Raw genomic sequence first — 229,072 nt, 5'->3', positions numbered from 1 at the left:
GTTTGGGGAGCAGGAGTTCTCAGCTAACACCCCTTTCCTCTAGCATGTTATCTCCTTCCAAACTTCAGTGTCAGGGGAAATGTTCCTATTACTTTCTTCCCACCTTGAATTAAGCCAAGTGTCCATATGCAACCTTCACAGAGAAAAGGATCAAGATGGTACCATGCATCTTGCTTGGATCCGGATAAGATAAAAAAAAAAAGTAGAGATAGCTGAGGAAATATAGCCAAAGATAATAATATCTAACAGTAGGGGCAGCTAGGTAGCACAGTAGATATAGGCCTGGAGTCAGGAAGACTCACCTTCCAGAGTTCAAATCTGGCTTTAGACACTTATTAGCTGTATAACACTGTGCAAGTCACTTAACCCTGTTTGCCTAGTTTTCTCATCCATAAAATAAGTTTGAGAAGGAAATAGCAAACTACTTCAAAATCTTTGCCAAGAAAACCCCAAATGGGGTCACAAAGATTTGAACACGACTAAACTGACTGAACAACAAAAACATTTATATAGCACTTTAAGGTTTGCATATGTTTTACACATTATCTCCTTTGGTTTTCACAGCAACCCTGGGACCAGGTGCTATCATTATCTCTATTTTACTGATGAGTAAACTGAGGTATAGATGTTAAATGACTTACTCATGGTCATATAGCTAGTAAAGTATCTAAGGAAGAATTTCAACTCTGTTCTTCCTGACTGTAAGCCCTGTGCTCTAATCCACTTCTCCACAGAGCTACTCCTCAGACTGGCATGTAAGACCACAGTTAACTGTCTCTGACCTATATTTCTACTTTATTTTGCATTATTTGTGTTGACTCATCCTACATTCCAGTCAAACTAGACTACTGTTTCTGAAAGTGCATCTGCTACCTCCTCTCTATACATTCCAGGAGATCAGCCCCCATGGGTGAAATATACTCCCTCTTCATCTACATCTTTCAGAATTCATTCTTACTAAAACTCAGTTCAGAAGTTGCCGCCTCCATGAAGACTTCCCCAATTCCTGAAAGTGTTCTTCTTCTTCAAATATTCCTAGGAGACTTTGTGGAGATTCTTCCTTTACCCTCCCCACATACTACCTGAGATTGTATAACATGTCCCCGAAGTGAGTGCAAGAACTGTTAATAGTTCTTAATCATTTTATCTTCCAGTGTCGCACACGGTGCCATGCGCTGTTGTTTTAGTAGTTTTCAGTTGTGTCCAACTCTGTGACTCCCCTTTTTAGCGGGGGGGATTTCTTGGCAAAAGGGGCAACTAGAGGTCACAGTAGATAGAGCAGTTTGTCTCCCCACTCTCCTTCATCCCATATATTGAATCGGTTACTAAATCTTCTTGTTCCTTCTTAATCAAATCTGTTCTTTTTTCCTTACATGGTCACCACTCTAGTTCAGGCTGTCATCACCTTTTGCCTGGACTAATTTAAAAACAGATATTTATTTTTATATGCATTTATAATTTGTCCCTCCCATGACCACCACCAATGGAACAAAAAAGGCAAAAAAAAAAAAAAAGACTGTCATCATTAGCATGCATCACCTAACAAAACAAATACCCACATTGGCCACGTCCAAGAACATATGTATGGCTCTCTCTGCTTTTTAAGTCTATCATTTCTCTGGTAGGAGGTGAATGGTGTGTTTCATCTTCAGTCCTCTGGTTTCATGGTTTATCATCACACTGACCAGAATTTTCAAGTCTTTCAGAGCTGTTTTTCTCCATCACACTGTTATCACTGTATGAATGGTTCTACTCACTTTGATCTGCATCAGTTCAAAGAAATCTTCCCAATTCCCTTTGAAATTGCCTATTTTGGCATATCTTATGGCATTATAATATTCTATTACATTCCTATATCTATACCACAATTTAGCCATTTTCCAATCAAAGGACAGCCCCTTAGTTTCCAATTTTTGGCTACTTTGAAAAGAGCTTCATATAGATCCTTTTTCTCTTTCTTTGATCTCTTTGAGGCATAAGCCTAATAGTCATAAAAGGGATCAAAGGGTTTGCACTTTTTAGTAACTTCTGGGGCATAATTCCACATTGGCTTATACTATTTTGATAGTGTCCTATAACAAGACTCCCTGCCTCAAGTCTTTCCTCTCTCCAATCCATCTTCTATACAACCACCAGAGTGATTTCTCAATAAACTTCAGTGGCTCCCTATTATCTCTAGGATCAAATACTATCTTATCCTTATCTCATCCTTTTAAAATGTCTATTTCTGAATAAGTTTTATAACACAATTGTTAATGGTACCTGCATATAATTTATAAATAAGCAAATATATGCATATCAGAGGATGCTCAACATTTTTTTTTTTTACTGATAGGAGCATGATATAAAAAAATGTTGGTGAGCACTACTACAAGCAGCAACCACATGAACTAGATGCCAACATGGAAAGATAGAAACAATAATAGTTGACATTTATAAAGTGCTTACTATGTGCCAAGCACTGCCATTAAGTGCTTTATAATTATCTTATTTGATCCTCAAAAAAACTCTAGAGAGTAGGTGCTATTACTCCTATTTTATAGATGAGGAAACTGAGGCAGAGGTTAAGTAATTTGCCCAAGGTCACACAGCTAGTAAAGTGTCTGAGGTCGGATTTAAACTCAGGTCTTCCTGATGCTGGCCCTGGGGCTCTATGCAGTTTACCACCTAGCTGCCTCTAGAAATGGATATCCTAAAAGGGCAAAGGGGAAGTGGAAAGAGTATAATGATAGTAGAGGCAAAAATAAGAAAGAAAGGAGCAAAGGGAGGGAAAGTTCAATAACAAAATGCAGAAACCCATTAGAATTCATTCTTCACCTGCCTAAAAAACAAAGAAGCCCAAAGTGGACAAAGGTACAAAGTTAGCTATTTAAGGGTAAGGGAAACTGATCACTTCAAGAAATGGGGCCTTGGAGGTAGCCACTGAGTAACAATGGGCCCAGAAAGATTTGGGGATGGGAAGAGAAGGGGGAAATGGACAAAAGGATGGATATGAACAGGCATCACAAAAAGTGATGACATAAAAAAGAAATGGGCATCATAAAGGATTTAAACCACCCCCATCTGGCATGGTTAAAAACATACATAATTAAATGAAGAAACAGACTGCCAGGAAAAAGCACAGATACTCAGAGAAAATACACTGAGCCCAGAAAGAAGACAAGCTTTATTTATCTTTTAGAAATTAAATCCAAAGGAGCTAGAGAGTCTCCCCTAGATTTTGAGCACTAGGGGTGGCAGGTATTTGGGAGAAAGGTCAAGGAGATTCAGTTGGGTCCATAAGAGAAGTCCTATGGTGTGGGCTGTTGAGTGCCTGTCTTTCCCCTATTCAGTAAGCTCCAGTGGTTTCATATTTCCTCCAGGTTCAATTATTAACTCTTCATGTTTGATTTTTAAAGCCCACCACAACCTGGCTTTCTGCACTCCAGAGGCCAGCCAAACTAGCCTTTCTTTTCCTCATAAACAACACTCCATATGCCATCTCTGCAGTTTGGCACACACTCTGCCCCAGGTTGGTAGTGCACACCCTCCCCTCCCTTCTGCCTCTTAAGTCCCTAAAATCCTACTTAAGTGTCACCTTCTACACGAGGTCTTTCCTGATACTCCCAGCTGCTTGTGCCCTCTCATAAATTTATTTTCTATATACCGGGCAATTTCACTTTGATTCTTACAGCCTCAGTGCCTGAACACTTTAGGCACTTAACTGCCTACTTGATTGATATTAATCTGTCAGACCCAAACAGGAAATGCATATCCCCCTGTATGAGTCTAGATACTGTGTGCACGCACACGCATATGTGTGTGTGGATTTTTGGAGCAAGTGTGGTTGTAAAAGAGATGGGCAGGAGGAGGGAGTTAGGGAAAGACAGAAAGAAAAAAGGAGAGGTAGAGTTAATGAATGTCTATGCAGGCAGTGAAGGAATGTTCCTTTCTCCACTGAACCCAGAGTGGTGTCCAGAGGTGATGTTCAAGTTTCTCATACTAAAAAAAGTAGACAGAGCAGGGAGATACTTTAAAAAAGACGGTAAGATATATTTAAACTTTTAAAAAAGTATTATATGCTTCCCTTGGAACAGATATAAAATGCTAGAGGGAAGAGAGCAGACAAGTTGAATAATCGTATCTCAGTACAGGAGAATGTTCATCTTTCCGAGGAAAGTTATAGGTTATAGCACTGTCTGTGCTGCCCTGGGGGGGAATCTTTTCTGACTTGTAGAACTCTGATCCGATTTTAGACTATCACCACAGTTATTATTTTTCCTCCAACCTGGAAATCAAGAAAAAGAACTCCAGCAGCGTTTCCCAACACAAACTAAAGTGGGGTCTGGTAAAATCTTTAGCTTCTTTGTGGCAGGCAGCTTGCTTCAGCCTCAGCACTGCAGCTACAGCAGGAGTGAAGCCCTGGGAAAATGGAGGTGGGGACGAGTGGGTTGTTTTTGGCGGGGAAGTGTTATCCATTTTAAGAAGTAAGGCTCTTAAAAAATAATGGGTCTTACAGAATGGTAAAAATTTAGCGAAAGCTGATGATTAGGAAACACTGAACTAGAGATCCAGTCACAACCCATCTGACTGCCATTCAGAGGAAATGATAAACACATGGTATATTGCTGTATGAATTTATTACTATAAATATATAAACAAACAAAAAGCTAACCAATCAGACTACATCAAATAATAGCACGTTTCCAGATGAGCAAATCTGCGTTCCATCGTTTAAACAAAGTACTGGCACCAAAACTGAAGAGGAAAGGTCTGAAAGGGCTCGATGGGAAAAGAGGGAAGCAGCGTGCAGGAAAGAGAAAGCCAGACTGTCTATGAGCAGCCAGGACAGGAAAGACTGGGCTAGGGAAAACCCTGGGGTGCTGGGGGGAAAGCAATGTGCACAAAGTAGCCTGTCTCCAGAGGCAGGAAAGAGCCATGAGTAGAAGCCACATGACAAAATTCACAAGTGGCAATTACAGGAAAAAAAAAAGTTAGTATCTTCAGTACACAACTCTACTCCAGTTTGTCCCACTGTGCAAAAGCAAGGCACCCAATACAAGGTCTCTGGACAAAACTACACTCATCGATGAGAATAGAGAAAAAAAAATATTGCCTGTTCACTGACAACACATACACAAACAGGCTGTGAGAAGGCCACCTCCATGAGCCAGTTATTCTGGCTCTCCATCTGACTCTGATGAGCCTGTCTTCTCCGCTGGAAATCTGTACCTGCAATTTAATAACTCGTTTAAATGGAACATAACTGTGGTCTGTCTTAGCCCAGCAGCATTAACTATAGGGCAATTCCTTGGGTTTCCTGTGACTGCAGCTTAATAAGGAAGACTGGGCCTTTTCCCATCTCCTTGGGCCTCCTGCCTTAGATGGGCTTAGCTTGTGAGGAATGCCTGGGCGCCCCTGCTGAAGTGTCTTCACATTTCAGGCAGGGTCTTCGTGTCAGTTTCAGCATGAATATTTAATGAGCTTCTGAAAAAGCTTACTTGAGAAAACTGGCCTTGGAATGCGACTTCAACTTGTGGCTTATGGCTTGTGCCTCAGGTTCCCTATTAAGGTCCAAATGAACCCTCCAGAGAACCCGTCAGAGAGGGCCCCACTTCCAGCAAGAAATGCCAGAGATTCTGCGATGTAAAGTCAAAGACAGGGTCCCATTCATGCGGCTTGGTCTCTTCCCAAGCTGCCTCTGCTAAGTCCAATCTAGTTCTGAAAGCCATTCACCTAAAGACTCCAAATCCTGAGGGTCCAGGACAGGGCACTGGCGAGCAAAAACTATTGTATTATAGAACAGAATTTACCTGTTCCAAACCATTTAGGTTAAACTTAAACAGAATCAAATCTACCAGTGGGTAAGACTTCTACCTGCTGAGGCCACTGCTTTTGCTAGAGCATTCACTACATCCTTGTTTGGCTGCTGCCAAGCAATAAACTGAGAACTAAGAATGGAGATTACGGGGCCGTGTTAGCAGACAGACACTATGGCCAGACCCACCGAGGCAGATACAGCCAAGGCCCTACCACTCTTCTGCAGAAAGTAGTAGCTGGTGTATCAACTTCACAGTGAGTACCAGTGTTTGTAGAATTCTTCCTTTCTGCCAAGACATTTCCTTTTAAATCATAATGCAGAAAAAGTTATCCTGGAAGCAATGCACCTTGAATACCATCTGGAAGGGCCAGATCACGAGGATACTGAAATCCTAGGCAGACTGTGTTAACTATGGGGGAGGGAGAGTCTTCTGTCTCTCAGATCCCCCCAGTAAACACCTACAAACCAGGAGGGAAATATTAGACGATCAGGGCAGGAAGCATATCAGGTGTTCTCTCCATGGGAAAGACAGCCTGTTTCCGGACTGGCCATGCCAGTTTGGCAGCTGCTGATTTCAAAGGAGTTCCTAAATTCACTGTATGACTTAGACACTCTGGCAACTTCTGTGAAGCTCAGCACTCAGAGAAAGGCACCTAAACAGGAGAAGGTGCACATGGCAGGCAAAGTGCTGACTTTGTTTAAAACCAAAATCTTCCTTTTCTGTGTTTTTGAATCCTAACCAAAATCCCTTCTCAGACTGCAGATCCCTTGCCAGGGCACTTGCAAGGTAGGCCAAATCAAATGAAGGTACTATCTCCAGACCTTCCTGGTAGTTCTCAGCTCAGATTCATGAAGTCTGAACTACCTTCCCAGAGAAGAGGATGCTATTTTGACTCAGGCATCCCTTGGGGCTTGGAGGTCACTGAGTGGACCTGCCAGAGTCTGTTTTGCTTCTGGAAATCAGTGTCCTCCAATAAGATGAACTCTCACTCTGAAAAGTCTTGGTGAGGAAAAAAATGATCCCAGAGTCCTCTTGGAGAACAGGACCAATTGCCTTAAACCCAAATGGCCAACAGCTGAAATAAAAAGCAAAGAGAGCAGTCACATCATAAAGAGGCATGAACGAGAAGACACTACATGGACAGGTGCCGCTGCAGTAGGATCATGCTTGTGACAAACAAGCACGTTGACGATGCAAACACCGGCAACAGCAAAAGGCTCCTATCAGCCACTGTGTGTTACAAAATATACACTATATTTTCCTTCATAGACTTTGATTGGATTCCCCTCCTTCTTTTGGAAGGTTCCTCCCCCCCACAAAAGACAAAATCCCCCCTCAAAACCACCTTTGAGGAAAATGTCTCACCAATTCCTAAAATCTCTCCTGTGGACATAAATGCCACCGCCACCATAGGGAGCTTACCAGTCCCAAACCCCAAGTTTCAGAAATATGCCAGGCTTTAAAAATGCAAACAATGCCAACTCCAGGCTGGCCTTATAAGCAGTTACTTCTGCTCTCCGAGAAGGAACTACCTCCTGAGTCCTGCCTACCCCAACCAATGGGGTATTGCAGGGAAAAAAGCCCTCAATGGCTCCATGATAAAAGCTGCTGTCCTTCATCTTGTACCACTTACAAATAAATTTAACATACAAAAAGGGAAGTAATCAGAGTGTAAGGTTAGCTGTGCTCTTTTGGTCAAAGTCTGTGTGGCATTCCAGAGCCTAGTATTCCCACAGAGGATGGAGAGAGAGGAGAGTCTGTGCGTGTATTTTGGTGTCCAGATCGAAAGGCCCTTTCACAAAGGCCTAATGAGCTGAAGGCTCCAAACCACTCCCTGGCTGAGATCTTAGAGAGGAGTCAGTTCAGCCTCCCGATATTCAGGGCTGGGGTCACAGACTGGAGGCCGAGTAGAACCATTCACACTGTGGCTTTGGGGAGACTCCATTGAGGCTGAACTTCCTAAGAGAGGAAAAGAAAATGAGGTGGAAACTGTTAGCAAAGGAAAACACTAGTTACTACATTTTTATGGTCAGTATAAAATGTCTGTGACCAGGGGAAGACAGTAGACTTCTCAAATCTGTCCTTGTCAGAGGGAGAACATAAGTCCCCTGGGACTGACTCAATGTGTTCATTCTTTGGTTCTTACGTATGGGTCTCAGGCAAACAAACACTTTAGAATTCTGTATGTCTGCAAAGGGGTGAGATGAAATGTTGAGGGAGAAGCCAAAGCAGAATTTAATGATGGTGAGAAAGGTGTGTGGGGGGGTGCTGTGTGAGGCTCAATAAAACAACAGCAGCACTACTGGACCACTGGGACTCTGGCACAGGGAGAACATGTCAGTGTCATCTTGAGCATGAGAACAAGGCATAAATTTCCTTGCATTTGTTGATTCTGATTATAAAACTACATTATAAAACTACACAACCTCCAGATGTATTTGTACACTTTCTTAACGTGAATTAAAATGGCTTGCTTAGGGTCACAGAGCATCTGGGCTTTCCTCTGGTTTCAATTTTATTGACTATGAATCAGAAACTATTTTACGAGATAATTTGTAACCTGATTATAATTTAATTAATATAACATCCTAATGACAGAAAATTAGATGCAACATGGCATATGAGGGCTAGGGCTGCAGTCAAGAAGATTTGGGTTCAAGTTTGAAATATATTGGCCATGTGAACATGGCTGAGTGACAAACTCTGAGTGCCCTAGGCAACTCTCTAATGCTATAAACTACAAACAAGCTGCTGATCTGCATCAATGAAGGGAGTTTACGTACTGGGAGTTCTCCTATACTGATGAAACCACAGTTTCAGAGGGGCAAAGAACAGAAAAACCACAAAGCTAAACCGAAAACAAGTCAAAATCATCTCAGTCAAATAACGATCAAATAAGCATCTGATTAAAGAGTTCTGATGGAACAGAGAGAAGTTATGTTCCTAGTCATTAACAGCCAGTCATGGGGAACTGGTTTCAGTAAAAGGAGCCAAGTTATAAGAATTTACTAATTTATAATTATTAGAAAAATATTTATGATTTTTTTAAAAACGTAGTGCTTCAAGGAGTAAACATGAGGTAGTTGGAAAATTCACTTTGTAGAGCACCGACCCTGAAGTCAGGAGGACCTGAGTTCAAATCCAGCCTCAGACACTCGACATTTACTAGCTGTGTGACCCTGGGCAAGTCACTGAACCCCGACTGCCTCATTTAAAAAAAGGCCAAAAAAAGAAGAAAATTCACTTTGTTGCAGAACAACCAGATTCAAGTAGAAATAAATCAGGTTTGATTCTTTGCTTTACAGAAAGATACATGGTCCATAACCCAGGGGAGGCCAATTTAATTCCATTTTTAGAAGACCTACAGACACATCTAGGGCATGCTTCCTATCCCAAAGCAAAGTCTTATAATCAGCACCAACAACTACATGGAGGTAATAAGCATTTTTCTTGTGTTTAAACTGACACTTAAGAGTTATAAAAGAAAATACTTTCCTAAGTCACAGCAATGAGTTTGCCACCACTCCTCCATACCAAACAAGAGCTGAAAAAGTACTTGAGGTTAGTGTGAAAGTCCAGCAACTACTCACCCAGGGGCATTCACTTCTCACCCCTGCACTGGGGTTTCACAGATGAAAAGGGAAAAGGCCTCCCTTTTGCAGAGAGGCCTCAGGAGCAGCAGAGGAAGAGCCCCTACTACAGCCTGGGCTCCAGGCAGAAGAGATATTTTTGAGGGTACAGGGGAGGACAGTGATATATTGACAGTCTTCTTCAAGGCCTGCAACATGTTACAGGTTTTAGCCATAAATCAGATTTCTGCCTATTACACCACTACCTAAAAGAAAACACGACAAATCCCTGTGTAGAATAGAGGATCAACCCTAATTTATTTCTGTGTAAATCTGGATATTCCACAACAAATAACTCTTGAAACACTCCTTGAAACACCACTTAAAAAGGAAACTGTTTTAGTTAGAAATTCTTCCAAAATGCTTCATGTTCTTCCCTGCCTTCTTATACAACCCATGAAGAACACCACCTTTTTCCCAGGCCCGGGATCACTCACTGTGGCAGACAGACAAACTGCTGTACTGTGTGCGCTGACGTCCTAAGGATCCTGAACTATCTTCCCCAATTCGGGCTATATTTTCCTTCCTGAAATGTTTGAACCCTTGGGTCAGATTTGTACAGTCTCTTCTGTCTCTTTCTCTATTGTCAGATTGCCATCTGTCACCAATTCTGCTGCTTTCAGCCAGCCCAGACCCTCCCAATTTTAGCTTTGCTAATTCCCATCTTCTGTGGGCGGAGAGGTCATATAAGAAAGCTTGTTAGAACAATGTTGAAATAAGTGTAAAGAACCTCTGAGTGACGGTAACATCCTTGCTCCCTGGTACCTACTTTCTACAGGACTGAATTCAAACTGGAGTCATTCTGACTTGAAACATAAGCTGGTTCTCAACATAAGAGTCAAGTACATGGGCATCTGACCTGATACAGACTCCCTGTCACCTACTTTGACCATTCAGAGGCTTTGGGAGCTCACTTCCTGGTTCTGTTATGCACTAGGAAGAGCAAAATTCCTACAATTTAAGAGCCCTGAATTTAGATTCAGAAGATCTGAGTTCAAGTCTCAGTCCTGTTCCTTACTGTCTTGACTGGATATGGCCCCCTTATGCTAACTCTAGGTTCCACAGGTTGGGAACCACTGGACTGTGTGGTCTCCAAGGTCTCTTCCCAGCCTCATTCCCGTGACCCTAGACAGGCGATAAGAACACTACCTGCATCAGTCAGTTTTACTACCTCAGGATCATAAAAGCAGAGTGTACCTATATTAGAACAAAGTGCAGGGAGGAGAGAGAAAAAGGACCACTAAATGATCACACTCTTTAGCAGCCAGAAGAAACCTGGCAATTATACATTTTTAAGCCCTAAACTTTCTTGTTCTTGCCATCTTTTATGGGTGTTTTGAGGGGCATGGTAATCTGCAAAATGGGTTGGACTATTTTCTTCAAACCTCTATGCAGGTATAAATACCTATGTCTTGCTCCATTTCTTTGGAAGATGCCTTGACTTTCGAGTGGTTTGGTTTCCAGAAGAAAAATTGAAGGCTGTTACTTCTCATCTATCTAGTTAGGTCCAATATTGAGTGACTAGAGCTAAAGTAGCTAAGAGGAGGGAGTTTATTTGGTCATACAAATGCATAACTGCCTAAACCACTCATACTTCTCCCATCTCTAAGTTCTTAGCTTTATTATTATATCCCATTTATATAGTCCTTTAAGGTTTGCATAACATAACATCTGTAAAACTAGCAACATCTTTGTTTTCTTACACTCGTTTTATAATGGAGTTTTCTACTGTACTGAATTTCCAACTGGAGTCATTTTCATTTGAAACACAAGCTACTTCTCAATACAGCCTGGATAACTTGGCACCTGCCTCTCACTAGCCTTGGGAACTTAGGGAAAAGGAGACTCAATAAATCTCCTATTTGGCACAGCCTGTTTTAAGGCTGGTTCGGCTGTCTTAGCCTCTTTAAAACCACATTCTAATGAATATGTGAAAATCCTCAACTAAGTATTGGGCTGTGGGCAGATACCTAAGTACAGAAAAGTAAGTTGGGCCCAGAGAGGCATTTGTGGTCTCTAGTGAGGCAGCTGTGGTTTGGTGACTAGGATGCTAGACATAAGAGTCAGAGAACTTGGGTTTGAATCCTGGATCTACTACCTACTATCTATGTAATCTTAGGCAGGTCATCTTACCTCCTGGGGTCCCACTTTCATCAAATTTCAATAATGGGATTGGTACAAATTATTTCTAAGTTCTTTTCCAACTATAAATCCCAAGATCCTCAGCAGCAGAAGCTGGTGGGAGAACATCTCAGTTCAAACAAGGACATCAACATTAAGGGGACATATCATAAAGGATAACAAGGGTACGGGACTTGACAGTAAGACTTTCCCTGCTCTGAGAGAAAGAAAAAAGCTTGACAGATCTGCATGTCCATTTATATTGAGACTTAGTTCACTTAGATAACCCAGTCAATAATGCCCACACAAACACAAAAATTTATACAATAAGGTTGCTAGATTCAAAAATCTCCTTTTAATGGGCAACAATGATCTCTGTTAATTTTATTCCTTTCCTTTTCACTGCTCCAAGTCACTGTGGATAATTCTGTTCGTTAATAGTCACATGAAGTGACCACAGTCAACTGAGTCACTCTTTTTGGAGACCCAAAGTCCCCAAGTGGATCATCCTAGTTCCGATAGTGGGGGGAAAAGCTGGTTTTTGATTCTATCATATGACCCCATTTTCCTGCAAATTGTCACCACCTGGGTTCTCCCCAAATGGGGTACCCTTTAGAACAAGGACTCTTAATCTGGGACCCACAGATTAAAGGGAGACTATGAACTTGTATGGGAAAAAAAATTACATCTTTATGTCCATATAACTGATTTCCTCTGTAATTCCATGCATTTTATCTCTTATGCATTTAAAAAACATATTTTGAGAAGGGGTCCACAGGCTTGACCAGACTGCCAAAGTGGTCCAGGACATAATAAAGTTAAGAGCCTCTGTCTTAAACTAAAGACCAGACCTCAACTGCTTTATGAGATCTTTGGATTAAAGCTTACACACGGAGAAGGTCTGGAAAAGCTGTGAAATTAGGACTATATATAAGGTAAGGAGTGGAAGAAATGACTGAAACTCCCATCTAATGGATTAAACCATTAAGATCATCTTATATGCTTGGCAACTTATCTAAATTTTTTATCTCCCCAAATACTTAACACAAGTTTTTACATGGAGCAGGCACTTAATATTCAACTGGACTGAATTCATCAGACAAGACAAAACCCAATTAGGCATAAGAAAGGAGAAAACATACCATCTTATTCCTCTATACCAATAGAGCAGGAATCAGGACCCAGTGCTATCCAGATAGGAGGGTAGGAGAGACAGAAAATGAAGGAATTATTAGAAAAGATCTTAGAACAGACTTGTAAATTTTGTAGCAACTAGAATAAAGTTAGAGCGAAATGAAAGGGATGTGAGGTCTGGAAACAATATACTCAGCTTGAACATACTGGTTTGCAGAAGCAAAGAAGAAAAAACAAAATCATAACTACTCTTTCTTTAACTGCTAAAAAAAATCTAGATGCTGCAAGTCCCAAGAAACAGAGTTTATTATCACACTGTGAGCCATGGAAAAAGGAGGAAAATAGCTTTTGGAAACTCAAGATCAGGTTCCTATTGTTTTAAGTACCTCATTCTGAGAAATGCAAATCTCTTGCTCTTTATTAAATAATGAACTTTTGCTTTCTCTCATTACTGTTCATGTAAATGAGCCTCTCTGATGATTTTTATGGAACTGTCAGGTAAACTGAGCCTGTCAGATGATACTGTCTAATTAGACTGTTTAAAGCCAGAGACAGGAACAGAGAAATCAACAGAGAGAGGAGAAAATCCAGGGCCAGTGTTTCTAAGATTGCACCTCTGTCAGACATCACCAAAGCAACTTCTTGAATGTATCTGACCTTTGGCAGAAAGAGGCCTACTTTATAGATATGCTCAGGGAAAGGGGTGTGTAATTAGTGCCCACTCTCCTCACTGACTCTGCCATACAGTGACAATAGTCTCCTGGCTGTTCTTTGCCCAAGACAGTCCATATCTAGTGTGAGAGATGATCTCTCAGAAGTGAAGCCTCCTCAAAGGGTCATTAGTTCTTGTAAATGGTTCTGATATTGTTGCTTTTGAGTGGTACATGTGGACCAACACTAAGTGAAGACCCCTCAGAATACAAGACCCCCTCCCTGAGCCTTCTCCCTCCCCTACTCTTAGATAGTGTTAGCAGAGATTCCTGAGCCATAACAGCATCCTGTCTATCTCATCCTCTAGCTAGTTACATGACCTTGGGTAAAAGGCTGCTGAAACTGTGAGGCCCTGAAAACGGGAACATGCTAACATAATTTCTATACCTCTTTGTTCTCTCTGTTACTGGGGTAGTTTTTACAAGAATATATTGCACACCTGAGGCTCAGCCAGTGAGCCGACGGGAAGGGAGTTAGGATGGGCTGCTGCATTAGGGTCTATATAATCTTGCCTTAAACAAGGGCAGCTTAAGCAGCATTGGGATGCCCTTTCTCGAGAAAGTCAATAAAGAGATTTCTCCTTTTTGCAAACTTTTGTCAAGACTCTGGTTTTAATTTGGGTAGGTGGTCTCTGTCCCACACATCTAGCCTCCTGGCATTTTCTCTGGCTGTCCCTCAGGCCCGGAATGTTCTCCTTCCTCATCTCTGCTTCTTGGTTTCATTCAAGTCCCAGGGAAAACCCTACCTTCTACAGGAAGCTTTTCCCAATCCCTCATAATTCTAGTGTCTCCCCTCTGTTGATAATTTCCTTTTTATCCTTTATCCTATACATATAGCTTGTCTGTACGTAGTTAATTGCATGCTGCCTCCTCCATTAGATTGTGAACTCTTTAAGGGCAGGGGCATTTTACCTCTCTTTATATCTCAGTGCTTAGCATAGTGCCTAGCACATAATAAAATGTTTATTAATAAATAATAAATAATTAATAACTTTTTATTGACTGGCAAACTGACTGAGATATAAGACTCTACAATGGTGGAGCCTGAGGGTGGGGAGGACTGGGAGGAGCAAGCAACCTATGGTATGAACAACAGAAAGTGGCTGGCACTTGTTAATGGTACATAATCACTTCTCCATACGTACATCTTCTCTGTGCCTTCTTTCTCCTTCCCATTCTTTTTTTTTTTTCTGCTACCCTTTCCTCTTCTAAACTCTTAGGCTAACTCCTTTGGCATAGCTTAGTTTTTCCTAAGGCCCTTGGCTTAGACCATCAGCTCTAAGGAAAAAAGAAATTGCTACCCATTGAATGATATCTTGAAGAGAGTTGGACAGGAGTCCCTTCTAGGTCAATCATTTATTAAGTACCTACTATGTGCCAGGCACTGTGCTAAGCACAGGTCTAATAGTCTATGATCCCATAGAGCCTGATTACAACAGGCCCATAGCCTCCCTTTTCACCCCAGTCTGGTGTTGAATTGTCGCCATGTGAACAAGTCAAATATTTAATTGTTATAGAATCACTGGACCGCAGATTTAAATCTGAAAGGGACCTTTATTTAGTCCTACCCTCTCATTTTACAGTGAAGAAACTTAGTTTTAGATCCAGGATCTCAACATTCCTTTCTCTATAACATTCTTCCAAAGCCTAACAAGTCATAGCTATTGATGTGTTGCTCCCAAACCATATTTTTATGAAACTGTTCAGTGAAGCTCTCCCAGGAGCTGTGTGACCCTGAATTCCCTAATATATTTGAGTCAATGGATGGCCTTTACATCCACTATTTGTCTGTCCCTTAAAAGAGTGACCAAGCTAGAAAATCAGATTTGGAACGGAAAAACCTTAGAAATCTTGTTGTCCTCATTTTAAAGATAAGAAAAATAAAGCCAGGGGACATGAAGTGACTTACTTGCCCTGGGTCACACAGCTAGTAAATATATAGCAAAGCTGATAATGAGCAACCTTCTTTTGCAATATGTGACTACAAAGTATTCAGTGGCTGAAGACAGTTTCATAGTTGGCGTGCTCAGACCAATTCAGCTAGTTCTTTTAAGATGGTCTTACTCAGTCTAGAAGTCCCCTGAAAACAAGTAGGGGTACTGACTTCTATCAACTCCAACTTAGTAGAGCTCAGAATGGAGCTGGTGGTGTAGTAGACAGAGCCCTGAGCCTTGAGTCAGGAAGACTCAAGTTCAAATATAGCCTCAGACACTAGCTACGTGACCTTGGGCAAATCTCTGCCTGCCTCAATTTCCTTAACTGTAAAATGAAGATAATAATAGCACTTATTTCCCAGGGTTGTTCTTAGGATCAAATGAGATAATACCTATAAAGAACTTAGCACAGTGCAGAGCATATAGTGTAGGCTTAAATAAATGCTTGTTCCTTTCCCTTCCTTTAGAACTCCCAGAATAGCCATCAAATACACCATAAATCACAAAAGGGTTGTTTAGGGTTTTTTAAAAGCTATTTTCCTCATTAAAAACAACAATTGTTTTCAAAGCTACAATGAACTTAACCTGAATTGCCCCAGTTTATCCTGTTGTATGATTCAGCAACAGTGTATTCTTTCAACATAATACTTTTGCTCCGGAGGGTCAATTCTTTTTTCCCCCCTTTTTTCTTTTGTAACAGAAATTATTTTGTCTTTAGATACTAACATTAACTATTCTATTAATTAAGCCCTTTGTTGATCACCACTCTAACCAAGACAGTGGTAAAAGAAAGCAATTTTAAAATCCAGCCACTTAATTACCTCCAGATAATATATAAAAATAGCAGTTTTCCTAATTCTGAAAATGGAATCTAGAATTCTGCTTGAGGTTTTAGACACCAGGGTGAGAGATGCTCTCCATTCTTGGCAATGAAGTTTTTTAGCATTAGGAAAAAATGGGGAAGCTGGATGTTTTTATACTCAATTCTAAATTGTCTTCATTGTATGGTTTCATTATTTAAATTTCTAGAAATGTCAGACATAGCTATGTTCAATGGAGCACATAAAAAAATAGTGCCTTCCCTCTGAGATTATCTCCAAATTTATCTCCTCTACATTTTGTTCGCACATAGTTGTTTGCATACTGTCTCCCTGTATTTGATTTTGAGCTCATAGAAAGCAGGGACTGTTTCCCTTTTTTTGGTATCCCCAGGGCACAGCAAGGTGCCTGGTATACAGTAGGCATTTAATAAATGCTTGTTGACTTTACGTTATCTAGCATTTAGGATTATTCACACTACCCTCCTTCTGATTCACTGAGGCCAAAGACTGAGGGCAGAAGACAGCAAAGCACCTCAACAAATCAGGGAAGACAACAAAGAAGAGGAGGATCTCCTAGCCTGTGCTTTGGGGGAACAGAGAGCAATGAGAAAGAAGATATTTTCCTTTTAGTATCTAGATTGTTAGAGTTACCTAAAGGCACTTAGCATATTTACATTAAAGATTCGATGGCTTAGGGGCAGCTAGGTTTCACAGGGGATAGAGCACCTGCCCTGAAGTCAGGAGGATCTGAGTTCAAATCCAGCCTCAAATCAAACACTTGACACTTACTAGCTGTGTGACCCTGGGCAAGTCACTTAACCCCAACTGCCTAAACAAATAACTAACATTTTAAAAAAAGTTTCAATGGCTGATTTGGAAAAGTCAAGGAAGAACCACTATCCTTGGCTGTAGTTTTTGGTGGAGGGGTACTGTTTCTCCTGCTGTGGTCTCCAATTTGAAAATTAAGCTCTCAAATAAGGGCCATTAACCGAGGTCTGCCTGTATTGGAGGGCCCCCAACCAAAGTTTAATAGGAGAGGTTTCTAAAGCCTCATCCAGTATTTTCAGTGCTTCAAATGCTCCTGAACCACAGACAGAGTACTTTGGCTCCGCCCTACTCTTTGTTATATCACTAAGCCCTGTGCACCACTAACAAGGCTATCTCCCATTCCCCAGTCACGTGACAAAAGGGAAAGCTGGTTGACTGTCACCTGGTAGGTATATGTCAGCTGGAGGGTCAATCCCAGGTTGATTAAGGCTTCTGTGCTCAGTGCTGCTGTCCTGTAAGACGTCCTCTATGGATGGAGCCTGGCTCTCTAAATTAAAAGGAAAGGAATCAAATTAGGGACCAGTCTTTATGGAGCCCCATTTTAAATGGAAAAGATACTATTAGTAGTCCTAACAACTGAGGCTACCTGTCCCCTTAAAGGGACACATCTGAAATGGCAGAACACTGGAAAAAACACTTGAACTTCTATTAAGGTCAAACATGACTTAACATGGCCCCAGTAGCTTCACTTTTTGTATATTTCAAAAGTTTAAATTCTAAGAATTACCCCTTAAGCTTGAATGAAGGGCCGCATATGGAGTGAGAGCAAGGCAGAGAAAAGCTTAGCCATCCATCTATTAGGATCCCATCAAGCATTAAGCTTACAGGCAAACAGGCCCATTTAGTGGCAGAGTCAAGGTCAGAATGCAGCTCTCATAGCCAAACAAGAAAAATACATAATTTCCAAACCTAGATAAAAATGGAAAGAGAAATCTCAGAATAAAGGCATTAAAAGTGATATTTCCGTGTTTTGTTAAATATTTAATGTAACATCTCTCATTAGGGGATACAATGTTCATTTAAGTATCTCACTGGAAATTCCTTTGTAATCGGAGCCTTAAGTATGAGCCCACAAATAATGCTCCCTTACATCTTCACCCACTAACGTTAGGATTCCCACTGGCTTTCAAACTCTAGCAGATTTGCTTTTACTTATTTTTCAAAATAATGTCCACCATTAAGCATCTCTGAAAGACACTGGCTTTTGGCTGGCCTAATACTTAAAAAAAATTAAATGATCCAAATTGCTTCCTATGATTCTTATCTGCCTTGGAACTAGCCTCAGCACTCTCCTTAGCTGAAAAAGGCAAGGAGCCCAGAGTTTAAACTTTCTAGCCTTCTGGTGAACCTTGGGGAAGATCTTGGGGGTTCCCAAAGCCTAAGACTCAGCCTCAGCAGACTGTTGCCCAGCACTACCAGACTGAAGACTTTAGGGCAGCAGGGGACTCACTGATTCTACAAGCAGATGCTCTACTACTCCAGTCTGAACAGCATTCTGACTTCTGAACACAGGCCCTGGAATGACTGCCAACAGTTCCCCTGCTCATCTCTTCCCCTTTTCTCCCAACTGAGACAGGACAATTCTTTTTTGACTATTCTCATGGAAATAGCATGATTGACATCACGGGGAAAGGGAGTGTCCCATTCTCCATATTATTCTAACACAGACCTCTAAGACTGTTTGTGGAATAATGGTTAGAGTTCCAGACTGACCCCAGGATTAAAAATGGACTATGGTTTCTATACAAAAAGGAAAAAATCCATTTCCTCTCCAACCTTGTTTAGTAACCTAGTCTTGGTGTGGAGTGTTTGGGGGAAGAAATGTGGGTCATTAGGGTTACATTAGATGGATAGTGGCAGTGCTCCTAACAATTCTACCAGAAGCAAGTCATTACCAGGTATTTTAAGGTAGGAAGCCTGCTTATTTGGTTATCAGTAAAAAGGAGAGCTTATTCCTCATTCTCCTTTCCTTGCTTTGGATGTAAAAGAAGACACTTTACTATCAAATGTCAGGATGCCCCTACTATATCAAGGGAAGATTTGTAGAAATAGGGGTCTGGCTGCAGGCAAGGTAAGGCTGATATGCTGAAGATATACTGTAATAGGGGTAACAGATGAGAATGAAGAGTGGTTCAGTCATTTTTCAGTCATGTCTAATTCTTCATGACCTCTTTTGGGGTTTTCTTGGCAAAGATACTGCAGTAGTTTGCCATTTCCTTCTCCGGCTAATTTTACAGATGAGGAAACTAAGACAAACAACGTTAAGTGACTTGCTCAGGGTCACACAGCCAGTAAGTGTCTGAGGCCAGGTTTGAACTCAGGAAGATGAGTGTTCCTGACTCCAGGCCCAGCACTCTATCCACTGTCCCACCTAGCTGTCCCTGAGAAGGAAAAGAAAGAATATTAAAAGATAATGATCATTTATTAAACTCGTATTGTATACTAAACTTTGTAACTAAAGAAAAGGGCTTGGCACTTCCTTGTTCTTTCTGCTACAGACTACAAAATATGCTTTTGCACCTTGACAACAACTCCCAAATGTATTTTTATGCTTAAATGATGGCACTACTTTTGAACTAGTTTTGCTTTTTCCTTGGCTTTAGATTTATTGTATTTTCAACAGCGACTATCTCAAAAAATATTTTAGAACTGGATTTGAATTTAGCATGTACAAAGGCAGAGAACTATAGTGGGAAAACCCTAGATTTAAGAGTAAGAAGACCTGGGCTCAAGGCCCAGTCTTATTATTTACTAACCATAGGGCTTTGGACAAATCACTTTATTTCTCCAAACCTCAGTTTACTCATCTGTGAAATGAATATATTAAAACTAAATTTACCCTGCCTACCTTATGGGGTTGTCAAACTGAAATGGGACATAATGGATGTGGTAACAAATTGTATGATACAGCACAAATGTGAATTATTATTATCTTTCTAGAAAGGCCAGAAATTTAAATGGAAAATAATTTAATTGAACTACATTTGGTTTCTCTCTGGAACAGTACCAGTTTAGGGGTGGAGGAGGCTGCTAAGAAACAGGGAAGTGAGCCTGGACACTACTTCACACATAGCCAGAGGAAAGGAGGTCAATTCCTCCCTCAATAGATAGCAAACATCATGGTGGCAGGAGAATGGGAAACAGCTCTCATTCCTGCCTTCTGAGCACTGTGGGCCCCCGGACCTGTGGGTTACAGAGGAAAGGAAAATGCAGGGGCCCAGTTTATGTTGAGAAGGTAATAAGCTTCAGGAAAGAGGTCAAGATCATGAGCATCTGAAACATTTACTGGCTTAGCTCACTGGGGCAATGGTACAGTCTCTCCTGGCCCTCTGGTGGCCAGGAAAGATCAATGCACACTTTTATGCATAACCAGAGCAATGTAGGAAATGAAACTGAGCATCAGATATTTAGAACAGGATGTTAGGGCTTAAATTGATCTTGGGGATCATCTGGTACAATTCCTCCTCCATTATACAGCCCAGAGATATCTGCCCAAGGCAAACAGGCCCATTTAGTGGCAAAGTCAAGGTCAGAATGCAGCTCTCATAGCCAAACAAGAAAAATACATAATTTTCAAACCCAGATAAAAATGGAAAGAGAAATCTTAGAATAAAGGCATTAAAAGTGATATTTCTGTGTTTTATAAATATTTACTTTAACATCTCTCATTAGGGGATACAATGTTCACTTAAGTATCTCACTGGAAATTCTTTTGTAATCAGAGCCTTAAGGATGAGCCCACAAAGAATGCTCCCTTAGCTTTCAAACTCTAGCAGATTTGCTTTTATTTATTTTTCAAATTTTATTGATGCCTTTTGTTTTTACATCATAGTCACTCCCAAACATACTCTTTCCCCTCACTCCCTAGGGTGAACCTCCCCTCATAACAAAGAAGAAAAAAACCAGTTTAACAAAACCAAGCTACACATTAACCCTACTGACACCATATACAACAATCCACAACCATAGTTTGTGATAACAAGTAGAAGCTCCTTTCAGAATTGTCTTAAAGAACAAATTTATTCTTTAATGAACTATCATTAATCAACAAGCACTTATTAGGTACCTACTGTATCCAAGCTATTGGGCTAGGTCCTGGGGATCACAATATAAAAGTGAAACATTCCTTGCCCCCAAGAAGCTTACATTCTGCTAAGGAGGTGCATCATTTTCATATAAGTAAATCTGGGATATATACAAAAGAAATGCATAGTGATTTGGAGGGAACCCTAACAAAAGGGGGAACTAGAAGAGGGTTATTAAAAGACGTAGCATTTGAGCTGAGTTTTGTAAAGAGCTAGGGATTCCCAGACGAAGAAGTCAGTAGGGATAGCAGTCCAAGCAAGGCAGTAAAAGTAACAGATGTGGAAGATATAATATTTTGTATAGGAACAGCAAACAGGCCAGACTAGCCCTGGCTTGAGGGACCAATGTGCAAGAAGGGAAGAAATTCTGGAAATATAGGCTGGAGCCAGACTATGAAAGGGTTTAAATGCCAAACAGAGTAATCTGCATTTTATTCGAAAGGAAATGGGCAGGCACTGAAGGTTCCTGAGCAGAGGAGTGATATAGTCAGACCTATGCTCTAACAATATAAATTTGGTGGCTGAGTTAGTTAGTCAATAAACATTTGTTAATCAAGTGGAATGTGTGAACAATTAGGAGGCTATTTGCAGCAGTCCAAGTGAGAGGTGATACAGGCCTGGACTGGAGTGGTTGTGGTATGAGTACAGAGAGATAAGGATGAATATAAGAGATGCTGAGGAAGGAGGATCAATAAGACTCCCCAACTATCACAGCATTCTGGCTGAAAACCTGAGAAAACTGCCTGAATGCTCCCCAAAGGAGTATCAATTAGTATAAGCTAAGAGTGTGTTATTTCTACCAGGCCAAAGCTGACACGGACAATCAAGGGAGACAGTACCTTTTCTCTTGTGGTAAGGCAGAGAAAACCCTAGGGAATTCACTAGGATTGAGTTTGGTTTTAATAAATGATGTCTCAGATAACCCTGTCTGAAGACGTGTGATGTCACCAATGAGCACTGTAATAGGGTAAAATACAAAAGGTCTGCTTGGCCAGAGGTTTTTTCCAGCGTCACTGAGGGTATGGATGAGGATGATCAAAGTCCTAGAATAGGCTCACTGCCATCCTAAGACTACAAAGAGTCTTGTGTAGCGCTTGTTTAGAACCAGGGCATGATCCAAACACTATAATTCTGAAAGAAGAAGAAGATGCTTACCTTGCTTTAGAGATGGCACCTCTTCAATTTCCTCAGTTATGAAGCTCTTAAAAAAAGAGAGAGAGAAGAAAAAAAATCCACCTCATTTGGTTATGCACACAAGTTGTTTTCAATGGCCTAGAGCCTAGAACAGAATTTTACACCTTAGCCAAGTCTAAAAGAACAATGGAGACATAAAGTTAATAACTTTAGGACTTACGGTTATTGTCATCCACCTCTACTTTAAATAATGATTGACAAATAACAATTGCCTGCTTTTTTTCTAAGTAAATACCCCTTAGCCTACATGTCGGAGAAAATATTAAGGCAAGCTTCCCAGAACAAGGCTGACAGATTCATAGTGACTGACCTCTCTGGTCAGCTACAGGCTGGGAATTCGACATACCTCTGGTGAGCTGCTCTCCCGAAGGACTAGCTCAGCACCACTTAGTGGGGGAGGTGAGTCAGAATCTTCAGACAATTTCTCTTCATCTTCTTCACGGATAGGAGATGATGGGGAATGTAATGTGCTAGAATGATACAAGGATGACAAAAAAAATAGGCTCAGTTGCTTGGGCATCACAGGATTCATTTGTTTGGAGAGGAACACACATTATTCCATTTCCCACGGTCCTCACAGAGCAGAAGATCTTGGAAGCTGTAGCCCATTAAGCTATTGGGAACACTACCTACACACCCAATAATACTGACCTGTCTGGAGACTTGTTTGGCTTGCTCTTCTGAAGGCTGCTCTCCAAGGCCCTATCAAGCCCAGCAAGAGGACAACCTGCCTGAGAGAGCCCATCAGAAACCCCTGAATAAGTGATTTCTTCATAAAGAGGGGCTGAAGGAATAGCTGGAGAGATGGAGCGAAGGCCGTTCAAAGCTTCCAGCAGGGAGATGGGTTCATATCCAGGTGGGATGTTGTCAGAGTTCTGTGAATTATAGGGAGAGTTCAGGATAAGGCTGGCCTTCCTTTAGAATACTATGCAGCCTTTAAGACATGGGGCCCAAAATGAGATTCCTGCCTTAAGATAGCCCTGTACCCCCGATGACATCATACGTCTAAGAATGTAAGTTTTCTAAGGAACTATTTATCCAATTGTAGCTAGAAATTACTCCTTATTGGGGCCTCAGAAAGTACTTTCTTATTTATGACATCACCCGTGAACTATATTCACTAATATGGAAACCACCCTTCTTGCACGTCCTTTTGAATGAGGCTGAAAAGCAGGTCCTTTAGTTGCTAAGGGAAAAAAAGGTGAGTGCTTATAAAAGGGACAACAAATATAGGACTAAGGTGAGGCAGGAAGCCAATACCCCCTCCACCTGAAGAATGAGAATGTGGGTTCTAGAAAGGGAAAAGGACTTTCCCCTTACTTTCTGCTGCTCTCTGAGAAGATCACTGTATTACTAAACCTAACTTTAGCCCTCCCTGAGGCTACCTGCAACTAAGCAGAAGTGGAGGCCATGCTAAATGGCATCAAGCCAGATAGGAAAAAGGTGAGATTTACGTAAGAATATATGAAAATTCACCCTCAGGCTAGGGCTAAGAGCTCCTTCCTGGCTTTATGTATCTATAATCAGAGAAAGAATGGACAGCTAGTGAGAGTTAGTAGAAGAATGGAGAACACAGGAAAGCTGGGAGGGCAAAGCAGGAGATTCTAAGTACATATCAAATGAGCCTGAAATACAGCTGAAACTCTTGTGTTTCAGACAAATGCTTGAGATCAGAGCACTCCACCTATCCCAAACCTTTCCAAAGTGAGGGTAAAGAGCTCACGTGTTGGGCTGAAAAGGCTGATGTGACTGATGATGCTATAGGGTGGGGATATGGAGCAGGATACAACACTCCTTCTGCTTTTCTGGGTTTGCCCAGTAGTCTCACTTGGAAACAAGGTAGGTCTTTCAAGGAGATGGAAAGAGGGAAATAAGAGGGGACATGGCATGGAAAATGGAAATAAAATAGGGAGACAGGCAGTGGGGAGTCCAGGGCACACTCCCTTCCTGCTGAGGTAACATTCCTATTAATCTGTTAGGTCACTTTAGCATTTGGTGAGCCAGATAAATTCTTTTGTATTTTTTCCTTTTAATATGCCTTGCTTTGTGAATCCTCTTTTTCATATATGATTTAATCTTTAAAGTTAGATACCTATTCTCCTAATAATTCCTACAGGTATATTTCTAATTAACAGTTACAACTTTTGAAGTTAGATTTTTTCCGGAAGTTATCCTCCTATCTAATCAATAATCACTAGGATACACAGCAATTCAGGTGACATTTCAATGAAGTTTATCTCTAACTGCCATTAATATATCTGGGCTGCCCTATCCTGTTTTCCAAGTTGCAAAGAACATCTGGGAAAAGTCACGTCCTTAGACTAAACAGACAAAAACCAGTAAATCCAAATACCAAGTGCAGAAAGCAGGGCGATGAGAAACAAACACTTATAAGAAATGCCATTTGCAATAAAAAAGCAACAATATTAATTCCACCTTCAACATTAGTTCCATTTGCCAGCAGGAAAAAAAAAAGGCGAACAAGAGCATTTAAAAGAAACAAAAGAAGCTTAGCAAAGCTGGCAAGAGAACTTGTAGCTCATGGCTTGGCAAACTGGCCCCTAGCAGGAAGGAGCCCCTGTGCCTACAGGCCTTCGGTCTCATCTTTTGAAGGAGCAGCTTGGTTCAGAAAGCTCTCTTCCTGTGCATGCACAGAATGACTACAGGGAACTGATCCTGCTTTAGTGGGTTAAGTAAATTAAAACACTACACAAGTAAATCCCAATGTTTGGGGAAGAGAATGGTTTTGCATACGAGTCTGTTTTCTGGTTGGGGGATGGGGCAATAACGTAGCCATATAGACCAAATACACTTACTGTTTCCCTTTTAGGTTTCTTGCTGGCCAATGAGACAGGGTTCGACTTTGATTTTTTAAAGGGACACTGTCAAGATAAAAATCATATATTTTACAATAACTAACATCCCTCAAACAATGCTAGAGTTTTCTGAAAGGGAATTTCCCAATTTTCTGATGACTATTTATGTGATGGACGCCTTACCCACCCCCACACATCCCCCACCCACTTTCTAGGTATCCTTGGAGCACTGAATGACAACACATGCTGGTCAGTTTCACTCTAGAACTACTCAGTTCCTCTAGCCAGGGAGTTTATGACATAAGACTAATTATTAAAAACAAAAACAATCCTAAACACAATCCCCACCATCCTACATTCTCATTACTGACCCACTTGAGAAATTTAATCATTTCTGCTCATATTGTGTTATCTGAGAGCAGCCTTATAAATACCTATTTGCCCAAAGTAACAAATAATTTATGCCAGGTGAATGGCAAAGAATATGGATTTTATTTATTAAACTATCTGAACCTCTTTAGGGGAAGGTAGGCGGAAGTGAAGCTTTGGACACTAACCTGAAAGGTGCAGAGACTTTTTTTATATTTGCAATCTAAATTGAGGCCTGCATTGCTTGACAGTGTCCCTTTAATTTATCACCTTTATGGGAAGGTGCCCATCCCTGTACTCAAGTAGCAGGACATCAAGCCATGGAACAAACATTCTAACATTCAACTACATGCAGCAGAAACACTGGGTTGTTGTAAAAGACAATTTGGTCACCAAGTCCTTCAGTTAAATGTTAAAGATCTTTTTAAAAAAATGGGTTAATCAAACAAATGTACTTCATTTTATGCTAACATACGTTTCTGGAGAGTTGCATATAATCTGAGTCTTTGAAAATCAAACCCTATTTACTGTACCAGAATGCCTTGCTATGTGACACTGGTATGCTTTGTAAAGCAAAGAACACTTTGGTAAAGCAATTATCAGCCTCCCTAATTCAAAACGCCTCTGAGATATTACCTATTTCAAATCCTTCATTTTATAGAGGAAGAAACTGAGGCCCAGAGAAAGTCAAGTGACTTGCCCACAGTCACACAGATGGTTGGTGCAGAACTGGGGCTAGATCTCAGGTCTCGTGAGATTCCTTAATTTTCACACTTTGCTCTGCTCTTTCCTGATACTTCCATTTTCAGAGTTTGATTTAAGGGAGGGACACCTGCATTAGCGATATTAACAGCATCTGGATTGTCAGCAGCAACTGTTTCAGTAGAGGCACTCAGGGGTAGGGAGAGGAGAGAATCACAGAGAATCACTGCTGTCTTTCATAGGGAAGAAATGAGACATCTTATTACAAGACTTAGAGGGAGCCACTTAGCTTGTTTGAGGACAGGAAGGAGAGTTCTGTCAGGAGGCCCAGCCCCCCAAACTGTGTCACTAAAGCTATATGCTACAGCAGGTGTTCACTATTTGCCAGATACAATGGAAAGGAAGGCTTCTTCCAAGCACAGTTATTTATCATTTCATCCCAGCTGAGACTTAGAGACCAGTCCTAACAAAGAAGCTGAGGCCCCATACAACTCAGAGGCTCTGCTTACCCTGTACCTGTTACTTAGGAACATTTGGATGACAACCTGGATGTTTTGGCCTGACATATGTAGACAGTCCTAGGCTTCTGTGTGGTGAGCCAGTCTCTTAACTGTAGGCCTTGCTCCTCTCTCAAAGCCCTAAAGCTACAAGCCATTCTAAGAGTCCCCTCTTTCTAATGGTTCAGGCAAATATGACTCACTTACAGAGTGTTCATCGTGGTCCATGCTCTGTGCTAAAACAGGACTGAATGAGACAGGGGACAGCGCTCCTGGCTTCTTCCTCACTGCCCGGATCTGTAGGAGGGCCCGGAAAGCTAAGGAAGAAGAGTTAAAACGTATCAGTCATGGTAACAGCTGCTCCTGCTACTATTTAGAATGTGCACCACACTGTGTGGCACCAAATACCCAACGAGCCACCAACATGACTCCCACCAGTGCAGGAATAAGAATTACCAGTATTTTAGAATCAGAAGCTGAGTAGGCCTATTAGCTGATCTTTATCTTGTTCTGAAAAAAAACTGGTATATAAATGCATCGGTCAAATTTCTTCAGCTTACTGGAATGCACCTAAATATAGGATGAGATGCCTAATAGTTACTTGCATCTACAGGTGACCAGACCTAAATATCTGGAGTGTCCAGGAACACAAGCAGCATGATGAAGGGCCCCCAGTTCATGCCATATAAAGTCCAGCTGAAATAATGGAGGATGTTTAGCCTAGAGAAGAGAGTACTTGGGAGGAGTACAGGTGGGGAACATGATAGCAGTTTTCTAGCATTTGAAGGGTTTATTGGGTGGCAGGGGGATTAGACTTGTTCTATTTGGTCCTTCAGGCCAGAACTATGAGCAATGGGTGAAAGCTGCAAAAAGAAAGTCTTGGTGCAAGAAAAAACCACCTAAATAAAGCTAATTAAAAATGGACTGTCTCAGGAGGTGACAGGTTCCACCTCACTGGCTGTCTTCAAAGGCTGGATGACAACTTGCTAGGTCTACTGTAGAGGAATTCCTGCTCAGGACGGGCTGGAGTGGATGTCCCTGAGGTCCCCAGGCCTTGCCAGTCGTCTTGACACTGGACGTCGATGGCTCTGGAGGAGAGTGAGGCTGATGACTTTGTGCAGTTCTGCCTCATTTAAATCCAATTCATGTGCAAGTCAAGACATCATCTCGTAAGGTCATCGGTCTTCTTCAAGAGCAAAAGACAAGCAACAGCAATAACAATGCTGAGATTCTGTGGAGGTTTGGAGGGCTCTCAGACGGGGAATCAGAAGACCTAGACTCTGTTTCTGGCTTTGCCAATGACCTCCTTTGTTACTACAGTTAAATTAACCTCTCTGTGACCTCAGTTCTCCAGTCTGTAAATGGAAAATATTATCTATCCAACAATTCACCCTACAGAGTTATGGATGTTGTAAAATTATTAATCTATATTAGATATATGGTATATCATAGGGTATATACACACACATATATATATATGAGAAAGAAAAAGAGAGAATGAACACAGATGTATTCTGATTCTATCTGGCTAAGGATCAAAAGTAAATTATGGAAGTTACATGTTAAGGTCATAAAAAGTCAGGGAAGATCATTACAATGACTTGAAGTTAGTTGAATCTTCTGGGTATCGTATTATTTATCACCCTGCTTACTCACATAACTATAAAGGCAAATAATTCAATGAACTGTATTTCAAACTGCCTCCATGTGCCACAGAACCCACTCCCAGGACTAGAGGGTTGAGATACTGGGTTCGTGGGCATCTGGCTCATAAAAAGGTAGGCTTGGGAACCTTGTGGTCTTGCCTCAGTGATCTAGTGGATTTCTAGCACTGCGGATCAGATTTGCAATTTTCAAGTTGTACTGGGCTACCCAGAAGACAGTTCTCCTGGAAAAGAAGTTCAGTTCTCCTGGAGTGGCAAATTTTTGGAAAGAATATTTGTGGTATCTCCCAGTGCTGGAGAAAAAGCACAGACAGTTCTCCCTTTACAAAAATTCACATTATGTAAATTTGGCTTTATGTAAAGAATTCTGAAACAAACAAACAAACAAAAAACTGCATTCCAACCCCAGTTCAGTCAGTACACTACAACCCAGGGCCCTCTCCCACACTTGGCCCTTTGTCCCTTCTCCCTTCTTTCGTCCCTGCCCTCTACTTTCCCCCCTAGGCTTTCTATCAGCCCCAACTCCATTATGGAAGTCAGAAGGTTAAAGGAAGTATAGCTCCATAATGGGAAGCTCACCTTGTTTGGGGGTGGGGGAAATGGGGAAGGAAAGGGAAGATGATGACCCAGGTGAAGTGGGCTGCTTTGCTTCCTTCCCAAACCCAGGATAAGGTACTGGAGCCCAACCCTGATGCAGCAAGCCAAGGGGACAACTCCCTGTCACCCCAAGTACTCTGGGTTTTTTTCCTTCCCCCACTGATGTGAGTCAAAATACTGGCCATGTTTAGTAGTAATAAATTGGGCATAAGCGCAAACACACTAGTTCCTTGATGGCTATTTCAGCTGCCACAGGGCCTGGCTGGTTAGACGAAGTCTTTGTTTGCTTTTCTCCCTGCCTCCTCCACAGTTCATGGAAATAAAAAGACACACACTCTTGGTCCCTACCACTTATTCAAGGCCCAAGGATCGGTAGATCCTGAGCTGTTTCCCAGCAGTGCCCTTCTCTCTTCTCCAGTTCCCAATGACTTGAGTAAAGGTATTATTTTGTGTATGCCTTTATTATAAAGACTAAGTGAAGTGGGTACGTAGGGGCAAATTTGTGTTACCTAACTTTTAGGTAGTCACTTTACATACGGGTCTGTTGTACGACTCAACATAAAGTGAGTCAAGTCTGTATTCCAACTGAGACACGAAGACTACTTGAAAGACTTTTCAGTGACTGATGAATTACACTTGATTTTGGCAGGATCTAAGACTGCAGCTGGCAGCTCATTTCCCCACAAGCTAAAATCAAAGCTACCAGTTATTCTGAGTCATTAACATCCAACTACATATGGACTGATGTTTGAGTGACATCCAGCAAGTTGTGATCCACTGGACTGAATGATCCACTGACCTCTCTCTACTATTCTGGACTCTCTCAGCCAAACAATCCTTTGACTAGAAAAAACCTACTTTGCCAATTCCTTACATTACAGCTCCCATCTAACCTGCTTCCTGTTTCTGCATTATGTTGCAAAAAAGCTCAGTTAGAGTCCTAGATTTTAAGAATTGATTCACTGTAGATTCATGTTTTTGGAATGTATAATGCAGTCAGGCCTTGGCAAGAATTTTTCTGCTCATCCACCATGGCTCTTTGATCAAAGCCTTATTCCAAACACTTTCCTTTCTTCTGTTCTTTTCTGCCTACCCTCACCTACACATGTCTGTTATACTTCCCTGGTAAGGAAATAACCATTTCCTCATGAGCTCTCTCATTCTCCACTTCAACATATCCCTATTTTTGTATCTATGCTCCTGACCTTGCCCTGAAATCTCAGAAGAACTGTCCCCTCTGAGAAGCTAACACATTTTCCTATACTTTAAATCCTAACATACCTCCTGCTAATTTATTGAACATAATATAATTGTTGTTGTTCAGTTGTTTTAGTTGTGTCTGACTCTTCGTGACCCCATTTGGGATTTTCTTGGCAAAGATCCTACAGTGGTTTTCCATTTCCTTCTCCGGCTCATTTTACAGATGAGGAAACTGAGGGAAACAGAGTTATGTGACTTGCCCAGGGTCACACAGCTACTAAGTGTCTGATGTCATATCTGAACTCAGAAAGACGAGTTTTCCTGACTACAGGCCCAACATTCTATCCACTGTGCCACCTAACTGCTCAATAAAATATTTGATGATTCTGAGGCACCTTTTTTATATATTCATATATATATATACTTTTAAAAACTATCATGCGCGTACTTATTAATTGCACCTATCAACACAACACATGAAAACAAAATTGCAGATTTAGGTTCTTCATCAAGTTCTGCATCTTAACAAACAGCTTCTGAAACAGGAAGACAGTAGCTTGGTGAGGTATCTAGATCCAATATGGCATAAATATGCATGTCATCTAATGGATGGTTTTTAATAAGTTCAGCTTGGCCTGCTTTCTCTTTGAGATGCACTTAATCTTACTGTCAATGAGGAAGGACAGGGAAGTTCACTTTCCCACCTTGTTCTCTCTTTATACTACATAGTACAAAATCATATCAGGATAGTACTTTAGTCTGAAGCCCCATTGGAATAGAAAACCTTGTCAGTATTTAATCTGTATCCTAGTCTGAAATCCTGAAAACATTTTTTCAAAGCCTTACCTTTTTCTAGAACTAAGTCCAAATTCAGAGTAATACCGACATTTTGTGTAACTGTCTAAATCACATTTCTTTATCTCTAAGTTAAGTCCAGCAGTTTATGGGTTTAGAACTTTAGGCTCCCTCTCTGAGTTAAGTTTCAAAGTTCAGTTTCCCTAGAAATCACTTTAATTAAAATAAATCCATTACCTCTCTACCTAGCTATTCTTGACCAATTAAAGGAAATCTGTTATATACATATCATTAATTATTCTTGCAGGTGGACCAAATCAATCAGAATTGCCTAACGACAAAACGGAAAGAGGGGCTGCTAGCCCCAAATTCCCAGTTTCCATCCAATCATGCTGTACCCCACGCCTATGAGGTTCCAGGTTTTGTAACCAATTATATTGTTTTCCCCAACTATGATACAGCCTTCTGTTGTTGTTGTTGTTTTTGCTGCTCCTCCTTTGGACTGTCAAAATGACCAGTCCACCTTCATTCAGGGTCTTTTGGCTTGCTGAGGAGTTAAAGCCTCCTTTTATTGGTAACTGCTAGCCTTACCAATAAACTGAACGAGCTCAGAATTTCAATTGCAACAGTTGGCAAGACAGCCAAGAGGCCAAAGAAGGGACTCCAATTTCCTGGGCAGTCTCTGGGGGATTCCCTAGAATGCTCTAATGGAGTCTATACTGAGGGACTTCTCTGTCCTGGAGGTCAGATGTCCCCCTCGGTCACAACTCTTCTGAGCCAATGCAAAAGCCCCCCACTCAAGTGGGGAAATTGCAACTTTGCTTGTTTGTCTTGGTGTGCTGTTTGGGTTTAGTGTGAGTATTTGGCAAGAATCAGCAAAATAAAAACCTAGGAAACTCCCCAAATGGACAAGCCCCTAAGAGAAATTTTTTTCTCTAAGGGAGACTTCCAGCTCAGGTTGAGGAATGATCAAAATATGCCCACCAGTAGCACCCCACTAGTGAAGTCAAAAAGTAAGTCCCAGGCCACTCACTACCACTGGCAGAAGGGAAAGTTAAGTCCTGGGCCTCTTGATACAGTTGGTGAAAAGAAAGAGATGCTTCCCATTCAAAAAGAGGTTGGGGAATAACTTAAGTCTGGAAACAGAAATGCTTCCCAGACAGAAGGGGATAACAAAAAACACAGCTAGAAAAGATTAAGTGGAACGATAAGGGAAGTCTCTCTAGCCATCACCCAAGGATACCCTTACCTAAATTGGCCCAAGATACATAAGAAAAGCCCCAAATCTGGCCTGAAAAGGGACTTCTGTCTGTACACACTGATTTTTAAGTGTTTTTCTGTCTTGTCATATTATCTATTTTATAAATCAAACTAATTTTTTCCCCTGGGGGGTAAAACTTTTCTGAGAAATTTTCTAAGTCTTCAGAAAGACAATCTTTTCTCTCTACAGGTCAGGTTAAAGAGTATAAAGATAAAGACAGAGAAAAGGAATGGGAATCTTTGTTCCCTAGTCTATAGAGATTTGTGGCATTTTAAGACTAAATTTGTAACTGAAATGTAATTTCTCCGATGTGAATTTCCAAAATGTGGTTGAATGTTTTCATAAATGCTGAAATAGTTTAGTGAGTTTTAGATTAACACTCTGTTGGATTTGTTTTAAGGAAAAATAAGATTAAAAGTTTGTGAAAGTTACATGAAAACTTAGAACTTCATCACACTCCCTGGAGAGTAGCAGATTTATTATTGTAGTGCTAGTGGGGGAAGGTGAATTTACTGATGAGAGAAAGAAAAAATGTGTTGCAGTTTGCAGTTTAAATTTATCTGGTACTTCAGAACTGCCTGTTATTAATTCTTTCCCTGACTACAAAAAGAAAAGAGCTTCTTTAAATCAGGGAGCTACTTAAAAGTAAATAAAATCTAATTTGGAAGGGTGTTTTGGTGTTATCACTGCATTTTATTCTGTGAATGATAGAACAGAACTAATTGTTCAGGTAAACTAGAAGCAAGGTCATCAAAAGAAATTGGATAAGACCATGCATTTGTAAGCCCTTACGAACCCCAAAGGCAAAAGTATTACAATTAATGAGGGTTGTATAAGAAAAAATTTTTGTGCCAAATTACAAAGGTGAAATATAGTGAAGTGAAGATGGGTTCTATAGATAGCCCATCTAGCCTATGACTGGGAAATGAACAATGGAGGAATTGAGAAAGTGGGAGAGGTGTCAGATAAGTATATGAAAGGAGAACAAGAAAGGTCCAGTTTTGCAGGGCTTTAATCAAAGTCCAATGGAAGGTTATCTAAAGAAAGGAAGAGAGGAAGTTTAGATGAGTAGGGTTTGAAAGTAGGTTTTGGAGATTTGCAAAGAGACGTTTAAGAAAGGTTTTTGATCTCTTAAGATAAGAAGGATGTGAGAAATCATATGTGGTTATTCTTTATGATAGGGAGACTATAATAATATATTTGCAACATGGAATTATTTGAAGATAGTATACTAAAATTCTGTCCTTGAAGGGCCTTTAGAAGAGCATATTTTATTTGTTATGTGAGGAATATAAAAACCTCATGGACCCTAAAAGCTAGGAGATGGGAATGTGAGGCTGCCATGTAAAGTCCTTCCAGTTTAAAAAAAAAACATAACAAAACTACAGAGAATAGTAGATGCCTCTGGGAAAGATGAAGCCACCCTTTTTAAGTATTTGAGTATGTTTAGGTTGAAAAAACAGGAATAATTGATTTCGCTCTTTAGGTGACTTAAAAGGAAATAAAGAGAAAGTTATGGGGAATTAGGAACGTAACCATAAATCTTTCAAATTGAGCTAACTGAAAATGACAGACTCTAAATTTTGAAGTACTGCCAACTAATGGCCTTTGGGGGAAAAATATTTATTGTTGTTGAAGTTCAAATTGTTACCATTATTGATTACAAATCCAGATTTGATTTGGATGAAATTTTGTTCTGAAACTAAATAGAATAATTGTGGTAAATCAGAACCTAATACAAACTACATTTACTATTTGGCATTAAGATGACCATGGATCAGAAAAATCCTGAGTCAAAATCCAGTTTACATGGTGACCTTAAGCAAGTTATCTTACCTTTGCTTATTTCAGTTCCCTGAATTAGAAGGTGAATGATTCACCTCTTGGAACTGTTGTAAGGATCAACATGATATAATAATTATGAAATGCTTAACAATGCCTGGCATATGGTAAGCACTACATAAATGTTAACTACTGTTATTATTATTTCTTTAATTGAATAATTACTCCATTCTGGGCAACTCTATATTGGGTTTTAAATGTGATTAGAATAAAATGCTAAAGATGATAAAAATGAATAATTTTCTATGTAATATAACTTGGAAATACATTTAACTGAAATGATGTCATTTAATTGGTAATAAGCTTTGTTTCATATTTTAAATACATAATGGTATGTATGTTATTATTATGTTTCTAAGTTTTCTTGTATTGTGATTTTTGGTAATCCATTGTATAAGATATACTATTAGATAATACAATTGTATCATAAGAAAATTTAATTCACAATATGGAAATTATTAAGTTATAAGATGCTATTATGATGTTAAAACCTATGAAGCATATATATAAATACACACACACACACACACACACACACACACACACACACACACATATATATTTTGGTGAGGCAATCAGGGTTAAGTGACTTGCCTAAGGTCACACAGCTAGTTGTGTCTGAAGCTGGATTTGAACTCAGGTCCTCCTGACTCCAGGGCCAGTGCTCTATCTACTGTGCCACCTAGCTGCCCCTAATTGGGTATATTTTAAAAGGGAAGAATAGTAATTACTTACTTTGTAGCAAAAGGAAAAAAAAGCTGATCTTGTAAAATCTCCTTATTTATAAACTTGCCAGATTCTTTGGAACCATCTGCTTGGGCAAAGTGATAAACTCTTATTGGCCTTGTGAAAGAACTTGCTAAATGTTGTGAAATTCCAAAATAATAAATTGGTTAAAGAGAAAAAGGGATCCCTTCTTCCTTTATAAACACCACTTGCCAAAGGAAGAAGGAGAGCTCATAAGTTTGTCTATAGTATAGAAGTGATTTGATGATTTGTGATTATGAAAATTATGACATTATAGCCAGAATAGTATATAATGAAGTTACATCTTGGGCCAATTTAGTCTCAAAAGACTCCAGTCTTAAAGTGTTATTTTTTTGCCTTAAGGGGTTAATGTACAACGCCTTTAGAAATGGATATCTGGGGGCAGCTAGGTGGCGCAGGAAAATGGGCCCTTATTGCCTTCTGTCTTATTATTCTCTTCAGACTCTGCCTTAGTTGTTAAAGCCACTCTAAACTTGCACCAGAAAAGCTTATGTTAGTGCATACTATTAATAATAACCATGTTAAAACTCTCATAGAACTAGCTTCTAGATATGTAGACCATGAAAGACAAGTCTCCCATTGATCAAAGGAGGGAATGGAAAAAATCAAATTGAGATGGGAAAACATGTATGAGGAACAGCAAAGGCCAGGTGAGATTGAAACACAGATTCTTTGAGGGACAGCATTTTGCAACAAATCTAGAAATCTATGCTAGAGTTAGATTGTGACTCAGATTTTAGATCAGAGGCAAAAGGAAGCCACAGCAGCTTCATGAGCAGGACTTGGTGCTTTAGAAATACCAATTAGTAGCTATATGAAGAATTCATTAGTGACGAAAGAGACAAAAGTCTGAAAGACCAATTATAAGACTATTGCAATAGATCTGTTTAGAGATGATTAGGGCCTACTCTAGGATAATACTTATTTAAGTAGAGGATGTGAGAGGTCTTGTGGTAAAATCAATAAGATTAGGCAATTAATTGGATAGAAAGAGTGAGTAAAAGTGGACAATCAAGGAAGACTTTGAGATTTTGAACCTGGGTGATTTGAAGAATGGTGGTATCCTCAACAGAAATGAGTTTTTCCTCATTGCTTCCAAGCAACTTCCACCTCTGGTTCCTATTTCTGAACCCTGGCCAAGCATAACAAGTATGATACTTCTTCCATGAGACAACCTTCAAATATTTCAAAACTCAGTCAATAAACATTTATTAAGCGCCTACTATGTACCAGGCACTGTGCTAAATGTTTGGGATACAAAGAAAGGCAAAAGACAGTCCCACTCTCAAAGGAGCTCACAAATTAATGGGAAGACAAAAAATGCAAACAACTATATACAAACAAGCTAAACACTGGCTAACTTTTAAATAGTCACCAGAGGGAAGGCACTAGAATAAAAGGGAATTGGGAAAAGCTTCCTGTAGAAGGTGAGGTTTTAGCTGGGACCTGAAGAAAGCCAGGGAAGCCAGGAAGTGGAGATGAGGAAAGAAAAGTCCATGCATGGAAGAAACCTAATGAATATGCACCGCGTCAGGAGATTTGGAGTCTTATTCCAGGAACAATAAGGAAGCCAGCCTCACTGGATTAAACTGAGTGAGGAAATATAAAACTGGAAAGGAAAGGAAAGGACTTTGAATGCCAAACAAAGGATTTTGTATTTGATCTTGGAGGCAACAGGGAGCCACTGGAATTTCTTGAGTGGAGATGGGGGGCGGGGAAGATGATACGATCAGCCTTGTGCTTTAATAAGATCACTTTGACAGCTGATGGATAGAATGTAGTGAGGAGAGACTTGTAACAGGTAGATCAATGGGCTACTATGAGAGTCCAGGTGTGAGGTGATGAGGGCCTGCACCAGGGTGTAGCAGTGTCAGAGGAGAGGAAACAGAAGTGAGAGATGTTACGAAGGTAAAACTGACAGGGCTTGGCAACAAAATGGATGTGAGGGGTGAGAGTGAGGTGTCAAGAGATGACACCTAGGTTGTGAGCCTAGCTGATGGGGAGAAGAGCAACATCCTCAAAAGTAATAATGAAGTTCAGAAAAGGAGAAGTACTGGGGGGAAAGAGAATGAATTCGGTTTTGGACATGCTGAGTTTAAGATGTCCAATAGGTAGCTGGAGATGCAAGACTGAAAATCAGCAGAGAGACCAGGGCTGGATAAGTAGATTTGAGAATCATCAGCACAGAAATGATAATTGAATACATGGGAACCGATGAATTCACCAAACAAAATAACACAGAAAGAGAAGAGAAGAGAAGAGGACCCAGAACAGATCCCTGGGGGATCTCTTAGCAGGAATGATCTAGATGAATATACAGCAAAGGAGACTGAGGAATAGGCAGATAAGTCAGAAGAAAACCATGAGAAACTAGTGTCACAAAACCTGGAAAAAAGAAAGTATCAAGAAGGTGATAATATCAAAGGTCGAGAAGGATGAAGATTGAGAAAAAGACATTAGATTTGAGATCGTGTCCACCCTAATTCATAAGATTATAGATTTAGAACTAGAAAGGACTTCAGAGGTCACCCCAGTGCCTTCATTTTACAGGCAATAAGACTGAGATGCAGAAGGATTAAGTGACTTCCTTAATATCATACAGGCAATAAATAAAACAGTCATCACTCAAACCCAAGGCCTCTGATTCTAGATTCAGTATTTTTTTCCCCATAGCATAACCTCCCTATTCCAGTTTTTTCTTCTGTTTTCCAGGGTAGGCACTCACAGTTACTTCAACCTAATGTCATAAAGCATTAAGTTGAGGCTTTTCCCCATCCTTGTGTTCTTCTCAAGACAATCCCCAGATCAACCATGTCCTTCCTCAAATGTGGTACCCAGAACTGGATATATTACTTTAAGCAGGGTTTGACCAGGGTAAAGTACTGAGAGACTATCATCTCCCTAGTCCTGTATACTTGGCCCTTCATGTAGCCTAACACTGCATTTGCTTTCTTGGCTGCCATATATCACTGCTAATGCCTCCTAACCACACAGTTCATTAAAACCCTTAGATCTTTTAACAACAAACTGCAGTCCTATCTGTGAATCACTTTTCAATCAATCAAGAAACATTTATTAAAAACCTACTATAGGCCAGATACCATGCTAAGGACTGACAATACAGTCTAATAGAGGAAACAACATATATGTATTTAGGCATATATGAGACATACACATAAAATACAAGGTAATCTTGGTATAAAAGGCGCTAGTAACTAGGGGTATCACCTGCTACAGGTGGTGTTTGAGCTGACTCTTGAAAGAAACCCAGGATTCCAGGAAGCAGGGGTTTGGATGGAGATCATTTCAGGCATGAGAGATAGCCAGTGCAACAGCATAGAGATGGGAGGTGGAACATAGTGAAGGGGGGTATGTAAATTGTCAAGTTTCTTTTTTTTAACCCATATGTAAACTTTTATATTTGTTCCCACTACATGGCATCTTATTAGATTTGGCCCAGTCTTCTAGCCTCTCAAAAATTGTTTTGAAATGGGATTGTTATCTAGCACATTACAGATCCCTAAAAGCTTTGTGTCATCTGCAAATTTGATAAGCAGGCCATCTAACTTTTTATCCAAGTAATGATAAAAAAGTTCAACAGCAGAAGGCCATGTGCACAGATCCCTGGAACAATTCACTGGAGACCACCTGCTAAGTTGACATAGAATGATTAATGGCTCCTCATTGGGTCAACCTGTGCTGAATCTACCTAATTTTACTGTTATCTATCCCATATCTCTATTGTCCTCAAGAATACCATTACAGAATTTATCAAAAGATTTGCTAAAAATCCTGGTACATCACTCCTGGGTATATTTCCCAAATAAGTTAATGACAGTGGGAAAGGTCCTCCATACCAAAATATTCAAAGCAGCATTTTTTAGGGTAGCAAAAAAAAAACAAAACTTAAAACAAAGTGGATGTCCATCATTAAGGAACAGCAGAACAAACTTAATGGAAAATGAGTGAGTTCTAAGAAATGATGAATATGAGGATATCAGAGAAACTTGATAAACTTGTAAACTGATGCAGAGTGAAGAAGAGAACAGAACTAAGAGAACAATATAAACAATGACAACAATAATGTAAAAGAAAACACCACTAAAAGACAACAGAATTCATATTAATATGATGGGGATATAATCTCGATGCTAGAGGACTGATAATGAACTTACTTTGCTGTTCTTGACAGACAGGACGACATATATACTAGCAGCATACACTGCCAGACATTGTTTATGTGTTGCTTTATTTTCTTTAACGGTTCTTTTTGGTACAAGGACAAATTCTATTGAAGGAGTATTGTTGGAAAGCAATAGTGATGTGAAAAACCACCACTATGACTTTTCCCCAAAAAAACTTTTTAAAAAAAAATCAATTCTATGTAAACTTTGCTATAGAATTCTCCTAACCTAACAGGATGTGGTAATCCTGTTAAAAAAAAAAAGTAAAATTTACCTGTTCTTGATGAAGTCATGAATATATTTATTATCACCACTTACTTTTCTAGATGTTTACTAATTATGCTTTTAATAAATGTTGTAGAATTCTGCCAGGCATTAAAATTTACTGAACCATAGTTTCCAGACTCCATTTTCTTTTTCTTCTTTTTGAAAATTTAGATTTTCTCAAGTCCTTCTCCAATCCAGCAACAACTTTCCAGTTCTCTATGATCTACACTCTTTCTATGCTCACTGATGATGGAGTGGCTCAACAATCACACTGACCAATTCTTCTGTTCCCTAGGGTACAGTTCTAACTTGAATTCATCAAGAGCAGCTCAGGGTTCTCTTACTATTGCTTAATTACCTCAGGCATCACCTCCCTACGAGCTTTATTTCTCCTGTCCATTCCACTCCAGAGATCATACTTCTCAGCAGAGAAAAGAAAAGCAAAAGAAGAGTTGAGCATTCCTTCCTTGATCCTCCTTTCTCCTAATCAATTCCAGTTTAGATGATCAAGATCCTTGGTTGTTCCATCCACCTTCTGAAGCACAAAATTATCATTAAGTCAAATTAGGAAATTATTAGTTACTCTGCTTGTGGCAGAAAAAGCACTCAAGCAGATGTCCAATAACTGAATTTTCCCCATCCAAGTAGTCTGTAGTATATGCCAATTAAAGTATTGCTTCTCTCTCTGCCTCCACTGACCTCCATCCACATGTGTTAGACCATACTTCCCCTATCGGATTTCTAGGTTTCCTCATATAAGTATATCTTTTTTAAAAGTGTTTTACTGATGTGCTCTTCTTTTTGTGAATATCACTATCACTTCCCAATGACTCCTCTGCTCAACAAAACTCTCCCTCGTGACAAAGAAGAACACTGAAGAGGACAATCAACACCTTGGCCATATCTGAAAACATATGCCTCATTCTGGACCAAAAGTCTGCTACTTTTCTTCAGAGAGAGAGGGGCATGTTTCCCCATCAGTCCTCTGAAATCATGATTGGTAGTATATTTTCTTCATAAACAATTCTACTCTATTCTTCCCTTCTCCCCTTTACTGACCCTGTTTCTTTTTAATAAGATATAACCTTCTAGAGATACATCTCAGTCAAGGGTCTTACCCGACTAAGTTTCAATGTTTAATTTGCCTCTTATTTAAGTGATAAGATCTCTAGTTCATTACCAGTTACCTTAAAACAGTTTTTTAAGCTTGATAAGTAAGGTTAAGGAGGGAATGTGGTTTAAAAAAAAAGAGGCAAGGGGCAGCTAGGTGGCACAGTGAATAGAGCACCGGCCCTGGATTCAGGAGGACCTGAGTTCAAATCCAGCCTCAGACACATAACACTTACTAGCTATGACCCTGGACAAGTCATTTAACCCCACTGCCTAGCCAAACAAACAAACAAAACAAGGCAAGTGATCTGAATATGTCCATGAAGAAAAGACAAACATATGAGTAAACTAGAACTGAGAAAGAAGTGAAGTAGACGTTTTCTTGCGAATATTCAAATGCCAAAGGGAAGTAACAAGTAAATGGGGAGATGTGAAGAACAAGAACGGATTGCTATGGCAGCCAAGTCCTTCCTGAGGCAAGGAAGGATATAAGCTGTACCAGAGCAGTACTTTTTAAACTGTGGGTGTCGACCTCATATGGGGTCACAAAAATTTGGCAACAGTAAAAGTTTTCTGACCATACAATGATCAAAAATCGATTAAAAATAAAAAATCAAACATGTAATGAATCCAGGTGTTTCTGGCAGCACTTGCTCATGCTGCATTCGCAACTTTACAGCAGCCTTGGTTCTGAACACACAGCCTGTGCACTTTGTACTATGCATGCCCTCAGGCCACACAATGCCAAGGAACGCCGCCAAAAGGTGAAAAGGGGTCAAAAATGGAAAAAGTTTAAGAAGCTCTGATCTAGAGGAGCTAGTTTTGAAGACAAGGAATATCTTGAGCCATGTGGAGAAAACTGGAGGGACATGTCAAAGTGGACACTTAGGGGGACTCATGCTTGATGGTCTTGATGCATAATGTAAGATTTGAGGATATGACATATATATGATATGACAGAAAGTAAGATATAATGTTTTCAACTACAGGTGAGAGATACAAAGAGCCAACAGAACCTTAATGAGAAATACAGAGATTCCAAACTGCTGGAGTCAATTGTGAACCAAGAAGGAAAGAGAAAGGAGAAAAGCAGTAAACTGCCTTATTATAGCTAGGACGGGGTTATGACCAGGTACTCTGGATCTCCTGAGGTGAGACCAAACCAGCTCAGTTTCAGTTCCATATCCGCTGGGCAGAGAAGAAGCTACAGGCTATATTCATCCTTCTGGGTAAGCCTCTTCTGGGACAGTCTCAACATAGCTTATGTCAAACTTGTGCCTCCGGTTCTCATCTCAATCTTCTGCCTCTACTTTTCCTTGAATCGTGATTTGTGTTCGTACACATAGTCTGGTGACTCAGCCTTTATCCCAGATTGTCTGCTTTGCCTGGAGGCTTCACATCCACAGTTGTGCCCTCCGAATAAGCTCTGAGCCTGATAAACTCATTTATAGCTTTTCATAAGGAAGAATCTGAGTCCCTTATCACTGGCAGAGAGCTAAAGCAGAAAAGGAAGGTAGGGGTTTCCTAGAATCATGGTGAACCAGGATGAGAATTTCAGAAAAATAACAGAGTGGAAGGTTATTTAGGACAATGGAAGGGCAGGGTTATGGCAAGCTGAGAAGCAGTGGGTCTCAAAGAAGTTCTATCTTCCTTATCCCACTGGCTTACTCCCTTATTTTCATGTGTTTACAGGTTAGAGTGGGGCAATTTTTTTTGCAAAGTTTTACAAGGCAAGTCATTCCTACATTGACCTTCCTGTTTGTTGTCAGAGGAAACCAGGAAGGGCTGCCCAAGATATAGGATATATCCCATAAGGCTGAGGAAAGCATTTACAAATGAGACAATTTGTTCAAATTCACAGAGCGTGGCAATGGTGGTATCAGGACTAATATTTAAGTATGCAATGTTCAAGACTGGAACATTTCATTCTTAGTGGCAAACGTAAGAGAAATAAACTTTAGGTAGAAACCTATCCTTCTCCCTTGCAGTTATTCCTCATATTAGAAAACTGTTTCATCATTACCCTAAAGGCACAGTGATCTTGTCCCATGCTATCCCTGAAACACCCAGGAACTACAGCAAAATAAAAATGCAAAGATAGGTAAAAACTGAAAACAAAAAGAAAAACAAAACCACAGATACAGATCAAGCACAGGGCAACCTTGCCTGTGTACAACGGCAGAACTAGTTATTCTTATTGCTTTGAGAATTAGTGTTTGGGTCCCAGTAGGAAATGGAAATCACATTTTCCCAGAATACTCACGTAGCCGGCAGATGGGGCAGTTATTTGCCTGATAGCGAAGGGTATCAGCACATGAGTTACAAAGGCAAAGGTGTCGGCAGGGAAGGATCAGAGTGTCTCGCAGATCAGATAGGCACACAACACATTCATTGCTGTTGTCGCTGTTCTCATCATCAGAGGGCTGTAATAACAAATAATTTCCAAGTTAGCTTCTTACAAGATTCCATGCATAAATAGGAAGCAGCAGATGAATATATCGCAAGGAGAAAAGAACCATAGAGAAGGCAGGTCCTTCCCAATCACTGCAAGCTCTTCCTATTTGCAGTTCTTGTGCTACCCATCAAATCAAGCTGGCAGTCTTACTTTGTGCAAGACAAATTTTGAACAATTTAAGCCTGACCAAAAGGCTGAAGCTGGGTATTTAAAATGTGAAATATGATTTACCTGTCAACTCTCCTAGCTGAGACCTGTTATAGTCCATTAAAACTCTGAGATTTAAATATTTGCTGAAATGGCAAAACCAAGCCACCATATTAATGACAAATGAGTCAATCATTAACCCAGAACAAGGCAGACTCTCAGCTCTGGACACCAACATGAAAGCCCTGCTCTTGCCATTCCATCAAGTGTTCTTCACTGATGCATGTGGGAACACACAGCCCAGCCTGTGACAAGACCTCTGCATGAGAACTGCTGAACCCTGGCCAGGAGGAGACAGTCAGGTGGTGACTTCCTGACCAGGTTCATTCAGGAGTATGAAAAACTTCCACCATCCTGACACTTTCTATCTCCCTGAGAAGAGGGGAAAGTAAGGTTTATGGGAGGAAAGAGACAAAGCAATCCTTGTACAATGCATAACAGCGACCTTCATGGTGCTTCTAGACACTGATAACTCACTGTAATGCCATACTTAATGTCATGACAGGCTGCAGGACCACTTTGTGGGTTATAGTACCTTACAATGAAATCTTCTTGGCATTTCATTACTTAACCGCCATGGATGGGTGCAAATACAGATCTGTTCTGTAGTGAATTTTGTTTTGTGGAGAGATAGGTTATTGCAAGGTTCCCACTTACTAAAACACCTTAGAGGAGCTCAAAGTCTTTTACAGACATTATCTCACCCCAAGCATATTCCTGATTGGTAGAGACACAGCATAAAACTTTCTCATATGATGGGGAAACCTCATTAGGCAGAGGAGAGAAGTGATTTGCTCAAGACTACTCAGTTGGATGACAGGAAAAAATTTCAGAAACCTTTATTGCTGTATTTCCTATTTATATCTCAGTTGGGATAGAAAATAAAAAGGCCTAGGATATTCAGTAGGCACTCAGTCCATACAGAAAGAAATGTCTGCTTTCCTTGAAAGGCTAAGATAACGCTAGAAAAGTGAGTTAACCTTGGAGTAACTGTGTTATACAGACACAGGGGTGACCTGAATCTCTATGTAAAAGCAGAAGGACAAGATCCTGTTATTAATTACAATCCCCTCTTCCTCAAATAAATCTCATCACTCAAAACCTAGTTACAAATAGTGCTCAATAAATAGTTGTGAACTCATGAACCTACCTTGGTTTCCTGGTTGTTTTTGTTTTCAATACCATAGATTTCCTGGAGGAGGTAGCTGACTCGATCCACCTAGAAAACAAAAAATAAAATAATTTGTTTCTATACCACTTTGCCTTATTACTGAATTGTTTTTATAGAGGAAAGGGGTATTGTAAAGAGCTTCCCAATGCATCAACTCAAATTTGGTGTTGGTCCTAAACCTACCTACCTCTAGATAAATGAGATACTGAAAAATCTAGGAATGAGCAGCAGCAGAAAGGAAAGATAATAAGCTTCAGCCTTAGCCACTATGGTGCTGTAAAGGTCACATCAGGAAATTGTGATTAGCTAGCTCAACATGCATATACATACGGGTGTGGGGCCTCTTAACCTTTTTTGTGTTATGGAGCCATGACAGTCTAATAAAGCTTAAGAACCCTTTTTCAAAATAATGCTTTTAAAAGAATAAAATAAAACACAAAGGATTATAAAGGAAATCAACTATATTGAATTAGTTATCTATGTACCTATCCATCTATTTAAAAAAAACAACAACAAAAAAACAAAGTAATGGGCTCTAAGAACCTTTACCTTAGACTTAGGAAATGGGTTCAGCTAAGGCCAGAAGATACCACATTGAAAAAAAATCTCCAGCTCTGACTTTTTAGTACTACATAATCGTGGTATCAAGCTCAAATAGAGAAAGATCCTTGTGGGCTGCATACTGACTCAGAAGACAACAAATTAACATTCTCTATGTTTTACTGTATTTTTATTTATTTTGTTAAACATTTCCCAATTACATTTTCATCTTGTTTGGGCTACGCTCAAGAGATTTCAAGCTTTGAGTTTGACTTTTCCACTACATAGTATCTGTGGCCAGGTTGGTTGGCTTAGTTATTTAGAAAATAGTACTAATGAAATCAAGGTCTGGGGTTTAAACCACTATATGATCCATTTAGTTTCACTCTATTCCCCAGCCACAGAGCATACCATAAACTAAACTAGTCATCTCAGGAATAAATAATTTTGGTCATAAGAGGAAGCAAGTGTGGCAGTACAAATGCAAATTCGTGTCCATTTCTATAAAGAACCCAAAGTTTTTTTGCATGGGCAGTAAGCCCACTGTGGAGTCATCTCTGTATAACAATGATAGTCTGTAAAATTCACAAATACTGCCTTAAGACAAACATTTCTGAGGATTAAGCATCAGAATATTTTCCTATTGGTGGATATGATATCTAGTTGGGGTTTTTCTACTCTTGGCTTGAGCTTTTCAGGAGATACAGATGAGATCCTAAACTGTTACTTTTTTATCATCTCTTTCTTATATAATATATGATATCTTATTATCTGTTTTGAAACAATTTCCAGTTTAAAGACCACTAAGTTAAATACCATATATATAAAAAGTCATTCTCCAAAAGATAAAAGGTCAAAGAATTTGAACAAACAGTTCTCAAAAGAATTAAAAACTATTAAACCATTAAAAACTAAACGACTAATAGTAAGAGAAATGCAAACCAGAACAACTGAGGTTTTGCCTTATATCCAGTAAATTGGCAAATGTGACAAGAAATGGGAATAGTTAATGTCAGCAGAGCTGTGGAAAGACAGGCACACCAACATACTTGATGGACTTGTAAAATGTATCAGCCATTCCAGAAAGCAATTTGAATTATGTTAAGCAACAAAAATGTCCTTAGCTTTTGATCTAGAGATCTCACTGTTAAGTATATAGAAGGAGGTCAAAGATAGAGAGAAAGGTCCAATATAAACCAAAATATTTATAGCACTTTCTGTAGAAATTAGAAACAGAGCACATGCTCATTGACTGGAATGTCTAAACAAATTGTGCTACAGAAATGTAAAAGAATAAAGAATATAAGGAGGTATGGGAAATTTGACTTATATGAACTGATGCAAAATGAAATAAGCAGAACTAGAAAAAGAAAATACAGCACAATTACAACAATGGAAATGGAAATAACAAAAAAAAATCTAAGAATCCTGTATAATTATAATGACCATGCTTAGCACCAAAGAAGAGATATAAAAATGCATTCCCCTACATGTCTTAAGAGATGGAGTACTTACAGATGTGGAACACAGCTTGAGATTCCATCTAACTGTTCACATTGGCCATTTTCTCATAGACAATTCCTTACAGTTGTCCGACAGACAACTCGACCTAACAACTGACTCCCCTCTATAAGCTCCTCTCACTCTCTTTGTAACTCCACAAAGTAAAATATTCTTCCCTGGACACCACTCATTTCCTTGTATGTTTTGTCTTCCTCTCATAAAATATTAAATTCTTTAAGAGTAGAGACTGTTTTGTTTTAGTATTTGTATCTCCACGATTAGTAAACACTGATTGCCACGTAACAAGCATTTACATGATATTTTTCATTCACTCATACATTACTGGACTTGGCTGATGTGTTAGTTTTGATGAACTGCTCCCCCCCCTTTTTTTCTTTTTTCTTTATTGTAGAGAATAACTCTCTGGATAGGGAAGAGGAGAGGGAAATATTGGGAAATCAAGTGATGTAATAAAACAAAAGATATCCATAAAATTTTTAAAAGAATAGAAAGCCCATTCTAAATATATACCAATCATCTTTGATTTATACTTTTCACAATGACCACTTTTAAAAATTATTTCTGAAATCTGAGACTGTTTCTGTAGTTCTATGCTCCCCCAGACCTTTCTGATTTCTCCTTGCATCTTTGCTGAGCCTTACTGCCAAACTCCAATTTAAAATATAAAAGCTCCTTTGGTACAACTCCAGTTTTTGCTTTTCTTTTCCTTTCTCTGCCTTCCAGAATTTCTGGAATCCTCTACCTCAGCACCTCTGACAAAGCCTTCATTTCCTAGGCATTGTGGGTATGTGTCTTCTATACCTACCCCGACCTTGTTTTTTTCCAAAAGAATACTTTTCCATTACTATTCTGGAGCTGAAGTGATAGTGGGAAACTGGGCTCCTACAAATAACCAGTTGCCAAATGCAATAAAGTCAGTCATTAAGTGTCTTTTAATAATGGAAGTACTGGAAGCATACTTTTTATAATCTGCTTTAAAAAAGAAATAAAAGTGTATTGAGAAGCAGAGTGGCATAGATAGAGAGCTGGCCCTAAGAGGAAGTCCTGGGTTTGAGTCCTATCTCTGATTCTAGCTATGATTCATCCCAGGCAACTCTCTGAGATTAGAATTTATAGAGCGTCTGACATATATTAATAGAGGCAGTTTCCTCATTAGAAGTTGCCTCTAGCAGTGAAATCACAGATCCTGCTCCTTTCCACAAATAATTTTTAAAAAATACATTTTATAGATATATTTGTTTTTATATCACAATTGCTTCTGGAAATACTTTCTCCTCACTTTTCCTCCCCACTTATACTGAATTCTGCTTACAGCAAAGAAAAAGAGTTAAGCAAAAACATTTTACACAGTGACTGCATCTGACAATAACACTCTGCCCTAGGAGTTCCCCACCTCTCTGCAAAGAAGAAACAGGTTAGTTTCATTAAATTCAGACTTGGGCTTATTTTTAGTAATCTTTTCATTTATATTGCTACAGTCACAGTTGTTCTGGTTCTGCTTACTTTATTAAGAGCTCCAATTTTGTTAAAATCACTTTTCAATGGCATCTGAATTTGTAAAAATTGAAATATGTGAATCAAAGGGGGCTTAACTTAAATGAACTCTTTCCTAGACCCTTAAAGCTGGCCATCACCAGAAAAAGCTTGCTTTATGACAGTCCTCCTGGCCTAAGAGCCTCCTGAGACAAGGTAGGGGAACCTGCCAGAGGATAGAAAACACAGCTTCAGGCTTCAAAGATCAGAGCCAGTTCCACAGGAACTGTTGACTTTAGTAAAGATGACTGTCCAGTTTCCTCTGGAAAATGCTGGGTTTGGTCCATTTGGCTAGGATTATGAAACCCACTTCTTCCACATGGTTTCATCTTTTCTACTCTCAATTGCAACATGTCTGTGGGTAAGCAACACCACGATATCTGCGATTCGTAGTTTCAGTATCTGTGAACCTCTATAATAGGAACAGTAACAGAAGAGGAACTTGTGCCCTCCATCTCCTTTTATGGACATTTAACTCACTATAGAAATTTAGGCAAAAAAAGATACTATGGCTCAAGAACATTAGTAAATATGGATTATTTTTTTTTAGTCAAATACATTTACAATATTAAAAAATTTTTAAATTAAAAAAAAAGATAACACTTACAATCTGCTTCTGTTTTAAAGGTTTCACAGAGAAGCTGCCGTCAACATGCTGTAGGGGAGAAAAGATCTGTAAATGGATAAGCTAATATATTTCAGGTCAACTATAGTCATTTTTTTTGGTGATGTTTTTCTGGGGGAACTTTCAGAAAAGGGACCAAATATTTTTCTTTTTTCCCCAACGTGACTGAGAACATTTCTTGGCCTTTTCTCTAATTCACCAAGAATGGTCACTGAGTCAGTAACATTGAGTGACTGCTGTGTAAAAGGGCACTGTGCTAAGCTCTGTGGAAGACAAAATGTGAAGGCTTAGTTGCTACTCTTAAGGAACTTACAATCTAGCTGTGGACACAAATGAAATACACTTAAAAACACAAGGAGATTTCTGAGTGAAGATGAATAGAGATTAGGCTGTGTTTGGAAGTACTGGAAAAACAGAGGTTTTATTTGGGTTAAGGACAAAGCAAGGTACTAACTTTGTGAAATCTCCAATTAATTCTTCAGTTAATTTAAACCATGCACTTAAGAGTTTAGTAAAGGCTACTGGATTCTAGATACCTGACTCTGAAATTAAAGTAATGTCACAATGTGTTTTAAAACAATGCAGAAATCTTGAGAAGGTCAGAAGTATTTCATCTACTGTGATAAGTGAATATGGAAGTGTAAATATTTATCATTTGCTCCTCCAACTCTGCTGATGAGATCAGTCAATAATTATCATATATAGGGGGCTGAGGTTCTATCCCTACATTAGCGATTTGCTTTACCCAAAGACTAAACCTCTTGAGGTAGCTAGGTGGCTCAGTGAACAGGATGCTAGGCCTGAAGTCAGAAGACCCGAGTTAAACTCCAGCCTCAGACACTTACTAGCTGTGTGACCTTGGGCAAGTCACTTTATCTCTGATTGCTTTAATCCACTGGAGAAGGAAATGGTAAGGAAATGGCTCCAGTATCTTAGCCAAGAAAACTCCAGAGATAGTATGGTCCATGACAAAGAGTCGGACACTAATGAACAACAACAAAAACCTCTTGACCCCAGCCACATGTCTTGTAAAGCCTTCATCCTCCTTTCATGGGGAGAAAAGGTGACAATGCATAACACAAAAACAAATCTATCCCCACCATAGTACTGAAAAACAAAACAAAACAAAAAAAACGCAATTTGCTACAATGGAAAACACATTGGCCTAGGTTCAGAAGGCCTGGGTTCTAGTGATAGTTCTGTCCAAGTTGTGACCATGGGCAAAAACACTCAATATCTTTAATTCTCTGTTTCTTCATCTATAAAATGGAAATAATAATATCTTTCTTGCTTTCCACATAAGGCAGTTACAAAGATCAACATGAGACAGTGTATGTGAAAGTACAAAACAAGTATAAGGTCTTAGTACTATGTAATACTGAAAGTGATTTAGAGGCCCATTTTCAAACACACAGGGAGTCCATCATAGAGGTCCTAGAAGGGTCACTGTAAAGAGAGGTACCTATCCAGGTTCTGTGTTTGCTTAATAAATGGATGGGAAATAATGGATAGAAAATGACCTACCATGCCTGGCAATTCAATCTCTGTTGCTAAGCAACTACAACTTTCTCAAAAGCACCTGGCTTGGATAATGGGGGCATTTGCCATTAGCAAAGCCAAACTATAAAAGGATTCCTAGTGATATAGCAAACACAATTCAGAAAGGGATTGATAGTGTAGGAACATGATGTTTTCCAAGTTAAGGTAGAAAAAATTTGTCATTGCAAATACTTATGTATACATAGTACTTGCAAATAACAAAACTACATTCCTTTAAAAATATATTCTGTAAACACCATTCTTGCCATTCAGACTGGCTTATTGTCTCTGCAACAAGAATAATGCCTCTGAGCCTTCGCCAAAGCAGGACCACACGTCATTCCGATTTGAAATGTACTAAGCAGTATCTTTTTCTAATCATTCAAACAGCTTCTGAAAATCTACTTCTTCTGCAAAGCCTTTTTAGATGGACGACGTAAAAGCCATGCTCAATTCAGAGGATGGCTTTCCATGAATTTCTCTTCTAATTATGTATGTACTTACCTGAACTTTCTCCCTTTCTCTGGCTTCCCACATCTAAAATACACAAAACACAAATACTTCCTGGCCTGCTGTTATGTTTTCATTCAGCTCTGTGATCCCATACATATGCCCTTAAATTTTAAATTCCTACAGGGGTAGTCTACATATGTAGACTACATATCTACAATGGAACTTGGTATATTTTTGCCCAAAGACAGCCCTTTGCTGAATTCCTCTATATCTATTTAAGGCACCCCTATCGTTCACAACCTGGAACTTATCCTTGACTTCCTGTTCTCCTTTACCACATGCATCCAATCAGCTGCCAGGTCCTGATAATTCTATCTCTGAAATGTCTCTTACATCCATCCCCTTCTATCTACTTCATGGCTAGTGCTCTAGTTTAGGCCCTCATCATCTCCTGCTTTGACCACCATATTATCCACCAAACTGGTCTCCATGCCTCAGGTCTCTCCCCATCTCCAATCCACCCTCCATAGAGCTGCCAAAGTTATTTTTCTTATTTCCACATCAGTCTCCTACTCAATGAACTCCAGTGGCTCCCTACTGCCTTTAAGATCAAACTCTTTTATTTAGTTTTTAAAGCCCTTTACAACCAGGCCCCAACCTACTCTTCCAGCTTTATTATATATCACTACCCTTCGCACACTATTTGGGCCAGTCAAACGACTTTCTTACTGTCCTTCATATGTCTTTTCCATCACACCTGGAATGTAGCCTCTCCTCACCTCCCCCTTTTTAGAATTTGTAGTTTCCTGCAAAGCTTAGCTCAAATATCCCCTCCTACCTATGAAGCCTTTCCCAATATCATCAGCTCCTAGTGCCTCCTCTTCCTCTCCCAAAATTACCTGTGTACATGTTGTCTTCCCCTACATAAGCTCCTTGAAAGCAAAGAGACTGTATCACTTTTGTCTTTGTTTCCCCAGTATCTAGCTCAGTACCTTGCCCATGATAGGAGCTTAATAAATGCTTATTGATGGATAGCTGCCTATCCTCTCGCCCCAGGCCCATCTACTCCAGACCTTTCTCTAAATTTAACCAAAGGTCACTCCTTGAATTCAACAAATATTTTTTTTTCAACAAACATTTATTAAATGCCTACTATATACTAACAGCCCCCGGGCAATGGAAATATAAGGTTAGTAGGACAACACTTACCTTCTCAAAAGCAGCTAATAGCACATGGGCATGACCAGTCACTTCCACAACTACCAAGAGGAAAAAGAGAGAAGTCATAGTTGGCATCAGTCCAATTCTATCCAGGAATATGATAAGCACCAGATTAGTTTCCCATTGCATAAAAGGCTGTTCTTCATCTTTCCCACTCTCCACACCCTCATCTTTTAAGGTTTGTCACTTTCTAAGTTCTCAGACCAGGAGCTGAGTCTATTGTGGGTCTGGCATGGTTCGGGACCCCTTCCCCCACAGTGTTCTACTAGTCCCTCTCCAATGATCAAACCTCACCTGTCCTCCAAGGCTGCTTACACATAACTGCCCGTGGCTGACACTACATCTGTTACCTCACTCTGCTCATGAAGGGAAATTTTTGGCAGGTCCTGCTGATACAAATACATGACTGTTACTCTGGGAGTCAGGGAATATGGGATCCTGCGATTCAGCCCAGAGGTAGTTTACCAAATATCACGGACAAGAACTGACAACAGTACTACCTTGGGCTGTTAAGCTGGGTTCAAGATTCTTACCCTAAGGTTTGGGGGAACTGCTGCCTCCACTTAAGATTTACACCCACAAGGCAGAAATATCCTCAAAAATATTGGTCAGAAGAAAAAAAAATCTGATATGTACCAATTTCCAAAGGGAATAATATTGTATGAGATTTTTTTTTGGGGGGGTCTAAATATGTGATTTCATCAGCACAAGAAACTTTCTGTAAAGAAACTCCTTCTACTAATGCAGATCAGCACCAGCTCTGTATCTCACAGACTTAGAGAATTACCTAGGACACTGGGAGATTAAGTGACTTGCCTACAATCACAGGGCATCAGACTCAGGACTTAAACTCAGGTCTTCCATATGTTATTTACCCTGGACAAGTTTCTTGGCCACGTTGCCTCTTCTTTCTCTCTGATTGCCTGGTTAATGTAATTCAAAACTTCAAAATGCAAATCTATTCATCTTAACTAGTTTCCTATATAAATTAAGCTGTCCATGAAAAAGAAAAATATACAACTCTAATGCAAAAAATAGCAAAAAGAGGCTTATAAAACTCACTTTGCTTCCTTTGGGGATAAAAAGTATCATTGTTTTGGGGAAACCTGAAGCAGTAAATTCTTTCCTGAGGAGACTGCACTTAGAAAGTGACTTACTTAAAAGAGGAGTGAATTTTTAAAAATATTTCTTACCATCTCCTTCATCTACAACAGCCTGGATCACTACTGGGAATATACCCCGGTCCAGATCAAAGTTCAACTACAGGTGGAAAGAAAGAGAAACATGTCAAGATTCATTCCTTTCAGTGGGAAGATTAGACAAATTAAATGAAAGGTTGACATTATTTTAAAAGGAGAAAGCAAAACAAGAAGGGAAATGTAGCATGACTGCCTAAGAGGGAAGTGAGTAAAAGAAATGGGTTAATTGAGCTACTTTGATTCTTACAATGAAAGCTCAGGAATGCAATAGGACTGTTTAACATACATAAGATTTCCATTTTATTTCTAATCATAACCTCTGAAACACAAACTAAATAAGGAATCTGATCTCCATTAATAGCAATAACACAAACCCCCAGATGACACCCTAAGTTATCATCATGATAAATGACCATTTTATTAGATTCTTACAATAGATATCGTGGACTGGATACGGAGAACATTGCCTCTATCCTAGAGAGATTACCGTATCTAAGAAAAGTAACTATGGCAGCTAGGTGGCACAGTGGATAGAGCACTGGCCCTGGATTCAGGAGGACCTGAGTTCAAATCCGACCTCAGACACATAACACTAGCTGTGTGACCCTGGGCAAGTCACTTAACCCCACTGCCTAGCCAAAAAAAAAAAGTAACTAAGTTTAAAACAAAGTCATTAGTGGGCATAATATACAAAAGCACACGCTAAGGAAGTAGTATGTTAGGTTCTAGTTAGACCTTCAATTGGTATATCAGTCAATCAACAAACTTTTATTAAGCATGTACTATGTACCACGCATTGTGCTAAGTGCTAGGAACACAAAGACAGAAATGAAATGGACTTCCTCTAGTTTGTCTTTTATCAGGGCATCTCTTGTAAAGACACAGAGATGGGAAATGGAGTGTTGTGTTGGAGGGACATCGAAAAGGTCAGTTTCATTTGAATATAGTGAATGTGAAGAGAAATAATGTGTAATAATGCTGGAAAAGTAGGTTGGGGATGGGCTGTGAAGAGCTTTAAATGCCTAACAAGAGTTTATATTTGATCTTAGAGATAACAGGGAGCCACTAATGCTTCTGAGGAGAATGACATAGTCAAACTCTGTGCCTTGGGAAAATCACCATGGCAGCTGTGTGAAGGATGGATTAAAGTAACAAGAAACTTGAGGCCGGGATATTGATAAAGAGAGTATTTCAAGTCCAGGCAAAAGGTTAGGAAGGTGGCCTGAACCGGAGAAGGGGGTGGATGCAAGAGTAATTGTGCAACTGACTTGATATGTGCGGTGAGTTGAGGAGGACACCAAGGCTGATGAACCTGGGGGTATCCATGACAGAAATAGGGAAGTTTGGAAAAAGGGGTAAGTTTTAAGGGAAAGACAATGAATTTTTTTGGGACATGCTGAGTTTAAGGTGCCTATGGAACATCCAATCTGAAATGTCTAATAAGTAGGTGGTAATACTGGACTGAAGCTCAGGAGAGAGATGGGAGTTGAATATACAGATCTGGGAGCCTTCTGTTTAGAGATGATAATTAAGTTTACCAGAGCTTGCCTCTTGTCCCTGTTACTCTTTGACAATTCTAGAAATGCTAGCTATAACAATAATATGACAAAATTAAAGATATAAACAATGGAAAAGAAAGAACAAAATCAGCCCTCTCTGCAGACGACTCCAAGGAATCAACAAAGAAACTAAATAAGGTGATTAATACCACTAATAAAATGAAGGATACAAAATAACTTCACAGCATTTCTATGCTATATTAACAAAAATAAGTATGACTTATAGTATGAGAAATTCCATTCAAAATAAATACAAAATTCATTAAATACCTGGGAATTAGCTTACCAAATTATACTTAGGACTTACAGAAATACAAGAAAACTTGAACAAATTCTAACAAATCTGAGAATATCAAGACTTAGTTGTGTTCTTCTTGCAAGGTGGAAAGTCATTTTAGGGCTACTAAAAGTAAATACCTCTTTAAATAGCAGGCAGTCAACAGATGGAATACAGTACCCCCAAATATCATGCAAATGAAAAACCTAAACAAGAACACAGAGCAAACAAAGAAGCCAGGAAAAAAGCAATCTAAGGTAGGAGTGAAATCATGAAAAATATGCCTATATAAATTAAAATACATAGCAAAAAACATACAGTGTTTCTGAGATTTTGTGTACACAAATACGTAGACAAAGAAAAACATACAGGTAAAGCCATACCCTGCAAACTGGTTCTGCAAAAACCAGAAGTCAGGCACTATGGAAACAAGCTACATTAGGAGATCTCACTCCAACACTCAAACTACCAGTAACTGGAAATTTAGGCAGTGTAGGCGAGTTCACTAGTTGAACCTTCACTTTCACTTGTCCTGACTCTGGCATTTAAATGAGCAATCTAACATCACATTAACTTCAGCTTCCTGTACTTAATCACATAGCATTTAAAGGGCACATATCTGAGCAATTAACACACTGCATCAAGTCTTTAGAAGAGCAGTAACTTTAGGAAGGTAATTAGTAAGATCAATCAACATTCATACACTTGAGGGGGAGGGAGGGAAGAGAATAGTGAGAACAAAAAAGTCTCTTATCCTGGTAGCTTTGGATAAAATATAAAGAGTAGAAAAACTCAGTTCAAAGCTTTTGTTAGTTTGGCACAGACATACACTACTCAAATCTAAGGCAATTCAGTACACAATAAAGAGCCAAGAAAGTAGACACCCATTGTGGCTCCCCTCCCCCAATCTGTGTTTCTAAAATGAATACCAGATTTGGAGTTAGAAAACCTGGGTTCAATTCTTAGGGCAAGCCAATCTTTTGGGCAACTTAACCACATTTTGGGCCTTGATTTCCTCATCCGTCTAATGAGGGAGTTAGGCTAGATAATCTCTAAGGTTTCTTCCAGCTCTAAATCCCATAATGCTATGCTTCTGTCCACTAAAGTCATCCACTCATGACATAGTCAAGAGACTAGGTTCTGGCTCCACCATCAATCTGTTTATGCTCTTACAATAATCACTCAGTTTCCTGACCTCTAAAATGGTGCCAATAATCCCTGCCCTGCTTATATCACAAAGCTATTGTGAGCATCAAATTATATGCTGGCTGGAAAAGTCTTTGGAAAACATCAAGTGCTGCACAAATGCAATGTATTACTCTGATCATCCCTGGAACTCTTCCATCTGAAACTACCTTTTCTGTAGTCTGCCTCTCCCTAACTCCCACCTTCCCTTAAAAAAAAAAAAAGCCCATAGTCTTCTTTCTCCTGGAACAGACTCTCTTTCAATGAATCACTTTTCAGATTCCCTGTTTATGTGCCGCCCTCTTGAGATTTGGAAGACAGGAAATATGAGAAAGCCAGAAGAGATCATGAAAATTAAGGAAACTCTGAGACCGTTCCAAACCAAAAACTTTACCCCATCTCGAACTTACATGGAGCTAGGCTTCTCAGTACTCTTGGGAAGAAACCAAATGGAGTGAACCAAAGATAGAGTTTCATTTACCACAAGAAATAGCTGATTTCCAGAGCTTCCAGTATAATACATCAAGTCATTCTACATCAATAATGTGCAGATTTTGCCATAGGGCTGGCTTCAACCTTGTAACTTTTTAATAGGAGCTACTGAAAAGCCTAGAGATAAGAAGGAAGGAGGTGAAGACAATTTCAAATTAAAGTCCAACATCTCATCATGAAATGCAAGTGACCCTGGGTTCTGAAAGGCTATGCCAACAGATCACAAGCTCTTGCAGGTTCTACCATACAGGCAAAATTTTGAATATGGTTCTGGTAACAAATTGACCATAAGGGGATGAATTATTTGGCCAAGGAAACCCAAAGAACAAAGAAAAATACCATAAAATCCCATCAATATTATGTAGACAGACCCCTTCTTCTGGAGCAACACTGTCAGAGTGGCAGAAAATGAGGCAAGGGTATAAAACAGCACTGTTTTTAGAGCATCTGTAAAATTAACTTAACTACTGGTGGCCTAATTGTGAGATTCTTGTCCAACAATCAGTGAGTCAATATATAACTAGAGACACTGACTTATATAAACATAGTCATTCTCGTTATAAATAAAACAAGATGTAAGAAAGGTACCGGAAGGAAGACTTACAGGTTCTTCTTCAAGAAGAGGGAACTTGGTTTTATTATGTACAGAAAGGTAATAAGAAACATCATTTCACAGGACACTTAGTCATCTTGTATTGCAGTTCTCATAATAAGCATATGCAAGAAGACTAACTTGAAAATAATTGCAATTTATGCTTTAGCATCTGTTGTACAGGATGGCAGAAGATGAGCATGAGGAGAAATCCTATGAAAAAACATGGTAAGAGTCTCCAAACCAAATCAACACATGCCTCGATACTTGATGACTTCAATGTAAATGTGGTCACTGGAGAAAACAGCAAAAAAAAAAGTCAGAAAATATGATTGCAGGCTAAGAAATTAAAGAAGCCGAAGGCTTATAGCCCATTTAGAAGCCTCTCACCCATACACCAACAGCATTATATAATGGACAGAATCTTAGACTAAGAATTAGTCTAATAGTTATATGGCTATGGGTAAATTACTTAAATTCTGAGTCTTTTTCTTACTCTATAAAGCAGGGATAATAACACCTGAAATACTTTACCTCAAAGGCTTGTTTTAAGGCTCACATTCAAAAATGTATGTAAAGTACTTTACAAACTTTATAGCACTATATAAATGTCATTTGTTATTGTTATTATTGTTGTTGTTGTTGTTATCCAGAAGAGAATCAAAAAATATTGGATAAGACAAGCACCAAACATCACAAAAAGTGAAACGAACTACCTTGACAAGCAGGAAATAACTAATGTGGGAGTCACTTCTGAATCAGCTGCCCATGTGTAGTCATACCACCAACTCGCTAGAGCAAAGGTCAAAAATCAATAACACAGGAAAAGAAAGGATAAACATACAAAGAAGACACTGTGAGCAACTAAAAGACCTATACCCTGGTATATTCAAACAAGTTACTGATGCCACTAAACTGAATTGGGAAAGAGAAGGATATGGATTATCGTTTCCCATGGAAGTTTAATTAATATACAGCAATCACCACATAAATAAGGTTAAAAACAAAAAGTCCAGAAACCAGCTCAGATAGCGAACATCTAATCTACTTGCCAAATGGAAAGACATAGCAGTCAAAGGTAGCGATACCAATCTGGAATACAAACACTAATGAAGAGGATGGCAAAAAATTAAGAAGAGCATTGCCTCATAAATAGGAGTGTAGAGGAAGGGAAAACAATTGAGCAGAAAGCTTGGTCTGAGATCTGACCAGATTACCTAAGGATCATTATAGATGAACCTAAGAGAACAAATCTGAAAATGCTACCAATTACCAGCATTTCTACAACAACTTATTTGCATCACAAATGACAGTGAACTATCGCATTTGGACTTTAGCACCTCATTCCCCAACGTATTGTATGAGGAGACAGAAATGGCATCTAAGAAAATGAAACTAACCCTCTGACCCAGAGACTACCATATTAGGAATATGCTCCAAGGAAGTCAGAGCAGAAACACAGGTCTAATAATATATGCCAAGTTATTCATAGCATCTCTCTTTGTGGTAGCAAAGAACTGGAAACAAGGTGAGTACTCATCAATTAGGGAACGGCTGAAAAAAACTGGGGTGTATATATATGTGTGTGTGTATATATATATGTGTGTGTGTACATATATACATGTATAAAATGGAATGTTATCATGCAGTAAGCCACGACAAATATGTGGAACTCAGAGAAATAAGGAAGAATTTACATAAACTGATGCACAATGAATTAAACAGGCTACAACCAGCCTTTCAATTAACCAGGCTCACAACATAGGTGGCATTCTCAACTCCTCACTCTTACTCTCCACACCCAACCTGTTGCCAAGTCCTGTATATTTTACCTCTGTAACATCTCTGGCTGCCACCTTCTCTCCTCTGACACTGCCACCATGCTGGTATCCTGGTACAGGCCCTCATCACCTCACACCTAGACTACCACAATAGCCTACTGGTTGGTCTATCTGCCACAAGTCTCCCTCTACTACAGTCCCTTCTCCATCTGTCAAACATCTTCCTAAAGTGACTGCTGTCATGCCCCCCAGTCAGTCTGCTCCCATGGTTCCCCTAACATCCACAGGATCAAATACAAAATCCTGTTTGGCATTCAAAGTTCTTCATAACATGGCCCTCTCCTACCTTTCCAGTTTTCTTACACCTTATTCACCCATGCGTATTGTGTAATCCAATGATACCTCGAACAAAGATACACAATATCCTGACTGTACTTTTATTGGCTGTTCCCCATGCCTAGAATTCTCTCCCTTTTCATCTCTGTCTCGTGGCTTCCTTAAAGTCCAAATTAAATCCCATTTTTTGTAAGAAGCCTTTCCTTATCCCCCTTAATGCTAGTGTCTTCCAATTTATCCTGTTTATATCTTGTTTGTACACAGCTGTTTCCAGGTTGTCTCCCTCATAAGCTTTTTGAGAGCAAAGACTGTCTTTTGCCTCTTTTGGTGTCACTGAAAATGCAGAAAGTGCAGTGCCTGGCACACAGTAAGCATTTAATAAATGTGCATTGACTACCTGACTGTACTTATTTGTTAACAAGCAGAGCTTTTATTTGTGGAGTGGGGAAGCAGGGGTGGAGGATGTGGCAGGGTGCAGGAGACCTGTGCAAAGGGATAGGGTAAGGACAGTGATCCAAAAAATAAGAAAGAAAAAAGCATCAATGAGACATGTAAAGATACATGGGAATGAGAAGAAAAAAGTTCAGAAGGGGCCAGACAACTAGAGCAGTGTTAGTACCACTATGTGAAATTTAACATACTTAAAAAACAAGCTGTACATTACAGAAATGTACACTTTCTTACACAATCTTTCTTTTCTGTTCTTTGTATATGGAAATGTATACATTTGTTGATGACTGTTAAGGTCATAATAAAAAAAATTTTTTTAAAGGATAATAATTTGATTGAACATGTCTAACTTACAACAAACTGCTTACCATTTCAGGGATGGGGGAGGTGAGAGACTGAGAGAAAAAAATCTAGAACTCAAAATTTTTTTAAAAAATGAATGCTAAAAATTGTCTTTACATGTAACTGGGGAAACTGAAATATTATTTTTTAAAAAGATAATGATTGTCTTAGAGATTAGATTATGAAAATTACCGCCCTCCTTCTGGGAGGGAGATAGAAGACTACCAGGACAGAGTATTGTATGCATTGCCAGATGCCATCACTGTGCTTAATTGTTTTTGTTATAAGATACCATTCAAGAGGAGGGGATGGCTTCTACCCCAGAAATTGTTGTGATATCATGACAAAATGCACCAATACAGCATATTAAAAGAAAATGAAGCTAGGCAAAACAGGTTGAGTAGACCAATTCTACATTTTAAAAAAAAATCTGTGCTGGATGTGACACAATTTTGAAAGTACTGGGAAACTGATTTTCAAAATATCTGGAAGAATGATATTTATTAGTCCCCAAAATATGGCCAAGAAGGGATCACTAACTACTAACCACATGCTTCTTCAACATATAATTGATAGAAAGGTGTACATTCATCCTACTGCTTTTGTCTGTTGATCATAAAAAAAGCATCATCTTCTGTTGAGCAGAATGCCATATACGTGGCTTTCCTCCAGTGAAATTTCTATCACATGAATGTTAAAATCATAAAAGATCCTTGGATAAATGTAACCACTATCTTCTGACAATATCAAGTGAACCATAAAGCAGCGTCTTCTCAAAAGCAAGGCAGCAAAAAGGGCACATTTGGGTTTTAAACCCAGCTCTACCTCTGTGACTTTGTGTGAATCCTTTCCAGTCTCTTTGCCTGCTTTCTTATCTGCAAAATGGGTATGATCACAACTCTGTTAATAATCTCACAGGATTACATTAGAATCAAATGAGATAACATATGCAAAACAATCTAGAACCATAAAGTACTATATAAATGTCTCCCAAATGCCTCTAGGATAAAATACAAGCTTCTGTTTGACTTAAAGCCCTTCAAAAAACCCAACTTTAATCTAGTATTTCCAGCCTGAGAAAACATAGTCCCCTTCATGTATTCTATATTCCAGCCATACCAGCCTACCAGCTACCCTCTGCACACAATATCTCATCTCTTGTCTTCACGCTGTCTTCCACAACTATACTACTCTCCCTTTTCACCTCCATCTCTCAGAATCCTTGGCTTCTTTCTTTCTTTCTTAATTTTAACTTTTTAAATTTTTTTTTTGGCTTATTTCAAGATTCACCTCAAGTATCACCTGTTACTGATAGGCCTTATGACCTACTTGATTTCTTCAGTTACTATTGTTCCCCCATCTGCTTTATATTTATATTTGTTATATATAATATATTTATATAAGTTTTATATTTATATTTACTCTGTATTTTATTTTTATTTATGTACATGTTGATTCCCAGTAGAATGTAAGCTTCTTGAGACTTTTGACTCTTGCCTCTGCATGTCGAGAGCCTAGCACAGTGACTGGAATATAATAAGTGTTTAATAAGTTCTTGTGGAATAAATTAAATGAATACCATAGAGTTTATCCTTTTTTATCTTATAAAAAAATGGGAAGCCAATCTTTATTTTAAAGATTTTGAACAAGAAAATGACATGATAAAAAGGCCATTTTAATTTAAGAAGACTGTTCTGGCAGTATAGTACAAAATGGATTGGAGGAGGTGGGGCCATGATGGCAGAACAACAGGGAAAATATAGCCAAGCTCCCTGCCTCTCCTCCCAACTCCTCCACAAAGATCTAGAAAAGGTACTCGATTTAGTCCGGACTGTGACAGCCACGAAGAAATTCACAGTGAGTCATTTCTCCAGCCCAAGTTGACACAGAGCAGGCAAAGATGCCTGTGGTCACCAGGAATGGAGACTAGTTAGCAACAGCCCCACAGAGTATTCCTGCACAGGCACTGAATGACATTCAAGTCAAAGCTGTAGACAAGGCAAGAGCGAGTAGACCCACATGAAGGTGCCCACCCTTACACAGGGTAAAGGAATAGGTGCCACTAGCAGCTCTGCTGCTTGCTACCCAGCTCTAGGGCACATATGCAGGACAGACTAAGGAGAAGACAGCTGCCAAGGGGTGGTGTTCCATGGTGAGGAGCTGTCAAAGGTCCCTGCCTAAGTACTAAGCAAGAAACGGGTTCAGAAGCAAATATCAGCTGTGTGCTCTGACACCAGGAACACAGCAGGGTGTGAGTTCCAATTCTCAGCCTACTTTGAAACCTTCAAGAGAATAACCAATGCAGTAATCCCAGAATAAAGGGGAGTCTGTAGTTTTGTTACTCTGAATTAGCAAAACTTTGCAGATGGATGATATTGGCGAAGTTGGGGGGAGAGGAGGTCCCACTGGTACTCTAACCAGGAACAAGACTATAGATGTGCTGGTCAGACCTAAACCAAGGTCAGGAACTTGCAAAGTGCTCAGACTAGAAGGAGAGTGACCAAACTCTACCCTGGATCAGACCACTTTGAAAGCACTGAAAGACTGAAGATCCCCAGTCTGGGCTGTTCCTGAAATTCTGAAATAATACAAAACTTAATACCCCAAGAAAGCAGCAGAAGGACCCAAGAACAGAAACATTCCTTCCAGAACTGCACAGAGCCTGGTCCCAATACAAAGACTGAAATCAAGAAGCAGGCTGGAGGAATGAGCAAACAAACAAAAATCCCACCATAAAAATGCTATTAGGGTCACAAGGATATTTATGACATAATTCCAAAAGAATGGAATGACTCCAAAATATCTATAAGCAAAGCTCCAAAGTAAAACAAAGCTTGGGCAGAAGTTCAACTAGAACTCCTAGAAGAGATGAAGAAAGATTTTTTTAAATTACTTTAAAAAATCAAATAAAAGCACCAGAGGAAAAAACAGGAAAAGAAATGAGAACTATGGAAGAACTGGAAAGGGAATTAACAGCTTGGCAGAAGAAAAAACAACACCAACAGCTAACATTTATATGGTGCCTACTATGTGTCTGACATTGTACTATGCACTTCACAAATATCTCATTTGAGCCTTACAACAATCCTGGGGGGTAGATGCTATTGTTACCCTATTTTACAGATGAGGAAACTGAGGCAAACAGAGGTTAAGTGACTTGCCCAGGGTCATACAGCTTGTAAGTGTCTAAGGCAGGATTTGAATTCAAGTCTTCCTGACTCCAAGTCAAGCGATCCTTAGCTGTGTCACTGTGCTCCTTAGCTGCCTAGAAGCAGCTATAAGTTATATTTAATATATAATTTTATATAGTAAAACTACAATAGTGGGTATTAATTAATCCCCTTAATACAGAAGGACCTGAATAGAATTTTAGAAAAGTTAGATATAAAGACCTCTGGAGATAACTGAACGGGAACAGAAAAGAGTATACAAATTTTTCAGCTGTGCATGGCAACTTTACAAAAACTGACCGTATATGAGGGCATAAAAACTTCACAAATGTAGAAAAGCAGAAATACTAAACACATTTTTTACATATCACAATGTAACAAAAACTACATTGAATAAAAATCCATTGAAAAATTAATTGGGGACTAATAACTTAATCCTAAAGAATGGATGGCTCAAAGAACAAATTACAGGAAAGGTTATTTTGTCAATCAGCAAAAAGGATAGTTATGTTATTAAAACACTCTCTCTTGAAAGATGTGCTTCTCTAGTCCCAAAATACATATTTTGAAGTCAATATGTTTATACTTCTCTCCACCCCCTTAGATTAAAATATACTTTGGGATAGAGAACCATATATGTAATACATGTTATAAAAGCCCACAGCTTAATTAAGTGGACATTGGCCCTATACAACCTAAAGTAAGGTGGCTATCTGGAACTAGGTAAACTCCTTTGCATAGTGCAAAGATTTCAAGGATTTAGAGCTCAAGGGAACCTTATCGAACATCTAATCCAATGCACCCTCATTGTAAAGATGAGGAAAATGAGATCCTAAGAGGTTGTTCTTGGTGCTTTTTCATGGTTCACAGATCGTAAGTAAGTAATGATCATGGATTTGAACCCAGACCGTTTGACTCAGAATTCAATGTTTTTTCTATTTCTCCTCATTCGCCTCTCCAGCAACTGAATATAAACTCATATGTCAGAATGGCACTGAAAATTACTATAAGTGATTTGCTCAGCACGCAATTTTTTTTAAAAAAGAGAGAACTGAAAGTGAAAAGAATTTTTCAGTGTGCACCTAGTGCCATACCAAGATGAGAAGCATCCAGTTTGGAAATGTACAAGTATAGAGTATCAGGAAGAGGAACCTTGGGGGAAGGGAAGGATGAATCAATAGTAACCATGGGCTGGACAAACATCCATTAAAAACCAGTCATTATCCTTTTCTCTGACTCCACGCTCACCAAGCAACTTTCTGTTAAGTCATTTAATTTCTAAATACACTGATGCCAGAAATGGAGTGTCCTACATAACCAAATATGAGTATTGTGACTTATTCATCAGGTACGTGAAAAACAATAACAAACTGGTTTCCTAATATACAAATCAACCCAATGGATGTTTCACTGGCATGAGTTAGTACATTATTCTTAGAAGAACTAAAAATAATTTTTACATCTGGAAGACTGAATGACCTGACCTGAGCAGAGGTAACCACAGTGAGGTTCAATCTCAACCTCAACCCACAACAAATCTTTGTGCCACAAGGGAACTCACCAGAAACAGAGGTTATTGCTTCATTCTTTCATGGTTCTAGACAGTCCTAAAAACTAGCACCTCTCTACCTCCTAAAACATACTTCATTTCTTCCATTCTCACTTAATTAACCCACTCTAAAACCCAACCAACCACTTTCCACAACCCTTCAGTCATCTTCTGTGAATAAAACATATTTAGTTGTCCTAAACAACTTTTTCCAACAGCAGTTATTAAGATGCAGATTAAATAACCCTAGTATCTTATGAACAGAAGGGTATTCAAGCAATGTTGTTGGGGAAGAGTAGAAAAGTAGACAAAAGAATTACCTCATCATCTTTCCATTCTGAGAAATCAATCTTGAAGGAAGGAAGGGAGAATTGCTGGCTCACCCCTCTCTTATAATGGACTGTCTCGGATTGCAAAGAAGGATTCTTTGTGCTATATCTGAAAGGGAAGTGGGGACATAGGAGAGAAAGGAGAAAAAGGTGAAATTTTCAGTAACAAAGGCCTTCTGTATATCCAATTCACAGTGTATTATTGATGCTTGTCTGCCTTCCAGGAATCACAAATGGTAGCTCTGAAAGCCTGGCCTGAAGCCATTTTCCTCCAGACACAAAATCATAATATATCATTTCAAAATTCTATTAAGGCAGTGGTTTTTAACTTCCTTCTACTGGACTGATATAAGGGAATACTTGTAGCACCATTTCAAAAGGCTTTTCCCAAATTTTTAAGATTTATTTTGTATTATCATTCACATAGATCTGCATATGAGTTTATGCTCTTCTTGAACATTCAAACATCAAATTACTATGCTGTTATTTCTTTATTCAGGCTCTCCATCTCTTGCCACTAACAAAAAAAAAAACCTTCTTCCTTCATATGTCCCTTTTTGGTGCTCAGTGTTCCTAAGGAATGGGCTGGTAATTTTTGGATTAAAGAAATCAACTCCTTCTTGTGTAAGCTGGTTTCCTTTGGCATTAATGGCCTATTTGAATGGCCTGAACTAAGTGGGGTCACCAAGAAGAATACAAAAAACAAGGTGATGCTTGCCATTGATTCAAGGGCAGAATTCACCAATTTTGAAATCTGAAATGTTCCCTCTTCTAACCTTTCCCTTCCTGAATATCGCTAACTGTTACAGTAGAATCCAGGTTTCAAGGTCTGGACACAGGGAGTGTGAAAGATATATCATGAGGGACAGGCATTCGACTTCCCTGTAGCTCAACAAGAAACAGTGTCAGGGCCTGTGCAAAAATAGGGAGGAGGGCTATCATCTTAAACGCTATTTTTGTCTTTTACTGTTCTGTTCTCTTTAATTCAATTTACTAAATATTCATTAAGCAACTTATTCACAGGGCTCTGTGCTAAATGTTTAATACTTATCATTGAAACCAATTTAGGGGGACCTAGGAAGACATTCACATAAGGCAGCATTCATCTTCCACACCATATATTGTGGACGCTGGAATGATTCCTCCAACTACATTTCCCAGTGTGCCTCTATTCAAATACTGGGATATCTTTATGAATTTTAGGAGATAATACTGGTAAGGGATCATATTAAACTTTGTTGACACATACTTTAGGTAAAGGTTAGTAGTCCCATGAGTGTCTGTGTGAGCCATAGCACAAAGGCAAGGCTGGTGGCAGGAGTCATTTCTGAACCTATGGTACTGATTAAAAATCCACCAGCTGGTTACACCTGGGCTTATGGGAAGCACTGTATAAATGTTAGTTATTATTATTCTGAGGTTCTGATAAGATGCACATGGCTAATGTTATATGTGACAGGCCAGTGGAAATGAGCACAGATTTAGGAAAATTAAGAGCTACCTAGTGGGTCACTGTGTTGATATTTTGCTAACTCTATTCTCTTATGTCTACATAACTTCCAGTAACATTCCACTCCAATGCCTCAGTGTGGTGCAAAGAATGCCCTGAGTATCTGAAGGCCATGCCAGTGGGACACAAGCTCTTGCCAAGCTGGAAAAGTTTCAAGCACAAGCCTGATGATAGTCTGTGTGTGCTGTCTGAGAATCAGCTAAGCTAAATTCAGAGAGGCCCACAAGACTGGAAGTAAGGTGAAGAATTTTTCAGCTACATCAACTTCCAAATAACCACTTTAACAACTTCTTAATCACAGAGGGGTTATGATCTAGATAGGTGGAGAAAGTACCCGCATCAAATAAATCACAGATCTTTGAATTATGGAAGTGAGTCTGTATACATTCTGAATATGTTCTCCCCCTATAGACAAATAGTCTTGCTTAAACCTCTAGTTAATTCACATATGAAACTGGAGAAAGAGAAAAGGTCTAACACGGGTAGAGACCCCGTGGCCTCAAGGCCACATGTGGCCCTCTAGGTCCTCAAGTGTGGCCCTCTGACTGTATTCCAAACTTCACAGAATCCTGATTTGTTCTGTGAAGTTTGGATTCAGTCAAAGGGCCGCATCTGAGGACTTAGAGGGCCACATGTGGCCTCGAGGCTGCAGTTTCCCCACTCCTGGGCCTCTAGGAACTTGGGTGATCTGGTAGCAGTGGAGACTTGGGAGTTTACGAAGGGATTAGGGATCATGATTAGTAGCCTCTGTTGAAGATCTGTGAGACCTTGACTTGCCACTCTGCCAAAAGCGGCAGCAGGATTCATGGCCAGGGCTATGTTGTTATGTATCTACTGTTGTTTCCCAGGACCTTAATGCAAAATCTTTTTCAAGGTAGAAAAGCAGATGTTCATAGGTAGAGAGGGGAGATTCAAGAGACAAGGCAAAGCAAGGAAAAGTGGGCCAGTGTGAGAAGTGAAGTGGGCAATAGCACCTTAGACTTCCATGAACACTTCCACGAGAACAGGCTTTACTACACTCCAATCTCTTCCACTAGAACAGGGATTCTTAACATGGGGTCCATAGACACCCAAAAGTCTGTGGACAGGTTTTTTGGAGGTGTCCATAAACTTGAATGGGAAAAAAATTATACCTATATTTTTTAATATAATCAGTTTCCTATGCACAATAAAACTTTCTCAGAGCAGATAATACTAATGCAGCAGGCCACAGACTCATGCCCTTGCCACATGGCCATTTAGTCTCTACTTAAAGGCCTACAGAGATGGGCCACTCACAATCTGTGACTACGTGAATTCCCAAGGCAGTTCTTTTCATTTCTGCACAGATCAGATTATCGAAGGTAACACCTGTCTCCCTAAAACTTCCACCCCTAAATTTTAGTTCTGCTTTGTGATACAAAGCAGAAAAAGTATAATTCTTCTTCCACATGACAGCCTTTCAAATAGCTGAAGATAGCTATTACACTCTACTCCCTAAGTGTTCTCTTGTCTCCTTCCCTAGGCCTAAATATACCCAACCTCTTAACAAACCCTCATACAGAATGGTTCGGGGTCTCCTTACTACCCTGGCTTCTCAGTTTTAACTTCTAAGGTTTTCATTTCTAAACCAATTATTCTTTGGTATATCATAAACATTCAATAAATGGATCAGCTTGTTCCAGAGCTGCTCTTTACATCTCTTGCTCATATCAGGTTTTCTACAGCTTATCCTAACTTGAGGAAAAAACATAAGATATAAACTAAATGCAAGGATTTCCAAAAGCAGCAGCCCATTGAGGCAACTTCAGTTGTTTTATAATAGTTAATAATAACATCTGACTTTATGTAGTGCTAACTATATGCCAGGCACTGTATTAAGGACTTTATAATGATAATCTCACTTGATCCTCACAATAACCCTAGGAGCTAAGTGTAATTAACATCCCCATTTTACAGATGAGGAAATTGAAGCAAACAAAGGTTAGGTGACTTGCCCAGGGTCACATAGCTACATTTCAACTCAGGTTTCTTTAACTCCAGGCCTGGTACTTTATCCACTGCACCACCTAGCTGCCCCATTTTTTAAAGTCTAAGTGATCCTTGCAGCATTAACTATATAGTTCTGTGGAGAGCTGGACTGATATACCAGCACCTGCCACAGAAGTCAGGTTAGGGGTGGGAAGTGAGGAGAAGGAAGATGACAGGGTGATGTTCGTTTGTTAGGTCAGATTGGTGGCCGTAGGGGGTGGGGGGAGAGTGTTACTTTACCAGGTATACAGATTTTAGTAGCTCTTGTTTTTAAAGCCAACCAACTGAAAAGAAAACAAGGGTTAGCTCATATGTAGACTCATAAAGATACAGATAGGCAGAACAATCCTCATAAGATGAAATATAATAGTGATGAGTATAACATAATAGGGATAAATATAAAGTCCTTTATTTGGTTCAAGAATTAATATAAGATAGGAGAAGTATGGCTAGATATCAGATAATCTGAAAAAGAACTGGAGTTTCAGTGGACTACAAGCTTAATATGATTAGGCATGGTGATATGGAAGCCAAAAAAGGCATAGAAGCATGACATTCAAAACAAGGGAGGGATAGCTCCACTGTACTCTGCCCCAGTTCAGGACCACATCTAGTATATTATATTTGGCACCGTATTCTGTGTGCCAAACTTTAGGAAGAGAATATCAAGTGGTAGACAATCAGGATGATGAAGGGTCTCGAGATCATACTCAAGATCAAGATGCATTGAAGGAACCAAGTATATGTAGTCTAGTGAAAAAAAAATTTAGGGAGTACGTGATAGCTATTTTCAAGTATCTGAGGGGCTGTGATGTAGAAAAGTAATTAGATTTGTTCTGTGTGACTCCAGAAGACAAAACTAGGAACAACAGATAGAAAGACAGGAAAGGCAATGCCTGGTTTGGACAGCAGGTATCTCCACAAGTGTTGGAAGTGAGCAAGCAAGGTGATGAGAGCCTGGGGGTCAAACCTGATATTGAAACAAAGAATAAAAAGAGGATCTAAAACAGAATGAAAGTACTCAAAGAATAACTACAGTCTTCATCCATTGCCTTTATATTGCGAAGTAGCTAATATTTCTCCCCAATGAACTACAAAAGAATGTATCCCAATTCCAGGAGATGTTGTAGCAGATAAGACAGTAGCCAAAGTAAAGTGGACTCAAGATCGATGTTAAAAATAGAGAAAGGCCAATTTGACAAAGGTCAAATTTTCAAGAACTATTTCACAATGGACAGAACACAAACTCAAAGCCAGCCAAAGTGTACAGGAGAATTAGCAAAGTCAGGGCAAGATGGACAAGGATGGATTTTCACTCTCTCAAATGAAGACCTCATCTCATATTTCACCCCACAAAATGAAACCATTTACCGAGGGCCCCCATCTCATCCCCTCCTCTTCATCCCATATCACCCAGATGCCTTCTCCCAGTCTCCTCCTTGATCCCTATTTCCAAGAAGATAATTTACATTAAAAATAGCATTAGTGATTCCATTTTGCCCTATCCACCATTTTGTGAAGCTAAGTTTTAGAGCTTCTTCAAAGTCACCTCATATTGGAGAAGTCACAAAAGTATTCCCCCTGCCAAGTGTCACTTGACTTAAAGAATGTCACAAAACTACTCTTCTCTTTCAACCCAGTGTTTCCTAATCCCATCCATCAATCACAAAACTATCCCTCTCCCTCTCAGATCCCCTCCACCAATAACAGGTGTCTGGATCCCTATAATCCTGTTTTTTCCACTTCTTCCAAATTATATATTAACTGTGTGGAAACCAATGGCCAATGTCCTTGGCTACTTAGAGCCTTGGAGGTTTGTTTTTGTAATCACATGCATTGCTAAATAAATTGCTGTCTGAATGTAACTTACTCACCTTCCTCATTCCACTATAACAGAAGTGGCCCTTGTCCTTGCCAAGACAAACCCCTCTTTCATCCTACCTTTCCTGATGTCTTCTAACAACTCTGCCTTTTCTCTTATCTTCAATCTCTCCCCATCTACTATTTCCTTCCCTGATGCCTACAAACGTGCCCTTATCTTCTCCAGCCTTAGAAAACCTTCACTAGATCTAACCATCTATGTTAGCTGTAATCCTCTCTATATCTCTTCATAGATAAACTTCTTGAGAAAGCCATTTTTCCTCTTACTCTTCTAAACCTTCTGCAATCTAGCTTCTGACCTCATCATTCAACTGAAACTATCTCAACTGTTAAATCTAACACTCTTTTCTCAATATTGATTCCCCCATGACTTCTCAGAAGCATTTAACACCTTCCCCTGGATACTCTGCTCTCTCTAGGTTTACACGACACTATTCTCTACTGGTTCTCCTCCTATCTGTCCAACCACTCCTCAGTTTCCATTGTTGGTCCTTTATTCATGTCATACCCACTAAACATGGGTGTGTCCCCAAAGCTCTGTCCTTGGAATAGGGACTGGGAAAAATTATTATACTATTTTATTAACAATCAATTATTAATTTGTGATCCATCCTTTTTCCTCCTATTTTTGTTAAATCCCCACTCTTGAAAAGGCTAGTCAGTCTCTGAAGGGCCTGACCACAAATGTGATCACTCCTAGCCCCCAAGGTACCTGCTCTTTAGCTAGTTTGGGCAAGGCCCCATGCAAATGGGACTCTGACTTTTGTTTATTCTGTAAGCAGAGGCCAAACTGAGCTGCTACCCAGAGAAATTTGAGTGTCCTTGGTCCCTTCATTAGAGTTTGGGGAACCTTGGCTTGTGAAAGAGAAATAAAACCAGAGAGAACCTGATCAGAGTGCCTAAATTGCTAGAGGGGACTCAAAATTCATGTCCTGGCCACATTCTCAGCTGACCTTCCTTCCTCAACAATGTGGTCATTGGAGGGGCTGAGAGCTCTTAGCCCACCTCCTCATTAAGTGTCCACTAATTAGGGTTGCCACTCACTTGTCAAGAGAGGGCCCAATAATGTGCTATTAGGAAGACAGCAGGGGTATTTAAAATGATCCAAGGTCTTTGTCTTTGGTTACCAAGAGAAACCACTGACCAACAATCTACTGATTATTGACTAACCTCATTAATAAATTGATTATTAAAACCTAGAAACTTTGTCTCTCAGAATTTTATTTGTGACAGGACCCTATATTACCTTACCTCGTAATCTATCAGCTTCCATGGGTTCAATTATCATCTCTATGCAGATGATTCTCAGATCTATATATCCAGCCCTACTCTCTCTCCGTTCCTGCATTACCAGTTGCCCCTTGGATATCTCCAACCATATGTCCTGTAGAAACTTCAAACTCAATACAGGTAAAACACAGCTCATTATCTTCCCCCAACCCACACCCTCCCCTCTTCCACATTACCTTCAAGTTCAAAACCTCAGTATCTTCTCTGACTCCTCACTTATACTTATCCCACATATCCATTCAGTTGCCAAATCTTGTTTCTGCATTTACAACATCTCCCAAATAGGTCTCTTCCCTACTCACACAGCTACCACTCTAGTTCAGGCCCTCATTACCTCACACCTGGACTACTGCAATACTTCGGGTTGACCTCTCTGCCACAAATCTCTTCCCCGACTCCAATCCAGACTCCATTAAGCTGCCAAAGTGATTTTTTTTCTAGAATACAGGTCTAAGAAAGACCAGCAAAGATGGCAGAGTAGGAAGAAATAACTACTCTAATAAAAGCCTAGAAAGAGCACTAGTATGAGCTGTGATCAGGATACCTATTTATTGCCTTGGTTTTTTTTTTGGTGAGGCAATCGGGGTTAAGTGACTTGCCCAGGGTCACACAGCTAGTCAGTGTCAAGTGTCTGAGGTCACATTTGAATTCAGGTCTTCCTGACTCTAAGGCAAGAGCTGTGCCACCTAGCTGCTCCTAATTTTTTTGTGTGTGTGTGTGATGCGATTGGGGTTAAGTGACTTGCTCAAAGTCACACAGCTAGTCAATGTTATGTGTCTGAGACCAGATTGTGATCAGGATATCCAAGGAAAAATCACAATGAGCCATTTTTCCAAGTCATGTCAGCAAGCATAGGAAGAAAGACAGAAGCTTGAGGACACCAGGGACAGAGTATAGTCAGAAGGATACCAAGTGAAGTCTTCCAGCAAGAGGAATAAACTGACGTCTAATGGCTGTGTTTTATGGCACGAGGCAGTCCAAGATTCAGTAGGGATGGGCCTGACGCCGTGCAGCACAAGAACAGGAGCCAAATGGCAACAATGCAGAGGAAAGCTGAGTTGCAGATCCAATATGGACTGAAGAAGGGATCTGCACTCAGGGCAAGAAGTGGTTATGAGATTGAGACTGTGTACTGGGCAAGGAACAAGAAGAGAAACATGCAGTAGCTGTGTGCCTCTGACCTAAGGGTGGGATTACAAGAGGTAGGGGTCCTTAGTAGTTAGTCTGAGGTCTATACCTGAATAATCAGGGCAAGAATCTCTGACCAAGGTGAATTCACTCTGAACCTTCAGAGCCTTCCAGCTAGCTAACAGAGAGGTGGGGCCTTCAGCAGTCTACTGGAATTCCAAGCAGGGGCAAGCTTACAGTGTACTGCCCAGACTCAACGCAGGGTCAAGAGCTTGAAAAATTCAGATCAAACAGGCAGCAGTGAAACTTCACTTTACACCAGACTCTGTCAGGTCAAATAATCTCTCTAGAAGCATGCAGAACAGAACCTGCCCCTAACATAAAGCCCCAATTAGAAGTAAGAATGGAAAAATAAGTAAACAATAAAAGATTCCTATTATAAAGAGCTACTATGGTAACAGGGACACCCAAGACACAAAGCCAAAAGAAAAAAAAGACAACAAAGCTCTTAAAAGCAAAGCCTCAAAGAAAAACAGAATGGACACAAGATTCAACCAGAATTCCTGGAAGAAAGAAATTAAGAATTAAACATTAATTTATAAAGAAAAGGAAAGAAATAGAAAAGAAATGAGCACCTTAGAGGAAAGACTTGGAAGGAGAATTAATAGTTTAGTACAAAAGGTTGAAGTTCAGATCCAACCATGGTAACACCCCTGCTCAATGAGATTCAATGGCTCCTCATTACCACCAAGATCAAATATAAACTCCTCTGTTTGGCATTTAAAATTCTTCATAACCTGGCCTCTCCTACCTTTCCATCCTTCTCCCACCTTAAACCCTCCACGACCTAGCTATACTAAACAGCTTATAGCTTCCATCACTACTTGATCTCCCATCTCTGTACTTTCACACTAGGAGTCCCATGTCTGTAATGCTCTGTCCCTTCACCTCTGTCTTTTAGTTTCCCTGGCTTCCTTAAAAACTCAACTCAAAGGGCAGCTAGGTGGCACAGTGGATAGAGCACCGGCCCTGAAATAGGAGGACCTGAGTTAAAATGCGGCCTCAGACCAAACACTTGACATTTACTAGCTGTGTGACCCTGGGCAAGTCACTTAGCCTCAACTGCCTAAAAAACAAAAACAAAAACAAAAATTCAACTCAAATCCTATCTGCTGCTGGAGATCTTTCCCACACCCCTCAGCTACTAATGCCTTCCCCTTTCAGATTACCTTCAGCTACTCTGAAGGTATGTATCTAGTCTGTATGTACCTAGTCATATGCATGTTGTATACCCATTAAAATGTGTGTTTCTGTAGCAGCTAGGCGGTGCAGTGGATAGAGCTCTGGCCTTGAAGTCAGGAGGGCATAGGTTCAAATCTGGCCTCAGACACTTGACACTTACTAGCTGTGTGACCCTGGGCAAGTCACTTAACCTTGACTGGCTCACCAATAAAAAAAAAAAAAAGAAAAAGAAAAAAAGAACGTGTGCTCCTTGAAGGCCTGGGGCTATTTTTGTGTCTCTTTGTAGCCTTAGTGCTTATGTGCCTTGCACAAAACAAGCACTGTTGATTGGCTAGATTTAAATTAGAATTTTAATTAATTAGAAATTTAAATTAGAAATATCTAAATCAGTCACAGGAAATCTTAAGAAAGGACTAGAAAATATGAATTTGTTCATGTTTTCCCTACAATTCAAGAGAAAGAATTCTACAATTAGTTGCAGTTCTGGCTTTATAAGACAATGACAAAAATTCTGATCTAATGTGGCAGGCAAAGAAGAGTGACTAATCAAACTATCAGATGGCCTGACAAAGCTAATCTAAGAAATCATAACTTCCTTTGCCTTGATTCTATATTTATCAAATAATCTTCTGATTTTAATATCATTTCCCAAGTTGGTTATCCTAATGGGAAAGGAATGTATCTTTGACCATGTCTCTTGTAAGTGTGTCTAGCCTTGAAATTTGGCAGCCATCATGAGACATCACCCCAGTCTTGTATTCTTGTATTCAGGCCTAGGAGGACTAGCAGAACAATGGGGTCAAGAGAGCTTTCAGTCCTTGAACACACATACAATTCCAGCAGAGACTCACACTGCCATTCCATTCATGAACTCCTCCATTGCTTGGCAGTATATTGTGATAGCCACTCGAGCATCAGCATCAAAAGTGAACTCCAGGCTATACATGACTCTTGGCTTCTCATTCTCTTCTGTTGGGCTGTCAGCATCATCTTTGTACCTAGCCACACAAAAGGAAAAAGAAATAGCAAAGTCAAATCATTCAACAATCAGATCCTATCCCTCACAAGAAAACTTGCCAAATTTAGAGCCAACAGATTATCAGGGTGCCAGGAAAGAGAAAGTAAACCAAAACTTCATCCTGCAGTCACCATCCTGCTTCAAAGTCAAACTGCTTATTTCCTCCAAATAGAACTGCAGTCCTATATGGTTGTTATCATTGATAAACTTAAGGAAACGTCCACTTTCCGTTCACTTACTTCCATTCCCCCAATTCCTGAAACACACTCATATGAAAATGAAACACGTCATCTGGGATGACATCTCAGCCAGTTTGTTTCTAAACAGATCTTTTCTCAAAGGCACGGCCTAAATGTAAGCTTTGTGTGTCATTCTTGAAATAACATTTCCTCTTGATAGACATCTGTGCCTAAATTAGTGATACAATGGAGCTAGTTTATTGTCATCTGCTTAAAGAAAACATCCTACACCTAGGAAATCTCAAGTCTGGCACTCTAATCACCCATTAGACCGTGAATTCCTTAAGGGCAAGGATTATCTTTTGCTTTTATTTGCGTCCCCAGAGTTTAGCACAACCTTAGCACTTGGTGGAAAAAAGGATCACTAGTCTAAACAATGATAGCAGGTCAGTCTGCTTACCGACTGACCTACTCATTACTATGGCAGTCAAGGGCCAGCTCTATTTTGTGCCCATAAAACCTGAGATGGCTATGTCTTTGTGAAGACTATTCTGAGAGTGTAAATTTAGATGAGATCTAAACTAGGGAGAACCTGTACATGTCCAGAGCTGTCAAAGAAATTCTACTCCAGGCATGGACAGGTAACAGGAGGTTCAGATAACCCTTAGGCAAGTAGATCCTAGGGCTTCCTCAGTGGATTCCAATTTAGGCTATGAACTGTCACATCTGACATCTCAGGTAGATAAAGGATTCTTGTGATTATCTTGGTTCAACCATATATTGCTCCAAAAATATCCTGAAATGATATTTTTGGAAGGAATATTATGGGATGACCTCACAGCCCAAAAGTGCTATTATTTACCCCAGAATGCAAGGAAGTATCTTTTTTCCTCTTCAAAAAACAACCAGATCTTTGAGCTCTGACTGTGTTTGCCACTTTGATGCACCACTCTCTTTTCAATGGACTCTTAGTCCCTTTTTTCCTACTAAATCAAGGCCCTCCCTTCCCACCTTCCTTTCTCCCAGGAGATAAAAGTGGGTCCTTCTCAGCATAGAGAAGCCTCTAAATACCACAAGTCTTTAAAACAGCCAGTTTCAGAGTTTAACATTCATGAATAAAACACTGCTCCCTCAAACAATCGGAAACAATGATAATTGAATCTAGTTCAAAGCCTTCTGTTCAGCTTATGTGAAAGACAAAAAAAAAAAAAGAATCATAATGGAATCATCAAAGAAATTGTTTATAGTCCCTCCAGACTCTCAGACTCTCTTTTCTTCAGTACCATTTAGAATAATGAGCCACTTTCCATTCAGTAGAGAATCTGACCATCCATTCACATAGACCACACTCTTTGTACCCTTTGACTGCATGAGCACTAGATCCAACTTTCTCACCACTGTCTTATATTTCAGGGAAGGAATGTTCAAAAAAATTACCTCACAAGTCGTAAAGAGTCTTTTCGAATATTCACCAAGCTTCTTAGGGTCTTCACAGGTTCATGAGGAGCAGGAGTGACATAGGGAAACTAGAAGACAAAAATCAAAACCAATCTGAAGTCAGTATCTAAGGATAGTGGGTAAATGCTATGCCAGATTATCCTCAAATTCAAGTGCACAGGTTGCACTAAACCTAACCAGGGTCACACCTAATCAGCTGAACCATAGGGTTCCTGGGAAGAAACTTCAGTGTGTAACACATAACACAACCATTTAGTATTTTGTGCTTTCCATTTGGCCATCGATATCAAATTCTGCCAAAGGTCCAGAGGGTAAAGGAATTACCTATTTTACAGATGAAAAAAATGGAAGAAGAAAGACAAAGTAGTTAAGTAAGGCTTAGACTTTAAAGATTATCAAATCCCATTCCCATACTCAATCCTTAAAGATGGATTCTCTTGGCACCTTAATATTATTTAAAATTACACAGTTCCTAAAGCCCTGGAAGGATGTGAGCTTTTGTTTTCATTATTTAGCTCCTCATTTTCAAAAAGCTATCTTCACCTTTCTGAAGAAATAGTGGACCTCCCTTCTCAAATGTTCAAACACCATCAAGTTTACAGAATAACTTAGGCCAAGAATTATAGCAACATTCTAAATTTCAAAGAAATTTAGAAAACAGGCAAAAGTTATCTGTTCAACAAGTTTGGCCATGTAAGGTAGAAGACAGATGCAGCAACAGTTAATAACGTGTCCCAGGTACCAAGTCAAATGTTAGTGATCAGTGGGAAAGAATCAAGAGAAATTTTCCAGCAGAATAAAGTAAGTTACTGTTAAAGAGACTTGGAGAGAGAAAAGGAAGCTGTGAAAATGGGAGTGGTCCCAGTGAAAGCTCTCTCCTATACTCAAATTCTCTTTCAATTACAGATAAAGATTAGTCAATCAGTTAACTAGCATTTATTAAGTACCTACTATGTGCTAAGTATTGGGTATATAAAAAAAGGCAAAAAACAGTCCTTGATCTCAAGGAGTTCACATTTCAACGGGGGAGACAACATACAAATACCTATGTACAAACAAGGTATGTATATAAGATAAATTGGAGGTATTCTCAGAGGAAGGGCCCTAAGATTCAGTAGGACTTGATTCTTGCAGGTAGTGAGACTTTAGCTGAGATTTGAATGAAGCTAGAGTAATTAAGAGGTAGAAATGAAGAGAGAGAGTGGTACAGATAGTAGTGACAATGCCTAGAGTCACAGAATGAAAGTGCTGTGTTCTAAGAATAGAAAGGAGGCCAATGTCACTGCACTGCCGAACATGAGGAGGAGAACAAGGTATAAGACTGGAAAGGCAGGAGGAAGCCAGACTATTAAGGGCTTTAAAAGCCAAAAACAGGATTTTATATTTGATCCTGGAGGTAAGAGGGATCCACTGGAGTTTACTGAATTGGGGGGAAGGGAGTGTTGGGGGGGATGGAGGGAGGGGAAGAAAGAGAATACCGTCAGACTTGTATTTCAGGAAAATCAGTTTGACAGCTGAGAGGACGACCCGACTGAAGTAGAGAACTTTAGGAAGGGAGGCTATTGCAATGGTGCAGGCAAAGGATGATAAGACAAGGGTCTACACCAGGGTGGTTGCAGTGTCAGAGGAGAGAAGGAGATGTAAAGGAGAGATGTTACAAAGGCATAAATGACTAGACTTGAAAGCTGACTGGATACGGGGTAGAGAGGGTAAGAATAAAGAATTGAAAATGCCACCTAGGTTGTGAGCCTGGGTGACCAGAAGAAGGGTAGTACCCTTGACAGTAACAGGGAACTTAGTAAGAGAGCAGGGTTGGGGAGAAAGATTCAGTTTTGGATCTGATGAGTTTAAGAGGTCTATGGGACATCCAGTTTGAGATGTCTAATACGCAGCTGGAAATGTGAGACTGGAAATCAGGAGAGAAATAAATCTTCTGGAGAAGTAAATCTGAGAGCATTCAGCATAGAAATGATAATTGAATATATGGGATCTGATGAGATCACCAACAGAAGTGGGCTCAGGAAGAGCCTTGGGAGATCTCTATGGTTCATCAGGAACGACCTACAAAAGAGACAGAAGAGGAGCAATCATAGAGGTAGGAGAACCAGGAAAGAAGAATGTCACAAACACCTAGAAAAAAAGAGTACCAAGGAGCAGATGGTGATCAACAGTGTTAAAGGCTACACAGAGGTCAAGAAGGATGAGGACTGAGAAAAGGCCATTAGATTTGGCAATTAAGAAACCATTAATAACTGAGGAGAGAGCAGCCTTGTTAGTTAGATTAGACCAAGGCTTCTAAAACTTTTTCCACTCGACACCCCTTTTCAAGTTTCGGCAGCGTTCACTGGCACTACATGACGAGATGGTATACGTGTTGTAAAACGTGCGTGATTTTGTTCTGAACTAAGGCTGCAGTGAAGTTGGGAGATGCAATATGGGCAAGGACTGCCAGAAACACCTCAAATTCATTACACATTTGATTTTTAATTAATTTTTGGTCATTGCACATTCAGAAACTTTTGCTGTTGCCAAATTGCCCGTATGGGCTTGTAACCCACAGTTTAAGAAGCACTACATTAGACCAAGAGCCCCATAGTTTCAAAGGACCCAAAGTCAACCTAGAGACAACTAAAGAAAAATCCAAATCAAGGAAAAGAAGTTTTGAAGTTGCTAACAAAATACTCCACCAAGACCAAAGGAAGTATCTGATGCTATGACAATTCAAAAGCACCAATAAAAGCTTGTCCACAAACTCAGCCCTGCATTTGGTTTACAGCCAACCTGTATTTCTACCTCACCCTAGCTGGAATGTCTTCCCTTCCTGCCCCCTTCACCAGTCCAAACACTATCCACTCTTCAAAGTCCTCTCTGAAGTTCACAGCCTCTACTGAGCCTTCCCCAAACCCAAGATTCAGTAATCACTGATCCCACAGTACTCCTATACAGTCTATACCACAACTATCTCATGTCTGTTTATATTCACAGGGACTGGGAAATAAGATATAAGGTATAGAAATCTATCCTGCCCTACAGGAAAATAGAAGGGGAAGGGGATAAGGGTGGGGGGTTGATAGAAGGGAGGGCAGATTAGGGGAAGAGGTATTCAGAATGTACGCCATCTTGGGATGGGGGGAGGGGTGAGATGGGGAGAAAATTTGGAACTCAAAATATTGTGGAAATGAAATGTAGAAAACTAAAAATAAATAAACAAACAAACAAAAAAGAGATGGGCCTTTATGGTAGTGAGATTATATATGTTGAAAGCTTTGAAATTTCTCAAATATGATCATCCAAAATTTCCTTAAAGCTTTTTTCTGAATTGTAGAATAGTGTGTTGTTCATCTGTAGTACCTGTCCAAAATACACATACTGAGAGAGCAATCTAACGGTCCTCTGACCCAGTTGCATACCACAGCCTTGTTACTATGTTTTTCATTTACTTTGACTTTCTTTGTAGATGATCAGACAAATTTCATATTGTTGTAGACCCCATCAGGAGACTCATTAGTGTTTGGAGCTGCATACAACATGTTTTGTGAATATAAGTTTTGGGGAACCTATCACCAGTAAATGTTTTTGTTATTGTATGTACTTTACCTAGACAATTGCCATGATACTAATAAACATTGTAAATTAATATACAAGGTATTCCAAAAACTCTAACAGCTTAAAACTGACCTAAGACTCATGGAACACCTTGGATAGCTCCCTGTTTAACTTTTTACTATGTAGCAATATTTAGCGTTTCCAAGTTCACAGCATTTCATACACGCTATGTTCTTTCCTGATCCTTCAAGTTCCTACTGCTCTTGTCTCTCTCAAATTATTCTCTATTCTATTTTTTGAATTTACTTAAATGTGTGCCCATTTCTTCCCAACAGTGTGCAAGCTTCTTGAAGCAGAGACTGCTTTATTTTTATCTCCAGAATCTACCATATTTCCTGACATTCAATAAATGCAGAATGAACACATGAAAAAAATAAATAAATAAAATAATTTGTTTTTTCAACAAACAAAAATCCATTTTCTCTTTCCTACTCCCTTGGAGGAATAAGAAAAAGAAAACCCTTGTAACAAATATGCAAAGGCAAGAAAAACTAATTTACAAGTTGGCCATGTCCAAAAAATAAGTCTCATTCTGCACTCTGAGTTCACTACCTCTTTGTCATGAATCACTGGATTACCCAACAGCTATGAATACCTATATATGTGCATGTTGTTTCCCTCATTAGAATGTAACTCCTTGAGGGGAAGAACTGTTTCACTTTTTGTCTTGGTATTCCCAGCACCTGGCAAAGTACTTGACACACAGTAGGCACTTCATAAAGCTGTTGATTAACAGAAAAAGTAGAGAAATGGAAAACAAAGACTCATTAGAGATTATTTCTTGTAAAAATCACTTAATCTTGGAGCTTACATGTCATTTCAATTGAACTGAATAAACATTTATTACGTACCTAGTGTGTAAAGTACACTGTTCTAGGTGCTGAGGGTCCTACAATGCCCCTATCAAGTGGTCATCCAGCTTTGGCTCTGCAGAAGAGTGTATAGACAGTTCTCACATTATATAAGTGGAATGTTCCACTGACCTCTACATAAAGAGATTTTTACATAATGCAAATTTGCCCATGGACATGGGGAAGGGAGGGAGAGAGGGGGCCGCACACCTGTGAAGGGAATAGGCCTGCACAAGGTGCAAGGACACATGGGGGCTAGAGACAGAGAAGCAAAAGCAGGAGGAGGAACATATGGGGACTGGGACCAGTCACACTGAGGCCTGGCTGGAACTGAGGGAAGAAAAACATGGTGGGGTAGATATGTGGGGGGCCAGACACAAACACATATTACCTGAGTGTTGATGGACAGAAGACAGACATGGGTGGGACAGACACACTGGTGGGTGGGCAGAGAGGAACAAAGGTTTCCTATCTCAGTGCCAGAGGTCCCAAGCCAAGTCCCTGATACAGTGCCAGGGTGAGCGGAGGTCTCTTCATGTATCTGTTCTTCTGCTTTCACTTGGAGGGTTTTTTTTAAGGGTTTAGGTTTTTTTTGTTTGTTTTGTTTTGGTTTGTTTGTTTTTTGCTAGAGGGGTGGCAGGCTGTGGAGCACCAGCTGAGGGGTTAGAGCAAAGAGACAGAGCACAGCCCTGTAAAGTTAACATAGGTGGTTTTTGATATGGGGATTTCTTTCAGAATTTTTTACATAAAATTGAATTTGCATAAGATGAATTTATATAAAGCAAGAACTATCAGTAGAGGAAAAATCCCTGGATTTGAATTTCATTAGATCCAATTTCAGTTCTTAATTACTTCATTACCTTTCCTGGGTCATAATTTCCTCATCTATATAGTGAGGACATTGGCCTGGATGACATCAAAGGTCCCTTTTAGCTCTAAGTCTATATTCCTATGATATGAAAAATGAAGGGGTGAGAGTAGATGAATTCTAAGGTTCCTTTTACCTCTATGTCTTTTGACAGTCCTATGACTTCCAACGATAGAGAACTCACTGTAATCAAGACTTCCAAACCTCCAAAGTGTTGGATTTTATAAAGCACCCTGAACTGAACCTAGCACCTTCTTAGGTACTTGACCATCTTTTTACTGACAAAAGTGAGCGATTCCTTCAAACTCGACTGGAAGCAGAAGGGGTGAGTTAATTCATGAATGACAGAGAAGGGGAAAACGAAGCCCAAGTGTATGAAAGTGAATCCTATCACAAAGATTCGATAGTAGTGGGTACAGTCTGTAATGGAGCTGGCATGGGATCCAAGAGGCCTGACTTAAACCCACATCTTCAGGGACTGCTCAACTTGTCTCTCACAAACAAAAACATCAAACAGAAACAAAGAAGCCACCCCAGGTCGTGAGTTCAAACACTAGCTGGAGCTAGAGGGGAGAATGTATTTTTACTGCTGACCCTTCAGCTCTTCACCCTCATCCCATTCTTTCTGACATAGTACTTCATGAAGCACCCAGCAGGGGATACAAAGAAAGGCAAAAGACAGCCCCTTCCCTTGAAGAACTCACAATCCAAAGGAGGACACAACAAGCAAACAACTATGTACAAGCAAGTCACACACAGAATAAATAGGAAGCAAGGCACTAGAACTGAAAGGGATGGGAAAAGGCTTCCTGCAGATGGCAGAATCTTATCTGTGACTTAAAGGGAGCCAGGAGTTAGAGTGAGGAAGGAGAGAGACAGAGGAAATGCACAGAGCTGAGAGATAAAGTGTCTAGTTTGAGGAACTGCCAGGAAACTGGCCTCACTGGATCAAAGAGGGTGCAAAGTGTAAGAAGCCTGGGAAGGTGAGGAGAAGATAGGTTACGAAGGGTTTTAGATGCCAGAGGATTTCACATTTTATCCTAGAGTGACAGGGAGTTACTGGAGTTTATTAAATGGGGGGATGCCATGGCTGGACCCATGCAGGAAGGAGGCAGATTTACCTCAATTTCATTGGTTAATTATGAGATTTGGATCCGGAAACTCGGGGAACTTAATACGCCATAGCAAAAGAGAGTCCTAACAACCTACTATCATGCCACAAAGCCAAGCCTCATCTCTAACAATTCTTATTGCAGTAGCATTCCATGCGCACGAATATACGAAAACTTGAAAGACAAAGCAGCCCTCTGGATTCTGTAATGTGGTCCCAAGATCAAGGACTTGCCTGCACTGGTCTGTTGCCCAGGAAGTTCAGATCCATGTTCTCTCCAAAGAGGTAACCCTCAGGGTGAGGGGTGTCGAATTTCTCACCTCCCATGAAAAAGTGTGTGGCAAAGTAGTTTCCTAAAAAGACAAAAACACAGCTTCAGATAATGCAGGTTATCAGAGTATGATGGGAGTGTGTCGGGGATAAAATGAGCCCAACCCCAGAGGAGGCTATTCTGTAAGCAGGAGCTGGTTTCCTTCACCGTCTTACTTTGGGAGAACATAGAGGACGGACAACTTCTTCAGATCTGTACTATCTTTAGTTTCGTCATTTCACCCCTCTGACAACCTCCCACTTTTTATCTTTCTCTCATGATTAGGAAAGAAGGAATTGAGTAAAATAGCTCAACCTAGGGATCTATATTAACCACTTTTTTCTTCATTTTTATTTATTTTCTTTTTTTAAAAAAAATATTGCCTTTTTAATTTATGGAATAAAACAAGCTTTTCCATAACATAGTATAATAAAAAAAAAGATGATTGCACATAAAACTGAAAATCTACTACGTATAACTTGTTATTCCTTTTAAATATACAACAAAATTATCATGTAAGTTTCTTTATTCCTAAACTATCAATCATGCTTCTGAGCCAACCTCTGGAAAGACATATAAGCTAGCACGGCCAAATTCTGATATTATTTTGCTGGAAGATAACAGCTTTGCTCATCACTGTCTCACCTCTACCCTCTTGACTTTGTGGATACACACAAGCCAATGTGGGTGTACCTGGAAATGAAAGATAATTCAAAGATCCAAGGGATCCCTTGGGCCAGATTTTCAAAGTTAATATGATTTACTGCTTAGTTCCAAGAGATAAGCCTTCTCCTTTCCAAAGCCCAATCCCTCTACGTGTTCCCTTGATCCCATCTCTTCCCATCTTCTCCTTCAGATTGCTCTTTCCATCATTCTTCCCCTCTCTCTAATCTACAACTTCTCCTTATCTACTAAGTATTCTTACTTCTTGCCTTCAAGCATTCCCGAGTCTCCCCCATCCTTAAAAACTTTCATCATACACCACCATCCCTGGTAACTATGTTGTCCTATACTTCTCTTCTTTGTCATTAAAAATGTTTCCTATACTTGGTACCTCCTCTTTCTCTCCCTTCACTCTTCTCTAAAGCCTCTGTAATCTGGCTCCAAACTGAACTCCACTGCACTGCTCTCTCCAAAGTTAGCGATGCTTTTAACTGCCCTGTCTAAGAGTCTCTTTTCAATCCTGATCCTTCTGTACTTCGAGGCCACACATCTAACATTGTTGACTACATTCTCATTCTCAGGTTTTAATGACATGCTCTTCTGGTTCTCCTGTTAGACCACTCATTCTTTTTTTTTTTTTGTGAGGCGATTGGGGTTAAGTGACTTGCCCAGAGTCACACAGTTAATAAGTGTTATGTGCCTGAGGGTGGATTTGAACTCAGGTCCTCCTGACTCAAGGGTCCTGTGCTCTATCCACTGTGAACCTAGCTGCCCCTAGACCACTCATTCTTAGTCTCTTTTACTGGAGCATCTTCACATCATACCTATTAACTAAGAGCGTAATCTAAAGTTCTTCCCTGGGCCCTCTTCTCTTTCCTCTCTATACTCTCTCCCAAAAACCTCATCAGCACTCATGGGTTCAATTATCATCTTTATACAGATAACTTCTAGATCTACATATCTAACCTTAGGCTTGCCTCCTGAGTTTTCAGTCTCCTATCACCAACTGCCTATTGGCCTTCCCTTAATAACACCATCCATCATTCATTCATTCATTCATTTAGAAAGTCTTGGGGCAGCTAGGTGGCGCAGTGGATAGAGCACTGGCCCTGGAGTCAGGAGGACCTGAATTCAAATCCGGCCTCAGACACATAACACTCACTAGCTGTGTGACTCTAGGCAAGTCACTTAACCCCAATTGCCTCACCGAAAAAAAAAAAGTAACTCAGTTCCAAGCAATACTACAAAAAGAAAAAAAGGAATTAAAAAAAAGTATTTACTAAACACCTATTACATGTATAGGACCTATGCTAAATAGGCTCAATCTAATTAAGGAAACAAGATATACAGTAATTTACACAAAGTTGGTTCTCAATACTTGCTAAAAGAATGAAATGCTGAAACAATTAAGTAGCTAAGTTGAAAAACAAAATTTTTTAAGCATGATCTTATGTCCACGAATGACACTGTGTCTGGCCTGTAATTACAGCAATATAATACAATATAAGATTTAACAAAACAAATGATAGAGACAATGCACTGAAATTCAGAGAAAGGTCTGTCACCCTGGGCAAAAGTGGAATGCAAAATGCCAGACCTTGCTCCATTTCTCTCTGTCCCCTCAGTAGTACGTACAGAGTTTGTTCTACTAATTTATACTAACTTAAGGGTTTCTTTGGAAATATTCTTATGTCTTTTCCAATTGTGTTCACTTTATTCACAATTAAGACTACAAGTTCTTCAAGAAAAGGAATTGTGTCTTCTTTTATATCTCCCCAAGGTTGAATAAACACAATCCAACCCTGTGAATCACTGCAGAGGCATTCATTCAGCCATGGATGCTGGCTGTCAGGCCTCAGTACACCTCCTGAGGGCTCCTTCTATCCCTTGTATATTCTCCACAGTGTCTAAGCACAGAGCTGGGTCCCCAGTAAAGATCTTTGAAGGAACAGGGGAAGAAATACAGGAGAATACCCTGCCTTAAGGAACTTACAGCCTAATGAAGGATAATGAATGAAGTGCCTGCATTTTTTTAATCTTACCTGATTCCATCTTTACCAATAGAGAAATGTCAGCTATTACAAGGCAACAGTGGCATAATGGAAAGAAGTAATGCAGAAGAAAGAGTTCGTGAGAGTCACAGGCCTGAACAGATGCCCAAACTCTGATGCTTCCCAGCTGAGTGACCATGAATAAGTTATTTAGCCCCCAGTACATTAGCATCCACCTCACAGCAATGCTATGAGAAAGGTGCAGTGTAAATCTTAAAGTCCAATGTAAAAGTGAGCTGTTATTATTAACATGGAAAACTGAGAACTGATTGTAGTTAGAAAGGCTTTTGGATCAGGAAAGCAGTTTAAAAATAAAACCCAGAGAAGATGGTGGAGAAATGGCAAGGGACTTGTCTTAGCTCTCCTCCAAACTCCTCCAAACAACTTTAAATAATGGCTAAAACAAATTCTGAAGCAGCAGAACCCACAAAAGCACAGGGTGAAATAATTTTCCAGCCCAAGACAACTGAGAAGGTTGGCAGGAAAGATCTGTTGCACAGGGGTGAGAGCAGAGCTCAGTGCGGCACAGCCCATGCCCCAGGCAAACCAGTAGCAGGTTTTGGAGGTGACTGAATCAGTGGTAACAGTGGGGGTTTCTGGACTTCTCAGCCCACAGACAGTAAGGGGGCCAGACAACTGGTCAGAAGGAGATGACAGGAGTCCCTGTGCTGGCACTAGGGGCAGGCCTCTGCTGCTTTGCCCATTCTTGGACCTAGGTCACAGTCTTGGGTCTCAGTCCCAGAGCAAGGAGAAGCACTAGCACACCACAGCTTGTGGCCACAGGGGAGACAGGACCCTGGTCACAGTTCTAGGGTGGAAAAGAGTGCTTGTGGCTGCTCACAGAGCAGGAGAATAGTAAACACACCTCTCCTTAGGTCATACCATCTTGGAAGAACCAAAAACTTACAGGTTCTCAGAATTATCTCTGAAAATAGTTGCATAAAAAATCTGAAGCTTGGGACAGTGCCCCCTCCATTCTGGAAGCAGAGCCCCACTTTAGCACAAAGTTAAAAGGCAAAAGGAAAAAAAAGGCTGGATAAATGAACAGACTGTATATTGACTACAGAAAGTTATTTTGGTGACAGAAAAGATCAAAACACAAACTCAGAAGACAACAAAGTTAAAACTGTTATATCCAAAGCCTCAAAGAAAAATATGAATTGGTCTCAGGCCACAGAAGAGCTCAAAAAGGCTTTTAAAAATCAAGTAAGAAAGGTAGAGGAAAAATTGGGAAGAGAAATGAGAGTGATGCAAGAAAATCATGAAAAAAGAGGCAACAGTTTGGTAAAGAAGGCACAAAAAATAAATAAATAACATTTTAAAAAACAGAACTGGCCAAGTAGTAAAAGAGGCACAGGTATCCAATGAAGAGAAGAATGCCTTGAAAAGCAGAACTGGCCAAATAGAAAAACAGCTACAAAAATTCACTGAAGAAAAGAACTCCTCAAAAAAGTAGAACTGGCCAAATGGAAAACGAGGTACAAAAGCTCACTGAAGAAAATAATGCCTTAAAAATTAGAATTAGGGGCAGCTAGGTGGTGTAGTGGATAGAGCACCAGCCCTGAAGTCATGAGGTTCTGAGTTCAAATCTGACCTCAGACCAAACACTTGACACTTACCAGCTGTATGATTCTGGGCAAGTCACTTAACCCTAACTGCCTAAAAAAACCAAAACAAAACAAAACAAAAATTAGAATTAGTCAAGTGGAAGCTAACAAATCTGTAAGATATCAAGAAACAATAAAACAAAATCAAAAGACTAAAACAAAAAGTAGAAAAAATGTGAATTATCTCATTGGAAAAACAACTAACCTGGAAAATTGATCCAGGAGAGATCATTTAGGATTCTTGGACTACCTGAAAGTCATGATGAAAAAAAGGGCCTAGACATCATTTTTCAAGAAATTATCAAGGAAAACTGCCCTGATATTTTAGAACCAGAGAATAACATAAAACTTAAAAAGAATCCAACGATCACCTCCTAAAAGAGACTCCAAAATGAAAACTCACAGGAATACCATAGCCAAATTCAAGAGCTTGTAGGTCAAGAAAAAAATACTGCAAGCAGCTAACAACAACAACAAAAAAACCAATTCAAATATCATGGAGCCATAGTCAGGACAATACAAGATTTAGCAGTTTCTACATTAAAAAACTGGAGGGCTTGGATTATGATATTCCAGAAGGCAACAGAGCTAAGATTACAATCAAAAATCACTTATCCAGCAAAACAGTATAATCCGTCAGTGGAAAAAAATGGATATTCAATGAAATAGAGGACTTTCAACTATTCCTGATGAAAAACCAAAGCTGAATAAAAAAATCTGACTTTCAAATAAAAGATTCATGACAAGCATAAAAAAGTAAACAAGAAAGATAAATCATGAGGGATTCAATAAAGTTAAAGTGTTTACATTTCTACATGAGAAAATGATACTCATAACTCCTAAAAACTTTCTTATTATTAGAGCAGTTAGGAGTCTACATAGACAGAGGGCACGGGTCTGAGATGAATATGATAGGATAATTATCTAAAAAAATAAAATTAAGGGGTAAGAAAGAGGAATACACTGGGTGAAACAGCAAGGGAGAAGTAGAATGGGGTAAATTATCTGACACAAAAGAGGTGAGGAAGAGCTCTTACCATGGAAAATGGGGGGGGGGGAGAAGCATGTAAACCTTACTCTTATCAGAATTGGCTCAAAAAGGGAGTAACATACATACTCAGTTGGGTATAGAAATCGATCTTACTATACAAGAAAGTAGGAAGGGAAGGGGATAAGAAATGGGGAAGGAAGGTAACAGATGGGAAGGTAGATTAGGGGAGATAAAAGTCAGAAGCAAAACACTTTTGAGAATGGACAGGGTGAACGGAGAGAGAATAGTATAAACAGAGGGAAAATAGGATGGAGGGAAATATATAGCAATCATAACTGAAAAAAAATTTACAGCAAGTTTTTCTGATAAAGACCTCATTTCTCAAATATACAGAGAACTGAGTCAAATTTATAAAAATAAGAGCTATTCCTCAACTGAAAAACTCTTAATTGATAAACTCTCTATAGTTAGATGAAAAAATGCTATAAATCACTATTGATTAAAGTAATAAAAATTAAATACTCTGAGATACCACCCCACACCTATCAGATTGGCTAATATGACAGAAAAGGAAATTGACAGATATTGGAGGGGATGTGGGAAAACTGAGACACTAATGTACTGTTGGTGAAGTGGCATACTGATTCAACAATTCTGTAGAGCAATTTGGAACTATGCCCAAAGGGCTATAAAACCATGCATTACCCTTTGACCCAGCAACACCATTATAAGGTTTGTATACCGGGAGAGATAAGAAACACAAAAATATATATAGCAGCTATTTTAGTAGTGGCAAAGAACTGGAAATCGAGATGTTCATCAAATGAAAAACAGCTGAACAAACTGTTGTATATGATTGTGATGTAGTACTTTTGTACTATAAGAAATGATGAGCAGAATGCTCTCAGAAAAACCTGGAAAAGACTTACATGAACTGATGCAAAGTGAAATGAGCAGAACCAAGAGAGTATTGTATATAATAATACCAACACTGTACGATGATGAATTGTAAAAGACTTAGATATTCTCAGCTACACAATGATGTAAGACAATTCTGAAGGATTTATGATGAAAAATGCTATCCATCTCCAAAGAAAGAACTGATGGAGTCTGAATGCAGATCAAAGCATACTTTTTCTTGACTTTATTTTTCTTGGGGGTTTTTGGTCTGCTTTCTTTCACAATATGACTAACATGGACATATGTTTTGCATAATTGCACATGTACAACCTATATCAAATTGCCTGCCTTCTCATGCGGGGCAGGGAAGAAGGGAATTTGGAAATCAAAAATGTTTAAAAACAAATATTTAAAATTATTTTTACATGTAATTGAAGGAAAAAAACAAAGAAAAATGCCAGTTATACAATTGGGGAAATTAAGTTACCTAAGAGGAATTACAATGAAAATATGAATATTCAATTTTAGTCTTCTTTCACCAAGCCAGGAAAATTCCGATCAAACAAAGTCACTAATTACCCACATACGGAGAAGGTAGAGATGATTCTTGGTTCCCGCCTTCAAAGCATCATCAACCCTGACTGACTCAACCATTTCCTGATATTCTGAGAAGCTGATTTATTTTACAAAGTTTTTCCTTCAAAGATGTCCATTCAGTACTTTTTAAATATACTTAGTATTAGCACATTTAGCATGGCTGCTTAAGTACACAGTCTGCCTGACTTACAATTCTACAAGTCACAACAAAATCACAAGCAAGGCTTGGAACCAAAGTACTATTTAAGCTGGCTAAAGATCAGACTGTCTATAGACTGCTGCTATCGCCTTCTGCTGGCTCTCTGCCTCTGCTGATTCAGACCTTGAGGTCTGACTTAGGCCAAGAAAAATGTCCAAGCAACCCTTTTATGGAGGGAGGGGATGGGCAGCACCTGGAAGTCAGACATCCTCAATAATAATAACTTACATTTATACAGCATTGTAAGGTTTGCAAAGCACTTTCATCCTCACAATCAACCTCATGAGATAGATGCTCTTATCCTCTAAATTATTTCCCTGGGATGCAAGCCAGATTTGCAGCCCTGAGTGTCCAGGAGTTCATGATAGCGGGGGCAACCCCGTGCAGGAAAAAATATAGGACTACTGCTTCAAGAATCACCAAGTTCATCTTCTCTCTAGGGCACTACATTCTTTTCACACTATCAATGTCTACTCTCAATTCTTTTGCCCTCTTGTCTTATTACTGTCCTATCAAGCCTTGCCAAACTCCAACCCTGGATTACTCTAATCATCTGCCTCCTCTGAAACTACTGATTAGGGCCACTAAAAACCTACGTTTTGATTTCTAGCTTCAACTTGCCCTCCCTACAAGACAATATTTTTACTCCTCCTTAATTCTCTTTTTTCTCCCCACAGAGACTATTCCTAAACTTTTCTTCTCTCTTCACACAGCCCTCCCTCCCCACCCTCTCAGATGATAACTTCAACTTGCCTGTGCTCCCTCTTCTCATCTCTTTATCTCAAAATCCCTTAGCAACTTGACTTCGTTACTTCTTTTACTCCATTCTCTAATAATGTAGCCTTACCTTGTCCTCTCCAAGGCCAATCCCTCTAAATGTACATTTGCTCCCATCTTCTCCTGTCTTCTCCAGCAGACTGTCCCCTCAACCGTCTCTCTCTAACCTTCAGTCTTTCCCTATCTACCGGTTCTTTCCTTCCCTGCTGCCTACAAGCATTTCCAAGTCTTCCCCATCTTTAAAAAACCTTCATTAGACCTTACCATCCCCTCAAACTATCACCTAGTCTTTCTCCTCACTTTATCAGACAAACTCTCAAAAAAAGCTATCTATGCTTGATGCCCCCACTTCCTTTTCTCTCATTCACTATTCAAGCTTCTGACTTCATCACTCAACTGAAATTGCTCTCTCCAAAGGTACCAAATGATCTCTTAATTGCCAATTCTGATAGTTTTTCTCAGTCCTCATATTTCTTAACTTCTCTTTAGCAGTTAGTACTGTTGACCACTCTTTTCCTATACAATCTCTCTTCTCCGCTGGTTCTCCTGCTACCTGTCTCACCAGTCATTCTCAGTATCCACTGCCAACTATCCATCATATTATGTCCCCTAAATGTGTGTGTACTCCAAAGTTCTGTACTGGATCCTCTTCTCTTCTTTCTCTATACTCTCTCATTTGTTGATCTCAGCTCCTTTGAGTTTAATGATCAACTCTATGCAAATGACTCTCACCTTTATATTCAGACTCAGTCTCTCTTCTTAACTCTCGTTCTCCCATCACTAAATGCATATATAACATTTCAAATTGGATGTTTCATAAGTATCTCAAACTCATGTCCAAAACAATTCATTATCTTCCCCCTAAAACCCACCTCTCTTCCAAACTTTGCTATTTCTGTCCAGGTCACCATCATTCTTCCAGGTTCACAACCTCAGAATTGTCCCTAACTCTTCACTCTCCCTCAACCACACATACTGAAGCAGTTGTCACATCTTCTTGATTCTATTCCCACAACATCTTCTGCATCCTTCCTGTTGTCATAATTCACACAGCCAGAGGTATAGTGGAGCAAGTTCAAATTGGAATTGCTAAATTTTTGGTGTGAGCATTTACACCTGAGAAATCTGCAAACACTACAAATCAGGGCTTGATTTATTGTTTTGTTCATTGTCTAGATGTAAGAAAGTAATGGAGAAAACATTAATGCTGCTAAAACTTACACTTTTTTTTTTAAAGAAAGCAGCTCTTAAATATTTACTAATACAGCCCTGGTTCAAGCCCTCCTCATCTCCTGCCTGGACTACTGTAATGGCCTCCTAATTGATCTCCTTGGCTAGACTCTCTCCCCATTCCATTTATCCTCCATATAGCTAGCTGCCAGATCTTTCTTAAGTGAAATTTGGACTACTTAACTTACCTAACACAATAAATTCCAGTGATCTCCTACTAGGTCTTAGATAAAATACAAACTTGTTTGGCTTTTAAAGCCTTTTCACAATCTGCCCAACTGACCTTTTCAGCCTCGTCATACATTACTTCACTTCCTACACTCAACAGTCTATCCAAAAGGATCTTTTTTCTGTTTATTACATATAGCATTGCATCTTCCATCTCTTGTGGTCATCCCCCATGCCTGGAATGTACTCCCTTTTTATTTCTAGTTCACAGAAATCTTTACTTCAAAACTCCACTCAAACACTACATTCTATATGAAGCCCACCCTGACCACCCCCATCCTGAAACGGCTAATGTTCTCTTCCCTATAACTATCTTGTATTTATTTTGTAATTAAAAAATCTTAATTCTGTATAGGCTTATATATGTACCTACTGTCTCCTGTCAGGGAATTCTCTCCACCAAAAGGAATGGGGTCTCTTGGAAGAGGTGTACTATGGGGGTAGGGGATGGGAAGGAGAGTATCCACTGATTATGGATGGAAGACAAGAGGCCAAACTGAAAGCAATGTATTAGCATCCTAAGGAATAAACTCTCTCTGAATAGTAGCTTCAATGTCCCAGGGCATAGATTTAGTTTTTATACCTTTCAGGTCCATTAAGAGTACCTAGTTAATCAGTAGCATTCTTCAGCAACTTAGGATAGATAAGTAAAACATTTTGCAGGAGAGGGAGGGGTAGAGAAAGAGGGAGATAGCTAAGGGAAAAAGATGAGTATTTAGAAAACAACCTGTGAGATTTGTTGTAAGAAAACATTCACCATTCAAGGATGGGAGACAAGGGGAAATGATCAACTACTTTTACAACTGTGGAAAACTGAGACAAAACATCAGGGTGTCTTATCCAAGGCCAAGAAGTAGCTGTTACAATAGTGGATGACACCATTGGCTTCACCATGCCCTTGAATAATTTATTATTTTATTTCTCCTTCAGTAGTGGTTGGGACTTTCTGCTATTCAACCACCCAGTGATTGCAGGTTTGTCCATCAAAACACTGTAAAATCGTTGTATTTCCTATTTTTCTCCCACACTCCCTGGCCAAAATGAAAGCTCCCTGTTAGAAGACTATTTTGATTTGTTTCAGTATCAAGCACAGTCCTAGCACTCAATAGATATTAAGTTAATGCTTGCTGACTAATTAATTGACACAAAGTAGAAATGGCCATTAAACATCTTTTAATTTTGGGAATAAAGTAAAATCCTAAAATTTTAGTCCAGTTGTGGTACGCAAATCTTCCTCCTCCCAAGTCTCCTTATTCCTAAAAGCTGATAACTAGACCCAGGAAATTTGGAGACAGCAGTTTTAAGTGATAAATAGAATCAGAAAATTTGTATCAATAATTTTGAAAACTAGCTTTCATAACTATAGTAACACCTTACCTATCTAGAGTGAAACTACCCTGAAATTCCTCCTGTTTAAAATGGTCAAAATTCTAAAATGTGTGTTTAAAGCAAAAAAAAAAAAAGTGGATATCCGGAACTCCTAGTCCCCAAGGGTTCCAGGTAGCCATGGCTGTTAACTATATTTGAAAAAAACATAATCTCAAACAAATAAAATATCATTCCTCCCTGATATCTCGCCTTGATCCATTTCTCCCACACATAGCATGGTTAAGGGGAGCAAAAAAGAATCTCAGCTGCTCATGAAAGCACTTTATAAACTGCTAGTCCCTCTCTAAGTGTGAGTCATTATTATTAATAGGGCTGGTTTGAGTGGCAGACAAGCCAGCTGCCGTCCTAGGCTCTCCTAGAACATCCTCTCTTGTCCAACTGACATTCTAGGCGTTATTTCAGTCAAGACCCTGCCATTTAGTTCACTCTCCCCAGGGAGCTGCTATTAACCATTTCTCTGACTCGTTGTTTGCCTGGCCTCTTACTCCTCACCTCCAGGATGTTCCCAAGTCTTCCTGTGAGTACTGGAAGCTTGAGAGCAGCCAATAACAAGGAAGCAGAGGACCTAAAAAATCCAACAAGTCATTTTCGCCATCCTGTATTCCGGTTTTATTGATTGGTCCCTCATATACACTTTCTAAGTTCTGGTAAATGATTTATTCATTCATTCATCTATTCAATAAATACTTATTAAAAGCCTACTCTATGTAAGGCAATTGTGCTATTGGGGAATTCACAAAGATAAATAAGATACAAATTCTGCCCTCAAGAAATTGATGATCTCTTAGGGGAATTCAATCTCAACCCACTGATTCCATGCCCTAGCCATACCACATACTGGTATTAAATTCCTATTTTGTCCTAAAATCTATTGTCCTCTGAAAAAGTTTATATATATATATATATATATATATATTCAGAAGAACATAACAGCATCTCATAACCTAAGAAGCCAGTCTTTGGGGCATATCGCTTACACTATTCCTGAAGCACAGCTGCCAGATGCCCACAGGGCTGATCTTCTACTTCCTCCTCCCTAGCTAAATCCCAACTCAGGGTGTGAACCTGGAGAAACAGAGGTCATAGACCCGGTTGGGGAACTTTCAGCCTCAAGGCCACAGGTAGTTCTCTAGGTCCTCAAATGCAGCCCTTTGACTGAATCCAAACTTTCGAAGAATGTGACTTTGAGACCTGAGACACAGGTTCCCCACCCCTGTAGAGACTATTACAGAGTAACAGTGAGCCCGACCTCTTACAGAACACAGCCTCCACCCTCTCCCTCCAGCATTTCTAACAGTGGTGCAAGTGACTAAAGGGCGAGCCTACACCTCTACTAAAGAACAAAGACTCTTAAGTAGCATGTGCTTGGGCACGTGTGAGTGCCTAATAAATGCTTTTTGACTGACAGGTGTAATCAGGGCAGTAGGTATGTGATGGGGAAGAGTGGAGATAAGAGGGGAAGAACACTCCTCCCACCCCCAGCCCAACCATCCAGCTGGATATCTCTTTCCCAGTGCATTTCCCCAGCCATTATACTAAGGAGTACTGCCTGTCTGAGCACTGAAAACTATCACAGCCTCCTTGAAGAAAAAAAAATAAGGCTGGTACTAGAGCCTGTATTTACTGGATGTATACAGGTTGGTCCCCAACTCAACCTAGAGTGTGTGTAAATTAATTTTGTAAATTTAAACCTATTTGAATCACATTAAGTTGAGTTGTTAAAGATATCTTATGGGGGAATCCTTTTAGAAGGCCAAGAACCAACCTCTAACTGATCAGTTTGTATAAATCTAAATTCTAATAACATCATTTTGGTTTAAGTAGATTACACCTGTAACTTCCCTATTGCAAATAAAAACCTGATTTTGCTCACCTACCCATGTCTATGTTTAATAAAGAAGAGAAGAAGAAGAGCTTAGATGAGAAAGATCATAGGATAAGGGTGCCACAAACTCGGGGTTCCTACTTGGACTCCTTGAGGGTGCCAAGCTGTAGTAAATGCAGATACTTCATTTCCCTAGGATCTTGGTCTTTAATTTGTATCCCTGTAACATGAGAGGCAGCATGGGGAGCATGTTGGGTAGGGGTCCAGCTCCTGATATACCTGCAGTGTGACCTTGGGCAAGCCACTTATCATCTCAATGCCCTCAGGTACCCAAGACTACCAAATACAGGGCAGATGCTAACCTGCTCAGTTAAGAGTTCCTCACCTGCTAATGCTCCCTATACTAATGAAATCCCAGGTTGGGCCCCAAAATTAAAATCCCTCTTACAAGCTAACAATGGAGCCCAAGTTTATTAATCTCAATCTTCAAAATGAAAGTGTTGAGTCAATAGCTGTTCTAAGAGGCAGCATCATAAACTGTGCCAGGCTCTGTAAACAAAGACCCAGCCACAAATCACAAAACAATCTTGTTGGGAAGGGGGAGGAATAGCACAGAAAAGAATGCTCCTCTGACACTGGTCTTTGTGGTCACAAATGGAAATGAGCCAGTACTGTCCTCTCATAAGAACAAAGGACACAAGTTTATGCACATTAGACGGTACAAAAAAGACATTTCTGACCAAACAGTTGATGAGATACTTAGAAATGGCTCTGTAGATAAATCAGTTTGTGATTTGATCCAATAGGACATAGAATTTGTCTTAGAAATCACAGCCAAACAATAGAGATAGTTCCAATGCTAGTAGAAAATCATGCTAGCTGTGATTTTAAAGAATTAGAAAATCAGTAGCTAAGGTAATCTACAGCTCAGAATGCTACTCCTTCCATTCAGTAATCCCTGTGATGCATCTTGAAAATATCTAACTTACAAATTTTCCATTGAACTGGATAATAATATATTTTTAAAAAATAACAATAGAAAAAAAGACCTCTCAGTAATCGCCTTCTTTAAGGAGTTCAAAATATTTCCTGTACGTGGTCTTTTTTTTTAAACAAGCATACAAAACATACTTCAATGTTATCTGTGACCTCATCAATGTGGATACTCCCTTTAAAAACCTACAACAACCCACATTCTTCCATAAATCCTCTAAAAAAAATCCACCTAACATTCTGGAGGACTTCCTCTGGCTCTTATACAACAGTGCAACATCTGGCTATTCCTATCTTGCTCCCAAACTGACCTGACCTCTTTTCTGGATTATACAATTCCTAGATGATAATCTTTATGTCATTTTTTACATATGATCATTGTTGGAAATATGCTATGGCCTCCTTACAGCCACCACACATCTCTTCATTGCCCCAGGAAAAGTAAAAAACAGCAGTGTAAGTCCGTAGCAAATTTGGCATGAGACAAAGTTAAGCCAGCTAAAACCAGAATGACTAGATAGAAAATAGAAAAGGTGTTTTTATGACGATTCCTTTTCCTTATCAGTGGAAGTGAAACAACTACATTTGGATTCTAACACCTCAGTCCTGTGTGGAAGTAGAAAGAGTATTTAAGAAGAGTTGTGAGAAGTGGCTGAACTAGACCAAGGACACCCAGGAGGAAATGTGTTCTGGAGGCAACAAACTTATGCAAGGAAGTCCTTGATGAAAATAGGAGAAGGGAACAGGCAAGCTTCCACATATGATTTTATGAGGCTGATTACACAGTCACAAAAGTGACTGAGATGCAGATCTCTGTTTCCAAAATTCTTCTCAATATCATTCCCTGTTCCCATGTTCACAATGAAGTCACTGAGTATCCAAATAAATGATGACTTAGTCTGGAAAGCCTGCCAAGTTTTTTGAAGTATCTCTTTATTTCTTCATTGTTTACAACAGATAGATGTGGGTGCATACGCCACAATTATCTTTTAGCTTATGGTCAATGTAAGCAAAACAAGGTGATATGACCATTTTACAAATGGGAAAATTAAGACTCAACAAGCTTGAGTTACTTATCTGCTGACACAGGAAGCTAGGTGGTGCAGTAGATAGAGCACTGAGCTTAGAATCAGGAAGATTTATCTTCCTGACTTCAAATCTGGCCTCTGACACTTACTAGCTCTGTGACCCTAGGAAGTAACTTAACCTTGTTTGCCTCGGTCTCCTCATCTATAACATGAGCTAGAGAAGGAAATGGCAAATCACTCCAGTATCTTTGTAAAGAAAACCCCAAACTGGGTCACAGTCAGACATGTCTGAAACAACATAATGATGACAAATCTGGTGATACACAGTTACTTAAAAATAAAGGAGTAGGTCCCTCCTTTGTCTTTCCATAAACTCCATTTTATTGACCAGGGTAATGTTTTGATGTTTTAAAGACACTTAAGCCCCCAAACTCAAAACTCTGGATATTGAGAAACATTAATGATAGCAGTGCTTTCCATCCTCAAACATTTAATCTGGTATTAATTTTACATTCTAACACATACTTATTTGATAGATATATAGTGGGAGCCAATAATTTGGTTTGCTAAATTCTCTCATTTTAACCAATAATTCAATTCAATGTAATGAACACACATATTAAAGGAGGGGAGCAGGAAAAACATCACTTTTCTATAATGCCACAGGCCTATGACAAGGTACTAACAGAAAAAGACTAATGTTCTCCTAATGCCCTGGGTCCAAGACCCAGGCATTTATTAAAACAGATTGCTTAGCAACTTAGGAGAAAGGATAGTTTCATTTTTTTCTTTACCTGTCACATATAAAATGTTTAATAAAGCTTTGCTGACTGATTAACTGATTGCTGGCAGTAAAGAAAGCAGATACTTGGGCACAGGGGAAAGTCATCCAAGGTTATGGCAGCAAACAGAGGTAGTAGTGGCTGTGCTACTGGTGGAGGCTGGAAGGACTAAGTAACTTGCCTGTGGTGAAAAGACAGGTGCACCAGAGGCAAGATTTGAACTCAGATCTTCCTGACTTGAAGCCCAGCACTCTTATTAAAGCCTGGGACTGGGACTGGGACTGGGACTGTGATAGAGGTAGATGCTATTCTCAGAAGCCAGTGCAAAAGAACAAGCCGCAGAACTGAAGCAAACCATGACACAGGATGAGATGCTATCTTCATTGAAGTTACCCACTTTTACATGGAAGGGGAGGGCAGGAAGACAGCAGCTGAGAGTCAGGCAGCCCTAAATTAAGTCCCTTAATGGCTTGCCAGTCATCTAATACACATGGCATCCACTAGTACCACGTGTAGCAGAATGGCTGAGGTAACCCCATGCAGGAGGCTAATGAGACTGTGCTCACTGGTGGTGTGAGGGAGGGAGGGAAGGAAGAGAGGAAGGAAAGGAGGGAAAAGGGAGGGAGGTAGAGGATGGTTTTATTATTTGCTACTGGACTTAGAGTTGAGTCCCATTTGTGTCATTATACGCTTTTAATAAGAGAGGCTTTAATAAGAATGGTGGGCTTCAAGTCAGAAAGATCTGAGTTCAAATTTCGCCTCTGGTACACCTGTCTTTTCACCACAGGCAAGTTACTTAGTCTCTAACTGTCATGCAAGCCTGTCTACTAGGTTATAGAAGGATTAATATCTGCTCAATGTTCCACTGATAAAATCATGGACCCTTGGTGTATTTTTGTAATAAATATGTTTTATGTTCAAAATAGGTACTGGCAATCCTGATTACATGTGGGTGAGCTGACTCAAAAAGCCCTTGGGGAGAGTCAATAATAGGCTAGGTTCAGATGGAGGAAGTGGGGAAGAGGGAGGAGGAAAGAGAAGGAATCCTCAAGTGCATTAGCAAAACTCAAGCCATGTCAATGGTATTAGGGAGAAGACACCCAATAATGAACTGGGTCTATAACTCCAGAATATCAGTTTTAAGCATTCAGGTTATATCAACAACTCTGATCAACACAATGACTAATCATGAATCTAGAATACTGACGACAAACCATGCTATCTACCTCTTGTCAGAGAGGTGACAGATTCAAAATGCAGAATGAGACATATTTTTAGACACAGCCATTGTAAGAATTTATTTAACGTTATTATGCTTACTTGTTACAAGGGTTTTGTTTTTCTTTTTTCCACTGGGAGGAGGGAATAGAAAATAAATGCTTGTTAATTGAAAAAAGGTAAAATAAAAGTTACATTAAAAAGAGCCTAGCAATCAACTATCTTATTGTTCCACTCACCATCCCTGGGATATCCTAGACCAAAATGCTCTTTCCTAGACACCACTACTTCATACATGTTTGAATGTAAGCCTTTCTTTAAGGCAGAAGCTATCCTTCTTTTCTACCTATAACCCCAGCCCTATCACTTACCCCAGTGCCTGCCACCAAAAAAGCACCTAATGTTTTTTTTTTATTCCTTCTTTCATTCTTTAAAGACTTTTCGAAATAAACAGGAGGGCACATGTTCTAATTGTAGCATACTCTTTCAAAAAAACTCACTGGCATTAAGGCAATATTAATCATCAGCTTTGCCTGGCTCAACATATAATAAAAATCCATGATTCTAGGCTTCAAGGAAGATAAATAAGAGGAAGAGAGAAGTAAGTTGATGATTAATTTGAATATATCCAGTTATGGCTGTCGGCACCAGAAGCAGCAGTTTTCAATTCGCGTTTCTACTAAAGAAACTGGTCAAAGAAAGCACAACCCCTGACCTCAAGTTGAGTATACCACAATGTGTGATACAAGAATCATACCCATGTCTGGACCTATCTTCAAGTAAGTCATTTCCCTCTCTGGACCTATGTTTCCTCAACTCTAACATGAGGGGACTGGACTAATGATCTCCAGGGCCCACTTTAGTTCAAAGTCCTATGATTTGATGACACCAGAAAGGAAGACATCACCAGTCTCTTTCCCAATGAAAATACAAGTTGTTCTCTTGCACTATATGTAAACATAGGAAATCATTCTCAGCAAGGGGGAAGAAGGGTAAGGGAGGGAGATTCCGATTAATCAAACTTTCTGGTTAATAGGTAGTTACCACAAATATAATAAATGGATTATCAATTTTTAAAGAACAGTAATGCCATAGATTATACTTAACACTAAAACTAAACTGAAAATAATCCCAGTTTTCTTTGATGTCTCAGAAGATACCTCAGAATTCTTTGGTACCTGAGGATCAGCATCCTAGTCCACTGATATCACTACACTGTTCACAGGAAGACACATGAATGCTGGTTAATAGAGTTCTGGTCAATAGAATGCCACATAATGCAGTTTGTTATGCATATGAAAGGGGCTATAAGGTTCTACTTCAAAAGTAATCTTGCCAGAAAAAATGGTCCAGGTAAGTGGCAGCTCAAGGAAGCAGGAACTGGATAAACATGGCCTTAAGATTTATTTTAGATGGGAATACTACTGTGCTATATCAAATGATGAACTGGTTGATTTCAGAAATATATGGAGAAATATGCATGAAATAATGAAAAGTAAAGTCTGCAGAACCAAGAGAATGTTACATATAGTAACAGTAATGTTGTTCAAAGAATAATTATGAAAACCACGTTATTCTGAGTACTAGAAATATTTCAATCAACTATAAAGGACCTATGAAGGAAGATGCCATCCTTCTCCAGAGAAAGAACTGATAAACAGAAGTACGCATAGTATGGTTTTACATATACTTATAAATCTGTGTCAAATGGTGGCCTTCTCTAGTGTGGGGTATGGAAGGGAGGGAGGGAGACAGTTTAGAACTTAAAACATAATCAAAAAATTAATTTTATGTATATACACATATGTGTGTGTGTGTGTATATACACGCACATATATATACAAAAACTAAAGGCAGGCAGCTGGCTTTCAACTAAAGCCAAAATATAAGCTCAATTCAATTTAATACAAATTAATTCAGTCTACTATAAGCAAGGTGCTATATTAGACCCCTGATACTTCAAAAGGCAAAGGTAAAAACCATTTCCTACTCTCAAGGAGCTTACAATCTATTAAAGAGCTCAATAAATAAACAGGTAAAAAAATACAAAATAATTTAGGAAGGAGAGAGCACTAAGAACTAGGAAGTCTAGGACCAAGAAAGGCTTGGCCTAGAAGGAAGCACTAAGTATTCTAAATGGAAGAGAGGAGGCTGTACTTTCAAGGCCTTTACAAAGTCACTAAGGTGGAAGACTGAATGCTAAGTCTGAGGTTCATGCAGGACAACTTTGCTGGAATGCAGGACATAAAGAAGGAATATAAAATAAGCCTGCAAACGTAGACTGGAGCCAGATTGTGTAGGGCTTTTAAAATGCCAGGTTGAAGAGTCTGGATTTTGTCTGAAAAGCAATACAGGGGGGGAAGCTAGGTGGCACAGTGGATAGAGCACTGGCCCTGGATTCAGTAGGACCCAAGTTCAAATCCGGCCTCAGACACATAACACTTACTGGTTTGTGTGACTCTGGGCAAGTCACTTAACCCCACTGCCTAGCCCAAAAAGAAAAAAGAAAAGAAAAGAAAAGCAATACAGGGCCACAAAACACTTGAGCAGGGCAGGGATATGGTCAGAGCTGTGTTTTAGAAAGATTATTTTGGCATCTGAGGATGGACAGGAGAAAGGAAAAAATCTGAAGCAAGAAGACTAAATAAGAGGCTATTGGATGAATCTAGATGAGTCTTTAAGTGACTCAACTACAGTAGTGGTTATGTAAATGAATAAAAGGACACAGATGAAAGGTATTATGTAGAGAATTGAAAAGATCTGGCAACAAACTGAGTGAGGAAGAGGGAAGAATTAAGGATAACACCAATATTTTAAACATAGGTGATTGGAGGGATGGTGGTACCCTCAACAAAAACAAGAAAATTATTTGAAGGGGGGGTCAGAAGGGGGGGGACAAGGGTGGGAGGGGCGTATGTGTGGAGCTAGTGAGTTCTGTTTTGGACAGAAGTTTGAAATGCTGACGGTATATCCTAGTGAAGACTTCTAGCAGGCAGTTGGTAATAAAAATGAGAGCTCAGCAGAGAAATCAGGACTAGATGACAGCCTGGGGAGTCATATGCAGACAAAAAATTGTTCCCACGGGAGCTAGCAAGCTCACCAAGAGCTATTCCCCAGACCTCTTCTTTTTCCACTTCACTCTATTTAAAAATATCAATAAATACACAAAAACTCTTCTTACAGATTAGGTGACTTAGACACTTCCCCTGTATTTCTCTTGCCTTAAGCGGGGGTGTTCTAAAAGCAGTGTTAAAGACATAAAGTCTTGAACCTCCTAGCACCATATTTATTACACCAACCCTGGAGGCTGGAAAAACTCTAAAATTAAATGTTATCTAAAAGTGCCAGACCCAAACTTTAGGGAGTTTCCTGAGTTCAATAATTCAGTTTTTTAAAATATTATTGAACATTCACTTTGAGTCCTGTCCTATGTTATGCCCTGAAAGGAGAGAAAGACAAGTTCAGTACAGAACAGATCCTTGCTCCAAATACACTGGAAGGTGCAGATTTAGAAGAGGACATGGATTAGGGTTATATAGGATGAGAAGGCATAAAGGAGTTATACCCTGAACCAATGGAGCAAAAGCCCACATCTGCCCACAAAATCCTCAAGTAGATGTATACATGCTTTCTATATCTGAAGTAACTGTAAGACTCATTACTTCAAGAACTCACATGGAATAAATAGAGAAAAACAATATAAGAGAATTAGCAGGATAATGAAATGCTAAATTGAATTCAAATGGGCTCCAGTCTATATGATACAGCAGTCTATATGAATGCCTTGGTGATCCAGGAGGCAAAAATGAACATTGCCTAGAATTCTCCATAAGAACTTGGAGTTTTCCAGAAATACTAAGAATATTCTTAGGATCCTATGACCATAGATTTAGAGCTAGAAGGGACCTTAAAGGCTCTCAATCTAATATTCCCATTTTATAGAAGACTCAGAGAAATTAAGGGACTCTCCACTCTGGAAATTACTGCACCTGTTTTCGTATTTATTTCACTATGTGTATGTTCTACCTCAGCTTCACTGCAACCTCCATGCCCACCCGCAGCCCAGACAGGGCCTGTTTATGTTCTTGTTTGATTTGTACATAGAAGGTGCTTAACAAATGTTTAATTTGTTGAACTGAATTGCCCAATATCAAAGATGGCAGAGCTCCTGATTTCAAATCTAACACAGTACTGCACCATGCTTCCTCCTTTCCAGTTTTCTGGCTTTGTTTATACTGACATGGTTGAGTTCACAATAATTCATAGGTCACTAGACCAAGATCTCATATTCAGAATTATTACAGTGTTTATATGTCTAAAAACTCTGAATCTCAGCACCCAGTGCCCTTTTTTCTAGCATTTCACCATTATCACCGTTACTATGGCAATGAAATGGGATTCAACAAGAGTAGGAGCCAACTTTAATTTTTGTTTCCTGTATCCCCAAGGTCACCGAATTCATCATTTAGTGCCCAACCAACTGGCGAGGAGACTCTTAGCCTTCCAAAAGCTAACTCAGTTGGTCTTAAGGGTTATACTCAAAGCCTTTTTTCTTAGGATAGTAGCAGCTACAGAGCTTATGCTCCGCTTCCAAAACCTTTGAGAAACTGGGTCCCTTCGACGAGGCATTGAGGTAGGGCACTTTGTAGATACCTTGCAGAGGAACACAAATATGAAATCTTTTTATGTATTTTGAGGGGGACAAATACAACACTAAACCTCTGGCAATGTGGTAAGTTTGGGAAAAAATTAATCTCCAATTTTCTTTATAAATTTCATTTTCACTTAAGCAACAATTCTGTTCACTGACAACAAACCAATTAAAGAGCCACAAGGATTCTGCATCCCTAGCCCACTCTAGTTCTGCTTTATTATTTTGTCAATTTGCTGCATTTTTACAGATGGAAAACCAATATTACTACGTGCTGCCTTTCAACTTTTAAATCCCACTTTTAAGGCCCTCCCTTCCTAGCCTTATGTAATACCCAAACCAGACTATTTATTGTCCACTGATCTATTCTGGACTTCCTCATGCCCTTCTCTACGTACTGAAATGTTATCCATTCTTCAAGGTTGAGTTTAAATGCTACCTCCTTCATGAAGACTTCCCCGATATTTGCTATAAATGATATTTCCTACAGTACTTTACAATATCATGGAAAAAGTACTGTATTCCTACAACACATTTGTAGTATCATGGGAAAAGTACATTCGGAATTTGCAGAACTAGGCCCAAATCCTGGCTCAGCTACTTACTACCTGTGTGATCTTAGACACACTCTAATAGTCCAGCTCAATGGCTTTCTTATCGTTCCAGAGGCATCACGCTTTGTCTCCTATCTGTGCCATTGCATTTGCTGACCCCAGGCCTGGAATGCCCTCCCTCCTCAACTCTGCCTCTTAGAATCCCTAGTTTCCTTCAAAGCAAGCTGGAGGACCATTTTCTACTTTTTTTGATCATCCCACCTGTCAGAACCTTCTCCCTTAAAATTTACCTTGTATTGATTTTGTATTTATGAGAGCTAGAGGGATGTGACGGCTGAGAACCTGCTCCACAGTCAGGAAGACCTGAATTCAAGGTTTGTGTACCTGGTTATGTGACTCTGGGCAAATCACTTAAGTTCTCAGGGAACCAGGAAACTCTAAGATCACAAAGCATGGAGCAGGTCTTGCTCTAAATTAATAGAATGTGCTTCCTCAGGGGGAGTTCCCCATAGCAATGAGATCGTTTGTCTCTACATCTCGCTGAGGATGTTGTCTCCTCCTACAGAATGGGAGCTCCTTAAGAGCTAGAACTGCCCCACTTTGCCTTGGTACTAACCTTGACACATAGCAGGCAAATAATAAATACTTGTTAGCTGATTAAATGCTATTTCTAATATTACTTCCCCTTTCCAGATCCTACTTTTGACTAAACCTCTATTTCACAAATATCTCCCAATTCCTGGCACCAAGATGATACTCCTTACCATCAAAAATCACCTCCCTGTCTTTTTCTGCCGCTTGAAATCCTACCTAAGTTTCAAGGCCCTGTTCGAATACACTTTCCCTATGAAGCTTTCCTTGATCTCTCCTTGGAAATAAGCTCTTCCTTTACAGCACTCATAACCTGTAGCACTTTGCACTTTTTACGTATTTCTTTTCTACTTTATATCACAGTAATTTTGTAGGTGTTTATCTTCCTCATTCTTTTTATAAGATCCCTGAGGACAGGGGCTGAGTCTTATTTATATTATTTCCCTTAGTCCTTAAGCATAGTGCTTTGTAAAGTTACTGGAAATGAGCTATTTTGTTGAAATAACTATACCTTGGTGCTTTAATCACCTCTCCCACTGTGCCCCTACCACCTGGGAAGAAGCAGATGATAGAGGTAACCTGGCAGGCAACCATAAGCAAGAAAAACAATACTGAGAGAGTAGAGATGTAGGCAGCAACCAAACAGTAGCCTACAGAAGACATGCCAGATGGGACAACCCATTACAACCTGCCCACTAGTGGACAACAAAAGCCATCTGGAATTCTAAACAGAGCTAAAGCTCAGCTATTAGAAATATTATATCTAGAGCTAAGAAAAAAAAACACCTCTGACTTTTAAAAAACGTGATCTCTTTAACCATATACTCAGACTCTATTAAGTGCTATCACTATGGCCTGGAGGTACCTTCAAAGCCTGGAACCAAGAGAAGAAGATTGGGGTTTGGACTAGGATTGTGAAATTGAGAAGGTATTTACTATGCTCGTACTCCTCTAAGGTAGAAGGAAGACAGCTTGACAGAGTAGAACTCAGGCAGGGCAGGGATTATGAGTACTATCAAGTGGGGAAACGGCTTAACAGTTGTTCCATCTCACAGAGGAGGAAAGACAGAGACTTTAGTCGGGTTAACCCCAGCTCCAGCCAGGATGTGGTAGAAAAAGTCCAGGTTTGACCCCATGGAGCCAATATTCTTAGCGCTGAGACCAACAGGACAGGTTCCCAAGTGATGAGACAGAGAATATATGCGGGGGCAGTAGATGTACATATACCACACACCCTACTCCAGACTAGAGTAATTCCAGACTAGACCTACTCCAGGTCCTGTTTTCTCTTGAGGAGGCTACCAAGCTACCCAACTCACTGAGGTGAATGCATTTAGGGTTACAGTTTGCCCAGTAAAAGCCAAGGGCACTTTCCTTGGCCCCACTGACCCCAAATGTAGCCATTATCCCAGGAATCGAGCCCTGTGGAGATGATGAGACTTAGCAATTACTTCTGCAGATGCTGCAGCTCCTGCCCCCTCAGAAAAATAAAGTTCTTACTAACAAAGTGCTTGGTGCTATCAAATGGTTCAACGCTAAAAAAGGTTACAACTATCAGTAGAAATAATATTAAAGAAAATCCATTACCATTTGCTCTGCCACTGTGCCCTAAGGACCTTTCCATCTGACCTGCAGCTGAAACCACTGTGTTGTTTCCCCCATTAGAATGCAAATTCCTTCAGAGTAGGGATTTCCTTGCTTTTCTATCTATAGTGATATATCAATATATCTCTATCTAGTTATCTACATATATAGATATCTACAGCACATAGCACAATGCTTTGCACATAGTAAGTGCTTTTTCGATCCCAAATTGACAATGCCAAGGAATATAATAGCAAAATTCCAAAATTATCAGATGAAAGAGAAGGTACTACAAGCAGTCAGAAAGAAACAATTTAAATATCATGGAACCACAGACAGGATTACACAGGACCCAGCAGTTTCTACATTAAAAGACCACAGGGTGTGGAACATGATATTCCATAAGGCAAAGGAGTTTAGATTGCAACCCTGCAAAAATGAACATGATTTTTCAAGGGAGAAGATGGATACTCAACAAAATAGGGGACTTGCAAACCTTCCTGATAAAAAGACCAGAGCTCAGCAAAAAATTTGATCTTCAAATACAAGATTCAAGAAAGACATAAAAAGGTAAACAGGACAAAAAGATACAATATATTGTTAATAAAGGCGAACTGTTTGCATCCCTACAAGGGCAGATGCCACTTGCAACTCTTGAGAACTGTATTGTTATTACACCACGTTAAGGAGTATACATAAAGGGGGTGGATATTAGTTGACTTTGATGTAATGATAAAAAAAAATCTAATCAAGTGGGTTAAATGGATCCAAGTTAAGTGGATTAGTCTGATCTTAGAAAATGTACTGAGAAAGGAGGAGGCAAACAAGGGTAAATTACATTACAGGAAAAGACAGAAAATCCTGTTACAGCAGAGGGAAAGAAGGGAGAGGGGTGAGCATTGTTTGAAACTTATTCTCATCAGATTTGGCTTAAGAAGGGAATAACATAATCAGTTAGGTATAGAAATCTAACATGCCATATAGGCAGCAGGAGGGAAAAGGGGAAAGAAAAGGGAGGGGGGATAGAAGGGAGGGAAAAAGCAGTAAGGGTAAAGGGGAAGAAAAAGGAAAGGGATAATAGAAGGGAGGAGAGACTAAAGCAGGCAGTGGTCAAAAGCAAAACACTAGTGGGGGGGGGAAAGGAGAAAGGAGAAAGAAAAGCATAAACAGGGAGAAAAAAGGATGGAGAAAAAGACACAGATCATAATCATAACTGTGAATGTGAATGGGGTGAACTCTCCCATAAAATGGAAGTGGATAGTGGAAAATGCTATCCACATCCAAAGAAAGAACTACGGAAGTTGAATCGCTATCTTTTTTTTTCTCTTCTGTTGAGTTTTGTTTCCTCTTTCTGATGGTTCCTCCTATTGGTTTTAATTTTTACTTACAACTTCACTAATGTGAAAATATGTTTAATAGGAATATAAATGTATAGCCTATATCAGATTGTGTGCCATCTTGGGGAGGGTGATGGGTAGGAAGGGGGAGAAAAATTTTAAACTCAAAAGTATATGGAAGTGATTGTTGATAAATCAAAATAAATTAATAAAATTTAAAAAAAATACAAAAAAATAAAAATCCAGGGGGAAAAAAAGTAAGTGCTTTTTCATTTATTCATTCACTCACTCACTCATTTATTCATTCAAAGGATGATGCCCTTCCCAGTCACTGCTCATTCTGAGTTGTGAAACCAAGGGTGCTCAGAAAGGGGTAATGCTCCACAGTGAGCCTTCATCATACTCAGAAGGCCAAATTTCAGCCCCCTGGCTGAAAGAGTTCTGGAACAGGTAAGGGAAAAAACCTTGATTTACAATCCCTACTCCCATACTAACCATGAGCCTCTGTTTCTTAATTTGTAAAATAAGACAGCTGGACAAGATAGTCTCTAAGGTCTCTCCCACCCCATCCCCAGCCAATCAGTTGCCAAGTACTACCAATTTTACTTTCTCAATCTCTCTCAAATCTGTCCCCTTTTTCTGTTCACACTACAAGTACCCTAGTTCAAGCCCTCATCATCTCTTGCCAGGATTACTATAACAAGACTTCTAATTGGTCTTGCATCTGGCCTTTTCCCTCTCTAATCCACATCCTCCATAAATCTGCCAAGTTGATATTCCTAGAGCAGTTATTCCCCTGTCCTAGAAGCTTCAGGAGTTCCCCAATGCCTCTAGGTCATGGGGCTGGGGAACCTTTGGCCTAGAACAAATTTGAACAAATTGTGAACAAATTCATGAACAAATTTGTTCTGTGAAGTTTGGATTCAGTCAAAGGTCCACACTTCATGACCTAGAGGGCCACGTGTGGCCTCCAGGCTGCAGGTTCCCCACCCCTGCTCTAGGAGAACTCCTCTAGCATTTAAAGTCCTTCACAATCTAGCTCCTGCCTTATCTTTCCAGGCTAATTACACCTAACTCCCCCTGTAGCCCCCAACCAAAGTGGCCTAAGTGCCATTCTTCATACATAAAATCTGCTGCTTCTATGCCTTTATAGAGCTTATGTCCATGCCTGGTGCTTTCCCTCTTCATCTCTACCTTCTGGAACTCCCAGGAGAGCCCTCCAAGGATCAGCTCAAGTGCTACCTCCTTCCAAAGGCCTTTTCTGTTTACCTAAGTGATTACTTACACCCCACCTCACCCATTTACTTGGTATTTATTTTGCAGACATCCTGTGTTTACTTATTTGTAAGCATGTTATATCTCATTGGAAGAATGCAAGTTCCTTCTTGAAGAGAGGAACTATCTCAGATGTCAGTTCAAAGAAAGGCGAAACCAGTCCCAGTTCTCAGAAGTTTACATTCTAATCAGATAGACAATATATATAAATAGGTACATATAAGATATGTACTGAGTAGCTGGAAGAAAACTTTAGAGGTGCTGAGTGAAGTGAGCAGAGAACCATGAGAACGTTGTACACAATAAGAGCCATGCTGTGCAATGACTAACATTGATAAACCTAACCCTTCCCAGCAATACAAGGATCTAAGACACCTCCAGAGGCCTCGTGATGGAAAATGCTATCCACATCCAAAGAAAGACCTACGGAAGCTGAATTGCTTTTTTTTTCTCTTCTGTTGAGTTTTGTTTCCTCTTTCTGATGGTTCCTCCTATTGGTTTTAATTTTTACTTACAACTTCGCTAATGTGAAAATATGTTTAATAGGAATGTAAATGTATAGCCTATATCAGATTGTGTGCCATCTTGAGGAAGGTGGTGGGGATGAGGGGGAAGAAAAATTTTAAAGTCAAAAGCATATGGAAGTGATTATTGATAAATCAAAATAAATTAATAAAATTTTAAAAAAATAAATAGAAAAAAAAACTTTAGAGGGAAAGGTATCAGTACATTTAGGGAGATGTGGAAGGGCCTCCTGCAGAAGATGATGATTTAGCTGAGTCTTGAAGGTAACCAGGGATTCTAAAAGGTAGAAGTGGGAAGGAAAAGCATTCCAAGCATGGGGAACAGCCAATACAAAAGCACGGAGACAGAAGATGAAGTATCCTGGGTAAGGAACAGCAAGCAGACCAAATGCTGGACCTTAAAGGGAAGAGAATGTAACAAGCCTGGAAATCTAGGAAGGGAACAGGTAATGAAGAGTTTTAAATGCCAGCAAAGTTTATACATGAGCCCAGCCACTGAGTTTACTAAGTAAGGGAATGATGTAGTCAGACCAATGCTTTTGAAAAATAGCTTTGGCACATGAATGGAGGATGGACTGACACAGAGACACGAAGCAGGGAAACTTATTAGAAGGCAACCGTCCAAGTGAGCTGTGATGAAAACCTGAACTAGGGAGGTGTCTACATGAGTAGAGAGAAGACACAGAATGTGGAGCTAGACATGAAAAGATCCGACAAGCGATTAGATATGTGGAGAGTTGAGGACGACACCAAGGTGGTGAACCTGGGTGACTGGAAAGATGGTGCTGTCCTCTAAAGTGATAGGAAAGTTTACAGAACAGGTGAATTTGGAAAGAAAGGTAATAAATTCTGTTTTGATCATGTCAAGTTTAAGATATTTGGGGGATATCTAGTCTGAAATATCCAAGACTAAAGCTTATGAAAGAGACTAGAGTTGGATAAAGATATCTGAGAATCATCAGCACAGATAATATTAGTTGTTGACGGATGACAGTTGATAAGGAGCTGAACAGATCATCAAGTAAGATTGTGTAGAGACCAAGGAGAAGAGGATCCATAACACAGCCCTGGGGGACATCCACAGTTAGTGGACATGACATGGATGAAGATCTAGCAGAGTATTGAGAAGAGGAAGTCAGATACACAAGAGGAGAATCAAGAACAATGTCCTGAACACCTGGAAAGAGAGAGAGTATCTGGAGGTGACCAATAGTGCCAAATGGGGCAGAAGAGTCAAGAATGATGAAGACTGAGAAAAGGCCACAATACATTAACATTCTGTCATGATACGATAAGGGTTTTGGAGGCCTTAGCTTCAAGCCACAACAAAAGGATCCATTTGTTTTTGGGGTTCCTTCTCTATCCCCAAACCCCAGGAATTAGACTTCTTCTGTCCCAAGTATGAAGCAGATGATTTTAGCACTAGTTTAGCAAGAATAATTTGTCAAAATTGAAAGCTACCAGATCTCCTCCCCTGCCTACTCACCCTGTGATGTGGCTTCCTTAACTACGCCTTCATGGTATTGCTGGGCTTCTACCCATGGGTTGCAGGTTGCCTGTCTTCAACAGGATGATGCCCACCTGAAGGCAGCTTCTATGCTGCTTGCCCTAAATGTGAAAATCCCTAGTCCTAGCTCTGACCAGCTTCTGTTTCTTTCTGTTTTTTCTCTTTCTGTTTCTTGGCCCAACAAAGCAAAATTTCTACCTTCCTTGTTCATTTCACTCTGCTACTGCTTTTTTTTTTGCCATTAAAAGAGAGAGAGAGAGGGAAAAGGAAAATGGATAGGAACTGTCCCTAAAATGAGAACCAGGAAGAAGGGAAAGCAACTCCTTGAGAGCCAAGATCTTATCTTTTCTTTCTTTTACAATCCTTTTGCATATAACATGTTGCTCAGCACATAGAAGGCCCTTAGTAAATGCAGCTGACCCCCAGTAAAACTGAAAAAGGTCTAAACATGCAGGAATACAAAAAAACAGTAAGGTTTAAAAGGTTTTCAAACAGTTAAAAAAAACTGTTTTTCTTCTGCACCTACTTTCCCTCAACATCCAACACACACACACACACACACACACACACACACACACACACACCCTCTACACTTCCCTCTTTCCACTCTAAAACCCTTCAAAATGATTTCGATGGCCTCAATTTTCTTCCCTGTTTCAAGGTTTCTCCACATTTCAGTCTATTCTCCACACCTCTGCCAAAGTGATTTTCTTCAAGTATAGATCTGACCTTGTCACTCCTGTATTCAATAAACTCTAATGGATCCCTGTTGCCTCTAGGATAACATAAACTGTTAGCTTTTAAGCCCTTCACAACCTGACCTGAACCTGCCTTTCCAGTCTAATTAAATAATACTCACTTCCTGTACTCTCCTGTCTAAGCAAACTGGCCTTCTCTCCGTTCTCTCCGTTCTTCACACGGACATTCCATCTCCCATCTTCACACCTTTACATCCCTGGATGCACTCCCTACTCACTTTTGCCACTTGGAATCCCTCAATTTCAAGATGCAGCTCAAACATCAACTTCTACACAAAGCCTTTCCTGATGTCCCCAGTTGCTAATATTCTTTCTTCCAAACTACCTGGTACTTAACTACTCTGAATTTCTTTCTTTTACACCTTTCACACATGTACTTGTTGTGGCCCTCATTAGAGTGCATGCTCCTTGAGAGTGAGGACTTTTTCACTTTTCTGTACTTGTATTCTTAGTGTCTAGCAATGCCTGACAAATACTTTGTTGATTGATTACTGATCAAGAAAAATTCAGAGTTGGGTAAGCATACATTGTGCTTAACAAATAATCCTGGTCCTAATCCCAAAAGCTTAGAACAGTCTGGCTTGGGCTGGTAACATTTTAGGGTTTGTAAAACTTAAGTAATGTTGAAAAGCTCAACAAACCATAAGAAATAAGAACCTTTCAACACTCAAGTTATTTCATGATCAATCTAAAACATCTTCTTCTATTCCTTCCAGAAAGTATTCTACAGGTTTTTCAAATCACCCAAGAACAACTCGCACGCATACTTACAAGAGAGTAAATTATATGAGGAATTCAGAGAGATGTTTTACTATAAGAAACTAGCAATAAAAACATAATGGGCTCAAAGTCTAAAGTCATGGTTATAACCTTCTACTACTATATAAAACCATCTAAGACTAAACATCATTTTAAATTCAAGAAACTCAACAAGCCACAACTTGTTCAGGCATCAAAATAAACTATGAAGGAGATAATGTCTATTGAACAGAACATACGCTGGCCCTACCACTAGCTGTATGACCATAGGCAAATCACTTCATCTGAGCCTGAATTTTCTCTTTCCAATGGAATAACAACATCTGCCTTACCTACCATACAAGAATGCTGTGAGGATTTAATGGGATAATATACCCAAAGAAAGCATTCTGAACAGTGTAATGTAGTCTTTTTGTTTTTTTAAACTGAGCACACCACATTACATGTTTCCACTAAACACACCTATCTTCCCTTAGGACCACTCTGAATACAGTTTCAAGCAAAAGATGGGTTTTTTATATATATTTTATATAATATTACATATTTATTATATATAAAATTATATATGTATTGTGTGTATATACGTAGGTATGTATCTCTGTGTATACAGATAGATAGATAGATAGATAGATAGATAGATAGATAGATAGATAGATAGATATCTTCAGTACCATACCCCCAACTAATGTGTGGTCACAAACACTTCACAAGAAACATACCAAGTAGCTATTTTGAGGAATTTCACAAAACAGGACAGGCAGATTCCCAAAATTTCAGGCCAATATTACTCCCTCTCAATTCTCAGGAATACTCAGGAAGGAAGAAAAGCTATCACTTTGTGTCAGATTTCCAGACAAATGTCCCATGGACAGACCCTGCCACTCACCCCCTAGTATAAGGCAAGTGGTCACTTTATACCAAAAGAGTGATAGGGAGTGTTGATTTTCATTTTTTGGCCACCTCAAATCCTCAAGAGTAGGCTGGGAAAAATTTGAACTGGCAATTAAGTTTTTAGTACTTGTTTATGATGTTGAAAGATGGGTCAGCCAAGACTCAGGTGATTTCTTAACCCCAAGGATAGACAGAGGGAAACTGAGGATATCTGAAGAAAAGAGTCCTAAGAGGTTCTGGATTGGCCATATTCAACTACTGTATCATTCATCCAACTCAGGTTTGCAGCTACTGAAAATTCTCTTGTAGAATTTAGAAAAATCCTAATACTCACTTCTCAGACAATTCCTCTTCATGCTGCCTATGCTCCAGCCATCATTCTCATCTTAACCCCACTGCAACCTTGGACTCTCCCCCTGACTCCTCTCATTCTGAAAGGTGAGCTTTTGCCTTACCTTGCCAGGAACCAGGCCTCCACAACACTTCTTAGTCATCTCCACACTAGTGTATGTACCTCTTACTTTCTAGCTCCCATTTACATGTCATCTTTACCCAGCAGAACAAAAGTTCCTTGAAGGCAAAGATTGTCTTTCCTGCTTGCATCTAAATCCCCAGTGCTTAGGGCAGTTCCTGGTATATATAATGAATGACTGATCGATCTATCTATATCTATCAATCTATCTATCTATCTATCTATCTATCTATCTATCTATCTATCCATCCATCCATCCAATTCTTCATGATAGGAACTATGAGACCCACATAAGAGACAAAAGGTCTGGGAATGTGAACAATCACAGAAACTCTCTGTGACAGGCAACAGATCAGTACAGAAAATTATTTGAAAAGACAGCATGAATCTTGAGATTGGCAGACCCCAATAGGGGAATGATCATTCTGAATACTCATACTATATGTGGAAGAACTGTTTACCTGACTATCAAAAAGCATCTGGTCCCAGGGGTTACAAAAAACAGGGACTTTTTTGGCTTCACCTAGTGTAAAAGAACAACAATGAAAAACCACTTTCCATCCACCTTAGAATTCTGAGATAGATTAATTTTCTGCAGCAAGAAGCATCTTATCCTGTCTGACATTAGGAAACTTCTGATCAGTTGCAATGTTAATCCTACACAGCCTAAGGCTAGTAACAGGGCAGTTTTAACTTTCAGTTGTTTCTCTGGCACTGTGTGTGATAAGAGAGTATAAAGTACAAGGACATATCCACTATCCTTCAGCACCACCACCTAGGGACACAAGAGCACTAAGATAATGTCCAATGAATTTCATTAGTCAATAACCAGGTGACTAGAAGCCAATATTCTCCCTGTGCCTGAAGATCATAACAATATGGTGGGGAAAACCAAGCTTTCCCCACAACTCCAGCCCCTCCTCTACAAACAGTTCCTGAGTGCCCTTTTCTCCCAAATATGTCCCTTCTACTATCCTCCCAAATCAGCACCTGCTCAAAGAATATTTAAGGCAGGGAAGATTTGGGGCACCTGATCTGAGTTCCTCCATGGCCTCCTTTCTTTCTCTTATAGTAGTCAAACATATTCTTTCCAAAGGAAAAAGGGTCCCTCACAACAGTACATCCTTGTTCTACTACCAACCAGTTTTTGTCAGTGGCTATCAGAATAGGCCCACTCACCCCCTATCCCTACTTTTGTGAGCCCTAGAAAACTTGAAAAAGATCAGGAAACAATGCCCAAAGTTTGCCAATCTGGCATTCCAACAGAAAGAAGTCTGCTGCAGTGTAGAAAACCCCAAAATGGCAGACTGAAGAGATCTGAGCAAGATGAAAAAGACTTTGGGCTCAACGGCAAACTGACTGACGGCGAAAATGGGTAAGACTTCGGGCCTAGACTTATGGGAAATTAAGTGGTAGGATGGATGGAAAAGTGACATCCATAGTGGCTCTAGTAGGATTTCAAGGAAGGGTAGGCACAGGAAGTAATGGTCCCAAGCAAAAGGCCAAATAGATATGATACCCCATTAATAACCTCAAAGAAGTCTTCATTGAGGTAGCAGAGATCAGATAAAGCCCCTTACCAATTGAAAAAAATAAAAAAAACCAAAACACTGGATTGGTCATCAGAGGACCTTGAATTCTGACTCCCACCTACTATCTGTGTGACCTTGAGTAAGTAATCACTCAACTCCTATGGGCTTCACTTCCCCCATTAGTAGAAAGCTACAGCAGGTCCCATCTAATTCAAAAATCTATGATAACTGTGATCCCTCAAGGATTAGAGAAGGTGAACTCCAGTGCTCCTAATTCCTGGGAATGAAGTCAGGAAACCCAACCATAACACAGAACCTAGATTTGGTTCAAATAATACCTCTGCTTCTAGCTTGGTGCCAACTTATATAGTTTTTAGGAATATGTTTCAAACTGGGGCTTTATTTATTTAAAGGGGACAAGAAGGTGGGAGGGACAGCCTCTCGCTGTCTTGGCTCCAGTCTAGGCAGAAGGTTAATATTTGGGTTCTGCGTCAATCACTGGGTTTCTTATTCCCAGTTCAGTGCCAAAACCCTGGAAGCGTCGCCTGTCTGAGCACAGTGGGGGTAGAAGGTTGCCCCACGATGGCTTCACGGAGGAGCCTGCCCGAGATGCACGCATCCAGATTCCTGAACAAGGAAGCATCCGTCCCCGGGACTGGACGGGACAGGCCCCCCGGGTGGGGAGGGGGAGAGGAACAGGAGCAGGGGTTCGTGGGGGAGGGGGCACAGGGGACATCCCGGCCAGAAAAGGCTACTTATGCGGGTGGGGTGGGGAGCACGAGGAGAGACTGACAAAGAGGCTCCGCCACCACGGGCCGGCCGGGGCTCGGGGAGGAAGAGCTAGCTTCTCACCGGACTTGGGAGGGTACCGATAGGCCGAGTTCGCCTGGATGTCGATGTCCTCCACCCCGGCGATCCGACGGCTTAGGATGGACCCCATGGCGCCAGGGGTGGAGGGAGGGCTGGCAAAGGCTCCGGACGGCCGAGGGATGCCGGGGGATCCTCACACGGACATAATCCGGCTGTGGTCCAAGCTGCCCGGCCCCAAAAACAAACACCCACTGCGACTGCGGCGACAGCGGCGGCGGCGGCGACAGCGGCGGCGGCTCGGCCCCCTTCTCCCCACCCCCATCGCGAGGGCTGGTCACTACGCCACTGCCCTCTCCCCTCCCGCTCCCTGTCCCAGAGGCCTATGGGAAAGAAAGTTTTCTCGCTGCTGAGTGAGGCGACTCACAACGCGGAAATCCCCCCCTTGGAACTACAAGTCCCAGAAATCCCCACCACCGGGGTCCGCCAGACTGTTGACATTCTCTCAGAGCTATACTAAAGGCCCTAAAACGCGAAGGGGATAAGCAAACAATCTTTCCTCAACCTGTCCCTTACCCTACTTTCCTTCTTTAGTTATAACACAATGAAACTCTTTGTAATTTTATGTTACCCCACTCCCTTTGAGATTGGGAACATATATTAATTAAATGTAACTTTCCATTTACCCCTCCCAATCAAAAGTCCCCCTCACGTTGCACCAATGGTTCCCTCCGCTTGCCAGGCCCCAACTCTGCTTGAGAGGACCAGCAGAGGGTGCTTCGGCACTTTTCACCTTGTATGTGAATGAAGACGGTAGGGCCAAAGCCGAAGTTTTTAAGATGACCTGCGGAAACTCCCGCAAATGCGGTTTGGAGTGACCATGCTGGCCTGCATCAGTATTCAAAAGCAACTTTGAGCTGCGCTGATTCATGTCCAGGGAAATACGTAGCTGTACTTTTACAAACCCAGGGAAGGCAATAGTTCTCAATTTACTGATAAACAAACTGGGGCACAGAAGACATCATCTTATGACACTAGCAGAACTGGAACTAGATCCAAGCTCTACTGACTGCCAATTACCTTGGACCATAGCTTACCTCGGAATTCTACGATCTGCAATCAGTCAACAAGCATTTATTCAGCATCTCCTCGGTGCTATGCACAGTGCTAAACGCTGGGGAAGGCTTAGAAGGAGCTCACATAATAAAGGCTGTAATGTCATACATGTGGGCAGTCTCTTCACAGATGCATGCAGATCGCAGCCCATTTATGATTCGATAGTCTTGAAGAGTTGTTGTGGCTAAAAACTAATCACTCCGCAGACCCTCCGATTTTATTAGGCTGGGACAAGAGATACAGTCCACCAACCAAGTCATACTTGAAGCCTTTCCAGCTTGGTAAATTCTGCCAGCCAAGGTTTGACACTGAGCTGCCGTAGCCTTCAGGAGCCCATGGTTGCCTCTAACCTGCAATAAAACATTGTAGTAGGACTTTCAGTTGTGGAAAAAAAAAAGTACACTGACATTATGATTGCAGACTGAGCCATTGATTGACAGATTTCATTGATAATCCAATCGGTTAAGCAAGGACCCATAGGGATTACATTGAAACTGTAATCTTCATAGAACTCACTTGGTGATATTCTTCAATCAGTCAATCAATATTTATTAACACCTACTATGTGCCAAGAGCTGTGCTAAGCTTGGGGGATACAAAAAAGAAGCTAGACAGTTCCTGCCCTCGAGGAACTTACAGTCTAATGGAGACAACAAGCAAACAAATGTATACAAAGCAAGCTGCAGGATAAATCGGAGATGATTAAAAGAGAGAAGACAATGGAATTAAGAGAGGTTGGGGAAGGCTTCCTGCAGAAGGTAGTGTTTTAGCTGAGACTTAAGGAAGCCGAGGAGGTCAGTAATCAGAGCTGAGGAGGGAGAGCATTCCAGGCATGGGGGACAGCCAGAAAGAATGCACAGAGCCAAAAGATGGAATGTCTTATTGGTAGAACAGTCCGGAGACCAGTGTTACTCAATGGAAGACTGGAATGGTGTAGAGTAAGGTTTAAAAAGACTGGAAAGGCAAGAGGGGACTAGGTTATGAAGGGCTTTGAGTGCCAAACAGAGCCTCTTGTATTTGCTCCTGGAGGCAATAGGAAGCCACTGGAGTTTGCTTATAGATAAGGTTGTCATGCATGAGATATATTTCAAAATAGCCAGACCCTATTGTAATAAAAATAGCTAGCTTTACATAGCACTTTAAAGTCTGCAAAGCACTTTATGTACACTACCTCATTTGTAGCAGCTTTCATTAGGGATGAAGATAACCAATTATTAGAATATAATAACATAAACAGGTAGAATCAGAGTGTTAGAGCTGAAAGAAACATCAAGCACCTATCTAGTCAGTCCTTTTCCTTTTACAAAGGAGGGAGCATAGATGCCCCACAGATTAATTTTTTTTTATGGTTTTTTTTTTGGTGAGGCAATTGGGGTTAAGTGACTTGCCCAGAGTCACACAGCTAGTGAGTGTTATGTGTCTAAAGCCAGATTTTGAACTTAGGTTCTCCTGACTTCAGGGCCACCTAACTTCACCACCTAACTTCAACCCCGCCCTCAGACGTTAATTTGCCAAACATCATGCAACTAGTAACAGAAAAGGAAAATACACCATCCATGAAAATTTACTTTTGAAGAGACTTTAGTACAATTAAATAGATAACTGGATACAGAGTAGCAGTCTATCTTTATGGAGCTGATCTAGTTGGGAAGAAAATAACTTGTATGAAATAATAATGTAATATAAAAGGAAAAGATTATTATGGAATAAGGTTAAGCTAAGAAAGCATCACAGAAGACAGTGCTCAGCACATGGTAGGCACTTAAATGCTTGTTGATTTGACTTCTTGACTAGAGAAGGTAAAATCTTGAACTGAGTCTTGAAAGAAATGTAGGATTTTGGTGAAGAAAATCATAGAAGGCAGAGATGAGAACTGCAGACCTCCTAAAGCTACAGAGAAGGAGAAATGGAAGACAAACAGTGGTTATCTTCATCCCTAATGAAAGTTGGAGCTCCTAGGAAAGGCAACAGAAGAAAAGGCTAAAAAAGATTAGCTAGACTTTGTAGTACCCACTAGATCAGTAGAGAGTATGGGTTTTCGTGTTAGCAGGGTATCCTACCAGCATTAAAGACAAAATTTTAATTATTTCAGATCTTCAGAGGGGTAGGAAACAACAGAGCCATATAAGAAACACATCAAAGTAGGAGACAGCTTCCCTTGTGTTTTAATCCTAATTCCACTGACATATTATGTGACCTTTAGAAAACCTCTGGCCTTCTTTGTGCCTCAACGTACTGCCTTAAGGGGTTGGATGAGGTGAGGGACAAAGTTGAACAATATACACCACCAAAATGTATAGAGTACTTTGAATTAATAAAAATGCTGGTCTCCAGGAAAATAAAAAAGAGTGTTAATATTGGTTTAGTGTTATTCATAACACAAAAAAAACACAGACCAATGCCTGAATTTCCTTGAGTAGTTTGTGCTTGTACAGCCCACTTAACAGGGCAGGTGGTAGGATGGAGGAAAGAGAAGGGAGCTGTCGGTGCCTGGAAACAGCTGATGGCACCCACAGTCTGCTGCCATCATGCACAAAATCAGCCATAGAGAAGGGTACACTCAACCACTGAAATCCGGGGCCCCTCTGTCAGGCCCCAGCTTAGCTGACTGAGGAATACAAAGTCCAGTCTCCAGGGAAAATCATTACTTACTGAAAACAATTTTGTTTTCCTTTCCTGTCATACCCCCTCCCTTAGGGCCCCCATGTTTTTGCTGTCAAGTTGGTTACCAGTGGGTCCAGTGGGAAAACAACCTAGCTCAGAGCCCTAGGGTAGGACCCAGGCTTGTGAACTTTGTTTCAATAAATACCACCCAGAATGAGGGCTGACTCACAGCCTGGGAGAGTTTCCTTTTTTCATTGCTGGCACCCACTTGCCTGGCACCTTGTGCTGCCCCTTCAAGAAAGAAAAACAAATTATGAAGAAGGGTTCTGCCTCCTTTGAGAAGAAAAGTGTCTTGTTGGCCTGCTTGCCTCCCTGGCCCTCATTCCCACCCTGTGGTAGCCTGGTGATCGCCTTTCTCCCACCCTTTCCCCACCAGCTTTGCCAGGAGAACTGGCTGCCCTTCAATTCCCTACACCAGATCCTTGCCTGGCAGAGGCCTCTCTGTAGCTCGCCAGGGCTCACTGAATTCATTCTTTGTTCTCACAGACGCTGCTGAAGCTTTCATTTCCACGTCTCCTGTGTATAAAGCTGTGGTCCAGTATCTTAGGGAAATCTGGTCTGAATTCCGGTGCCATCACAATACCACAAAGAGGCTAAGCATTTCTCGGTGATGCTGTCCCAACAAATGAGGAGAGATACAATAAAGAACGAAGTTTAAATTCTTGTATAAACAGGATTATTCTCGTTATACCTGGCAGCTCCACATGATGGATAGCCTTGGCTCTTTTGAAACCTCTTAGGCCTTCGCTGCCTGTTCCTGCCCCCTGTTTTCGGAGCTTCCAGAATCAGGCATTCATATCTGCCTGTCATCTCTTGCTGCTTAGCAACCCCATTATATGCCTATCACTCCATCCCAGTCAGCCCACAGTGACTGGCAGATTTCTCCTTGAATCCAGAATGCCGAAGGTGTGCCAAAACAATGTTCCCCATTGTCTCCAGAGACTTTTCAAAGTCTAGCCAACCTGCTTCTTCCATGTGTTCTGTCCAGCCAATCAGTTACTTTTCAGGAAGAAGCTTGTGGGAGTTGTGTCTTGAGAGCTCCCAGGTAAGATCTGCCTCTGTAGCACCTGAAAAGCAATAAAGATCAAAATAATTATAATATAATCCAATTTCACAAACATTTAACACATTATAGTTTTTACATCAGTTATTTCCCCTTAAAGCCACTCCCCACCAACCATTGATCCATTCCATAGAGCAAAGAAAAACAACTAAGCGAAATATAGTGATTTTATCTAAAAAAATCTATCACTTTCCACATCCATAGTTCTTCCACCTCTTAGCTGAGAGGAGGGAGGTGCTCAGCAAGCATGTATTAAGTATGTACTTCTAAGTACTCTAGGAGTTTATATTGATACAGGTAAACTGATCCGTCAAGCAACAAGCATTTATTAAACACCTAAGTCAGGCAGTGGGCTAGGCACTTGTCATAAGAATACAAAGCCAAAATAAGAGAGGTCCTCAAGGAGCTAGTGTTCTATTCAGGGAACATAAATGACAAATAACATAATAATCTTAGGAGGAAGGAGAGTGCATTAATTACCAAGGAGATAAGGAAAGGCTTTTCAAAGAAGGTATCACCATAAACTGGGCCTTGAATGAACTTAGGGATTCTAAGAAGTAGAAATGAGGTCAAAGTGCATTCTAGGTATAGGGGTGGAAGGATGGCTCATACAAAGCCATAGAGGCAGAACATGGAATGCCAAGTTTTGGGAATAGCAGGTAAACCAGTTTGGCTGGAATTCAGAGCATATACAGGCAGTCGAGTGTTGGTTAAGCAGCCAGATGATCTGGGTTTAAATCCTAATTTTGATGCTTATCTCCTGTGTGAATTTGGGCAGGTCAGCCTTTCTGGGCCTCTTTTTTTTCCTCTGTAACAAGAGGCAATGGCCACTGAGGTTTCTTCTAGCTCTAGACTGATTTTCCTATCTATGAACCAATAATAAAAAATGTGAAATAAGCAAACCAGAGCCAGTTTGTTAAGGGTTTTAAATGCCAAGCTGAGGAATTTCTACTTTTATCTTAGAGTAAGTAGGGAGTTACAGAAGGTTCATGAACCAAATAATCATAAATCACCACTAATTCCTACATAAGGACTCCTACAGGTGGCATATTGCCTTAGTTTTAAAATATAACATGCTGCATGTTTTATTGTATCTTTATTTGTTTTGTTAATTATTTCCCAATTACATTTTAATCTGGTGGCAGCCTGTTTGACATTTCTGCCATGTAGTTCTGTAATTCACAAAATCATTTCATGTATTTGTTATGTAATTTTTTTCTCCCAACAGCCTAAAGGTAGACAGGACAGATATTGTTATTCATATTTTACAGATAAAGAAGTTTAAGCTCAAAAAGGAAAAGTGAAAAAGTGGTAGATGGTAGATCCTTTTCTCCTAACTCCAAATTAGTGCCTTTGGGAACCTGATCCCTGGAATCTGACTCTTTTGTCTAATGTTTGAGATGGGGAGGGTTGGCTGGCACCTTGACCCTTTTTGAGCAGTCCTTCATGGGTGCATGTATGTTTACTTCTATATTTCTGGGATCCAGGACTCCACTGGTATGAGTATAATGACCCTTTCCACTGACACCAATCACAATTCTTTTCCTTACACCTTATGTCATGAGATCCTATGGCTAAAAAAAAATCCATCATCTTTTTGGGCCATGATCTTCTCCACTTAGCAAGGCTGGTCCTTAGATGATCATGAAGCGCAGGACTCAAAACCTTTCCACCTGTAGGTGACCTGCCATAGTGAAGCTCGCACTTCACTGGCAGAGTTTTTGAGAAACCAAGATCACTTTGATGTAACAGTAAGGCATCAGGGTAAGACTTTAGTGTAGCATCCACCACAGACACTTACTTGCTGTGTGATTCTAGGCAAGTCACTTTACCCTATTTGCCTACATTTCCTCATCTGTAAAATGAACTGGAGAAGAAAATGGCAAACCAATCTAGTATCTTTGCCAAGAAAACCCCAGATGGGGTCCCAAGACATGACCAAAACAAATGAAGAGCAACAACCACCACTATTGTCATTACACACACACACACACACACACACACACACACACATATATACACACACTGGGCTTTTAGTGGATTAAGGGGTCAATTTAGCCACTCTAAGGATCATGGATCTGAAGCTGAAAGGGACCTCAGAAGCCATCTAAATCCAATTCCCTCCTTCTACAGCCGAGGAAACTGAAGCCCATGTAGAGTTAAGTGATATTCCCCAAGGTTATACAGGTAAGGCCATAGGGTAGATTTGAACTCAGAGCCAAAGCTCTTTCCATTGTACTGCTGAAACACTTGCTATTGTTTGTCCTTCATTCTTTTTTTTTTTGACTAGGCAATGGGGTTAAGTGACTTGCCCAGGGTCACACAGCTAGTAAGTGTTATGTGTCTGAGGCTGGATTTGAACTCAGGTCCTCCTGAATCCAGGGCCGGTGCTCTATCCACTGCGCCACCTAGCTGCTCCTGTTTGTCCTTCATTCTTGAAGGGGACCATGACATCAGGAAGGTGATGCCATAACTTGCAAGTGACTTGGATTTAAGTGAGGGAGGGCTGTGCAGAGTCACCAGCCTCACTTTCTCCTCTGGAGCCATCTGGGTCCGGTGGCAAGATATAGATCAGGACAACTGGAGATGGCTCCCAGCTGGAAGGCTTAGACTTAGAATGTGAGAACTGCCCTACCCTTACTTCCTTGGGTTAACCCTCTAATCATCTAGCCCAGGAGTCTATGAAGGGTGCACTGAGAGAGAGCATAACTGTCCTCCTTGACAGCAGCCTCAAAGATTATTTATGAATGTGTCCCAAATATCTAGTTTCTCTAAAGAAATCACTATGGATTATTTTATCTAAAGATTTCTTAGAATTGTCTTTGTCCAATATGAACACGCGGGATAACTAAATCAAGAATTTGTCATTTCCTGCTGCAGGTTACCTTGTAAAGTGGTCCTCCAGGTATGAAATGCACTTCTTCAACTCTACCCCTGGCTTCCTTCAAAGGACAGCTCGCATGTCACTTCTTACACAGACCTTTCCTAGTTTCTCTCCCCAGGCTGTTCGCATTCCAGAATTCTCTCCCTTCTTGAAGTTATTTTGTATTGTTTTGTACATATATCGTATTTATTTGCTCACCAACATTTTGTATTCCCTGCCCACTCCCCCCATTTTGAATGTAGCTTCCTAAAGGTCATAACTGTCTCATTTTGGTCTCCAGATCTCCTCCTCTTAGCACCTGGCACACATTAGGTGCTTACTAAATGTTTATTGAAATGAATTGGATTTCCTGCCTCTTCCTTTGCCCTCATTGCTTTTTTTCTCTAAAAGACCCCCCTGCCCCTCCCCCTTTCAGAATGCTATTCATTCTTCAAGGACTAGCCCAAGTCTCTCCTTTTCCATAGAGATTCCTGACTATTCCATTCTGTGGTAATTATAGCACCATGGCAGCTGTCATGATATGTTGCCTTGCATTATTATTACCTTTTTACTGGTGTCTTCCCAACTAAACTGTATCTTATATTGTCTACCTTCCACCTCAGAGGACAGTGTAAGATGCTTAACATATAGATCACAGAGTTGAATGGGTCACTCTTATACCTGTGCTCTGACCCTCTAAGTTTGGTAACATTTGCTCTGAATAAGACCTAAGGACTCTACAATGAGGTGGGGGGTGGGGGTAGGGATGGTTGGTTAGGGGGAGTTAGTCTCATATATACACAATATGCATACATATTTATACATATATACATATATATGCACATACGTTACATTTGTATAGCACATTACCATTTAGAAAGCACTTTAACCTATACTGTCTCTTGATTTAAAAGCCCTGTGAAATAGGCACGATTATCTACATTTCATAGATAATGAAATAGGAGCAGTTTTCTTTAGTGACTGGCCCAAGGTTACACAAAGAGTAAGCTGCAACCTGAGTCTTCTGCTCTTTTGGTTAATATTCTTTCCACTATATTACCATTCTTCAACTGTTGTTCCATTACTCAATTTACTTCAGTTCAGTCTCAATCTCACATTAGAACACTATTCCTGTTGGTCCAAAGACCCTGTGTGTTTCCAGGTTTGTAACTTTCCCACCTTAAATTCGACCACCTCTAGAATGAAAAACGATTAGGTACTTCCTGACTTAGCTGAGTTAGCCAAGGGTTGGTATGAAGTCCTAATTTTCCTGGCACCCTCTGGATACAGGGAATCGTTCCTACACACTTAAGAGCCTCACTGCACTGCCCCAGTTTCAAACGAGGACAAAGCAGGGTTTGCTTAGCGGCAGGGTAAAGGGGCTGGAGCATCCGCTACATCTGTCTTCTTCGGGCTCCAGCTCTCCCACCTCCTCTCTTTGTTATTGTGCTGGAGCAATGCTGCCCATGGAATCCCTCCGTTCTACATAAACAGGAAATCGCATGTGCTTGATTGTAAACACTGTGCGCCTTTCTCAGCGTTTCTGCCATGCTGGCTGGAGTCCCAGAACCAGGACCACGTGACTACAACCCCCACGGCCCCCAGCTCTGTTCCCACCTCTGCCATAAATTCATTGGGAGCACCAGATTTGTTTACCTTATTTGGTAAGGTACTAACACCCCGTTGCTTTTCATTGGAGGAGTCCATACTCACTCATTTGACATCATTCCTAACAGAACTATGCAAATAAACAAAGGGTTTCTGGGATGTGTAGTCTAGGAAATTGCTCTTGAAATTGCTACCCATGTAGCTGCAGCCGGGCTTTAGGCACTGCAGTGACGGGAGGACAGGGGAAAAAAAGGAAGTGGGGTTTGGATTCTCAGAAACAATGTCTTTTTTTTCCACAAAAGATTTTGCTTGAAAAAACGAGGGCGATGGCGGGGGGGGAGAACCCAGGGTTTGTGTATTAAAGGGATGGCATGGGAATGGAGGGCTAAGACGAGTAATGATACATAATCACAGCATCAAGCGTTCCGCAATTTGTTGGGTTTTCCGAGGCCCAAGATCATCAAGTAAATTCTCCCGGCCAATTGTGTCACTCAAACCCTACCCCCAGAAATACCGTAGTTCCAGAGGAACAGGGGAAGAAAACCTCTCCAGAACTGAAAGCCCAAGTCCAGCCATTTCGGATGTAAATCACTCTTTTGTCTAGTTAGGTGGTGATTCAAATCAGAGCTAGACGATCCGGGAGCGCAGCTAGGGAGTCAGCCCAAACAACTCTGGAGCAGAGAGGAGCGGGGTTCCGTCTATTTACTTGGACTAAGGGAGTGGGGTGGGTGAGTGAGTGGGGGGTCCGCCCAAGAAGACTACAGCTCCCAGCATTCCTGCTCAGTCTCCTCCCCGTTTCTGTCCATCAGAGAGGCAAGGCTCGGTGAGTCAGTACCCTACAGTAAATATTTGTATTAGCAAGAGCCGGCTCTGTAATGGTGGATCTGTAAAGGAGAGCCAGGGAGCCGGAGAGCCCAGCCTTCGCCCAGAGACTCCTCTCGTTGTCTGGCCGGGGAGCGAGCGGATCTGACTTGGCACCATGTCGGTGAACATGGACGAGCTGAAGCACCAGGTCATGATCAATCAGTTCGTGCTGACTGCGGGGTGCGCCGCGGACCAGGCGAAGCAGCTTCTTCAGGCGGCACATTGGCAATTCGAGGTGAGTCCTCTCGTGTGTGTGGTGTGTGTGTGTGTGTGTGTTCTATGTGTGTGTCTGTGTCTGTGTCTGTGTCTGTGTATCTGTGTGCCTCTGCGTGTATATGTGTCTCTTAGCCCTCTGGCGCGCGTGTGCTTGCACAAGCTGAGACCGGCTTGTGTGTGTATATATAATGTGTGTGTGTGTGCACTGCCATGTTTTGCGTCCAACAAACTCAGCCACGTTTTCCAATAGGCTCGTGCACATTTATGCATCCAAACATCCATACACACTCCACCGACGCCGACTGCATTTATAAAATGGTGCGGTTCACAACTGCGGCGGGGCCTCGAGGTTTTGCAGCCGCACAGCTCACGCCGCAGCTTGTAAGAGTAACCGCGTCGTCTGTCGGTCAGTGGGGTCTGTACGCCCGTTGTCTGGGAATCGCTCACGGGGTTGTCTGCCTCGATCCCCCCCCCCGCCCCTTCCCCATGTGCACCGTTTATTCGCACATCCCATCAGTGGCACAGTCGGGCTCAGACCAGATAACCTGAGATGGCAGAGCCAGGGGGGTTGCAGCGGCCCAAGAAGCCCTCCTCGACGGCACTCACTGAGGACGCTGCCTCTTCAGCTGCAGATTCGGGAGAGGGGGCTTCCTGGGCCTCAGTTTCCTCCTCTGTAAAATGGTGGAGGACGAGAAGAGGTGGACTAGATGGACACCAAGGCTCCTTTCAACTCTAGATCTGTGATCGTGAGACAAGGCGGAAAACCTCGGGTCCCCTATAAGGAGGGAGAATTCTAGGACCAAGAACCTCTTCCTGTCCACCTCCTCCCCTAGCCCTTCCCTGACTTCCCCGGGGAAATGGTGTCTAGGCTGGCCGGCTCGGCCCAGGATCCGCCATGTCCAGCGGGGAGGGAAGGCCATTGGTTTCTTCCTTTTCTCCAGTGAGTCAGAGCGGCACTGCTCCGCAAGGCCTCGCTGTGCAGACCGGGCGAGCCAGGGCCAAGGCTCCTGCTTTGGGGAGGTGCTTGCTGTGCAGCCCGAGGGCAGATGGGCTCTGCGGCTGAGGTCATTTCTTCCAACAGAGGTGGAGGGATTTGAGGTTACCACCACCACCACCACCACCATCATCAACACCACCACCATCGCCACCAAACACGCTTCTTTTGTTCACCTAAAGCTAACGGGCCCCTACCCCCTCCAGCGCAGCTGTCAGGGCGAGCCAGAGGGCTAGGGGCCAACGCCAGTGGATGGACAGGGCGGGCGGAAATGAGAATCTGGTGCCAAGTGGGTTACACTGGCTCTCTGGGGAGAGTGACACTGTAGCGTGACCCTCCCCCTTCAGCTTCTCTGGCCTGGGTCTGGGTGCGGAAACGGAGCCACTGGGGAAGGAGGAAGGAGGCGGAGCATGCTTGGGTCCGGAGGCCCCCATGGGCCTAGGAGCACAGTGGAGAAGGGGGAGGGGTTGGGGGATGGGGATGGGGTGGGTTATGTGGTAGGAAGCCTCAGCTGGCTTGAATTGAGATTCCCTTTCTTTCTTCCACTTTCCAAAACTCCGGGTACAGGGTAGACATCCAGATCCTCCAGCCCTGGCCCTTGCCGTCCTGAACCTTGTGGGATCTTTTTGAGCCCAGCTGTACTAGGAGTGGCACTAACCAAGTGGTAAATCCCAAGGCTGGGGAGCTTCCTTTGGAGACTGGGGAAAAGGAGTCCCAGGCAGTGGGACAGCAGGAGTGCCACCTGGTGTCTGTTTGTACACATACAGTGCGGTGTACTTTCATGTATACATGAATTGTACAGTGCAGTGTCTCTGTGTCTGGATTCAGATGCAGTAAGATACAGTGAATGCATATATAGACACATGGACTACTCTGCAATGTATTTATGTTTACACATACAGCACAGTACAGTGTATGTGTGGCACCAGTATTACTATGTGTATGCCTGTGTACACACATAGTTGACTCCAGTATATGCCTACCTTGGTAGTCTGGTGTACTTGGGGTATTTCTCCTTGATCATTTTGCCCTGCCTGTGGTCCTGATGTTCTTCAAAACCTGAGCCCTAGAGCTAACTAGTCTCGTTGGGTCTCTCATGTTAATGCTGCCATTGTCTTTCTGGCCAAAGGGAAACCTGGCCCTTTCCCAAGTGGTACTTCCCAAGCCAATTGTTATTGGCTTTACTAACAAGGCTGGGCACTGGATCAGTTAAGGGGATTATTATTTAATATAGACTGATGAGGACTGGGATAAACTACCTGACTTTTTGGGTTGTGCTGGGGCCTGTGATTACACCTAGGTCCTAACTCTTCTAAACTCTAGGGCCCTCCTGGCTTGAGGACTCAAGATGACCTCTGAAGATGTTTTATTTAAAATGAGTTTGGAGCCTAATGTTTGGGTTAGAAACATTATTCCATGGGGAGGCACAGCGCCCCACGCTTAGTGGATACTTTATATAGATTGTTGTATATTTTCCCTGCCCTGTACAACCAACCAGGAGAGAACAATGGGCAGGAACTCACATTCTCAAAGTGAGGTGGAGAAAGCTAGATTCCTGAACCAACTCTGAAATTAGCTAGGTGCCTTTGGAACCACCCTGTGTCTCTGTAAAATGGGGGCAAAGATACTGAAAAAAAAAAACCCTTGATATACTAGGCATAAAAACATGGCAGTATTAATCTTCACAGTAGTTCATAATTTGAAGCCTCAGTGCTGCTCTATCTGAAGCCCTTTAGCTTATAGGGCTCCCGAGATAATGAGAGAGGGGGAGTTGGAACCACATCCTGGGCCTCCCTGTGTTGGAAGGGGCCTGCTCTGCCTTAGAAAACATTCTGCCTGAGAAAGAAATCCTAGGAAATTTTCATCTCCTTCAGTGTACCTAAATGGGCTGGGTGACATGTTGGACACAGACGGGGAATTTAGCTTCCATAGGCAGACAACATGTAACATTTAAAATGTCTTTGAGAGCTGCCTGTCAGAGAGGCAAAATACTAGATAGCCCTTTAATCCTGATTGTCAGGGTAATTGGCCAATCACAAATAATGGAACCACCCCCCCACCCCCTAACCTCCCCCAATGTACTTCCATATGCAAATACCATACTTTTCGCCCAGGGGCTGTGTTTGGGGCTGAACACAGAAGGCTTATTAATCCTTTCAGCCCAGAAAGACTGTTTCTCAATCTTGTTCAGCCTAGTAAGGGAGATACTGCAGAGATGGATAAGGGAAGGAAGAAAGATCTCAGCCTTCTCAGCTAACCATCTGTTCAACCCCACCCTCCACCCACTTATATACATGTACAGTGAATTGAATTTCCTGAGTAACTGAAGAGAGTGACCCCAAAATCCTTTCTGTTCCAACCCTTATTGTTAAGAATCTAACTTGCCTAAGTCTCCCTTCCTGTCTTAATGAGCAAAATCTGGTGACCAGAATAGAATATTTCATTTGCTAAGGGAGTATTCTACAGGCCCTGCTTTAGACTATTCTGAGCATTGTTGGGCTTGGAGATGGAGGAAAGGAAAGTGTAGGAACAGCTGTGGCGTAGTGAATTTGATTGAGAACTTAGATTCAGTCTCTACCCTGCTACTTCATAAGATATGTGACGTGGGCTAAGTTGCTTAATTAACCTCTCCGTGACTTAGTTTCCTTATCTGAAAATTGGGCCTAATGACACCTGTACTACTTGCCTCACAGGGCTGTTATGAAGATTGAATAAGTTAATATATATGCAAAGTGTTCTTGCAAGACATAAAGTGCTATAAAAAATGTCCACTTTGATTATTGGGATTGGACTGAGTGTAGACTCCCCACACCCCTTATGAACAACCCTGGGCATTTGTTTTGTGGGCCATATTCTTGGTCTTAGCTTTTGCTGAGCCACACCAAAGTAGAACTTTAGTTAATTAAAAGAGCCTTATTAATTGGATTCAGGTTCTTTACAATTTTTCTCTCAATACATGTGGCGAAGTGGAAGGAAAGTATTGCCCTTGGACTTTGAAATTCCATCACTTAGTGTTGGAATTATCTTATTAGCTGTGTGACTATGTCTGAGCCTCAGTTTCCTTATTTGTAAAAAGAGGGTGATAATACTTGTACAACCTACTTCTCCGGGTAGTTGTAAGGCTCAGAAGAACATGACAAAGTATTTTGTAATCTGTAAAGTGCTGAAGTATAAGTGATTACATTTCATAGAAATAGAAAGAGGTGGATTGACCCTGGAAAATAGAGTCAACAGGAACCCTGATATTTTCCATGATCCTTGATTTGCCCCTTCTTACCAAAGCAAGCTGGTCTCCATGTTAGAGTCTTTCCACTGAACAACACAGTGGTCAGTGCTATTGGTTGTAAGAGTCTGTCCATTCCCTCCTTCCCAAATATGTGTATGTCCTGACTCTCTCACCCCCCTATTTAATAAACTCCAGTGGCTTTCTATTACATCCAGGAGCAAATGCAAAATGCTCTATTTGGTATTCAAAGCCTTTCATTAACTTAGTCTCCTTCCACCTTTCTGGTCTTCTTATACCTTGCTTCCTAATACACTCTTTAATCCAGTGATACTGGCCTCCATGATGTACCAATGAACAAGATGCTCCATCTCTCCACTCCAGGCATTTTTGCTGGCTGTTTCTCTTGCCTAGAATGCTCTCCTTCCTTCACTTCAATTACCAACCTCCCTGGCCTCCCTTTAAGTCCCAATTAAAATCTCACCTTCTGTAGGAAACCTTCTTCAACTCCTATTAATTCCAGTGCCTTCCCTCTTTTAGTCATTTCTGATTTATCCTATATATAGCTTGCTTTTCATATATTTGTTTACATGTTGTCTCTCCATTAGAATGTAAGCTCCTTGAGGACAGGGGCTGTCTTTTGCCTCTTTTTGTATCCCTGGAGCTCATCGAAATGGCTGGCCCATAATAGGTGCTTAATAAATGTTTATTGATTGATTTGAAGGAAGAATAGCACCAAGTAAGTTCTGAGAAGATTATAGTTTTAATATTGATTGATTTGCTTGCCACCACATTCATTGATTATTAGAACTAACAGGAAAGAAATCAGTTTACAGAGGAAGAAAAAGGCCCATAGAGGGGGAGGTGATTAACCCTGGGTCACGTAGCTAATTCTAGTGGCACACCTGGGATTAGAACTCAGGCCTGCTAGTATTACAGTCCTATTCTCTTTCCACTATACCAGCTAACTTATCTTGCTGGATCTGTCCAAAGCCCTAATCCTTAGGGTTCTATGAGCTGAGTTCCAAGGAGTGCCAGAACTCCAGAGTCTTTGGGTCAATCTCAGTCTTTCAAAGAGCTGTCCCTGTCCACCTGCTTGGGAAATGTCACTTACAGCCAACGAGGTCAGTGAGCCTGGAAGAATTCTTCTGGTCCCTCCACTGAGAAGGACCGAGTGCTGTCTAACGAGTCAGGAATGGTGGGTGTTGAGGTGAAATGACCAGGTGGAAAGAAGACTGGATTTGAGCCGGAGGACCTGGTTCAAATCCTAGCACTGCCATTCTGTCTGTGAGCTCTATTTCTGATCTTAGCTTTTACTGAGCCACACCGAGCTAGAACTTTAATTAGTAAAAGTCTTTTGCTAATTAGGCTTATGGAATTTTACTATCAATATCTTTGATGAGGTAGAAGGAAAGCATTGATCCTGGGACTTTGAAACTCCATCATTTTTTAGCTGTGTGACTTTGGGCAAAGTGACCTTGGGCAAGTCGATGAACTTCTAGGCCTCAGTTTCCTCAATTTTAAATGGGCAGCTTTGGACTAGGTAACTTCTAAGGCCTCTTCTGATTCTAAATCACTGATCCTAAGATTTTGGGACCAAGTCTTCCAGTAATAATAATAATAGTAATAATAGCTAACATTTATTTAACACTTACTATGTGCCAAGCACTGTGCTAGGCACTTTACAGTTATTTGATCCTCACAACAACCCTGGGAGGTAGGTGCTATTATTATAATACCCATTTTACAGATGAGGAAACTGAGACAGAGGTTAAAGCAGCTTGCCCAGTGTTACCCAGCTAAGAGTCTGAGGCTAGATTTGAGCTTAGGTCTTCCTGACTCCAGGCCCAGTGTTCTGTGCACTATGGCACCACCTCTGGGCCTAAGTTTCATCAGTTGCTGGTGCAGATCACCCACTCCTGCCACCTTATAGAGGTGGTATGAGAAAGAACTTCGCAAAAATAAATCACATACACACAAACATTAACTAGTTGTATGATCGTAGACAACAACTCACTTTGCTTCTCTGGGACTTAGTTTCCACATCTGTAAAATGAGGGAGGCAGCTGGGGTGGCACAGTGAATAGAGTACTGGGCCTGAAGTCATCCTCATGAGTTCATATCTGGCCTTAGACCCTTACTAGCTGTGTGGCCCTGGGCAAGTCATTTAACCCGGTTTGCCTCAGTTTCCTCTACTGTAAAATGAGCTGGAGAAGGAAATGACAAACTACTCTAGTATCTTTGCCAAGAAAACTCTGAATGGGGTCACATAGAGTCAGATATGACTGAAAAAATGACTGAACAGCAACAAAATGAGGGAGTCAGATGATGAGGAAGGTTCTTCTCAGCCACCAACACACATTTTAGGTGTATACTTGTCATGCTTTTCACGTTACGATTTCTCTAGTGGCCTTAGCTAATCCAACACATTTATCCCAGGGGCTCGTGTGCTAATGGAACAGGCTTAGAGAGCTATAGATCACAGCTAATACATTAATGTTATTTATTTACTGTTAATTTAAAAAAAATTTATGGTTAGATTTTTTGTTTTTTATATCTTAGTCATTTCTGGTTATCCCCTACACACACACACACACACACACACACACACACACACACACGCACACACACACACAGCCTTCCTTTGTAACAAAGGAAAACCCTTAAGCAAAACCAGGTGACCCAGTGACCACATCACAGAATATATGCAGTATGCTATGGCCATAGCTACCGCTCTAATGAAAGGAGGAAGAGACATTCTGTTTTCTGAGACCTAGAGTAGTTAGTCATTCCAGTTACCCAAGATGGGTCATAACAGCTTCATTCTTTTCCTTTACATTATTGTCATCATGTTTGTTCTGGTTTTGGACTTCACGTGTCCATTTATATATCTTCCCATATTTGTCTGAATTCCTTTTATTGTTACGGTACAATAATACCCCATTCTATCCACAGGCCACAATTTGTTTGGCAATTCTGCAATCAGTGGGGATCTCTATTGTTTCTGGTTTTAGTGCTACCCTAAGAAAGCAGCATGTGTATTTTAACTGGGGCCTTTTGGACGTAGTGACCCTACCTTTGTCATCTAACCTATTAGTAACTCAAAGGGCAGGAATTTCAAGCAAGGTGTAGAAGCAAAGGGCATGTCTGTAGACAGAATTCTGTTCAGGGTGGATCTATTGGCACCCCTTCCTTCATTCCTAGTCTGCTTATGAAGAGAGTCAGCCCTGGGTGGGACAGTGGAACAGCTAGCCAGGGTTAGGGTGTGACCCTGGGAGCCTCCTCCCAGGGATTCCCACGGATGTCAGGAGACAGGACTGTATAGTCCTGCTGCCCTGCATCTAGTACTGCTATCAGATTTCCCAGCCAGAGCTGGGAAGTGAAACCTGAGAATAAGAATTGAACACTGTTGCAGGTCCAGCCCCGGAAGGCTATGGGTCAGATGAGGGGGGAGGGAACTGAACTGAGAGGGTGTGTCCTTGTAATGTTTATTGACTTTGCGCAGGTTTGGGTGAGGCTCCAGGTGTCTGAAGAATGAAGGTTTTGAATCTCACCACTGTTACCATTTTCTCTCAAGACCCTATTTCAAGAACCCCAGCTCAGAACTTCTCCCCAAAAGCAGGGTGAGGAGGCTCAGTGGGAGAAAAGAAGGGGTTTGGGTGAGATTTTAGGGCAAAGAAAGAATAGAAGGGAGAACTTACAAGGTTGGAGACAGTGATTTCCCCCACTGTGGTTCAGGGACACTCCAGGGCATCTCCAATTATCTCTGGGAAACATTGTGAAATCTTCAGAATAATTAATTTTAATTCACTTTAATTAAAAAACGGCATACCATTTAGCATTTTGTTGTGGAGGAGGCATGTGGGGGAGGGCAGAGCATGGCAAAAAGCAAATAGGTATTGAGTATTGCCACTCCCTTGCACAGGGAAGCACCATCCAAGAGCAACCAAGGAGACAGAAGGAACCCCCAGGGGTGAACGGAAGGAGGAGCTGGGACCTGTTGGCTCCTGTTCTTGGGGGTTTTGCTGAGCTCGGGGATTTGGTGGGGCCAGGAGCCAGACCCTTCACACAGTTTCCCGCTCCATATTGCAATCCTTTCGCAACAGCCGACAGACTTTCCTTATTTTCATCCATTTCTTGGGTCTGTAATCTGGCCCTAGCAACCTTCCTGCAAAGGCCCCAGAAAATGGTTCAAAGCCAGAAAATAACGAATGTCAAAGAAACCCCAGGAGACCCTCCTTCTTAGTTCTGGCCTTTAGCCATTCCAGCTGGCTCTATAACTACTCTCCCACCCCGCTCCCTACCACTTCCTTTGGATGACGGCTCTAGACAAGAGAGAGAGAGAGGACTAGAATTTTTTTTTAAACTGAAATTGTCAAGAGTCTCCTGAATTCTTCCAAAAGGCTCCAAACTCTTAGGCAGAGGCATTTTCTCTCAAGATCTTGGGAGACAGACCAGGCAAATTGAAGAGTAGTATGATTTCCACTTTAGAAGCAGGGAGGGGTAAACAGCTTCACTTTCATTAATCTCTCCCCAGCAAAATCTCTCTCTTATTATTTTTTTTGGGGGGGGCTAGGCAATGGGGTTAAGTGACTTGCCCAGGGTTACACAGCTAGCAAGTGATATGTGTCTGAGGCTGGATTTGAATTCAGGTCCTCCTGAATGCAGGGCCAGTGCTCTATCCAGTATGCTACCTAGCTGCCCTGCAAAGTCTCCTAAATCACAATGGAGTGTCAAGCCTCGAAGTGCCCCCTTGGCTTCTTTCACTTCTGGGGGGCTTTCCCATTCACCTGGCTGCTCATTTGACTCCTGGGTCTCTGAGAACAAATATCAGAATTACTTGTGAGATGAAGAAGTTCTGCTACTCTTCTCCCTCTCCCTGCCAAGTCTTAACCCCACCATGTGCAGGGACCTTTTGGATGGGATTTCCTCCTATGGAGACAGTGCAGTTTTGGGTGGGATCTAGAGAAAAATTATAAATTAGGTAGCTAGGTGTCATGGTGGACAGAGTACTGGACTTGAAATCAGGGAGATCTTACCTCAGACTTATTAACTCTGTGACCTTAATCCAGCCACTTAATCTGTTCAGCCTCATTTTCTTCATCTGTAAAATGGAGATAATGGTAGAACCTCCATCAGGGTTAACTGATATAACAAATGTAAATAGCCTTAAAATGCTATTATAAGTGCTAGCTATTAAAGAAGGGATCAAGTGCCCTTGACAAAGTGATAAAGAGGGTAAAGTTTATTTGTTGTTTAGTAGTTTTGATCATTCTGACTCTTCATGATCCTATTTGGGGTTTTCTTGGCAAAGATACTAGAGTGTTTTGCTATTTCCTTTTCCAGCTCATTTTACAAATGAGGAACTGAGGCAAAGAGGGTTAAGTGACTTGCCCAGGGTCACACAGTTAGTAAATGTCTGAGGCAAGATTTGAACTCAGGCCTGACTCTAGGCTGAGCACTCTATCCACTGTGCCACCTAGCTTCCCCAGAGTTCATTACCAGATCCTTCCCATGAGGTTGCCTTTATCTATCATAGGCAGGGAAAGATTGCCTAGGTGGTCAAATTTGAGACTGGCTGAGGAAATTCTCTCATTCCCTGTCCCCACCTACTTCCTTATGTCTCTCACATACCTCCTTCATCATCCCATCACACTGCCTGATTTTCCACCATTAAAATTTCATTTTTCAGTTGAAAGCCTCTTAGTGAATTTTATTTGCTAGGAGCCAGGGGACTGAGGCTGTTCAGTGAACTGCTGAAATGAGGTCATATTCATATGCATCATTAGAGCTAGAAGGGACCTTAGCGATCACATTTAGTCTCATTTAATCTAACTTATCCCCAAAATAGTTGTTATGTACATTCACTAAAGAAGCCTTCCCTGATGACTCCCACCTGATGTCCAACTTCTCTGAATTTCTTTACAGCACTCCCAGACCACACAATTTAACAATTACATTCATAAAAGTGAATGCTTTTTTTCCTTCTTCAATATAATATACTCACTGCAGTTTATAAAACCAAGTGCTTGATCTTTCTCTGGCCAGACTTTTCAGCTTAGAGCATCTTGGGTTGGGGCAGTGTGTCCAAAGAGATGAGCAGATATTTCTGCCATGCACTCGTTAAGGTAACGTTATAGTAAGCTTTCTTGCCAAGATTTGGTTTCTGAGAGATTGTTAAGCATTTGTTATAGTCTTCTCCTTTTATGTGATGCAAGTGGATAGATCCAGGATCAATAGATTGAAGTAATAAGGTACAGATTTGGGATAATCAGTCAATAAGCATTCATTTATTAAGAACCCCCAATGTGCCAGCCATTATACTAAGTGCTATTGATACAAAGAAAGGCAAAAAAAATTGTATATTAAATAAATTGGAAATAATCAACAGAGGGAAGGCTTCTTTTAGAAGGCAGGATTTTATCTGGGACTTGAAGGAAGCCAGGGAAGTCAGGAAACAGAGATGAGGATAGAGAAAATTCCAGGCATGGTGGAGAGCCAGTGAATTGTCTTACGCTCAGTGTGCTGAAAAAAATATCTTTACTGGAGCTGGCTAACAGTGGAATAGACTGTCTCATGAGGTAGTCAGTTCTTCTTTACTGAATGGATTCTAACGCAAGCTGGGGATTGTTTTGGGTTAGCCATGTTGAAGAGAGGGTACATATTTCAGGTTAGTAGGTAGTAGTAGTAGTAGTAGTAGTAGTAGTAGTAGTAGTAGTAGTAGTAGTAGTAGTAGTAGTAGTAGTAGTAGTAATAGTATTTCTATAGCACTTTAAAGTTTGCAAAGTACGTTACAAATATTATCTTATTTGATCCTCACAATATTCTTGGAGGTAGATACTATTACAGATGAGGAATCTGAGGCATGAAGAAGGTAAATGACTTGCCCAGAATCACACAGGTAGCGAGTGTCTGAGGCCAAATTTGAATTCAAGTCTTCCTGCCTCTGGATCAGGTGCTTTATCCACTGAGCCACCCAACTGCCTCACCTTGATGACCTCTGAGATTCTGTGATCATAATACTGTGATTTACCCCTCACATAGCACTGATTGCAGCTGACACATTGGTAATTTATATACATGTCTTATCTCCTCCACTAGATCATGACCGTCTTGCAGGGATCTTCTCTTATACTTCCTTATCACTGCCACAGCACCTTGCTCAAGGATAAATACATAGTAGGCATTTAATAAATAATGTAATAGCAGCAGCTAACTTGTTTCTGTTTACATGGTACTTTACAACATATAAGTGCCTTTTTTTTTTTAGGCAGTTGGGGTTAAGTGACTTGCCCAGGGTCACACAGCTAGTAAGTGTCAAATGATTGGTCTGAGGCTGGATTTGAACTCAGGTCCTCCTGACTTCAGGGCCAGTTCTAACCACTGCACCATCTAACTCCCCCATATAAGTACTTTCTTAAGGCTTAGCCCAAGTACCATCTTCTACATGAGCCTTTTGTGATCCCCCCCTCAGCTACTTTGCACCTCTGTCACATAATGTCCGGGGTACAAACTGATGCCTCTTGCTACATAGCTCCTCAAGGGTAGAGATTGTTTCACTTTTACCTTTGTACGGTGCCAGCAGCCTAGTGTGTAGGGTTATTCTTGTTTGTCCTTCAGTCATGTCTGACTATAAGTGACCCCCATGGACATTGGCTGTGGGGTTTTCTTGGCAGAGATACTGGAGTAGTTTGCCATTTCCTTCTCCTACGTGGCCTCATTTTATAGATGAGGAACTGAGGCAAGTAAGGGTTAAGTGACTTGCCGAGGGTCACACAGCTAGTAAGTGTCCAAGGCCAGATTTGAACTCAGATCTTTCTGACTCCAGGCTCAGTGCTCTATCCATTGTACCGCCTAGCTGCCCTGAGCATATAGTAGACACTTTAAAAATGCTTACTGATGGGTTGAGTCCTCACAGCAAACTGTTAGATGAGGTAGATGGTCCATTTATTACGAACTCCATTTTAGGAAGGAAGGAAAGGAAGGCCTTTTAGTTTTAGAAAGGAAGGAAACACCTGCTATGTGCCGGGTACTGTGCTAAGCACTTTTTACAAATATTTTCTCATTTGATCCTCACAACAATCTTGGGAGTTAGATGCTGTTGCAAATCCCATTTTGTAGTTGAAGAAACTGATGTAGACAGAGGTTAAGTGACTTGCCCAGGCTAACGCAGTTAGTAGTTGTCTGAAGCTGAATTTGAACTCAGGTCTTTCTGACTTCAGGACCAGCACTGAGAGTGATGTGAATAAGAACTTCTTGAATGGAAAAAAAAAATACTGCCTTGTTTCCAGTACAACTCTTCAGTACAGCTACATGGTCCAATGGATAGAGTACTGGGCCTAGAGTCAGGAAGCTCTGAGTTCAAATCCAGCCTCAGACACTTACTAGCTGTGTGGCCCTGGGCAAGTCAGTTAACCCCTATTTGCCTAAGTTCCTTATCTGTAAAATGAGGCCACATTGGAGAAGGAAATGGCAAACCACTCCAGCATCTTTGCCTGTGTGTTAATTTGTTTCCCTGCTCAGATTTGAAACACTTGAGGGTAGGAGCTGTCTTACATTCTTACACCTTAGAGCATTTAGCACAAGGTTGGGCATTAATGGTATGGAGTAAAGCTTTGTCAACTGCTAGACTGGATAGGTGAGATGGAATGGATGGATGATGGGTGGGTGGAGAGAGAGATTGTGTTCAGTGTGTGCTAGAGGGTTAATGTTTCTCTTCCTTTCTGCAGATAGCCCTCAGTGCTTTTTTCCAAGAGACCAACATCCCTTACAGCCACCACCATCATCAGATGGTAAGTCTCTTTCAATTTTTTATATCATCCTCAAGTTCTTTGGGAGGGATAAGCCTCCCAAGTGTTCTTCTCTTTGCAAAGTTGTTTTGTGAGATAGTACTATTGACAGAACTGGGGGGAAGGAATCCATTTGCTTCTGAGCCCAAGGGGAGCTGGTACCCATACTCTTTCACAGAGAGTGAGGGGCCTGATCCTTGTTTGTAGAGCATCTTTAATAGATCAAAGCTTTAGAGCCCAAGAAATCATCTAGTACAGCCCCCTTATTTTACAGATCAGGAAACTGAGGCTCAGAAATTAAGTCACTTGCCTAAGGTAACACGGTTAGTAAATGCCAGAGCCAGAATTCAAATCCTGGACTCCAAGTCCAGAATTCATTCCTTAACACTCTCCTAGAAGCATACTCTCCTAGAATGTCTTTTCTCTTATGATTATTGTATGACCTGCAGCAAGTCACTTGTAATATCTTTAGATCTTGATTTCTTCATCTGTAAAATGAAGGGATTGAACCTAGATAGTCTCTAAGGTACCTTCAATCTCTCAATCTATAATCCTAAAATGGGGGTTCCAACCACCACCAGCTTTGGCTTGTAGGAAAAGATGATTTCAGGGGTGCCAAAAGGCTGCCTCTGAAATCTCTCCCCCATAGGCCTATGCCTATGCCTGGGAACCCCACCATTAGTCACTGGGCTCAAGAAATGAATTCTTATTATATGTTTTATATATGTATATATGTACATATATACATGTATATACATACACGTATACATATATGTTAGAACTGAGAGAACCTTAGACATCATCCATGTAGGTCAACCCCTTCATTTTATAGATGAGGAAAATGTGTGGAAGTGACTTGTCCCCAAGTGCTTACCCCAGGGCTATCTGGGGAAAGAAAGAGAAACATTAATCCTCCAACACACAATGAACACAGTCTCTCTCTCCAACCCCCCATCCATGAACTTGGATGGGGAAAAAAATTACATCCTTATTTTCACTAACAAATCTCCCATTTTCTTCCATTTATCTTACACATTGAAAGATATTATTCTGAAGGGGTCTATATATGAAGGGGTCACCAGACTGCCAAAGGGAGGTTCATGACTCACACAAAAAGTTAAGAACCCCTAGTATAGAAGCTGATGGGGAAAGAGCCTGCAGGCTTCTGGCCATAGGCAGGTGCTGAGGTCTGGCTGGAGACTTTAACCCCTGGTAGGTAGGTATCCTAAAGGTGACCTAGAAAGAGGGACTATGATTTGGTGTTCCCAGAGTATAGTAATAGACAAATTTTCTTTCTGCCTAGAGCAAAAGTTTGTAACCTGAAGTCTAGGCACCATGGATAGATTTCAAGGGGCCCATGAACTCGGTTAGGGAAAAAAATATATACATCTTGATTTTTAGTAACCTTTAACTAAATTAAGAACCCCAGTCTTGGGGCAGCTAGGTGGCATAGTGGGTAGAGCACTGGCCCTGGAGTTAGGAGGATGAGTTCAAAAGCAGCCTCAGACACTAGTTGTGTTACCCTCGATAAGTCACTTCACTTAACCCTAATTGCCTTTTAAAAAAAAAGAACCCTCGGTCTAGAGTATTAGCAGATATTGGAACATGTAGGTTCTGAGCTGAGCCCCAAGGATAGATAAATAATAATCTATTATTTAATAATATATATAATATATATATTCCTATTTCCTTATCTATGAAATGTAGATAATAATACTTATGCCTATTTCACAGGGCTTTTAGATCAAGAGACAATGTATATAATATACATAAAAAATAATAAATTGGAAAGTTGGGAGCACCCCATTTGAGGAACGGGGTGGTCAGTGCTATGCTATTAATAGAAGGGAAATAAAAGCCGTGGAACTCATCATAACATCACATAGATTTAGAGCTGGCTGGGACCTTTAGCAATCATCCACTCCAGAGATCACAGAATATTAGCGCTGAAAGAGAAGTTAGAGATGCTCCAGTCCTATCTCTTCATTTCGATAAGTCAACAAGTTTCCCAACAAACTTCACAGAGGAGGTGCAGAAGAACTGAAGGGATTTCTCCAAAGGCACTTGGTGAATTATTGTCAGAGACGAAACTAGAACTCACACCTAGACTGGGTGTTCTTTTTTCCTAGAAAGGAGGGTGCTGGGGTGGGGGGGGGTGGGAGGATGAGGTGGAAAGGTTTTCTGTTTCCAGACAGGGTCAGGCATAGTAAATCCCTGACCTCTTTCTTCTTTCTCTTAGCACAACTTGACCCAGCAGAGCAGGCAGGTCAGAACAGGGCATAGCTACTTAGCTGGATGAGGGTCATGGGGGGACACCCAGGGCCTTACGATCTGGAAAGGGGAGGGGATGAGACATAGGACAGAACCACATGCCTCTGGAAAGGCCTGTCTGCATTCTTTACATAGGTCCAGCTTCCTAGTGTAACACAGATCTTCAGCGGGCTGTTTAAAGTGAGAAAATCCTCAGGGCCTTCACCCTACAGAGTTGTGCTACTCCTTCTAGATTCTTCCAGATCACACTTCCCAATTCCATTCCTTCTCCTCTGCTCATTCATCATCCAGGCCTCTCCTTCCCCCCAAGCCATTTTGTTGTTCAAACTCTCCTCTCTTTTTACAATGCCCCTCCTCCCCCAGGCTCAGATGCAATGTCTCCTGACCAGAGTACAACATCTGGAGAAGGAAAGGACCAAAGGGGAAGGAAGAAGCTCTTTTGATTCTTTCCCGCATCTTATTGATGTTCAATGGGACTTGATCCCAGATGTTTTCCTGGTGCTTGTTTGGCCTCCTAATAGGCTGACCCCTGGTCCTCCAGACCCTGCAAGGCCTACAAAAGCATCCAGTTGGATTGTTGGGAGAATGGGTACAGGTGGGGAGGTACTAAACACTGGTTTGGTGGAAGTGGAGTAAGTCATGGTTAAGATTAGGTGAGAGCCAAGATTTGAGAATTAGAGACTATGCTGTGCATCAGTAGAACGGGGAATCAGTTAGGCCTTTGACTGAGCCATTATTTGGGCTCCTTGAGGATAAAGACTGTTTTCATTTTTGTCCTTTTTGTCTTTACCCAAGGACAGTGCCTGTTATATAGGAGGCACTTAATCAACTGAATTGCTGTATTTAAGTGAATTAAATCCACCTCCTCCATCAATATTATCAGATAAGGTTCCCAAGGAAAATTTAAGAAGAGAAAGAGAACATTACCAGTTGTGGGTAGAGGTGAGGGTTGGGGTTCAGGGTAGATTTCATGAAGAAGATGCTGCCTGAGCTAAGCCTTGAAGGAAGACAATTTTTAAAAAATCTGAAAGAATAAGATGAGGAAGAAATAGATTCCAAGCTTATTCCAAGCAGGGAGATAGGAGATGCTATGTTGAGTTCAGGTAACAGTCAGTCCAGTTTTGCTGGAATGTAGAGTGTGTGAAGGGGAATGATGTGAGATACAGATAAAGAGGGAGGTAGAAAGCCAGGTCCTGGAAGGCTCTAAATACCACACCTTAGTATCAGAAAATACCTTAAAGATCCAGTCTTTTTTTTTTTTAATATATTTTTAAACATATTTTAAATATGGCCCTTTGCCCATAGAAGTAGCTGTCAGAGTGCCCAAAATGGAAATTTAGCTCTGGAGGGGCCCTAGGGAAGGGCAGAAGAGTGTGTTCAGGAGTTAGACAGGTCCAGGTGAGACCAGGAGACCCCAGGAGGAACTTGGGGAAGTCATTTGGGTAGTTCAAATAGCAAGCAAGAAGCTGACTGGCCCTGTGACTTCAGGCAAGTCATTTTTATCTCTAGGCCTATCTCCTGTTCTATTAAATGAGAGGGTTGGGCTGTATGATTTTCTAAGGTCTCTTCTAGTTTGAAATTCCTTCAATTCTATTCTAAGATTCTATGGATTTTTCTTCTAGTAGGTGAGCAGAGACTGACCTCTGGAGTGGGCCCAGGGAGGTCAGCTCGTGCTCTGAGGATCAGAGGAGGAAGGAAGGTATATCTTGGCCCCTCTGACTTCCATCTGGGGCTAGAGAGGTGGACTTGACCTAACCTCACCCTCTTTCTCTTTTCTCTCCACAGATGTGCACTCCCGCCAACACCCCTGCCACGCCCCCCAACTTCCCTGACGCCCTCACCATGCTCTCCCGCCTCAAGGCCTCCGAGAGCTTCCACAGCAGCAGCCCTATGGCTTCCTCGGCCACCTCGCCCCCACCCCTTCCGCATCCCCCCCACTTTGGGAGCTTTCCCACCCCCAGCTGGCCCACTGCCTCGCCTCCAGGCCCACAACAGCAGCCCCAGCAGCCGCAGCAATATTCATGGACTCCTGCCCCTTCTTCCCAGCCCTCGGACTGGCCTCCCCCAGCCTCTCAACAGGCCACCTCAGAACAGAAGGCCAACTCAACCATGGAGGCGGAAAGATAAGGGAGGCCTCCCCCCTCCCCTCCCCAAGGCCTAGATCACACGGGGCCGGGGCAGGGGAGAGGACATCTCCTATGGGCCCCTTCATCCTTCTCCTCTGCACCCCATGTTGATTTCTTTCACCCTTCCCCTGGAGACCTGGAGGGGGAGAGACAGGACTTGGTAGCCAGGCAGGGAGTGTGGCTTTCACACACACATACACACACACACACACACACACACACACACACACACACACACACACACACACACACACACCCCAGCATACACATAATATCCTTTGCACAGATTTGATTTGAAGCTGTTTGGGCTTACATTAGAGACTAAGGGACCTTCTCCAAGACTGAATAGCTACCCTGGACCTGTCCGACCTCCCCTCACCTCCTAAGAGTTACGCTGGAGAATCACTACAAAGTCAGCTTCTGATTTCAGGTAACATGTACCCATATACATACACACACAAAACACACATATAGTCATGTATTCATGTACATACACATGCATGCACACATGTTGGCACACATGCACAGGAACACAGAGGGCCCTGTCTGTGTGTGTGTGTGTGTGTATATGTGTGTGTGTGTGTGTGTGTGTGAATAAAAATGTATTTATATGTATGTCTCTACTCAAAACTCAATGTAGGTTTTCAGGGCAGCTGGATTTTGCATGTGAATAACTGATTCCCAAAGGCTCCCCTACCCTTGCCTTTTACCCTACTTCCCTGCCCCCTGTCTTCTGTTCTCCTGTCCAGCACTGCCTTACCTGCATAGAAGAGGACTGTGGGAAACTCCAGGACTCTCATCTTCCCCACCCCCATCCCCTGTCCATCCCTCCTCCCCCCCTGGGATCACCTGCATGCCTTCCCCAGAGCCCAGGGGGATGGGGTCCCCATCTCTTTTTCCTCATTTTAACAAACAAGAAGAAGAAATTCCAAACCCACCAGACTCTGTGGTTTTGCATTGTTTTTTGATTACCCTTGCATGTCACTGTGTGTGAGCAGGTTAGAAAGGAGGGAAGGTGCCCTGAATCAGGAGTCAGGGCCTGGGTTCAAATCCTATCTCTGGGACCTAATCTGTACAGTGGAGGGATAGGACTGATGGACTCTGAGGCCTATTTCAGCTCTCAGCCTGTGATTCTAATATCTGTGCAGAGAAAATGTGAAGCCCCTTTGAGGTCTGTTAGGCTATTCAGAAGCATCTGGAGTGTTCCTTTGTATGTTTTTTAAAGCTACAATTTTCCCTTCATCCTCTAAGGAATGAGAAGATTCCCTCCCCTCACTCTCCACTCTCCAGCAATATTGGTTTTCAGCTTATGAACTGAAATTGGGACTGGAGGTAACTCCTTTGTTCTCTGAGCCTCACTCTATTTACTCCATCACCTCTATTACTGCATCACCCCTGGGACAGGAAATGGCAACCCTATCTCAGTTTGCTTCTCCCTACTGGCTTTTGACCAGTCCTCAATCTAAGTGCTAAAGTTTGGACCATTCATTCCTGAGGCTAGGACTTAATTTTTGTTTTTTCCTGTTTTACCTAAAGATAATGACCAAGTGGCTGTGAGCTTGGTGCTTTAGAGTGAGGAAAGCCAAAGCCAAAACAGTGGCCTGGCTCTGTGTGTGACTATACTGAAGTATGGACTACCCTGGGGGAAGCTCACACACTGCCCTGGGTCCTGGGGAAGGAGGGAGCCCAGTAAACCTCAGGGAAAGGGGTGGGAGGTAGGGTGTGGCTCTAAGCCTTAGCCTGGGAGAAGGAAGCCAGACACACCAGAAACATTCCCTGGATTAATAATAACAGCAGCTAGCATTTATATTTGCAAAGTGCTTTACATATGTCATTTCATATTTACATGGTCCGGAGAGACAGGCATATGGAGTCTCAGAGACACATAAAGGGCCTGAGAAATGTGGACAGGGAATGGAGAGACATGAGAACTGAGAGGTCGGGGTTGGAATCCACTTTGTAGAAAGAGGCCCAAATTTACAGTCCCCCAAAGAAAGAGAACAAAAAAACTGAAAAACAGCCACTGCTTAGGGTCATATTCCCCAACTTGGGCAGGTTGGGTAACTGACTTGTCTGAAGACCAACCCCACTAGCTATATGTTGGGAAGCTCATCACCAGAATTGGCCAACTAGGTAATGCATGGGGAGTGGGGAGTGGAGCAAAGCTCAGGAAGACTGTCTTAAGAAACATTGAGTCAGGATCTGCATTGGTTAAAGAGATGTCCTCACAGGTCTCTGAAATAAAAACCCAGCATTCCAAGCTAGCCAAAGGTTTGGCTGCAGAATCTGGATGAATGGGAATATTGTATTACCTGGTTCAACAAACCCAGTGTAATGATCAAGTGTCTTCTGATCCAGAGGAAAGGAAGACTTGGCCACCTTATTCCTTGTCAACTCCTTCAGAGGACTAGGGTAGTTCCTATAACACTATTAGAGAGTCAAGTGTGTCTTAAAACTAGCCCTGCTCCTCCGTTCAAATGCAGAAAGAACTAGGTCTGATTGGCTCTGAACTTGGTCTCCCTTTTTTTCAACAATGTTTTCCTTCCAGTTCTTGTTCCTGGATTCAGTCAGCCCAATCCTAAGCCATTAGATTTTCTTTTTTTTTTAAAATATATTATTTTTTTCCTCAATGACATATTAAAACAATTTTTTAATATTTAAAAAATGATTTTGAGTTTCAAATTCCATTAGATTTTCAAACTGAGGTATTTGGAGTTTGCCGGAGCTATGGGGTTTTCAGCCTCTTAAGAATCCAATTCCATACCTGAGTTCAAATCTGGACTCAGATGCTTGACACTTACTTAGCTGTGTGACCCTGGGCAAGTCACTTAATGCTGATTGCCTCACCAAAAAGAAAAAAAAAAGAATCTGATTCCTTGTCCTTTCTTCTGAGTGTAGGATATGTAAATGGAAAGGACTGCTGCCACAAAATAATTGGAAATACATGTTTTGAAATTATGAAGAATAAGCTTGAACCCAAAGCACAGAAAAAACTTCACTTTTTTGCAAAAGTGAAGGGTGCACAGATGTGTAACATTACATGCAAAATGTCATTTATTTGATGTATTGATCAGTTTTGATGAATTTTTCTTCTCTTTAATAAAAAAATTGTTATAAAGGATGGCCCTCTGGGAGAGGGAAGAGGAGAGATATTGGAGAAATCTAAGAGGTATAAAAACCAAAGACATCAAAATTATACTTTTTAAAAAGTATGTAGGGAACAGCTAGGTGGCAGAGTGGATAGAGCACCAGCACTGGAGTTAGGAGGATCTGAGTTCAAATGTGACCTCAGACATTTGACACTTAACTAGCTGTGTGACCCTGGGCAAGTCAATTAACCCCATTGCCTTCCCCCCACAAAAAAAGTATATAATTTTACATTACTTTCAACATTTTTTCTATTTATACCTTTTGTTTTTACATCAACATTTTTTTAAACATATGCCTTCCCCTTCACCTCCCCAAAGAGGTATCCCTTGTAATGGAATAAAGAGGAAAAAAAATTAAAACAGTTCAGCAAAACTAATCAACATATCAACAATGTCATTATATCCAATGTGGAATTGCAGTGGACAGCTCTTACCTGGCTTCCCCAAACTTGCCCTGGGCTCCACACTGTCCTGTATGGACTTAGTAGTCATTTTCTTTTACTCCTGGATGTATTAGTCACTTTGGGCATTTTTGAAGTCCAGTCCTCCCACACAAAAATAATTTTCTCCCTTTGACTTTAACAGAGGCTTTCTCAGGCAGTCCTGACCTCACAAGTTACTGTGTTCCTGCTGGAGGTCTTCATGGTCCTGATGCTTGGAAGTCCTAACTTGACCTTGACCCATTCCTTTCTGCCCTATTTGGTTTGTCTGAAGAAAATCACTAGCTGTTACTCACAGTTCTGATCGACAGTACAGTTTTATCAGCAAGAACAAGGGACTTCAAGTCAGGAGACCTTGAGTTCTTGGCCCAACACAATCATTTATTGTAATAATAATAATAGCTATCATTTATATAACACCTTAAGGTTTGCAAAGTGCTTTACAAGTATTACCTCATCCTTACAATAACGGGGGGGGGGGGTAGGTGCTACTATTATCACCATTTTATAGATTAGGAAACTGAGTCAAGCAAATGTCATGACTTGCCACAGCCAGTTAAGTGTCTGAGGCCATATTTGAACTCAGTTATGGAGTCTTCCTAACTCTGGGTCCAGCTCTCCGTGTATTACACCTTGAACAAGTCAGTTGAGCTGTCTAAGCCTATTTGCTCATCTACAAAATGGTCGTCCATTTTGCCAGTTGCTATGACGATTAGATGAGATAACATGAGATACAAATGTAAAGCATTATATGGATATAAAAGATTTACTATTATTCTGCTCTTTGAATGACACTTAGCTTCTTTACCTCCTGCCCTAGGCTATCTGTTTTCCTTCCCACATCTCAAACTCCCACCTGATATTCCAGGGTACCCTGCTTTCTGTCCTAATGATTTTGTCAGATCTAGGGGCTATTGGGCTAATTGGTGTAGGGTCTCAGCTGCCATCGTAATCAGCCAACCTTTCCCATTGCACTCTGCAAAAGGTCCCCAGGGAAGGAATCCCATTGCACCTCTCAGTAAATTCCTGTTTACATGAAAACTTCCAATACCCAGCTCTTTGGAAGAAACGAGATGGCATATGGGTAGTATGGTATGTGAATGAGCAGGATTCAGGTAGCCAGCTCCATCCACTTCCCTGCCTCTCTTATGGTCATACTCAGGGCCTTTGTCTCCCTCAGGTAACTGGTTTATCAGTACCTTCTTCAGTGTTGATTAATAATAAATAAATACACAAATCCTTTGCATATACAGCAATTGCTCACACTCAATTCTCTTTCTGAATAAGAATAAATTCATAGTACCCAGTTCCTTTCACCATGCTGTTGTTGTTTTTTTAACCTCCATTTCATTCCCAGCATCTCTTTTTAATCACCTGCTCAGTTGATACCCATGGCATTCCACAGCCAAACCCTAGTTCGAGGTTAATTACCTGTGTCATAAATCATGTCTTCTTGTCCTGAGCCAGACTGCAGAGAAGGTCTTGGGAATCCCAGCACTTCAATCACCCTCACTTGATTGGAAAGATTAGGAGACAGCTCTACTTAATTTGGTGCTTTGCCTAAGTCTTGAGGCAGGGTGGTGGTGGTGGTGGTAGTGGTAGTGGTGGGAGGGAATGTTGTCTTTATGTAACAGGGAGGGGATGAACAGAGGTCAGGATGAGAAAAATGAACATCTTCCCAGTGACACCCAAGTCTTCGCTGTATAATTTCATTGTCTGGTTTGAAGTGAATTCAAGCAACTCTGAAGTATCTCCAGTTCCATTTACCAAAACACCATTCATTCACTAATTTGTTCATTCTACAACTATTAAGCTCCTACTAGATGCAAAGCACTATGATAGGTGCCTGAAGGAGATAATTAAGATAATTAAGAAGGTGTAAGAATAAAGAAGGTAATTAAGACATGATCCTTACCCTCAAGGAATTTTTTGTCAAACAGCAAGGATACAGCAATATATACAAATGTTGTTCAGTTGTATATGGACCATATACATGGATATATTGGACCATACTATCCATGGGGTTTTTTAGGCAAAGAAACTGGAATGGTTAGTCATTTCCTTCTCCAGTGGATTAAGGCAATCAGAGGTTAAGTGACTTGCTGGGGGTCACACAGCTACTAAGTGTCTGAGGCTGGATTTGAACTGGGTTTTTCTGACTCCAGGCTCAGTGTTCTATCCTCCGAGCCACTTAGCAGCCTTCTGTATACAAATAGTCAACACTGTAATAAACATAGTGCAAAATAGGCTGTGATAAGAACACAAGAGAGACATAAAGTGATACATTTGAAGTCAGAGGAAAGAAAAATTTCCAGTTAAGATACAGAACTCACTGCATTTACCGAGCACCCCCTATGTGCCAAGCCTTAAAGAACTGACAGGGGATGGGGACTGGATGAACTGGAGATGTTAAATGATTTGCCCATGATAACAAGATCTACAGGTATGAGGGTTCACGAGTCTAGCCCTTGGTGACTTCAAGACTGATCTATCCAGCAGAGTAGGCTACCTTTCAGTAACTTTCTAAGTCAATAAATTGCTGGGCAGGTGCTTGTCTGTATTGATCCAGGGAGCTTCCTCCTTGTATAACAATGAAAGCACAGGTCCATTCTACTCCCCACCCCCTCCTCAAAATGCCAGGTACTACATTAGGCAATGAGAAGACAAATTTTAAAATTAGTCCCTGTCCCTCAAAGAGCTTCCATTCTATACATTTTGCTGGGGAGATACGACATGTTCACAAAAAAGAAAACGCAGGAGATAAAGATACACATACATACGTGTGTGTGTATCATATATAAAATACAAACATGGTGAGGTGGAGTGCTAAAAACTGGAGGAATCAGCAAATGCCTCTTGAAGGAACCAAGGCCCTTGGGCTTGGCCTTGAAAGGAGGCAGGGATTCTAAGAAGTGGCGGTGAGTAGAAAGACTCTCCAAGGGATGGGGATCTCAAAAGACTGGAGATGGTTTGGGAGAGGAGGGCATCCTAGACCCCTGGAATGTCATGAACCTAATAGACAAAGAGAAAAACACAAAACATGAACAAGGGTTGTGGTGAGTGGTCCAGAATAGCCCATGTGGAAAAGAGTAATATTTGCTAAAGTAGAAAGCCAGGTCATGGGGGGCCTTGAATGCCAGACTAAGGGATATGAATTTTTATTTGGTAAGCAATAGGCTTAACAGGCAGCTAGGTAGAACAGTGGATAGGGTGCTAGGCCTGGAATCAGGAACTCCTCTTCCTGAGTTCAAATCTGGCTTCTGTTACTAGCTGTGTGACCCTGGGCAAATCACTTAACCCTTTTTGTGTCAGTTTCCTCATCTATAAAAAATGAGCTAGAGAAGAAAATGACAAACCACTCCAACATCTTTTTTAAAAATAATTTAAAATAGTGTTTTATCTTTTCCAATCATGTGTAATGACAATTTTTAGCATTAATTTTTACAAAATTTTGAGTTCTAAATTTTTCTCCTTCCCTCCCCCTTCCTAAAACAGTAAGCAATTTGATATAGGTTATATATGTGCAATCATGTAAAACATATTTCCGTATTAGTCATGTTGTGAAAGAAGAAACAAACCAAAAGGGCCACACCACAAAAAAAAAAATGAAAGTGAAAATCGTAGGCTTTGATCTGCACTCAGAGTCCATCAATTCTTTCTCTGGAGGTGGATAGCATTTTCCATCATGGGTCCATCACATAAGGCTGCTGTTATTACTACTCCAATATCTTCACCAAAAAAAAAACCCAAATAGGGTCACAGACAGTCAGACACAATTGAAATGACTGAACAAACTGCAACAAGCCATAGTCAGCCATTGAAGAGTTTGGAGCAAAGGAGCGACACGTTCAATCTCTCTCTGCATTAGGAAGATCCTTCTGGTAGTGAGGTACCAGCCGGATTTCAGGGAGGGACACGGGAGATTTGAGACCATAGTTAGAAGGCAGTTGCAGTAGTCAAGGTGAGAGGTCCTAAGGATCTACAAGGTGCCAAGCCTCTCGTTTGGCTGCACTAAACTTTGAGAGCTCAGGGTCACCTCCCAGTCATGATGAGGCATCAGAAGAGGCTTTTAGTGGGGGAGTTTCAACAAGGCACACAATAAATATGGTTTCTGGAGAACAAAGACATAACTGTTCCAGCCTGAATTTCTGCTTCACACAATGGCAAGCACATTAAGGACAGTTTATTCTCATGAAATATAACCTTCGCAGCTTGTAGCTTGGTCAGCAAAATCAGCACTGTACTCAATGAAGTCAAAATGCATGGTGGTGTTTTTTTTTTTAAGTATCTGGATGAGCGTGGTAGCAGTGGGAGTAGAGAAGAAGCCATTGAAATAGTTGACCGCAGGGTCAAAACTGGGTAAGGAGGCAAAAGAAGGAGAGGAAGCCTGGGAGAAAGGACCTAGGAGGCAAAAAGCACGTTGAGTAGTAAGGGTGTGGGTGAGATAGAAGGATAGTAGGTTGTGGTTAAACAGTAGAATTTCAGGATTCAAGATTTTGGAGGAGATTCACTTCCCTCTAAAGGACGCAGGATGTGGCCACTGGATGTCTTAGATTCTGAATTTTGGTGTCAGAAGCCCTGGATTCAAATCCTACCTCAGATACTTACTAGCTGTGTAACCTGGATAGGACACATGGGAGGGAGCTGGGCTTGGAGTCAAGAAAACCTGGGTTCAAATCCTGCCTCAGATACCAACATAATTGTGTGACCTTCATAAGTCACTTAACTTCTTTGAGCCTCAGTTTCCTCATCTATTAAATGGGAATGATGATACTTCACAGGTTAGTGTAAGGATCAAATAAAATAATATTTATAAAGCGCTCTGCACAACTGAAAGGACTCTATTAATGGTGAGGTTTCAAGTGGGGCCATACTCAGGTATGGTTGAAGTGGAGTGGAAATAGAGGTGGGAAGAGTCCCTAGAGGTTTAAAAAATGTGAGGTCAGGGTGTTAGAAGCATTTCCAATGGGCAGGTTTCACATTGGAAGATAATGTCAGGGAATGGGGTGGAGGTCAGGGATTTAGAGCTGAAAGGCAAGTTAGAATTCATTTAATCCAACCTTATTTTATAAATGGAGAAACTGAGTCTCAAACAGATTAAGTGACTTACCCAAGGTCACACAGCTAGTAAGTGGCAAAGCCAGGATTTGGACCGGGGGTCTCTAACACCAAAAGCCTCTGCTTTTCCCCAAGGGCTCTAAAGCTACACATCAAGAGAGTTAAGACAGGAACTCGAAAAGTGGTGGCAGACAGCAACAAGGCAAACACAGAATATCTTTTGATTGTCTAGAAAGACCAGTGAATTTGAAGACAGGAAACTTGGATTTGAGTCCACTACTTACTACCTGTGTGACTTTCAACAGGTCACATAACTTCCAGCAGCCTTGGAATCCTCCTCTATAATAGGACAAAAACAGCAACGTTGTGCCATAACCAACTTTGATAGACTTAACTCTTCTCAGCAGTGCAAGGATCTAAGACAATTCCAAAAGACTCATGATGGAAAATGCTATTCACATCCAGAGAAAGAACTATGAAGTCTGAGTGTAGATCAAACCATACTATTTTCTCCTTTTTTTGGTGCTTTTATCTTTCTCTCTCTTGTGGTTTTCCCCTCTTGTTCCGTTTCTTCTTTCACAACATGACTAATGTGGAAATATGTTTAATGTGATTATACAGGTTTAACCTATATGAGATTGCTGCCTTCTTGGAAAGAGGAAGGAGAAAAAAATTGGAACTCAAACTCTTTTAAAAAAAATTTTATTAGTTTATTTTGATTTATCAACAATCACTTCCATATGCTTTTGAGTTTAAAATTTTTCTCTCCCTTCCTCCCCACCACCCTCCCCAAGATGGCACACAATCTGATCTAGACTACACATTTACATTCCTATTAAACATATTTTCACATAGTGAAGTTGCAAGTAAAAATTAAAACCAATAGAAGGAACCATCAGAAAGAGGAAACAAAACCCAACAGAAGAGAAAAAAAATGATAGCGATTCAACTTCCATAGTTCTTTCTTTGGATGTGGATAGCATCTTCCATCACAAGGCCTCTGGAGATGTCTTAGATCCTTGTAATGCTGAGAAGGGTTAAGTCCATCAATATTAGTCATTGCACAACTTGGCTGTTATTCTGTATAATGTTCTCCTGGTTCTGCTCGCTTCACTCAGCATCAGACCATACAAGTCTTTCCAGGTTTTTCTGAAGTCAACCTGTTCATCATTTCTTATAGCACAATAGTATTCCATTACATTCATATACCACAACTTGTTCAGCCATTCCCAATTGATGGGCATCCTCTCAATTTCCAATTCTTTGCCACCACAAAAAGAGCTGCTATGAATATTTTTGTACATGTGGATCCTTTTCCCATCTGTTTGATCTCTTTGGGATATAGCCCTAGAAGTGCTATTGCTGGATCAAAGGGTATGAACATTTTTATAGCCCTTTGGGCATACAAACTCCAACTCTTATAAAAGTCAAAACTATCTTTACATGTAATTGGAAAAAATAAGATACTATTAAGTGAAAAAAAATAATAGGACAAAAATCCCCACTCTGCCTGCCTTAATAGGGCTGTGGTGAGGTTCAGATGAGATAATGTAGATGAACGCACTTTATGAAGCCTTAGGTGAGTGTGATATCATGATGCGCTATTTAGGGGATCATTCATGGTTTGCATATCCCATGCCTCTGGGGTCAGAGCCTGTAATTCTCTACTTGTAAGAATTCTCTCTCTCTCTCTTTTTCTCTCTCTTTCTCCTTTTTCTCTTTCTTTTTCCCCCTCTCTGTTTTTGTTTCTTTCTCTCTCTCTCTACATACACAGTGTATACACACATATGTATTGTATACATATATGTACACACAACACACACACAGATACATAAATGCATGTGTGTGAATATACATGTTTATATATACATATATATATATATATTCATCTATACACATGCATACATCTCTATATGTGTATACATTTTTGGTGTGTATTTTCTTCAGACTTTTTCAACCCAGTTGCATGTTATGAACCATGCCAGAAAACACGATTTATGAAGTACCGGTTGGGCTGTCTTATATCTGGCTTTGTAGCAAGAGGGTGCTTCTGCCTTTGGAGATCAGGCTCTGGAAGGACCTACCAGGGTCTATAATATGGTATTCTCAGTCTGCTGTTGCAAAGGCTGGAATGAGTCTTGTCCTTTAAGTTCATTATAATTCTCAGGCTCTGCGGTACAGTGGTATTGGGGTGGGAAAGAAACAAGGAAGGAAACAATTATTTATGAAGTTTCTATTATGTGCTAGTGTATACTGTTGCTCAGTCATGTCCAATCCTCCATGACTCCATTTGGGGACTTTCTTGGCAAAGATACTGGTGAGGTTTACCATTCCCTTTTCCAGTGCATTTTACAGATAAGGAAACCGAGGCAAAGAGGATTAAGTGACTTGCCCAGGGTCACACAGCTAGTAAGTGTCTGAGGCCAGATTTGAACTGAGGTCTGACTCCAAGCAAGGTACTCTAGCCACTGTACCTCCTAGCTGCCTCTGAACTTGCCCTCAGAAGTTAAAGAGACAAGAAACCTTAAAGATCTAGTTTAACCCTTTCACTTTACGAGTTGAAGAAACTGAGTCCCAGAGACATTAAGTGATTTGCCCAAGGTCACAAAGATAGTTAATGGCAGAGTCAGGAATAGAACCCAGCTTCAGTCGGTTCAGTGCTCTTTCCACTACCTCATGCTTCTTCTGGGCCCCCTGTTCATCTCCTCACCCCCTGACGTTTCCAAAGGATAATAATAATTATATCTAGCTTTTATAGTATTTTAAGGTTTGTAAAATGCTTTCCACATATTGTCATGATCTTTGCAACAATCCTAGAGAATAGATGTTAATTATTATGATCATCCTTTTTTTCAGATGAAGAAACTGAGGCAAAAAGAGTTTCAGCAACTTGCCCAGGGTCCCCCAGCTAATAAGAAGTGATTGAGCCAGAATTTGCACTCTAGTCTTCCTGAGTCTAGCAAAGTCCAGAACTCTACCCACTATGCCACCAAGTATTTCTTTTATACTTCCTCTGCATCCTGGCACATCAAAGCACTGGTGTAAGGCATATAGGGCTTGCTTGGGAGCCAGGAAGGCCTATGTTCAAGCCCTGCCTCTGACTCACACTAGCCATGTAGCTTTGGGGATGTTTCTTAACTATTCAAAGCCCTCTAGAAGCTCTCTAAGACAATAAATTATATATATATATATATATATATATATATATATATATATATATTTTTTTTTTTTTTAGGCAATTGGGGTTAAGTGACTTGCCCAGGGTCACACAGCTAGTAAGTGTCAAGTGTTTGGTCTGAGGCCAGATTTGAACTCAGGTCCTCCTGACTTCAGGGCAGGTGCTGTATCCACTGTGCCACCTAGCTGCCCCCTAAGACAATAAATTACAGATGAGTTTCCACACTGTATATTACTTACCCAAACAAAATCAGATCTGAACATTAAAAAAAATGTACTGACAGTATGTTGGGCACTCAGCTACGTCAAAGCAATGAGCATTTATTAAACACCTAGCCTACTATATAGGTATAGGTGTAAGCCCTGGGATAAGGGCTGAGGTTACATAAAGAAGCAAAAGACAATTTTCGCCCTCACAGAGGTTATGAGCTTGCCAGGGGATTCGAGGAGACTCTAAAAAATCTAGGAGAGTTGGTAAACCTATTTAGACTAGACCAAAGTCAAACCAAAGTGGAACTCAAAGAAGGGGACTGGAGGGATAACTATGTGTGTGCTCCAGAACCTAAACAGGCCATTAAAAACTTTGTATCTTGTATATCTTCTTTAGGATTTTGGGAAATAAGAACTAGGAAGGCAAGGTCAAAAAGACAGAATTATCTGAGAGGACCTTTAAAATATTCAAGAATTTCATGTGATTATAATTAAGACTGACTTTTAAAAAACACCAGAAATGCATATGTTCAAATAACAGTAGCTAACATTTTTATAGCACTATGTGCCAGGCACACAGTATATAATTACAATTTCATGGGATCCTCACAACAACTGTGGGAGGTGGCTGGTATTATTATTCCCACTTTACAGATGGGAAAACTAAGGCAAACAGAGGTTAAGTGCCTTGCCTAGGATCAGAACAGCTAGTAAGCATCTGAGGCTAGATTTTAACATAGGTCTGCCTGACTCCAGAACTGGTGCACTCTTCATTGAACTACCTAGCTGCCAAATGAATATTGTTCATCCCAGTAGTCACCTTGGGAGGATATGCACGTATTCCAAGGATACCATCATTGCTCAATTTTTTTTTTTGGAAACTTGTGGCACAAAAGAAAATGAATCGTTATTTTATTGTGGTATCTCATTTTGACCTCAAAGTGGTTTTCTCCATCTTGATCACTCACCTTATTCACCAAACTTAGCTCCTAATGACTTTTTCCTCAAGTCAAATCTACTCCCATGGGATGAAGAATTGGCAGCACTAGGGGTATTCAAAAGAATCTACCAGAGGCTATAAAGACAATTCCCAAAGTGGAAGTCTAGAAATGAGTTGAACAATATAGCTTCCTAATATCAAAGAAAAAAATTAATATATTGCACTCTATGTTTTAGGCACAAGTCTGCCAGAAACAATTTTTATTAATTTATCACTATTTTAGATCTAAGCATTTCTAGCTCAAAGACAGATGTTCAAACTGGCAGATTATCCTCATGCACTTGGACATATCTCTAATACAAGAGGTTCTGAAGCAACATTTATAAAAATCTCAAGCAAGGAAAATGTCACGATATGATTAAAAATATAGTTTAGGGCTAACATTCTTCTTCATTTCATAGAACAAGCATCACTGAATCTTTGGAGAATGCTCCTGGACAATCATTCTTCTAAAACCAATACATCCTCCCTCACTCCCACCCCCTTAAAGTCCACCCTTAAAAGCTCTTCCCCTGCTGGTCACAGGTGACCTGTAGGAATCAAAAAGAACTCCTCCCTCTGATCAATACCTTAATCCTTTCAGAAAAGGGGGAAAGAGGTGATTGCCTTTAGGTGGATTGTAACTTTCATCTCTTCAGGGGAGGGAAGACAGCCCCCAGGATTAAATGATGTGTCTTAGATCACAGAGGTGGTAAGCATCAGAGGGCATGGTTTTAAAACCAGGTTTTCTTAATCCAGAGACAATAATATTCTTTCCACAGCACCGAGCCATGTCCCCAGAGTATGTGTTGAGGTTGAGCCATAAACAAGTCTAAATCTCTATCTTTCTCTCTCTTTCTCTTTCTCTCTCTCTCTCTTCTCTTTTCTCTCTTCTCTTTTCTCTCTTTCTCTTCTCTGTCTGTCTCTGTCTGTCTGTCTCCTCTCCTCTCTCTCTTTCCCTCTCTACCTCCCCCTGCCTCTGTACAACTGTCAAATATTTGATGACAGCTTGAGGCCCTTTACCATCTTGGTTACCCTTCTCTTGGAAGCAGGCCTTTTCCAAACCATGCTACCTCAAATGCATCTTCATCCCTTTCTATCTCCTCTTCATGTGGTGTCTTCTCTCTTTAGAATGTAAGCTTCCTGAGGGCAGGTATTGTCTCACTTGCTTTTATTTGTATACCTAGCACTTGACTCAGTGTCTTGCACATAATAATTATAATAATAATGATAATAGCTAGCATTAATCATGTGCCTTAAAGTTTGCAAAGTGTTTTAAAAATATTGTCTAATTTTATTGTCACAACCACTCTAGGAAGTAGGTGCTATTATTATCCCTATTTTACAATTAAAGAAAGTAAGGCAGATAAGAGGCTAAATGACTTACCCAGAGTCACACAACTAGTAAGTATCTGAGGCCAGATTTGACTGAAGAACTTCCTGACTTCAGGTCTTATACTCTGTCCACTGAGACTCCTAGTTCCCCCTTTATGTTGTTGTTATTATTATTGTTGTTGTTGTTCGGTTGTATCCAACTCTCCATGACACCTTTTGGGGTTTTCTTAGCAAAGATACTAGAGTGGTTTGCCATTTCCTTCTCCAGTGTGTCCCTATGTTACAGATGGGGAACTGAGGCAAACAGGATTAAATGACTCGCCCAGGGTCACACAGCTAGTATGTGTCTGAGGCTGAATTTGAAAACGGGTCTTCCTGATTCCAGGCCCAGGTGCTCTATGTACTGTGCCACTCAGCTGACTCTCCTTCTTTATAGTACTTTACAAATATCTGGGTTTTTTTTTGTAAGTACTTAATAATGTTTATGTAATATCTCATTTTATTTTTAAGTGAGGACTTGATAAATGTTCATTCATTCATTCATTCATTCATTCAAGTCCCAACCAAAATCTCATCTTCTACAAGGAAGCTTTTTCTAACCCTTCTTAGTTCAAGCATCTTCTCTCTTTTCTTTTCTTTTTCTCCCGCATAGAGCTTGTTTGTACATTTTGGTTTGCTACTTGTCTTCCCCATTTGATCGTGAGCCTTTTGAGCTCAGAGACTGTCTTTTGCCAATTTTTGTATCCCCAGTGCTTAGCACAATGCCTGGCACAAAATGGGTGCAATGCTTATTGATTACTCATTCACAGAGGCAGCTTTATGGTACAGTGGATAGAGTAGTGGTCCTGAAGTCAGGAAGATCTGAATTCAAATCCTGCCTAAGATATTTAACTAATTGTAGGACCCTTCTTCACTTCCATCTGCTTAAGTGTCTTCAAATAGCAATAATAATAGCACTTACCTCCCAGAGCTATTGTGAAGATCAAATAACATAATATTTGCAAGGGGCTTAGCACAGTGCCTTACACATAGTAGGTGCTTAATAAATAATTATTCCTTCATTCACACTCCCTAAACTGTGGTCTCCAGAGCTGAGCACAATAATCCCCATTTGGTCTGACCAGGGAAGCAAGGCTATCACCTCTCTGGTCCTAGACATTACACTTGTCTTAACATAGCCCAAAGATGGCATTGGTCGTCTTGACCGTCATGCGACTCTGTTGACTTTGGCACAGTTGTTTAGTCTCACTTCATTTATTAAAAAGATCCAGCTGTTCAATTCCATTGAAGAACAAAGAGAAATAGATTTACACAATGGGATATGGGGAGGAGATACAAGAGAGATTTGATTGAATGAGAGGAATAATTTCCCAATTGTGAGGGGCATTAGACATTGGAATAATTCTGGTAGGAGGTTATGTTTTCTCCTGGAGATCATTAAAAATAGACTAGATTCTTTTCCATTGGGGTCTGCTTGCTTGGATGCAGGGGAATAAGCCCAAAGGATCAATGGTTCTCTGAGTGTGGTCTTTGTGGGTCTTCCAGGTGGTATTGCCAACATGTGTGTGTTCCTTTGGAGCCCTAAATGACTTTTCAGCTACAGGAAATGCCACTATCTTGGTAGCTGGCTGTGGGATTACAACTAAAAATTCAAGTTGTTCAGGGTTCCTATAATCTTAAAGATATTTGAATCTGTCTAGGGGGGACAATCTACTTTAGAGAATAATCCCAATTTATCCAGAGTCAAAACTACAAGATACTGATTGAATTTATTTCCATCCCTTTCTACTTCCTGGTGGCAAGGAGGTGGAGGAATTGTATTTAGGCTGCTGAAAAAAGTATGTGGCCCAGTCATTTTGGGAACTTTATTTTGCCTGGCTGTTTTCAATTACACTAGTTGAAACTGTGTATGATTATTTTCAGTTCTTTTATTATTGTGTAATTTTTTTTTCAGAAGGACCTTAGGACATCCTAAATCCTAATGATTTTGTGCTAGTGGGTGGGGTGGGCAATTATTATCAATTCAGTCAGCACAATTTTCCTACCCATTGTCAAGGGAGGGACTTGTAAACCTTCGAAGGGATGAGCTCCCTGGGCTTCCCAAGGGCAGATGAGCTCTTTACTCCACTTTCTCACTCTGAGCAATAAAGCTTCATATCAGCTTGTAGCCTTTCTCCCTTCCTGCCACTGCTTTAATCATGTGGGTCCCAAAGAGAAGTGACCTTGTAGTTTGCAGGGAGAGTCCATAGGCCCATTCCAAGAAGAATTCCCCCTGCTGGATCTATGGCTACCAGCCTGGTCTGTGAAGCTGGGTCCCTTCTCCACCATGCAGCTGCTTCTGAAGCTGGGTCCTTTCTCCCACAAGAGGAGCATGGTGGTGAACAGAGGAGAGAATGTCCTTAAGTCATCTCTCTCCAATAGATGTCTAAAACATCTCTGAGTATTTCTCCTAATTCCTTCAGTACACTATGGCCCATCAAGCGTGTGCTAAAGTCAAGACAACACTGGGCTAATTTGCACTCTACTGGGAGGGTGGGAGAGAGGACAGAACCTGTTAGCCTACCTGTGTAGGATCATCATTAGACTGTAAGCTCCTCAAGGGCAGGGCCTATCTTTTGCCTCTTTTGTAGTCCTGGTACACGTGTCTGACATATTTGTTGTTCTGTCTTTTTTTTTCAGTCGTGTCCAACTCTACATGACTCGGTTTGGAGTTTTCTTGGCAAAGATACCAGAGTGATTTGCCATTCCCTTTTTTTTTTTTTTACAGATGAGGAAACTGAGGCAAACAAGGGTAAGTGACATGCCCAGGGTCACATAGCTAGTGTCTGAGGCCAGATTTAAACTAACGACGAGGAGTCTTCCTGACTCCGGGCCCAGCACTCTAGCCACTGCACTACCTTCCTGCCTGCCTGGTACATAGTAGGCACTTAATAAAGGTTTCCATTTTGACTTATTAGAAAACAGCTCCAATTTAGTCTGGAAGCTGGAACAGTAGCAGAGAGGCCCTATTAGGCTAGGGGCTTGGGCCTGGGGTTCTTTGGTGCCAGCCTCTTTGGGCCTCTAGAATCCTTTACCTCATCTCCATTGTACCTATGATACCCCTCATTACTAGGATCCCAGGTTCTGCTAGAAATTTACCCAGGGGCCTAGACTCCAGGGGAGTGATTTTGGAATTTCTAGTGGAGTGACAGAGAACAGAGATGGTGAATCATGGTGTATTGGATACATGTTTAGTTCCAAGTGCCCAACCCTGGCACTTCTCGAAATTACTTTCTGTTGCTTTGTAGATATTTTCAATATAAGCTCCTTGAGGACAGGAACTGCTTTACTTTTGCCTTTGGATGCTCACACACTGCCTGGCACATTGGAGGGACTCATTAAGTGCCTGTGGAATTGTACTTACTTGTGTAGATGCTGCATTTCCTACTAGTAGGATGTAGGGTTTTTGGGGCTAAGGATTGTATTTATTTTTATTTTTGTATCCCTAGGGCCTAAAATAGTGTCTAGTACATAGTAGGGATGTAATAAATGCTCACCAAATTATTTACCTGTGTACATGCTGTATTCGCCACAAGGACGATTCTGTGTTTGTATATCCAGTACCTATCCTACAGCCATGTATGTAAGCTTTTAATGTTTGTTGATTAGAATTACACTTTCAGTCTCCATAAATGGGGTGCTGCTGCCAGTGCTCAGCAAGGCACTAAACCATTGCCAACCGACCCAATAGCCAGCATTTATATATCTCTCCTGGTTGTGCCAGTCTCCTTCTTCCACTGAGAAGTTCCTCCTATGGCTTCCATTTTGGCCAACCTTCATTCCTTTCCCAAACGTGCTTCTGACTTTCTGAACTTCAACTCCACGCCTCAGCTGCAGCGTCAACCTAGTACCTTCCTCAGTGGCTCCTCACCTTGGAACTTCTGACTCTGTGGTCATCTCATCCTGGAATATCACTCCTCCATGCTGGTCCCCTTTTCCCATTGGTGAGTTACTCCCAGGACCTCCATTTTGAGGGAAGACCTAGATCAGTCAAGGGCATCTAGGTGGTGCAGTGGATAGAGCACTGAGCCCAGAATCAAGAAGACCTGAGTTCAAATCCAGCCTCAGACACTTACTAGCTATATGATCCTGGGCAAATCACTTAACCCTGTTTGCCTCAGTTTCCTGTCTGTAAAATGGGAACACACTGGAGAAGGACATGGCAAACCACTCTAGTATCTTTGCCAAGAAAACCCCAAATAGGGTCATAAAGAGTGAGAACCAGACTGAAACAACTGAACAACAACCACCAGGCCAGTCAATCTTCCTACACCTCCTAGTACCACTTCTGACATTCTAGATTTTGACATCATGGCCCAGTATGGGCATCTTCCTCCCCTCTCCCTTCTTTTTGTGTGTTGTCATTCCCTATTAGAATGTAAGCTCCTTGAGGGCAAGAACTCTCTTTTTTTTCCTTCTTTTTGCTTCTATTTGTGCCAGGGATTAGTTCAGTGCTTGACACATAGTAATGACTTAACAGATGCTTGTTGCCTATATGGATCTTTTTTTTTTCCATTTTTAGGCAATTGGGGTTAAATGACTTGCCCAGGGTCACACAGCTAGTAAATGTCAAGTGTTTGGTCTGAGGCCAGATTTGAACTCAGGTCCTCCTGACTTCAGGGCCTGTGCTCTATCCACTGCGTCACCTATATAGATCTTTAAGGTTTACAAAGCGCTTTGTACATGTTATCACTTACAAATGTTATCTTTACATATATTATCTCAATAGCTACAGTAGTATAAGTGGCTGTCTTCATGGCTGAGATTTGAAAGGTCTATGGAAAGGCCCCTGTGCCCAAATTAACTTTACTTCATCCACCAATGTAGGGTGTTTTCATGAATAGCCCTGTGATACAGAATGCTGTGTGGGAGATCTCCCTAGAGACACCATTCAAAAGCCTGTGCCTTGTCTCCCTGATTCTTGAACTCTTTTTTCCCAAAGTATTTCCATACTTGTTCAGCATTGAAGGGTCAGAGGTTACTTAGCCAAACAGGGGTCACATCTCCCTCCAAATACTTCAGCATTCAGTATCACAGGGCTGTTCTATAGGAAACTGTATCGTGCTTGAGGTTGGAGTAGAGTTACAAAATAAACAATAGTGCTTGAAATTCATTCCCACATTCCCCACACACATGGACTAAGGCCTTAAGAAAGACCCTGCTAAAATACACATGTTATTTGAAGAAGTTAACTCATTAACTTATTATTAGCCATAAAAGATGAAAGAGCTAGTTACCAAGCAGGAGAGTGAAGGAATAATAGATGGGACTGAGAAATTTAAATGGACAGAAGGGGAAAGGAAAAGCCCAGTGCATAAAGAGAAATGAGGTGGAGTCTTGGCTGATCAAGGGTAGCATTCAGGCACCGGTTGGTGGAGGGCAAGGGACAGGGGGTGGCGTTGTATATGGAAGAGGAAAATATGGAAGGAGGTAGAAGACAAATTGACTCTGGCAGCAAAAACAGTGATAAAATAGTCATACCATCCTTTTCCTCTCCCCTTTCATGAGTGGTTAAATGGCCTTTAGAACTGATTGGTTACGATAACCAGACTGTTGAATGGAGGTTTGCTATTTACCTACCTCTTCATCTGAACTCCCGTTACTGGGCTCATGCTTCACTACCCTTCCTACCTCTCCATGCTCCCTCTCTCCCCCAAAACCTCCCAACCCAGCCACAAATCCAAGAAAGAAACTACGGTTCAGTGTAGAAACACAGGATTGGGAGTTGGGACACCAATTTTCTAGTACTGGAGTTGTCCCTAGTTAGCTGTGTAATCCTGGTCAAGTCACAAGGTTTAATTTCTTCAGCTATGAAATAGGAATAATTATCCACCCCTGCCCTATCTGACTTGTAGAGTTTGTTTGTTTTTCTAATTAAAAAAATTAGTAGGGTTGTTGTATAGACATTTAACAGAGTAGTAATTGTTAAGGATTGATTAAGGATCAAAATGTGGTGAGATTGATATCCTAGAGGGGCCATCACATGAAGAGTGCTCAGAGTTGCCATTCTTGGTCCCAGTCCAGATCATGTAGGAGTTCTGGGGCCTGCTTCCAGCTATATGTGACTCAGTACTAAAAGGTTTGTATTCTGAGATGATAAAGAACCCAATATTGGCTGTAGTTCCATCAGACTGTGAGTTCCTTGGGATCAGGGACTGGTCTTTAATTCTTCAGTGCTTAGCACAGTGCCTGGCACACAGTAGGTACTTAATGTTTATTAATTAACTATGGAGCCAGAAGAGCTGATGATTTAATGGATACATGAAAGGGAATGACTTAACCCCCTCAACTTTTCTGGCTGTCAGTTGTTTCAGGACTGATTTTAGCTGCTTCCCAAGAGGGAGTTGGGGAAAGGAGCAGCTTGTCCCAATCCCAACCATGGCATCCATGTGGATGTAAATATCTGGCACCTAAGCATATGTCCTGCTCCGGCAAGCTTGAGGCTGGGTTTGGGCTGCTTCTTTTTATGTTTGCTCTTTCCTGATCTTAGGAAAATGGGTATTTGCCTTAAAATGAATATGTCTGGGTACAAATACAACCTTATGGACAGATTTAGAAGTCCTGGGTCTTATCACATCAGAGCTGAATGGCAGTCCCTAGCAACTACTTCATCACTTTTGGATGGTCACCAACAAGAGGACTGGCCCAAGTCTGGCCATTTTACCAGCAGATATGTACTAAGAGAATGTTGAACAGTGAAGAGATGAGATGCCTAATCAGTAGTCCTGCAACTTGTCTTGTGTTTGATGAAGATTAACTATCAACCTCCTAACAGATTGTAATCATAGTTATAAATTATTAAATTTCGTTTTGTTTTTGTCAAGTGAGTGCATGTTAGTGTCCTATGCCTAAAATTCTGTTTGGGTGTAGAAATAAATTACATACCTTATACCTGATTCACATTGTACATTGGTATCATTTTATTCCTTTTGGGGAAACCCCAGGTGTGAATTCTAATCCAAGCTGCACATAACCTTGTCCCTTGAGCACCAGGGTTGAGGTTTAATAAGATGAAGCATGTGAGAACAGAGAGCCTTGTCACTCCTCTCATTAGAGACCAGGCTCCCAAGATTGAACCATGAGTCTGGCTAGGAAAAGGAAGTGGGTGCAGAATCCTAGCCCCTGTGGGATCCAGCCATGGTTCTTCTATGTGAATCTCACTGGGGACACTCCTCTTATAAGAGGATCATAGATTTTAAGTTGAAGGGACCTAAGAAGTCATCTAGTCCAACCACAATTTCCATAGGGAGGTGAAGTGACCAGTTCAAAGTTAATTCAGGTAGTATTTGTCAGGGTTGTTTCTGTGTCTCCAAGGTCAGACCTCTTTCTACTGTACCATACTATCTCCCATTATTCTTCTTCAAGATGACTTGCTCTTTGTCTTTTTCACTTGGTTAGTGTCATGGAGGGACTTGAGAGAGCAGTACCTTCCTAAGGTGGACTGGAAGTAAGCATTCCTCTAGGTACTGTACCCTCTGTCCTTACTTGACCCATCAATGCCCATAATGAGACCGCCTTTTCTTCTGCTGGGGGGTTGGAAGGGGAATGACTTCAACGCACAATGATAGAGGGGCTCTGATAATTGCCATGTCTAGGCTCATGACTGAGCAGAGCTAAGCACAGTGATAGTGGTGGGCCCTGAAGGGAGGGCAGAAGCCAATCTCTTGTAAGGCTTCCTTTTTTTCTCTTCCTCTCCCACCCCCCAGTTCTCTGGGGAAGAAGAAGGGGGAATTCTTCTGTACATGAGTGTGGAAGGCAAGCCCCACCCTCAGTGTGTGGTCCCAAGATATTTTCTCTTCATCCAGAGTGAAAAAAATAGATACATTTTATTCTGAGTAGAAGTTTCCAAAAATATTCATCTGTGGTAGAAGCAAGGGGAGGAGACACCAGGAATCCAGGAGTCACTGGCTTCCAAGGCAATTTAGACAGGAAACTAAACTTGGTAAGAAGGAATAGGTTCTTGGCTAGAAGAAAGGAAAGGCTGTGCAGGGCAGGGTCAAGATGAGCCCTAATCCCCTGGGGACACTGAGGGAACTGAGCCTTGGAAGGTGGTTGGCAGCAGTTTGCTGGATGGTAGGCCACAAAGAGGTTGGATGAAAGGAGAAAATATGTATAAAATGCTTTGAAAAACTTAAAGAGCTGGAACAGTGCAAAAAGTACTAGGCTGGGAGTCAGAGGACCTGAGTTCAAATTCTAACCCTGATGATTACTGCCTATATGATTTTGGGCAAGTCACTGATGCTTCCTGGGCCTCAGTTTCCTCATCTGAAAATAAGGGGATGGACTAGAAGACCTTTGAGTTCCCTTCTAGCTCTGCATCCAGGAGCCCATGATTATTACTATTTGCCAACTCTTGCCATAAAATTCGGGCTGGACTGGCCTAGCTCTCTCGAGGGTCATTCACCACTCCCCTCTTCACCCTGGGGAGAAAAGTATTGGGGTGAGCAGAAGTGTCAGCATATGAGAAGATGCTCTACCTATGGGAAGATGACCAATGGGAGAGGTGCAGGGCTGATTTTCCCCAACAGCAGTCTGAGAATTTCAGCTGGATCCATGCCTCATACCCCTTAAACAATCCACTTTATTTTAAAGCAACTGATAATTCCCCAGCATTTTTACAGCAAGCTAGAATACTGAAGGACGGAAGGACAAGAGATGGCCCCAGAGGGATCACTGATTTAGAAGAGGAGGGATCTTAACAGCCATTTAATTCAACCTCCTTATTTTACAGATGAGGAAATCAAGACCCAAAGAGAGCAAGTGACTTGTCCAAGGTCACAAGGTAATATGTGGCAGGGCTGAGATTTAAACCCAGGTTCTCTGATTTCAAATCCATCCAGCTTTGTTTGGCCATGGAATCCATTACCAGCTTGATCTCTGTTAGGGGATGGGCTGTGAGTGGAGGACTCCTGATGGAAGAGAGAGGGCTACATCAGTGGAAGAGGGAGTGGGAGGGGCTCACATGCTGGTTCCCTCTTCTGGTGAAATGGGATTGAAGCCATTGACAGGCAAAGAAGCAGAGCTAGGCTTGACGACAAACGGGCCACCGCTGGTAGTTGGTCTGCAAACAGGCCTGTTATTGGTGTTGGACATATCTGCAGTTGAGAATGGGGAGTGCTGGAGAGTTCCTGAAGTCAGCCTGGGATGCAAAGTGAGCTGCTGCAGAACATCAGCTGTCATGCTGGTTCTGGGGCGTGAGGCTGCAATGGAACAGAAGATTTCCTCAGCCCTGGCCCTAAGCCCCTTACCTTTCTCCAAAGCATTTCCACATACATTTGCTCAGCTGATCATCACAATATCTCTGTGAGGCCAGTGGAACATATTATTATCTCCTTTCAATCAAGGAAGACCCTGAGGGCCAGAAAGAATGGTTGGCTTGTCCAGGGAACCTGATTAGCTGGAGTCATGCAGAGGGTTTGACGCCACTGGCCTAGATCATTGAAAGCTTAAGGATTTGCTACATCTCCTGATCTTTGAGCTGAAGTTCTTTCTGCTACCTCATGTGCCTTCCCCTGGGTCTCTGGGAAGCAGTCAGGAGTGGAAAAGTAAGGGCCACCTTGTACTGTGGTTAGAATTAGTCCTGTCCAAGTTTTGTTTGTTTTTGAGGCAATCAGGGTTAAGTAATTTTGCCCAGGGTCACACAGCTAGTAAGTGTCTGACCCTAGCTTTGGATTCAAATCTTCCTGACTCCAGGGCCAGTGCTCTATCCACTGCACCACCTAGCTGCCCCCTGCTCAAGTTTTCAAGAAGGATCTCATCCAACCTTACATTACAGGAAGATGGTACCAAGGACAGAGGAGAGGCTGAGGGTTTCTGGACTTTTTGCTATTAAATGAACCACAGGTAAATTGGTAATAATAATAATAGTAATAAATAATGCTTATATATGGCATTTTAAAGTTTACAAAGCACTCTACATACAGTATCTCATATGACTCTCGCAGTGACCCTTTTAAGGTAGATCCTATTATTTATCCTCATTTTACAGATGAGAAGACTGAGGCTGAGAAGTAGTTAAGTGATTTACTTAGGATCACGCAGCTACAAAGTGTCTGAGATAGAATTCAAACCAGGAATTCCGAATTCCAAGCCCAGAGCTCTATATACTACACCACCTAGCTGCACATAGGATAGGGAGATAGGGAGTGGACCTGTGATTTCACTGGTATAGGAAACTTCCTATTCAGGAAACTGTCTCTACCAATGCAGGTCAGAATCTTCTTTGGCAACATATAGTAGTAGGGAGTAGCCTAGAACAGAAGTATCAAACACACATCCTTCCAGGCAAGGCCAAGGGGCCCATCCAGATTAAAATATAATCGGGAAACATTTAACACAATGAACAAAAGTACAGTAGAATGTAGATGATGTTAATATGTAGTTTTCTAAGTCAGTATGCCTCCCGCAAGGATCCTTACATAGGATGTTGTGGCCTCGGTTTCTATTTGAGTTTGACACCACTGGCTTAGGTCATTGAAAGGTTGTGATTTGCTTGGGGTTAGGAGGTCAGTGTGTGTATCCCAGGGGGGGACATGAAGCCCAGTCTCTTTGACTCTTAGGTCAACTCTCTACTATACATACACTGTTGCTTGATGTGGTTGTGTTTCTGTCATATCCGAGACTTCATGACCCCATTTGGGGTTTTCTTGGCAGAGATCCTAGACTGGTTTGCCATTTCCATCTTCAGCTCATTTTACAGATGAGGAAACTGAGGCAAGTAGGGTTAAATGACTTGCTTAGGGTCATACAGCTAGTACATGTCTGAGGCCATATTTGAACTCGAGAAGATGAGTCTTCTTGATACCAGGCTGGGTGCTCTTATCTACTTTGCTACCTCGCTGCCCTGCCACCTCTCATAACACATGAGAAAATAAACTCAGTATCATTTTCCACTGTGGATAATATGCCTTTCAAGCACTTCGGCCCCTGCCCCTAGGCCGCTTGTGCCCCTCTTCCAGCCTCTTCTCTCTTAGGTTTATACGCAGATGAAGGGGAGAATCATGGGTACTAATGGGACAGGTGAGATTGTTTAGAATGTCCAGAATAAGAATGGGAATGGCCCTTTTTTAGGGGACAGTGAGGCAGGGAACCTGGGAGATCTACTTATTGTATTCTTCAGCACCCCAAGACTGTCCTAGAATTATGTCCCCATAGGGAGACTAGATTCAGGGAGACATTCTCTGCTCCTTCCAATGTGATAGAAGATAGTTCCTCCTCTATGGGGAGGAGGTTGGGCAAAGCCTTCTTTGGTAGGATGAGAACAGGAGAGGCCAGAAATTCAAAGGAAGCCCTCTGGACAAGAGGTGTAGTGAGGAATTGATTTGGAACTAGGAAGAACTGATGAGTACAGAGATTGAATCCAGGGATTGGGGCCCCAGGAGAGAGGGATTAGGTGAAGACTCACCAGGGTAGATGGTACCAGAGATACTGGAACGTATTCGCTCACATCCACTGCGGGATGGTGGGGGCCTTGGGATCTTTAATCCTAAGGGGAGTGAAGGAAGGGGTGAGCAAATGGGAGTTTATTGAAGTTTCTTTCAGATTTCTTGCGCCTGTGAAGCCCCCCGCCCCCAGATCCCCTCTCCCACCCTCAGGGCTGTGGCTTATGCCAATATTTCACAAAGCCTTATATTCTTTGTCGCATCTACATTATCTAGTACCAGGCTGAGGATCAACTGGGGGCTTCAATGACTAAAGGAATCAACCAATGAATTTCGGTTCTGGTTTGCGTTGGGGGTATTGGTGATTGCCTACTCTCCAACTGAGATGGAGCTAGCCATGGGCTACCACTGAATGGGACAAACCTTAGCTGCCACCATAGTGACACAACTTGAAAATCTGTCCGAGGAAGCTCCTCCAACAAGGGTGTCCCAAAAATCTCTTATGCTTTAGTAGATTAAAAGCTTATGAAAATTTTAATAGCTTAAAACTCATTAAGACTTTTGGGACACCCTCTATATATACCCTGGAATGGTTGTGTATATGGAGGAAGAGAGTTTTGCCATCTCTACACTCACAGGATCATAGATTTAATGTTGGAAAGGATCTTAAAGGATATTTAGTCCATCCCACTCATTTTACAAATCAAATTTTTGGGAGTGACCCGGAGAAGTTAAATGACATGCTGAAATGTAAGGGTTGGACTAATGGCCTTAAAGGTCCCCTCCAGCTCTCAATCCTACAATCCTAAGTAGCAGAGGCTGCAATTCAAACCTAGGACCTCAAAATCCAAACCCAGGTGTCTCTATCTACTGTACTGCGTATCAGTCAACCCTGATGTGCTCTTCCTGAGGCTTGGGTCCCTGGCAAGCTGGAAAGGATTTCTAATTCTGAAAGGTGTTGGCACCCCAGTATTGTACTCAAGGCGGCTGCTTTACCCTAAAAATGATATTTGATATTTAGACAACGCTTTAAGGTCTTCAAAGCACTTTACATCTTATTTGACCATCACTGTCACTCCATTCACAAGTGAGAAAACAAAGGCTGAGAGAAATTAAAGAGATTTGTCTAGGGTCAAACAGATGGAAATGGCAGATATAGGTCTTTGAACCCAGATCTCTCTAAGTTTCAGCCCCGTGCTCTCTCTACTATGGCATGTTATCTCTTTATTTTAAATATTTTCATTGTTATCTTCCATATTTATATTATCTTCATTTCTTAATATGTGCCTTCCCCCTCTCCACTCCCACAAGTCATCCTTTCTAATAAAGAATAAATAAATAAATAAATTCAGCACAACAAATCCACACATCAATTGAATCTAATAGCCTATGTAATGTTTTACACCCACAGTCCTCCACCTCTGCTCTGTAGGGCCAAGCTTGGTTGAAATTATACCAATGTTGCTTCTTTGATAATGCCACTGATCAGGGGGCTCTAGATGGAAGGACCTATGCCAGGTTATTTCCTTATTCCAGATACCAGAGCTAACTAGATTGTTTGGGGCCAGAAGCCCCAAAAGTACATGAGGGAAAAGGAAGGTAAGGTTCTCAGGGGGTGGTATATCTGAACCCTAAGTCCCCGCTCAAACCTGTCACAAGTCATACCTGCCAGGTCCTTCTCAGTAATAATGGAATGTGGAGCACCATGAGAGGCCATCCTGCCTTTGTACATGACCCCATCCACTCCCAGAATGTTCACTTCACTCTGAGGAGACAGAGACAGCCCAACCCAGCCCCCAGGTTATAACTCAATCCCTTTAGGGGAAGAGGGGAAGGGGATGATTCCCTTGCTATATTCCTTTCACTTTCAAAGGCTGCTCAGCTTTCCCTTTCCCAGAGGCATATTACTCCCAATTTCAACTTGTTTTGTCCTCCTCTACTACTCAAAGTCCCGGTTCCTTTACAGGCTCTGGAGTAGAGCCTTCTCCCCATCTCCCCACTAAGGCCTGGGATGAGTCTAAGCACAGGAGGAGAGAGAGTCTAAGCCACCACCCTGCCTCATCCTGACCCCGGGATCCTAAACAGAAACCCCCTCATCTGGAACTTGATGAACCAGAAGCAGGCTGCACTCACATTCTCAGGAAACACAGATGGATCCCCATATGGATAAAGGGTGGTGAGGTTCGGTATCTTCATGATTGGCCTCAGGCTAGAATTGTTATCCCAATATGACTGACCATCTCTGGGCACGTTGGCTTGTTCGGGGAGGTTGGTCATTCCCTGTATAGGTTGCAGGTGTTGTACTCGTTGCTGTTCTCTAGGAAAAGATGGCTGACGTGAGGAGGGGACCAACCTCCTTCCCAGCTCAGACTGAGCCTCAAGAAGCCAGGTTGGGTCCTGAAGCATCAGGCAGCCTGGCATGGGAAGGGCTGGTAGAGCCATGGAGAGCAGGACCACTCAGGCTAGTGGCTCAGGATATGTAAGAAAATTCTTAGACTGGGCCTATGAAAGCCTCCGGGAGAGCAGTAATCTGACTAAAACTGGAAAGGTATGCTCTTCTTCAGGTGCAGCTCTCAGTCTTTGGCAACATCTTCATCAGGGTTACTGTAGGAAAGGATGCCTTTTAGTAGTGATGGTGATGTTGGTGGTGGGGTGTTGGTGGAGAGCCTCTCATATCCCAGGTTTGGACTCTCTATGCTTTTTCTTAGCCACCATGGCATATTAGAAAAAGCACTGCACTTGTAATCAGAAGACATGGGTCTGAATTCTGGTTCTGACACTTACTAGTTGTGTGACCATGGACAAGTCACTTAAACTCAGTTTTCTCATCTGTAAAATAGAGATAATAATACTTGTACTACATAGCTGACAGAACAGTTGTGAGGAAAGTCTTTTTGCCAACTGTAAAGAGCTATATAAATGTGAGTGATTATATCATCATCAATGTCTTATTATCATACAGAGATTGGTGGGAGAAGGGAAGCTGGGGACCTACAAGGTGAGAAAGGAGGAAGGGAAAGTAGAGAGTGGTAGGGGTTAATGGTGGTTCAGATAGTTGTAGTATCTTCTCTAGTTGGGAATCAGGAATGGATCAGTGAGCTTAGTTGGGTAAGTAAAGTACTGTTGAGGTTGGAGTTTGAGTCTCAGTGGAGGAAAACCAGATATTCTGTGGTTACAAGCTGTACCCTCATCACTGATTGACTGTTTCACAAAGCTGTCTCACATATGAACATACTCGGTCACAATGGGGACCAAACCAGAGGGTATAGATGACTCAGTTCGAACCACAAGTCCACTGCTGTTCAATTCAATTTTAAAAGGATGAATTCAGTCCCTATTGTGCTATGCTAGATACTTGGGGAGAGACATAATTTAGTTAAGACATGGTCTCTGCCCTCATGGAGCTTGAAGTCTACTAGGCGAATGAGAAACATATGACAGATATCTAGAATACACAATAATATATGCCAAATATATTAGATTGAAACAAAGCACTATATGTTGCTGAACAAGTTATGGTAAATGAATGTGATGGAATAATGCTGTGCTATAAGAAATGATGAAGGGGAGGGTTTCAGTGGGGAGACTTGTATGAACTGATGCAGACTGAAATGAACAGAACCAGGAGAACAATTTATACAGTAATAACAATACAGTAAATACAAATAGCTATGAAAGACTTAGGAACTTTGATCATGCAATGGCCAGTTATGATTTCAGATGTCCCAGGATGAAATAGGCTACTCACTTCCCAATAGAGAGGGGATGGACCCAGAGCAGAGATTAAAACATATATTATATGTATACACACACACACACACACACATACACAAACATATAAAGAAGATGAACAAGTTGGGAATTTGTTTTGCTTTACTATACACTTTTGTAACAAGAGTTTGTTTTTAAGTCTCTTAAACTCTCCCATCTTGTTTTCACAACTGTCAACTGTGTAGGGAGTTAATACTTGAAAAATCTATTTCACAAGGTTGTTGTGAGTTAAAGTAGGTAAGATATTTATGTAAATGAAAACATAAAATACTAAATAAATGTCAGCAGCTGTAAAGAGAAAGAAAAAAAGAGTTTGATTTTTTTTCTTTCTTTCTCAATGGGGGCGGGGGGAAGGGAGAGAAGGTAGATTATCATTGACTGAAAGAAATAACACTTAATTTAAAAAAAGAGTTAGGGGAGAAAGCACTCCACAAGAAATGAGGAGGTCAGAGAAGGCTTCCCTGAGAGAGAAGGTAGATAGATTTCCAATGATCAAAAGAAATAAAATTTAATTAGAAAAAAAAAGGTGGGGGAAGCACTATACAAGAATTAAGGAAGTCAGGGAAGGCTTCCCAAAGGAGAGAGCATTTGCTTTATGCTTTCAAGGTTGGGTTGGAATTCAACAAGCAGACATTCTAGGTATTTGAAACAGAATGAACAAAAGCAGGGAGGAAAGAAAGTGCAGAATACAAGTATATATATATACACACATACACACACACACACACACACACATACCGTACTTTACTGCATAATTGTTGCCACCGCATAATCATCGCACCCTGTTTTTTCAGTCCAAAAATTGGTTTATAACCTTTCATTGTGTAATTGTTGCATGGTATAATTCTGCTCGTCACGCCTCTTAAAAGATAAACAGAGAAGCAATGGATTTACCAGTGGCATATGGATATGCATTAATCTCTTGCACATTGTGAGCCACATGCCTACAATTCTCAACACATCCATTGTCAGTATTCAATTTTCACGTATGTATTCACAAGTATTCCATGCATCCCAATTTTGCACCAAAGACAGGTTAGTAATAAATGATTTTTAAGTAATACTGGCACAAATGTTTAAAGTTTCACATAATGGTCTCACCCCCTTTTGAATAAATCTGCAACAATTATGTGGTGAAATGCTCATATTATTGTTTTCTTTGTTTTTTAGGGAGGCAATCAGGGTTAAGTGACTTGCCCAGGGTCACACAGCCCAGGGTCTGAGGCCACATTTGAACTCAGGTCCTTCTGACTCTAGGGCCAGTGAACTACACCACTTAGTTGTCCTTCATGCAGAATATATTTATGAGACAGACAGGAGCTCTTGGTTTACTCAGGACAGAGTGTGTGAGAAGCAGTAAGATGAAAGAACACTGCAAAGGTAGGATGCTGCCAGATTGTAGAGAGCCCAGAACATTAGGCAAAAGAGACCAAAATTTGCTTTGTAGGCAATAGGAAATCAGTGGAATTTTTTGAGCAGAGAGGAAAAAGAAAAAGAGTGCATCAGAGTGGAAGGAATAGTGGGGTATGAAGTCAGAGATCCTAACACTGAGTCATGGCTCTGCCATTTACTATCTGTGATCTTGGGCAAGTAACTTAACATCTCTCAGCCACATTTCCTCATCTGTCAAATCTACAATTCTGAGAGTCTGAGCTAGGGTGGTGTAGAAATAAAGAGAGAGAGACATTTATAAGTGATATGGTAGAGGTTGTTTTGTAAAGGACTGGATGTGAGAGATGAGCAACAAGGAAGCATCAGAGAGAATTCCAGATCTCAGAACTTGAGACTGATGTAACTGGAAGAAATAGTGAGGTCATGAAGGGGGAGAAAGTTTAGGGGGGAAAACAGTCATAAGTTCAGTTTTGGAAAAATTCGAAATCCAAATAGAACTGTGCTGGAAGCTGTTGGTGGTGTGAGTATGGAGCTCAGAAAAGGGCTGAAAATAGAGAGTTGAGGCATTCTGTGTAAATGAGATCCCAAGGAAGAAAATGTTGAGAAGGAAGAAAGTTAAGGACAAAATCTTGGGTAACACACCTTAAAATGGCAGAGGAAAGGATGAGGAGTCAGCAAATGACAGCATGATGGAGTAAAAAAAGGCATTGGAATTAGCACAAGGGGCCCTGGGTTCAAATTCCAACTTTGCCATTTACAACCTGTGCAACCTCAGGCAAGTCAATGGACTTTTTTGGGCCTCAGTTTCCTCATCTGTAAAATGAAAGACTTGAAGAGGATGATCTCTAATGTCCCTTCTAGTTCTAAACTTAAGATCCTAAGGAGACAGAAGTGTGTTTAAAGGGTCAGAGGAGATCAGCAAAGGGGTGCTACAGAACAAGACATACATGTTTAGACCCAGCCAACGTGCAAATTTGTTTTACTTGGCTATACTTTTTTTTTTGTTACCAGGGAGGGCTTCTATTTGTGGGGGAAGAATAAGAGGAAAGTTTTGAGTGTTTATAATACAAAAAAGGAATGAAGAGTGTCAATCAATTTTTTTTTAAATACAAGAAAAGAGGGAAGGTCAGACAAGTAGTATAGCATTGGTATTATTGTGCTAAATTTAATACTCTAAAAAGCCAAGCTGTACATAATAGAGAGAGATTCATGGTTGCCTATCTCTTTTTTTTATTGTTCTTTGTATATGGTAATGTTCATGCTTGTTAAGTTTATAATAACAATTAAAAAAGAAGTAGGAGGAAGAAAAGAAAAGTGAGGTGTTACTGAAGTTAAAGTGGAGAGAATATCCTGTAGGAGGGAGGTGACTGACAGTGTTAAATGCTGCAAAGAGGTCAAGGAGGATGAAGACTAAACAGAAATTTGGTGATTGGGTAGCTAATGTTGACCTTCCAGAGGGCAGCTTCATTAGAGTGGTGGAGGTGGAAACAGATTGTCTGGGGTTTGGCATGTTCAAACAAGTCAAAGTATGTTTCCTTCTGAGACAGAAATCACAGTGTTATTGTTATCGAACTATGTTCCAGCAGGGTCAGTCTGTCTCCACCCAACTGGTGAAAAATTCCAGCAGTGCCAGGCCACTGGATGGGACTTTGGGTCCTTAGTGATTTTTGTCTCTTGCAATATTGCTGGAGTTGGAGGCAGAAGTCAGTGTTCAGCCTCCGCTGTTCACTTATTCACTCATACCGTTTCCCCCTCTCCCCTCTCCCCAGTCTTCCCCCTTACTTCAAAAACATAGGCTTCTGCATAATTTGTGAGGCACATACCTTCTGGGGATAGGTCAACCCTGAGTCCCAGTGGCTGACTGTGACTGCATAGGGACGGTGTTCCCCATAAATTCTGTAGAGTGGAATTAGGTATACAGGATTCTTCTGGGGGTGACTCATTAGAAGGGAAGAGTAAGGCCTTAGGACCCAACAAGTCCTTTCTATGTCCCAGAGCTCTGGGGAAATTTGGGATGTGGTTTCCCAGGCCCCATTACCACTCACCTTAACTTCAGCGGTTGGAGATATTCATAGCTGTTTGCACTGACTGGTCTGGCATAGGGGTACAAGTTTTTTTTCTGGATACTAATCAACTGCCTGTTAAAGAGGAGTACAGAAAAATAAATGGGAATTCCCAGAAAAACACCATTACCTATATTATTAAGGGAGAGAGATGGGGAGGGGGAGAATACAGTTGGAAGCCCATCTTCTCAATGAAGATTTCATAGATTAGAAGGGAGGAGGTAATAAATATAATCAGATCTGATTAGATTTTTATACTTCTCTCCAACTTGACATGTCCATTTGATGAGTAACCAAAAGTCTTATTGAAAGCTTTACCTGAACAAGCTCACTCTGTGCTATGAGTAGGGGCAGCTTAGGTGGTATGGTGGATAGAGCATTGAGCTTGGAAGCAGGAAAACTCATCTTCATGAGTTCAAATCTGGCCTCAGACACTTACTAGCTGTGTGACCCTGACCCTGGGCAAGTCACTCAATTGTATTTGCCTCAGTTTCCTCATTTGTAAAATGTGCTGGAGAAGGAAATGGCACTCCTAGTATCTCTGCCAAGAAAACCCCAAATGTGGTCACAAAGAGTTGGACGTGACCGAAAAACGACTGAACAGCAACAAAAAAATGAGGACAGGGAGCCTGTATTTTTTTCTATCTTTTATGCTAACCCTAACACTAAAAATCATTCAGTGGGCATGACCTTGAATGGTTCACTGGAAAGAGCAGGGAACCAGAAGCTGAAAGACCTGGGTATGGTTTCAGCTCTGTCACTAATTAGCTGAGTGACCTTGAGGCAAGGCCTTAATTTAACTTCTCTGGAACTGGGTTTCCTCAGTTCATCAGATGATCATTTCTGTTGGACCTAACTCAGGGCACTGGAATGAGAATCAGGTTCTTTGCTAGTAAGTAAAAAGTGCCTTACAAAAGCAAGGTATTCAAGGTATGCCTTGAAGGAAAAGGTGTCTAGGAGTCAGAGAGGAGAGAAAACTATGTGAAATGGTGCCCCCTGGTGGGAATGAATTTTTCATGAAGGAGTTGTGATTCCCAAACTAACTGGGCCAAGGAACATGTTTGAGCTTGAAATCTATTGACAAAACAAATATGTTTCTGGAGGTCTGAAGGGTGGGAAATAACCCAGGGATTAAGGGGGAGAGGGTCTGGTCAATATTGGTGTAAAAAAGGAAGTTGAAGTTTATTTTTATAGGGCAAAAAAGGTAACATTTTAGGTATATTTAATTTCCTATTTGATATTTTGAATTGGAAAATAGTGCTAGTAAAGGCACTTTCTCACAGAACCCCTATTCACATTACATGGAACATCAGGGCTTTATGGAACATAGTTGGAAATACTGAGTTGCAGCAAACCTTGGAAGGTGGTACTCACGGGCTTGTCATCATTTCCACAGGCCGGTCACAAGAGATGCATTTTACCCGCTCAAAGAGTTGCCTGAAATAGATCACACACACCCCAAGTCCAGAAAGTTGTGATCAACTTCCCAAACACACTAATAAAGGTATGGTTGGGAGGAGGGGTTCGTGGTTGTTCTTCGGGGTCCCCCTAAGAGATGGCTATGTTATAGGTTATACAGACCTAAAGAACCCACAAGGAAGTTCTGATTTGGATCTAAAGATCAAAAGGTACCCTAATGCCCTTGATATTGTCCTCTGGCTACTGCATGTTAAGGGAGTTAGGCAAGGCACTGAATCTACCTTTCCTTCATCAAAACTTAAAAATCCCTGCCTCACTACACTTGAATATGTGGGCCAGTCAGCTAGTACTGACAGAGTACTGTAGTCAGTGCTAACTTGTGTAAGTGAGTTAAGTATGTTCACTTCTACCTATCCTCTCCAACCCATACACCAGGCATCGTGCCAAGTGCTGAAGACACAATGAAAGGCAAAAGACAGTTCCTGATCTCAAGGAGCTCACGATCTAATGGGGTAGACGATACACAAATGACATGTATAAACAAACTATATATAGGATAAACTAGAAATAATAAACCGAGGGAAGGCACTAGGACTAAGAGGATGGAGAAAGACTTCCTGTAGAAGGCGGGATTTTAGCTGGAGCTCAAAGAAAGGCAAGAGGAAGAGATGAAGAGAGACCCAGGTATAGGGGCCAGATGGTGAAAATACCCAGAGCAGTGAAATGGACTGTGTTGTTTGAGGAGTATCAAGAAAAGAACATAGGTGGATTTCAACAAGGATCTTCTGGACACAAGATACCTTCATCCTGAGGAATGACCCTAATGCCTGGCTGGAGACAGAGGCAAAACGTGGTGGCAAAGGAACTGTGCATGTGGCCAAGCATTCTTCCTACCCTGCTAGGGACCCCGCCCTTTCCCCTGTAGTATCCTCACCTTCTTCTTTTATTCCTCTGCCCCCCTCTCAATCTTCAAACCTAATCTGGGGAAGAACTCAGGATCAGGAGGATCTGGGACCGTCTTTTCCAAAAAGACCTAAGATACAACCACTTCTTGGCAATAGGAGAGCTTGAGGAAGGGAAGACTAATAGTGGAAGGGGAGCTAGAGAACTTTGGAAGCTCACTTCTTAAAGCCAGCTGCACTGTCTGCATCAAAGCGAGGGCCCTCACTCAGGTGCTTTTTTACAAATTTCCAGATATGCTCCATCTGTTTCTTCATAGGATCTAGGTCCACGTGGCCCAGCTGTGAGAGGATAATGGCAGGAACAGAGATTTAGCTTTGGATGTTTGAACTTAATGGTAGTTATTTCATTGATAAATGTTTTTCAATTACATCTCCTACCAGGGGTGGGGAACCTTCGGCCTCAAGGCCACATGTAGCCCTCCAGGTCCTCAAGTTCGGCTCTTTGGCTGAATCCAAACTTCACAGAACAAATCCCCTTAATAAAAGGATTTGTTCTGTGAAGTTTGGATTCAGTCAGAGGGCCACACTTGAAGACCTAGAGGGCCACATGCAGCCTCAAGGCCACAGGTTCCCCACCCCTGTGATCTAGACTGTAACCTCTTTGAGGCTAGGAACTCCTTTACACAAATATTTTTATCACATACTTCATTCATTTTGTATTCATTTATTTATTCACTTAACAAACATTCATTGTTCAATGCCTACTATATACAAAAGGCATTGAAGATTTATGGTTTCTACTGTGTATATGAAAATGTTTGTTTTATTAGGTGTTTGTTAAGTTTAGAATAAAAAAAATTAATAATAGTTGGTATTTATATAGGAATTTAAGGTTTGCAAAGTGTATCCCATACAGTATTTCCATTATTTCACTGGATCCTTGTGATAACCTGGTGAGGTAAGCACTACGGGTATTATTATCTCTTGGACGTGGTGCCCACTCTGAAGGGGCTTACAGTCTGGTAGGGGAGATGAGATGTGCACTCAACCTTGATACAAAAAGTAACAGGATACTAGAGGTACAAAGTGCTGAAGGAATGCCTAGGATCACAAGATTTAGAGCTGGAAGGTACTTTAGAGGTCACTAAGTCCATCCATCCATGCAGATAAAGAAACTAAGACCCAGAGACGTTAAATGATTGGCCCAGGATCTTCACAGCTAGGAAGTACCTGAGATCACATGTGAACTCGCCATCCTGACTCAAGGCCTAGCCTTTACCCAGAATACCATGCTGCCTGAGGCACTGGGGAAGGAATCATAAAGGATAAAGTACAAGCTTTGGTTGAGGAAAAAGGAGGGTTTTTAAATGGTGACAGGGCATGGGAGGGTATTCTAGGCATAGGGAATGCTACTAGCAAAGGCAAAAAGTCAGGAAAGAGGAGGCAGTCAATAATTTAGTTGGGTTGGACAGGCAGTAGAGTAAGATAAAGGTGCAAGGCTAGACTGGTGTCAGATTATGCGGGGCCTTCCGTGTCCATCCAAGGAGTGTTTCTCCCTTGGCCTAGTCCAGTGCTCAGGACATAGTAGTCCTCATTAAACCATTTGAACTAATTTAAATTCTGTCCCTGTTTAAGATTCTTGGACCTGGACATATTTCTTATTGGCAGCCTGCTGTAGTGAGAGCTAAAAAGCTTCCCACTAAATTCTCTACACCCCCCCCCCCACTGCCCCTTTCATTTGAGTAACTAAGTAACAGCAGCCTTGCGTCCCTGCCAGACATAACAGATGGGGCTTGCCTCAGACATGCTACATCCAAGCAGGTACAGAAGGCGGAAAAGCAAGGACATTGCTAAACAAATGCTTGGAAAGTTAAGAAGAATACTTCCCCTCTCCTTCCCCATGCCAGCCCAGCACAGTACACATTCTTATTAGTTGTCCTATTGAATGACCTGGGGAATAAAAGGGGACTGGAGGGGGACTGAGCAGGTTCTGGCTGGTGCCAGTGCCAAGGAGGGAGCCTCAGGGGTCCCTGAAAAACTCCTCTGCCAAGCTTTCTCTTACAGAGCTATTCAGGGATTCCTTCTCCAGTCCTGACTGTGACAAATATCCCATTTGTGCACAGGGCCTGGATTCATGATTCAATTAATCAACAAGCATTTATTAAGCATCTACTGTGTTCCAGGAACTTCCATAAACACTGGGGACACAAAGACAAAAATGAGTCTTTCTTAGATTGTATTTTGCCCTTTTGAGGATTAAATACACTCACATACACAGAATAAAGTAGATAGAGTGCTAAGCCTAGAGTCAGGAAGTCCTGAGTTCAAGTCCAGCCTCAAACACTTATTAGTTGTTCTGTTGTTATTGTTTTTCAGTTGTTTCAGTCATGTCTGACTCTTCCCATTTGGGGTTTTCTTGGCAAAGATACCAGAGTAGTTTCCCATTTCCTTCTCCAACTCATTTTACAGATGAGGAAACTGAAGCAAACAGGGTTAAGTGACTTGCCCAGGGTCACACAGCTAGTAAATGTCTCAGGCCAGATTTGAACTCAGAAAAATGAGTTTGCCTGACTCTAAGGCCTGGCACTCTATCCACTTCTCCACCTTTATTAGATGTGTGGCCCTGGGCAAGTCACTACATCTTTTTGCTTCAGTTTCCTCATCTGTAAAATGAGGATAATAATCAGCACCTATTTCCCAAGGTTATTGTGAGGACCAAATGAGTTAATGATTGTAAAAGGCTTAGCACAGTGCTTGGCACACAGTTAACACTATATAAATGTCAGCTATTATTGTTGTTAAATATACATGTATTTATAATTCTTGCTTTTATTTCATATTACATTTCAGCCTGGTTTGCATTCATTTTTCCTCTTCTCCTCACCTCCTATAAGGGAGGAGAGGCTATAAACCAATTCATGCTAAGATATTAGGGACTGACTCCAATACCCTTCCTAGGAATTATCTATCTCTATTTAAAGAAAGACTGAGGACAAAGAGCAAAGCTTAACTCAAAAGGATCGTTGGTAGTCAGATGTCATGCACCTGGGCAAGGCATTAATTTGGCATGTGACTCAGAGGAAGTCATTTGAATTCAACAGACATTTATCAAATGCCCTTTATCTGCTAGGGCCTCTGCTAGGCTCTAAGGATACAATGACAGATCATTCCTGGCCTCCAAATAGCTTACACTCCCAATGGGGTAGCAAAGGAAAGTCCAAACAAAGTCATTTGAAGGAGGAAGAAGTGTGTGCTATGGGAGTTGCAAAGGAAAGAACATTCTCAAAATGAAAAGTTGAATCAGGGAGGTCTTCACAGAAGAGATAGCAATGTAGCTGAGCCTTGAAAAAAGACCAGGCGTCTGAGGGGTGATGGACACTGCAGATATGGTGGGCAGTCTGCCACTGTGGGAGCCAACATGAAGGTCAAATTTAGAGAACTGCTTTGTGGTCTCACTTAGTTGGAACTTAAAGTGGATAAAGGGGACTAAGGAACATGAAATTACTATGGAAAGGTAAGGAGGAGCCAGACTTGGAGGGCCTTTAGACGCCAGGCTGAGAGGTTTGTGTTTTCTCCCCAGGATGATAGGGAGTCATTGGAGATTTTTGAGAAAGGGAGGAGAAAAACTTCTCCAGCATCTTCTGCCCAGTCGTGTTCATTTGTTGACATCTTCTGCTCCACATCCACAATATATCATTTAGCTGAACTATTGCAAGCTTCATTTCTTTTTCTTTTCTTTTTTTTTTGTTAAGGCAATTGGGGTTAAGTGACTTGCCCAGGGTCACACAGCTAGTAAGTGTCAAGTGTTTGGTCTGAAGTCAAATTTGAACTCAGGTCCTCCTGACTCCAGGGCCCATGCTCCATCCACTGTGCTGCCTAGCTGCCCCCAAGCTTCATTTCTCTGGGCTTCATTTTCCTCATCTGTCAGATGATCAAGTCAGACTGGATGACTTCTAAGGCCCTCTCCAGCTATAAAATGGGGCAGGGTGGGGGTGGGTCATAACTCATAGAACTTCAGAATCAGAAAGGACCTGAACTAGGCCAATTCTCTCCGTTTGCAGATGAGGAAAATGAAGCAGAGATGACATTATTTATGAGAGGTCATACAACTAGTCAGTAGCAAAGCCCGTGCTCAAATCCAGTTCTATTGCTCCTAGTCAATCAATAAGCATTTATTAAGCTCCTACTATGTGCCAGTCACTGTGCTAAGCGCTGGGTATACAAAGTAACAGTCCCTGTTCTCCAGGAGCTCACACTCTAATGGGAGACAATATGCACGAACAGGATATATACGGGATAAATTGGAGATAATTTCAATTGGAAGGCACTAGTATTAAGTGGTATCTGTGTTCTTTTCACTGTGCCTACTGTTACGACTGAGCCTACAATTTGGGTTCTCCCTGCTTTTATGGCTGTTATAACACTCTAACCAGCAGTAAATTTCAGCAGTAAATATTTAAGAACCTGCTTGGGAGGTGGGGGTGGGGGAGGGTGTTCAAAACTTTTAAGTTTAATCTGCATTATTAATATTTTCTCTATCACTTTCTTATGTCTAGTCAATCAACAAAATAAATCAAGTCCTGATTTGCCAATTTTCAAGGTGCAAAGATGCTCACACACAAAAATTGAACAATCGGCTCTTCCCAGCCTGTTTGGGCTGGCTCCAACACATTCTTTAAGCCCTGATCCAATTTCTCCTACCGCCTCTGATGTTGCTATTAGCCTCCTGTAATTCCTGATATAAGTGCCTGATGAGGGGAGAGAATCCAGTTTTCCTGGCACATAGTTGGTTAGCTGCCTGGGAAAGGCACAATATCAGCTTCTCCTGGGGCTAAAACTAGAGGTCCTAGATGATATATACAGGGTTTGTTTGCCCACCCCCACCCCCACTCCCACCCGCCAAGGAAAAGTCCCTAACCTTGGAGTCCATATCAAGGAAAAGCTTCTCCAGCACCTTCTGCCAGTCCTGTTCATGGAGAGATATCTTCTGCAGCATGTCGTGCATCATGTCATGTAACTGAACTGTTGCGAACTCCAAGTCAGCCCGGCTTGCTTTGAAGGCCAGAGCACTCTTATCTGCTTTCTGGTGAGAGTGAAACGTCAGAGAGGTTGTGCAGTAGTGGAAAAGAGTGAAAGAAAGTTGTCTGCTTTGGCCCATTTACTAAGGCTAAAGGGATTGAACCATGTTTTCCAACTTGTTGCAGTTTGTGGGACACCTACAAACACTCTTAAAATACACTGAATTGCTTTTCTCACCCCATACCAGTCCAGCCATCTGTCTTTCTATATCCACCCCTTCCCTCTCAGGCTCAACATAGCACACACTGATACACTCATAGACATAAATAAACACATCCATACTTTTCTCTTCAGCATAATCCCTACCAAGTCCACCCTCCTAGTCACAAATTGGCAAAGTGTAGTGAGGAAACCTGAAAGTTAGGACATACTGCTTTTGGAGCCACCATAGTGTTACTCAAAAAGCAAAGGGGAAAAAAAAAACCCAAACCAGATCGCCTGTGCAAATTCAGAGAGCCATTAGGGGCCATGCAAATAGACCAGGCTATTTTGCTTAAAGCTAGTAGAGTAACGATATGTTTGATGAAAATCAAATCCCCTAAAATCAATTTGCCAAAAAACAGTTTGCATAATAATAAATTTATCTAGTGTTTCTAACATAAACATCACTTATCAAATTTATAGAATATTGTCTTGTCAAGCCACATATGGATCTATGTGATAAGACACTGCTTAGCCTCCTAAGCACTTTTGCTTCATTATTTTGTTTGTTTGTTTGTTTTGGTTAGGCAATGGGGTTAAGTGACGTGCCCAGGGTCACACAGCTAGTAAGTGTTATGTGTCTGAAGCCGGATTTGAACTCACATCCTCCTGAATCCAGGGCTGGTGCTCTATCCACTGGGCCACCTAGCTGCCCCCTCATTAATTGTGTTTTTTGAAACATCTTACTTGCTTTTGAATACTTTAAGGATTCTTGCACTTAAAAGCTGCTCAGAACATTATCAGCATGCAGAAAACTTGCACTAAAGCCACACCTAGCCCCTATCTGAATGAGACTGCCTGAAAGTGGTTTCTCTCACACAGAATTCCATGCCTGCCTACCTGACCTTGACTATATTTGTTGACTGTGATCCTGTTTAACCAGTTCTGACTGCCCCACTACGGCCCAATGCCAGCCTGATTATGCTCTGACTTTGTTTATGTCCTAGTTTTATCAGTTTATACCTCTTTGAACCGAACGTTAAGGATTGAGTAGAATTTCCTGCTTTGATATTTTTAATGTTTTAAAATTTTTTTTTTAGCTAAAAAGTCCATTAAGTGGTCAAAATTCAGGTGAAATTTAAAAGTATCAACGACCAAGCAGAAATGCTTTATTGCTCCTTTACCTCAAAACCAGGCATTTAATAAAGGCCACTAAAATACATCAACAATAATGCAAAAAAATACTCCAGGCTTCAGTGAAGTATCAGGTAAATGGTTTTAAGTAATCACTTTTAGGTAAATTGGTTATAGTACCCTTCTAGCTTCTTTCTCACAACTTTAGACCCTCAAGGCAAATAAAGTGAAGAGAAAGCCTGCTGCTCTTCAGTTGGGAAAGACTAGACTGGATTGCAGTGAAGTTAGACCTCTAGGCTTATTTCTGCTTCCCATGTCTTCGGGATCTGGGGATGGGAGATGGGACATTGAGATCCCTAACCTGAAGGAAGGGAAGTGGAAACAAAAAGAACTCAGACACAGCACTGTCTTTGCTCATTAGAGTAAACTCACTCCAAACCAAGGCTTCTTAGACTTTTTCCACTTGAGACCCCTTCGTACTTCTTAAACGGGGGTCTTGGGGTTGCTGGAACTACTTCCAACATTAACTTGCTAAAAAGGCAGATTAGTCCCAGAACAGATAGTATGTTAAAATAAACCTTCCATGAAGGAATGTATAGAATTAGTTTGCATTAGTTATGAATGATGTTTAAATCTACTCAAGGAAAAACAAAAACAAAAACCAAAATAACAAAAATAATTTTCTTCCAACCTTTCTATATTGGAGGAAAAAAAAAAGACAACCTACCCTCTATCTCCCATCTCCTGGATTTTATCATCATCCTATGTAAGACCCAGATAGTGTGGTTGCCTCTCTTTCTAGGTACAGTCCTCATGGTGTGGAGGTAGGGTAGGGTGGGCTTGGTGGGCAGAGTATCATCACCTGCTTACCTCTTTCATTTGTTCTTCCATCCGAGTTTTATCCACCTTTCTCATTTCTAGTTGTTTCACCACTATTTTAAGGCCCTAATTTCAAAGAAAAGAGCAGGTTATTCTTTTTGTGAAACTTTAGAGGGTCTGCTTATTAAAGATTTGGACTCAGAAGGCTCATGGTCCCCAGATCCCAAAAGCAAACCTAAAAGGGTAACAAATATGGAAGAAGAGCTACTTCCTGCCATGATTTTGCACAGAAAAAAACTCTCATAGAAACTCTAATCTCAGAGTGGTAAGTCAGCCCTGGCTACTGTCAAGGGAATGAGGGGCCTAGAGGGCATTCATTCATTCATTCATTCTGTAACATGGGAGATCCCCATGGAGTAGGCAATCTGGCTCCTTGCTAAAGGACAAGGGGACAAAATGGCTCCTGGTTGGCTTTGTTGGCCCTGTAAATGGGGAGAGGAGTAAGGGTGGGAAGGACTGTGTCAAAGATGATTGGTGACTAAGCCAGGAAGAATTGCCCATTCAGTAGGCTATACAAGAATCAAGGAGAAAGGCTCCTTTCTCTTTTTAAAAAAAAAATTTTTTTAAATTTTTTTTTCTTCTATATGCTTTTGAGTTGAAAATTTTTCTCCCTTTTCCTCCCCCGCACCCTCCCCAAGACGGTGCACAATCTGACATAGGCTTTACATTTACATACCCATTAAACATATTTTCACATTAGTGAAGTTGTAAGTAAAAATTAAAACCAATAGGAGGAACCATCAGAAAGATGAAACAAAACTCAACAGAAGGTAAAAATAAGTGATAGCGATTCGACTTCCATAGTTCTTTCTTTGGATGTGGACAGCATTTTCCATCCCGAGGCCTCTGGAGATGTCTTAGATCCTCATAATGCTGAGAAGGGTTCAGTTTAACATTCTTAGTCATTGTATAAAGTGGCTGTTATTGTGTACAAAGTCCTCTTGGTGGCTCCTTTCTCTTTTGAACACGCCTTTGGAGACTCTTCTAGCTCTCCATGTGGCTTCCAGCAAGGTTGGTGTTTCTTTCCCTCACCCCAGCATGGCAGCAACATGAGCCTCAGAAACATGTACTTGCCTAGGTAAGCCCTTATGACTGGACCCCCAAATTTCTAGCTGTCTCTTCTCTTTTATATTTCTTTCCCTGAGCCCAGGTCACTAAACAGCAATCCTGAGAAATGGACATTTCTGGCCAAGGAGGCAAGAGAGGTCAGAAGTTCTTCAGTCATTGTTGGCTGCCCAATGGGAAGTGTTTCCTGCAATTCTCTTGCTTCTTGGAGAGGTCCGACAAAGTTGTCTTTACCCCCCCAGGAGAGTTTAAAATAGTTCCACATCACCCATGACACTTAGTGGCCAATACTCTGACACAAGTTCCAGTCATAGCAACAAATCAGAAATTGCTGTATTATTTCAGAATTAAATAGAAGAGACCTGAGGGGCTGTCGTGATCAGTAGTGGCTCTGGATATGGACTATCTTTGGGTCATCCTCTGCCCAACAACCCCAAGTTTTCTGTTGCAGGCCTAGGGTTCTATTTGGATCCCCAAAGTCTAGACTTTCTAGAGGCTTTGGGCCTGAGGATGACCTCAGAGCTAATTTGTTGTCCCTAAGGAATTGTTGCTTAAGGGGACTGAACTTCCTGGAGACAATTTGGACCAGCTTTGTCAGGGCCATATAGTTTAGCTATATTGAGAGAGAAAGGAGAATCAAGACGGGATAGGACTTTTCCTTGAGATGGATGGGATGATGATAACTGACAAAAGGCAGAGTTGTTCCACTCATGTTTCTGTTTTCCCTGCTAAGGAGAATAAACTTTACTCTGGCCCTGGATTCAGGAGAACCTGAGTTCAAATCCGGCCTCAGAAACATAACACTTACTAGCTGTGTGACCCTGGGCGAATCACTTAACCCCCATTGCCCAACCAAAAAAAAAAAAGATACAAAAAGTAAATAAATAAACTTTACTCTGGAAATGTCAGAGGACTATTATTTTAAACTATAGAGTTGATAACTAAGATAACTATTGTTGTTCATCCTTCGTTCTCAAAGAGGACCAATGACATCAGGAAGATGATGTCTTGAATTGCAAGTGAATTGGATTTAAGTGAGGTAGGGCTGTGCAGTCATCAGCCTCACTCTCTCCTCCAGAGTCACCAGAGTCCAGTGGCAAGGCATAGATCAGGATCACTGGTTATGGCCCAGGATGCAGGGGGTAGCCCTGGCCTTTTTAAACTAGGGTCTTTCCCTCCAAGATAACTAAGGAGATACTAAGGGAGCACCTGGCTGCCTTTGATGAAGTCAAGTCACCAGTCCCTGATTAATTACATACTTGAGTCCTGAAAGGACTGGCAGATGAGATTGTTGAACCACTCTTAGTGATATTTAAAAGATTATGGAAAGTGGAAAAGATGCTTCAAGACTGAAGAAGTGCAAATATTGTACTGACGTCCAAAAAAGGGAAGAGAACAGAAGCTACAAGCTATAGATTGTCTAGTTAGATTATAATTCCTAGTAATATTCTAGAGCAGATCAAGTGCTTGGCAAATATCTAGGAAGGGCGGTGGTGATCACAGGAAGCCAGCATGAACAAGTCATGAAAGATTAACTTCTTTTTTTTTTGTGATAGGATTACTAAACTTTTAGATAAAAGGAATATTTTGGGTATAGTTTATTTAGAATTTTAGCAAAGCATTTGATGAAGTGTTATATTTTTCAGTAAAAAAGATGGAAAGATATGTTTAAATGATACTATAATTAAAATAGATTCATAACTGGTTGGATGACTAGATTCAGAGTACTTGTCAATGGTTCAACATCAATATGACAAGAAGGCTCCCCTGGACTACCCCAGGGATCTATCCTTGGTCTTTTGCTATTAACATTTTTATCAGTGACTTGGGCAGCTAGGTGGTGCAGTGGGAGAGTGTTAGGCCTGAAGCCAGGAAGATTCATCCTCTTGAGTCCAAATCTGGCCTCAGACACTTATTAGCTGTGTGACTCTGGGCAAGTCATTTAACCCTATTTGCCTGAGTTTCCTAATCTGTAAGATGAGCTGGAGAAGGAAACTGCAAAACACTTCAGTATCTTTGCCAGGAAAATCCCAAATGGGGTCACAAAGTATTGGATGTGACAGAAAAAATGACTAAACAACATCTGAATCAATGACTTAGATAAAGGCATGGCTGGCATGCTCATTAAATTCACAGATGCTACAAAGCTAATATAGATGCTACTGATGCTGATTACAGTATCTGCATGTGGTTGAAAAGGCTAACACCTGGGGCACACGAGAGGTACCTAGGTAGTACAATGTATAGAACATGGCCCGGGAGTCAGGAAGACCTCAGTTCAAATCTGGTCTCAGACATTTACGACCTAGGTGACTCTGGGCAAGTCATTTAACCTTTAACTGCCTTTGTGAGGTGCCTGGCACATATATAGTAGGCACTTAATAAATGCTTATTTCCTTCCCCTTCCCCTTTGTTTCACAGGGATGGCTGAAGCTGTGTACCTATCAAAGAAGCAGCTTATTTTTTAAAAAGTCTGGCATGACTTGTGGCTTCAATGCTTTGGGCTCATAGTGATACAAGAAAATCATGAAAAAAGAGTCAACAGCTTGGTAAAGGAAGCAGAAAAAAAATACTGAAGAAAATAACACCTTAAAAAAACAAAATAGTCCAAATTGTTAAAAAAAAAAAAGGCACAAGAATCCAATGAAGAGAAAAATATCTTAAAAAGCAAAAGTGGCTAAATGGAAAAAGAGGTACAAAAATTTACCAAAGAAAAGAAATCCTTAAACAGTAGAATTGGCCAAAGAGAAAGGGAGATACAAAAGCTCACTGAAGAAAATAATTCCATAAAGATTAGAATTGGACAAGTGGAAGCTTATAACTCCAAGAGACATCAAGAAACAATAAAACAAAATCAAAAGACTGAAAAAATAGAAGAAAATGGAACTATCTCATTGGAAAAATAACTGACCTGGAAAACAGATCTAGGAGAGATCATTTAAGAATTACTGGACTACCTGAAAGCCATGATCAAAAAGAGAGCTTAGACATCATCTTTCCAGAAATTATCAAGGAAAACTACCCTGATATCATAGAACCAAAGGGTAAAATAGAAATGGAAAGAATCCACTGATCACCTTCTGAAAGAATTCTCAAAATGAAAACTCCCAACAATATTATAGCCAAATTCCAGAGCTCCCAGGTCAAGGAGAAAATATGCAAGCAGTCAGAAAGCAACAATTAAAATATCATGGAGTCATAGTCAAGATAACACAAGATTTAGCAGTTTTTACATTGAAGGATTAGAGGGCTTAGAACATTATATTCCAGAGGGCAAAGGATTCAGGATTATAACCAAGAATCACCTACCCAGAAAAACTGAGTGTAATCCTTCAGGAGAAAAAAATAGATATTCAATGAAGTAAAAGGCTTTCAAGCATTCCTGATAAAAAGATCAGAGCTGAATAGAAAATTTGACGTTCAAATACAAGATTCAAGAGGAGCATAAAAAGGTAAACAGGAATGAGAAATCATAAAGAATTCAATAAAGTGAAACTGTTTACATTCCTATGTGGGAAAATCATACTTGTAACTCCTAAAAACTTCCTCATTAAGGTAGTTAGAAGGAGTTTACATAGACAGAGGGCATGGGTATGAGTTGAATGTGATAGGATGATTATCTAAAAAAATAAAATTAAGGGGTGAGAAAGAGAAATGTACTGGGAGAAGCAGAAAGGGAGAGGTAGAATTATCTGACATTAAAGAGGAATAAAAGAGTTTTTACAGTGGAGGGGAAGATGGGGGGGTTGGAGGGGAGTGCATAAACCTTATTTTCATCAGAACTGACTCAAAAAAGAAATAACATGCACGCTCACTTGGGTATAAAAATCTGTCTTACCCCACAGGAAAGTAAGAGGGGAAGTTATTAGGTAAAAGAAGAGGGGAAACAATAGAAGGGAGAGTAAGTTGGAGGGGATAGTGAGAAGCAAAACACTTTTGAGTATGGACAGGGGAAAAAGAGAGAGAAGGATAAAGAGAAAAATAGGATGGAGAGAAATACACAATAAACATAATTACGAAAAATATTTTACAGCAAGTTTCTCCAATAAAGGCCTCATTTCTCAAATATATAGAGAACTGAGTCAAATTTATAAAAATAAGAGCTACTCCCCAATTGATAAATGGTCAAAGGATATGAACAATTAGTTTTCAGATGAAGTAATCAATACTCTCTATAGTCACATGAAAAAATGCTCTAAATCACTATTTATTAGAGAAATGCAAATTAAAACATTCTGAGGTACCACTCCATACCTATCATATTTGTTAATATGATAGAAAAGGAAAAAGACAAATGTTAGAAGGGATATGGAAAAACTGGGACACTAATGCATTGTTAATAGAGTTGTGAACTGATTCAACTATTCTGTAGAGCAATTTGAGATATGCCCAAAGAACTATAAAACCATGCACACCCTTTGATCCAGCAATACCACTATTAGGTCTGTATCCCAAAGACATTAAAAAAAAACAAAAGGAAAAGGAAAAGGACTTATTTGTATAAAAACATTTATAGGTTGTGGCAGCAAAGAATTGGAAATTGAGGGGATGCCCATCAATTGGGGCATTACTGGACAAGTTTTGGTATAGGATTGTGATGGAATACTATAAGAAATGACCAGCAGGATGCTCTCAGAAAAACCTGGAAGGACTTATATGAACTGATGCAAAGTGAAATGAGCCAGGAGAACATTGTACACAGTAATAGCAATAGTGTACAATGATCAACTGTGAGTGACTTAGCTACTCTCAGCAACACAATGATCCAAGATAATTCCAAAGGACTTATGATGAAAAATGCTATCCATCTCTAGAGAAAGAACTGATGGTGTCTGAGTGCAGATTGAAGTATATCTTTTTTTGCTTTTTTCTTGTTTTTTTTTGTCTGTGTTTTCTTTCACAATATGACTAACATGAAAATATGTTTTGCATGACTGCACATGTACAGCCTACATCAAAATGCTTGCTTTCTCAATGAGGGGGAAAGAGAAGGAAGGGAGAGAATTTGGAACTCAAAATGTTTAAAAAAATGAGTATTAAAATTGTTTTTACATATAATTGGGGAAAAATAAAATATTAAATACTAAAAAAATATATAAAAGACTTTTTTACATAACAAATATATCTCCACTGAAAAGGAAAAACAGATTGGGGGAAAAGTGCTAGAAATATTTCTGATAAAAATCTAAAATACAAAGCCTAAAAATAACAGCCACAAATTAATATTAACTGAAATTGACCCAATGCTTTAAGGTTTTTCAACGCATGAGTTATTGTCTAGACTTAAGAAAGTGATGGAGAAAATCTTGCACATACCCTTTTATCCCCCCCTTGGAGAACCTGTTGTTAAAATGTTTGCTAGCACACCCCAGTTAGGTCTTACCCTCTCCAAGTTCAGCACCCTCTCTACTTTATCACAGTGCTTCTCTCCTTTATAAGAATATATATGCAAAAGATCCATTCCATAATAAATAAAAGGTTAAAGAATATTAACAGGCAGTACTCAAAAGATGAAACACAAATTGTCAATAGCTTTCTGAAAAAACATTCAGACTGTAATAACTGGATAAGTACAAATAAAATAACTATAATAGCTAACAAAATAAAATAGTAATTATTTACACTCATTAATCTGGCAAAGGTACTTTAAAATGATAAAATTAAATGCTGACTGGGCCGTAGGGTATCAGGAACACAATTATACTGCAGTTAGAGCTTTCAAGTGGTGTCTCATTTTTTTTTTTTTTGGAAAACAGCATAACATACAATGAGAGCCGTTCACATACCCTTTGACTCGATGCCTTAAATGTTTATTCATAGGATGAAAAAAAAGACACAGTTATACAAAAATGTTCCTGTATTTAACCTGTTTGTACATATTTGTTTGCTTGTTACCTCTCATTAGACTTTAAGTTCCTTGAGGGCAGAGATTGTCTTTTGTATCCCTAGCACTAAACATAGTGCCTGGAGAATGGTAGGCACTTAATAAATGTTTATTGACTAACTATTCATGACCACTAACTAGGGCATGGCTGAATATATTATGGTATATAAACAGACTAGACATTTGTTTTTCAGGGGCAGGGGAGAGTTGGGATTAAGTGACTTGTTCAGGGTCACACAGATAATAAGTGTCTGAAGTCACACTTGAACTCAGGACCTTCTGACTTCAGGGCCAGTGCTCTATCCACTGTGTCACATAGCTGCCCCAAGACTGTTATTTTGCTATAATAAGGAGTGAAGAATACAAGGAAATACGTGGAGAAGAAAAGGCAGAATGAGAGTAATACATACAATGACTCCAACTATGAAAAATAACAACAACGACAAAGACTTCAAAGGATCTGGGATCTCACTGATGCAGGTATTCTCTCCAATGTTGCAGACTGCCATTGCCCTTCTGCCTTTTCATCTTTTGTGATCCTTGTCCCTGTCATCCTAGAAATTTTCCTTAAGAAGTCCACTGGGCATATTAGAGGCCTTCTTCTAGAGGTTGTGCTTTTGATTCATGACCAGCCACACTGATTTTCCAATTATACACCCCTTGGATGATATCTTTTGCACCTCTTTGTACATGCAATTTGTCATCTGTAATATTACAAAGTCATGGGGCTCTCCATTGACCTTTGAGTTATCTTCAGTTTTGATTCCTATTTTATGGTTCATAGCCATGTGGCTTCGCCAGACGAATACCAATGTTAAAAAGATGGGATTTTGTTTCAGGGAGTCACTTAGGACTATTGAAAACACTGAGCAATTTACCCAGTGTAATCCAGCCCACTCTCTTCCTCCCATTCAATTATGGGCCTACTTCATTGTTTATCTGCAATGTCTGACCAAGGTTTGTGTACTTGGACATTTCTATGGGCTTGCAATTCAACTTCATATCAGAGTTGATAATAGCCATTCTTCTTCATCCTTGTGGCTTTTTGTTTGTACATAGTTAAGCTGAAGTCTTTCATTAATTTTTTTATTATTATGAACTTGACAAACATCAATAAACATTTCCTCATATAAAAAAGAGAATTATATATGATGCTATAATGTATAGCTTTTTAAAAGTATATATTAAATTTAATATGCTAGTTCCAACATTGCTCTGTCTCCTTCTGAATTTCCTTCCACTTTCTTGAGTTTTTTTCCTTTTTGCTCCACTGACAACTTTTCTTTCTTTTTCTTCTTTTTTTTTGATACAACTGTCATTAACCCCTCCCCTGACTCATCTCCATAATTCTCCCCCTCAAAAAAAACCAACAAACTAATGCTTTTCCTTGTAACAAATACGTATAATCACTCAAAACAAATCCACACATTGGCTCTGCCTGAAAATGTCTCATTCTGTACTTGCAGTCCAGTACTTCTCTGCCAAGACGTGGGAAGCATACCTCATCAGCAGCCTTCTGGATTAAACTGAAATGTTCTGCTTGATTAGGGATCTCATGTAGGAGGCAATGTTTTGGGGCTTGATGAGATCAGAATGCTATCTACAAAAGTCAATCAACAAGTATTTATTAAGTACTTTCTTATGGGCTAGGCACTGGGTATTACAAATACAATCAAAGGAAAGACAATTCTTTCTCTTAAGGAGCTTACATTCTAATAGAGGAAGCCAACATATAAAAGGGAACTGAAAAGGGAGAGGAGGGGAAGTAAGAAGACAGATTGGATGGGAAAGCACTGGGGAGCCATGGTCAATCAAGAGAAGAATGTAGGATGGAGGTCTGAACAAAATGGAAGTTTCAGAAGGAATTCACCAGGGGGAGAAGGGAGCCAGAAGGTAGAGGGATGTTCTAGACTGAGAAGGCCACTAGGACAGAGGGAACTTCTAGGGTGAGAAGGCAACTGAGATTGGTGGCAAAGGTTGGAGAGTCAGAAGCAGAGTTGAGAAATTATTGTTGTTATTGTTCAATTGTGCCTAACTCTTTGTGACCCCATTAGGGTTTTCTTGGCAAAAATACTAGAGTGATTTGCCATTTCCTTCTCCAGCTCATTTTACAGATGAAGAAACTGAGGCCAATAGGGTTGTGACTTACGCAAAGTCATACAGCCAGAAAGTGTCTGAGGCCAGGTTTGAACCCAGGAAGATGAGCCTTCCTGACTGCAGGCCCAGCACTCTATCCACTGCACCTAGTCGTCCCACAGTCGGGAGGAGAATGCAGCAAATAGGAAACATCTTTCTATCGAGCTGCAGCTTCCTTATCTTGGGGATGGGAATAAGCATTTTATATGCTTACTATGTCCCAAGTACTATGCTAATCATTTTTTTTTTTACAAATATTATCTCATTTGATCCTCACAACCACCCTGGGAGGTACTCTTACCTCCAATGCCCAGAGTTACAATAGCTAGTGTCTGAGGTCAGATTTGGACCCAGGTCTTCCTGACTCAGTCCTATTGCTCTGTGCACTATGGTACCACCAAGGGGCCTTACATCTTCCACTTCTTCTGAATCCATTGCCTCCAGCAGTATGCCCAGTGAACAAGGATCTCACACTTAGAACACCAGCAGAGAAGTTAATATCATAGATGGATTAAAGATTACATGACTGGTATCATCCTGGGCTTCCTTTTCTGCTACTCCATCACCTTATGACGGCAAAAGAGAGCCATAAAGCACCAAGAGCTACTTTGTGTTCTTTATTTTATGGAACACAGTGGCCTAAGAATTCACTCCCTAGTGGCTAGCCTAACCAGCAAAGGATCCTCAATGTACCTACCTAGGTTGGTCCTCAGAAAGTATATGAGTCATCTGATGAGCCCATAACTGAGGCCTCTTCAGCAAGATACAACCTGTGAAGAGCTGACAAAGGCTTCAAGAACTCAGTGGCACAACAATGGCTCTAGTAGGTCTATACCCCAAAGAGATCAAAGAAAAGGAAAAGGGCTCATGCATACAAAATATTTATAGTAACTCTTTTTGTGGTGGCAAAGAGTTGGAAACAGATGATGCCCATCAATTGGAAAATAGTTGAACAAATTATGGTAGATGAATGTGATGAAATGTTATTGTGCTGTAAGAAATGACAAGCAAGATGGTTTCTTTTTTTTTAATTTTAAAAAATATTTATTATTTATAACATTTTAAAAAAATTTGAGTTCCAAATTCTCTCCCTTTTTTCTGGCCCTCTCCCATACACTGAGAAGGCAAGCAGTATGATATTAATTATACATGTGAAAGCATGCAAAACATATTTCCATATTAGCCATATTACAGAAAAAAAAAGCAAGGACAAAAAAAATGATGTGATTGGTGGATTCTTTCAATTTGTATTTTACTACTCTCTGGATCTAAGATAGGGCAGTTTTCTTCAATAATATCTTGAAAAATGATGTCTAGGCTCTTTTTTTTTCCACCATGGCTTTCAGGTAGTCCAATAATTCTTAAATTATCTCTCAGCAATCTATTTTCCAGCTCAGGTGTTTTCCAATAAAATATTTCACATTTTCTTCTATTTTTTTCATTCTTTTGATTTTGTTTTATTGTTTTTTGATGTCTCGTCAAGTCATTAGCTTCGAGTTGCTCAATTCTAATTTTTTAAGTAATTATTTTCTTCAATGAGGTTTTGTACCTCTTTTTCCATCTGGCCAATTCTGCTTTCTAAGGAGTTCTTTTCTTCAGTGAATTTTTGTGCCTCTTTTGCCATTAGACCAATTCTGTTTTTTAAGGTGTTATTTTCTTTAGTATTTTTTAATGTCTCTTTTGATGTTGTTAAGTCATTTTTCAGTCATGTCCAACTCTCTGTGACCCATTTGGGGTTTTCCTGGCAGAGATACTAAAGTGATTTGCCATTTCCTTCTCCAGATGATTTTACAGATGAGGAAAACGAGGCAAAGATTAAGTGACTTGTCCAGGGTTACCTAGTCTGTGTCTGAAGCCAAATTTAAAGTCAGGAAGATGAGTTTCTCATTCCAGGCCTACCATTCTGTCCACTGTACCACCTAGCTGCCCTGTGCCTCTTTTGCCAAGCTATTAATACTCTTTTCATAATTTCCTTGCATCATTCATTTTTTCCCATTTTTTCCCCTTACCACTCTTATGTCTTTAACTCTTCTAGGCATCCTTATTGGGCTTGTGTCCAATCAGCATTTTTCTCTGAGGCTTTGGTTGAAGCTGTTTTAATATGGTGTTCTTCTGAGTTTGCATCTTGGTCTTCCATGCCACCACAGAGCTTTTTATGGCAAGCTCTTTTTGTTGCTGTTGCTTGCTCATTTTTCTAGCCTATTTCTTGTCTTTGAACTTTACATTAAAGTCAGGCTTTGCCTGTCAGGCCTTGGCATTCAGAAGCCCTTTCTCAAATTTCAGACTTTTTTTGTGCTACTGTTTTCACAGCTAGTTCTGGAGGTACGCAAATTTTTGGTGCTTCCGGGGTGTGATCTGGGGAAAGGCATGGTCACTGCTTTCCTGGTCTCCACTCTGGTCTTTATCCAGGAAGGGTCCCTGCTCTTCTGCAACTGCAAGTGCTAGTGCTCCTCTTGGCACTGGAAGTGTGACCAGGACCCCCGCTCTCCTGTAGCAACAAGCACCAGTGCTCCAGTTGTCTGATCTCCTTATTCCCACTCCTTCCCTTCATCCTAGGGTCTCTTTCATGCCCTTTCCATTTTATAGTACTCACTGCTCGCTGAAAACCTGGTTTCCCTTTGAGGACATGTCTTTGGCTGCTCCTTCTCTCATGCATACTAACACACAGGGCCAGGAGAAAGAGTCAGCATACTCCGGGTTTCCCACGACCAGTTCCAGATCCTCCCATGACAACAATCACTCAACAACCTGTCATTCTTGGACATTCACCCAATACAACTATACCACCCAGTCAGCATCCTTGTTGCTCCATGTCAGGCCTCTCTTTCCACAATAAATTCAATACCTGTCTCCCAGTCTTCTTATCCATCCCTCTCCTCCTCCTGATATTAGCTTGAAAGCCCTGACTTCCTAGTTTATCAACACCCCACACTCCAAATGAACCTGCTCTTTCTATTATACTTCAGACACATACAGAGTTAGTCACACTTCAGACTCAGTCAAAATGGTTCTCCCTCCAAGATCTTGAATTCTCAAAATCTCCTCTCTGATCAAGATCTCTTGTTCTTCTATCTTTCCCACTGCCTCACTCCAATTGCGCCTGCTCTTCACCCACACCTCTTTCATCTAAATCTCTCTTCTTTCAGTCCATTACCTACACTGACATCAGTTCCTTCCCCTTACTCCTTTCCTTCCCTCCCTCCCTTTCTGTTAAATGAGACATTTTTCTCTATCCTTGAATCCCTTGCCCTCTGGTCCTTTTTCTGTTTATGACCTAATCCTCAAGCCTGGATCACCCTCAGTATCCATCTCTTCGGCTTTTACTCAAGATATACTGAAAAGTGCTAGATGAAATCATGCAACCATTCTTGCTGAGTTTACTACAAATTCATATTATCTAAACTAAGCCGAGCCTTTGATGCTTTTAGAGCAATCTTTTTATGATCTAGCTGTCCTTCCTTCTCTATCCTCAAGACCTCAATTTCATTCTTTGGCTAATCTTTTCTTAGCAGATGACTTCATCTAATATTTTACTTTTGAAAGTGAGGCCATTCATCATAAATTTATTAATCTCCCTTCCTCTACACTTCACCATAACTTCAGAGGAGGAGGAGGCTCTCCTCCTGCAACTATAGCCCCTCCTCTTATGTCTGATTATATCACCTCTTGCCTCCTTCAGGAGATTGCCTCATTAATCATTTTTCCTTTTTCTCTAATCCTCAATCTCTTTCTAATTACTGGTTCCTTCCATGCTACTTACAAATGTGCCCAAGCCTCCTCTATCCTTGGGGGGGGAAAAACCAAACTTTCAATGTGCTTAATAAAAACTTGTTTGATTATGTAATTTCAAGGAGTTTTTTGTTTGCTTGTTTGTTTTTTTGTTTTTTTGGCAAAAAGGAGCAAAATAGCTTGAGGAAATGCCAGTGTTAAGTGCCAGGCACTGGGCTAAACTCTGGAAATACAAAGGCAAAACCAAAACAGTTTCTGCTCTCAAGGAGCTTACATTCTATGGAGGCAGACAACATGAATACATATAGGCACATACAAAACACATATGAAATTGATATGAATTGATAACCTTAGGGAAGAAAGCACTAGCAACCAGAGGGACCAGGAAAGGCCTCATGCAGAAGGTGATCCTTGAGCTGAGCCTTGAAGGAAACCAAGCATTCCAAGAGGAGGAAGTGAGGAAGAAACACATTCTAAAGGCTGAGGATGGAGAGCCATGTATAGGGAACAGCAAGAGAAGCAATCTGGCTTCACTGTAAATATATGGAGGGGAGTAATGTGTAATAAAACTGGGAGGCAGATAAAGGCCAATTTCAGATGGGTTTTAAACGCCAAACAAAGAAGTTGCTATTTGATCCCAGGGATATTAGGGTGCTACTGGAGTTATCTGAGTTGGGGAAGTCATACAGTCAGATTTACTCTTTAGGAAAATCACTTTTCACTTTGGCAGCTGTGTGGTGAGTGGGTTGGAGAGGAGAAAGATCTGAGGTGGGGAAGTCAATCAGAAGGCGATTATAAGTCCAGTAGTGAGGAGAGGAATATCTGAACTAGAACGGCGGCTATGAGCAAAGAGAAGAGGACTGATGCATGACATAGGAAGGCAGAAATGACAAGATTTGTGAACTGGTTGGGTGTATGTGTTGAGGAACAGTGAAGAGTCAAGGAGGACATAAGGTAGTGAACCTGCCTTATGACTGAAAAGATGGTGGCACCCAAGGCAGAAATAGGGAAATTCAGAAGATAGTGGGGTTTGGAGGTGATATAAAATGTTCTATTTTGGATGTGTTGAGTTGGAGATGCTTTCAGGACTTTGTTAAAAATGTCCACTAAGTAGCTGGTAATAATGGCCTGGGTGTCAGGAGAGAGAATAGAGCTGGTCATATAGATCTGGGAGTCATTGGAATAAAGATGATAATTGAGTCACGGTAGCCAATGAGGTTGTGAAGAAAGAGAGTAGAGAGAGAAAAGGTAGAAAGGCTTAGGACAAAACCTTGGGGCTCTTTCTTTCCTCTTTTCTAAGTCAACATTTAACACTGAGACCTACCCTCTCCTCTTGGATGGCCTCTCAAGATTTTCTCATGCAATACTCTACATCTGCAATGCATTCCTACCTCATTTTCACATCCTACCCTCCCAATTTTCAAAATCCTTTTCTTCAAGACAACTCAAACATACCTCTTTTGTGAAGCTTTCCCTTGAGTTCCTTCCCTACTTCTTTCCCTCCTCAGATTTTCCTAGAGCACTTGGCCAGATCTTATGCCTACATCATATGCTACCCTGGATAAGTACAAGTATTCTTTTCCTCCAGTTAAGGGTGCTACCTGTTAATAAAGCAGGTCAATAGCTGCCTCAGTTTAAAGCAAAGCCCTCCAGCAGAAGGCAGCTCCCCTTTTATAGTTTTGAGGGAATACAAAACAAAGAGGAAGTGGACTTCATAGGCAAGGAAAGAATACAATTGGTTATAGGGTTGGCAACATTATGGGGCTGTGGACAACATGATTGGTTACTAGCTGAGGCATGATTAAAAAGATAACTGGATTTCTAAATTTAACTCATTACAGGCCAGCTGAATTTCTGAACTAAGTTCAGAAACAACTGCGACTTAGGCAGTTATAGGAAAAAATCAATTAACTGTAAATAGGATCAATAAAAATGGCACAGAATCAATTTAATCTTCTCAACTTGGAGTGCAGATTGAGACTTTTTTTGGGGAGATGGCCAATTTGGGAATTTGTTTTACTTGACTATACATATTTGTAACAGAGGGTTTGTTTTTCTTTCTCAGTTGGGGTGAGGGTTGAGGAAGGAGGAAGAAAAAGTGAATTTTCATTGAAAAAAATTAATTAAAAAAAAAGAAGTGACCTGGGTCAGTCAAGGCACCATTTGGTCTTAGATAGTCATAGTGAAGCATTCTTAACTTGCTAGCAACTTGCCCCAGTTAGTTTTGTAGCTACCAAAATCGAAACCTATTGATGATTCTGAGTATTTTGGTAATGTCAGAGAATACAATTTGGGAAGCTAGATTCTATTCCTTCCTTTTTTCCTGCCTCTGAGGAGTAGCAAAGGTTATGGAATACCTTTCCAAACCCTCTCTTTACTAAAATCCTGCTAGTCCTTTAAGGGTTGGCTTAAAGTCATGACCTTCATGAAGTCTTCCCTGATCCTCTAAGTTGATAACAATCCTACTCCAACACTTCATATAATACTTTGCTTGGAACTCTTATGCTTTTCTCATATATTATTTGGTATCATAATTACATCAGAATATGTCAAATGCTTCTTATTAGAATGTAAGCTCCACAAGGGCTAGAATTATGCTTTAATCTTTGTATCTTCCTCAGTGGCCAGAAGTGTTTTACACATCATACTTGCTTAATGAATGTTGAATGAATAAGTGTATTAAGAAAGGCATACTGGTGTTCTGGAGGCTAGTAAATGATTGAGGCAAGGGTGGGGGCAGGGTGGTATCTTTAAAAGGAATGAAATTCAAAGGAGTCAAATGATGGTGATAGAGTAAAAGCTGGAAATAGTAGTGAACAGCAAGGAGTATGTTAAGCTCTTCATTCCAGTTCTGAAAAGAGTCACTGGGAGTGGAGAAGTTGTCACCAATGGAAATGGTTGTCAGGGATACTGTAACCTGAGAGGAAAATCCTGGTTTTAGGTGTTCAGTATCAATAACTATTGCAATAAGATTTGGGCCAGAGAGTAGAAGTTCACTGATAATTTCCACAATAAACTTTCTATAGTATCAAAGAACTAGAGAATAAGGAAGTGCCCATCAATTGGGAAATTGATGAACAAATGAACAAATTATGGTACATGAATATAACTAAATATTACTGTGTATAAGAAATTATGAAAGGTGCAGCAATTTCAGAGAAACCTGGGAAGACTTTTATGATCACATGTGGAGTGAACAGAACCAGGAGAATAATTTATACAACAACAACAACACTCTAAAGACAAAACTTTGAAAGACTTAAGAACTTTGGTCAATGCAATGAGTAACTATGACTCTGGGTAAACAATGACAATCCATACTGCCCATGTCCTGACATCTATAGAGCTTCTTTGGGCTGTGATTATTGGCTTCTTTTCTGCCCCCATGACTGCCATTATTTATTTCAACCTGATTTCATATGAAAATGGTGGTGGTGGGGTTAGAGAGGAACTCATCATATAATTTGCCAAGTTGCACATCACTATGGATGAACCAAAGCCCTGGAAGGGTGTGTATATTTTCTGAATTCTTTCTAGAATAAGTCCATTAGATCAAAGCTTCCTAGGGAAAAATCACAGGATCATAACTTTACAACAAGAAGGAATCTCAGAGATCATCTAGTCTAATTCCTTCATTTTATAGATGAGGAAACTGAAGCCCAGGGAGGTGAAAGGACTTACTCAAGGTTACCCATGTAATAAATGTCACTGGTAGGTCTTCTGACTCCAAAGCCAATGATCGTTCCGCTATACCAAGCTTTTCTAGGTAGGTTACTTCTGTGAAGGCTGTTTATGCTTTAAAACAAGGTAGTTTCCTCTCAGATGGTCTGGCTCCCCCTCTTCAACCCCCCAACTCCCACCCCAAATAGCACTTGCTCACATCTGGGCTTTGGACCTTTGAGGATGAGTCACAGCTCTGCCTAGACAAGTCATGAGAACAAATTAGTACAGTAGCATCTTGGATAAGCCCAATTAAATAGGAAGTCCTTTGTGTTCTGCTTAAAGCCAGTCTCATTTAGTTGTGGTTCATTTGTTTCAGTTGTGTCCCACTCTTCATGACCCCACTGGGGTTTTCTTGTCAGAGATACTGGAGTGGTTTGTCATTTCCTTCTCTAGTTCATTTTACAGATGAGGAAACTGAGACAAACAGGGTGAAGTGACTTGCCCAGGGTCACACAGCTAGTAAGGCCTGCAGCCAGATTTGAACTCAGGAAGATGAGTCTTCCTGACTCTTGGTCTGGTACTCTCCCCACTGTGCCACCTAGGGAACTGCCTAATTTGAAGGCTGTCTGTTTTAAACGGTTAAATTGTACTTCACCTTTACATATAGCAGATGTCATAAAACAGCGTCAGATATCCTTCTTGTGTTAGTTTTCTCTTTACATAAACTGAGAAACTGAGGAGCTAAGTAGGAAAGGGATACGGTCCTCCAAAAAGCAGAACTTAGAGTAGAATTAAATGTTCTATGTTCTTATTTCAATGTTCTCTTCCTAAGCTACCTCTAAGTGAGGAAGAAGAGTTGCAGGGGGTGGGGTGGGGGTGGGATGTGAGGTTTCTGAGCTCCTCAGAACCAAAAGTTCTTGAGGACAATCTGATAGAATCAAATGGGGACTTGCTCTCTCCTCCCACCTACCTCCTCCCAGAACCCCATTTCACCTTGATATCCTCCATTTTATCCTGCAGAGTTTCAGTGACCTTTTCCAACAGGTTACAGTGTTCCTGCACCTTTTCCAAATGCTGCTCATAAGTCTTATTCTGAGAGAGAGAGAGAGAGAGAGAGAGAGAGAGAGAGAGAGAGAGAGAAATTCTGTGTCATATGTCCAGGGTGTTATGGAGTGGAAAAAACACTGATAGAGGGTTAAGAAGTCTGGTTTTTCCTCCTCCTCCCCCTTCTCTTTGCTCTTCTCTTTCTTCTTCATAGAGTTTCTACTCTGTGACTTTTTGGTACTGTGATCTTGAGTAAGTAATTTACTATCTCTATACTTTTTTTCCTTCCCTATAAAAAATGAAGGAATTGAAATGTCCACTCTCTAAAGTCCCTTCCCCTTGCACTTGTGTATTCAGTGTCAAGTACATCCTGGGAAAATACTGCCCCCCCAATATACCCCCCCCCGTACTGTCTCTCCTTTATCTTCTTCTTTTTTTATATATATAGATTTATTTATTTTTAGTTTTCAACATTTACTTCCACAAGATTTTGAGTTCCAAATTTTCACCCCATCTCGCCCCTCCCCCCACCCCAAGATGACATGCATTCTGAATACCCTTTCCCCTAGTCTGCCCTCTCTTCTATCTCTCCCTCCTTCTATTATCCCCTTCACCTTTACCTTCTTAAAAGGGTGACTGCATATGAGACAAACAACCTTCCTTCCCTCTTGTTAAGCTTCTGCCTACAGGGAATGCTCTCAACTCCTCACCTTTACCCACAATTACCCAAATCTACAATTGCCAAACCAGAATAAGACCAGCTTTGAGGAAGTTAATTCTAAGGCAATATTCATCATATTGTGGGACAACACAGGGAGAGGCACTATCTATACAAAGGAAGCTGCTTTTGGGTGACTGCCCCAACTTCTCTCTCCAACAGGAAATTCGTATTAGCCCCGCAAAAGCATTTTTCCCATATGTCAAGCATTCCCCACCCTACCCTACCCCCGAATCATATTATCAGAGGGTATCCTCTGTATTGGGACACTAACCTTTCGTCCTGATTCCTGGAGAGTATTTATCTTGTCCTGCAGTGTGCTCATCTCAGTGTCTAGCTGGGGTGTGAGCCCATGAGAACTTAGAAACTGAAGATTTGCTAAAAGCAGAAATTAGGGATAGCTCTTGAGAGCAGGACATAGGAAGATAGAGAGAGAAGGAAATCTGGAAGGGAGACTCTTTCAAGTCCAGCTTGGAACTGGCACTCACCTAAACAGTTAGCCTGCTGCTGCACCTCATCTTCCAACTTGGCAAATTGTTCCTTTAGGCTATTGTACTGTGTTGGTAAATTGATCAAGCTTCCCATAAACCTCTTTACAATTAGTCTTTTTCCTTCTGCACTGAAAGGTTGACCTGTCAGCAGCTGCTTAAGGGACTTGGTTGAGGATACAATTCCTTCAGACACCTGAGAGGAAGACTTGACAGGGGAGTGAGGGGAGCTTACTGCCGCTGAGGTGCCCTTACCAGCGGTGGCATCTAGGCTGGTGGAACTCTCTGGAACAACAAGGGTTTTTGATTCAGTAGCGGTGCCTGGGACCTCTGGCAAAGTTGGAACTGAAACTGGGGGATGGAGTTTGGTGGGCAAGCCTTTGCCAGTGAGGATTGCTAGTGCAACAAGGGTGGCTGGATCAACTGTGGAACCCAAAGCAGTGAGGCTGTCTGCATTAGTGTCAAGGCCCAGTTCATCAAGAGTGGTTTCATTAGGGGTGATGCCCAAAGCAGCAAGGAAAGATGAAGCATTCCAATTGAGGTCTGGGGAAATACCCAGTGATGGTCCTGCAGTGGATGACTGGCCAGTGGATGATGGACCAATGAATGATTGGCCAGTGGTAGAGGCAGCAGTGGCACCTGGCTCTCCAGCAGTCCCCAAGCCAGCACCTGGGATAGGAGTGATGCCCATAGTGGCAAGGATGTGTGGATCAGTGGTGATGCCCATGGCAGTGAGGATGCCTGGATCAATGGCAATGCCCATGGAAGCAACAGTTTCTGGACCAACAGTGATGCCCCTGGCAACAAGGGCTTTACCAAAAGGGGATGGCATAGTATCTGATCTTGGTTGGGCAGTCTTGACAGGTGGGATTCTGGTGTTTGGAGTTTTCGGAATTTTAAGAGTTTTAGAAGCTTCTTCAGAGGTAACTTCTGGTGTAACTTGAGGGGTAACTTCAGAGGTAACTTCAGGGGTAACTTCAGAGGTCTTAGCCTCAGCCTTCTCAGAAGTCTCTTTGATGTCAGCCTATAATAGTGGCACCACAGGGTAGAGCAAAGTAGACCCAGGAAGAGAGAAGATGAGGGAAATAAATCTGTCATGAAGGAAGCTGAGCTAGGCAGAACCCAGGCTGGGGCTTCAGGACAAAAAAGGGACAGGGACAGACAACTTCTTTACCTTGATTGCCCTTGCCCTCTCCTTTGCCTGGCCCCAGTGTCACTCTCTATTCCTCTTTATTAATGGTCCCAAGTGGATCCCTCTCAACCCTAATGCTGTAATCCACCATGTCCCTCCCATTTAGTTCTCAGCCCTTGTCTTCTTTCTACCCCAGTTCTTACCTAATCTATGTTTTATTTCATACCATGTGATGCCAGTCACTTTTCCTCCCCTTGGCCTTTAACACTCCACTGTGCTCTGCTCCCTGTCCCAAGTCCCACTCACTCACTTGACAATACATGGCATCTTGTAAGGTGGTGTGCTGCGCAATATTACTTTGATCAGGAGAGAGGCTAAGCTTATTCTGGTCATCTTCCCGCACAGGATTGGGGAGAAGGGATGCTATAAGATGCAGCAGTCACCTTCTTTGTAGTCTATTCAGGGGTTTGCAGCAGACATTGTCATTCCTGGATTTGAATCTATCCATACCTTACACCCCACACCCCCTACACTCCACCTCCTCAGACCTTTGGGTAGTTTTCTTTTCCTCCTTGCCACAAGTAGAAAAGAATAAGGCCTATTGGTTCTGGAACAACCTTTGTCTTCTTTCTACCCCTGCCCTTGCCTAATCTATATATTATTTCATACCATTTGATACCAGTTAATCTTCCTCCCAGCCCTTAACATCCTCTTGTGCTCCCCTTTCTAACACATACCCCTGTCCCAAGTCCCAGTCACTCACTTGGGAATACATGGCATCATGTAAGGTGGTCCACTGCATGATGTCACTTCCATCAGGGAAGCAGCAAAGCTTATTCTTGACATCTTCCTGTACAGGATTGGGGAGAAGGGGTTCTGTAAGGTACAGCAGCCATGGTGGGGTCTTCTCTGTAGTATACTCAGAGGCTCATAACAGACACTGTCATTCCTAAAACTGAATCTATCCAGACCTTCCACCCTACACCCCACCTCTTTAGGTCTGTAGGGGGTTTTCTTTTCTTCTTTGCCACAAGTAGGAAAAACAAAAAGGCCCTTTGGTTGTGGAGGGGAGTCTGGAAAGGAGGTAAGGAAAATTGTCCTAGAAATAGGATCTCACCATGTCAAGCTGAAGATTTTTCACCTGATCCTGCTGATTTTTCAATTCTTGGGAGTGTTTATTTACTTCATCTAGGCTGATCTGTTAAACAAGACAAAAGAGTAGGCTCTGGTGATTCATCCTAGCCTTTCCTTCTTGATAGGAATGGAACAGAGTTAGTTTTCACCCAGCCTCACCTACTTCCCAGCCTAGAATAGAACAGTTTGCTTTCTAATCATCATATTCTACTGGTTAAGGATTTGAGATAGAAGACTAACTCCCTTTAGTCAGGAAGGCTTATCCTCAGACATTACCACTTCTGGCTTTACTCAGAAACTTTCACTGGTTTACCCTTAGTCCTCCTTTCTTTCATCTGACTCCACCCCATCTTTCTTCCTGATTAAATTCCAGCCAAGGACTGAGGAGCCTGCCTTGGAAGTAGAAAAAGTAAAAGCTTGCTTATGTATTCTGATGTGAGGGATAGCATAAGCCTTACCCCAAAATATTTCCAGTGACAAACTATGGTTAGTACCCTCAAAAGAAGGTTCCCCACATTCCCCTCTGGTAATTTACATTGCTGCTAGTCAGATGGGATACTGACTGGAATCTGAGGAGTGCAGCCTAGGAACCTCCCCACCCCAATTCCCTGCATTTCCCTTCAATTACTGTCTTTTGTAATGGCTCATCAACATATCACCTAGCCACAAAACAAGTTGCAGTTAGAGTTAATGTTTGCAAAACACTTTACATATGTAATTTCATTTGCTCTTTATAACAACCTTGGTAAGAAAATGCTGTAACTGTCCTCATTTTGCAGGTGAGGAAACTGCCCCTAGCCCCAGCCTCAGGTTGAGAGATTTGGAGATCACACAGTTAGTAAGGATCCAAGGCAGTATTTGAACTTACGTTTCCTTGACTCCAAGTCCAGCGCTCTATCCATGTGACATCTAGCTAATTAGGTAATAATAATGATGACTGATTGATTATTAATATGGTGCTCTAAGGCTATTTCCTACAGAAGGCTTTTCTTGATTCCCCCAAATTTTGAGCATTCCCCACCCCAACCCCAAAGTTGTCTTTTTATTTATTCTGTTTATATTTTGTCAGAAAGGAAGCAAGATATAACTAATTCTGGAAAATGGGTTCAAGTACTGCCTAAGCCTGAGTGGCCTCAGGCCAGCCACATAACCCCTAAATGCCTAGGGGCCCCCCCAAGACTGTAAGCTGCAGAGCAATTATGATTTGCATTGCTGGGAGGTTCCCCTGATTCCAGGGACTTCACAGATTTAGACCCTATACATACATACATACATACATAAGTGGCAGAGACAGGATTTGAACTCAGGTCCTCTGCTTCCAAATTCAGGGCTCTTTCTACTGTAGCTCTGTGCGCATGTCATTTAATCCCCAGTAGAATGTAAGGTCTTTGAGGACAGACAATTTCCTTGTTGTCTTTGTGACGCCAATGCCTAGCATATGGCTAGCAATATAGTAAACAATCAACAAATGTTTTAATGAATTAAGGTTTGCAAAGCATTTGACATACAAGACCTTAATTTAGCCTCACAATAACCCTATGAGGCAAGTCTTTTATTGTGTTTGTTTGGATCTATCTGTGTTTTTATTTGGTACGGGGAATTCTTGGTATGGAAACTCCCTGCCCCCCTACACCAATGTATGGAGTAACTTGTCTCTAACTTAAGAGTCTTTGAAAGGGGCAGCTAGATGGTGCAGTGAATACAGCATGTACCCTACAATCAGGAGGACCTGAGTTCAAATCCAACCTCAGACACTTAATAGGTATGTGACCCTGGGCAAGTCACTTACTCTTATTGCCCTCACCCTCCAAAACATGTGACATGTTTGTGCTGACACATATAGTTTATGTCAGAGGTAGAACTTTAATTCTGGTCTTCCTGACTCAAAGGCCAGCCCTCCATCTACTATGCCAACACTGCCTCTACGAAAGGTGTACTATAGGCATTCTTATCCCCATTTTACAAGTGAGGAAACTGAGGCTCTGAAACATTAAGAGATTCATCCATGGTGATACCAGTGTCAGAGCTGGAATTCTCATTCGGGTTGCTACTGATTCCAGTTGCAGGATTTTTTCTAATATACTAAGCTGTTCCATTTTTACAGCAGTATGAGGATACACATAACAATCTTATATAGTATCACAGTATTTGATAAATTTAAAGACACCAACTACTGAAGTAATTTCACTCTAAAAGAAATTAGGTTTAGAACAACGTCTCAGACCACATACCAAGATAAATCCAAATGGATCCATGACTTAGATATAAAAGTTCGTGTCACAAACACATTAAAAGAACAGAGAAGGAAATACCAATCACAACTATAGATAGAAGAATTCATAACCAAACAAGGAATAGAAAGGATCACAGAAGATTAATGAACAATTTTGATGAAATAAAATTGAGACTGTTTTGCACAAACAAAATTAATGCAGTTGAAGTTAGAAGCAAAACAACCAATGGGGGTTAAAAATCTTTGTTTCAAATTTCTCCAATATGTAATAAGCTGATACCTAAGTTATATGGGGTGTCCCAAAAGTTTTAGTGCTATTTTAAGCTTTAATAGCTTAAATATTCTTAAAACTATTAAAGCTCAAAATTGCACTAAGATCTCTGGGGCATAGTGTAGAAAGAATGGATTCAACTATATGAGAAAATTTGCCAAATGATAAATGTTAAAAGGATAGTTGAATGGTTTATATAGTATGAGGAAATCTTGAGATACAAAATATACATATGTAGGTAAAGGTGCTCACCTCTTCCTTCAGTTTGGTCACCTACTTCTTAAGGTTGAATAGTCATCAGTGGAACTCTGTCCTTGTTTGGGTTCCACCTGGGCCATTCGCTTCTTCCTTCTCCTTTTCCCATTTGAGTAAATAAAGGGGAAAATAAAGTATGGTGGCCGCCAGGGATGTTCATAGTGACTGATGGGGCTGATAACTAAGAGACTGAGTAAGGAAGGGAAGAAGGACCTATGGTAAGAGAAGAGCACTCCCAAAGTTGCTGTTTTTGCTGTTGTTGTTCTCATTTTGCCATGGGGAGATGACACTGAAAGACTAGTGGCCTTGATAAAAATTCATCATTCTAGCCTGAGAAATTGGGAGGTCTAGGTTTGCCGTGTTATGGACAAATGAAGCATAGAAAGAAAATAAAAGAGAGAAATGCTATCATCTTCCCACTTTTGGAGCAGCATGTAAACAAAGAGGCCATGAGAAAGATTTATAGAAAAGGGCCTGTACCAGGGAAACCCTAATATTAGGGACTCATGTGACTCTGGAAATTTAATACATATATCTTTGCCACTGGTAGCTAGGTTATTCAGTCTAGGTTTTCCGATGTGTTTTCCTTCTTTTAAATAAAACTTCCTCCTTTGCTTTCCCCATCCACCACTGCACTGTGAACTGCATGCTCACAAGTGGTGTAGTAGGTCCCATGTTGCTCCAGGGCATCATGCATATGTTTTCACTAAGTTTCTTAGGTGGGAACTATAAATCAAGAGAGTGAGAAACTCTTCTCAAAGTATACCTACATCCCTAATACAAAGGGGTGCGTATGAATAGTTCCTAGGGTTCAGGGCAAATTCACCCCCTTAGTAGTCATACTAACTCTGAGCTGAAAGTTGTCATGTATTCTTTGCTCAGAAATTCTTTGGCAAATCTTTCTTTCCTAGGACCTCCCTGCCTGAGAACGTCCTTACTCAGAAGCTGTAGTCTTTTTTCTTGGCCTCTTTCTGCCTCAGCAGTGATGTTTTCACTGCTGCTCTCAGTACATGTTCCAACCTGGATCAAATCATCCACTCCTTCTAAATAAGTTCTTTTTTCTCTATTTTTGCCTACATGGTTAAACTTATGTAAAAATTTTAAAAAAGATTTACTATAAATGATATTGAAAAATCAATGCAATCAATTTAGCTTACTTTGTAACTACACTTAAATTAAATTCAACCCATAAAATAATATAACCACTTTTTTAGACAATCTGTCTCTATCCAAATTCTTTATTTGGCCACTCATTTCCATTCACCTTTCCTCTGGCATGGTTGTAATTAGTGTGTATACTCTGTTCTTCTGGTTTTCTTTATTGCTTTGTATTGTTTAACAAAGGTGTTTCTATTATTCCTTATATTTTTCATATCTGTCAATCTTAAATTGCTTTGAAGGCTTCCATTATACTAGTATACTATAATTTACCAACCATTGCCTCATTCTTGTATATTTAGGTTGTTTCCAGTTTTTTTTCTTTATATTACATATAATGCTACTACAAAAGCCTCTGTCCTCCCCCCTCCTCTTTCTTTCTCCCACTCTATCTCTTTTAATAACACTTCTAGGCTACATTCCCAATAAAGTATGTTGGTCCCATAGTGGAATTATGGCCAAAGGATATTATTATTTTTCTAATCTTTACTAAGTGCTGACAATATGCTCTCCAAAAAAATTCCACAAGTTTACAATTCCACCAGCAATTAACAAACACATTTGTTTCTCCATTCCCCTACCAGCACTGACCTTTCTGGCTTCTTATTAGTTTTGAAATTTGATGAGTATGAGGTAATCCTTTGCTTTTGCTTTAATTTGCATTCTTTGGTTATTTGTGAGGTTAAAGATTCTATTTATTTTATTTTATTTTCAGTTCCAAATTCTCTCTCTCCTTCATCCATTGAAAAGGCAAGAAATACAAAGCCCATTACAAATATGAAATCATGCAAAACAAATGTCCACATTAGCCATATTCCACAAAAAAGCAAGAAAGAAGAAAGAAAAAAAGTGCTTCAGTCTGTATTTTGAGTATATCAGCCTCTATCTAGAAGTGGGTTGAATTTTTCATCATGAGTCCTTTGTGGTGGGTGGGTCATTATGTTGACCTAGTTATAAAATCTTTCACAGTTGATTATCTTTACAATATTGTTACTGTGTAAATTGTTTACCTGGTTCTACTCACTTCACTTTGCATCATTCATACAAGCTTCCCCAGGCTTTTCTGAAACTATCCCCTTCACCATTTCTTATAGCATAATAGTATTCAATCACATTCATTGTTCAGTCATTCCCCAATTGATGTGCATTCCCTCAGTTTCCAATTCTTTACCACCATAAAAAGAACTGCTATAACCATTTTTGTACATACGAGTCTTTTTCTTCTTTCTTTGATGTCTTTGAAGTATACATCTAGTAGCAGTATTGCTGGAACAAAGGGTATGCACAGTTTAATAGTTTTTTGGGCACAGTTTCAAACTGCTTTGCAGAAAGGTTGGACTACTTCACAGTTCTACCAACAGTATATTAGTGAATTTCTTCTCTCACATCCTCTCTAGCATTTGTCATTTTCCTTTTCTGTCATCATAGCCAATCTGGTAGGTGTGAGGTGGTACTTCAGAGTTGTTTCAATTTACATTTCTCTAATTATTAGTGATTTAGAGCATTTTTCATATGCTAGTTTTGACAGCTTTTGATAGCTATCACAATATGATATGATAGCTTTTCCTATTGATAGCTTTGAGTTCTTCCTCTGAAAAATGCTTGTTTGTATCCTTTGTCCATTTTTCAATTGAGGAATGGCTTGGTCTGAGGCTGAATATTTTAAAAAGTAATTATGTGTCATCTCCTATCAGAATATAAGCTCCTTGAAGGCAGGGACTGTTTTTCTTTTTGTTTATATATGTAATGCTATAGCTCATGAGCCCCAACCAGTATACTTTACACTAATAGTTAGCCAGTACACATAATTACCTTTTAATAAAAGTATAGGAATAAGAGAAGGCATAGGAATGACTGGCTATAAAAATTCCTTCCAATAATCCTGGTATACATTCTCCTATTAATACACTACAGTATCTGTGGGAAGAATGACTACAGAGTCAGGCACGTATTTTGGGAACACACGTGGACAAGGCTACTCACTATTCTAGTACTGAAGGGCTCAGACCACTTTAAGGACTCAACAGCAAAGAGGAAATTGGGGGAATATCCCAGAGAGGGTATTACAGGAATCAAGGATTTCTAGGTTGCCTCTAATAATCCCTCCCATTTGTTGAATAGAAAAAAGTCACCAAGTACTTATTCCATATTTTTACAGGTTTTTAAAAAATGTCTAAGTCTACCATACAGGTAGAATTTTCATTGACCTATATGGTATGAAACGCGAGTTTAAATCCACTTTCCTGAAAAAAACTGCTAACCAATTTTAACAAATCCTTTGTTGACTAATCTTTTCCCTAATTTTTACCTTCTGTAGGTTTGTCAAATAGTAACTGTCACATATATTTGGGTGGATATCTGATATCCTTATTCTGTTCCACTGATCTACTTCTGTCTATTTTCCCATTACCAGATAGCTTTAAAGATAATGATTTTGTAATGGGTTTAGTGTAAGACCACTTTAATTGGCATTTTTTCATCATACCTCTCTTATCCCTTGATTTTTCCGCATATAAATTTCATTATATTTTTTGTTCAAATCCTTTGTTTCTTCATAGAACTACTTTGTAATATTAAATGTTTACTTACATACATGCATATAAATAATAGGAAGAAAACTCCTTGAGGATAGAGAATGTTTCACTTTGGTTTTGTATCTATCCACAATGCTTAGCCCAGTGTCTGTCCTATAGTAGGTACTTAATAAATGATCACAGAACTGAATTGGTATTTTTGTTGATGATGCATTAATTTATGGAATATTGTAACTTTTATTATATTAATATGACCCATGAACCATTCATGAAAATTCCTTTATTTCAGCCATTTTAATTTTATAGTTGTCCACATATGTATATATATTTTTTTCTAGGTAGGATATTTCCCAATTTGTTATTGTTATAGTTGTAATTTTTACTGTAACTGGAATGTCTTTTTGTGAAGTTTTCTTAACCTTTATTAACAAGTAAAAATATAATTTTTTGTGTTAATCTTGTATCCTACAACCAGTTGAGACAGTTGAATTATACACTATTATATCATCTGCAAATAACGATATTTTGGCTTTTCCATTTTCAATGTTAAGCATTCTAATATAGTTTTCCTGTCTTACCATAATTGTTTCTAGTCCTGCATTTTGCATCTTGTTAATGTCTGTATTCTTATCAATCATACCTGTCTTTTTATAAAATCAATACCTTCAAAACTCAAATTAACATATATACTCATCAACGTGTATAAGATTACTTTTTTTGTCTAACCGGAGACAAAGTATGATTACAATACATTTGTAACTTGTAAATTCTCACCAGGTACTAAAGTATTACATCCAGAAAAATCACCATTTAAATATGAGTATATTGCCTTAGCAGTTAAAAAGCAGGGTCCTAGCCCTCTCCCATTAGGATCAGCCTTTTCTCACTTTGGGAAGCAGAAAGTCATAGTCCTAACAGGATGGATGGGACAGAAACAAATTTTAAGGTAGTGTGGGGAAAGTCTGTTACCTGGGATACTAGATAGCCAGAAAAGCAGTATGAAGACATGAGAATCAATCAACTAACAAGTACTTATTAAGTGTCTATTGTATGTCAGGGTTACAAAGTCAGAAATGAAGCAGTCCATTTTAAGACGAGATTATTTTTATTGTATGTCAGGGTTACAAAGTCAGAAATGAAGCAGTCCATTTTAAGACGAGATTATTTTCCATTGAAGGAGATTACTTTCCACTGAAAGGGAATAGAGAAAGGTCTAGATGAGTGCTAAAGACAAACTTTGTCTGACTTTACAATTTTGTCTTGGTGCCTCTCACTCATCTCTTCTAGGTTTTAAGGCATGGACAGGAGGCAGAGGGGATTTGAGCAAAGTTTGCCAAACCTAGCAAGGGACTGTTCCCTAGGAGATGGGCAATGTGACAGGGTGCTGTCACATTGTTGTTATTATTGTTTGTCCTTCACTCTTGAAGTGAACCATGACATTAGGAAGGTGATGCCAAGACTTGCAAATGAATTGGATTTAATTGAGGGAGGGTTGTGCAAGGTCACCAGCTTCACTTTCTCCTCTGGAGCCATCTGGGTCCAGTGGTGAGATATAGATCAGGATGACTGGAGATGGTCCCGAATTCAGTGGAGACCTTGGCATTTTTAAGCTAAGGTCATTCCAGGTTCTCGCTTTGACTGAGAAAACACCCAGTGATTAAGGCTGGTTACGAAATGAGCCAAGGAATGGCTCCTTTTATCTAATAGAAAAAATCAATTTGGAAGGGGAAGACTCTCAGGGTTTTTGGCTAAAACAGAAACCATTTACATTCATTCTGAGCCATCAGAGCCACTAGGACCAAACACTGGTCATAGTATCAAAATAAAATGACCACTAAGTAGTGCTTTGGATGGGACCTATTATTGTTGGCCAATCAATAAGAGCCAGAGTGAACTGGGTTTAAGGTATGTTCTTTAAGAAAGAAATTTAGCCAGTAAGCTTCAAGATATCTTGTTAGGTTTCAGCCGTCAAAATTTACTGATACCCCATGTGGACAGAGGGAGAGGAAGAAGGGAAGGGAGAGAAGAGAGAGGAGAAGAAAGGAGAGGAAAAGAGAGGAGAAGAGAGGAAGGAGCTGAGCTGCTCAACTGAAACTGGCCAGCTGGGTCTCCAGTGGGGCAGCTTGGACTACTCATAGGTTGTTTGTCCTTCTCAAAGAAGACCATGACATCAGGAAGGTGAATTGGATTTAAGTGAGGGAAGGCTTTGCAGGGTCACCAGCTTCACTTTTTCCTCTGGAGCCATCTGGGTCCAGTGGCAAGATATAGATTAGGACAACTAGAGACAGCTCTGTGGTATCATGTGGAATGGCTAAATAGAAACAACTGCTAAGAGCACCAGAGTATTCTATAGGAAAAAGGTCAGGTATCTAGGTCAAAACAAAACTCTTCTAACTTTGCTTTGGTGCAATGGCTAGAGTGCTAGACTTGGAGTCAGGAAGATCTGAGTTCAAATCCTGTCACAGACACTTACTAGCTACATGATCCCAGGCAAGTCACTTACCTTCTCTCTGCCTCAGTTTCCTCATCAGCAAAATGGGGACAATAAAGCACTTACCTTCCAGGGTTGTTGTGAGGATCAAATGAGGTAGCACAAAATGCTCTGGAAACCTTACAATTCTATACCAATACTAGCTATTACTATTGAAAACTTACCTGCCCTGTGATCCATCCTGATAGGACTCTTGCTTTCTGGCAAAGGATAATGACAGAGGACAAGTCTCCAAGCCCCTTTCCTTCCCCTCGAAGTACTCCATTAGCATTTAAGGACAGAGGTTCCCAGACAGGAGCCCCCCTCACACCCAAAGTCCTACTACAAGGGGTGAGAGGTATCTTTTAGTTGGGATAGAAGACACCAGGGAGATTTTTACCTTGTCAAGCTTTTCCTTCAGCTGTTCCATTTCCATCCTGAAGTAATCTGTGTCTGACTGAAGGGTATAAATAGTGGTGAGCAGTTCCTGCAGTGTTTGCATGGCCTGGAGAAGAGAGTGGTAAAAGGAAAAAAGGGGAGAGAGTCCGCTTGATACGAGAGATGGGGTTGGGGGGAGGCCAAAGGAGGACGAGAACGCTTATTGAGGAAAGAGTGAGTACAGGTAGGTGATCTGACTGTTCCAAAGCCACTAGGGCTCTGAGAGAGAGGTTCAAAGTAGGTGATGCCCAGGAGTCACTGATGGATAACTGAAGCTCATTCTCAGTCACTTAGTAGCTCTTGAGTAAGTTACTTAATCTCTCTCAGGCTCTGCTTCTTCATCTGTGTGTAGGGGATGCGGTATGCCATGTTTTGCACACATAGGTGATATGTTTCTACTTAGATCTGATGAGATGTGTCTTGCAGGGGTGCATGAACGGACATCTTTAGAATCTCCTCCACTCACCCTTGTCTAAGACAAAATGATTCTTGACAGGAGGGGAAGCAGGAGTTTGGGGTTAGAAGCTAACCACTTCGTTCTTCTCAGGGAAAGGGTAAATATCATATCTATCCACCTCCCTAAATATTATTCTAGGGGAGATAATTTTTAGGCTCAAGCTTGGCTCCTAATCTATATGCCTTAACAAGGAAAGAATGGCCCAATCTTTATATCCAAGGCTTAAGTCCCTTTCCATCAAATGCTGGTTCCACAAAGAACACATATAGAATACAGCAAATAAAACCATTTCTCCAAGCTTATGGCAAACAAAAATCATATATACAAATGAGAATTGTACCAGACAATAGAATGAATGAGCTCTTTAATTGGGAGCAAGATATCTCAGCTCAACCAAGAGAGAGAAAGAGTCCCAGATCCCACCCAAAGGGAGACAACCCAAAGACTCCAGTGTAGTAAGCTGGGGATAGAGACATGATCGAGGTGTTAGCTCCTCTTACACATCAGCTTCTTCCCAAAGTCATCCTCTCTTCAGAGACCTAAAGAGTTTCTGGAGCTACATGTCGTCTCTCTCAAAACTCAGGTGCAGAGCATAGAGTGATCAGTCTCTATCAATGAAAGCAGTCTTATTCAAATAGGCTTTAAGCCATGGGTTAGATGTAAGATGGAATAATACTAACATCTACCTCACAGGGTTGTTGTGAGACAAAGTATGTAAAATATACTTTGCAAAATTTAAATTAAGTGTTATTGTTATTTTGGTTTTGTTATTATCTCATAGGTGGTATGATAGACAAATCAAGGCAGAATGGGCTGGAGTAGGATGGGGAAGATGTGGTTTTCTGGAGAGTTAAGTTTGCCCAGGGATCCCCAACCAGTAGACCAGATGATTTCTAAGCCTTTTCTGCTTGCCTACCACACCTCCTCACCCCTGATTTATCAGGATTACTAGTGGGGAGAGGCCGAAAGCAAGTAACAACATCCCCTCCCCAAACTCACTCAGGGCCATTCAACATTAACTCCCTTTCTAACTCCAAAGGATCATAAGATGAGGCAGTTAGGTGGCACATAGGATGGAGTACTGGACTTGGGGTCAAGAAGGCCTGGGTTCAAATCCCACCTCAGACATTTACTGGGCAAGTCACTTAATTGATATTTGCCTCAGTTTCCTCATCTGTAAAATAGGGATAATAATAGCACCTACCTCCCAAGATTGTGGTGAGAATCAAATGAGGTAACATACGTAAAGTGTTTTGTAAACCTTAAAGTGATATATAAATGCTAACTATTATTATTGTTGTAGTAAAGTGAAAACCAGTTGTTCTTTACGGGAAAGGTTAGGGACCTCTAGAGTAAACAGTCAATTAGATAAAATCAAAAGGAAAGAAGGAAAGAAACTCTCCTAATTCTTTATTCCATTTACAAACAAAAATGTATCAATGGCAAAGAGTGGCCCTCAGTGTCTCCAACAACACTTTCCAGGACTGCTTTGACAACCAGTCTCCCATGCTGGCTTTGTGGATCTACATACCGTGTATGCTTCATGGTAAAGAGGGGCCCTGGAGCTTTAGGGAGCTGTCTATCTAAGGAGGGTTTCTTATATAATGCACAGTTGCCACGTCTGGAGTAGCTAGAATCTATACGTGTCCAGACTGGAAGCAGCTCTCTTTCTGAAGAGTGTCTCGGACCTCCACAATGCTGAAAGGCAGGTCAGAGGAAGGGTGAGAGTGGGAACACTGCAACTCCTGAGAGCTGGGCCTCAACCTTCCCTCCCTGCCAACCACAATCCCCTACCAAACATTAACAGCAGAAGTCTTGTAAAAGGGATCTACAATGATTGTTAGCTCTGATATTACAGGACACACCACAGTAACTCAAATTATTTTTAAGGGTATCAAAAAGGAAATTCTGAAGATGCCAACAGAAAAAAATTCCCCAGTGCCTAGCACAGTGCCTGGCACAGAGTAAATGCTTAGTAAATGCTGTTGGCTAATTAATATTTGTTGACTGACAATTTTTATGTGGAAGAAAAGAGAAAATGTCTAAGAGATTCATGAGGATGCATGCATAGGGAACTTGACAACCAACTCAGCTTTTTCAAGATAGGTGCAGAAGATGAAAGCAAGAACAGGTCATAGAGGATGAAGATAAAAGCATGGCATGATCCTGTAAGAAAAGTGCTAGAGGTGTTAAATCTTAGTATGAACTAAATCTGAGGAGAAAAGCTAAGTACCAAAAAAGACAGATTTGGTTTGTGGTTTTTTTTTTAAGTGATAGTGGGAAAAGAGAAGGATCCCAGAAGCCATAGGACTGCTAGAAGTAGATGGGATGGTAATAAATGATAGCACAGAGAAGCCAGAGCTGTTTATTTCTTATCTTTATTTCACTTCTGTTCTCTGCTAAAGAAAATAACCTTTGAACTGGAGAGAACAAAAATGACTAGTAGCTCACTGATATCTGAGTGAGGAGAGAGCCAGAAAGTCATCTGGCCCCGAGGCATTACGTCCTTGAATGCTGAAAGAATAGGCAGATAGGTTGCTAGCAGAGCCACTGTCAATGATCTTTGAAAAATCATGGAGAATGGGTGATGTACCACAGCAAAGGATCAGGGCCAGTGATCTTATTTTCCAAAATAGAAAGAGACTAAAATCTGTAAACTATAGGCCAGTGAGTTTCACTTGACAAAATTCAAAAATATTACAAAAGGGATGGATCTTGAATACCCAGGAAAGGAAGCAGTCACCACAAAAAAACCACTGAATTTTCATCAAGAATAGGACATGCCATACTAATCCTTTTTTCTTATTTTGATAGGATTACTTAACTACTAGATGACAGTAGATATATTTTAGATTTTAACAAAGCATTTGATAAAGTCTTTCATGCTATTCTTGTGGAAAAGAAAGATGTGTGCCAGATTAAGTTACTTTTAGGCAAATTCAGAATAATAATGATTAATAGAGCATTGAAACTCAAAGAAGAAAACAAGAAAGCATGATAAACAGACAGCAAGAAAGCTCCCAGCTCCCTTTGATGAATTAATCACCTATCACAGGTGTGCTACATAGATCTTTGGGTACTGAAAGGCTTGAATGGTTGAATGGCCTGTATCAAAGGGTAACCATTAATGATTCCATGTCAACTTAGTGGGAGGTCTCCACTGGAATGTCTTAGGAATGTACGTTTGACCTTATGTTGTTTAATATTTTAAATCAATAACATGGAAGAAGGCATGCTAGTGAAATGTGTAGATGACATGAGGCTGGAAAAACTAACAAAGTGGAGGAACAGAGTCTGGATCCAGAATGGTTTTGACAGGTTAGAGCATTAGGCTAAAGCTAAATCAAATAATTTGAGATTGAATGAGGATAAATGGAAGGTCTCAGATTTGAGTTCTAAACATCAACTTCACAAGTATAGACTGGGGGAGGCATGTTAAGAAGCAGTTTGCCTGAAAGATCTTGGGGGCTTTAGTTGATTATAGGCTCAATATGTGTCAACAATGTGATATGGCAGCCAAGAAAAACTTTTGTGATGTTAGGCTGCACTAAAAAAGGTAGAGCATGCAGGAGCTAATAATTCTACTATGTTTTGTTCTAGTCAAACCATACCTGAAGTACTGTGTCCAGTTATGGATGCCACATTTTAGGAAGTATGCTGAAAAGCTAGAGTGTCCAGAGAAAGACACTCAAGATGGTAAAAGGCTTTGAGGTTATGCTACATGAAGGAACTCAGGATGTTTAACCTAGAAAAGAGAATTCTTAGGGGGCACATGATGGATATCCTCACTTTAATTAAAGGTCTGGAAGATGTAGACTTTTTCCTTTTTTAAAATAAATTTTCATTGCTATCATTTGTTTTTTATATCACCAAAATTTCCCCAGTAATCTTTTCCTCTCCCCACTCCCAGAGAGATAGGATTATACTTTTTTTCTGTGTGGGCCTAGAAGGTAGAAGTAGGAACAATGGATAGAAATTGGAAGGAGACAAATTTAGGCTTAATATCAGTCAAAGCACCCCAACAGTTACAGCTGTTCAAAATTCTGAGTGTATGAGCTGCTGCTTCAGGAGATGATGGATTCTCCCTCACTGGTAATCTCATAGCAGAGGTGAATGGTCTACTTGTATAAGCTGTAGAAGGGATTCTTTTTCAGGTTTCAGTTAGACTGAATGACTGCTGAAGTGCCTTCTAATTCTAAAATTCTGTGATTCTGTGAAAGTATGTTCTCATTGGCTAGGAGGCACATACATCTAACCAATCTTATTGAACAAACTTGGAATCTAGCAACCATGACAACACCCTTCAAAGTGAACCTTAGCAACCTCAACCAAAGTACTCACAGGGGCAACATTCATCAACAATAAAGCATTCCTCTTCTTGACTAATGGCCCTCTTGAGGGCTATGCAACCATGTCCAAGCTTGTCCACTTGACTTTTTCCTGAGTTGTTTTGTTTTTCTGTTTGAGCTGCCATCGGGTAAATGGTCTACCCATGTCTCACCTAATCAACCATGGCAATTAAGGCCCTTTTTAGGAAGGCAGGGGAAGGAGGGCAGCCCAGGAGCTTAAGGACACTGATGGCCTCAGCTTACTCATAGGCATATTTAAGTGCTATCCAGCTAAGTCTTGCACATTTCCAGATGTATGACAAGCATGCTTTCTGGAGTCATATCAAATTTAAGCTCTTCTGACTGACTTTCAGGGCCATTATAACATAGTTTCCTCAACTCTCTCACTTATGGAGCCACATTACCTTCTATTACCCAACACAAACCCTCTACTCTAGTAGGCCCCATCTTTTCATTGTCTCAGGAACATGCTGTGATCCGTGTAGATCGCCTCAAAGCTGAATCAGAACCATATCAACTTCCAGGTGTTTCTCTGTCCTCTGGGTAAGTAATTTTTGATACTCTATTTCTGCAGTAAGACCCATGGGGTTACATCTAAAAGAAAGTATTTAGGATACTCTCGCTTCCCATAGTACTTGCTTCTTATACCACTTATTTTATTTTTTAACCAAATAATGCCTCCTCAATGACATCGTTAAGTTCCTTGTGAGTAAAATAAATGTTATACTTTTTTCTATCCTCCAAAATACCTAGGCACACACCTAGGTATTAGAATGAATGTTGTTTTCTCTCTACAAGTAAATGGAAATGGCTGCCCTTATGGTCTTTGACAACGTATTGAAAAGCTGTTGAGTATACCCAGATTGACAAAAATCCCTAAGTTAATCAGAACTACCATTACTAATACTACTGTTGCTATTGTTGTCGTTGTTTGTCCTTCATCCTTGAAAAGAACCATAATACCAGGAAGGTGATGCCATGACTTGCAAGTGAAGTGGATTTAAGTGAGGTAGGGCTGTGCAAAGTCACCAGCCTCACTTTCTCCTCTGGAGCCATCTGGGCCCATTGGTAAGATATAGATCAGGACAACCAGAGATGGCCCAGAATGCAGTGGGAGACCTTGGCCTTTTTAAGAAGCTAAGGTCTTTCCCAGGTCTTAGTTTGACTGAGGCAATGCCCATTCAGTAATTAAGGCTAGGTAAGAAATAAGGCAAAGAATAGCCTCTTTTACCTAGTCAAAAAAAAAAAATCAGTCTGGGAGGGGAAGACCCTCAGGGTTTCTGGCCAAAACAGAAACAATTGCTAATCCACCCTCGCTCTGAACCAGCTGAGCCTAAACAATGAGCAAATGAAGCCGGGCATATTATTGGCCAATCAAGAGTCAGAGTGATTTGGGGTTTAAGGCATGGTCCTTATAAAAGAAATCTAGCCATAAACCCCAAGATATGTGGGTGCTCTGCCCAAAGGAATATAAATTTTGAACATAACATATGAGGATTAGCTGAAAGAATAGGAGATGTTTAGTCTGGATAAGACCGAAGGAGTGAGATGAGCAAGAATGTGTTAGCTATTTTCAAGTATTTGAAATTGTCATGTAGTAGAGGGATTAGCTTTGTTCTATTTGTCCCCACAAGAGACAGAACCAGGAAAAATGGGTAGGAGTGGCAAAGAAGGAAGTTTAGGCTTGATATCAAGAAAACCTTCCTGACAAAGTTGTTCAAAAGTGGAATGGGCTGCCTTGAAAAACAGTGGGTTTTTCCCTCCTCAGAGGTCTTCAGGCAGAAGATGGATGACTATTTGTCAGGTAGGATATTGTGGAAATAACTTTTGGGTATGGTTTGAACTGATGGCCAGTGAGGTTCCTTCCAACTCTGAAATTCTGCAGTTCTGCAATTATGATTTCATTTGTCTCAGTTTTGTTACAGTTGGAAAGCATGCTGGATTGATTCAGAAATCAGATAACCCAAGTTCAAATTCCTGGGTGAATTACTTAGTTTCCTTGGGTTTCAGGTTCCTCATGAGTAAAATGAGAAGGCTGGAAGAGATGAACTCTGAGGTCCTTTCCAACTCAAATCCTATCTCTTCTATTAACTCTTTTTTGATAATTGTAGATAATTAGTGTACATAACAGATAACAGTTGTGTCTTCATGACTGTCCATATTATCTATATCACTCAATTTTGACAGTTGATCATATCCAATTTAGCACTTAATTATATACCATCTTTGTTTTTTTTTTGTTAAGACCTATGGTTTCATTATTGTGGGAAACTTCTAGTGTAGAAACTCCCTCTTCTGATATAGCTCAGCAAATGTGTGTGATTTAGATTCTCCAAGAATTGCCTGGGGGCACTGAGGGGCTAAGTGACTTGCCCACTGGTCACAGAGTCAGTATGTGTCAGCCTAAGTACTTAAATCAGGTCGTCTGACTCAAAAGCTGATCTTTATCTTATATTCTTCCCAGATTCTTTGTTTGCTATTTTGGTCTTCCCAACACAATAAGCTCCTTGGGAACAGGGATCATGTATGCCATTTATTTCTTTTACATCCTCATGATGCCCAACATGCTACTTATACACATAAGATACTCAATAAATGCTTGCTGACTTAAATTGAATTGGAGGATGAGTTTGTCAAGAAATGTCCTCTCTCCTCATCTCTACCTTCTGGCTTCCCTCACCTTCCTTCAAGTCCCACATAAAACTTTTCCTTCTATAGGAAACTTTACCAATCTCTCTTAATTCTAGTGCCTTCTCACTGTTGATTATTTCCTATTTATCCTGTATATAACTTGTTTGTATATAACTGTTTGCATGTTGTCTCCATCGTTGAGATCGTGGGTTCCTTGAGAGAGTGACTATCTTTCTTTGTATCGCCAGTGTTTAGCACAATGCTTGGCAGTACTGACTGACTGACTTAACTAGACAGTTGATAAACAGCAAATTTCAAAAAACAATGTTATGTGAGAAATACTCATTAGCTGGCTCAATGGGAACATCATAGGACAGAAGCCAATGAGGACTCATTACCTCTTTTCTGGAGGACGGTAATAGTGTTCTAACTGGTCTCCCTTTTCTCCTTGCTCAGATCCCTCCTTCCTTGCTTCATTGAGGGTAATTGGGCTACAGCAGAGGTATCCAATATGCAGCCCACAACACTATCCAGTATGGGCCCAAACCAGATATTTTAAAATGTAACTGGGGAACATTTAACAAATTAAATAAAAATATAATAAACACAGAAAACATTACATTTTAAAACAATGCAATATGTGGCCCACAGGGATCTTACATATGGAAGTAGCTCCTGTTTCTATTTGAGTTTGACACTACTGCACTACAGCATAACTTTGACCACAGTAACTGGCTTACTGAAAAATCTTCAAGACATTTCCACAGCTACCAAATAAAACACAGATTCCACAACCTGGTAACTTAAGGCTCTGTAAACTGGCTCCAAACTACTATTCTAGCCTCTCTCACACAATTCTTAATGTCCTCTCTGTTCCAACCAGACTGAAACTGGTTAGTGAACCATTCTTTCTTCAAGTTCTACCCTCTCCCAAATCAATGCAATCCTCCATGCCTGGAATGGACTCCCCATTCTTATCTTTGCCTCTATTACTTTCCAAGGCTGCATTCAGTTGCTAGTTTTAAAAAACCTTCCTTGATCCCCCTAGTTGAAAGTGATTTCTCCCTTCTCAAATTTCTAATACCACTTGCCTGGACTTTTCCTTTGTACTTTTCATACTCTTCTCAGCTCATAGTTATTTGTATGCTATCTTTTCCTTCCTACCAGGTTGTAAGTTCTGTCACAATAGGAACTGTGGTTTATTTCTATATACTTGCACAGAGTAATAATAGGTAGCATTTGTATAGTGTTTTCAGATTTACTAAGCACTTATAGATGTAATTTCATTTAATCCTCATAATAACCCTGTGAGTTAGATACAATTATTCTCATTTTATAGTTGAGGAAACTGAGGCTGACAGAGGTCAAGTGACTTGCCCTAGGTCACATTGCTAGTAAATGCCTCAGGTCACATTGGAACTCAGGTCTTCTTAATTCCAATTCCAACACTATATCCAACTGTGCCACCCAGTAGATGATTGATACATGGGTGTTGAAGTGATTACAATAGGGGAAGAAAAGAGAGGGGGCAAAAAATCTTTCAGGGAAGAGATGTTCTTACCTTTGTCATTCCTTCTTCATTCCCTTCTACCTTTTTTTGGAGCTTCAACATCTGCCACATATCTTGGGCTGGTTTTTTGAAGGGCTGACTGCTTTCCAGCAGCTGCTCGGTGGAGGGCAGTGCCTCCAGAAAGGCCACCTGGCTTTCCACTACAGACAGCCGCTGGTCAAAGGTGCTGATGATCCTATCAGATGGTGTACGGTATAATATATCCTCTTCACTCTCTTCTGACTTCTCCCCAGGCTTCTTCCCAGATGTAACCTGAAAGGGGCTACGTGGGAGGTAGTCCTTCTCACTCCCTGGAAGAACCTTCGTCTGCTCCTCCAGGTTGAGGTGTTCTATGATGCTATGCAGCAGGGTATGCAGGGCATTGAAATTCACCACCACCCCTGGGTCTGTGGTGCCTAGTGCAAGATTCAGGAGGTCCTTGAATTTAATGGTAAAGCTCATTCTGTCCCTGGTTTGAAGGGAGCTCCTTACTCCAAATGCTCTGGGCAGCTTCAGTGGGAGTCTGTTAACTCTCACCTATTCTAGTTGCCTGTAAAGCCAGGGTAACATACCGTTGGAGGTTTCCAAGGTTAGTGAGCTTTAGCCATTGCTGAGAGGAAGTTTCTGCATGTTGCTAGGATACCAAGGAACATTCGGAAGTCTACAAGACAGACAGCCCAGGAAGCTTTTACAGATTGCACGCCAATTAGGAGCACTGGATTGGGAATCAGGAAGCCTCAGTCCTCCTCTTGACTCTGCTGCCAACTCACTGAGTGACCTTGGGAAACTCATTTAATCCCTAGAAGCCTCAAACTGTTTGTTTGTAAAATGTTAAGGTGGTATTAGGTGCATCTTTAGTGCCTTTTTAACCCTAACATTCTATGATTCTAAGTACACTATAAAGGCTATAATGACACAGAGAATGGAGAGAGATCTCTAGAATGGCCACAAGAAAGTACATCTTAGAACAAGGAAAGCCTCGATTTATGTGAAAATAGATGAAGGGAAAATAACCTGATAACTCAAGATTCTAGGGAACCTATCAATTTAATTACAGATTCCTATCCTAGGAGAACTGAGAGATTCAGAAGGAAACAAAAATATGACATTTCATACATATGTACATAATACACATGTATGTATATGCATATACATACTCTCTCAAAAATATATGTATGTATGTGTATGTGCATACACACATATTCCTAAAACTGAACTTCCTCATCACTACTGGGAGGGTGATGCACCTGTTCAACCCTTGAAGTGATTTGAAGTGATTTTTAAAAACAGTCTTCTTCCCATTCCCTAGCTTCCCTTGTTTTGTTTTTTTTAAAGCTCTTCCCCTTGAATAATTGACCATTAAAACTACTTACAGAACACATTTTTTACTTAAAAGAAGCACTGGACCCACAGTACACAGTATCATGTCCATAGTAAGTGCTTAAAAAATGCATGTTGATTTAATAAATGCTTGTCAACTCTGCTGTTGTTGAAGGGTAAGGCCAGCCTTTAATCCACTTTGAGAATGCCCAAGCATACCCATCATTAGTTATTCCTCATTGTTGGTAGCTGCCCACGTTGGGGCATAATAATGATACACAGAGAGAGCTAGGTAGCCCAGCTGGAGTTGGAGTTAAGAAGATGAGTTCAGATCCAGACTCAGACACTTGCTAGTTGTGTGACCCTGGACAAGTCACTTAAACTCTGTATGCCTCAGTTTCCTCATCTGCAAAATGAGGATAATAATAGCACCCCTCTCCCTCCTAGGGTTATTGTAAAGATCAAATGAGATATTTCTAAAGGTCTTTGTAAACTTTAAAGTAGATGAATGTTATTTATGATTATGACAGTCTCCTCCAGGGGAGGAGAACTAAACACGTTATATTATTATTATTATTATTATTACTATTATTTTGAGGCAATTGGGGTTAAGTGACTTGTCCAGGATCACATAATTAGTAAGTATCTGAGTCCAGATTTGAGCTCAGGTCCTCCTGACTCCAGGGCCGGTGCTTTATCTACTGCACCACCTAGCTGCTTCTTAAACATATTATTTAATGGCATAGAACCCTCACTTTTAGCTTGGAAGAGTATGACTGATATAAGATCCTCCACGTTGATACAAACTCATGATAGCATATTTTTTTGGTTTTTTGACTAGATTTTCTTAATATATAGTAGTCTCCCAAATTTTTTGGTCATGTATCCTAATCAGTGAAAAAATTTTGAGCATACTACCCCAATATATATATAAACTTATTTATAAATTATGTTATATTCTTTATTATATTGTACATGACATATATTATATATACATTATAAATGGTCACAATGTAATTAACATTACAA

General features: G+C 40.7%; 3 protein-coding genes across 7 annotated transcripts; 1 reads left to right on the top strand and 2 right to left on the bottom strand.

Moving 5' to 3' along the window:
- Positions 1-4,602: 4,602 nt before the first annotated feature.
- On the bottom strand, positions 4,603-117,375 carry MGRN1 (mahogunin ring finger 1). 5 transcript variants are annotated; one of them, XM_020978595.2, is made up of 18 exons: positions 117,086-117,375; positions 83,245-83,363; positions 76,554-76,642; positions 74,771-74,917; positions 64,850-64,967; positions 52,791-52,857; positions 51,586-51,635; positions 48,367-48,414; positions 44,142-44,210; positions 42,593-42,752; positions 26,849-26,958; positions 25,074-25,139; positions 22,909-23,132; positions 22,604-22,727; positions 22,219-22,264; positions 17,361-17,465; positions 12,694-12,738; positions 7,672-7,760 (listed from the first exon to the last, which is right to left on the bottom strand). In XM_020978595.2, the coding sequence occupies exons 1-17, from the start codon at positions 117,171-117,173 to the stop codon at positions 12,698-12,700; spliced, it is 1,671 nt and encodes a 556-aa protein (XP_020834254.1). In that variant the 5' UTR covers positions 117,174-117,375; the 3' UTR covers positions 7,672-7,760; positions 12,694-12,697. The 5 variants fall into 5 exon arrangements, with proteins under 5 accessions (XP_020834252.1, XP_020834256.1, XP_020834253.1 ...); XM_020978593.2 differs by lacking the exon at positions 12,694-12,738 and having other exon boundaries at positions 4,603-7,760; positions 117,086-117,374; XM_020978598.2 differs by lacking the exon at positions 25,074-25,139.
- Positions 117,376-127,147: 9,772 nt separating this feature from the next.
- On the top strand, positions 127,148-145,774 carry UBALD1 (UBA like domain containing 1). Its single transcript, XM_020978626.2, has 3 exons — positions 127,148-127,453; positions 140,381-140,443; positions 144,497-145,774. Exons 1-3 carry the CDS (start codon positions 127,334-127,336, stop codon positions 144,836-144,838), a joined length of 525 nt encoding a protein of 174 aa, XP_020834285.1. The 5' UTR covers positions 127,148-127,333; the 3' UTR covers positions 144,839-145,774.
- A 21,257-nt stretch (positions 145,775-167,031) lies between these two features.
- Positions 167,032-227,400, bottom strand: CUNH16orf96 (chromosome unknown C16orf96 homolog). Its single transcript, XM_020978628.2, has 16 exons — positions 226,736-227,400; positions 217,700-217,804; positions 208,362-208,442; positions 208,008-208,094; positions 206,113-207,136; positions 205,899-206,002; positions 204,856-204,954; positions 187,377-187,451; positions 185,071-185,235; positions 180,373-180,491; positions 179,206-179,268; positions 177,814-177,906; positions 172,739-172,922; positions 172,271-172,370; positions 170,629-170,709; positions 167,032-168,424 (listed from the first exon to the last, which is right to left on the bottom strand). Exons 1-16 carry the CDS (start codon positions 227,183-227,185, stop codon positions 168,183-168,185), a joined length of 3,072 nt encoding a protein of 1,023 aa, XP_020834287.1. The 5' UTR covers positions 227,186-227,400; the 3' UTR covers positions 167,032-168,182.
- Between the last annotated feature and the right edge of the window lie 1,672 nt (positions 227,401-229,072).

This window comes from Phascolarctos cinereus, unplaced genomic scaffold (assembly GCF_003287225.1).
Source record: "Phascolarctos cinereus isolate Bilbo 61053 unplaced genomic scaffold, phaCin_HiC Scaffold_4;HRSCAF=312, whole genome shotgun sequence".
Lineage (NCBI taxonomy): Eukaryota > Metazoa > Chordata > Mammalia > Diprotodontia > Phascolarctidae > Phascolarctos > Phascolarctos cinereus.
This window is presented reverse-complemented; position numbering and strand designations above follow the sequence as displayed.

Coding starts and splice junctions, on each gene's coding strand:
- MGRN1 (XM_020978593.2), bottom strand. CDS start 117,173: ATGGGGTCCATCCTAAGCCGTCGGATCGCCGGGGTGGAGGACATCGAC. Junction 83,364..117,085: donor TCGGTACCCTCCCAAGTCCG/GTGAGAAGCTAG, acceptor TTGTCTTTTTAG/GAAACTACTTTGCCACACAC. Junction 26,959..42,592: donor CTGCCCCATCTGCCGGCTAC/GTGAGTATTCTG, acceptor CTTCTTCCTTAG/CTTTCCGGGCCCTCCTACAG.
- UBALD1 (XM_020978626.2), top strand. CDS start 127,334: ATGTCGGTGAACATGGACGAGCTGAAGCACCAGGTCATGATCAATCAG. Junction 127,454..140,380: donor CGGCACATTGGCAATTCGAG/GTGAGTCCTCTC, acceptor TCCTTTCTGCAG/ATAGCCCTCAGTGCTTTTTT. Junction 140,444..144,496: donor GCCACCACCATCATCAGATG/GTAAGTCTCTTT, acceptor TTCTCTCCACAG/ATGTGCACTCCCGCCAACAC.
- CUNH16orf96 (XM_020978628.2), bottom strand. CDS start 227,185: ATGAGCTTTACCATTAAATTCAAGGACCTCCTGAATCTTGCACTAGGC. Junction 208,443..217,699: donor TGAAGGAAAAGCTTGACAAG/GTAAAAATCTCC, acceptor CTTGTTTAACAG/ATCAGCCTAGATGAAGTAAA. Junction 168,425..170,628: donor CTCTGGTACCATCTACCCTG/GTGAGTCTTCAC, acceptor GTTCCATTGCAG/CCTCACGCCCCAGAACCAGC.